The sequence below is a fragment of the Phalacrocorax aristotelis genome, chromosome 4 (genome assembly GCF_949628215.1).
Source record: "Phalacrocorax aristotelis chromosome 4, bGulAri2.1, whole genome shotgun sequence".
In the NCBI taxonomy this organism is placed as follows: domain Eukaryota; kingdom Metazoa; phylum Chordata; class Aves; order Suliformes; family Phalacrocoracidae; genus Phalacrocorax; species Phalacrocorax aristotelis.
In genome coordinates, this window is record NC_134279.1 from 47,850,992 (window position 1) to 48,095,265 (window position 244,274).

The window sequence follows — 244,274 nt, forward strand, 5'->3', positions numbered from 1 at the left end:
TTACATTACATAGTTTACATTGCATGATGTTTCCAGCCCCACTTGACTGGGTTTTCTCTTTCCCTCCACCTGCAGCTTCCAGCCGCAAACACATCCCTACCCTAAGGGCCAGCGGCAGGCTGGGGAGCTCACCACATGAAGAAAGGCTCAAAGAAAGGGATTCATGAAGTTTAGAAGATAATTTCCTTACTGGAAATATTCAAGACTTGGTTTGACAGGGCCCTGGATAACCTACTCTAAGATCCTGCTTTCAACAAAAGGTTGGACCCAAACTCCCCCAGGAGTCCCTTAGAGCCCCAGCTATTCTGTGACCCTGTAGGGTCCCTCGCTGACAGACAAGAGCCCGTTATCTTAGAAGGGGCTAGGAGGTGCTACAGAGGAACTTCCAAACTTTAGCTTGGAAGTTTGGAAAAACTTCCAAAAACCAAAGCAGACCGTGTTAAGAAAATATAAAAATAATCCCACGTGAGCCCCAAAACCAAGAAAAAGAAACCTGCCATGAGCCTCAAAACCCTGCTGGCAAAGGATTTGGGATGCCAGAGACTCACTGTAACATCCATGTACACGCACACACATGTGCACATACACAATCTCCCTGAGGAAGACCAAACCTTATGGCTTCTGGACCTCGAGGGCCACTGGGAGGGTGAGCGCACAGCAAAGGGAAAGGGGCAGAGACCAGAAAGTTTACACACAATGATTTTAACCATTACACGTTTTCAGCCTCACTTCAAATACTGCTTGGGGTATCCTCCTCCCAACCCCAACCAAAGCTCTAACCTTGTCTGCCCAGGCCACCAGGCAGTGGGTTGGCAAGACAAAATTGCAGGTTTCACATGGACTTGTCTGGAGTTGTGGCATGAGGTTAAGAACATGGCAAAACCCTAATGTTTGCTTTCCCTTTTCAACAGGCAGTTAGCACATCTCCCTGTGATGCAGCCTTTTTTGTGCATGTTACTGCTCATCAGCCAATATACACAGCACTCGGCTCAGGTACCTGTCAGGTTGGTATCAGAATGGCAATCACACCTGAGGGACACACTGTGTCCACGTATTTTACATACCTGAATCAATCCGTTCAAGTTCAAACAGACTGAAAAGCTGCAAGAGGGTAAGAGCTGTGAACTTCTGCCCATGCCAGTGCCAGCCCAAAGCGCACAGAGCTTCACAGAGTCAATGGCATGGCTTATCGTCCACCACCACCACCACGCAGCCCTGCAAGCAGCCTCCCTCAAAGACCCAGCGGAATCAGAACTTGCCATCACGTGGTGTATACTGAAAGCCTTGGGGAATGTTTATTTGATTTCTGATTCATTCCACTAATAAGGAGTTATTGCTTGAAACTCTGCAAAAAGAGATTCTTTTGGACGAGGGAACTGTGAGCAAGCTAAAGAGACCTACCAGGAATGGGGCAAGCACAGCGAGCCTGCACTGGGCGGGGGGATAGACCTCCACAAGACCCCTTCCATGAGGTGACATGCTCAAAGCCCAACCACAGAATAACAGCAGAAGAGGTGCCCAACTCACAAGCTCTGCACGTGAGGCCAAACTCAAGAGTACGTCACCTCTAAGCTCTAGTTCCTCTTTCCACCTCGACCTGTCTCAAGCACAGACTTCCCATTCCGTTAGATGGGTACTTCAGAAATTGTAAAGGCACCTCACGCTAATTGCTCACTCCGAGAGGTCACATTCACCTACCAAACCCATGCCATCTGGGGCTTCTGAAAGATTAAAAAAGAGAGGCAAACAAGAGGATTATTAAAAATTTAACTATATAGCATATTTATTATCAATCCACAGGATAATCTGATTGCTACATGAGCTCATAAAAGCTATTTCACCTTTACAAAATTAAAAAAAAAAAAAATGTGCCACAAGGATGTAATAACTGCTGATAACCAAGGACTGAATCTTAAAATTATAAATTTGTTGTAGAAAAGATTAAAAAAAATTATATTCACTTTAGAATTTTACTTTGAATAAAATATTCCCCTGTATAAAAAATAAAAAAGCTTGCTCTGGTTAGAATTAGAGTATTTTTCTTCTTCTTTTTTTTTAAATCTGGGAATTTGCATAATATCTCTGTAATAGGTTTCTTTTTTTTTTCCTATTGTACCACGCGGCATTCAAGCATAGCAGATTAGAAACAAACATGAGAAAAGCAGTCTTAAAACGTATGAAATCCACATGGGAAGTTTTAACTTCCTTTCCTTTCCTCTATTCTTTAGACACTTTAGCAAGAATAGCCTTGGAAAAGAATACAGGTGAGGAGGGACCTTCAATGTGCCATTAAGTAGAGCAAGGTAATAAAAGGCCTTTCGTAAGTGCTTTCTTAATAAGGTGCAGAAGCAGACTGCAACGTTGCTAGTACTGCACTATGTACAATATTCACAATAGATTTTTCTTTATTTAAAAATATTCCAGCTAGTTCACATTTTCTCTTCCATTCTGAGGCTTTCAGTTCCATCACAGCCTTGACAGCAAGAAGCGCAGCAGCACCACTTCCCTTGTGGTCGGTTGGTCCTCTTATGAAACACTGGAACCTGTGAGTGGGCCAAAGTTCTTGGGCTTTTTTCCTATGTAGCAACCTTGGAAGTCTGCCTAGGTGTACAGACTGACGGCTGGAGTCCTGAGTTAAAAACACTCCGGCACTGGAGTCGGACACAGCAATGTTTTATATTGCCAAGGCTTCACCTTAGGTTTGTCTCGTGTGCGTCAAGGGATGAACCTCTCCTAGAGAAACGTAAAATACAAAACCAAACAAAACAAAGCTAAAAAGCACACCGTCAAAGGCTTAGCAGCTCTTGACTCTCGACTGGGTGATGTCTGATGTTTTCTTGATGACGCTGGCCCGTGTCTCACGGTCTGGCCGGCTGCTGCTTGTGGAGGCTGTGGACATTACTTGTTGCAGAGGGATGTCAGGGAAAGGGGGCCAGGAGCTGTTGTAAGGCAGTGGGCAGCTTTCTTCTTTGATGGTGACTTGGAGGTCAGGCTTGTTGGCTACAAAAGTTGCCATGCTGGGAAGCATATGAGAAGTGTTCCTCATTCCCAGATTGCTGAGATACTGTTTGCCTTCAATGTTTCTCTTCTGCCAATGAAGTCGTCCCTAAAAAAGAAGCAAAGATTGTATGAGCGAGTGCAACTTTGCAAAGTGCTCCAAGTAACGAGATGAAGACAGAAACATCCACAAATCGCACAGGAGTTACTCCATCTCTAAAAGCCTGAGCCTCTAGCTGCTGGTTTTGACTGTCTGCTCTCAGCCACTTCTCCCCTTCTGAAGTCATGTTCCTAAACCTTGGATGCCTCTACGGCACTCAAGAGGCTCTGCCCACTCTTCTGATGGAAAATAAAGGCCTTATTCCCAGTATGCCAGATGCAAAAATGGACACAGAGGACTGAGCACTCAGAGCTTCGAATGGAAGTGTCTCCTTTGTTACCGAGAGCAATCAGCCTCCTGCCAATAGGCAGGCACAGAGACTCACCACCTCTCAGACAGCACTGCCCAAACTGTCAACACAGATGAGGCTGCCGGGAAGACCGCTGTCACTTGATGGTGTGTCCCCCATCACAGACAGGAGGTTTGCCAAGGAAAGCATCCAGTCCTTTCCCCATCACACATGCCATAGTGGCACGTTCTGTCAAAGGAGGTTTGGGGAGTCATTATTGGCAGCATACATAGCGGCTCCACCCTAACCAAGGCACGAGAGACTAAACCGAGAGGGTTAGCTGTGCCGTTATACAGCTGCACAACCTGCAGTTCTCCAAGAAGGAGAATTCAGAGGGCTTTCTGGGGGGCACAGCAGGAGAGGGATTTGCAAGAGGCCTTCTGCAAGAATGCAGCTGGAGCACCATGCAGCTAAGTGTCCTCAGTGGGCTTCCCCTGGCCTCCAAGAGATCTCATGGAGATCGGTAGGTCTAGTCACTTGATGGCAGCCCCAAAAGAAAAGACGAGTGCTCGTTTTGCATAGATGCAGCTCAGGAAACTTTCACTGGTTTCCTCTCAATACCCACAGCGAGTGTGTTTTCTCCACGGATTCATTTCACCCAGCAATACCCAACTGACTGGAAAGCGTTTTGCCTCACATACGTCAAACATTCCAGTTGCATTTCCATCATACCTGTAAGCATTTCCTCCAATTGTAGGAGTTCAGGTGCCATTTAAGGAAAACAAAGTGAGCATGCTTTCAACCAAGTTAAAATACTCACTACCCAGCAATGTCAATGCATCATATTAATGAACTAGCCGGCACTGTTGATGGCTCTCCAGAACATCTTATTGTGCAAATTAATCTCAGTGTAGTTTGGACAGATGAGGAGGAAAGAACTTGTAGAGCTGTCCATTCTGCCAATCACTGAAATGTCGGTCTCCCTTGAACCTTCCTGGTTTGTTTTCCTCCCCCAGCTATTATTAAAATAAATACTCCACTGGCAGACAGAGTTGCAAATGGAGGAGGGGGAAGAATACCTAAAGATGTTGTTCTGGAGACCTTGCTCCAAAGTGTTAAAAATCCAGAAAACACTTACCTCTGCATTTTCTTCATCGCTTGGAACGCTGTCAGTTGTTTCACTTTCTGTCAAACAAAACAGAAACAAAAATGAAACTCATGCTATTCTATCTACAGTAGCAAAATCCAGCTCAAGAGATCTGATCCACTTCCAACAAGTGGAAGCGAACAGGGTCAAGTCAAACAACCAGAAAACAATGGACCCCCTGCCACAGTAATAGCAATTCAAGGGCTAGGCAGCACAGCTGCATTGAATAACTTGGGTAAATTCATATGGTTATCACAGTTAACATGGTTATGCACTGGAAAAGACAGACAACAATGGAGAGGGAAGAAAGAGATTTGTGCTTTTTGGGCAGAGAGAAGAGCCTCCTATAAGCTGGGGATGCCCCTTCTCCCTTGCCCTCTCTTGGCAGCTTCAGGCCTGGCAAAGAGCAAAGTTCTGTCCAAGTCCTTATTTTTATCTCCTTGCAAAACCAGCAACAATTCCACCCCAGAGGAGATAAGTGTGTTTTTGTTTCATGAACTGTTATCTCAGCCTGCTGCCTCAAGGGCTTGTTGTCACTTCTGGCGCTTTATTACTGTTGTTATACTTTGCTCTCCTTTCGCTTTTGCCACCCATGGCCAGCCCCACCCCAGCCTATTTCTCAACCCCTCACCCACCACTCAAGCATGTAGAAATTCTATCTCCAGCCCCATCACCTCCTCCTGCCACACAAGGCATCCTTCACCCATACCACTTTAACCAGAGGGCTAACACAGGGGCACAGCTCCAGCAGGATGGCCATTCTCCTGCAGCTGCATCCCCCCCCTTGCAGAAGAGCCCAAAACCCAGGAATTTTGCCCGTATTTTCAAGCAAGTGTGTCTGAATGGAGGTCTCCCAGAATCTGAGAGTCAGGCTCTTGGCCTATGGGCTGGCTGAGTGTGACATGCCTCAGATATATCTGAGATGGGGAACAAACCCCTCTTTTCAGGACCAGTCTGTGCCTTCCTGTTTCCTGGGAGGATAACACTATGATTCTAGGAGGCTCAGAGGAGACCTTATCGCTCTCTACAACTACCTGAAAGGAGGTTGTAGTGAGGTGGGTGTCAGCCTCTCCTCCGAAGTAACAAGTGATAGGATGAGAGGAAATGCCCTCAAGTTGCATCAGGGGAGGTTTAGATAAGATATTAGGAAAAATTTCTTCACCAAAAGGGTTGTCAAGCATTGAACAGGCTACTCAGGGAAGTGGTTGTGTCACCATCCCTGGAGTTATTTAAAAGATGTGTAGATGTTAGGGACATGGTTTAGTGGTGGACTTGGCAGTGCTAGGTTAATGGTTGAACTTGATGATCTTAAAGGTCTTTTTCAACCTAACAATTCTATGATTCTACGATCTACCAGAAAGGGGTCTTTCTCCAACCCCCCCACCAGGGCTAAGCAAATAGGGCTCATCCACTCCCTGAGTTAAGGGGAGCCAAGAAATTGCAAGGTTGAAGGAACAATGTGATGAGTAACTGTAACAGCCTAGTGAGCTCTCAAGCCCCAGTTTCCACTCTCCACTCTGTGTTACCCATTTTACCCCATGCAGACTGCTTTGCACAGCCTCTGCACCCCTGTGACCATAAACCATGATTCTGCCTTCCCAGAGAGTAACTTTGTGCTCTGCACTGGACATAAAACGAGTGCTATGCGTGCATGGACTGTGCCTCGTCCCAATGCACCCAAAGTCCTTCTGAAGCAAGGAAGCAGGCAGCTCAGCTACTCCAGGCTACTACTTCCAAAGCTAGCATCTGCCCTACTCCAGAGTCTCCACCGCAGCATGCAGTAAGCAGAGGAACAGTCTGAAAGGTTAAATCTAACTGCAAAGCCCTGTGAAGTTAACACTCTGCAGGGCTTCTAATTCACTGGTCCAGCTAAAGAGAGATGTGCCAACATGATTAAGCTGGCTAATTAAGCCATCCTGGGGGTGGGAGAGGCAGAAATTAATCTGTGCAAAGGAGATATGGCCCTGGAGATAGAATCAATAAGCAGAATCCACATAGGGACAAGAAACAGATATTCCTTGACATGAAGAAACATGTGGCAACAAAAAAAGAGTGATGCAGCTGAAAAGGAATCCATCCTTGGTGTTTATACATAACAAAATGCTGAGCAAGAGATAGTACTATAGTTAGCAAAGCCGGGGAAGCTAGCCACTCAGGCATGGAAAGTTAGGGAGGTTATTTCAATCAAGAGGTTATTTGAATCGGTGTCAAACACAAGAGGAGGTTGACAACAGCCTCAGTACTAAAAAAAAAATGGATTTCATAGACGTCAGTGGAAATATGAGAAAACTCACAAGGGCCACTCATATCACTTGCCTGAGTAACCTCAGAAAGGAACTAGAGGTGTTTTTGAAATAAAACAGATTTATGTAGGACAGCTGATACCTCAGGCTACTTTTTTGTTGTTGTTTCAGAAGAGCTAAACTATCTGTTCCTACACAGCTGTTATGGTTATACTCTTTCCTGCCATTCAGCAGCAGCACCTGACAGAGCAGGCAGCTCTACCCAGCAAACCCATGAGCACAGGGCCAGGGCACCCGTGGTTCTACTGTACAGGCTTGTGGGGAGCAAGACAAATCCAGAAATACTCACAGTCCTACAAGTTTCAGGGTTCTAACAAACCACAGACCCCTGTCCTCACTCCTGCCTCAAGGGCAAATGCATGCTTTAAAAGAAGGACGTTCACAGAACAATTCAGGCTGGAAGGGACGTCAGGAGGTCTACAGCCCAACCTCTTGCTCAAAGCAGGGCCAGCTACAGGACTGGATCATGGGGTCTTATCCAGTCAGGTCTTGAAAACCTCCAAGGATGGAGGCAGCACAACCTTTCTGGGCATCCTGCTTTACTGCCTGACTGTCCTTGTGGTGAAAAAGATGACATGTTTTCTTATATCCAGCTGCACCAAGTTCTCCTGTTTCAATTTATGCCTACTGTTACTCGCCCTCCCACTATGCACTGTTGTGAAGAGCCTGGCTCTGCCTTCTCAGTAACATCCCTGCAGGTAGGGGCAGGCTGCTATGAGGTCCTCAAAACCATCTCTTCTCCAGGCTGAACAAGCCCCAGTCCCCCAGTATCTCCTCACAGAGTGAGTGCTCCAGCCCTTGACCATCCTGGTAGACCTTCCCTGTGCTTGCTCCCGTTTGTTTGTATATTTCTTGGACTGGGGTACTCAAGACTGTACCCAATATTCCAGAAGTAGTGCTTGAGTAGAGGGGGATAAGCACTTCCTTAGATCTACTGGCCACACTCCTGAAAGCTGGTAGCCTCCTCTGTGGCCAGGGTGCTCTGCTGTTTCATGTTCAGCTTACTGCCCACCCACCTTTCTGCAGAGCTGATCCCCACCCCATCAGCCCCAGCCTCTATCACTGCAAAAGACTCTTCCTTCCCAGGCACAGGACTTGGCAACTGTTCTTGATGAATTTCATAAGGTTTCTGCTGGTCCATTCCTGCAGTCTCTTCAGGTGTCTCTGGATGGTGGCACTGCCCTCAAGCATATTGACTGGTGTCCCCTATTTGGTGTCCCCTGTAAACTTCACAAGTGTGTACGCCAACAACACCTCTTCTGCTCATTGATATATTTAGTATGTACTTGTCCCAGGACAGACCCTTGTAGTAATCCACTCTAGCCAGAGTAACCAGGATGATCAAGAGCTGCACTGAGATGCATTCAAAAACATGTCAGTGACATGAAATTACCTCTGTGTTATCTGAGTTATGGGATAGCAGGTTCTGCTATGAGTTAGGACAGCTGAAGGCCACCAGGATACTAAGACAACATAAGGAGATAGAAGAAATACTTCAGTGATGCCTCATTTTCCTTATGCAAGGTTGTTGCATTGACTTTAGGGGAGGTAGCTCATGACTTGCTGATGTCAGGGTGGTTCTCCTGGCACCAGACCACCTCTCTCTATTGTCCCAGTCCAAGCAACCACCATGACTTCCAAACCAAGACCGTTACTTTTGTTTGCAACTTAGATCCTGTAGCTGAGGTTAAAAGAAAACATCACTGTTGTGTTCACACAGAGGGGAAATGTTTTGCAAGAAGCTTTCGAAAGAGGACAAATGTTTCAAAGACCCCATCTCCCAGCTGCTAATAAGTTAAAGCACCCTCATCCCCCTACCTTACGCTTTGCAAAGCCCTTCTAAATGCTTTGGCCATTACAGACTAAACACATTGGGAAGCATAATCATTTATCAACATGCGTGAGACTAACATTGGAGGCCATTCAAAGGAACATCCTACTATTCACCCTGACCCAAAGATAAAAACTACTAAATACATATTTTATAAAAATGTGTCTGGAAGTAATTTCAGCCTAATGAGTCAAAGGCAAAACCATGTGTAAAATAATGAATTGTATGGGGAACAATTAATACTTAAGTTTGCCTAAAAAGATGACATTTGTGTTTCTACCCTGTCTCCTGAGGCTTGCAAGTTAGCAACACATTAAAAAAAGGAACGACAGGTTGGATCTGAAACTTTTACTACTTTCAAATGTGGCTTTGCTCTGCTTCCTACGGAAATAAGGCTTATATGATTGCAGGTAGTCTATATAGCATGTCCACGTGTACATTTGCATCTGTTCTCCCCGAACAACTTCTGAACACACTGTCAGACTTGGATAAGGGATAAATGAGTGCCAAAGGTTCTTAACTTCCTACCAGTTTTATGAAAATAAGAGGCCAGACAAAAAAGAAAAACCATTATCACCCTGACTCAGGAAAAAGCTTGTTATCACACCCCTTTTTAGATATCAGAGAATCCAGATGGGAGGCAGAGAGTGGAAGCCAGACATCCACAGCTCTGCTGCTTGCAGAACCACTTCTTATCAGTCACTACATTGCTGTTCTAGTCTGCAGACTATCTGTAACAAGGCAGATCCACTCCCCCAGGGCCCTCAGCTCCACATCTGCGTTATATATCATTAGTGCAGCCCTTAGCACTCTGTGCCCACTGTGCTAGGCACTGAGGAAACATACAGCAGAGAAGACCTTTAATCTTTAGTAAGACAGGGGCCAAAGGGACACACTATATTTGCAGCACATAATTTGTACCACTGAAAATGCCCCCCTAATAAAAGATGAAAGGGCCTCTCTGCTTACATCTAAAAAGGTTCTTTTTCCATTAGTCACAGGCTAAAATCTGCAGCTTACATTTCCAACCACAGATCTGCCGAGCTGTTTCCCAATGTGAAATGAGTGGAGGACTGTGAGTTTTTGAGTTTTGTTAAAAATGCAGAAGGCAGCCAAACAGACATTTCTGGATCTTTGCCAGTTACCCTGGAAGAGCCCCCTTTTCCTCAGTGTCTTCCAAACATTTCCAAAAAAAAGTGTGTAAAGAAATGCCAGGATGCTTACCTGCATAGGATGAGACAGGGGAGATCTGTAGGGGGTACAGCTGGCTCATGCTGAGGGGCTGTTCGTCACTTTCTGTTGTCACCTCTACTACCTGGCAAACATCAGGAGGATTGGCAACTATCACCTGCTCCTCGCTGCTGCCATCAAGGTGCTGCTGTCCTACAACTTGGGGTTAGAAATAAAAAATTGATTACTCATAACACCTTGACCCCACTGGATCTCTAAGAGCCTGTCCTTGAAGCCTGCTTGCTATTTGAGTCAGTCTTCAATACCATCTCAGCACTTTCTTCCATGCCCACCACCTGCTTTCAATGGGACTTCTAAAGGAAACCTGTGAGATTTATTTATTTTCCATCACCTTCAGGGACATCTTTTTCCCCACTTGTGATGACTGAAAATGCCTAACTCTCCTCTGGCTCTCACACATAATGTCCTTGAGCCCTCCTTGACATACCACCTGTCCAGAGGCTTTCTCAGGGAAGACCACAGCCACACTCCTCCTCCACCCAGAAACATGGTCTCACCAAGACATACGGACAACAGCAATCTCTCCTAATCTGGGAAAGCATCCTCACCCAGCAACCTGCCAACAACTCATGGCCTCTGGATGCTTTCATGTAACTTATGCACCAGAAGACCAGAATTGGCATGCACAAAAATGGCCACATGGTTATGTAAAATATGGTGGGACTCTGACTGATACATGACATGAACCTGTGAAAAATTTCTCCTGCAATTAGGTGCTTATTTGCACTGATCCTTGCAATGCCAGTGATGGTATGTAGAAAAGCACAGTTGTACCTGTAGTCTGTAATCCCCATGCTCTGTGACTGAAAGCTACAGTCTGGTTAGTTATTAACAGAGGGTTTTCCTATTCTCCCAGGCAGATGATATTTAATAACAGAGGAACATTATTTATTTCTACAAAGTGAAGGCACCAAGGATGCTTTGCAAGTGTCCTGAAATGCTTTGCAAACATTTAATTGTGCTACAAAACACCCTTTTGAAACGGGTATAAACTGAGGTATCAAGAAGTCACCAAGCAAAGCAAAACTATGGTGAAAGCCAGAACCTCACTTCTTTGGAGCCACTTGAGACGATTCCCTCTGTCTTGTACAACTCCCCTATCAATCCCAGCAGTATGGACACATGACAACTGCATTAATCCAGCATGGAGCTGAAAGCCACCAGGTAGATTTGAAGAGCACAGGGGGATGGAGCTGTCTCAGAGGATGGCTAACCTGAATCCACAGTTGTCCAAGAGAAAGGGAAGGACGATAGATATTCTTTCACTGGAACACAGAGCTTCAAAAGGAACAATCTTCCTACTGACAAATTCTGTACGAACATGGTGCTGTACTGTTAGTTCAGACAGTACATTTTCTCCTAGACCCATGATGGGAAAAAATGTAGGCAACGAAACAGAGTAGATCTTTAATTTCTTCTGTTAAGTGACCTAAGTACTCTAATTCTTAATTTTAAAAAAGGCTAAACATACCATCTATTCCTGAATGAACTAAGACAAATATACATGAATGCCCATGTATATACACACAATCCATCCCTACCTTCTATCTTTAGAAAAGGCTAGAACATGACTTTTTGAAAAAGAAAAGTGACAGGTTTTTCTCCCTGAAAAAAGCTGCACATCCTTTTGCTTTGCAAAGTGCCAGATAACCACTGGAAAGGCCCCCAAAGCTGGATTTGTATTTTATGAGACAATTCCACCATAAAGAAGATTACACAGATAGGGGATAGTGGTTTTTTTAGAAGTTGATTCCCTACAATTACTATTATTTTGTTACAAGTATTTTGTTTCCACTGTATTTCCACCATTCCTGGTTCTGAAACAACCTGCTTTTTATTGAGTAGGGTGGGGTGGTTAAGAACACACATACAGAGGGTTAATTTTTATCTGGGAGAAACCAATATTGTGCAACCCCGTCAGGGTATGAGCAGGCCATCTGCACTGTTTTATCTTTCTCCTCAGTACCTGATGAATTTCTTACCCACCTCAAAAGATAAACTTGCACAGCAAAAATTACTGCTCACTTGGGCAATATCCCACCACTTTCTTGGGAGCTGCATGTGTGTCAGAAACAATGCAGGTGCTGTTTGTCTTTCCTCCCCTCCAGCTGACTTCCCTCCTTTCTGCAGAACAGACCTATTTTACCCTTTTCCCCCGTTTACATTAGAATGCTGCTTGCAGTCCTAAAAAAAGGACTTCTCTCCCCAGTATGGATGAGCAGCACACTTCACCAGCCATTAATTAAACAACACTGGATGACAGTTAGCCACCCGAGCCTTGCTGTCCTACCCCTGAAAACGGATTCTGTATGTCCAGAGAAAAATGGCAGCCCTTAAGGTGTAAATTTAGTTCTGTTCCTCTGAACCTCTTGATTTGTTTCCACGACAGACCTTTGACCGTTCTTAGATGTTGATGTTGCCACTGTGGGTCCTATCCTGTAAATTACTGAGATCTTCTAAGGCGCAACATGCATTCATATGATAAAATCAGGATACACCGTACAGCAGAAAACTGAGATGTCTGCAGTAAAATTACTCTCTCTGATGTTAGTAGATTTTGGGGAACGTCAAGTACATTCCAAAGACTGCTGTTAATTGACCTCCGTTTGATTTTAAGACTGTAAAATAAAGCAAAGGGTACAAAGCTTCTTCCCGGAGACCGCATATTGGCCTTGGCACGCTTCAGATTTGTTTAGGAGTCCGTCAGTAAACAGGAAGCACTAATAGCACTATAAGCACTTCGGGTTATAAAACCCTCTGTAATAGTAGGAGCAACAATCACCTTATAACACTCTTACAAAGCAACAGCTGATTAAATGAACTGCCATAAAGAAGAAAACTACTCACGAACTGCCCAGCCAGAGAAGTACTTGAGGGGAATGACTATGCAAAGCCTTGTGACCAAAGATATGGGCATCAAATATAGTCACTGCACGTAATTTCTGCCATCTCTCCAAACACAAGACTAACATTTTTTAAACACTTTTATGACATATATAAAAATGGAATTCTAGAGAAAATGGTATATGGGTCACATTTCTAGGAGCCCTTGCTGCAGCAACAACCTTAGCCAAGAAAGAGCTGTCAAAAACCAGCCCAATTATTCTACTGAGAACCAATTATTCACATGCTGAGATGACAGCTAATTCCTAATGTACCAGTTTCTAAATGCAGTCTTTGCTGATCCTTGTTGTTAGCTCCGTGATGTTAAGAGCTAACTCTGCTGTTGAGGTACCAGTAAAAAGAACCAAGTTCCTCCATTTCGTCTGCAAGTTTAAACTCCCAGATAAAATGGTATACAAACCTCTGCTTTGAGCAATGGGAAACGTCCATCCAACTGCAGTTTAACGCCCATGTGACACTGGCTACTGTCTCCTCAGAGCTGAGGACTACCCTGTAGAGTAAGTTCATGTCAGGCAAAGCCACCTGAGCATGTCTGTTAAGTGCTTTGCTCCCAGGGGAAACACCACTGCCACAGCGCTGCTCACTGTCTCTGCAAGGTGTTGGTGTTAACCTGCAACCAGGAGCCCACATGGCTTGGGCTGGTGAAAAATATGTTGACCTGACTGTAACCATGCTGTTCTCCAAAGTGCAAAATGCTGATTGAAAGCTGAGTTTGGCAGAGTCACAAGAGTTTCTGAAGTTATCTGTATGCTTAGCATATAAGAAAAGCATAGGAGTACTTACCTACGAAGTTCACTGTACTGTCAACTTCATTTTTTATACTGGAGGACAGGAAATAGTCTGAAGTGACATCATTTAGCCCATTAATCCCAAAAGATGATTCAACTGGCTCTTGCTAGAATGAAAACAGTACAGTTGGGTCAGGTCTGATTTATTTTAGGAGCCTGGACTATGTTAATCTCTTTGTTCTGAGACGGTTAATAACCATATCGCTTCTGCCTTCCGTGTATCCCCTGCTCCCTGCTAGACACGGTCTTAGAACGACTATTTTGGTCCTCTGAGAAGCCAGAGGATACTCCATTTCCAAATATTCTGCTTTGAAACAAAAGCTATTTTAATTTTCAGATTTAGAGTGAGCCTTCAGAGAGCAAGAAATTAGTGTGCTATTAACTACAAGAGATTAACATTTGGAACAAACAAGGAAGAAACATTGATTTAAAATGGCACTCTATTTAACATTCTTCCTTGTTCCCTTCCAAACATGCTGTATCTCTTAACGCTTTCTGAAAGGAAGCCTTAATTTCTGTACAGCAATTACTAAATTCCAGCCTTAATTTTTCTCTGCAGCAAGCCTGAAAGCAAACCAAAGTGTTTACACTAAATACAGCCTTTTAGATCACACGTAAACATTACCACAGGGCAATAGCACTGGGAAAACACCACCTGTTCTACACAGACTAAGCTTTCCACAAGATGCATCTCTGTAGGTCTGGTACACTCGAGCAGGAACCTAAAAAACTCTCTTCAGAATAGACACCAAAAAGTTTAATTCCATAAACTCAGGATTTCTTTAAGAAACTTTAAACACATTTAAAAGGATTATCTTCAAGTCCAGCTTCCTCCCTGGTACTGGCTCCCTTACAGGGTTATCAGCTGCAAAGTCTAAAGTCTTCTGCTCTTACTCTGTGCTGCCAATGCCAGCCCTGCAAGGCAAGTTCTGCCTCACTGCTGACCCAGAGACACCCACAGAGAGGTGCGGAGCTGCCAGTTGGATCTGATGCCATGCCTTGCCCACTTTCACTGCTCCAAAGCATTTCAGCAAGGGCAGGGCAAAGGCGAACCTCAAGACTTGTGGTGCCAGCCCTTCACAGTACTAACCGTATGAACCATTATCATGGGGACAAAAAACTGAGGACACTGTGGCAATTGCTTCCCGGATACCACATGCTGTGATTGTGATCCACTCAAAAAGAGCTGTTCACTTCAACACAAGTCTGCACCTTCCCAGCCACTAAGCAAGGCAAACACGCACCCTGTCCCAAGGCCCCTCTGCACATCAGAAGAGTGCAAAGTTAGTGCTAATGCAACTAGGTCTTTGATGAGCTGCACCGGTTGTGTTGACCCACAGGTCAAAGAACTGGATGGCCAGAAAAGATAAAATTAGCTCCTATTGATCCACTGAGGATCACTGACTGCAGAGACAGCTTAGGGCTGCACACTGGAGCTCTGAGCCTCTGGTGTTGTGCAATGGCCCAGCAAACACAGCAGCCCCCATGCAGCACCCTGCTCAGCTTTACTGAGGCTTGGTTACAGGAAATTTATTTAGTAGCCCTGTTTGAGCTGCAGGAACAAATACACATCCTGGAACTCAGGTGATGGTGCCAGATCGATGAAGGGACTTGGACACTGGCACAGTTAGTGTTAAATCACCTAAATTTTCAGTGTCCAGATGCCTGCTGGAAGCCTAAGATAAATGCATGGGGAAAGGTGTCACTTAAATTTAAAAAAAACCTCTCATCAGGGAGCTGCATGCATAGCCAAAAGGTTACATCTAGGATAAGGCAGAAATTAAGCTGCAGGCAGGCAGTTCAGCCCTTAATTTTGTTTCAAAGGAAATAGCCTATTCTTATCTAGACTTCTCAGACACTTATGCCCTCCTCCTATTGCTGAGAATTCACGTTTTAACGCAGAGACCCCATTTGCCCCAAAGCCCAGTGGTCAGAGATCTATCTGCAAAGTAGGAGACCTGCTCACACTCCTCCTTGCCCAAGGCAGAGCAGGGATTTGGTAAGGTCCAGGTCTCACATCCACAGAGACAAGCAAGGAAGTGCCCTGAGCACCCTGCTCAAGCTCAGAGATGCCTTGCAGGGCTCTTCACCCCCACTAGCAGTTGCTGTGGGTGCCCACAACAGGGGGGAGCATCACGTGAGACTTGCTACACTGAAGTCCCTTTGCAGATCTGCACTCAGATCCTTAGCTTCTCCCTCTGCTATTACCCCCACTGCAGTTACCAGGCAGATCATGGAGCAGCCTCCCACTCACCTCCACTAAAGGAGAGGTTTTGAGGGTAACTGCAACGCATTTAATGCAAAACAGGCAACTCAGATCTCAGGAATTCACATCACTGAGCAAAGCAATTATAAGCAGCTTTCAATGCTCAGAAATGTGCATTTGCATTAATTTATCCACCACCCTTCACTGCTATTCCAGCCTTCAGCGTTCAATAGTCAGTCTAACAGTAGCTGAGCGTGGAAGGAGCATCTATTTTAAAATCCAGGCATATCTGGAGGCCAGCTCATGTATGTATTTGTCAGAATAGGGGGGAACAGAAAGGAAATCTACCTGGCCCCAGCTCAAAGCTTACAAAAGCTAAGTGGCCATACTGTAGTTGATGGCTGGTGAGCCGTATGCTCGTAGTAGGTACTGCTGGTAGGGGTATGTGCTGGAGGCACGGCCAGCTCAGCTCACTGTTCCTGCATCGCCTGGACTAATGCTTCTTTGCAGCTGTGGGCAAGAGAGATGGAGGAAAGCACTCCCAAAAGCTGTGAGCTTCACCCCACCGGCACCTACTCCCAGGCCTAACGTCACATGTACTAATCTCCCAGGTATCACTGGGACTCCCTCAGCAACAACTGTTTGTGAAATACATCTTAATGGAGAGGACAAGATTGTTCAAGTGCCTCTACAGCTTTTCAGGCATTAAATATTTTGGCTGAAAAAAAAGACTATGAAGGAGGGGAACGGCAAAGTGCTGCTGCCAGCTTCGGCAGGCATCACATGCTGTTCTGCTCTGACCAAAGGAGTTTACTGGCTCCCTCTGAACACATGCTACCATCACAGTCACGTTATAACATGCATACATGGCTGCGTGATCCAGATAGGATGGTTAAAAAGTGGTTCCTTTAAGACAATTTAAAAATCACGGTATACTGACATGTAACTCCACAAGTCACAACCACCAGGACAGTGTCTGCCTTCCAAACCCAGTTTCAATGGAGGAGTTTTCTCAGGCTTCTGGGTCCATCTTGCTCAGAGCATCTCCTGGCCAGCAGGTGCAGAACCTGTGCCCAGGCATGGATGGCATAGCCCTTTACAATTGAACAGCAAGGGACTGAGCTGCCCTTCTGCTGCAGACAGAGCTGAAACCTTTGCAATTCGATTTTTGAAAAAATCGAAGGCAGACCAAATCCTGCCTGTGTGTGATACTGAGCACCTTGTAGAGTCACTCAGCAGAAGTGCAAAGGCTAGGAAACACCATGCTTTGAAGGGAAAGCTAACGTCAGTCTGGATCCATGGTCTGAACAAGCAGAAATCTCAGACAGTGACTGAGGAGCTTTACAAATTAGGTCTTCTAACTGACAAAACACAAGCAGAGGTGCAGCTCTGACAGAACTCCTCCCCCTCCCCTAAACAAAAATGAATTCCCAATGCCTTATGCACAGAAACTAATTGCTCCAAAAGGTAGCTCTATTGTTCAGAAGCATTCCTTCCATAATTACTGTATTTCTACTTACACAGACAAACAAATGGCAAATGTATTGCCAAGGCTGCCAGTTTTCCAACCTCCAGGCATTGTAACACAAGGGCTGTGTCAGCAGATGACGTCAGTCACAGCTCTAACAGCCTTCACATTTTTAAAATTAAAAAACCAAACATCCCATGTAGCTGTAGCTACCTAACCAAACCACAAGTGTGAGAAATTTGTAAATATCCACCACAATATGCTATTGGAGCTATTAAAAAATTTGCAGCAGATTGTTTTCACGAGCTCTTGCACTATTAAACAGCCACTACTTACCTTAATTTGTTTGAATTTTTCATCCTTCTCAGACTTATTTTTTTTTCCTGCAACAACAGAAGGAAGATTTCTTAAAGTCCTGTGTGCCATGAGTTATCCTTCACACTTTCTATATTCACCAACAAATAGCCCGAAAACATGCCTCAAAATGGCAGCACCTCCTAGGAAAGGGAGAACACATTTTGCTTAATTTTAAACCCCCCTTAAGGCCTGGGCAGTCAAAAATTCACCTTGAACACTCTGGCTTTGTGTTTCCTTTTTAAAGGGCTACAAAAAAGGACCATGGTAGGACTGCGGAAAGCAACTGCAGCCAAAAAAAAATAAAGGTGAAAAATACAGAAGAGTGACAAACTAAGCAACAAGGCCTGTTAAAAAACAAAGGAAGGGGGAAAAACACTCCTAAAAGGGAAAAAAAAAATCAAAATTTATTTCTCTCACATTTGTGACACTCTCACTGCAACTACAGGAAAAGGGAGATTGTTCATTGATTTAACGTGAAAAGAGATCACAATAAACTCCAACAAATAATTTTGTAAATAGCTACAACCTGAGGCGGGGGCGGAAATATATATAGTTCATGCGAAGTGGTTTATGCAATCATGCTAGACCTGAGAATCCAGAAAACCACACACCGTATGACCCTCACAAATTGTTGTGTGCCTTGGCAGACCCCAGCGTTGCTACCCCTGATCCGACCTGACGAGACCCTGATGTGGAAGCTCAGCCCTGCTCTTGCAAGCTCAGCTCTATCCCGCTGTTTGCACAGACATGTCCCAGGAATTTTTCCCATCTCTACTACAAGATAGCATTGATAATTAGAAATGTTTGCAGTCAAATTCTTTTGCTCTCACTCACACATAAATTTAGTCACGTGCCACATATAAAGGGCATGTAAGAATATATACAGGTCCCAAAATATGTCAGAGTTTCATAGTAACTGGACTTGCTGCAGAATCCTCTCCTGCTATAGCCCCTATCTCCAGAATGTCAGCTTTCATGATGAACCTTCCTAGTTCATACAGCTACGAGAGGAATCTACCACAATGGGAGACGTCACGGTTCAGGGAAATATGCCTGAACATACAAAATACACCACTGACAAGAGACTGAAAACAGTTTCAAAGCAAATGTTCTACCTTTTGCAGATTGATCACCCTTTCATAGCATGATCTGCCCCAAAAATGCCCGAGCTCATACTTTCCGATCACACTGACCTTGAACTGAAGATGTGCCTTTCACTTCTCAATTTAAGAAAATAGCAAACTGAGCTACAGGTGAATGGAACTGGATTTTAGAGGAACACTGTGCATTTGGTTTGCAGGTTATCTTTTAATCCAAAACTCGTAGGCACCAGAGGATACCAGAGGACCAAGGGAGCCATTGTTCTACTCCATAAACCAGCAACGAAGCCATAAGGAAGCCAACAAGCCATAAAGAAGCCAATGTTTCTACTCCATAAGAAACCAAATATTCATTACATTGACCTGGTATCCAGGTCCTCTCCTGGCAGGTGAGAGACCTAATCCCTAAATTTGGGGATTCAAACATAGTTCCCCATTTCACCATTATCATGCTGCAGGTAGGTTGGTTTTTCATGGCCTACTGTAGGTATGTAATTAACAAAGCAGTTTCATGGTTTAATGTTTTGAGCAAAGAGTGTACTACTCCCACTCCACTCAACAGAGCAGACACCAAAATGTTTGCTACCGTATTCTGAATATGCCCTACTGAATTAAATGCATTGATCTCTTAATATCCCCCGAACCACCTTCCTTGACTGAAGGAGTCCTGGGGCTAGCATCTGAACACAACTCCATTGGCTTTAACAGAACTAACACAATTTACACACATCACCAGCTTGGGGGTATCACATCTTGTGGATCCCCTCTCCAAGTGGCTTATTTTCTTAAATAAACACAACCCATTTTTCATATTCATGTTCTAGAGAACATCTGGATAAAAACATCCAGCTTCACAGCAGAAGTAGAACTGGCATATTTTGCAGCCCCCAAAATAACAACAATTCCCCAGCACCATTCTCATGTTGACAAGGTCTCCCCTCTACCTTTTTTGGAAGGTCTTTCAGATAACGGCAGCATCCGGTACACCCTGAAGGCATTGTTTCCTTTCTTTATACTTTTGTCCTTCACTTCTTCTATGTCGGGCAGAGAGTTCATAGCACAACGGAAGTTTGCCTTCCATGTCTTTGGATCAGGTTTATCTACTCCTGACTGGTATTTTCCTAAGCAAGAGAAGAAAGTTAGGCACACATGACGTGCAACTGAAAACTTAAGGCAAAGTAATGAGAGTGTAGGTTAACTTCAAGGTATCACCCTTCGTTTCCCATGACAAGCACTCAAAACAGGAGCTGAGGCTGCAACAGAGTGTGGTGATCTCATTCCCATGCACATTTCTAGAACACATGATGAACAGTTTCTGCTCAAGAAAGACCCATGGCACTGCAGATCAGATGTGACACCACAACAATGTGGAAAAGCTTGCACAGCATTTAACTTTATTTTATCTGGCTCAAATCCATAGCAAGGCATAAAAAGCCCAAGGGCCCAAGTCTACAAAGTGCTGAGTGTGCTCTACTCCTAACAATTCTGAACCCATTCTTGGTAATGTTTAAATCAATTAAGTTTTACTGTGTTCCTCAATGCAAATGAGTTATGGTGCTTCAATAAAGCTGGAGAGTATTGCAGGCCTTGAAAAAAGCACTTAGCCTCCCACAAATCTAGAAACTTAAATTCACTTTCTGTGTTAGTAGAAGCAAAGACCAGAAAGAAGGAAAATATAACTTTAAAAGGGAAAACAATGTGAAAATCTGTCCTGCAGAAAGAGAGTTCCAATACCTGTGTGAATTGCCCAGTTTCTAAATAAGGGAGCATCTTTTTCAACATCCCACCCATGTCTTGCAGCATGCATCCAGGGAATCTGAAAAATCTTCTTCTCCTGGAAAGGAAAACAAACAGGAAATGCCAACACTGATTGACTTGAGGAATCTTCTGATGACTTTAAGTCACTTATTTAAAAGCACAGTTCCAGCATCTGCAAGTGTTTTGCTTCCTTCTAACACAGAGACGCTACCACTGAACTCAATAGGAAAATATCCACTGGCGTCACCAAAAGCAGAACACAGCCCTAAGTATATGAAATACTCAGAAGCCCCTTCACAGACTATGAGCCTGGCAGCTTTCCAGGCTGACACATGGATAAAACATGCAGTGCTACACATTTCTAAACATTCAGACGAAGGCTAGTTTTGGCACCACAGACACTTTTATGATTAGAAAAATTAGATATGAAACTAAACAACCATAGGAACAGAGCAAATTCAAGGGACTTAGAATTCAGCCAGTAAAATACTAGCATCGTGAAGGAAAGGGATCTCTCAAATTTATACACCAAGCAAACAGACACGTGAATGTATCAACTATAGACATCTCTCCAGCAGGGATAAAAAAATACAAGACATCCATGTGAAGGGGTGGCACTGAAGATAGCTGAACGTAATTTAGTTTAGAAACTTCAGGCCACAGAGAAGTGCATTTAAAGCAATCCAAAAGAAGGGCTTTTTTTTTTTTTTTTTTTTTTAAACACACAACATGTAGTTAAACCAGAGCATGCCTCATGTGGTGGAAGTTTAAACTGATTCACAAAGGATCAGAAAAACTCATGGAAGATGGTACATTGGTGGCTATTAAAGATGATAGTTTTGGGATGCAGCATGTTTCCTCTATTCCTTCCACAATCACTTAGCACACAGGACACTGAGCCAGATGTGCTTTTATGTCATACAACACGGGAACGAATTCCTATGTGCTGACCTGCAGGACTGCTTCAGCACTCTTCACGCTCATTCTGCAAAGCCATACAAAGGAGTTTGTTCCACAACACTTGTTTTTTCTCCCCTTTTGGGGGGAATACATCTTCTCTGGCTTCACATGCGGACATCTTGCACTATAAACACTGCCACTACAGGTTTAGATCCACTTCTCAAGTCTGTGAAGAGAAAAGACTTCCAGGGGAAAACGCACCCTCTTCTTAAGGTGGCCACCTGAGCTACACTAACTGAATTGCACCCTAAAAGAGCTTATCTCTCTCCACTGACTACAAACAACTCCAGACAGGCAGCCCTCATTTGAACGGCTGCATTGTAGATGTCTGTAGTTGGGTGAAATGAATCCTGTGCCCTTTCCCCTTCCTCCAACAACCACTTTTCTTCCTTGTCTGTCTGGTTAATATTTCACTAATGTCAAGGTTAGGTTTAGTTCCCTTCCTTTCCATGTGATCTTTTCTTTTTTGAGCCTGCGTTTTGTATTGCCCTTCAACTCCTCTTCAACCTTTCTCTCATTTACATTCACTTGTTCAGAATTGCATTCTTCCCTTCTCACTCAGCTTCATCTTTAATTTGGTGGAGGCACAGATTTAACGTGTTCTTCATTCCCATTCAAGCTTTCACACTCTCATTCTTCCTCTTAATCTATTCCCATCACTTCTCTCACATGCCTTTTGCCTCCTTGCTCTTCCTCCTCTGTACAGTTAAATCACCCTACAGAGCCTTAACCCCACTATCCGGCGGTCCACAGCACTACTGTATTCATCAGAGCTGGAATAAGCTTCCTTGCCTTCACTCTCCCACAGATTCTAATGAGAATGGAGAAAAAAAATCATACTTCCATAGAAAACAATTTCTATCAACAAGAACTTTAAGAATTGACCAGATTAAAAAGTCTTCTCATGCTTGGTGATGGGGAGAGGTTTGAACAATGCTACACAACGCTATGGAGGTTATACCATAGATCTTATATTCCATATGATAATTCAGTAAGTTCTACAGGAACTAGGAGACAGAACGAGACTCCAGACGTAGCATTCTGTCATCATCAACCATACTCACTGCTTCAAAGGAAAGTGCCAGGACGCTCTTCGAGAGCAGCCTAAGTGTTCATTACAGTGTTTCTGTTCATTATAGAAAGTTCTTCCCAGGCATCTTGAAGCACATGGACTTATAGCAAATTGTAATATAAATAACAAAATTATAGAATCCACATGTATTATAATTTTATAATACCTACGTAATTTTACATACTTATGTAGAAACTACAGATTTTCTCATCAACTATCAAATATCTAATCTTTGAAATCCCACAGGACTGCTGCTTGCAGCAATACCATGTGGTTGTGTGTTCTGCTCTAGGTTACCTAGATGCTTTCTATTTAAATACTGATTTTTTATTTCACACATTATCAAACATTTACCTATCTCCTTCTCCAGTCAATGCTTCCTAATAATGACCTTAATAGGAAAAGTCTCATTAGTGCTTTCTCTTAGACTTGGAAAATCACATCCTGCCTGGTACAGCACTCCATCACTGGACGTTTGTGAAGGAGTCTTATGTTTCTATTAAGAAATTACCCTCACCTAAAGCCAGAAGCACAACCCACAAAACTTTTGCAGCGTAACAGGAATTACTACCAAACTGCAGTGGGGGCATCAAAAGGGAAAAGGTGTCACATTCACAGAAACAGGCAGGAAGAGGAAAACAGTATTGAACACTTGCAACCCTAGCATTGCAATTGCTCCAAGCAGGTGAATGAGCACAAGATCACATACTAGCTAGAAAGTCATAGGACAAATTTTAAACAGTGGCATCCGTCTGGAGGGCAATACTCCAAGCATCCATCAGAACAGCAGGTTGCCTCTTGACTCCTGTTACAGCTACTCTGAATGTTCCCACTCTGATTTCCTTTTCCAGACCCATGAGGTACACTGAGCTTTCATTATCCCCCTCCTCACACCACCTCTGCCCTCTACTGAACTATGTAATTTCCTTCACACCTCCCAGTGTTCTCTCTGGGAAGGTAAAGAAATTCCCTTGCTCCCTCATGCCATTCAGCAGGATAACATTTTCACCAGAGACATACACAAGCATTTTTTTTAAGCCCTACAGAGAGGGGTCTGTTCTGGAGGGGAACACAGAGCCAGAGGTATAATGTGATCAACTGACAGCAGGGGAACGAATTAGGTAAATCAGCTGTAGCTGATTTGTCATTTTTAATTTACAGAGGTTTAAGTCCTTTCTCCGTCTGGACAAATTCCCCAAAAAGAGACAGCCAAGGACAAACCCAGAATGGTAATCATTTCTTTAGTATTTAAATCTTATTTCCTTAAAAGCTGTGCACACACACAGTGCCATTCTCTTGCTAATCTGACTTACCTTCTTTTCTGTACTGCGAACTGTCCTTTGCCAAACCCTAATTAAAATACACAAATCCTCAAATCCTACAGACCCCAGAGTCTATTCTGTGGGTGCAGAATGGGCTGTGATACACATGGCACTGTATCATTGATTCCATGCATGGATTTGTTTATGGTCAGGATTTACAGTAAAAATAAAATATTTTTTGTTTAACGATTCATTGTTGGAATGAACGTTTAAACATTTTTAAACAGAAATGCTCAGAAGTGCAATTAGCTTGTTGAGCACAATAAAGCCAATGCAGAATGATGCCAAATCAGAGGGCAGAACTGGGGAATCAGAGTTCATTAAACCTCAAGGCAGGCCACTTAGCCTGGTATCCTCTTTCTGGTTGGAGCCAGGGCTTTGTTTCAGAAAAAAAAAAAAACACATTCCAAAATACTTTATTTGTGAGACAGGCCTTGGTCAATAGAGAGTATGCTAACTAAGGGCAAAATCTCCTACCAACTCTTGCACGCAAAAAGTTTATGCCAGAAGCACAAGGCAGAAACCACTGTAACATCATGATCAGAGGGCTGCAAACACTAAACAACCTGACATGCCTTGCAAACTGCCTTTATGGGCTGGTGGGCTGAACTTGGAAGAATGATGCCCTTAGCACAGTGGCAGCATTTTCACACTGCAGAGCAAAGGAGTCAAGTACATTCCTGGTGTATACTGAAAAAAGGTTTCGTGAACATAACCCACAGATGACAACATTATATTTAAGAGTAATATGCCCAAATCTGAAATACTGTGTCTTGCTCTGCACTTATGCAGAGAAATTACTTCAGGATTGGGCAGGAATGCCCGGCAAAGGACGGCAGAGATGAACTGTCACAGGAGAGACCCGACACCGAAGTAGAGATACTCAAGGAGAAGAATCCGTAGGGACCTGAACGTGGGACTCAAATTACAAAGACAACAGTGAAAACCGGTCTCTTCCACCTCTTCAGCTGTGACCCCATTATGCAAGAACAAGGACCTACTCAAATTCACAGAGCAGCTAACTAGGGAATGGATAAAGCAATATTTATTTACCCAGCCACAGCACGTCAGAGTCACTGATGCAGGAAGCTCCTGAGAAACAAAATTCGTAACTGAAATTTAAAGGGCTCCTGATAATTTTAGTCACAAGCATTCTAGCCTTGAAAGCTGAAATAAAAAGTAGTAATCTAAATTGCCATTCTTCAGCTCTAAAGATGAACACCTGAGCACCACAATTACTACTATAGGGAGGATACCAGACTAACTGGGTAGTGTCTTAACCAGTGGCAGCTCCTACATTTCTGCACCCAATTTTGTGCATTTCCATCCACTTTGATAATCAAGTAGCCTCTGTGACCAAAACGGCTTCATGCTTTTCCATGTGGTGAATTACTCTTCTGCATACCACAGGATGCATGCAGTATTTCCACAGTTTATTACTGCTCAAAGTCTCAAAAACACTCCTTGGTTTTATTGAGCCAATTAAAGAAAAATTGAATTGGGTACTGACATTTTGGAGCCCACACTTGTGCTCTCAAAGTGTCTAGAGCTCAGGACCAGGAATAAGAGGTTTGCATCTGGCAGGGGAAAAGTTAGCCCATTTTCTCCGAGGTTGAGAAGCATCAGAGAAGCCACACATATCTGAAACAGGAGACTGTTGCTTCAACCCAGAGTCTAACACAGAATATAGCCTTCCACCTCAGCAGTGCATTTTGTTCAGTGGTGCTAACTGGTGAGCAATCTGCTTCCAGCTTAAAAAAACAACTAGCAGAGTCTCTAGAAACACTCCAACAACAAAGAGTTGGAAAATGCTTTCAAAGGAGCCACAAATCCACCAGGCCAAAGCAGGGTGGCTCAGATCTGGCAGGCCAGGCCAGAGGAACAGGTTCAGCAGGAAGCATTCCGCTTTGCCCTTCCTCCCCATGTCACCCCTTTGAAACCCAGATGTGAGCCGATTTACCTATCCAAACCTCAAGCACTGCTATGAAGTCCCTCTTCAGTACATGTACACACACGTGTGCATGCACCCCCCTTACCTTATTTAGCCATTTCAGCCCCGGTATAGTGTTAGAATTGATTTGCTCTTCCAGCCAGGGGCGCATCCGCATCCTTTCGACAGGCATTGTCACCAGCCCAGGATGGAGCTGCAGAGAACAAGGAACAAGGTTACTTTTTTTCCAGGCAGAACTCCCAGGCACATCCCCCGTCTCTGCACAGTACAAACTTATTAAAGCTTTGCAGGCATTGAGCAATTATAAATATAATAGTGACTTTGGATCTGTGTGGGAGCCTCCCCTAAAAGCAACGGATTTGATAAAACATTCTCTCTGGCAGAAAACACTCTTCCGGTACACCTGGATTAGGAAAACCTTCACCTGAAGATGACACATCATATTGTCAAAAGCTTGTGTGCTGATACAGGCAGGATACCAGAGGCCACAAAGAAAAACAATTACCCTCCTGAAGAGATCTCTTTTTGGCCCACATCTCTGCATTTGCACAAGACTTTTTTTTTCCCACGAAAAAAACGCAACCAAAGAAATCACATGTAGGAGGCATCACTGTACTAACTAAAATGATGCACTTGCTAATCAGAGTGCTTTCAAATGGCTGCTTCTGTCCATAAACTTGACTAAAATTAGGAAAAAGAAAGTTTCATGTCACAGCAATTTATCAGACCACTTTGGTTCTGGCTGAGTGGTTTGACCCCCTCCCTCCAGCTTTCTTTGATCAACCCAGTCACTGATTTTTTAGGAAGCAAGTGCTGTACAGCCAACTCAGCCCCACCATACCACATTATATTATTCAGTTAAGACTCAAACTGACTCTTTTTTTTTCTTCTCTCTCACATTCACACGTGACCCTGATGCCACTTCCCTGTTCAGAGCTGTAAATTATTGACATAAGAGTCCAAAGTCTTGAACCCAAAGCAGAAAATTTTAAAAACATTAAGCTATCTCAGGCACCTCTCTGAAAGCGCCAACTGGCACTAGACGCAGATTAAAGCACCGCATTAAACTCCTGTTAAGCAGCCTGCAACCCATCATTTCCATGTTCAAGTACTTGCATTTAGGTTTCTTCTTCTCCTCTCCCTTTATGCACCAGGCTCAGCTCCTTCCTCTCTCCTTTGTTCTTCACATCTGTGGTCTCTGCATCATTCTTAACTTCTCTGCTCCACTATTCTTGTCACCTTTGATCTTAAGAAAAAAAAAAAGATAAAAAAATGAGTAGGCCCCATATCTGAAAGCACACAGCAATGACACAAATGTAAATGGGTTTGTTCTTGCTTCCTATGGGAGTACAGGCATCAGACAGACTAACAATTAGGCAGTACCAAGCCCACACCCAGCACAAGAGGAAGAAAAACGTTCAAAGTTTCCTCTCATTGCTCTGAGGACATGTATTTCCTGAAACTAATAAGGAATTAAAACCTCAGTGCAACAATAAGGCTCTTTGATGTGTTCAGAAAATTTACCAGCAGCCGTGCTCACACTAATCTCTTTGCAAACATATTGGCACACTCCACACTACTTTGTGGAGCTGGTCACTCATGCTTCAGCCACAGCCTTTTTACAGCAACTATGAATTTCTAAAATAGCTCAGAAAATGGTTATAACTGCTCAGCTCCCTTTCAGGTTCACGTAAGACATGAAAAAACAGCCAACCCCAGAACCTGATAGTGGCTGAGCTCTTGTCCAAACCCCCTCGTGCATGAAGGATGCTGATTTCTGGCTGAGGGAGACATGAGTGCAGCTTTTTCAGCCCATAGGATGGTGGCAAGCAGCCAGCCACGCTGCTGCAGCCCCCTCTGCTTGGCACCAACTATTCCCATCCAGGTTGCCAAGTGTGTACGGGAGATCTCTACCATATTCCCCTACTACATGTCAGGTCAAAGCTGAAAACGCAAACAGCAATGTACTAAATATTCGAGCAAATTGTGATTCATCTGTCAAGGAAGAAACAAGTAAATGCAACGATCATCTTGGATGCATTTCTCTGTAAGGTATCTTTAAGTATGCACGCACTTTGAGACAATTCCTGGAAACACTGTGCATCATCTTCAGCGTTCAATGTATGAGTGCTCCCATTTAGCAGTGGGACTCGTCTCCTGGGTAATGAGCCCCTAAGACAAATCGCAAGCCCATCTGAATGAAAAAATCAGACAGAAAGCAGAAAAGTGATCTTGAAGGCAGCAGCAAAAAATTCCACTTGGGTCAGGCAACACAGAAGAAGCAGAAGCTGCCTTTGTGCAAAAGCAATGCATTTCAGGAGACGAGAAAACTGCCAACATCGCTACTACAAGGAAGCCGGTCTTGCCCAAAACAGCACTGTTGAGCCAGTTGCCTCTTCCCTCCCACGTCCCTGAGGGCTTCCCCAGCTGCTCCCCCGCAGACGCTGTGATGCTCATCTCCTTTTTGGCACCCTGGGACTCCTCTGGGATTAGCACCTGCAGCTGTCAGCATATACCTTCATATCCATCACCCATGGCAAATTAATCCAAGCTAATCAGAAAAGAGGTTTGGCTTGTGAGAAGGGAGGAGTGGCTCCCAAGATCTGTTTATCTGGAAGTAAAACCAAACCCAGCTAAAAATAATCCAGTGATGTCCAGCTGGAGGGAACGGTGGCATCTTATGGCGGAACATCTTTCACAGGTGGGCAAGTACAGCATGCTTCTGCTCATCAAAACACACTCTGTGCTCCTCTAAAAGCATGAGCTGCAGAAAATAAAGCCTGACATCTTCAAACAACACCCTCAGACCTGTCTGCCTCAGGACAGCACTGACCACAACGGTGCTAAAGTGTAGTGGGTTTTTTGGCAGTTGCACGTCAACAACATCCTCGCCATGAAAACACCAAGTCAACTCTACTGAGTAACTGCCTGTGGGAAATGAAGGTGCCACATCTCCCCTCCAAAGCTGTCAAACACATGATTTATTTGTACAGAACTAAACATTAACTTCCGTAGTGCCTTGCAAGTAGCCTCTGTCTGTCCCTAAGCAGGGTTAATGGGTGCTCTTGGGAGTCTTATTTCCATGGCTCCAGGTGGGAGAACCTGACGTCCATCCATCAGTGAGTAGCCAGACAATCACCTGCTGTCATTAAGAGTCACTGAAGTTTGTAAAGACCTTTGAAATTCTCAAAAATAGGCAGTAAAGGCATGTAAAGTTTCAGGGTCCACCACCTAACAACAAGCCAGCTTCACCATCTGTCAGAATATACTAATTATAAAGCAAACCTACAAAGCCAGAAAATAAGGTGAGCCATACAAAACAGCAGGTATGCCAAGTTCCTTCACTCCAGCCTCTCTCCAGTGTACCCAGCAGAAAAGTAAAAGCAGAAACAGTTGATCTTGTAAAGAGAATGAAACACCAACATTTATAATCTGAAGCAGGCCATAAACTTGGGAATGCCTATGCACCTATCTCCCATTCCTAGTGAATGTTAACATTGCACTTCCCCTGCACACTTACACACAGGAGAAGCTACATGCAGGTGTCTGTATTTTTTGTAACAGGACAAGTGGACTCCTACCAGTATTTTCAGACCTGCCATGGCATCCAGTTCCCACTGGCTTCAACACCACCGTGAGTTCCTGAGCCATTGGCACCCATCTGCCACCCTAAGCAAAACTCTCCAGAAGCATGGTTACCTTTGCCAGCCTGAACCTTCACACTTGGGTTAACTGGGAGAAGAATGGCTTAATGCCTGTCTTGGGTCACTTGCCACCATCTTCCTCTGCCTCAGAGACACCATGGCCAGAGCTGGCTGGGCTGACAGGGGAGAGGAGCGGAGCTGGCTGGGCCTTCAGGAGGAAGGAGCAGCTCCATCTCCACCAACAGCAAAGGAGCATCTCTCACTCCATCACCTCCACCCTTCGCTCCCATCCCAATTTCGTCACACACTAACATTGCTCTTTGCATAATGTCACTCTTTGCACAGGCAGCTTTGCGAATAAGACCAGGTAACTTAGCAGGCTTACAAGCAACACCTCTTTCTGGAGGCTTTTTTTTTTGTCTGTTTGAACCCAGATCATGCTCTCATCCTGCTCAAAGATGTGCGTGACAGCACAACCAAGAGGGGAGGGTACTCTGGCATGGGAGTGGGACAAGCAGCTGGAGAGAACAGGGAGGAACCCCTTAATCCAAGACCACTAATGAAGCTCCTGCGCTTTTAAACCTCAGCTTCAAACTTGGACCCTACTGAAGCCCAGCATCTCTTTGGGAAGAACAAGGGAAAATGCTTAACACTCCCAGAGACCCATGCTGGAGTCAAACTTTCTGGCATTACATTTAAAATAATTGGTTTTTCTTCTGGTTTAGCACTGTCCCATGGAGGGGGAAGGGGAAAAAATCCACCAAAAACCAGAGACAACTGCTAATGCAGATGGGACCCAAGAAAGCAGTTTTCTACCCTACAAGAAAAGGGGAGCTCATTTAGACATGCAAGTAGGGCTACCTGCCAGGAACTCATTTTATCAATGCTTGCCATTCTTAACAAGACAGCCAACCTTCAAGAGCCACAATTTTTAATCATACCTCCTACAGATGTATTAAGGCTGGTAGCTTTGTGAATATCATCTCCCTTTTTCTTCTCCATTTTTATCACCTGCCTCTTTCTTAAAGGTGGCCGTAGTCACGGGCGGTTACCTTTTCAGTGGTGGGACCTTAAATGTACTGACGGACATCAAGACATCAGTAAAATTATTCCCAAGCAGGTGCCGTATGAGACACTAACCCCAACTCAATGGCATTTGCCTGGAAGGGTAGGCCACCGGCAGCCTGAGGAGCCAAGCCCTACACAAGAAGCATGGCCCACAGATGCACTGACACCATGGTTTATGAAGGGATTATTTTGACCTTTTTCAAAGGTTTATTTACTGTACTATTCCTGCTAGTCCTGCGGTCAGTTCAGCCTTTTTTTTGCAACCAGATAACGCAAGAACATGGTGGAGGCTACACTCCAACAAGCTATGAACTGTCCTAAGCCTGCAGTCATGACTTGGAGGAAGAGTGCTGCAGAGGGCAGACAGCACAGGATCTGCTGAAGCTGGGCCAACATAACCCAGTTAGGAACACGGAGACCGGGAGAAGGCCAGTCAGTAACACTGCTCCTGCTACCAAACAGTGCACTTGAAAATGAGCTTTCTACATGGGAATCATGCCAGCAGCCTGGCGTGAAGCATGCAAACCAACTTCCTAGGACAGACACGGCTGAAAGAAGAGTCACAATGGCATAAGAGAGGGAAGCATGGGTACAACACGGTTTTTAGAAATAGTCCCACAAAGGGCATGGAGCAGGTAGCTGTCACTACAGCACCCTTGAGACGCAATAAATCATACTGAATTTCAGCTCTATACTACTTTACAGATGTATTTTTCTAAGATTCTTTATGCAAGACTCTGCAGAAGGAAAACTAACAGCACTCATTTATTTTTAAAGAGATATTAGAAAAATATCAGTTATTTTTGAGAGCTATTCATCTTTAAAGAGACATGAGAAAAGATGTAAGTGATGGTTGCAATCTACATATACATATAAATATTTCCACTCCATAATGTTCAATAAAGGGCTTGTAGTCCTCCATACTCTCTGCTAAAACATTCTAGTAAATCTGACTTCTGCTTTTCCCTGACGGAGGTAACGCTCCTGCCATACAGAAAGTGTAACCTTTGAGAATGAAGAGCTCTTCACCAGAATTACAGCAGCTGTAGACAGAAAGTGAAAGCAAAGGCATGGCAGGCATTAAATCTGAGCAGTACAAGATGTTCTCTTCCCTTCAGTTTCACTCCCTCTGAAAGCATCTGGATAACTGAGAAAGCACAAAGGTTATCCCAAAACACAAGCTACTCTATGCCTACAGATTTCTTTTAAAAAATATATTTGTATGGAAGTAAAAAAAAAAATAAAAATGAAAAAGCAGTTCTTCCTTCCCCGTCACAAAGTACCCAGTTAAAAGATTTGCCACTATATGTAAACATTATTAATGGTTGTGATAAGGTAAGGTGGGATAAGACACTCTGAGGTGCATTTGTGAAGTAGGTCACAGCCTTTCTCCTGAGCTGTGAAGAAACATCTGTTCCTCCAGAGGACTCGTGCAGAATGTTGATGGTATCTATTTCTCTTTTTTCTGCAAATACAGAACTGACAGTGTATTTTTTTTAAAAGTTATCTTGTGCTTTGCTGATAATCTTTTAAAGTATTCCCTTTGTTTGCTAACATTGATGCAGTTCAGAAAAGCATCAATCACTCTGCGTGACCAAAGAGATATGCTGAAATGAGACCATACGCTAATTTTAGGATTCAGAGAACTGGGTTCTGTATTTGTCCCTGCGCCAAGACTGTTCCAGGATACAAGGAAACATGATCTTATTTTAAGAACAGTGCTTGGAGCAAAATTCTGTCCCTTGGTCACAGTGCGGGCTCTGCCTTCATATAGGATTTTGCATATAGGACCACCTTTTTCAACTATTCCACTGTGGATGCCCATTTCAAAGTACATGTTTAACCATATGGACTCTGAGCAAAGCCCTGCTCAGAAGTCAAGCTAGTCAGAGGGATAGAGACCTTTCCTGGCTAAGAAAACCTGCTAGCCTCCCCTGCTCAGAAATGTGATTTTGACACTGAACCACAGACAACAGAATTGTGCTTTACTCAGCTGCTCTGACTGCAGACACCTGAAATCCTCCTGCCTGCAGCCCACAGGGAGACAGACCTCTGCCTGGTACACTTCCCATCTGCTGCGAGGGGGAGAATCTCACCATTGAATCTGCAGAAGCAGAATTAACGTGCCTTCTTTCTGATAACCCTGAATTATGCAAATATCCATATCTTTATTGGAACCAACAGCAAAACGTGTAATTAAAGTAGCATTAGTAAACAAGGAAAAGTGGGCATTGCCATTCTCGAGGGGCAAGGGTTAAGGGTTCAAAATAAAATCCTGAAGCTCTTGATACTGAAAAGCAGATATGAAGCGAGAAAACACATAAAACCCTATAAAGGTCTTTCTGGATTCATGGATAGCTAGACAGCAAAACCTATCCTCTCTGGTCATTTAACTGCATGTATTTATGGTGCCTCTTTTGTTCCTTAGGAATACTCTGGCATTGACACCCTGTTGAACAGGGAGGGATGGGGGAAACATCATGACTCTGCTGGCAGATTTGCTTATCACTAAGCACCCTTGCCTTGCATTCCCTTAAAGCATACCCCATGGCCGACTGCTTCACAGACCCAGCTCCCCTGTTGGCTATACTCCTGAATCCCACTGTAGCGATGGCAGTATTTTTGCTGCTCTTTCTTAACGCTTTGGCGGTGGCAGCAAAGATGCCATAAAGCACACTACCTCCTTCCTGTCCATCACCAAGAAAAATAATTCACCACAGGCAGGAAAGGTGGTATTTTATTTGCTCAGGTGCCTGCAGGAAGGAGGAGGCTCCATCAAAACAGGTTGGAGAGCCAAGAATTGGAGAGCAGGCACAGTTGGAGGGTACAGGTCCTGGGAAGGCTGGTGTAAGGCACAGCTTGGCCATTAGGAAGAATCTGCATGGGCAACCAACGAGGAATATTTCACCTGCTTCCCAAGGCTTCCAACCCAAACGTGGAAGGACTACAACAGGACCATGGCTGGTAATGGGAAAGCTCTGTGGGGTTGTAAAATGCCTGGGAACCCAGGCTGCTCTGTGACGGATTCAAGCTAGCAACAGCTACCCAACTTTCCAAGCCCCTGCTTCGTAGGGGCCAGGCTGTGCCCACTTTGGGCTGTAGAGAGGTGCAAGGTAGATGGAGGAGGAGGGAAGCATTCAGTATGCCCTCCTCTTGTGCTGCTGTACCCAAGAAAGATACACAAAGGTAGAAGGGAGAAAAGCCCTTGCATCCTCAAGGGCCAAGGAGCAAAAAACATCCAAAGCAACCCAACATTCCCTGCAAAAAAAATCAAAACCCAAGTAAAACAAAGGCAGCAAATACCTCAAACATGTATTGAAATCAGCACTACAGACTGCATGATAAACATGTCCAGGAAAACGTACAATGGGAACTCATACTGTATATAGAGCATGTTTCATCAGCCCTATAGCGTTTCTGTTCCACCCAAAGGGTGTTAACGTGCCCTGGCTGGGATTCAGACATTACACATCAAAACAGACTCTTTCCTTCGGTTTCCATGCAAAGCTTATTCTCCCTGAGCAGCAAAGACATGAGTTGTTATTTTGCAGTGATCTCAGGCATCATTAAAGGTAGCCCTCAGATTTGCAGACTAGAACCATACTGAAGAAAAGCCATCTTATTTTAATACAACAGAACGAGAAGGCTGTTTTTTTGCTTCTAGACTTAGCTATAATTAAACAAGGCTTCAATCTCTCAATACCTACAATAAAATTTCCCTTGCACTGGCTCCTATGCTGAATGTTATTATCATGACACTTGAACAACATGGTGTCTGTGGCTGAGCCCTTTCACTGCAGTGATTTACATCAGCTGGCAACTTGGCCCAGGCTTCTAACAAATAGATTGTTAAAGACGATCTCCACAGTATCCTTACCACTACAACCATCTGTGCACACATCAATGTCTGCAAGTCTGGTGACAATACAAAATGACTGCTTTACTTTCAGCTTTAAAGGAATACTTTGTTTCCTGGAGATTCCTTTCATTTGTTTTCCAGGTCTTGCCTGGAGTGAAGAGGGAGATGCCAGATTGTGGTGGCGTCAGAAAAACAATGCTCTATGCAAGTGACAGCCAACAGCATGGGATTACAGAAAACTCTCCTCCTGCCACCTCCTCCAGGAGTCTCAAAAGCAGCCATAACTTTTACCTGATTTATTGCCTTCTTAAGGTTTCTGTTATGTCTGATGATTGATAAAGATTTGTCTTTGGTATCTGGGATGTCTAACTGTTTTTCCCCCAAAAGCTGCCTAAAAGAGAGGTGGTGACTTTTCAGTAGCAGAGCTGTACTTCACTCAGACACATTTGGGAAGGGCCTATTTACAACAAGAAAATTGCTGGCACGGTTGCCAGGGAATAATTAATTCCTTGCATTGGGGAGCAGTTATCCCTCAATATATCAATTTTATTCCAGAATTAAGTGCTCACACACGAATCCACTCCCAAATACCCACATGCAATAGCTGATGCTGCTTAGCTGTGTCACTCAGTATCCACAGAAGCCAAACCCTGGGCGTTCTTGAAAGCTGTCAGGAAAATGCAGCATTTGACACCTGATTCATAAAAAATTTTCCAGCCTGGTGAAAACCAGAAGGCTATGAAGACTCAAACAATTATCAAGAATCACTTATTTTATCATACTGATGCAACTCAACAGCATTTTTTTAAATCCCTCCATGGCTGCATTAGGCCAACACACTCTTATGAGCTCTGTGACTAGGTTTACAGGAGACATCCCTAAAACTTTTTAACAAGCACAATGTGTTTCCTACACGTGTCCCTCTGAAAGCAGTGGAAAATCACACATGCAAGTATCTGCAAGATCAGGATCTTAAACTGTAAAAATACTTTTTAAAGCCTAGGCAGACTTCGTCTCCGTGTCCTGTCTTGCATTCTTCTGCCTAAGTACAGGGTCAGTGCTTCATAGGGTGCTACATATAGGAAAAGCAGCCATCATAAAACAATAGTCCTTAATCTCAATGTTCCCACACTGGTGGCTTGTAAGGCTCAGGCAGGATTGCAAAGAAGACAATGACACTTTAGAGGCACTCAGAGAGGCATAAAAATTATTCCAGACAGCTAACACTAAGAAATGTGTTCAAGGAAGAGTTTTCACATTCACCGGCCATGACCTGCACCTGATGTAATCCACCTTGCTCGGATTGGGCTTGTTTCTCACAGCTACCTTTGTTTGTATAACATACTGTTCTGCCACACACGCAAAAACTATTTGCACACTACACTAAAGTGCGATTTAATATTTGCTTAAACCTTTCATTTTATTGTCTGGGCAAGGGCAGTTTCTACCACTGAAGTTAATAGCTAACCCACACCTACACTTCTGCTACCCAAACTTCTGATTGCTAGCGCAGCACCCAGAACTGAGAGCAAAAGACGTGAACTACCTCGGTGTAACCTCAGAGCAAGCACCAAATCCAGCCCTTTCAAGAAAGAGGTTTCTCCTTTACTTGCAAGAGAAGGTATTAAAGAAAAGTATATGCCATTTCAGATTTGTAAAAAAACACTCTCCCACTTACTTAAACGCTTGCTTTACAGACAGACCACAGCAGGCACAGGCTTGGGGGCTGGGATCCTCTGAATCATCCACAGCGCAAGCTGGAAACATGTCTGTCACATGCACTTATTTACGGTTACAAAAATAGCACCATGAAAGAAGCAGATGTGTTGAGCACAAAAAATAAATTGAATTAGTTATTACAGAGATACTGCTTGACACTGTAGAATTTAAGAGAGAAACGTCTTTCTTTTGTACATACATTTTAAATGATTGCACTTAAAGAGTGCTAAGTATTAAATGCTTAATACTGATGCTTGCTGAAATGGTATGATGCAATTCTCCTTTTTATAAAAATGCTACTCTTTCCACTGCCACAAGACATACAGGAACTTCTTAACTCATTTTTGTGTTGAGATATGAATAGTTAATAGGATCAGTTACAAAATGTGCTCTTAATTTAAAGTTTTCCTGTCGACCACAGACCGACAGCAATGAGACAGCCTCAATTCCTGATCTGCAGCAGCTATTTCTATCTTAGAAGTTTCCTAAAATGCTACTGAGCTAGAGTGAGACCACTGAACTCATCTTCATTTCTCATCTAAGCCAGATAAATATTATTAAACTAAACAAAGCTAGTCGTCATCAGCTTCCCTCATCAATCTTAAATCTCCAGAACAGTTTCAGCATCCAAAGAATTTAGTTTTGATATGCTCAAATGCAATGTTTGCAAATGTGTGAGAATTAGACCTCCGGAATTGAAGTCTTTCACTTCACCCTAGTACAGCGTCAGCAGAGCAGCAATTGTCCAAACTTCTCCTCAACACCCAACCTTTTTGTCGATGTTGCCCAGGATTATGCACCTCTGTGTGCGAGAAGGATATTCATTTGAGCTTCCACGGCCACCCAATGTTTGGCCATCTTTTGACTAATTCACCAGCTAGTTCTCAAGGTCAAAAAAGACCTTCTAGCTGCTGACTGATCTGTGGAAATGTAGTGAAACCATTCACAGTCATTTCATGTCATCAGCAAAGCTGGTAACATCTTTTGATTACTGTTGATCTGACCCAGATCTAAGTGGACGATCCCGAAGGTGGGGAGCAAAAAAATCCCACCACATATTTTATACCTGATCCTATTAGCAATTCACATCTCAACACAAATAAATTTCAGTTGCACTCGTTTTCATCATACTAGATGTCATCACCTCCACTGTACTTTCTGTACACATTTGTCACAGCATTTCAAAATGTTAATTCCATGACTGGAGAAGACACTACTTCCCATACTGCGGGGCCATCAACCAGACCCCTGGGTAGGAAAAGTAGTACCCAGACAAACCAGGGACAGCAACTCATAATCCCTACTGTGTAGTCTGCTAAAGGAATGCTGTCATGCAGAAGTCAAATTTACCAACAGATGAAATAAATAATAAAACTGAAATAATTTTTCAAGTTCAGCTCTCATGCTTCTTTGCTCTGTGTTTATTCTTTCATTTTTGCCAACTGGGAAATGAAAACCAATGGAGTCGGTTTCACTTTTGTTTATATTTGGTTTCAATTTTATCCTCAAGTTTTGCTTTCATCTTTTTCATGTAACACTGTTGGGATTTGACATCGTGCTGGAAAACTTTCAGTAATTTTAAAATATTTGTCTCCTATCCCACCTTTTTTCTTACTGTGGAATTATTTTTATTTTAGATTATAAGGTGCTGTCACAAGTCTGGCATGCTTTTGGGGGGTTGATTTTCATTTTACAAATGTATACACTACATCCAATTAAATTGAGTAGTTTAGTATCTTCCACTGTATTCATCTCTCAGTTGCATGAAAAGCACATTTACACGATTCAAAAAAACACCCTAAAAGAGCAGCCAGTACACCAAATGCAGAAAAGCCTACATCACCCACCAAATGCATGTTATACATATGCATAAAATGCACATAAAGACCTAAGCTTACTGCTAACCGAACTTATTAAAGAATTAAGGTGAAATCTTGCTTAGATAAAGCTGTAAAAGGTTTGCCTGTAATGCTGTTAAGCAATGTCCAATACCAATAGAAGTATTATGGCAAAGACTGTCTTCTGTGCATTCACCAAGCCCCTCAAATCACCTATATCCCTCCGTACACATCAAAAAGCAGAACTTGAGCACACTTTCAGACTTTCTTAAAACAAACTGTAAGCAATACTTCCTTCTTTTGTGCTCTGTCAATGTTAAGCATGTACAACTTTAAACTAAAAAGCGCTTAAAATAATTTTACAGCAAAAGGGAAATGGTTAGACAACATTCACTGTCACACGCAGTTCAAACTAAAGTATGAAAGGTAAATACTTTTGTTTTCACTGCGTTCCTAACACCAGATATGCTGGGAGCTACAGACCAAACCTGTAAAGGTTAGCTGAAAAACTACCAAACCGTAATCTGCTCTATTCTTTTCTTTACAAGAATATGGAAAGTATTACTTCCAAGCTCAACCTGAAAGCTGGCAACCTATATAGCAACAACTGAATGTTAAAATAATTTAAAGTTAGAATTTAGCTCAGTACCTTGGGTGAAACAACATGCCACATGCAGGTAGATTGGCTCCTGGACTCCTGCGTCCAAGCTGCAACAAGATAAAACATCTGCCTTGTACGAAAGACTGCAGTACATTTGTTGTAATCTGCCCCCAAGCAAATGAAGGGGTCAGAAGATTTCCAATATACGCAAAGCCAGGCTTGTAGTATATTGCGTATTAAGAAACCAAACATGATTTTACTGCTTACCACTTCTTTCTTTTCTCCCCAGCTCATTCAAAAAAACCAGCAATTTTTCAATAACTTCCAAGAAACTGAAAACATATCCGGCACTAACTGGAACAGTGGGTTTTAAAACTGTTTTACAAGCTATCAGTAAGAAGTGTGTGCTGTACAATGTATTAATTATGCAGTATACAAAACATCTAATTTTTTATATATATATGTAGATATGCATGTGTGCATATATGTATATTTGCAGACATTGAACTCCTGACTGTTAACAATCGTTAATTGCTTATTCCCATTTTTCTTACTGGCTATTTTAATCTATTCTAATCTTAATACAAGAGTTCACACATAGTCAATTCAAGGAAGAACCTTCATACAGATCCAACAAAACTTTGAAAAAAAGAAGGGGAAATTATTTAATTACACTGCATTATTTTTTCCATAACATTACTCATACATGAGGAATATGCAACTTAATAAATCTCTTCCTCTCATTCACTGTAACCAGAATCTTTTTGGCTTGCTTATTCTTGTTTTGCTTTTTGCACTTGTGATCTCAAAGGACAAACGAGAAAATGCTTTACACTAATCCCAGTTTATAGCACCATAGGTTACAATAAAACTTCTGTAAACACTACCTTATGGTTTATGCCCTCAATATCACAATCATCGTAGGCCTTTGAAGAATCGAGTTTCAAAAGGGCAATCTTTACAAATGAGCCACAGAGATAAGTAAGAGTAACACGTGACTAGTTTTACTTCTTTACCTACAAATGGACCGTGACTTTCAATATAAGATCCACAAAACATAAGTTGAGGTTCTAATCCTGCAAACATCAGAGGAATTTTGCTGGGATACTACTCCCATGCAATGTTAAATGTGTACAGGATGCACTTAACCTAACTGTAACTTGTGTCAGGTTAACAAGTCCAGGGGTAACAAGCACAGATTAAACAGGATCACCAAAGCAACATCTTTTTGCTGGAAGTTTCATAAGACCTTATGCCACAAGGCTCACATAACAAAGGGCAATACGTGGTCTTGCTTCTTTATGTTATCTGCAAATGGACCATAGCTTATGCTCCTCAGCGGAGAAGGTTTCTATTTGCACTTTTCAGAAACAATTCTTCATCAGCTTCTGCTGTAATTCTTTGTGGGCAGCCAGTGCCCAAAATTTGCTAATGAACCGTTCTGACAGCTAAGTTGCACAGCAAGTTTCTCTCCCACAAACTGCCTAACCACTCGTGAACCCACGTAAACCCCAGACATACACGCAGTGGCCATGAGCACCACAATTTACGTACTGCAGGACAAACACTTCCTGTTGTTTCAAAGTGGCCTCCCAATTGTTTTATTTGGGTCATGTTTATCTGTATTGTTACCTATTCACTTTCTTGGTGACACTAATGATTTTAAAGAACATCCCCACATCCTCTTCAGTCACTTCTTTTCCAAGGTAGTTAGTCTTTCACAAAAGCTGTTTCATTTCTATGATTGTGTTTGATGCCCTGCTCTGTAGCTCATCAATTTTCACTACATTCTTTTTGAGATGTAGGAACAAAAACTGTTAACACTATTCAGGATAGGGGAGCAATATGGATTTATAGTGGCATGACGGTGTTCGCTATTTCTATTTTTACTCCTTCCTAATAATTCCTAACCTGCCCTCTCCTTTCTTAGCCACTTCTGGGCACAGAGCTTGTTTTTTCATAGGATTATCTGTGTTGTATGATGTTGTCCTGAGTAAAAGGTCAGTTCAAACTGCATCCTTGTGTACAGAAAGATTGCATTCCTTTCCACGTGCATTACACTTACATTGGTCTGTAGCCAATTTCATTTGCCAACTTACATCTGGATTTTTGATATAAGATCCTTCTGCAGTCTTTGCAGTTCAGCCTTCAGGATTTTACTGCTCTGAATGAGTTAATACAAGCAGCAAACTTGTCACACCACTGCCTATCCCTTCCTCTATCAGTTACACACCCTAGGCAGACTCTGGAGGGGCATGACTGGCAACCTCCTTTCATTGAGCAAACTGACCACGACCCTACAACCCTGAGCAACCTGATCCCATTCTGAAACTAGCCCTGCTTTAAGGACTGTATCAACCAGATCTCAATAACAGCCTTTAGAGAATCTTAGAAGACTCATGACATGCAACTCCTCCTCAACAATAGTCAGGCCTATTCTTTGTCAATGTGTCACATTTATACCTGTGTTCACTAATATCTGGCAAAAAAGCAAACAAAAATGACCAGCCTGGAGTTCTTGGTCTCCCCAGAAACCCTGAAAAACTGACAGCTCACTTGTCACCTTCTATTCCTGGAGCACCAAGGGAGGCCTATGCAACAAGTTACACGCCACAGGCAGTGTATCAGCAATTTCGTATTTTAAGCTCCGTCAAAACTCATGAACAAGTACCACCTCCTGCCATCTACTTCATCCTTCTCCTCAACGGTTCGTTCTGATACCCTCTCTTACAGACATGTCAATTTGGGAGAAATCCTCCAACTTGCTCACTCCTTAAAAAAAGAAAAAGCCTCTAGAATCTCCTTAACTCCTAAGAATCTCCTTAAACTCTTCCTCAGTGAAACAAGGCTCAACGAATTTGTTTCACTCTGCTGCTATGACTTTATCTTCCTCAGGCACTCCTTCTACACATGGATCACTTATCAGCAGGCTTTCCTGCTTTTGATGCATTTCAAATGGGATTTACTAATTTTTTTCATGCCTTTGCAACTTGTTCCATGACTCTCTTTGGCCTACAGATTTTATGTTCCTTTCCACCTTTCCCATTTGGAGACAAATTTTTAACTTTTTGAAAGATGTCTTTTTCACTTCTACCGAGCTCCTTTATTTTGCTTGTCAGCCTCCTCAACTTCCTTGGTATTTCTGACAGATGCCATGTAATTGCTTTGAGCCCTTACTTCAGTGTCTTTGAAGAATTACACGCCACCTGCAAGCATTTTTCACTTTGGGCTGCTTCTCACCATTTCATTCGTCTCCTTGTTTTATGAAGATTTACTTTGGAAAATTAAACACTGCCACAGCAGCCCTTGGCTTTACTGCTCCTGAAGCAACATGGAGTCTAAGATCATTATGATCATGGTCACATCAGAGCTGGCTGGCATTTTAAATGTAAAACTCTGAACTTAATTCTTGCTGGCCAGGACCCTGTCCAGAGTTGCTACGCACAGAGCACCCTTACAAGCTACACCTACAAAGCAGGCATCTAAAAAGTTAGTACACAAGCAAATTTCATGTTGGAGGATGACATAATCTAAGTGGGGGCAACTGAAGCCTCCCATTATCATTGTATTTCCTACTTTTGTAGCTTCTCTACTCTACCTTAATATATGATAGTCGTTGTCAACACCTTGGTTGAGTAGACAGTCACATAGCCCTAATCTCTACTCTTCCTATTTAGGCCCAGAACATCAATTCGTGAGATCCTGTGTTACTTCCAAAAAATGTTATTTGCTTTTTACCAAAAAAGTATCCCCACTTTATACACGTGCAAGCTACTCTCTCCTCTTTATGCCATCTATTGTCTGTCACTACACCATCTGAGTTTCCACGAAGTTCCTGATACTCAAAGTATTATATCATGGAGATGGTTTAACACCAGTTTTAATACCACGGGGATGACAATCCTCTCCAAGAGAGTACATGTCATGGCAAATTTTACATTCTTTTTCACCTGTCAGCTTTCCCCCACTGTTTTGTGCTAAAATTTATAATTTCATATATATAAATAATATATCTAAATAAATGTTTTAATTTAAGGCATACCTAGCCTGGCTGCAAACTTATTTACATGAAGTCTATTAAGCTAACATTGACCCTTTCTATTCCAAAAATACTTCCAGTTCCTCCTGAATCTTAGCTCCTTTTTTCTGCATCACTTTCTCAACTGTGCATTAAGACATCTGTCTCTCTCTACCTGGTCCTACATAGCAGAGACCCCCATGCAATGGAGACTGGGGTCTTTAACCCCCTTTCCTAACAGCCCATAAGTAGCTAAGGTACCTCTTAGCTACCCCTTTCCACGTAACGTGGCCTGTGATGAACAGCTCGAGACTGACTTGACATTTTCTGAAATCTGCCACTTTTGAAGTCAGCAAGTAACTGGGTGACACCACAAAGATACATATGTCAAATACAATGGCTAACTACCTCTGCCAACCAGCTGGGACCCCCAGCCTCAGCAGGATACCACCAGTGTCAGCAGACTGACTCCTTGCCGTGCCTGTACCTAGCTGAAGAACTACAGCGTGGCATATGACTGTGACAAAGCAATACCACGTCAAAGGATTCAGTGCTCTCAGACCTTCCCCCACCATTTACCAGTGAAAAGGAACTGCTGCATTCAAGGGGCACGTGAAGTAGTTTCCCTGTGGGACATTACCAACAGGGGCCAGAGAAGGACAGTGATGCCTCTGAAGGGGCTGGTGGCCCGGAAAGATTGCAATTCAGATGGAAACCATCTGCCTCACAAATCAATTCTGCTACTTTTATAATTATGCCACTGTTTCTGTATCAGGATTACTTTAAATGTTGCTGCTCCGCTCAACTGTCTTTTTATGGTACTAACTCCAGCATTCTGCAAAGATTATATGCAAACCCATTAAGACTTAAATAACTATGAACTTAAACATGCAGTATTTCATCTCCAGAAACTGACGCTGTAGTTTACAACTGCTCCTACATTCAAGAGAGTGCTGTCTGTAAGATCTTAGCACGGTAAGCTGGGCTATAAGTTATAACCATACACTAACAGGAACCAAAGTTCTGCACTCTGAAATTCCTTTATCTGAGCCATGTGTTTAAATAAATAAGCCTCAAATACTCTGCTGTTTAGGTGCTCATGCTAATCAAAATGGAAATTAAAGACCTAAAGTCTCTGGAAGCCTGGGCTGAGGGATCCAATTCTTCACGTGTTTGCAGCGTTGACTCCAGACATTGCGAGATGCTTGGAATTTGACCCTCTGCGCTACACACAAACAAAACCCCTGTTCATAAATTCCCTCCGGGGGAAGACATCCAGGGCTTGGCCCTCTGCTTGCTGGCACGGAGCAGGACAGCGCTCTGTGAACCGCCACGCAAGGAGCCGCGGCAGCAGCGCTGCCCGTACCCACAAGAGGCTATTGCTGAGGAAAACCAGAGCGGAGAGCGCAGTTCAAGGCTGATAAACGTCCGAATTATGCACTTGTTAAGGCCGGAGCCATTCAGACCATATAGGGGGGGAGGAGGGGAACCAGCAATGCTTGCTTTGTAGAGGTGTGTTTACTTTAAGATAGAGATACAGAGGCGGAAAGGCCTGCTGCATAGGAGCGAGGAAACACCACCGCCCATCAGCGGCCTGCCCTGTGCAGCTCCTCACAGGACTTCCTCCTTCCGCTGGTCCCACGGAACCCACCCGCGGCGGCCTAACGGCCCCTCAGCCCCTCTCCATCTTGTCGTGCCAACCCCTCCTCCCTCGCCGCCGCCACCTCCCCCTCGCAGGGGCACGGCCCCCCGCCCCCCGGGCGCCTCAGCCGCCACCGGGGGCCTCGAGGGGCGAAGCGCAGGCCGCGGCGGGCAAGGCGCGAAGGCACCGCCCCGCCGCTTGTGTAACGCCCCCCCCGGGGGCAGCGGCACCCCCCCACAGCGCGACCCCCGCCCGCCGCGCCCCCGCCGGTCCCCCCCCCCCCCACCGCCGCCTTACCGGGGCTACCGGCAGCCTCCAAGCCCGCAACAAGTGCGGGGCCCCCCGCCCCGGCCCGCGCCGCGCCCCGGCCCTCCAAATCCAACGCCCCCCGCCTTTGTCTGCGCGCCGGGGCTCCCCAGGCAGGAGGCGGCGGGTACCCCCCCCCCCCCCACCGCACCCCATCTCCGCCGCAACCTGCCGCCCTCCCCGCCTCTGCCCTCCCCGTGCCCCTTCCCAAATGCACGGCGGGACGGGGCTCGGCCCCGGCCGCGGCAGCCCGACCTTTTGTTTTTAAACCGATGCGCATCTCCCCGGGAGCCTCGCCGCCCCGCAGGCGAAAACAGCAGCAATGCGGGAACGGAGTGGGGGTGGGGGAGGGAGATAATTTAAAAAAAATTTTTAAAGGAGTTTTAAACAGAAGAAAATTTAAAATTACCTTGCCGGCCCGTTTTCGCGGCCCTTATATAATTCCTCAAGGTTACCGCCGTTGCCAGGGGACGCGAAATGGAAATGAAAACAGGCGCTGAATAATCGCGGGAGCAAAACTAAAAGTTAACTGCCTCCGCCCGGGCGGAGAAGGGTCCAGATCGAAAGCAAAACAAGAGGAGGAAGCGGCGAGGCCGCCGGCGGCGCTGGAAATCCCCCCGCCTCTCCGCCGGGCCGGGCCGGGCCGGCCGCGCAGGCGGCGGGGGCAGGGCTGCGGCGGGCGCGGGAGCGCGCTGCGCCCGTCACCGCCGCGGCGGGGCACGGCCGGGCTCTCCCCTCCCCCCCCGCCCCCCGCGAGCCCCTTCCCCTCTGGAAACCTTACATTTTATTAATCGCTTGACTTGTAACTGAAATAACCCCGACGCCCGGCCCTAATAAGGCGCTGGGGTGGGGGGTGGGGGGGTCAGCCCTGGCTGGCCCGAGAGCTGGAGCTGCGAGCCCCGGGACGGCGCCGGGCAGCCAGGAGTGAGGGGACACTCGGAGTGAGGGGACACCGTCCCGGGATGAGCAAACCCACGGATCAAAGCAGGCTGTCCCCCGAACCCGTGGGGGAACCCCTGCGGCTCGGCTCCTCCAGCATCGCAACTTGCTTCTCTTCCCCCTCCGCTGGGGTGGGAGTGCTGGTCTCAGCCTGGTGGACACGCGTGCTGCGGCTGTCATTGCCTTTAAGAAAGGACTGTGTCACAGTCCTACAACGAGGACAATTTCAAACCAAATCCTTTGGACCCAGCGGGTCTCAAGCAGCTGGGTTACTTCAAGCTCTTGGGTTTCAACAGATTTTTCAAACTGCCATTGGTCGTGGAGTCTCTGTAGGGATCAAGGGCATTCTGCAGAATTTAGATAATCCCGATGCAAACTACAGCATATAAAATTGCCAAGGAGAGGTTGCAATATGTCATTCCTAGCCTTACCCAAAGATGATGAAGGAAAGGCCCCAGGCACTGGGGGCTGGAGGAGATACAAAATGTAGTCATTACAAAAGGTTGTGTATGGAGAGACATGTGTCTGTCTAGCGAGGTGTGCACATCTCTCTCACACGCATGCATGTCTATATGTATGTTATATGTATGCTATGTCTATGTACACACATATGTTCAGGTAAGCAAGCGGTATAGCTACATGTGTGGATACATGACACACAGCTATCAGCAGTGGGAGGAATGCTGGGACACGAGGGGGCTGTGCCGGGGATGGCACAGGGGGATGGTTAAGGAGCGGTCTACGCTGCAGCAGGACAGCAAATGGAGAGGGAGGTGTTCCCCAGGTTCTGGGTGCTGTAAGGGCCCTCTGCAGCGGCAGCAATGTGCAGAGGACACTGAGCTAGCGATGGGGTGGGGGCCCCACCATTGTGGGTGACAAGTCTTCCTGTTTTGGAAAGTACTCTCCCGCACTGAGGAAAACATAATCGCAGAATAATTTAGGTTGGAAGGGACCCATGGATGTCAGGAATCTACCACCTCCCAAAAAAACACTGGGGCCTAGCAGGTGCTGTGGTCCACATGTGCACCAGTGAAGCAGGAATGGGCAAGGGAGAGGTTTTGGAAGCAAGAAGTACGGTGCCAGGCAGGATGGTAAAATCAAGTGTCTCCTCCAAAACTTCTCCAGATACACCCACAACAGGATGGAGAGGTCCATACTGATGGGGAGGGACACAGGTCCCCAGAGCAGCTGTGAAGGAGCCGCAGCAAAGGTTCATATTCACACGGCAGATACTTCCAGAAGAGAAGAGACCAGGACTGATTTCCACAAAGCCACAGCAGAATGAGGACGAGGGACCTGGGATGCCTGGCTTTGGACTGGTGTGTTGACTGAATAGATGTGCGGGGAGAGGAGGTAATCAGCAGGACATGGTAATGACAGGACACAGCTGGTATAGGAGGGTCAGACTAGGCTGTGGCTGGAGGGAAAGAGGCTATACACTCCATGCCAAAAGGAGTCAAATCAGCTAACTCCAACAACTAAAGCTGAATTTTCATAGACTTTAGGTCTAACTAGGAAAACGGTAGTATTAAGGTGGTATTAATGACGCTCTGACCAGGATGGAGGTGGTTACTATGCCAGATATGATTAGAGAGCAATAAAGTGATCGAAAGCAAGAAATTCCTAATCAACTTGTTCCCACTCAGAAATAAGATCTTGCAGTTGTAATAACTCCATGGAAAGATTGGTTCAGCGCTTGGAAACTGTCACAAAGCTGGTGGGATATGCCAGGATGGAGTGTAATGGAGAGAATGGGGAGGGCTGCAGTGTGCCTGCCTCTGGTGGCTCTGGCCTATGTGTAACAGAAATGGGAAAGATCCGGAGAAGAGCAACAAAGATAACTAAAAATATGAAGTGACCTCAATGTCAGAGTGGTTCAAGGATTCAAGTGACCAGGTTTATTTAGTATGGAGAATTGATAACCAACAGAAAATGGTCAGACAGGGGACAATACGCAGTCATGAGTAGAGAAGAGTAGAGAAGGATTTTTTGCTTTCTTTTCTAATATAAGAACTGGAGAGCATTGAGTGAAACTAGCAGGTGGCAGATTTAAAGCAAACAGAAGGAGGTGGATCTTCACGCAGAAGGTAGTTAAACAGTGGGACATCCTGCTTTGAGGTGCCAAAAGTTCACAAGGGATCCAGAAAAGCACCCTTACACATTCTCAGAAGAAAACCCCTCCATGAGGTGCTATTAAATGTAAAGACACCAGCTCTGCATCAAGGAGCCCCCTAACCCATGCATTTCTAGAGGCTAGAAGTTGTTTGGAGGGTGCACTTGCCCTAAGCCTTGAAAAAGGCCCAACTGGGAATGCCTGCAAACAGCTCAGGACAGGGGAGGTGCCCGGTGCTGCTCCAGCACCTCCCTCCGAGCAAAGGGAAGGGCTGGCTTTTGCAATGCTCAGTGCCTGTTGTCATTTCTAGTATGTGCTTTTAACTTGTTTACAGAATGAGCCAGCTGTGAAAAAGTCTGTAGTTTATGTATCAGCAGATATTGTGGGAAAAAAATTGCTTACCATAATATTAATAAATTCATATCACGCTTGGAGGACTGCTTATTCACAAAGTGTCAATGCCATGAATGACATTAATTGGTTTTGGTCAAATAAAACACAGTTGGCTTCCTTGATAAACACTAGGCAAACCATTAAGCAGAATTTGCAGCTCGCTTCTGTCATTTCTTCTCACCACCTTCAGCTGATCTCAATGGGGCGCATTCAAGGATCTTGACGGGGCGCGTTCAAGGTGTTAACAAAGGCATTTCCCTCCGCATCTTCCAGCATCACAAGTTCACAGGATATACCAGAAGTTAAGTCTTCTGTTTTGATTTTTTTTCTGATGTTGAAAGGTAATGGGAATGGGCAGCTTTTGTTTTCTAAACTTAACTTTCAGCGGTGACTCATTCCCTTCAGAGACTTTTACCTCTCGTGACTTCGCTGTTTCAGTAAGTCCTGGAACCTTTAAAATCAGAAAATTTAACCCAGAAGCATCAAATATCCACAGCTTTTTGTCTGCAGAATTGCCAAACTTTGCAACTTGTTTTTTTAATCACCTTCCTTAGAGATCCAGCTACTGGAATCTGTTGTTTCCATTAACATCCTGCCTTTCTTTCACAAAAGAGTCACTGTTCTGGCCTGGCCTTCATTTCTGTAAGAAAAAACTTGAAAATGGGAAACCTTTAAGTTCCAGAAGGTAAACAAGCCATCCAGCTTATTTTTAAAAGTTTAATTATATTTTTGAAAAGTTTAATAATATTTGTGAAATTTTCTCTTTTTGTTATTGCTGTTGTGGGGCTTCACACTGTCTTCAAGTGTAGCTGTGACTACACCGCCATTTTTTTCCTTAAAACAACTGTCACAGGTGTTGTGACTTTTTACCTGTAGATTTGGAGTAGTTGAATTTTCTCATGGAGTTGGGCCCCAAGCTTATGTACTTGCCCACAGCTGATCTGTTTATTTTTCTGGTACGTTAAAGTAGGAGAGCTCTCCAGCAAAAACCATGTTGGTAATTTGTATTACAGGCCAGTGCTTATCAAGAAAATAGATCAGTTGCAAGAGTCCTATAATTCTTACTTTAATACTATTACTCACGCATTCCTGAATGCCTACACCCATTTTTAATCATGATGCATGGTGAAATTTATTTTCAGTTCTCATCTGTCCTGCAAAAAACATTTTGATGCTGGTGTGATCTATAGCACTGATATTTTTAGATACTACATAGTAATGGCACCTTTCTTATCAAAAAAACACCCAAAACAAAACACAAGATTTCTGATTATAGTTTAGAATTTAAAGTACTTGCATATTACTATAACACAAATAATCACCCCAAGTATAATGGAAAAAACCTTGGCTAACTAACAACTTGTAATGAATTTCTCCTCTGCAATCAGTTTTATTCTTCGAAGGGGTTTTTGTTGTTTTATTTGTGTTTATACTGTTGTAAATAAAAGGACTGTCTGATGTTTGGTGTTTCTGCAGTGTTCTGCAAGTATGTATGCTCATGTCTAAATTAATAGAAACTCAAGCTTGTTGCTCCTTCGTTGCTTTTGCTGTGACCCCAGCTTTGGCATGGGGAGGGGGGTGTGCCGAGGAGTGGCCATCAGGAAGCGTCTGCAAACTGTCACGGGTGGAGCCCTGGAGATACAGTTGGGTCCCTTCTTCCTTACCGAACATCTGGGGGGAAAAACTAACTCACTTAAGTCTCAATCAAGGAAATATGCCCTTAAAAGCAAGGACATGAGCGACTCTGCTTGAGTTCAGAGAGAGTCTTCACACGCCTGAAGTTGTGTGCACGCAGGAGTGTGGATGGGGAGAGCCTCCTGGCTCACCCTCTTTGCCTTCATTTTGCCCAGGTTCCTTAATTCAACCTTTTTTGGTCTTTCTTCCTTTTCTTTCCCACTCCAGTGGCTGCAGGGTGGCATGTAGCTTGCTCAGACTGCTTCCATGGGATGTGGACCCCTGCCTGTTCCTGGTGGGGCTCTGCCACCTCATCTCAGGGGACAGAAGCATGGCCTGAGGGCCTCCTGGCTGGCCGCAGCAGGGACCCATCGACAGCAGCAATACTGTATGCCAGCAGCACCACCCCAATGCTATTCACAGCAAAGAGGGAATTTCCTTAACGCATTTCAGAGAAAATCCATCCATGGGTTAATTTCTTTGTCTTTGGTTGCCATTGCACCAGCAGGGAGAGGTACCCTTGAGAGGCTTAATAGGGTGTCTAAATTAGCGAGTACTTCTCAGCTCTCATATTCCAGCTGTGCTGATCTTCTGATTGCTAAGAATTTAGATGGTGGGGGTGTTGCTTTGTTTTTATTGGTCATAATTGAAGTAATAATTACAGAAAACTGTTCCAGGATGGAAAAATCTATTTGCTCAGACCAGATCTCTGAACAGTGACCTCTCTAGCCGGCAAAATAAAACTTTTCCATCACAACTCAAAGCCTCTTACACTTGCAGTAAAGCCAAATGTCCTCATTAAGGTGCTCCCTTATCTAGCTCTTAGTGAATTAAGTCAGAAAGAGCCAAGAGATAAAAGAATAACCCATGACAGACATCTTTTCTACTAAGGAATTTTTCTATCTTCCCAATCCTATTGGTTTGGCTGCACCCAGGTGCTCTAGGAGGACAGGTAGGTGGGGAGAGCTTGTCTTCTGAGCCAACAATGTATTTACAACAGAGAAGAACACTGTCGAGGGCTAGAGTGCCTAATCATTTTACTTGTCACTGCATTTATTTGGCTGCAGTACTTCAGCCCATTGCTCTGCCAGCTGAGAGTTCCTTCCCTTTAGCAGGAGAGAAGAGAGGGAACAAGGAATTTGCTTAACACTAGCATTGTGAGATGGTTTTAGTCACTCATGTCTCTTGGCCCTCTCAGCAAATTTTAGGGAGGAAAGCAGTCCTTTAAAAACATGTACAGCATCTTGACATTTCAGGGCTGGACTGGAGCTTGGCAGGGAAAACCTGGATAGGAGCCAGGCTACTTCAGCAGATCCTACCTGAAAGTGATCCTGATTAACCCTACTTTAATAGAGTGTTTTGCTCAAGTGGAAGCTTTTATGGCAATTTTCCCAGTGAAACTAAGGTAGAATAAAAAGGTAAGTGATATATCATCTATCAGCTTGACAAAGCAGAACAAATACTTTTTCTTCTGGATAATAATGAGATATTAAGAGCTTTGCTTCATATCATGTGTAAGCACAGGCTTTGATTTATTAATTCAAAACTTATTTGTTATCAAAATCAGGTCAATTCTCTTTGTTGAGGGGGAAAGGACTTTTTTCTCTTTTCACTTGCTGTTTGTAGTGGATTTTCACATATAAAAAAGCCTTTCCAGGTTCGGACAACACTCACAAATCCTGCCAAGGTCCCATGGCTTCGGTGGAGAGGAAGGCGCTAGGGGTGTTTTCCTCCCCTCCAGAGCTGGAGGACAGGAGGACAGAGGGAGCCAACCCAACCATGTGACCTTTCCCAGGCTGCCCTAGGCATCACCTGGCAGATGCGCCTGCGTGGGCAAACCAGCCTCCCACCTCCCATCCCTGCCTCCCATGGTCCAAGCCAGCACTCCCCTGTGCTGGGCAATGAGGGTTGGCAGCGACTGTTGCCCAGCTCAGGAGGAGAGGCAGGTGGTGCTGGGACGTGGCCACCTCACCAGCCCCCTTGAGGGTGGCGGAGGCAGATTGGTGCCAGTAAGGTGAGGTCCTGCTCAGGAGGTCTCCTGCTGGCAAAAGAGGCAGTGGTCTGTGTGCTCCCCAGCTCGTCTGACCCTGCAGGAGCCTCTGACGCTACATGTCTGGGGGGGCTACTTAAATATAGCTTGAGCCTTTCCTTTTTGGTGCACTCCCCAGCTCATACTGCAACACAGTCTGGGTGACAGGCCAATGAGACTCCTCCCCCCTCCAAAAAAAAAAAGAGGAGCCAATTATAAACATCTAATTTAAGGCTTTTCTACCTTAAGTAGAAATGGTCACTGCAAGTTACAAATCAATTTCCAAATCAGCTCCCTCTTTAAAGCTTTGGCTCTTTTGCCTTTCCTAGTCAGTGTTTAATTATTAACAGAAGAGTAATTTTTGGATAACAAGTCCTGCCTGCTCACTGCCTGCATATATTTAGCCTGGAAACACCAATCTTGAGAGAGCTTCTCCATAGCCTCTGCACACCCATCTGACCATCCTTCTAAAGCAAGAACAGATGCAGCTTCTTCTGAATGCACTGAAGTAGCTGAAGCTGAGCTCCTCTGTTGCACCTTTGGTGCTAGCCCATAGAGTCCAGCAAGTTCATTTTCTGAAAGGCAGCAGCTGGCCCTGCTGAGCTGTTTCTGGAGCGCAGCTCACCCATGACTCATGTCTCCTGCAGCCCATCTCGCTGCACTTCTCTTTTGACAAGTCATTTCTGTCACTCTGACCGTTGCCCTGCTCTCAGGTTTGCTAAGCCCACGTAACTGAGGAAAGACTTTCAGAGGCAAGCAGATAGTGTCAGAGGCTGAACAAGAGACCTTTCATAGCAAAGTAAAAGCCGACATCAATTTTAAGTCATCTGTTCCCAGAATTTGCCATCGTTACTGGGGTATTGATGTGGCTACTGGGCTATTGATGGGGCAAGTTTATGGGGAAACTGCTTTTGGGAATGCTGCTGTAATGCAGCTGAAAAGGTGGTGAGTCAGTATTTGAGTGTGAGGGACCTCAAAGACCTGGGCAGGGTTGCTTTATCACTTTAAAAGAAAAAGATTTTGGGAGGGGAGGGAGGAGGAAAGCTGTTGGCTATTAATAGAGAATATGAGTAGGAGCTTTATTTTGAATGGCTTCTTTCATTAGTGACATGCAATGCAGAAGCAAGGCTTGCGATGCACTCTGCCTGCTGACTTCCCAAGCGCAGATCAGAGGCAGACAGATAAAAAAACATTGCCCGCAGGGGAGTTTTAAATAGGCCGAGCTAAAGTGCCCAAATTAAAAAATAACCAGGAGATCAATCAGACTTGATCTTCAGAGAGGTGGTCTCTGAACATAGGCTAGTGGAGTCAGTGCCAGCTCACACTCAGGAAATTTAAGTTACCTTCCCAGTGTCACCTGCCCATTGTGAGGTTTCCCCATTACTCTTATTTCTCGCAGACTTTGTCTTTTATGTCTGTGTAGATGATAAACTCCCAGAGATAACAGCTGTCTTGTTTTACTCAGTTTTACAGTGCCTGGTAGAAACCTGTCTTGCTTTCTCAGGAATCCTGCTCTTGTATGGTGCTACAGGAAATAATATTGTTCTGTACAGTGGTTCTCCAGTAGCACATTTTATTTGCACTTGTGTTTTCAGTATCTCAAAGAAATAAACAACAGCAGCAACCAGAAGCAGCTATTTAGGTGATTTAAAACTAGGAGAAGGCTTGTTTCCTTAGTTCTGTAAGTCATGACATGGCACCTGGACCCATGAACAAACTGGACTTCAGTAGCACATTGAATTAGTGGGATTGTTTTGAAGGACAGGACTCAGATGCTTGTGGTTACAATTTGCCTATTTGCACCTTGCTTTAAATAATTATATGTGGGGTGGCAAATCCTCCTTCTAATGAAAGAAGAAAGGAGTACTCCACAGGTATGCATGTTATGGCGCTGATAAGCAGCAACGAGCCTTGCAGGGAAGTTTTAGTATGCAGAATCAAAGCAGAGGCAAGGGCAGACAGCCGCCAGGCTGAGGCAGGGATCCTTCTTTCCCAGTAAAGTAGTTCTATGGGAATGCTGACTCACCTGGTCCCCGTATAATAGAGGCAGAGAAAAAGCAATTACTTATAATTCCCCTGCATTTCTTTTCCTCCTGCACCACCATTTCACTTGTGGAGTGGATCTGGCTGAAAAGTCAAGAGTTCTCGGGGTTGGAAAGCCTTATAAAATTATACCTTGGGCTAGATATGTAAAAGCCTGATAAGCAGGTGTTAATAGTTCCCAGTCAGCTTCAAAGAAAGTGTAACGTTTTGTAGCTTAGCAAGCCAAGGCTTAATGTACATAAACCAGTTGTAAACAGTTTGTGGAATAGATGCAGAGAACATTTACAAAAAAGCTGTTAGCAGATCTGCTGGTGGTGTTTCCACAGGCTTCCCCTCTTTTTTTCATGATATTATCTCCCCTCTCTTCCCAAGTGGGGAAATCTTGTTCCTTAAGAAGAACATTTCAGCTCATCTGCAACACTTGCTCATCTGCAGGTGCTGGTCCATGGCCAGTTGTCCAAAGCGGTGCGATTTTTAGCACCCAGCCGTCTCAGCAGCAACATCTCTCACTCTCCAAGAGAAAAGTTGCAGCCTGTCCAGCTGAACGGCTTCTCCCCCTTGGCCAGAGCCAAATGCCGCTGCATTAAACTGTTTCATATGCAAAAGGGAACTGACACGGAAGGTAGTTCTGAGAAGAGCTTTGTTACTTGGCCTATCGTCCCATCTGATCACTTATGTCAAGTACTTTGACTTCACCGTTGCTCTTCTGTCCTTTGACCTGACAGCACAGCTAGACTATAATATCAACCAAAAAAGATCAAGATGCACAATTGGTTTTTCTCCTTAAGTCAAAGGCTCTAGGTTGTGGTAGTCCTGATGAGCTGAGGACATGAGAAAGGCAAAAGAAGACAGGTTGCTTAAAGTGCCCCTTTTTCCTGCTTTATTAGTGGTTCTGGTAAAAGACACGACCTCTCTCTACAAGCCCAATACTGCGAGGTTGCTCCTCATCTCCCCATCTCCCACTTCCACACCAGAACTCAGATGCCATTGCTTACATGAAAATCTGCTGGTTATTTTGCTAACTTGAAGGAAATGCCTGAAGGACAAAAGCCACAGGGCTTGGAGGGCTTGTTGAGTGTCCATCATCCATCATCCTTCTGTCCACAGGCCATCTCTGTTACTCCATATTTACGGTGAACTGGGTACGGCGGAGGCACAGCCCTCAGCCCACCTGACCAGACACAACTCTCTTGATTTTGGCAGGCCAAAGCCAGCTAATCCCGGCTGCAGATTAAACACCTGGATCACAGCAAGTGCCGATACACTGCCAGGTACCCCAGCAGTACCTGGTTGGGTATGTAAGACAGACTTCTCCTCGCTGCCCAGCACAGTGCCAGTGAGGCTGGAAGGGCTGCCTGTGCCTTAAAACAACATTGAACATCCTGGGCTAAATCCTCCTTGATGTTTCCCCCTGTGTCCCTCCTCAGGATCTTACTTCAATCTCATTAGATCTGAGTTTCACTTTTCCTGTTTCCCAAACAAAACCACTGCAGGACCTCAGCAAGGTGGGTTGCACAAGTTTTGCTGTGGCGGTGCTACTGTCTCTCATATGTGCCTCCAAGAGGTAGAGTAAAAGCAGTGTGTAAATAGGCAGCACCTGCAGTGCTGTTGACTTATGCCTGCAATCAGTGTTTGGAGTGTTTTGCAACATTTGCAAGATGGCAAAATAAATTATCTTCTGTTTTAGAAGGGAGGTAAGTGGTGAACTCCACTGCAGATACCTTATCTCTTGCAGTTATGGAGAGATCAAGACACAGTCAAAACAAGAAACCTGAGGCAGAAGCAGCTTTTCTCTGTATTTTTACACTTTTTCGACTCATATCTTTGGCTTCCAGAGGTTAGTGACATTTTGCTTCGATCTTTTGCGGGGCCCTTGCACAGAAATATCTTGGCGCTTGGTGCCAGCATCTGCACAAACATGCACACTGGAGTCTCGTTTCCCAGCTTAAGCTTGATACCACCATGGTTTTATTCCCCTACAGTCACTATTAAGCTGCAGGTCTGATTATAAGCAATGTAGCTTTCAGCTTAAACCCAGAGTAAAGCCAGTGAGTGAATTGGCTCCCCATGAAGCTTCCCAATGCTTCGTACTTATAATCTAAATGCTGGATAGCAAAAGAAAGGGAGTTGGTTTAGTGGGGTTATTTCAGTCCTGTGAAATGTAGGTTTGTTTTTCTTTCTAAATCACCTCTGGCATTAAAATGAATGAATCCTAGAAAGTCGTGCTCTCTTTGTACTGCTTTCACTCTGCTCCACTGCACACAGGTTTCAAGACCACATTAATCTCTGGGGTGCTGGAGACCCCTGTGATAATCAGTGCAAGAACAAATCACCCATGGCAGCTGTCTCCATCACCGTCTCTCCAGCAAAGAAACGTGCGCAAGAGTAATTTGTTCTGATAAAGGTTTGTATTTTACTTCTATTTCATTTTTCAGCCAGCTTCCCTAAAGAAAAGAGGCCACACTTGTGACAACGTTTTGTCAATGCCCCTTTTCCCTGGCCCTCAGCATCCTGCCCGGCTCAGTCACCCACTGCCTGACTTGAGCAGCACAGAGGGGAGATGTGCAGAGGAACCGCAGTGCTAGGGAAGGGGCTGCAGCACAAGCCCCGCCATGGCCACTGGCCAAGGCAGGCAGGACTGTGCAGCGCAGAGCTCCCAAAAAGCCCTGAGGAGAGCTCACCCCTTCATACGCATGGCATGAAAGGAACATAAACAGGAAGCATAAGGCCACAGGAAATTCAACGATCGAAGTTTCACTGTTCATAGAAGCATTATTTGTACTAGCTCCATCACTATGTCTTAAGTCATTTTGTTTTCTCACTTGCTCAGACCTTCATTAGGAAAAATATAGTCCCTTTAGGGTACGTATTGCTTTATGTTCTGCCTCCGGCAATGTTACAACCTGGTAATGCTGAGCCCTAAAAATTCACACCAGGGTATGCTGAAGTCCAGCTGCAGGGACACAGCTCCTGGCAGAACTTGGGAAGAGTGACTTGGTGAGAATATTGTATTGACTTAAATGGGTTTTAGAGCTTGGTGTCTATTAAAGTTGCTGCTGTCACTTAGGTGGTGCATGCACTCAGGTGTCAGTAATAAGACATCCTTCACTTGTCACCAGGACAAGGCTGATAACTACTACTTTGTTTTGAAGTAAGGGGGGAGAAAATAACGTGCTTTGTAGCATCTCTCAGAGCGCTCCTGTTAATCCTTCATAATGTTTTTTTTTCCATTGCTTCTCTCAGCAAAATTCTCCTGTCTATGAATTATACAGATGAGCAGTTTTTCTCCCAAATCCTCCAGCTCTCAGCAGTGAACAAGGCTTCACAAGTGAACTCTGTACATATCTCCTCCTCTTGTCCTCGCACACCTTTCCTGAGGGATTTCTTCATCCACAGACACAACCCCCACTCTACCCCCTGTGCTGCAGACTGATGGATCCACTCTCTGCTCCAGGGGCAATTCTCCTGCCAAACAAAAAACCAGGTGGTCCTCAGAGGCAGGACAGAGAGAAACCTGAAGCTTCCAGGACCATCCTAAGTTATATCTGTCTGTCAATCTGTCTGCACAGTGAGCTCGCAGGGAACCAGCATGGGGGGACCTCAGCACCTCTCCAAATGTGGGAGCAGCCCACAAAGGACTCCAGCAGAGTTTGCCTTAGTTACACACTCACCTGTGAAGGATCCGTGACTGGCCCTTTCCAGCTACAACTCTTGCTCAAGAGCTCCACAACTTGGCCACTGCCAATACTTCGCTGGGGCCTTGTGCAGGTGGATTTCCCCAGGAACAGCTTCCTGGAGGTGGCTGTACTGGTGGCTTTCCCAGCCCACCGCTGGTCATCACCCCGTTCCTCTTGCAGCTCTCTGCTGCTTCACCGTTCTCTTCCAAACACGTTTTTCTGACATAGCCTGCTTGTCTTTGCTTTCAATGCCTTTCCTGGTTGCCATTGCCCACCAAAGCCAGCCTTGCCCCACTGCCCTACAAGCGCTCCTCCGCTTTCTTCCCAGCTGCCATGCCCATTTAGATGATGTTCTAGAGCAGCATCTTGCACAGCTCCTGGTGTCCTTCAAATTTCTCCTTAAACTCTCCACCATAACTGCAGAAAACCCCCAGTGGTTGATACTGCTGCCTCTTATGCTGCCCAGCGTCATCTCCTTACCTCCTTTTCCTGCCCCACTGGACCCACCTGATGTCTCCTTCCCTGTCCTTCGCTTGTGAAGTCTCTGACGTTGTAAAGTTTGTGGCTTTTCAGGTGGCAGTAGTTTTCCTCCACTTGCCAGGGCAGCGCAGGTCTGGCAGCAACTCCTGCCCAAACACATGGCTGATACAATCTGCTCTTCCTGGGGGCATTCTGTGGCCGTCTCGTGGTACTGCCACAGGACGCAGCTACAGCAGGTGCCTGGACCTGTTGGGTGACCCACCTCCTGTACTTCTTCCCTGCTTCCTTTGCCCTTTCTTTCTCCCAAGCTCCATCACATGCTGCCATCTGAACACAAATTAGCACCACTGTTTTACCTGGAGGTTTTTGCTTCTGCTATTTAGGGCATTCCCCTGGTTTTAGGGTTTTGCTGATTTAGCCTTTTTCCTTGCAGGACAGTTTTGTGTTTTAGCTCTAAGTCCACCCCATGGCTGGACCACAATCACTCACAATGACTGGTCTTCCCTCCTCAATTTTCTCTGCTCCCTGGCCCATTCCCCCTTGTCCCTCACCCCCGGTTTTGTAAGCCAGGCTGCTTCCTCCTTCCCCCCCCTCCCTGGGACCAATTTCTGAGCATATTTTAGCCACTTCCCTTTTTCAGGCTTGCCACGCAGCCATGCAGCATCCTGGGCACACACTGGAGTAACCCTCTGCTTCCAACTGCCTGTTACAGCACATTTTAATCTCATCAACAACTGCACCAACTATTTATAATCAGCTCTCTGATTACATTCCTAAGGTCAATGTCCAACTTAAAAGACTCAGAGTAGCTGATACACTGCTGCAAAGCCTCCTCTCCCCCAGAGGTTTCCAGAGCTGCTGGGTGGTATTTAAAGGTTGTAGTTGTGCCACCTCGCTCTCGGGTCTCCCACCTCGCTGCTGCCCCTGTCGCTTCCCCAGCTCCCCTCCCCCTGCCTCCCACAGAGTTACCTTTGGGGAAAGCCGATCAAAAAGTGCCTGTGTTGACATGCCCCGGCAGGCAAGCCTCACACACCATATACAGCAGCAGGGTCTGCCCAGCTCACCCAGCCTGCATCCAGCCCCGAAGGGATGCAGCCCTTGCAGTGCCCAGCTGGGGACCAGTGGCACAGGTGATGATGCTTGCTGGGCTTCTGTCCCTCCCTGCTGCTCAGGGTTTCAGCAGTAGGCGGGTGTTGTCCCTGCCATGGCTAAGCCACCTGTCTTTTCTGAACCATTTTCAGCATGACCCCAGACCTCACTGTTTTTCCATGAGGTTTGCAACCGAGGTCATCAGAGATGTCTCAGCCACTGTAAGGAACAATTACATGCTGGCTGCAGAAAAGACAGTCATTGACCCCTTGGCCACTCGCATTCACCCTAAAACTGCACAAATCAAGCCTAGATAACAAAAGTAAGCCAGTGTGTCACCCTTTGGGCACACCTACTGAAACCCAGAGTCTTGCAGGCCACTGAGTCCTTCACAGTGCTTGCTATTAGAGCTGGTCTACAGTGGGACTAGGAAGCCCCACTACAGCAGGGTGATGTCTTGGGGGGCTTCTACATCACGTACAGCCCCTGGGCGGATTGCAAACATAAAATATGGGGACTAGTGGAAGGGGGAGAAGAGCCTGGTTTTCATTTTACCCCCAGATACTTTCACTTGGCAGCACTTCAGCAATGGCAGAGGTGGTACTGTCTCCCGGCATGCTGCTGGAGAGTCAGTAAAGCTGGTTCCTTCCTTTGATGCTTCTCCCACCTTCTATACATCTCAGGAGACATTTTCACCAAAATAGCATCATGTAATCTTGCATAGACCCCATTCCAGTCAAGAAAAGGTTAACCAAGAATTATGGACTGATGGGTGAACCTACGTCTGCATTAAATGCCAGGCCCAAAGGGCAGAGAGACCATAACTCACTTTGGGTTATTTATTACCTTCCCAAGGTCTTAATATTAACAAAGGCAGGCTGAATAGAGAGGGCCACAAACATGGTTACCACTCTTACTGGAAGTCTGGCCAATGGGACCAGGAGGACCCATGTCAGGTGAGGAAGCCATGGCCCCCCCAAGTGCACATCGAGGCTCAGGACCTCCTGCAGCAGCAGCAGCAGCCCCATCAGCTGAAGGTCACCCCTCAACCAGAGAGCTCATATCCTCAGCCAAGGGAAGGTGGGAGAGCTAAGCACTGGGAACCAACTGAGGACGAGGAGGAAAAGAAGCGTGAAGGGGCTCTGCAGAGAACCGCTCTACCCAGAGAATGTTACATCTGCCTTTGACTGGCCTTTTTCCATTGCATCATGCAGAAGAGGTGCGGGCTGTGTGTTTGAGGAAGCTGCTTTTAGCTGAATGGGATAAAAGGGAACTAAAAATGTTCTTGTTTTAGTACTAGAAGTGGACAGGGAAAGAAAGAGGAAACTCTGTGTCTGTTAAGAAGGACCCTACAAAAAAGAAATCCCTCTGCAAGTTAGCTGTCAAAGTTTAGTATTAATTATGTTTTTGTACAGATGTGTGTAAATTGCACAGTGCTGGCTGTTTCCACTGCTCTCTTTTTAGGTCTTGTGCTAAATAAATAGAACTAATATTTTCTTAATGGCCGTGGAATGCTATGGTGGCCCTATTGATCCATAGGTACATCTTTGCATCAGATACTCTTAACCACTCAGATAATATTACTATAGTTTTATGCATATGCAGGAAAACCTGTTGTCTGATCCTGCTTTAGTGGTAGTGAGATGGCTTTGTATGGCCCCTTTCTGTATACAGTTTGAAGCCAGGAGGACCTATTAGATCATTTAGGTTGGTTTTCTATACATCCCATGCTATTGAATTTCACTAGATAAGTCCCTATGAAGCTCACCATGTTCATCTAGGCAGAAATATTTAGGTCATGTGGGCAGCAGGCTGAGGCAGAGCACTCTTACTTGTCCTCTGACATTGGGGGCAGCAGTGGTGAGCTATTGAATCTGATGCCAAATCTTGCCTGCAAACACTAAACAAAAACACTTTTGGAAAATGACTGCTGTGCACCTTGTTTTCTTTTGAGGTACTTTAATTATGCAATGGTCTTCATGACAGAATATCTTGGTCTCTAGCAAGAAAAAGCCATCATGTTTCATTTGGTGGGAAAAGTCAGGTCTTAATTTTTTGTTTTGTGATTATCCAGGAAAATCCCAACTTCAGAATTTGATTTTTAAGACATAAAAATAAGATTTAAGAGCTTACAAGGCAAGTTCTTCTCTCTGATTCCAGTAATCGCCTTTCATGGTGCAGGCAAAGCAAACTATTGCACCATCCTTCTGCTTAAAGACCATCACCACAGGTATGGCAGACGCTTTTTTGGGGGGTGCTGGGGGGCTTTTTTATTAAATATTATAGGACTATCAGTGGTACGGCAGGGATCTGCAAGGAGAGATGCGCCATAGTTGGAAGTGTTCTCTGGCTAGATCTAGGACAGCAGAGACAACCCTTTTGCCTCAAAATGTGCTGATTCTGGTTTACTCTGACATGCAATGAGAAAGATGGGGAAGTTTTCTTGGGAAAAAGTAATGCAATGTTCTCATACACTTCAGGATGCAAGTCCCAAGACGTAATAAACACTCAAGCTGACAGCAAGCAACCGAGAGGTGTGAAAGGATTGCTTCATTCAGAAGGGTTTTGGTTTTGGTTTTAAATTCCTAATTAATGTGAGTTTGACACTGTCTCCCATAACATCCTCACAGGCAAGCTAAGGAAGTGTGGGTTGGATGAGTGGACAGTGAGGTGGGTAGAGAACTGGCTCAACAAGAGAACTCAGAGGGTCATGATCAATGGAGCAGAGTCTGAATGGAGGCCTGTCACTAGTGGTGCTCCCCAGGGGTCTGTGCTGGGTCCAGCCCTGTTCAACATATTCATCAATGACCTGGACAAAGGGACAGAGTGTAACCACAGCAAGTTCGCTGATGATACCAAGCTGGTAGGAGTGGCTGATACACCAGAAGGCTGTGCTGCCATCCAGCGAGACCTGGACAGGCTGGAGAGCTGGGCCAAGGGGAACCTTATGATATACAACAGAAGCAAGTGTAAGGTCGTGCACCTGGGGAGGAACAACCCCATCCACCAGTACAGGCTGGGGGTTGACCTGCTGGAAAGCAGCTCTGCTGAGAAGTACGTGGGAGTGCTGGTGGACAGCAAGCTGACCATGATCCAGCAATGTGCCCTTGTGGCCAAGAAGGCCAACAATATCCTGGGCTGCATTAAAAGGAGTGTAGCCAGCAGGGCGAGAGAGGTTATCCTCCCCCTCTACTCTGCCATAGTGAGGCCACATCTGGAGTACTGTGTCCAGTTTTGGGCCCCCCAGTTTAAGAAGGACAGGGAACTCCTTGAGCAAGTCCAGCGGAGAGCTACGAAGATGATCAGGGTACTGGAGCATCTCCCTTATGAGGAAAGGCTGAGAGACCTGGGTTTGTTCAGCCTGGAGAAGAGAAGACTGAGGGAGGATTTCATCAATACCTATAAATATCTAAAGGGTGGGTGTCAGGACGATGGGACTAGGCTCTTTTCATTAGTGCCCAATGACAGGACAAGGGGCGATGGGCACAAGTTGGAACATACAAAGTTCCACCTCAATAGGAGAAAAAAATTCCTTACTGTGAGGGTGACAGAGCGGTGGAACAGGCTGCCCAGGGAGGTTGTGGAGTCTCCTTCCCTGGAGACATTCAAAACCCACCTGGACGCGTTCCTGTGCCCCCTGCTCTAGGTGTGCCTGCTCAAGCACGGGGGGTGGGACAAGATGATCTCCAGAGGCACCTTCCAACCGCTACCATTCTGTGATTCTGAAAGTTTTGGACATTATTATGCTATCTGCAGTGACACCCTGTGGTGATGAAGCAGCAGTTTATCTCTGACCCTGTTACCCCAAAATAACAGGGCTCTGCTATGACTGTCCTGCAGCCTGCAGTCATTACTAGGAGGAAATACACAGCTGAAAGGTAGTTTTTCCTGGTAATGAGAAGCATTCCTTATAGGATATGAGAAGACAAGTCTTATGCTGTTATTTTTATAATTTAGCCATTATTATTCATACTGTTAATATTTCTAAAAGCTGTTTCACATGCATACTGCCTGGCTTTAGCAGAAAATAACTAAATGTGAGATTATAGTTAAAAATATAAATTGCATATGAATGTATAGTAATTTAGTTTAAAATGTCAGGAGGAACCATATATACTTCCAACAGGAATGCACCATGTATAAAAAAGGACCTAGTAACTTGTTAACCACCTTATATTTTGAGTAGGTTGCATGGGTTTTCTTCTGTTATGGAACAGAGTACCGAAAGTGTGGATTCTGTTCTCAAGACCATTTCCATGGGATTTACCAGCATCAGTGTTTGACTTGCGTTTTTTTTCCTTTAACAAAAGCAGATTTGGAATACACACTCTGAGGTTGTTGTGGGAAGAGGGCAGACTGACTGCACTGAATGTAAGGATTTGCTTAGCCAGCAGGCAGTACTTGACCTGGTATAAACCAGGCAGCATGAACTGCCTCCCCAGTTTCAACAGGTGTCTTTATTTTCTTCATTCTTCCATTGCTTACCATGAAATGCATTAAAAAACAAAATATTTTTTTTCAGTTTTGCTAGAAAAGCAAACATTAGTAAAAATCGTTATGCGTCTCATGCCATCTTTGTTAATATCATCACTGATTTATGAAAGAGTTTGTGGTTCTGATGGCTTTTCAAATCAGCAAAACAACTAAGGTCAGGCTTTTAAAGATCCTTTTGGACATGATTTAACTGATGACCCAGTTAGCCATGCAAATACCTGTGTCTTTAGGTGAAAACATGGGGGTATGTGCTTTACAGCTCAGCCTGGAAACTGCATCTACACTTGGCATGGAGGCCCTCCCCAGGGAAGTGAAGAACTGTTCACAGCAGTTAGCATAGTCGAGACACTTCCATGCAAGTGTTTTCACCCAGCCTTTCACCACTGGACTCTCTGAAGGTCTCCACATTTAAATCCGTTATTTCCTCCCCCTTCTGGAAAAACAAACAGTTGTATCCATCACATTTCAGAAGTTTGTTAGACAGTATGTCTTCACAAATTGTTTTTTCAAAAGATATGTGTTAGGAGGAAAATGTATCTGGCCATATCTGACAGCCCAGGAGAGGTAAGGTAGCTACAGCTCCATGTCCCCAGGTCCAACCAGTAGCAAGGCTGATGTATTCCTAATAGGCACATGCACACAGAGCACTTGTATACACCACATATATATGCATATGTGGCCACGTGTGTCATCACACACACTGATAACACAGACACTCAAGAGCACTTACATGAACAGACAGCTCCAACAGCCTCATCCTACTCCCCTCCAGCTGAGCAGGATGGGGGTCCACCAGTGGGAACATACTCGCAAATAGACACTCGGCCTGCCCCATAGCTGACTCTGGATCCCAGCCTCCCCAGTTGCTGGCACCTGGACATACAAGCCCTTGAGGCCACAGCCCTGCTCCAATTGCTGGTACAAACTCTCTCACTCATGTAGACGCATGCAGGGAGCTGGTCAGGACTGTCCTGGTGGGTCCCCCCTCTCCGATATCCAGCTCCTCCCGTGGCCTTGCCTGTAGGCATCCCACCACCACCAGCTCTTGAGGCCGCCTCACCTCCTCGCCTGGCTTGACCCTCGCTGGTGCTCACATACACAGTTGCACACCCGTACCTGCTCCAGATGCTGCACCATGGGCACAAGTCTCTGACCCCCAGTTCCAACCCTGGGACTGGCACTTGGTGACACTCTGCTGGGTCTCCCTGGTCACTGGCACACAGGCCTTCCAGGCCATGGTCCCAGCTCCAGAGCTGGCATCCAGACCTGCTCTTGCTCCAGGTGCTGGCTGGCGCTGGGGGCACGTGGGCCACTGTGACCCAAGGTGCTACTCTGGTTGCTGACATGTAAATCAAGTTACTCCAGTCACTGCACCACAGACACACAAGTGCTCTGACCTGTTGTCTGATCAGTGGTGGTACTCAGTCACCCATGCACACCCCCCCCAGAACAGAGCTCCCTCCAGAAGAATTATTAAAAGAGAGTTTAGAATGAACTCAGGACAGACTGCACTGGCCAGGCTCAGGGCATGGCCGGATGGGCATAAGGACCAGCAAACTATTTACATGTGACCAGCCCTTTTTATCCCCTTGCACCTCTATTTTACCCACAGTTGTTCCTCCACAAATCACTTAAATCCATCCCTTTCCCTGCCTTTGGTTCCTTCCCTAAACATTCCACAATAAATCCCATGCAATCCCAAAATGCTCCTCCCCTGCATCCCATGGCGTGTCCCACCGTTACATGAAAGGTGCTTCTGCATTGACTCACCTTGATGTGTTTCACTCCATCCTGGATCCGGGGGGGCTGAGGCTCCCTGGGACAGCCCTGGGAGGGGGTCATGCAGTGTGTCCCTGCCTCCAAGTCCTTAATTTGGGTTCCTGCCTGTCCTCCCACTCCTGTGCGCCTCTGGGCTTGTGGAGATGGGTCACCGATGGCTTCTGTGATGGGCCCGGGAGTAGCCCCACAGGGCAGGCTATTATTTGGGCTACCCCTCCTGCCCTTGTCTTTCTGTGCTCCTTCGTGGGTCTGCAGATGAGCTTTTATCACATAACCCAACAATAAAAAGATAGTTTACCAGTGGAGCCTGTTGTAAAACTGACATGTGCTTTCTGCCAGGGCTTTAGCATAAATCACCTGTTCCTTTCTCCTTTAGCTTCAGTCAGACTAAGGCAGCTTCCTCTTTCTCATTACATTGTGCAAACCCTCCTTCACACTGCTTCTGCTCTGCTACCTGAACTTCCCAATACTCTATGTTTTACCCAGCCAAATCCTACAGCCATGGTTAGCCGGCAATTGTGTCTCTGTACTACGGCCTTTGTCTAGTTCTGTGTGGTCCTCACACACTGAGCATCACCCTAGAGACAACCATTTAAGCTCTCCTGTTTTCCTCATGTCCGTCCTAAATGCTTACCCTATTACAATCTCCCATCCCACTGCCTCTTCCCTGAATTCAACCTTTTGACTAGATCACATCTTCCCAATAACCATGAGCTTAGCTCAGCAGCTCTAGTCAGACCTCCTTGCCAAACTGAGCGAGCGTCCGAGGATGTTCTCGCCTCCCCCTTCTCCAACAGGCTCTGTCTCTGCCCACAAGTCCCACCAACTGGAATGCCAGCCCTCAGCTAGGAATACCCAGAAGCCTTCCTGGCACTGTGAAGGAATTTACTGACTTGTCTCAAAAAAAGGACTGACGGGAATATCAACTCTTTCCCTAAGCCCTACCTCCACGTCTTCCTAAATGACTGGTTACTCATTGTAGCTTAGTGTTGATTTTGTTTTGCTCTATTTTAAAAATTATTGGAAAAGTTGTAGAATCATTTTTCCTTTAAAGGTCTAAGGATTGAGACCAGACCCTATTAAACCTAAGGGAAGAGCAAACTCTGACAGGACTTTTTCCACAGCAAAATAAGTAAGAATTCAAGGAACATTGCTAATCCCCTTTACTTTGAAGGAGATAACAGAAATCCCATCAGTCATTTGCAGCATCTAACTGTGCAGCTGCTCGCTGTAATTCACAACCTACATGAAGAAACCTACATATAGGTTTGTATAAATGTTATTTAGGTGTGTTTAACAGGGACCTATTTAGTTTTTCAACAGAACCATGGGTAATAAATCTGCATGAAACTGAAGTTTCCATCAGTTAAAATAGACTAACCCTCTCACAAAACATTTCTGTAAGAGAGACACAAGATTCCTCCTATTCAGCCGGCAGCCATCAGAGAACTCATCTATGATGTTTAAAATTGCCTCTGCATAACTTTTTAACCTGCATTTCCCATGTCTCAGTCACTACTCTCATTACCTGGCTACATGGTATACAGTGTTTTAAAGCAGCTTCTTTTCAGCTTTAGGTGGTAAGGCAGATGGGGAAGAAAAGGGAAAGAAGTATTTTGAGAAAAAGGAACATAATTAAAGTTAAAATTAATTTGCAAAGCTATCAGATCCTAAACAAATATTACACATAGGAAAGCATGATACAATTTAGGAAACAGTATTTAATTTGTTACAAAAAACCCCAATGCCTCTGGAAGTGAACGTCAATTTGCTAACATTGTTTATGCCACACAATTTAAAGAGCTCTAAGTTTTGTTTTGCAAGCACCCTACAGTCATTTATCATTCTGTCCGCCTCTGATCTTAAAAAGACCGCCACGAGCTGAAACATCAACAAAAATGTTTTACAATTTTGTAAAAGCCTGTTCCACAAAATTTAGAGTCAAGAGATATACATTACTATTTGTTAATGTATTTTAGCTAAAGTATTGTAATTAACTCAAATTGATATTAGAGTTAAGAAGTTAAATTTCTCCAGTACCACAAATCTAGGTTTCCACACAGAATAAATGTAGTACGCACAAAGCTCACCCGCTCTAATTTATGGCCAGAAAGAGGACAGCAGGCTATTCAGAATATAGACTTCCTTTTTGCTTCTTATAGCCCAAGATGCGCCCCAACAGCTCCCCCTTTAGGGAGCTGCGGCAAAAGAAATTTTGGAAGACTGGTCCCTTAGTCACTCAGCTTCGAGGTCAGAATACAAAATTTATTTTGAAACAGATACTGTGCTTTACCTAACACTCCATACAAAAGTTATAAAATGATCAGGAAAAAAATCGATGATATTCTAAATATGCTTCCTAATTGCATGTAAAAAATGAAATAGCTGTTTCCACAGCTTGTGCCCTAAGTTATAAAAACAGTTCAGGTTAGTTTATAACCTGAACCTTAAGAACTCAAGTTCAGAAGAAATGTATGATGACACTACTATCCTATTACCATCATTAGTAAACATACCACATTCTGAATCTTCTTCCACTTGGCAAAGATATGAAACCAAACTATTCACAGGAACTGTTTCTTTTCTCTGCCCCTTCAGCAAAGTGAAATGTAGCACCAAATAGATCTGATAAGTGATCGAACCTTTCTTCAGTCTCCTCTTCCTAATTTTTTGAGATACCCAGAGCACTACTTTCATATTTGTCTGTGCTTCAGCTACGCAAGTTTGCATTTCTAACATAGCCATACTATGTTTTACTTCTAATCATGGACATATCTAACTTTGAGACAGTTCATTATGCCTCACAGAGTGAACAGTAATTCAGGTTTAAAAGTGGTATTACAAACTAACATTGCACTTGAATTACAGATAAAAACATTAACTGAAAAATTAAGAGGTGAAATTCTTTTAGCAAGGGAAGTAAAATTCCTTGGTAAGCATAGAGACAATGCACGGAATCTGTTTCTTTGCATTAAAATCCTGCCGAGTTGAGCAGGACTCATACTCTGCCACTCTGCGATTTACACGAGTTAAAATCTGCATGAGTTCAAGCTTCCTTGCATGCTCCTTCAGCATCTTACACAGTGACTGAATAAACCAGGAGCCTTCAGCTGAATTCCTCCAGGAGTAGTAGCCTGTGGAAGAGAGAGATGTCAAATTGATCAGATGTAGCAGCTTCTGGTACAGGACAGGATAGCAATTAGGGGAACAATACATTGCTTCCAATAGCAATCAATGTTTTCAAATAAAACCTCCAAACCACTAACCTTTAGATTTTATAATCTCCCCAAATTCCAACTCCAAATATATTTCTAATCCTCTCAATTTTTTCTAATCTAAGAAAACTTTAAGTAGGTAGAAAATCAAAAGGCAGGAAGACTATCTTCTGCTGCAACACCCTTAGCCATTAATCACTTACTACTTCTTTACAGAGTACACGTGTATGAAGGAGAGGTGACAGTACAGATGCAGCCAAGATGCAAAATGGATTTCAGTGTCACTACCTTCAGGACTACATGCATGAATTAAAGACTGGAACCTAATTCTGCTAACTGATAACCTGAAAGGAACACTAAGGGCTCTGCCACTACTGATTTTGCTTAAGGGTGCAATGAAAATACAGTTGACCAGCAAATAACATGCTGGTGTTTATCACTCACTTCTGTATATGCATTTACAGGTATCTAATTGTTTTGTTCTCTCAGAACTAATAGTATTTTTCACTTCGTACTGTAAATTATTTGCACAGCTCAGATGAACTGAATTTATAGCAGATAAACATTTGAGGGTTTGGTACTGAGAAAAATGTATATTCAGGGCTTGGGGTTGTTTTTTTTGTTTGTAGGAACTGAGAACAGCAACTACCTCAAAAAGAAATCAAATCAGGGGGTAAAAAAACCCAACTGAAATAAGAAAATTCATATTTCCATGAAAGAAAACAAATGAAGTAGTCACCCACTGACTGGATAAAACTGCAAATTGTCATTTACAGTATTAGTACAAGCTGATATATAGATGCAATTACAGGGATAAAAATTTCTTTGCCAGTTTCTCACCTGGAGCTGTAGAATATGCATACAGGAAGTCTGCTTCTACAGGTATTTTCTGACACATTGTTTCTTCTGATCCACTGTCTGCCTCAATACCAGAATCTAATTCCGTCCCTCTGCAAGCCTATTTGGGGGAAAGGAGAATGGAAAATAAAATAAAAAATAAAAGAGAAATAAAAGCAGTGATCATCATCAGGTTACTGACTTTTCCCCCATTTTAAAGGCAATAATATCCCAATTTAAAAACTGCAAAAATAAGAAGAATTTGTGTGTCACATTTCCATTAGATGACTCAGACAAAAAGTAAGATAGTAAGTTAAGATATTAAGTCAAAAGTGCATTCAGAAACTCACTAAAATATTGGTTAGTGTTCAGAAAGATTTTACTTAATCCAGAGAATTAAGGTAACACAATTTCAACTATTACAAATACTGCCTACCTAACAGGGCAGACTGTGCCACTTCCAGACCTGAAGATAATCTTATTCCACAAGGAATTCCATTTAAATAAATTTTAGAAATAATTAAATTTTTTTGCACTAATAATTAATGAGAAACATTTTTTTAAGTATCCAGCTAATTTGATGATCACTGTTCAGCTGTACATCACCTGAATGAAAAAGAGCTTGGGTTTTCCTGCTAAACTTCTGCACCTGTCACCTCTGAAAAGGCTTGTTAGTGCTTTCAGTTCAAGAGGGCCATCTGTACCGTAGATGAATCCTTCATCACCATGGCTTAGCAACACGCAAACAAAACTGCTCCGCTTGCTGTGATCTTCCTCAGAAACTTGAAAGAAAAAAAAGAGAATGATCTTAACTCCTTGCAATTCCTAAAAGCTTTGAACATTTGATGCTTCCTACGTGACAGAATTCTTTAAGAACTAATTCCCATGTTCTGAAACCTTCAACCAGTTTTCACTTCTGAACAAAAGGAGCCAGCCTACTTTACTTCAGGAGGTTGGACACAGAAAACCCTGAATCAAAGGCCAACTCCACCTATTCTAAGCCACGGCCACAGAACTAGGCCAGGAACACCGTGAGGAGACAAAGAGGGTGTTCCTACAGTTGTCTCAAAGTCTGGATGGTACGCCTCGCTCAGGCAGTAACGCTCAATAGACTCGTGATCTGGATCAGACTGATGGGAAGTTCTGAGTTTTGGGAAAGGATGGGGAAGCCTTACTTCTCCTTCCAATCAGAGATGCTTCAACTAGTATGATTACACGGGAACTGAATGTAGCGTGAAAGTTGTTGCTGCTGCAGGGACCTAGGCACTAGCATTATCTCTCTCTCTCACTCTTGCCCTGCAGCAAGGTCTAGAAAGTTTTTTCAAGCCTCTGAATTTTGCAAAGACATTTAAGTGTGATATAAAGTGTTTCTAGACTTATATTTTTTTTCCATCTTGTGGTATGCAAAGAGCATAGACCAGATATTCTCTGATGTCTTTTGTTGCCTGACATTGTGGGGGTTGTACTGGAGGATCAAGGTCATTTTTTTAAATACATAAAAAGATACAAACATGGTTTAAGAAAAATGATCCAAAAGGAATTCTGAGTCAGAAAGTCAAGAAGATGCAAGAGTGTGTAGATGAAAAGCATAACAATTCCAAAAGCTGAAGTCTTCTGTTTCGAGCTTGCCAAAACACTGAATTTCTATTCTGGAAAACTGAACTATTCAGATTTTTCTAAGCGATGCACACTCCAATCTATGGACAAGCACTACACCTAGAAAAGTCACGAAAGGCTGTTTTTCGGGAATCTCTTGTCAGGCTGCAGTCTGTAGTTTACATTGTCTATTCAGAGACCTTATACCACAGGCAAGATAGAGGCCTCTCCACTTTCAGCGACTGTCAACAGGCAGGATGCAGCTATACTAATAAATTAACCATGCCTGGGAGCATTCTCTGGCATAAACATTAACTGGTACTAAAGAACTTACATCTATGTTAGGAAACACTTACATTAAAAACAAAACACCGAAACAAAAACCCAGACAACCAAACAGGATTGCTGCAGGCTAACTGGCTGTTGGGAATAATCCCTGGAACACTTTTACTGTTGAACTGTGACCTGGAACAGTCTGGGAGAGCGATGGTAGGCATAAACCACAGTCATGCCAGAGAACCTTCCAACAGTTAACTAGAATAGACTGTGTTCCAGGGCTACAGATTCCTCCAGGCACCATTTAATTTACTGGTCTAGATGTAGCCAAGTCTGAACAACACAGGACTAACACAAACAGTATTATAAAGCTCTTACTTGACAGAGGGTGTTTTGTTTCAGAAGTCAGACAAAACATGAGCTGTTTCTCTAAAAAGAGTAATTCAGTCCACACACTTGCAGTTCTGGTCCCTTGACCAGACGCCCCCCCCGCCAGCGCAGAACACCTCTTGGGCCACACCACTAAGGATATAGCACAGAACCCCTCTACCCAATTAAGCAGGCTTCTTTCCAACTCACAGAGCTTCAGTGATCCCAGGGTCAGAATATAAATCAGTCTGCATTTAAGTTTCAGCCTTTTTTCCAGCCTTCTTTAGAAGATGAGAAAGGATATGGAGACAACAGTCATGGCACAAAAGATGGAGAGACAGCAAAGATGAATAAACATAGAAACTATGACGTCATCCTTAGCAATAAACCACTGGTAGGTGTGAAATATCATCTAAAAGAACCATGGAAGAGGAGATGTGAGGGACAGAGATGTATCTGGAAATAGTAGTTGATTTAATACACACATTGAACATATTATTACTTACCATTTTTCAATAGTTTAAAAATGTCCCCGCATGAAAGATCATTGCTGATCTTTATTTTATATCCCAACTTCATAAAAACTTCTCTGACACTTGCAGCATCTGCATCTGTACCCGAACGGGGTAACATCCCTATACATAAGAGAAATGTATTATTTTTTATATGATATAGATATTATGGTCTGAGCCAAATTATCTTCTCACTTATAGCTGTATCAGTCTGGAATATTCCAGATCCATTCTAACAGAAAAAACACTGCACTGTTACACATGCACACCATCGCCCACCCTCGAAACCCGTATTGTAGATTTATCTACTCCTTATTTTTATATCTACCTTTCTATATAAAGATGTAAAAAAGGATTTAATTTGCAAAACAGAAATCACGACTAAAAGGTAAGATGGTCTTGTACTGCCCATCAATTTTTCTCCCCATTACTGCTATACCCTAACGTGTGTTCCCTCTACACATATTTGGAAGAATGCACTGAAATGAATCACACCCATTCAAACCACTTAATTTTAGATTGCAATCAAAATTGGTCTGCATATTTAATTTTGAAGAATACATGCCACTAATTTATCTAAAGTAAGGAAAAAATTTAAAAATTCGAAAGTGGTACCAGTCTGTCTGTGGAAGTTCTTATTGTTTATTATTACACATTCCCCCATCTCTGGATAATCCATTCTGTAACTGTAGTCTGGCAGAATTTCAGAGGCCACAGACTTGCTAGCAGGTAGGTTCTTTCTGTATAGAAATCAGACAAACTTTAGGTGTTAAATTTCTGATCTCTCTTCTCTACCTTTGAAACAATTTTAGAAAAACCAGTGAAACTGGTAAGGTTTGTTGCTTGTTCCCTAGAAGCTTCCTCAGCAAGTTTGCCAATGACACCAAGCTGAGTCATGTGGTTGATACTCTAGAGGGAAGGGATGCCATCCAGAGGGACCTAGACAAGTTTGGAGAAGCAAGTCCCTGCAAAGCTCATGAAGTTCAACAAGGCCAAGTGTAAGGTCCTGCATCTGGGTCGGGGCAATCCCAAACATGGATACAGGCTGGGGGATGAGTGGATCAAGAGCAGCCCTGCAAAGGAGGACCTGGAGGTATTGGTGGATGAGAAATTGAATATGAGCTGGCAATGTGCGCTTGCAGCCCAGAAAGCCAATTGCATCCTGGGCTGCATCAAAAGAAGCATGGCCAGCAGGTCAAGGGAGGTGATTCTGCCCCTCTACTCCACTCTCGTGAGACCCCACCCGGAATACTGAGTCCAGCTCTGGGGCCCCCAGCATAAGACAGACAGCTTAAGCAGGCCCAGAGAAGGTCCACAAAGATGATACTAGGGCTGGAGCACCTCCCCTATGAGAACAGGCTGTGAGTAGGGGTTGTTCAGCTTGGAGAAGAGAAGGCTGAGGGAAGACCTTATAGCAGCCTTCCCGTACTTACAGGGGACCTACAGGAAAGACGAGGAGGGACTCTTTATCAGGGAGTGTAGTGATATGATGAGGGGGTAAGAGTTTTAAACTGAAACTGGTAGATTTAGGTTAGATTAGATAGATTTAGATTAGATATTAGGAAGAAATCCTTTACTGTGAGGGTGGTGAGACACTGAACAGGTTGCCCAGAGAAGTTGTAGATGCCCCATCCCTGGAAGTGCTAAAGGCCAGGCTTGATGAGGCTTTCAGCAACCTGGTCTAGTGGAAGGTGTCCCAGCCCATGGCAGGGGGGTTCGAACTAGATGATCTTTAAGCACCCTTCCAACCCAAACCATTCTATGATTTGAACTTATGTCTGTGAAATCAGTTGATAGATATGATCCAAGACTGGTGAAGACTGTACTTGCCTGGAGGTTAAAATAACTAAAACTACTTTGTATAGTTACGCTCCCAAATAAAACTTTTGTTTCAAGTTCAGTAAAATGTGCACATACATAAATAATAATAATAAAGAAAAAGTGAAGATTCATTCATATTTTTAGTAATTTTCTGTGCAAGTTCTAACAAGATTAGATTTTAAAGAATCAAGGAAGAATTGTGTCTAAAATTATAATGTCTCTGCACGGGAGAATACGAATAATTAGTTTACGGAAACCAGTTAGTATATCAACAAGAAATCAGTTGAGTTTTTTTTACTATCATCTTTTGAAAGCTATGTACCTGGAGGCAAGATCAGCTCCGAGATTGTAAATCTATTCTGAATTCTAAACAAAAGTCATATTACCATTGAAATTTCACAAGTAAACATTTAAAACCTAGAAAGTGGCCAAGACACTATATGCAGCTGTAATTCTGCCTTAATGAGCAGGCCAACTACAACACCACTCATGACTCTGCAATGGCTGTCAATTTTACTCAGTCCATATATACTGAAGACTGTATGGGTTTTCTCATTTAAGCACGTGGGTAAGCAGTTACAAAATTGGCGCCCGCTATCGTATTGTATTCTACAAATAAAAAGCCTGCAACGCTCTTACATCTAATTTTCATTGAAATACTAAAAATGACAACTTCAGAAACAAATTAAGTTCCCTGAGAGAGTGTAATCTGATGACAGTGCTATACCAGCGTAACAACTAGCTGTCACCAGGAAGAACAGGTCTGCGTATCCTCCCTTCCACCCCTGTAAGTTCCCCTCACACTTACGCTTCTACACATATAACTCTACAGCAGGCCAGCTCAGCAGCTGAACTGGCTGCCACAGGTTCAGATGAGCTCTAGAAGCAGTTCAAGGAAAGGGGTAAACATTTAGCCTAGGATGAGACAGAATTATCTTTTCAAGAAGAGCTAATTACTTGGTAATACTGTTAAGCCAAGTCTAACTCCATCTCAAGTGTTTTGCTTTTCAGTTCCTTGTACATACATATGGCCTGTTTTGTCAGACTCTATATTTTCAAAGTCAGTACCACAACTCTAATGGTTATTCCTGATTATTATAATTTACCATAATTGAAATTGTTCCTTTTCGCATTATTTTTTCTGTGGCTCTTGCCTTCTGTTACAGCACAAAATTCCTCAAGACTTAAATAGAAAATTTAAACCAAAAGTACCTGACTTACCCTTTGGAACCAGGAATAGATTTTGCGTCTGTCAGATCTTCCCCCGAATGTGGTCCATCTCCTGTGTCTGCCATTATGGCTCTCAATTATCAGCTTGAAAACATAAGAAAATAGAAATATGTGACAGCTAATTTTCATATGAAGTATTACCTTCAGCTTGCTTAATTTTTGTTACATTTCCTTAAAGCCTTACACAACCAGAGAGCAATTTTTCAGAATTACAGAGAAAACAGGAATGTTGGAAGGGGATATTCACACAGAATAACTTTAGCCTAGGAGTATTAGTATTGGTAGGCAAAAATTAGCATTTATGAGTAATATCTACATATCTTGTATGTGAAAGAACATGAACTATTTTTCTAAATTACTGCATTCCAAAACAGCTCTGTGAAAAATAGTCTGCAGACCCCTGTGACCAAATGATTGAAAATGCCTACAAAAAGCAGGATAAGAGACAAACAAATCGAAAACAATCTTTAAAATATTGTAATGTCCCTACATGCACTAGTAGCATTTTAGTATTATGTATGTTGTGTCATATATGGGTATTTCCATCTCAGTAAGACAGAAATTGGCATAAAAAACCAAGCAGTACAAGTTATCGGATGTGTGCAAAGACTAACATGGAAGATTAGATTTTGGGCCATAGTATTTTGAGAAATAAATGATTTCTCTGCATTCTGTTTCAGATGAAACATTGCTACGTGGTGTATGTGAAGGTAATTGCCATACAAATAACATAAACCCACAACAATATAACTTTAAGTAGTTGATAAAAAGAACTCCATGCTGTGGACTGCTATTTACTTTTGATCAGAACACAGAAATGATGAATGATACCAAGCTGGAAATCAATTTAAAAGCAATAAACGTCCCTCCCAATTACCTCTGTGCATGCTCATGGAACAAATTACCACAAGTTATCTTTAACTCAAGATTCAAAAAAGGATTAAGCATCATAAACTTAAACCACCAGATAGGACAAAGTAATTAACGCTTATAAGTGAAATAAATGCTTAGACCTCAAGAAACAAAAAAGTCACTACAAGGCAAGAATTTTAAAGAAACTTGCTTAACAGGTATATATATAGTAAATAAAGATGTATACATAACCAGACCAAGTAGTAAGATTTGCTGAAGATTCCTATTTAAGGGTTAGGTTCTGTGGCGGCAAACTATATTTGCCATCTTACACCATCGTATTACAAGCCTTTTACCTTCGTTATCTGTACTCTGGCTAGTACACCATGAACATCCATTTTCTGTGGCAGAAATTATTGATGCATCAGAAGCACTAATCTGGGTTATGTATAAGCCCTCTTTCTTTCCTTGTTTCTTAAAAGACATTTACTTACATTTTTAGTGATTTCAAAAGATCTTCAAGGTTAGTGTGAATACTATTTCTTCGTATCTTAGAGCACTAATGTACTTAAGAAATCTTCTTGCTCACAAAATTATTCCAGACTTGAGAATTGTATCATGTGAATTAGCAGCACACAGGAAGTTTCCTGAAAACCAAATTACAAAAGTATCAAATAAGCTTGATAGTTTAGAAATAAAATTTCTAAAATACATTATTGCTTTATATTTTAGAAATTTGCTCTAAAGACAGTATCATGGGGCAGGAATTACAATGACCTGGATGCGTTCACCCTAACTCTGAAGTCTAATCCCTTAAAAGTTCCCTATGTGAAAAAAGACACAAAGGGCAAATTGAGTACCTAAGACCCATGGCACGACAGTGATCCAACCTTATGCCTTATCACTGTGCAGGGAGCATCTGGATTCACAACAAAGTCCAGGCTGGAGTGACAACTGCTGTGTCCACCCAACTGTAACTGAAAAGCAGGGCTTCTCACCCCTAGGAAGTGGAAAGAATGGTTTTCACTGACAGGATCGCTGGAAATTGCTGTGCTCCAGCAGAGCCCAGCTTCCAGGACTTTCTATGCCTCTTTCAACCCTGTCCCTACCACAATCACCCTTGGCTGGTTCCCAGCTTTCCTGAGCTCTCAGCCTGACACCTCTGAACAAAACTTTATTTTGTAGGAAAACATCCAATGAGACTGACCCACAATTCTGATGCAACTCATGGTGTTCCTTCTTGGATTCCTTTCCTTTAATGGCAAAAGGCAGGCCAGAAATAACATTGGCCTGTTGCTTGATGAGAATGGTCACCTCACAAGCAAGGACGTAGACAAGGCAGACATGTTTAATGCTTTCTTCACCCAGTCTTCAACACCAATGATGGGCTCCGGAACCCCCAGAGCCCTGGGTCAGAACCATGACTGGGAATTATAAACTCCTAATCAACCCTGAACTTGTGCAGGACTTGCTGCTCCAGCTGGATCCCTGTAAGTCAATGGGGCCCGATGAGATTCATCTGAGGGTACTCAAAGGGCTGGCTGATATCATAGCAAGACCTCTCAATGATTTTTCAGTGCTCTTGGGAATCTGGAGATGTCCCAGTTGACTGGAAGCTGGCATACGTTGTCCCAGTCTTCAAGACAGGCAACAGGGATGACCCCAGTAACTATAGGTCTGGCAGCCTCACTTCTGTGCCTGGCAAAATTCTGGAGATTATTATTTTGAGAGTTATTGAAAAACATCTGAAAGACAATGCAGTCACTGGTCCCAGTCAGCACAGGTTCATGAGGGGAAAGTCCAGCCTGACAAACTTGATTTCTTTCTGTGAGAAGGTTACCCACCTAGTTGACCAAGGGAAGCCAGTCAATGTAGTCTTTTTGGATTTCAGTAAAGCTTTTGATACTGTCTCTCACAGCATCCTCCTGGACAAAATGACCAGCATACAGCTTGATAAACACATAATGCAGTGGGTAAGCAACTGATGGGTTGGGCTCGAAGGGTTATCATAAATGGGGTTACATCAGGCTGGTGGCTGGTCACTAGCAGGGTTCCACAGGGATCTATCTTGGGGCCGGTACTCTTTAATCTCTTTGTAAACGACCTGGATACAGGACTGGAAGGAACACTAAGATTACTGACAACACAAAATTGGGAGATTGGTGTTGACACTCAGAGAGACCCTGCAGAGAGATCTAGACAAATTAGAGAGCTCAGCAATCAACAGCTGTATGAAGTTTAACAAGGGCAAGTGCCAGATTGTACACCTGGAGCACGGCAGCCCTGGATGTACAGACATACTGGGGAACGAGCGGCTGGAGAGCAGCTCTGCAGAGAGGGACCTGGGGGTTCTGGTCGATGGCAAGTTGTACATGAGCCACCAGTGTGCCCTGGCATCCAAGAGGGCCAACCGAGTCCTGGGGGCCATCAAGCACTGCATTGCAGCTGGTCGAGGGAGGTGATTGTCCTGTTCTGCTCTGTGCTGATGTGGCCTCACCTTGAGTACTGTGTGCAGTTTTGGGACCCACAGTGCATTAAGGATATAAAGCTACTCGAGAGTGTCCAGAGAAGGGCCAGGAGGTTGGTGAAGGTTTTAGAAAGGAAACTGTACAAGGAGCAGCTGAAGTCACTTAGTTTGTTCAGCCTGGAGAAGAGGAGACTGAGGGGAGACCTCATCTCTGTCTGCAGCTTCCTCACAAGGGGAGGAGGAGGGGCAGGCGCTGACCTCCTCTCTCTGGTGACCGATGATAGGACCCAAGAGAAAGGCAGGAAGGTGTGCCGGGGAAGGTTTAGGTTGGATATTAGGAAAAGGTTCTTCACCAAGAGGGTGGTGGAGCACTGGAACAGGCTCCCCGTGGAGGCAGTCACAGCACCAAACCTGACAATATTCAAGCAACACTTGGAAAATGCCCTTAGAGTTATGGTGTGCATTTGGGGTTGTTCTGAGCAGGGACAGGAGTTGGGCTCAATGATCCTTGCAAGTCCTTTCCAACTCAGGACATTCTATGATTCTTCTGCAGAAGCACTATGTGCAGAAGCACAACCCAAACCCTTCACTGTGGCTGGGCTAAATCAGAGAGGCAGGCAAAAGGGTAACTTTCTTCCGTTTGTTGTCTGCCAACAGTATTGAAGAACCACACCATATAAAAAAAGCACAGTATCACGTGGCAACACCATTATCAAGACTTGTCAGCAGGTGTACTGTGAGCAGTGTAGCCATGTCAGCACAAAATTCAACTTCTGCTAGAAGCTCAGGTGTTTAGCCCAGCTGCCTGTCACTGTGAAGATCTGCAGTGCCAGTGCTGCACATATCTGAACCAGCTACTGTAAACTAGTAAATGTGTGCCTGCATGAGCTGTGGTCACCTCCTGTCTGTCACACGAGCCAGCCTGGGCTACCAGTAACTGCTTAGAGAAAGACTCAGCTGAAGTACAAGGAAAGCTCTGGCCAACAGATGAGACCTTGGAATCATTAGGGAGGGTAAGCAGATCATTAGGCTGCCTTAGGTTCACATCAGGTGTGTTCCAACCAAACTGCTGCATCCCATTAGGGACTGGTTTTAGTAAACTGGTGGGAATAACACTGGTGCACAGCAGCAGAATTAAGTAGGCAACCTGGAGACCTAACAGTCTGAGACCACTGAATGCTTCCCCAACACAAATGTTAAAGCTTGTTAAAGTAAACAATAAGAAAGATCCTCAACATTTAAGTGACCTTAATTTAAGACTTATCTCCTTGACCCTTTTGTAACCTCAGAACTTAAAACGTTAAAACGGCTGTCCTTGATCCAATGCCAAAAAAAAAAAAAAAAAAAAAGACATTTGAAGAAGTGGCTAGCAACACCTACAATTACAACGAACTACAGGACTTTGTTTCTAAAAAAATTAAAATACATTTTGTAATACCATATCACAAAACTATTTTGTACTAAAGCCTTTGCAAGCCTAGCTCACAGCCTAAAATTTCAATTGTTTAATGAAGTGGTAGAGCTTACTGCATTCTACTGCATCACGACTGGAGCTTGTCCAAGAGCCTTTACAGAAGCTAGAGGGATAGTGAAGAAAAACTGGGTATAATACATCAGGTAATTAAAATATGCATGCTTTATCTTCAGAACAGAATTTGTAACTCACCTCTAATAGCCACCAATTTCTGAGCACCTTAACGCACCAAGTCACTTACACTTCTTTAAAGAACAAAAGACATCCACAGAGAGATATCTGTTTTATTGCCAAACACTCAAATGCACATGTTAATCAGTAGTATGTTCCCTGCTTTAAAGCACTGGTCAGGGTAACAGCAACACTCTCTGAAGGACGGTGCCGATTCTAACAGACTACTGAAAATTGCCTCATCTTGGTTTAGGTAATGCAATGATGTCATGTTCTGTCAAGCAGAATACACATTTCCTCGTGGAGGATGATCTCATGCTGTTAGGGATGGGGGGGCGGGCAGGAAGTCAGGGCAGTGCATTAAGAATTTAATTAAAAATTGTTATTCTGCTCCTTGATAATCTCTTCTCCGAAAGCTTAGGTAAGGAAACTTAACAAGCAAATAGCTGAAAAGAGCAACAGCAGATATAAAGATTATGCTATGATGACCTTTACAGGTAGTAAGTAAAAAAAATAAAGTGGTTCGAAAGGGTCGAAAACTATGCTCAACAAATTATCAAAAATGCCTAAAGTCTCTCTATATAGCAATGAAAGCAAAAATATATTTTGCCTTCTATAAATGCAATTGTTTCAATGCTTTTGTTTTGTCAGGAAAAAGATAAATAAAACAATGGTTTTTTACTCCATTCCAGCCTGGATTTACTTATTCTATCTCAACCTAATGAAAATACATTCACATCATCATATACCACCACTGCCATGAGAATCATCAAATTTCTTTTCAAAGTAATATTTACTTCAATTGTGAACCACACAAGACAAATTAATGATACGGTGACAAAAATAACACCAAAGCTTCTCAGACAGAGAAGGAAGCAAATAACTGAATTGTGTCTAGTTACCAACAGTATCTTGAACTATGTAAACCACAGGCGGCAAGACAACACATGTTCAGTATATGCCAGCTGCTATAAAGCAACGATTGTAGCAGTATTAAAATACATATCCAAAACAGAAACCAGTGTCATAAATCATGTCCTTAAAGATTAGAAAAGGGCAGTTTTCTACCTCACATGACTGCAAGTGAAAATGTCAAGCATTCAAAGAAGGTATTTTATGTACATAAATATATACATGTCACATTGTGATACTAATGTAGACACACAAATGAGGAATTTTCCATTCTACAATGTATGATAACTGATAATTATCTAATTAGTAACACAAGGAACACATAGAAGCTGACTGTATAAAAAACCTAAACCCATCTGAAATACACCATTACGTTTTCTAGGTGGCATTATCCCACTATTAAATACCACTATCACTGAAGAAAGCATGCCAACACTGTGACAGCCCTTCACATTACTTCTAGTCTGGACGTGATTGTTGGAAAGCTCTGACGCTTGTTGGAAAGCACTCTGGTCTTCCAAAAGCAAACAGACTTTTAGTTAGTCAGCATTAATCTGCAAAATCAGCAAGACCTGAATTTAATCTGAGAGTAGATAGCACTCCCCCTTATACCTATTAACCACATCATCACTGCAACAAATATTAAGGAGCCTGGAGGCTGTTAAAGGCAAGGTGTGTTATTTTCAAACCTACCAACTGACAAGAAGCGGATAATTAAGGAACAGAATTACCAGCTGGAGGGGAAAAGACTAGATTACCAGTACTACCTTTCAACGTTGCAGGGACCAGACCGATAACAACTTGTACAGGGCCTTTTACATGCTATAAAAGCTAGCGCCAGTGTCCGAAAGGGTCCCAAGCATGCTTTCCGTGCAGTGGGGCAGGATCAGTACAACAAAGGCAAGTGTGCGTGCCGTCGCCCCTGTGACCCTCGCCTTGGGACGAGCCCTCCCAGCTACCGCACACTCGCTCTTTGTTAGCAGCCGGGGCGCTGCAGAGCCATTTTTCACATGAGGATTAACCCGCCGCATCCAATGCTTTATTTTGGTAGATCCACATGCAGTTTCAGGCCCCACGTTTCCAGTTCGTTAACAGTCTCTCGGAGAGACACCGGAAAGCAGTTTAAAGCACTTTTCTCGTTTTTAATTTTCTTTTGTTTAGTCAGCTTCTCCACAAAAACAGGCTTAAATGAGCAAATAGCCTGCCTCAAGCTTCTGGGTAACGAAGATAACTTAACAGCGAAGCCCCCGCGCTCCCCGCCCAGGGAGGGGGAAGCGGGGAGCGGTGGGGCGGCGTCGCGGGCGGGAGGAGAGGCGCTGCGGCGGGCAGCGGGGTGCCACCGGCCCCCAGCCACCAACCGCCCCGCCGCCGCCGAACCAGCTGCGGGAAGGCGACGCTCCGCGGCCCCGGGCGAGCAGCGGCTCCCTCCCCCGGCCCCGGGTGTGGGGAGGCTCCCGCTCCCCTTAGGGAGAGGCGGGGGCGGCTGCAGAGCCGGAGAGCCACAGCCTAGCCCTACCCTAAACACACACGCACACCCCCCCCACGTTATCCGGCCCCGCCGCCACTCACCGGTTGTGCCCCCTGCCCGCTTCGCCGGAGCTGCGCTCTGACCCGCCTCCCTTGGGGCTGGGCTGGGCACGGCGCGCTGCGCGGATGGCCGCCGTACGCGACCGCCTCGCGGCCCCTCTGGCTCCGCCCCAACGGCACGTCGTTCGAACGCTAACGGCAGCAGCGCGCGCAGGCTATGGCGGTGAGTCGGTATCGGCGGGGACTGCCTTCCCCCCTCTCCTCCCCGCTCCGCTCCGTCCTTGAGGCTCCCGGCCCTGAGGGGAGGCGGCGTGAGGCCGGGCCGGGCGCCATGGCTGTGGGCGCCGGGGTCGGCTGTGCCGTGCCTTCCGCCGGGCGCCCCTCGGTGTGCTCTGTCACACGGCCGGGGACGCAGGCAACCGCGCCCTTCGGCTGCCGATACACCCCGGTTACCCCCGCACCGGGCGGTGCCCGCGCGTGGGTTCCAGCTCTGAGCCCGTCAGAGCTGCCCGAGAGCAACGCCTTAGGCTGCGCGTCGCGCTGTGCCCTTGGACTTTGCGCAACCCAGGCCTTGTTGAGTTTTGCCTTTTGTTTCTGACAGAACGGTGGTTTATAAGGATAATCGCCGTCTTAAGCGATTTGTGGGGATGACTACCAAAACCGGATTTCAGGGAGCTAGATAAGCGCTGATGTGTTGGGCTGTAGCAGAGCGGGACCTTCCACTTGCGGCGGGGTCCACCCGCTGCTGCGTGATGAAAGCTTGGAAGTCTTACGGCCGGTCAACAAATGTAGCCTGAATATGCCTGCTTTCCAGCGTCCCAGTGCCCTGACGTTCAGCCTTACACAGCAGCTCTCTGAAGCTGAGGGCTAGTTTCGGCTTCATCATCGATTTTCAGCTCAGTTTCACACTGGTACATTGACCTGCAGTAACAGGAGTCAGAGTAAGTTTAATGTTAGAAACTATGTTTTCCAGCTTTTCACAACAGGCAGTGGCCTGCTTTTTGAGGTCTTATCGCCAGATCTAATATCCTGCATTCCGCACAAAATTCCTCAGATCTTAATTCTAGATGCTACTTCTGTTAGGAGCACAAGATGAAAATTTGATGCTCCGTGTTGTTGTTGAGGGAAGACGAGTAGTGTTGATCAGTATGCTACAGTTCAGCTCAACATAGGCTAATTTTCACTAATGTTAAGAAATTTAGCACTAGGGAGAAAGTTATTTAATGTGTGCTTCTAAGGCTGAATCAGTAGCTGGGAGAAAAACTCATGGATTTATTAGTGTTGAGGGGCATGAATTCTGCCATAGAGTTATGTTGCATGATACACACCAGCCAGGAAACCAATGTAATCATGCTATTTTGAGTAGCAGTTGATTTGCATGTCTAAGTTTCATTTCTCAGCAGGTGTGGATAGTGTGTCTTGTCATAATCATGGCAGATTTTTGAGTTGGTTGTTTTTTTAAAAAAAAAAATAAAATGTAGGGACACATGAAAAGAAATCATGCATTTGTGTTTGTTTTTCCCCTGTAGCATGAGTGAGAAAATTGCCATTTCTGAAATGGTGAGTCCCCTTGTTTAAAAAAAAACAACAAACCAACAACCATCTACGGTATAAAAATACAAGATGTTCACTGTCCTCATCACTAAAAAAGAAATAGTCTTCTGTCAAGGCGGGGGGAGGGAATGAAATAGCAAGCTCTCTAACTCATCTCCCAGGAGATATATTTTCCCAGGGTCTTCATGCAATTATCCTGCTGAGTCAAAAACACTGATGTCCACAAACGTGTTGGCAACAAAATTTCTTTCTGGCAAGTAAAATAATAATTACTCCCCTTACTTCTGGTGGGACAGAAGAGAGGACAAGGGAGTGGGAATTCCCTAGTAAACTCAGAAGGCTAGTCTGTAGTTACACCTAGTCTGTAGGTGTAAATTGTATGTGCTCTAAATAGACCTGTCATGATAGGTATAGTTGGCACAGGAACTGAAGTTACCGTGAAAAGACCTGACACTTCAGGCTGCTGAGAATGCAAGAGTGTTTGGACTGCAAGAACAGTGATAGATCTCTGTTCAAAGTAAGGGTCATCAGCCTTCTCCCAAGTTCAGATATCCTCCCAGCCATGTTTCTGCAAAAATATGTCCTGACCTAACTAGGAAGTTTAAAATTAGTAGAGACTTGTGGGAATTGTCCTTTGCTTCCCTTCTTTTTAATGGTCACCTTGTGGGAAAGTGCTGATGTAGGGAATGTCTTTTGCACCCAATTAATTTACAACAGAGTCAACAGCATCAAAATGAAAGTGAAGGTTCTGTTAGCACTTCTGAGAAATGCTGATTGCTGTCTATAATTTCATTTTTCATTCCCAAAGAAAGAGCTAATTGCAGGAAAAGGAAGGGAGTAGAGGGAATTCACACGTCAGGAGACTGCCAAGGTCTATAGCCATAATATGTCTGAACCCTATAAGAGAAAAAACATTCTGTTTAAACAGACTTGACATAGGCACTAAACTATCAAAACACAGGCAGGCTTAGACATACCGTGGGCAGAAATGTAGGTGTCCAGGAACCTTTACTGTGGAAAACTTGGAGAGGGATTCACAGGATCTAATATTTGGGCTTAGGGCCCCAGGAAGGTATTTAAATACTTGAACTCACCTTGTGGATCCAGCTTGTTAAAGGTTTGAATACTTTTGAGTATAGTCAGTTTCATTTTTATCTTTCATTGCAACTGGGAGGTTGTCACAAGAACCAAGGTAAATGGTTATACTGAACAAAAAGATGCACTTTTACCTTTTTTTACTTCTTGCCCCTCTTCCTCTGTTTCACAGTCTGTTAGTAATGCAGTTGTTCAGAGGGACAAGGAATTTTCCCAGAAGAAAAGTTAATTGACCTTACAAATAATTATGTTAATGTGTGTTTATGCTTTACTACATTAAATTGTAGCATTTGGATTACTTTGTGTGACTAGAATTTTGGAGGTTTTAAGACAGCAAGCATTATTGCATCATGTGCTATTTCTTGAAAAGAGATAAGATTGCTACCTCAAGTTTGGAATAAAGTACATGAGATTTTAAAGCAGGTGAAAGAATAACTGATTGATAGCAAAGGTCACCAGTGGAGAATGGAGCCCTCATTTTGAATTTCAGTTCTTTAGAGTCACTGAAAACTTAATTTTTCTCAGGAACTCAAGTGCTGTTCTACCCATACAAATAAATTCTCTCATTTGTCTCTCAAACCATAAAGCAGAAATAATAGATTTTTTTCACTCCATACTAATGCTGTGTGGCTAGTTAACACAGTTTGTATACTTTTTGAGGAGGAATATAATACAATCCTGTAAACAGAAATGAAGTCATAGAATCATAGAATAGTTTGGGTTGGAAGGGACCTTTAGAGGTCATCTAGTCCAACCCCCCTGCAGTGAGGAGGGACATCTTCAACTAGATGAGGCTGCTCAGAGTCCAACCTACCTTGAATGTTTCCAGGGGTGGGGCATCTACCACCTCTCTGGGCAACCTGTTCCAGTGTTTCACCACCCTCGTAAAAAAGTTCTTCCTTATACCTAGTCTAAATCTGCCCTCTTTTAGTTTAAAACTATTACCCCGTGTCCTGTTGCAACAGGCCCTGCTAAAAAGTTTGTCTCCGTCTTTCTTATAGTCCCCCTTTAAGTACTGAAAGGCCGCAATAAGGTCTCCCTGCCGCCTTCTCTTCTCCAGGCTGAACAACCCCAACTCTCTCAGCCTATCCTCGTAGGAGAGGTGCTCCAGCCCTTGGATCATTTTTGTGGCCCTCCTCTGGATCAGTTCAACATTCCCATGTCCTCCTTGTGCTGAGGGCTCCAGAGCTGAATGCAGCGCTCCAGGTGGAGTCTCACCAGAGTAGAGGGGCAGAATCACCTCCCTCGACCTGCTGGCCACGCTTCTTTTGATGCAGCCCAGGATACAGTTGGCCCTCTGGGTTACGAGCACACATTGTTGGCTCATGTCCAGCTTTTTGTCCACCAGTACCCCAAGTCCTTCTCTGTAAGGCTGCTCTCAATCCCTTCATCCCCCAGCCTGTATTGATACCATGGGTTGTCCTGACCCAGGTGCTCTTTGCTTGCTCTCATAAAGTGTTTTCCTAGGCATTCCCTTATTGTGTCTATTCTGTTGTGTTTATCTTTGATAGTATTAATATGAAGATCTTTTAATTCCAAAACTGTGTGGAAAGATTTAATGTTAGAAAGAGTATCATAGCAAGGTTCCGTGTTGATTTGGAATATTGGCTGCTCTTGGTTAATAAATAAAGTATGCTCAACAAAACTGCAATCAAAAGCAGTGATGAGTACAGGTTATATTAAAATCGAGTCATAAACAGAAATTGATACTGATTTGACTATTTGTAATTGCTTTAGGACAAATGAAGAGAAAGTGGGAAGAAAGACTGAAGAAAGTGGAAGAACTAGCATCTCACTATGAAAGAAACCCTCTTCCTCCAGTTTATAGACCAAAACTGTCCAAACCCTTTCTGCCATCCTCTGTTTGGAAAATCTTTCCTCGGCAGGCTGAAGCTTTCCATTATGTAAAAACCTGCAAAGAGGTAAACTATTTGTTAGATGAATGTCTCTACTCTTTGGGTACTTTCAAGGTTGAACTTCACTTAAAAGCTTGGTTGACAGTAAAGTCTTTATCAGATTGCAAGATCTTTTTGTTGTTGTTCTTGTTTTCCTTATTCCCAAGCCTGAAACAGCAAGTTTGGTGGGTTTTTTTTGTCTTTGTAGGAGATCATGCTACACCGGAGGTAGCTCTAAGAAGTACTAGTTCTAACATACAAATTGATATGTGTTTTTAACCTCCAACAGTAAAAGTGCGTTTTGGTAACATTGTAGTCATAGATTTGTTCCTTCTGAAGATGAGCAAGCTGTCAGTGTTGGCAGGAGAATGGGAAGGTAGTGAGGGTTGAGTAGGAGAGGAAAGAATGGAGGAAGAAAAAGAGATAAGCAGGAGGCAGAGACAAAATGAAAGCAATACAACTCTCCAAAGGCATCAGAGTAACAAGGTCAGATGATAAGAAGTGATGAGCCAAATAAATGTTACGCAAAATGTATCCTCTGTTTTCAGTTTAATACTTTTCAAATTGGTTGCTGCTTTTAGAGAAAGTACTGGAGTTTTCTCCACACTGTTTTAGGTGTGTAAGTAATCCTGACAGTCTGTTTTCCAAAATGCACTCTTGCTGGCTTGGCACTAGTTTTTTGTGTTTTCTTTTCAGATTTCCATTTTTGGGTTGAAATAATATAGAATCTAAAGAATATTTGCTATAAAGCCATGTGCTGCCATCATGTCCATAAGGCTGTTCCTTTCAGGACATTGTTCCTCCTGCATTAGATGCACTTGCCACTGATCAGAAAAAAGAAGACACTACAGAGAAAACAGAGCTTACATTAACGCAGAACAAAGAAAAGCTTCAAATTTTTACTCATGTAACTGAAATCAGAATTATGTTCTTAATTAAAAACAGATGCTACTTACCTTGAAAAAGGATAAGTGATCTGCTTATAGTTTTCTAGTATTTACTGACTTTGACCAGAGATAGGAACTTCTAAGGCTTCAACTGGTTCTTTGAATAATAAAAAAAAAAACTTCCATGTTTTTATTTTAAAAGGATGTTCATGTATTTGCCTTGGAAAAGAACAGACAAAGTGGACAGAGGTTTTACCTTGTGACAACATATAAAGAGCTTTGGTTTTATTACACGTGAGTATCTGAAAAGGTACCCTATATGTTACCGTAAGATAATAGTATACTGGATATACTATTATGTAGTAATAGCTGTTACTGGATAGCTACCCCCAGTACCATCTGCTGCTCTGAGTAGCACAGAGCTGTAATGGATTGCCTGAGGTTTGATCTTGGCCCTGGGCAAAACCTTCATAAGGTCAAATCAATCTATTCTAGAGTGGGTTTTGAATTCCTTCTGAATTGCAGGCTGCCATTATTTCCTGGGTATTAAGGTCCCATCTACTGAGCTTAAATCTAATAGCAGTAGATTTGCTTTTGCTGTCAGCTTTCCTCAGGGGATCATACCAACATGTTACACAAACATATTTCTATGATTAGTCATATATCGATCTAAATGGGTATTAATATAAATGTCCGGTTACGGGTTTATGATTTTGTATTTGCATGGTGTAGTTTCAAGTATAGACAATTTGATCATGCGCTGTACATTTTTTCCCAATTTTTTGTTTTACAACAAAACATTTTGTTATGAATTAAAAGAAATCTAAGAGTTAATTTTTATATGAAAAGTAAGCTTCATTTTTTTCTCAATTTGTAAATGAGATTAAGTTTTAATTTAGTCGGAAGAAGTCTGTGTAATCTCAATTTTAGTGCTTAAGACATATAAACAATAACTTACTAAGCTTTTTACTGTAGTTTCCATCATTCCTTAAATTCTCAACAGCATTTCTGTTGACAGTATGTATGTAAGACTTGGGGGAGGTGGGGGGTAGAATACTTTATAAACTTAAATTCTAGGCCAGACAAATATCTTTGTTGCTATTTGATGCTGAAGTTAGTTACAAATTTTTCAGAGCATTATAGGGCTGCTACTTTCTTAAATGGGTTGATTGAAAAATAAAAGAATATGTCAGACTTGTGGGATCCTTATTTGCAACTGATAAGTATGTATAATGTTTGTCGTGCGAGGTTGTGATTTTTGTTTTTCCTTAGGAAAAATTATAAAACAAGTCTTATGCATTGCTATGAAGTAATTCCTGAAAAAGGTGCTTGCAAACTTTATTTTGATTTGGAGTTCTACAAACCAGCAAATCCTGGTACGGATGGCAAGAGTATGGTTGCGAAGTTAATTGAGGTAAACTGAAGCAAAGTCATGTTGTACATTAATATTAATTTGTTGTTGATTTAATATGAAACCAAAGTATTTACCACTTTATCTTCATTAAAATGAAAAAGAATTGTAGACCTAGTGGTTATTTTTAATGAAGTAAAAAGTACTATTTTAATTATAACATAAGTTCTCTCCTTTAAGTGAAAGCAAAAAAATACGAGAACGATGGTTGTTGAAATGGTTGTATTCACTGTAGTTTTACCGATATGGTAAGTTTGCTTTTGCAGACTATTTTATGTGCTCTGCCACTTCAAAGCTGTAAAACTGAAGGAGTGCTTAGGTATTGCTTATAGTAGCACCAATAAAAGTTCCATTCCAATATTCCTCAGTTAATTTCCTTTGCCAGCTGGTGCAGTCATATATCAAGGCTTAGATAAATCCCTCTTGATTTTAGGTATCTTCAGAGGGCAGTTCATCATAGTTGAGTTAAAGGACGACGTAGAGAACATGGGGTGACTGCACTTACCAATTTGGTACCTGAAGTTAAATATTTTTGCTAATTACCAATTCTATTAAATAGCGCAAATTTCCATTCTGTTGCAAATTTGGTTGGAAAATGAGCTCCGCTGCAAATTCAGTATGCCAGAGGTGGAAAACAGAGCACGTTTACTCCATTGCGGATTAGTTCTGAAATCTAGAGATTCCTCAGGTTAAGAAGTGAACTTTGGATTTGCGGTTGGGGGAACTGAGGTGCTAAAATCCTAAGCTTCCTTAGGGTCTTAGTCCCAGTCCTAAACATGAGTAATCACAAGCTTAGCTTACAGAAGGCTTTTACATCTATTTTAGAGCCAGACAGTTTATGTTTTCTGCTTAGTGTTCATTAGGCCATACCAATGAATTAGCTAAAACATAACAGTGAATTAGCATGCCAAGCCTTTATATTGTGATAGCTTCCATCTTCCATTGTAAGTAAGCCTGCGTGACCAACATTGTCACTGTGGGTGTGAACTGCTTTGTGGTGGAAAAAAAATGAATTGTATGCTCAAAATCAGAAAAAAAACTTGAAAAAAATATGTTAATCTGCATTTGTGTTAGGTTTTGTAGACACCACTATTAAAAATGCTAGAGAAAATAGCCTAACGAATGTTTATCCTTTCAGCTTGTCAGCCAAAAATTAAAAGAACTTTATGATGTAAATTGTTCGGCCAAAGACGTCTTGAATTTAGATTCCAGTACTGATGAAAAATTTAGTCGACACTTAATATTCCTACCCCAAAAGACTGTATTTAAGGATAATATCCACGTTGGTAAGTGTGTTCTTTTCTCTCACACCTAGAAATAAAAGGTGAGGTTTTGACTTTGTGCAGTGCCATGTCACATTTGAATATTTATTTTAATGGAGTTATACGGGGAAACAAATATGTATTCCCAGCAGAAATTACTACCTATTTCTATTTTGTTAAGCCTCATTGTTTCTCAAATCATCGGCTACCTCCTGTTACTACAATCAGTGTTTGTGTTTGCAAAAATGTAACTTTTTTTGTGCCTGTGTCTTGTATTTATGAAACTACTGGCAAGACTGGCTTTTGGCCTGAAAATTGTTTTATAATGTGAGTATGACTCCTTAATTTTCAGGTTAATGCCTGTTTTAACAAATAAAACTATGATTACTGGCTCTAAATGCAGTTGGTTTGTACTCAGCACAGTGTTGGAAAGGCAGGACAAAGATGGTTTCAAGCCACCTGGGCATAAGCATGATTAAGAGAAAGCTGAAAGCAATTTTAATTGTTGATGTAAATTGGGATTTAATGGGATATGGCAACTGTAACACAAAGAATTGTGTCGTGGTTTAGCCCCAGTCAGCAACCAAGCACCATGCAGCCACTTGCTCACTCCCCCCTGGTGGGACGGGGAAGAGAATCAGAAGAGTAAAAGTGAGGCAACTCATGGTTTGAGATAAAGACAGTTTAACAGGTAAAGCAAAAGCTGCGCGTGGAAGCAAAGCAAAACAAGGAATTAATTCACTACTTCCTATCAGCAGGCAGGTGTTCAGCCACCTCCAGGAAAGCAGGGCTCCATCATGCGTAACAGTCACTTGGGAAGACAAACGCCATTACTCCAAACGTCCCCCCTTCCTTCTTCTTCCCCCAGCCTTATATACTGAGCATGACGTCATATGGTATGGAATATCCCATTGGTCAGTTGGGGTCAGCTGTCCCGGCTGTGTCCCCTCCCAGTTTCTTGTGCACCCAGCAGAGCATGGGGAGCCGAAAAAGTCCTTCACTAGTGTAAGCACTACTTAGCAACAACTAAAACATCTCCACATTATCACCACTGTTCCCAGCAAAACTCCAAAACACAGCCCCATACTGGCTACTGTGAAGAAATTTAACTCTGTCCCAGCTGAAACCAGGACAAATTGCCAGTTCATGGTTGTCTTGACTCCAGTTTAAAAATAAGTATAATAATACCTCCTCCCTTCACAGAAGTATTTTCAACAAACTTTTTAAATACTGTTTGTGAAGCACTGAGGTGCTAGTGGTGAGCATTAAGAAAAGTTAATATTGAAATTCATAATTTCTTCTTGTATATATATTCTGTATGGTGTACAGTAAAGCAGGCTTAGAAATACATTGAACAATGAGGGAGGGCACGATAGAATATCGGCTGAGTTTTGTCTGAGCGAAGCAGGAACTGATGGAAAAGAGCTTGCCCAGTGGTGGCATTAAAACCCGTATCAACCTACAAATGCAGAACTTTGGGTTATTTAACATTGCACCTGCCACCTGTCATTTCTTAATATCTGGGTTTTTGATTTTGTAACCTTTGCTCCTTATTGTATTTGTTTCAAACAAACAGGGTGAGGGAGAGGAAGCAGAAATGCTGTTATATAGTATCATATTAATAATTGCATGGGTTATTAGAAGGGGTGAAATTCAGATTTGTGACATTTAGCTCTACATTTTGTGTTCAGAAGGAACAGTGACAGCAGCAGCAGGATTACATGTATCGGAAAGAAATTACATGTTTTGTTACTGGGTTTCCACTGGCAGTAGAATAGGAAGAGCTGAGGATGTTGGGTTCATAGTTTTGGTCCCACTCAGGTTCCCACTTTTATTCTGCTGTCTGCTTGGTCACAATATATCTTACTGTCTTCATGCCCAGTCTTTCTTTTCCTTTCTCACCCTTACCTCTTTTTCTAGCTCTGCACCTTCCCTCATTCCAGTCTTGAGTAAAGCTTATACCATATTTCTTCTTTTTTTATACCTCCTGTGCTTTTTTAAGTAGTGTCTTACTGTGCGCTGTGTATGTCCTAGCAGGGGATTGTAGAGAGCACAGGGCAGACGGGCTCTTTGCTTTTAGTCCTTAATGACAGCGCAGTGATGCTATTGTTAATGACACAGTGCTGGGCTACTTTCTAGCCCAGTACAGCATTAAAGAAATCTTATTTTCCTTTTGAATTGTCAAGCTATTTCTTGGGGAGAACACATGTACTCTTGGATCAAAGTTGTGTAGGGTTGACACATGGTTTCTGTTGCTCTGAGGAATCACCTATGAAAGGTCTTGTCAGCAGGAACAGCTGGAGGAGTAGAGCAAATTGTAAGGAGAAGCTGGATCTTGTAGGCGTGCGTGCATGTACAGAATTTTTTTTCCCCAAATATTTTTAATATATACATGTGGTCCATGACCTAAGTATCACTTCAGGCCAAAATTCAGATCCTGACTCGGACACAGAAGCCAAAGGATCTCTCAGGACCATTTTTTTCAGCTTTTTATTTTTTATATTAAAAAACATGTTTCTCATTCTTAGGAGCAGTGGAATCTGTCCCTTACCTTTTGAGAAGTAGCTCCCGTGGCAAGCTAAGCAGATCGTCAAAGTTATAAGCAAATGCTTGTAGTATTGGTTGCCAGCCCCAAGCGTGACACAGAGCAGTTTCTTATGTGACACTGTGGTAATAGCTACAAACCCCAAAGATTTAAATAGGATTACTGCAATTTTTAGTTCAGAAGTCTGGTCTTTAACTCCTGCCACTATAAAACTCTTAAGTAGTGCATCAATGATAAATAATTTGGTATGACAGCAGTTTTAGCCTGTGATCTTGATAACTAAATTACATTAGTCAGTTCTTTCAGTAGAAGCTTGAACTGTTTATTCTAGTTCATTAGTTGTGTTCTGCATCTCCCACCATGACGTGATTTTGACATTACTGTCAGAATTAAAACATATTTAGAGATTGTGTATTTGTGTTGTGCCTTTGCCTTTTAAACAAGATGTTGAATCAGCAGTAAAAGTTATTATTTTTTTATAATTGAGATATGTAAATGTCAGTGTTAAATTCGTGCATGTTACTAGTAATATTACACTCGACTTTTCATTAATGCATTGTAGTAATGCACCTTACAAACCTGGGTTAAGGCGTATTAGCTTTGTGCTCTGGGCAAAATATTCTGCTGTAGGAAATAACTAAAAATACAGATAACTTCACAAAGTACTTTCACAGAATCTATATGAAAATAGACTTTGAGGTGACAGAAAGATTTTGTCTAATATTAAAAGGGTTAATATATTTTTCAGACACATTCCAAGTGTTGTCTTTTTTTTAAAACCCATTATTGCGGTGTTCTGTCTAATAAAAATTACTTTGAGTTAGCGGTATTTATGTGGGATAAACTAGAATATGGACTATCACACCTTGGATGGTATTGCTTCATAAGCATTTTATGTCAGGAGTCATGCACAAAATGCATGGGCTTAAAATTAAATATGATTAAAAACTTTTAGTATATAATATTTGAAATTAGTTACTAGTTAGAATTAAAATACAGGGTTGGAGTTCATAGCTCATGTGAGAAAGCACAAGAGATCATGTAGGTCCACAGGAAAGCTTTGGAGACCAATGAATTTATATTGATCTACACAGTTGACAAATCCCAAAAATAAAAATACAAAATGCAGTCAAGGATCAAAAGTGTGAAATGCAGGGTTTGGTTCCCACATCTGACCAGTTAGAAGAAATGGAAAGAGAGAAAACAAAGGTGTGTGAATGATAAAGAATGAACTCCCAAAATAATCCTTCACTGACAGAACCCTTGCTATTCTGACACCACAGTGATTGTTACTTAATTACACACACGAAAAAACGGAAGTGGTCAGCCAGGACTTTTAAAGATACTTTCATGGTAATTGAAATAAATTTCAGTTCTGAGATAGGTACATTTTCCTTCTGAACTGAAGATCCAAGTAACTGTTATCATAAACCTAACAAATTCTGTGCATATTTGAACACACAGGATTAAAATGCTGTCTATGACTGTGAATAATTTGTATGCCTCAGTAGTCCTGTAATGAGTTATGAGAGTGGTGATATTGATTCTTGATAAACTAGGTCATCCTGCTGATACGTAGCATAGGAGGACTGATATTTCATATCCTTTCAGGTTCCCCACTGAAGCTTCATCCAACAACTGCAGAATCCTCCTTGCCAGTACTCCTTCCACTTCATAGTTTTTCTTCCACATCTGTATTCATTCTGTTCTCTTCTTTCTCCCTGCAAGTAATTTAGCCATGGTTTTTTATTTGTCTGTTGTCACCATCTAGCACAGCCTGGAGGTACGGCAGAAATTGAATTACAGTACTGGGAGTTTGAAAAGTCATTACAAAATACTTTTGTAAAAGTAATTTGCTGTTTGTGTAAGCCCTGGTCAAACTCAGTTAATACACCGTGAAGCTGCAAGTAAACCTTTTTAATCATTCTGAAGTGAAATTAGGGAAAGCAGTAGTGAGAGGGACTACCACAAGCTCTCCAGAATCCTAAATCTGAGCCTGTTAAAGACATCACATGCTGTTACGAACTACTGCAAAAATATTCAGCTAAATGATTAAAAACTACCTATGGTTAGACAAAAAAAATAAGTTGTGTAATAGCAAAGCTATATGAATGCTTTATTCATGTATTGAAGAGTTTCACCAAGTGGTACTTGAAATATTAAATCAAACTATATTTTATAAAGGACCTGGACTACTTATTTTTTGATATCCCTGGCATGAACAAAGTGGTCCTACATCAAGCATTTGAATAAGCCGTACTATTAACAGCCTAGTTCATATGCAGTACTGTTCCTGCCAAGCTAGCATGAAGACCCAAACTGAACTTGTTCAGTAAGTTTCTGACATTCTAATGGAAAATTCAAGTTCACAGAAATTTCAGTGCAAAAGTCATCCTCATATTAATCATTAATTCAAGATCATTTGTGCTCCAAGCATGGGAACAGCTTAAGATCTTGCCTGTCAGAGGCTTTAATAACTGCAATGGTACAGGTGTTGTGATGGGTAGAATACATTCTTTTGAAAGATACAAAAGACATTTATTTCAATTTTGCACTTTTATCTGGGACTTTTGATTTAGTTTGGGAAATTGTAGTGACAGCCTATGCATTTCTGTTTCGTTATGTTGTCTTTATTTCTAATGAGGCGATTGCCAAGCCAGCTCACTTCTCATTCTCTCTGTTCTCAGTAGTAAAATTGCAAGGGGGAAGATTGTGACTGTATGATAGAATTAATATACACACAACTGTTTATTTTCTCATGTTCAAAAAAAACACTTTAGTAAAACTAAGGAAGTACAGGCTTCTTAGATACTAACCAAAACCATTTTGTGCACTGGGCTGTCCAAAATATTTTTTACAAAGTCCAGAAGGGGGAAAAAAACCCCAAACTCCAACCACTTCCACCTTGGCTGTTTTGAAAATGTTTGCATGGGAACTGTTAAGTTCTTTCTTGACTCATAAATGACATTACCTGGTTTTGGGTTGGTTTGTTTGTTTTTCAGGTAGTTTTGTGAGAACCATTTTGCAGCCTGCCATAAGGTTAATGGAAAGTGAAGCTGCTGCTGTGATTTCAGAAGGAGCAGGATGTGTTTTCCAGTGTTCTGCAGAAGCAGTTGGATTAGATAGTTCTCTTACAAACCTTACAGCTGTGGAAGATGCTTCCAAAGGCTTGCCAGCCATTGCTCGCAAAACAGAGGACATGGAAACATCACACCAGGGAGAAAATGCAGAATTTTCCTTTCTAATAGTAAATGATAAACAAGGAGACAAGCAACTTTTTGTGGATCTAGGTAAATAAGCGATTTTAAACCTCTCTGGGATGCAACAAAGGTTAAGAAATTAGATGTTCCTTAATCTTTCATTACAGACAGTGTTATTGTTGTCCCTACGGTCAGGATTTAAACCAAATACAATACGTGCTGAAACTGTGGTCAAAAATGCTGTACTTTGAAGGAGCCTCTGATTCTTGATCCATGGAACTTCTTATATTCTATTTGATGATTTTGTTCTGAAGTTTGAAGGAACTCTTGCCACACAAGACTCTCTAATTAGTTCTGTTCTAAGGAGTTAGTGATCCTATTTGGAATAAAGGAGGATAGTATATATTGCATTTTTGTAATTGCAGTTCAATTAGAAGTTGCTTAATTATGGAACAGGTCTTACAGATGTGGCCTTCTGTATTGTTCTACATGTATGAATTGACCCTTCTTTCCCTGCTTGGAATGGCAGTTGTTAGGTTTTAATGACAGAATAATAGAAATTTTGGGTTGCACACTTCAAGCCCCAGTTGTGCCTAGCCTGTTCACGGCGCCCATAGTCAAACTACAGTTTGAAAGTTTCACCTTTCTCCATCCCCATATCTGGTTTCTCTGGTGTCTCTGCGAAATGAAAATAGCTTAGCATGCTTTTGTACAGGGGTGGCTTATGTGCTTGAGGACTGTTCATCATGTTTTTTTCTCAGACTTCTCTGAAGAACCACCACTTCCTCAAATTCTTCTCATAAAATTCAGGGTCATTTTTATTGCTGGCCTCTGCCATATGTCTGATATGTTGAAATGTAATCGCAAAGTTGGCCCTGTATTAGGCTTCCCATTGCTGATTCAGAAGGATTACTTTGCACCTATGCTCAAAATACCTTTGAACATATTCATGAATGGAAATTAAAGAAAAGCAAATTGTTCACTGTGTCACTTCACCTTTTAAGAATTTGATGTTAGTCCCCCAAAATTAACCATCCTCAATATTTATGTTACACACATTACCTCAAAACTGGAAGGCTAAAATCAAAATAGCTGGAATACTGAGTTACATCACGAGCCTGCAGTGACAGAAAGATGTGACATTCTTGTATCAGATCTTTTAATTCCTTTACCGTCATGAACATTAAATGTAACCCACAAATAATACACCCACCTCCTCAATACATTCGTAAGCAGATTAGGCGACGTTTATGATACCTAATCTTTTTTTGTTGCTTGTTTTCCTGATACATACTTCACAGTGTACTACACCAAGTGGTGACTGGTATGCATAACCCAGGAAGCTTGATGAGTATCAAGTACTTGCTGGTAAAATAATTGTGTAGCTTTTTATGCTCAGCTGTATTTCACAAAGTTAATGTGAAAGCACCTTTTTTTTTAATATACTGAAAAAAACTTTTAGCAGTTATAATGTCGAAAGGATTAAAATGCCTATGGAGACATGTTGAGTGTCTTATATAACATAAAAATGTAGATGTGTACATGATCTTGCTTTGTTGCATTCCTTCTACGGGAGGTGAGCTGAAGTCAGCAAGAGTTTTTGTCTATTCCTTAGACCTTTAGCTGGGTCTAAGGAAAATTGTTTAATTTACTAGCACTAATTATCTAAAATCCTAGCCAGCATTGTTATGTTAAGATTTATTTGTTTCCCTGTAGGAGTTTATACAAGGAATAGAAATTTCCGGATGTATAAATCATCAAAAGCAGGAAAAAATGTGATTCTGAAGATAGCAGAGGATAATAAGTTTGTCCCTAACTGTGAAGAGAATGTTTCCTTAGAAGAAGCGTATTTTCTTTCCTCTTTGGTCTGCAACATCAGGTAATTGTTTGATTCCGGTACCTGTTTACTTGCATACCAGATCTCCCATTGGGTACAGATACCTCCTGAGGCTGGATCCTGGTACATAAAATAATCAAGTTTTCTGTATCTAACTAAACTTCCGATATGTCTTGTGCTGCACCAACCGTATCTTAAGATGACCCTAATCATTACTGCAGCAGAAAGAACGTTAAAATGGTACATCCACCTGTATGATATTATGTACAATATTTTTATTACAAACATACTTGCTATGACTTCAGTTTTTATATCCTGAAATGTTCATTGTCTTGACCTGACACCAGTAGCCCTGCAGCACACACCGTGCAGTGTATTCAGATCACAGGTATCAGCTGAGACTGTCACAAACATGGATGAGAAATTCTGTGTTGAATTTAGCCTTCTGTGATCATCTGGCCTCCAGCTAGTAATATGGCAAGGAAAAGCAGTCCATTGCAGGAAGCAAACCAAATAAGGTTGAAATATTTCAAAGGGTACGTATGCATAAATATTACACCTAGAGCAATTCTGCAGTGGACCAGAGAGTGCTGGGTCCTGGCAGTTTTGCCAGGAAACAGATTTTGCTGTTCTGAAGGAGGAAACCCTGCCTTCTGCTAGTGTAAGTCAGAGGAAACTCTCAGAATGAGAGGAAAAAGTGCAACAGGGATAGTGAACGGTAGCATACAGAAACAGCGTGGCGGAGGCTGGCAGGGTTCCCTGGAAGCCATCTGGTCCAACCCCCTGCTCTAATAGGGCCAGCTGGGGTCGGTGGCCCAGGACTATGTTATGTTACACCACTCTGTTATGCTACACTATGTTATACCATGCTCTGTTCATCTGTAAGATTCACACATTTTCCTTTGTATTCTTGCTTTTCTTCAGAATGAAGGATGACACAAAAGTTCTGTCATCGGACTTTTCAGAGGAGAGAAAAATGTCTGCTTTTTTAAACAATAAAACTACCAGAAGCATTAGAGGTACTGCAAGTCTCTTCTATTCTATAGAACAAAAGTACTTTTAAATTAGATGTGTTTTACACACCTGATAACCTCTAGGAGTGCTTTTCTTCAGCCATCTTTCTGCAGGAGGCCAAGTACAGCTGTATTGAAGGGTGCTCTGCAGCACCTGAATGCCACCGACCCTCCTCTCCCGCTCCCATAGCTGTCCTGCTTCATCCCAGTTCCCTCTGTACCTTGGGGACGGGGAGGGTACCATTTAAAGAGCTACAGCAAATTAAGAGTAGATTTATCCCTGGTTTTATCTAATGATTTGGTCCGAGTCATCTACATTTTCTGTTTGTGGTCTATATATAATGTGTAACAATTATGTATTACACTGACAAAACCAGTACCGGTATGTAACTGTAGTCTCTGTTTTAACAGATCCCATGGAAGGTTATCAGGATTCACCATATCCAGAAATTGATTATTTCGTTCACTCTTTGGTTAATAAAGATGGGGTACAAGGAGGTAAAGACCACTTTACTATTTACAAATGACTGTTCTGCAGCAGTATTTTTAAATATTTTTTTTTTCACCCCCACCCAGGGATACGACGATGGAATTATTTCTCTTTGGAAGAAATCCTTGTATATGATATTTACGGTTACCGTTGGTGTGAAAATATTGGAAGAGCTCACAAAAGTAACAACATAATGTAAGTTCTTTAACTGCTCGCTACTCACTTTAAAACAACCTTTTTCCTGCTCAACTGTTATTGTAGAAAAATGCTGAAAAACTTCTGTGGATAGAATCAGCATGTTACAATTTCTCCTCTCTTGCTCTGTGGGGATACAATGTTTGGGTTTTTTTAAAAAAAAACAAAACACAACCAACCTCCCCACCTAAATTTACTTTGTGATAACTGAACCTGTATTTCTAATATATCTACGAAGTAATCTTCATGCTATTTAAAATATGGACCTACAGATGCTACAATGTTAAAGCTATTAAGTGGTACTATGCTTTGATGCTTCTTCACTAGGAAGCTGAGTAATCAGAAGAGAAAGAAAACAGACCACTTTTAAATTCATTTACAGTGCATCTTAAATTATTCTTATGTTACTAAAATGACAAAGGTAACTCCTGCCACCAATTCAGTCAAGATGAGTTTTCCTAGTGACTCTACAAGGACGCGGACTTCTTACAGTTTTAGCAAAATAAGTGTTGAAAAGTTAGGGGTTTTTTAGTTGACACTAGAATTGCAGTATATCATTAGTAGAAATATTTTAACCTCAGAATAATTGTATATAACATCTAAAGTTACTGAAAGATAGGGAAGGTGTTTTTGAGAAAATAGGTATAAAAAAAAACCCACCCCACAGCCACTAGTCTAGATGAACTTGGCGTTCCTAAAGCAAGTTGCTTGAAGCTTGGTGTTTCTAAAGCACAGCTGAAAAAGCTCGGCTGTCTTACCAGTTGACAAGAAATACTGATGTTATCTGGCTTTCATAATGAAATTATCTGTAACAGCAGCAGCAAGAAAATCGTATCTTACAGTTTGGTCCCACATACTAATCTTACCTTAATGTCTTTTTCTTCCAAACTTAATGTAATGAAGTTAACTAAATTTCACTTCTGAATGTTAGTCTTAAAAATATATTTCTTTTAACTTAAGAAGCCTGAAGTTTATTGAAAAAATAACAGACTGTACAAAAAACCCTATGTAATAAGTATGTCAGAGTATGAATGCAATATCCATAGATGGGGACAAATGAAACCTGTTCAGTTAGCATCAGAGTTTCTTACTGTACGCATTCACTTCACTAAAAACTAAATTATTTCATTCTTAGGATTCTGGTAGATCTAAAGAAGGAAGTCTGGTATCAGAAGTGTCACGACCCAGTCTGCAGAGAAAAAAACTTCAAATCACAAAGTATGTATGCTGAGATTTCAAAGCCCTTATACTTAATACTTCTTGGAATGTTAACTTTACTTAAATGCAATGTATTTGATCTAGGTTTTCCATTACCACCTTGGATACGTCTCCCTTTTCTTTTCAAAGAGGTATGTTTTTGCCCTATTGATACACTAAAGTTCTCGTGAGTAAAGCTGTCCCTGGGTCATTGAAAATCTCCACTAAGGCAGTCTGTGGGGCTCCATACAGTAATTACACTGGTATAGAATAGCTCCCCAGAGCAGCTGTACTGGTGTGGTAGCGCCATATATTAATTTTTAAGTTCTCCAGCAGATATGGCACCAAAACTGCCAGCACAGCTAAAGCTATTGCAGTAACTTAACTTCACCTGGGACTAAAGGTTTTCTTCTGTTTTGATCTGAACAGCAATTCCTGGTGCATGAATCACTTTCAGATCAGAGCAGTTAAAGGTATGGAGACCATTTTCATATGGAATAAATAGTATTCTTGTTTCTAAAAGGAAGAAGAGTATACACTAATGGATGAAAGGGTCAACAAAGAAGAAAACGTAAAACCACATTCAAATGTGTCAGGCTTGTCAAAAAGCTCAGGATCTCTAGAAAAAAGCTTGTCTCAAGGCTTCCTCTTGTCAGACAGCGAGTGGGACAATGCAAGCGATGATGCCTGTTTCCTAGAAGCTACTGAAGATGTGGAACTAGCTGAAGCTGCAGATGATAGTCTGAATTGTTCCATGGAAGAAATTCCTGATGAAGTTCTTTTGGAAGCTTTAAGGAAGCAGGACACTTGCCATAAAGGCAGCAGCTAACCACAGACATGTCTAGCAAAGAGACCGCTAGCACTGAGACCTGCTTTAAAACAGCGTGCGTATTGCATGCCTTCTGTGAAAGATACTGCGATGTAGTTCAGAAATGCTCTTCCAGAGCTGTATGACAAAGAACTGAATAACAAGTATCCTCAACAACTGGATGATCTTCAAGAAGCATGTGGAGGTCATGGAAGATCACATGGGGGCTGAAGAGTACTGGACTGAAAGCTCGTCACAAATGCTGCGCCAACTTCAGCACTTTTAACGCTCACTGCTGTGCAGTTTCTATTTTCTTAGCTCTATGTCCAAGTTTTGCTGATAAAGCAAGTAAAACAGATTTCTTTACTTCCAGAACTGGGAGGAAATTATTTATTTCAAATGCAAATTTAATAAAAAGATTTGTCTATCAGTAGTTCAACCAATGACTGTGTTCTCTTTTAAAAGTATATATTGCTTTCAAGATCACATGGCTTTAATAGCCCAAGATTAAAAACTAACATTGTTAACAAAGCACAGGAAAGTTTTACTAGTTCAACTGGAATTGCTATTTTACTATAATCTCACTGACATTCTGGGTAAGTTCTCATGTGGACTATTTGACAATAGAAAGATACAATCTGACTAATTCACTGACTTCTTTTAAATACTGAAGCAAAATACAGCAACAGAGATTAAACAAGCTCTAAGTACTGACCATTCTAATAATTGTTCCTGACGAACAACGAAAAGTTTATTAAAAACACTTAATGTTTCTTTGATAGCTGCCCTCTTTGTACAGTCAGAGCCTCTTCCAGTTTCATGTTGATATTTTGGAAGTGTCTTTCTGCTCCTAGAATTCTCCGTGACTCCACCAGAAGAGCAGGTAGGCTGGAAACTCCATACTGTTGTTAAGGAAACAAAATTACAAGGCAATGTTTTTAAGTCTTGGAAAAAACATTTACATATCTGTATTAATTTCTTCTCTATCTGAAGTGATACAATGTGATTTTTAAAAGTAAAGAACCAATATCATTAGAGAGTCTTCCAAAATGAGAGGATTTCCTTACACATGGCAGGCATGTAGCATCGTCAACAGAAAACACCACACCAGGTCCTGAGCCACAGTGAAAGGGGAAGGAGTTCTAAGACTACATGAGAAGTTAATCTGGTCACAGAATACAGGCACTGTTCTTAGCATTAAATACCTTTCAGAACAGACACACGCGTACCAGAGCTTTTCCTACCTTTGAACAATGGCAACAAAGGAAATTGGTTACTTGTTTCTCACTGTTAATCTTTCTTCAGTTTCTCTAAGAAAATGTTAGACCTGAGGACAACCATTACACTTTTATGTCCTTTGAATTCCTTGACATAGACAGCAAGGTAGCAGATTCCTCCCTGAAGTACTTTAGTTTCCAACATGAGACCAAAAATGAGTGAGATGATACTGCAGTACAGTTACAGCGATGATGCTCAAGTTGCTTCCACAGAGACAATTAACAAAATACTGCTAAAACATTAATAGAAATGCTCATCAGTCCAGGGGAAAGAAAAAGAGGAGGGACTGATCCAGAACAGTTCAGAAGCACAAGCAAAATATGTACTTACTACCACTTTTCCATGTGGGTTTTCTTCTCTGTAATCCAAACAGTCTTGCCGTAGTTCCTTTAAATCAGTAAGTAATTCAGTTGCCTGCCTCAAGGAAGATTTCCTTTCCTGTAGCTCAGCATATTCTCTTTGTAGTTGTATCAGTTGTGGATCAGCTCTGAAAAAGATAAAAGCTTTGATGACTGTTTCTGCATGATTATTTCAGGAGTAACTGAACATATTTCTTCTGAAGAAGACTTAAGGGAAAGGTTGGTCAGAAATACAAAGCATAGGTTAGTATAACATACTGTTTGATTACAATAACCAGCGTATTATTTAAAGAGGAGCACAGGTCCAAATCTACAAAAAAAAAAAATCTATCTGAACTTTTTTCCACATCTCACTTTTGAGTCTGACAAAATAGCCACTCTCTCTTAAGCACTTTAGTTTTTCAAGTGAAGTTTCTGAAGTACCCAGTGTTCTGCTTCTGCACACACTTGCATGCAGGCTGAGGTGTTCAGTGTTTATGCTGAAGCATACTCAGGATCTACAAACTAGATACGCCTCTGCCTCAGTAAAGCGGGGGGCTCAATCTGTTAAACTAGCACTCCAAAAACAGAACACCAACAGCCGTTTTCATTTAACAGTGTTGCAGCAAAAAAGCTTTAAGATGATCAAAGGATTAAAACACAACAAATGAAAAACATGAAGACAGCTTTCAATCTGTGAGGGGGTTCAAACCCATACTGTGGGGTGCCTTTAACTGGTTCTTTGAGTGAAGTTTGTCTGTAGTACTGCAAAGAAAGATGACTCTCACGGCCACTGAGAAAGGGCTTTTAACCTGCCTTTGAAGATCCAAGCCCATGGTTCCCCAGAGTTAACTAACTTAGCTTCGGTATAAAGCTTGTCACCAGTAACCAACTGGATTTTGCTGAAGTCTAATGGTTCTTCCAAGGAACATAACTTTGGTGTTGTGTATCTAAATGATAATCGAGATTAACACCAAGTTAGAGAAGGGGAATTGTGTGGCCACACAAGATGGAAGCAAACCATGTACTCAGAGGCATCCCTGCCAAATTGCAGCAGTGAAATACGTTCTCCTACTTGAACACCAGAAGAGCCCTCTGTATTACTTTGTAGATTTGTGATTCATCACCTGTGCCATTCCAGCTGGAACATTAATGTTTTTCTTATCAACGCATGGTCTGAACTACCATCCCAGTTACCAGCTAGCTAAGAGAACTTGCAGAATTTACTATCTAGGCAACTGAAACATGGAACGGAGAGATTATCCTGAGTTTTTGTAAAAACAGCAATACCAAACAGAAGTAGAGTTTCATCAAAGTAAAATGAAAGAACAAAAAAAAAAAAGTTACTCTCACTTCTGAGTTACGAAATACCAGACTCCTTAAGTTCTTCAGGCTATTATTGTGCATCATTAGAAACATACCCAATTAGGTCTTCTCTGACTTGCAACAGTCCCTGCCTTTTCTTTTTGATGTCCATTATCACCTGAAACAAATAGTGAGGAAAGTCTTTGAAACAGTTTCTGTAACTTCAAAGGCAACCAACTCAGATTTTGCTGGCTTTTTTCCTTTGAAATTTTATGCTTCTGATTCTGGGCGTGGAAGATTCCAAGATACAAATGTGAAATATGGCAGTTTATAAGGTCTGGTATTTTAAACACTTCAACGCTCTTTAAAATGTCACGCTTTCATCTCCATCCAAAATTTCTCTTAAGGAACACTGGATTTACAAGCATACAAAAGGAGTTTGTGACATTTGGAACTCAAGCGTGACCAACTCTAGCAGGTGTTTGTTTCTGTTTTAAAAACGCAGACTAATAAGAACGAATGCTCAGTATGATTGCCATAACTACGGAACTAAGCATAATTAAGGTTTAATACAACAGCCAATTAAATAAAAAAAAAAAAAAACAACAAAACCAAACCGAAAACCAACCCAAAACTAGTAATAAATTTTAAAATCAGATTGGTAGTTGCTAAATTTAACAAAAGTATAAGAGGCAAAACATGGGTAACTGAGTGGCTGTGAATGCTAGATGTGTATTAAAATTTTCATTTTACATACAGAGTAGCTTACCATATCACCTCAAAAAACCAAGACTTTAGCACATTAATTGCCTCCTCCCAGAATAAGCTTTCTGTTGACTTTACTTGTTAAAAGTTAGTTAAAAGTAACTACCATTAAAAGCTATTTCGTAATCAAAAAGTTTGTGGAAGAGGTTAATCTGAGCAGAAAGCCTCTGGCAGACAGTGCCTAACCTGCTCTTAAATATCCCTGCTGTAGGGCATCCACCTCTCTCCTGATGAAACCACTGCAATGTTTTTCTACTCTTACAATAGTTCCTTCTCCTGTCGACGCTCCCGTTGCATTTTTGGTCAACTACTACTCACTCTGAACAAAGAGAGGAATTGCCTTTCTCTAAACAAAAATTTTGCATATATTTAAAGAATGCAGCTCCCTTAGACTTCTCTCCATTAAACTAAGCAATCCAATTCTGTCCTCACAGGTCACCATCTTTGCTGCTCTCCTAGATTTTATATTCACCTATGGTTAGCTTTCTATATTTAATTGGCTCTCCAGAGGCATCACCAGTGCTCATTAAAAAAAGAGACATTCACATGCATAGATACCTACACACCCTAATAATGTGCATTCCTTCTTTTTACACCAGTATAGCAGTGTACATATAGAGTTTGTGAGCCATCGTATTTGCTCAGATTTTTTCCAAAAAACCTCTGGTGGTTCCCTATCCTCCATTTGTGCAGTTGATTCTGTAGTACAGTACACTTTTTATGAACTATTTTATTTCTTCCAGTCAACTTCTCGAAGTGTCAATGCCCACCTCTGTACGCTGTACAATCTAGTGATATATATGTATTTACCTTAGCATTTTTTTTCTTCATATTCTTTAATTCCTGGACCTCCGCTATCTACAGAGGAAAAGAAGAATTACAGATTTGACTACGGGGATCTTGATTTCATCCCTGTTCTCCTAAAAACATGGCTGCAAAAATGACTTTGGAATGACATAAAAAGCTATTTAAAAAAAAAACAGCACTGATTCAAAGGAAGATGACAAGTATATCAATTCTTTCCTCTCCATACCAGAGGAAGACCGCTGCACAAAATTAGTCATCTTGCACCGGTTTGTGCAAGTAATACTCTTGTAGCAATTAGAACAATTAAGCTAGGTAATACTACACTATAATTTTATATGAAATGTATAAATCTAGTAATTTTAAAACTCACCCATTCTGATGAATCACTTAGAAGTATAGTTTTAGTACTTATCCGTTGTACTTACCACAACTCCTATGAAGTTCTTTGTTTACTCATTGTAACTAGTGAGAAGAAATCTTGGTCTTCCAGGCTAGTAAGCTTTGTACAGTTAGGTTCAAACTGTTTATTAAAAAAGGATCATTTTCCCTGAACTATGTTAGAGGCCTTAGTCAGGCCTCTACACAAGAGTCACTGAGACGCAGTATAAAGATTAAATCACCAAATCAAATTATGCAGCTCTCCAGTTTTACTAAGTAATGCTTTAGATATGACAAATATTAATGTTCACAAAAGCTGACAATTTTGCAACATACTTGCATGACAGCAGCGCTGTGTCTAAAGACAATTCTCATGATAGCAAGCACAGAGGCTGCACACAACAAACTGTTTTAGTATTATTTATCCTGACAAGAGATTAGAAAGTTTAAAGTATCATAAAATAAATGTGTAAAGGACAATATAAAACCATAGGCATTTTGACTGCAATGTAATATATAGCTCTTATAATCGCTAGCACAAAATTGATTTTATTTACGGTGTACTTACAAGATCGGTGATTTGCTCCTTGAAAGCAGAACAGAAGCCATCGATAGCTTTTCTGCACACATTTGATTCTATGCTTTGTCTGGAAAAGTCAGAGGAGGAAAACACAACCTATTTGGTTTAGTAAAGGAGAAATCTCATCCAAAAACATTCCTTTGAGTAATGAATAAAACACAAAGTTAAGCAGCTAGTAGCACAGACAGCTGTGAATCTTTCATGTCCTAGCAACAGCTTAATTCCTATATAGGAAAACATCAGCTGAGATGTGTTGTTCTTTTGTTTGGAAAAATACCAAATTCTTGGACACCACCTCAAGGTTGCATATTTCTATCATAGAAACCTAACAATCATTAAAACAACATCAGAATGTAACCATGCAGTACCACATTCCCTGAAGGACAGCCCATTAGCAAAAATGCAGGTCATTTGTTTTTAAAACTTTGAGTATTCAGCCATAGGAAAGCAGAATATTTACCTGTAATTTGCTGCTATCTTCTCAAATTCAGCCAGAACAACATCCAGTTCTGTAATATCTCTGGGAGATCTATTCAGCTTTTTGGGACACCAAACCTCTACAGAATACGGGCTCCCCCCTGAAACAGCAGAATAAATACAAGCATTGCACAATTCAGGTACAATTCCAAAGTAATAGAAAAAATTTATTGCACCCACCATTAAAATAACCATCTAAAAGTCATTAATATCTTAATATGAAACTTGAGAAAAGGGAAATACGAATTATTCCATCTGCCTATGGCTGAGCAACTATGACAGACTTATCTGGGAACACTTTGGAATTTGGATGATCAATTACATACAACTTATTTCTCATTCTTTGTCAGTTCAAAAAAGTCCAGGAGCATGTTATTACACTTAACTGATAAACTATCCTGTGTACTGTAGATACAGCTGTTTGTGCTGTAAAAACTATTAGCCTGAGTTTGGGCAACCTGCATTACTCAGAGCATGATGAGTTGTTGTATCATATTTGTATACATTTTGTATTAATACCATATATGCTTAAAAAAACCCCTAGTATTATTAGCTAATTCCACAAAACCTTAAACCATGTTTCTTCACACACTCCCAAATGTAAATCTAGTACTTGAACGTGACAAGGTACAGTTGAAAGGAAGCAAGACGACACCTGAGAAACAGTTTCTCTATACCAAAAAACATGGCTCTGTCTTGAAGCTCCGCATCTCAAAGGTCTTTATACTGACAGCTGTGCCTATGCTGTCAGGGGCACTCCAAGCTCTGCCCCACAGCCTGCTGCTCCAGGCTGCCAGACCAAGGGACATACTGAAGTGTCTTGCAGCTCCACACCGGCAGACCCAGGCTTCCCGCAAGGGATAACACACACCTATGCTTTACCCCTTCAGGGGAGTAGTAGGCAACCCTAGGGATTCAAACCATGGGGATTAGAGCTGAGCGGCACACCAGCTCCTCAATTTAACCATTGCTAATGAGTGCTGAGACCAAACAAACTAAAACCTCCCATTTCTAGAAGCAGTATGCTGCTGCATATCAGAAATGAAAACCATTGAGTTATGGAAAAGCACTCATCTTGAATGAGGAAAAGCCATACAGGAGTTTTGAAGTCTACTTTACCAGAAGGATCTGACGTGTCCTTCTCTGAAGGCCGCTGCTTCTTTTTTGCCTGGAATTGAGTAATATTCAGAGTCTTCTGTGATATAAAAAGCAGATTAACTTCAAAAAAAACCCTCTAGGTTTACTCATTTATAATTCTGAGAGATGGCAATTCGGCAGAACACACGAAAGTATTTGAACTTTTCATGACTGAAACGTCAGTAAGATTTACATAGGGCTATTTTGCCAGAATCACAGGACAGTGATAATGCTGCTGAGGGACAGCAGCTGCCTGACTGCACTGACCAACTGACGCATCGGCCACTGGCCGTGCAGCGGGAGGAATGTTTTAAGGAGCATAGGGTCCCTTGGTTCACCACAGTCATCGCCCAGTATTAGCAGTTCTGTGATCAACAATGCCTCCCTACCTTCCTTTTCACCCTCGTTCTGTCCCAATTCCTTCTCTACTTAGTGTACTTCATGACATCACCACAAAGCAGTAATACTACAAGAGCGCTGCATACATGCAGTTCACTGATGAAAGACCACTCCGTACTGAATTTTACAAAAGGATTTTCAACAATTCTAATGAATTTCAATATGTAAAAAATTTTCATGCGAAGTGCTGCATAGCTTCTTTTATCACAGGCCTACTTTCTCAGGTCTGCAGATAGTTAACTCTTCCTCCGTACGCCTGGAAGCTAAGTGGGCCAAAAGCATTCTACACTAATTGCAGTCTAAGTGTGGAAAAACACTCACTCAAAACCAAGTGGTTTTTGTCTAATTCTAATATATATTCAAAATTAATTTTATCATTGAAAAATTCAATTCATTCATAAATATGTTCCTACTTTAACACTAAGCAAGTATGAGGGATTTATATGCCATGAAGGATGCCATTCTTTAAGAACAGACATTCCAGAGATATTTGAAAGAAAAGAACATATTCCCAAATCACAAGAGAACAGGCTATGTTACACAGGAGTACCTGGCTATTATATTCCCCATTGACAAGACAACTGTAGCTTTACATATTTCACTTGGCCATCCCACAGGAGAACTTTGAGGGTTAATTATTTGGGACACACTTAAGTACTAAGGAAGTACTAAGAAACAAATGAAAGGTCTTGCTCTCCCCGCCTCTCTAATACAGGCATGGCGAAACGTAAGTTCAACTTAAATTGATTGATATACTCATGCAACTTTCTCTGTACCACAGTCTCCTTAAGGGATTCATCTTCAGGATCAGCTGTGCTGGATTTCTGAACATCACTATCAGACGCTTCCAAGTGATGGGTTTTTTTACTGGGAAAAGAAAAATACCAACGTGTATATACACTGAGAAAGAATGATCTTCAACCATGTAAACAACAAAATCTTAGGTCCTGGGGAACATTTTGTATTGCTGTGTCGTTCGGTTTGTGTCTCCTGAACCAGCTACATTAAAAGTTGCAAATGGTATATAAAGGGAATAGAGTCTTTATCCCTCACCAGCAATCCTTACAACAGTTAGAAATCCATTACTAACTGACCTCTGGGACAGCCATGTTGTTTTGAGGAGAAACTTTGAAACAGAAACAAAATTATTACTGAGGATATTTTAGCAGGAAAGGAGACGGCTTTCTTGGTGGTGGGGTGGGGTTAGAAATCAAAAACCAAAGAAACACACTCTCATACAAGCTCTATTATTGTCTTGCTATTTCTTTCAGGTAAGAACTATTTCAGATTTAAACCAAATTTTATTTACTAAATGAGAGACATACTAAAACTTGTATTAAAAGATTTTTTAAATTTATTTTCTTTGTTACATATAGTTTAAGTGGCTTTTACCTATTCTTCATTTTTTTGACTTTTTAACTTTAAAGACATCAGTATTTAGAGGACTAATTAATATCTCACAGAGACACTTTAAAATCTTTTCATTTGAAGAAAGAAAAGAATACAGTAAGTACTTAAATCAATGTACTGCTTGCAAAAAGCAAACGCTAATTTCTTCTCCCATTTCTTTTCTACGTGCGCCAGTCTTACTTATTCTTTTGTTTTCTTATCTGGGAAATTTTAAATTAAAGCATCTTTTTAAACCTGACAAACAGAACTTTTTTTCCCCGTTTAACCTAAAAATCTAAAGGTTAAATTAAATGCTGGCAATTTTATTTTTCACCAGACCTTCTTTCTTTATTTCTCCTTCGTGGAGCTGAAATGTGACTAATCGACTCGTTTTGTGAATGTTCCTCTCCGTAAGCATCCACAGCAGTACTGTGCAAAGGGTGATCTGTAAAGAATGGAAAACAAGCGGTATGAAAAGTTGCTCCCACCTGTTCAGGCAAAGAGCAGAGACACGCTAGCACTGCCTGCCATTCAGCACTTAGTTAGAATTTTTGTTGTTTGCATACTAATTAATACAAAGGAAGTCTTTTAAAAGAATTATTTAAGGATTAGGAAAAACATATATGGTGAAAAGCTTCATAGTTTCTATACTCATCCACCTGCTATTTCTTTACAAAATGAAACCAAAAGTACGTGAAAGCTCAGCACATACATATGGCATATAGCAAGCAAAACCTTTTGTACTGTTTATTTAAAGTTTCTCTTTGTATGGCATACATCAATCTGCTTTATGTTTAAACAACTGCTTCCTAAATTTTACCTTTTTCTTTTTTCAACATGGATTTTTACCTGCTTTATTGGATGCTAAAAGAAGACAGTTACAGCTGCTACAGGAAGTTTGTAAATGTAGAATCCTTGAAGGTAGCCACCAGAATAGATTAAAACTCTGAGAACCTTATAGTTTTAGCCTGCCTTCCATAGTATATATTTCTTTTCTCAAGCGCATTGCCACAAAAATTTAGTGTTAGTGGGTATCCTTTACATAGTTTTTAACACATACCACAGAAGTGAGGAAAAGAAGAGCTTTTCATTTTGTGGACTTTCCTTTGTGACAACCCTTTTGCTATATTGTTCTTTATAGCTCATTTTCAATGCTGTTTCTAGTAGCTACATGTATTATTTCCATTAATTCCTTAGAGTAATAAATACTACAGCTGAGAAACAGCTCTTAGCATTTTCCCTACAACTTCTGATTACATGTTTTCAAAGACTTTTCTTAGCAATATTGACATAAGAGCTATATGTATTTAATAACAAAGAACATCACACAGGGACACATACTCCACCTAAACTGATTCTCTTCCAGTATACTGAGGCCTCATTGCACACGCCCCATAGGAGCATAAAAGTGGCTTTAATACTTCACCAAAAATAGTGTTTTTGACATTATTTTTAAGTAGTACAACATCCCTGTGAACATCTAAGTTTGCTGCCATGCATACTCTTATAATAGCAAAAAATTTCACTTCGTAATTTGTGTAATTTAATAGAGTAACTTAAAACATTGAAACGTCTGTTTAAAGTGTAAACTCTGACAGAATTGCCATGTTATATTGAGTGAAATTCTACCATTCAGACTATAAAACTTCAATAGCCGGTATTTTTCTATCAACTTTTACTTGCACATATCACAGCACTATTCTTGTTACTTCCTAAATAACAGAAAATAACACCACTCTCAAAAAAACCTCTGTCTCTCCCGCCCATAATTTTCCCCTAGCAAGAAACCAATACCTCTTCCTAAATAAGCACTGCAATATTTTGCCCATATGGTTTGTTCACAGAAGTCATACATAGAACGACACTGAAGTTAATACTAACCAAATGAATCGTCAAGCTCCTCAAGTTGATTTCCTTCTGCTACCTTCAATATCCTTGAGACATCTGGTTCCTCAAGCGGAAGCGCTTTGCAGCGAGGATGGGAGTTGGCTTTGTGTTCCTGGATGTATGAAATTAATAGCTAGTTCGTCTAGCTTTTTGGGTGTAAAACAGATTAAGTATGACAATGAATTTCAAGAACGTTTGACTAGAAATACATTTAACCTGGACCATACTGACTGCTGAGCTACAATATAAAGCATTTGAAGTATGTGTTTTTCCTCAGGCTATCTTTTTTTTTTTTCCTCTTAAGAGGAGTAATGGTATAAAGTTGATATATTCTGCTGTTTGATACTATAATGTAGCATCAGCTTTCTCTTATTTTATAAAACTAAGTGTATAAGCTTAGAAATCTTATAACAGTCTAATCTCTGGTTTCTGTGATGTGCGGCCTTTTTCTTTTCAGACATTAAAATATTTCTTCTTTCATCTCTGTATTACATGAACGTCCACCCTTGTCCAATTTAATGATTCTCACTTAAAAAAAAAATGAAAAGCTATGCGTAACTTCTTGTAAAAGGTGGAACGTGCAAGTCCAGTATTACACAGACACTTCCGTAAAGCAGAAGGGTAGGGGAGAACAGCACTAGTTTATTAAATATTTGTATGCGTGTCATTCAGACCCAAAGTGTGGGAGTAAATTTCCTCACTCCTTCGTGCGTGTGCACGGAAAGGGAATTACAAGAAAAAATCACCAACTTCCGGAACTTTTAATTTTGCTGGCACTTCGCGGCGCCTCACGGGGCGCCAGGTTTTACCATGGTACCGAATAAACACTTCAAGCTGTTCTCTTTTATTTTACAAGACTGTTTTCAAACTTTTGCCTGTTTGAAAGTCAATGACCCATTCTGCCTGAAGATATACTAGTCCTAAAAGAAAAAAAAAAAAACCCAGAAAAAGGGAAAACCCGCGCCCCCCAGACCCCGGCCAGCAGGGACGGCACGGCAGTGTTCCCAGCAGAGCCCCGCGTTACACCTACGCGTCCACCTCCAGAGCCGACGCCACAAAAGCACAGTAAAACAACAAAACACTCAATGTTTTAATTCTGCTCAAACTAGCAGAACTTACCTTTAATTTCTTTCCGGAATGATTTATCTTAATTTTCTTTTTTGAGGACATCTCACTACTCGGTATATACCGCTAAACATACAGCTGAGGATAAAGGTACTGAAAAATTGCGCCCGATACAAATCTACTTCCTCTGTCTCAATACCTGGGAGAGAACGGGAAATCTTTTGTTAATTCTAATTATTATGCATAACTCGCCTTAAAAACCGTAAAACTCACTTTATTAGCCGAGCCCAACGCCTGACGTAGCACGTACAAGTTAGCAACGAGACATAAATGTTAGAACGATAAAGCAGCACCGCACATAACGCTATTTACGCCTCCACTTCTGCTCCCGAGCTGCCGTTTCCGTCCCGCCAGGAGGCCCCGGGCCGCCGCCGCCGCCCCGCCGAGCGCCAGGAGCCCGACGAGGTCCGTCCCCGAGGGGGCAGAAACGGCGGGCGGCGACCCCACCGCTCTGCCCTGCCCCGCCGCCAGACAGCGGCGGCCCCCGGTCCCGAGGGGGACCCACCGCCAGCAGCGCCGCCGCCTTCCCGCCGCCACTCAAACCGGGCGGGAAGGAGCGGGGAGGGGCGGGGCGGCGCCGGAAGGGGGTCTGTCAGACCGGCTCCACCCCCGCTGGACCGTCCCTGGCGGCTAACGGCTGCCGGGGAGAGCGCGCGGGCGGGGTTTGCCTTCCGGCGGTGCTCACGGAGCATTTTAAAATGGATTAACGAGGCACCTGCGCGCCAGCGACGGCTTATTTCTTTTTTTCCTTTTCTCATTTTAAGGAGTGGAATGAGGAGAAAAGCTATTTCCTCATTGCAACTATTTTTTTTTTCAGTGCCCAAGCATATCTAAGCCATGTGCTCCTTCTGATTTACTGTCCCATAAGAATTCACCTCACCCTTGCTCTGCGGGACATCTTTTCCCTTTACAAACTATGCTACAAACTGCCTCAGCTTTTCTCCCTCCCTACCGTGAACTGATGCTGTGTATAGGTGCCAGTATCCTGGTTTCAGCGGGGATAGAGTTAATTTTCTTCACAGCAGCTACTATGGGGCTGTTTTGGATTTGTGCTGGAAACTGTTGATAACAGGGATGTTCTCATTACTGCTGAGCAGCGCTTACACAGAGTCAAGGACTTTTTCAGCTTCAGCTTTCTCATCCCTTTCTTCACCTCTGTCTTTACCAGCACTGCTGGGTCCCAGGCTTTGGGAATGAAATTCCTAGTTGATCCAAACATAGACCCACCATCAGTGAAGGAAGAGTTAGTACATGAATTATTACAGGAGCTTTGCCCCTACAAATCAATGGGCCCTGACGCCATCCACCCGAGGGTGTTGAGAGAGCTGGCTGATGTCATTGCAAGGCCACTCTCCATAATCTTCGAGAAGTCATGGAGAACAGGGGATGTCCCAGAGGACTGGAGGAAGGCAAGTGTTACCCCTATCTACAAGAAGGGCTCAAGGGAGGATCCAGGTAACTATAGGCCCATCAGCCTTACTTCAGTCTCTGGGAAAGTTTCGGAATGAATCCTCCTGGGGGCCATCACAAGCTAAATGAAACATGTGATTGAGAAAAGCCAACATGGCTTCACTAAGGGCAGATCATGCTTGACAAACATGGTGGCCTTGTATGACAAAGTGACTTGCCTGGTTGACATGGGGCGGGCGGTGGACATTGTCTACCCGGACTTCTCCAAGGCTCCATTCTTCTCCACAGCCACCTCCTGGAAAAATTGATGCGTTATGGCCTAGGCAAGTGGTCTGTGCAGTTGATGGGGAACTGGCTGACAGGCCGCACCCAAAGGGTGGTGGTAAATAGCTCTTTTTCAAACTGGCAACCTGTCACAAGTGGAGTCCCCCAGGGATCAACATTGGGCCCAACATTATTCAACATCTTTATAAGTGATCTGGATAACGGGATCAAGTTTGCAGATGACACCAAACCGAGTGGGGAAGACAACACTCCAGAAGGGAGAGCTGCTCTGCAGGAAGATCTGGATAGGCTGGAGGAGTGGGCCAACAAGAGCCTTATGAAGTTCAACAAGGACAAGTATAAGGTCTTGCACCTGGGATCCACCTGGCTGGAGAGCAGCTCTGTGGAAAGGGACCTGGGGGTCCTGGTGGATGGAAAGCTCAACATAAGTGAACAGTGTGCTGCTGCAGCCAAGAAGGTCAACAGGATGCTGGGTTGCATCAAAAAAGGGCATCACCAGCAGAGATAAAGAAGTCATTATCCCACTCTACTCAGTGCTTGTCAGGCCACACCTGGAGTACTGTGTCCAGTTCTGGTCCCAGCTATACAAAAAAGATGGGACAGGCTGGAAGGGATGCAGAGAAGGGCCACCAAGGTGATCAAAGGCCTGGGAAGCCTGCCATACGAGGATTGGCTGGGAGAACTGGGTTTGTTCAGCCTTGAGAAAAGGAGGCTTCGAGGGGATCTCATCACCATGTACCAGTACTTAAGGGGCAGCTACAAAGAAGATGGAGACTCCCTTTTCACACGGAGTCACATGCAGGGGACCAGGGGGAATGGACACAAGTTGCTCTTGGGGAGATTCTAATTGGACATGAGAAGAAAGTTTCACAGTGAGAACAGTCAACCCTGGGGAGATTATTCCAATGGAAGTGGTTGACTCTGCCACATTGGACACCTTTAAGATTTGGCTGAACAGGATGCTGGGCCATCTTGTCTAGACTGTGCTCTTCCTAGAAAGGTTGGACTAGATGATCCCTGATGTCCCTTCCAACCTGGGATTCTGCGATTCCCATGCTCTGCTGGGTGCACAAGAACCTAAGAGGGGGCACAGCCAAGAGATCTGACCAGAGGGATATTCCACACTATATGACATCATGCTCAGCCTGTAAAACTGGGGGAAGGAGGAAAGGGAGATGTTTGGAGTGATGGCGTTTGTCTTCCCAAGTAACTGTTACGTGTGATAGAGCCCTGCTTTCCTGGGGATGGCCGGGCACCTTACCTAGAAGTAATAAAAGAAAGCCTTGTTTTGCTTTTCTGCCATGTGCAGCTTTTGCTTTCCCTACTGAACTGTCTTTATCTCAACCCATGAGTTTTCTCACTTTTGCTTTTCTGATTCTCTCCCCAGCCCAGTGTGGGGAAGAGAGCGAATGACCCCGTGGGGCTTAGTTGCTGGCTGGAGGTAAACCATGACAGGCACTTAATAAACAGGCCCAGACATTACTTGTCTCAGATTCCTTACCTATCTAAAAAAAGTGAACAGGATCATTTCTAAAACAATAACCTGACATCCAAGGTCAAAATCTTGCAGCAGTTAAGAAATTGATTCAAACATACTAAAATTGTACTTGCTATAATGGTGTGCCAAAAAAAGTAGGATTCAGACTGAAAACTTAATTCCAGATCTGGCATTTAGTTACTCAACAATTTGACAAATTACTAAACCTCCTATTAACAACAAGTCTTGCTAGTTGGAGGGGCCCTTTTCATGCCACACCTCTTCACTGGAAGAACACCCTTACCTGTGGATGATCTGCTGCTGCCCCCCGCCCCTTCCAACCAAATAAGCTAACACAGTGAAATATCACTTTGGGATTAACAGGTCAAGTGTTCTCTTTATACTTTTCTAGTTTGCTGGCTACAGCACCCAGCCCCATTTAGCAGTCTGTGAGCCAGAGTTAACTAGTAGTACAGACTACATAGCATGCAGCTTTGTTTCTGTAGTGGTAAGTTGCTCTTCCGGAAAGCTTTCTTTGATGGGATGTGTTACAAACATAAACCATAGATCCAGCTCTCAACCGTCGCTTAGCTATCTCCGTTAGGAGAGGCGCAGTGACAGTTCACTCCCTTTCCAAGCAGCATACATGCACATTTGAATATGGTATTGACTTAGTGACAAAAAATTTTGTTTAGAGTTCATTTAGCAGGGAAGGAACGCATAAAGGAACATACAAAATTACTCAGAAGGAAAAAATCTACCATGACTAGGGACAGAAATGTGCTTATTACTTCACAGTAACATCAAAACAGCTCTAAGCCTTATCTTGGTGGTGATGCTCCATCTACGATGGTCTGATAAATATTTCTTGCCATACTGCTGATTAAAGCAAGATGCATGGTATAAGGACGGACGAAGGGGAGGAATGATTACAACACAGGAAGGACAACCATCACCACCACTACCACCCAAAAGTAGCATAAGAGTTTAAGAAAACTCCAGATTTTGCTCAGAAGTTGTTTATGATGGCAAGAACACAACCTAACTGTGAGAAATACTTCGAACTGCAGACAAAGATTATTTTGTTGTTGAAGAAAACTGATAGAGCAAGTTACATACAACACCATCCCTTTCTTACAGATTTTTGGGCCAAAAACTTACACGTAAATATCAGACCAAAGCAGAAAGTTGCCTTCCAAAAGTAAAGTGTCAACACCAGCATTTACCCTCTATTGGGAATGTTTGTAGCAGTTGAGTTTTACAGCTTGTTAGAGTTACCGAATTACACCTCGGCTTCTTAGTCAGCAGCATCTTTCCTTGATAAACAAACACTTCACTGATATGAAATGCAGAAATATTTATTTTGGTTTCCTTCATTGGTTTTGAAAATTGTTTTGGTTTTATAAAACATAGAAATAGCCAACACTAAGCAAACATTTGAATTCCAATGTAACAAACTACTGCTCTAAGAGTTGACTTGGATTTGTGTACCTTAATTGCACACGTATGAAATTATGCTACAGAGTAGTGCATTACAATCACACACAAATCTTAGTGCAAACCTTGTTGTGCTTGTATTTTACATATATCCATGTTTCAAACAAACAGCAATGAACGCTAATGCAAAACCAACTCTGTTAAGGATAGCAAAAGACTTATGCTGTAATAAGGCTTACTTCTGCTGTCTCTCAAACAAAAGGTAACTAGTTATTTTGTAATTTATCTGGGAATTAGGTTTTTATCCCTGAACAAACATCTATCCTGTGCCAACACACAGTTCTGTTGGCATATTCAAAAACTTCCAATTGCTGCAAAGCATCAGGCAAAAACATTCTACCTGACCTATTTTGCTATTCAGTGAAGAATACTCAGTGGCTCATACATAAAGCACAGAAAACTGAGAGGTTATGTCAGAAGCTCTTCTGCTTATAGAGGACCTGGCACATTTTAAAAAATGCATTTTAAATACACGTTCATTACAGGGAAACAAGTGGCTAGTACAGGTGCAGTGTTTACCTGGCTGTTAGCATAGCCCAACCTCCTGAATCACTTTGTTTTTAGGTCTCCAGTGTTCTTGCCAGAGTTAGGATCTGTTCATTAACAGGGCTGGCATTACTCTGGATTTCTGTTAGTGTAGCAATGTACACTTGCTGAATTAACTGCATCCGCACTTTCAGTGCAGAACCACCATAGGCAGACTTACTCTGAGGAACTTGTATTCATCAGTCTCCTTTGTGTGGAGTTCTGACTTCTACCTTATAAAAGTAGATCTCAAAACCGGCTGCAGATAAAAAAAGGGAGAAAAAACTCCACCCAGATGCCTTGCCCCAGTTAATATTAGGGCTAATGCAAGATGTGATAGCAACTATACAAATGTAGAGGGGGTTTTTTGGTGGTTGTTTTGTTTTCTCTTTTTTTTTTTTTGTACCAGATTAAGTAATCCTTCCAAGGATGCAAGATAATTAGAGGCATTTTTCAAACCTGCCAAATCCTTTGTGGAATTGACAACTGCAAAATACTCTGCAGACAGCAAACATGCTGGCAATAAGAAAACCTTAGCTCCTTGGTGAAAACGAGTCCCATTTTTGGCCAAGGAAGTCTTAAATAACTTATATATAGTTACCATTTATAATTAAGGCTCTTTTTGGAAATTGTAGGTCACCATAAAAACAGTATGCAACACAACTTGACGGTAAGGCAGTGTTCCATTTCTTCATTGTTCCTATGGCAAGTACCCATTTTTGTACAAGTTAATGATTGCACAGTTTCCTTCCCTATGTTTGCTGTAGTCAAATTACAGATACGAAGGCCAACAGTAGACATCAGACATGTGCCACTTTCCTCATTCCGTTCTCAGTTACATTTTGGCATTAGCATAGAGTTCCTCTATCTGTGACTGGAAATATTTTCGCAGTTCTGGTCTCTTTGCCTTCAGCGTTGGTGTCAGCAGGCCGTTTTCAATAGAAAACATTTCAGTGTGCATGACGATGTCTTTGACCTGGAAAATAAACAGTTACTAGCCAAGCTGCATTCCTCGGAATAGGCAAAGCTATTAAAAAGATTGCCGAGACATCATAACAAAGCTCATCACTTTACAGATTTTCCAGATGCAAATTAAAACCAGTTTCTGCACAGTCATATTATATTGGTATTGAAGTTTAAAGAGTTAGGTGTTTTGTTCTCATTAGCACCGTACCTGTTCAAATGACTTCAAACCTGATTCTTTCCCAATCCTCACCATGTCTTCCAGAACGTGTTTTTTGAGGTCCTGTGGATACAGGAATACATGGTATAGCTTCAAAACAGTCGATGCAGAACAGCTAATTATTTACTTAGGTATGGCTCACCTTGTTCTTGCATAGCTCTTCGTATGAGCCTTCAAATCCCTTTTTCTTGGCCCAGCTGCGCAAAGTCTCAGGATCAGGTACCACAATAGCTACTAAAAAGGCCTAAAAAGGAATGTGTAAAGTTTTGGGTTTGTTTTTTCTTTTTAAAGTCAGCACTTTAGCTCCTACACATTTCTTACTAGTCAGTGGTAGGTTCTGGGCATCAGTTCTGATACTGCTGTAAGGTCAGCAGCTTTTTGCTACTTGAACACAGGAGTGCAGTTCAGAAGCTTGCACTTAGAAAAATTACTCTTGTTAAGACCCACATTTCAACTTACAACTGCAAACACCTGCACATCTTGGGCTATTTTTATCTTCCCTGCACACTTAGCAATTTATGTACAATCACTAATACTCAGCTAAATTAATCCAGCTTCGCTACCTGGTGTGAAACTAAATCCAGAAACACATCATAACTGCTGAGTTGAAAGTGCATTCAGAACCAAACACCTAGTGTAAAAAAATTAAGATTTCAGTCATGAAGTTTGGGGTGGAAGGAGGGAGGAAAGGAAAACTTTTCTTCAGTCTCCTCTTGCATTCATTTTTAGTATTATCCGAAGAATGCTTACCTGCAAGCTCTCTCCATGGACAAACACCTGAGCAAGTGCTTCACATCTCAGATACACATTTTCTATTTTCTCTGGTGCTATGTACTCTCCCTGGGCTAGTTTAAATATGTGTTTCTTCCGGTCAATGATCTTCAATGTACCGTTCTGTTGACAGAAATAAATTCCACTCAGAAGAGGCACTTCAAGTGAAAAACCAATGTACACAGCTTAAGCATGACACATTAGATAACAATGTACCAGAACTAAAACATAAAACAAGAGTTTGTTTCTACATATTTCAACTTCAGATATTATTGTGCAACCTTTGTTAAGCTTTCAACAACAGACCAGAAATGCTATGGCTTGAATTCTGCTTTAATACAAACTTAAATGCTGTGAATGATCCAAGACAGTTTATTCATTTAAGTTAGACCAGGTAGAACAGTAAAATAGTGCTAGACCCAGAGTACTGTCAAACTCATGCTAGACAGAAACAGGCTCTGCACTCATCTATCTAACCTGAGCTAGAGAAAGCCTTAGGATTGGTACTGCTAATACTTTTTTTTTTTTACCTGCAGACACACAGATTTATTTACAAGAAAATTACTACCCTCCTCCTAAAATTACTTGTCTTTCACCTAAGTCATTGTGTTTAATACCAAATATTCTCTATTTTATTTGTTAAGTTACTGCTAATAACTACAGAAGTACATTTCAGCTGTAAGTTAACTTACTGGTAGCCATTTCCCAATATCTCCTGTATGAAGCCAGCCATCCTTGTCCAGAGCTTCCGCTGTTTTCTCTGGATCTTTCAAATAGCCACGAAATACATTTGGCCCTTTCACACACACCTGAAAATAGCCATTTGTTAATGTGAAGGGAAGTTAACACACACTATTTACAATGAATGCTTTCTTTAATGGTTCTCAATAACCCCCACTGAAGAGACAAGATGAAGTTTATGCATTAGTACCAAAAATCTCTATGCTTATAGTTTTTGGAGACCTAACATTTTTCACTGGTATAAAGTATAGCAAGAAGCAACTGGAAGCATCTGTTCTCTTCCAGTCTAGCAGCAGTGTTCCTACCTGCTATTTGAGTAATCTGAATTTATCAGAGAAAATTTGGTTTTATTTATCTGAAGCAATTCTGCTGGATCCAGAAATATTACCCCTCAACCTGGCAAAGTGTTTATTTCAGCTTTGGTAAGCAGCAGGGCATTGTGCCAGAACTAGTGATGAAAAATATGGATATCAAGCAATCATGGTTGTTGTCCAAAAGTAAACCAGTTAATTCCTTAGGGCTTAGAGCACTGAAGACTTCTCTGTCACTGAAACCTGCAATTTCTTTACATTGATGGTTGTCTGGATTAATGTACCAAGCAGAAAACTAAGAACAACTTCTCTGGATATAACTGGATGCATGGGCATTATCAGAATCAAAAAACCATACTTATGAGTATGAGAAGACGACCAACAAGACTAAAGGTTTCTAGGTGAAGAGGTTGCCAGAGAATCAGGTCAGACCTTACAAGCTAAATTAAAACAATTAGTAGACTATCTGTCAGTAAAAGCATGAAAGTAAAGCAGCTAGTCAGGAACACGGAGTAGAGCCTAGAGTATCCAGAGATGATCCCAGATTGAAGTATTTTCTTCTCAATGTAACACCCAAGGTTGTGTTAAGTTTTCTTTGGTGAGGACACAAGACATAGGACTCTTGTTATTTAAGGATGAGCAGGACAATAAAATGCCTCCCTAGAAATTAGGACAAGGAGATAGGCAAGACAAAAAATATTGAAGCAAAACTTAAAGATGCCCACTGCACACAGTTGTTGGAGAATCAGGAGTCCAAAAACCCTGAAAGCTCTACACAGGTGTCCTTGGGAGCAACAAAGGATTCAAACTATTGCACCAGCTTGAGAGTGGCTTGGCATGCATGAATACAGGAGACAATAAGCAGGGTCTGGTCAATAGTATCAGGACTCTAAAGCAAATCTAGAAGAATAGGATAGAAAATCCAAGATTTAAGTTAAGGCCAAATGGATAACCAATATCAAGAGAGGCTGATAAAATACTAGGCCAACTATTAGTCTAGGGGATTCGTAGAATTATAAAATGGGCAAGGAACTGGTTAAAGAATATTCAGGCACTAATACCAATTCTCAGACTACAAGAAATTAGTAATGTCATTCAGAGACCAATTCTTGAAAAACTAATCCAAAGTATTTTCAGTGCTTACCTCAGCATAAAATCTAAGCATGCTGGTGAACTACAATGCAATGAATAGGTATTGTCAATAGGAGGGAGATCAGAGTATTAGCAAGGGTTCTGATGACCTTGTAGGCACAGTACTAAACTCATGACCAAACCAAAGGTAATATTTTAAGAACCAAGCCATTTCGCCTATAAAACAGGGTTTATCTGGAAGGATATGAGTAGGAAACTCTGTATGTCCCGGTCAAGTCAAAGGTTGACTGACAAAATGTTTCATTTTTTATGGCTCCTACCATCACAAGATGGCAGTAGGTGACAGCTTTTCCCAGTAGAGACAAACCATTTATGTGTGTCCTGCTAACTGGCACTAAGACCTCATCTGCTTATCAGTGTATATAATTCTACTCACAAATTTATTCTTCTCTAATATGGATAACTGGCAAAAGTGAGAAGCAAGGCTGACAGAAAGGAGAATATTGAAAGCTTACTCTCAGAAAGGAGGACTAAGAGTGTTTAATCCAGCTGAAGAGCAGACAGGAAATGAGGAAGATCTATTTTAGGCAAAGGATAATGAGAGCCAATGGTATAGCTATGGGCTCCAGTTCTGTGAAACAAGTTACAACACTTATTTGTTAAATTCAGAGTAGTTCACACTGAGGGATTTAGGAGTGAAAGACTAAGAGGGTACCTGATATATTATGGGGCTACCATATTTATTCAAGTCCAAAGTGCAGCAAACGTTAAAAGTACAAGCAAAACATTTTTAGAAATTTAAAAAAAAACCTAACTGATTCCGATTATGACAATTTATACTTGGTTCTTCTAGCAGACCAAACTTTAAAAGTATATTTAAGTGAAGCAAAAATTGCTGATGAAGACAAAACATGGGGTCCTATGCAAGACAGGAAAGTCTTGGCATTGCTCTCCACATGCAAACAGTTTCCCACCCAGCCCAACTAAATCATTAAGTATTTCTGGGAATTAAACCCCAATGATTTATCTCTAGTCTCATACAAATTACAACGAAAACAAATAAAGATTATATATTGTATGCAGTCACAAATTAGTTACTTGCTTAAGCTACTTTTTATTAATCCATTTATCACCTCCCAGCTGCCCTCAAGGCCTCTTGAAAGCATATGGAAGACACCACAGTTAATTTGCTTTCAGGGTTTGAGGGGAAAAAAAATAAGTCACTACACAGACATCTGTCCAAACTCTACACGAAGTTGAAGCTGCATATATTCTACTTGGAAAAAAATACTGACAAAGGCAGCATGTAGCATTACATGTGAAGTTGAGTCCTCAAAGTTCAGTTCGTAAAACATATATGTTCAATTTGTGCAGGCCGCAGAAAAGAGTTTAGAATAATGCACAGGCAGTTGTCACAAATCATTAGCAGCTTCCATGGCATTTTATCTCTATTTCTTTTAATGGTGTTCCAGCCACTTTAAATTACCTCATCTCACACATCACAAGCTGGGTAACAAGTTACATGCATCAGCTGTTCTCTAGCACTTGGCAGTGGGGGTAGGAAGCCCTCTGCTAGCATTTTATTGAAGGATAAATGCCGTACAGGATACCTAGCTTCTCAGCTATCCCACAACTGGAAGATGGCATGTTGGTCATACAACCACAAATACATAGTAATCTGTTATCCCAAAGTAAGTTGCTTTTTCTCACCTCCAATACACTATTTTCTGTTTTGCTTCTGTGAATTGTTAGCTGGCACTGCATGCAGGCAAGGCAGGCATCTGATTATAGTTAGCAGGCCATGTTTAGCACTTTCACTAAAAATCAGACAGTTACTTGATATTTCAGGGAAGAAAAAAAGAACATTTTCCAAGATTTCATAAGAGGCTCGTATTGACCTTTTGGAATTACTTACCTCACCCTCTCCTTTGGAAGCCAAGTAATTCATTTCTTGTACATCAACAAGCTTGATGATACTGCATGGCATGGGTGCTCCTACATGACCTATTAAATACAGTAACACTTCAATAGCCTGAACTACTTTTAGTTAGATTCTTAAAACAATATGCTGGTAACATGCTGAAGTAAAAAAAGATGGAAAACTGATTTCTGATCATTTACTACATGAATACCAATACAGTAATAGCTTAAATTTGCTGGGACTGAAACATTGAATTCTCAAATATCCCTAGAATGTTAGAAGCTGAACTATGTACCCAAGCTTGCTTTTTCTTATAATCAGGATCCTTACTCTATGGACATACTTAAGTACCAAAAGTCCCACTTGTACTTTCAATTATCAGTATTTTTTCTGTCAGCTGTTACATTCTAGCTCCCGAACTGAAATGCAGCCCATTTGTTCCAACACCAAAAAATGCCATTTAAATTTCCAGCACCATGTTTATACACTGCATACTCCTATTCTGTAAAGATTACAGGGGTTGATACTATGACCTCCCCTCTCCTAAATCCACTTCAGCTTACAAGGACAAATCCTATTAAAAATTTGCATTACTGAACATGCCTAGCTATTTAGGGGTAGAAACTTCAAGGGATCCCTTCAAAACTTCTTTATTTCACTTGAAGAAAAACAGGATCTTATGCTTCATAATAGGTGTGGTCAAGACTAAGTGTGATCAGGGACCTCTATAGCATCCTGAATTTTAACAGACAGGCTGACCATTAACCACCATACCTGCTGTCCAGTCGCCAGGCAACGACAGTGAGCATCCAGCTGTGCATTCAGTCTGTCCATAACCTTCATAGAACTAGGATGTGAAACCAAAAGATTACTTAAAATTCTTACTTCTCAACATACAGTTTCTTCATTGAAATGAAAATATTTTGCTTCTTTTTCTAGTTGTTAAACAACTTGAGTTTAACAAAATCCACAGCATTTCTAAGAATATCGCTATATTAGAGTTCTGCCACAAAACACAAATTTTAAGTGCTAATAGTCCACCTTCAGTTCCAATATTTACTCAGTTTCACGCAATTTCACATGCTGTGTGACACCTGTATATATCAAAACAGAGCAACAGGGGGAGCAAGAGGTAAAAACTAACAACAGTGGCACTAGCAACGACTTCATTCACATCACATCATATACAGGTTTGGCCAAGACAGCTAGGAATGGAATCCCTATACCCCATCACAGCTCTGTGATTATTATATACAAGACAGGCTTCCCTTTTCTGTGCAGAACGCAGTAGTGTGCTGGTGTAGCAATGAAGAGCTTCACAAAAGCCTCACATTGTAGAGCTTTTTATCCTTGAAATTTATTCAACACATTTGTTCCATCCTGTGCCATTGTTATTCAGATTTTACCTCAAAAAGCATGTACTTCGAAGAGGCTCTGAAGATAAGTGCAATGTGCGCAATCTGATTCTCCCCAGTCTCAAAGCAACACTACAATATCATTACATTGATTAGATTTTTCTAGAGTAGTTATGAATACTTCTGTAAGCAATGTAAGTCCCAGAAACTTAATCCAAGAACATTAATTATTGCTTACAGCAGCCCCCAAAAAAATCTTTCCCTTAAGCCAGTTCAGCTGGTTACTTCAGTTGTAATAAAGACTTTGGGATGAATACAGAAATCTCAGGGGACAGAGAAACTCTGCAAAGGAGTACGCACTTGTGTCGTCTCCAAGAAGAATGCCAGAAAGAGTTAACCATATAATCAGACTGCTAAAAATGCTGTAACATCAAAGCTGGAATGAGGCACTAAAAATCTTAGGATTAAGGCCAGGAAACTCACCTGACAGCCAAGAGCTGTTCTCAGGAAGGTCAGTACACTTGCAGATACAGGGGCTGCTCCTGTGACCATAAGCCTTACTTTTCCTCCCAAACTTGCCTACAACAGACACATGATACTGTGGACACCAAAAGCATTTTAGAGAAGTTTCCAGAGTCTTCTTCCATCCCACCCTCAGCCAGTGTTCACCTACAGTGCTGCCCACAAGTGTTAGAGATTAAAGTTTAGTCCCCTATTGCAATCTGTCTTTCTTGCAGTGCTTTTAATCTGTTTAATGGCTGGAAAAAACAGTATCAAACATACAGCATCTCCAAAGACTATGCTGTAGTGTCACTGCAATGCAAACTCAGCCAAAAGTCTAAAAGAGCCTAAGTCGTGGCCTTACAGCAATGACTATTTTTAACTGCCTTCTATCAGCTTCTCATACATCCTGAATGCTATAAAAAGCAGCCACAGGGGCACGTTGTACAACCAAGTTTAGGGCCATAGCAAGTGAGTGCCAGATATAATAGCAGGCATAACTTACTAGTGACCAACAATAAGGACACGGGAAGGGCTACAGGTGGCACTAAGTCACATTTAGCATTCCCCCTTCAGAAGGGCGGTGTCTGCTTTCAGAGTGGTAGGAGAAGCACCAGGCTGTTTCAGAGAAACCTCCCTAATACAGTTAGCTGATATTATTAGAACAGAGGGAACTGAAAAGTGAATTTGGAAATAAAACAGTTTTGGGTTTTACTCTGAGTAGCCAGGTAGTCTTTAATCAGTGATGAAAGCCATACCAGATTATAACCATTCACATGAAATCCAGCAACTGCAAACTGATGCCTATAAACTAGTAAGTACATAAGATATATAGTGATGCTTCACACTTCCAATATTGAAAACACAGGTCAAACTGCTGTTCTGTAACACAGTAAGCACATTTGGAGCTCTGTTCTCAAACTAATAATGAGCAAATAAATAACAATTTAAAAGTTCCAATATCCACCATACAAAGACTTAGAGGCTTTCAGGCATACCTGTATTTTACGGAAGATAACTTTATCCCAGAAACTGTTATTTCTAACAATACCGCTTCTGAGTTCTGCTTCTTTCCTCTTGGAAGCAAAATCCAGCATCCACCGCTTTAACGAAGTATCTGCCTGTCCAAAGATCTATTAAGAAAAGTGATCTGTGGTTAGAAGCCTCACAGACTACCCTTCCCTTTCTTACAGAAGCGTGCAGAGAGACCCTTAACAGTGAAAGCCCAAATAAATTAAACAACCTTTATTGCTCCACATCTTAATTCTGGTAAGAAATACTTGTGGATTTTACTTTTGGCCTCTTAACCTCAGTTCAGGAGGCATCCACTAAAGTGGTCCCTTAACCATTTCCCATGCAACTGTGTGATGCTTTTCAATTTATAGTTTCTCCATTAAAATGTATGAATGAAAGTGGATATTTTACTTCTCTATTCCAGTTTGATCAAAAGCTGAATTAAGAATAACCCTCAGCATGTTCTGAAGAGCACACTATCATAATATGTAAAGTAACACAGGGTTTTCTGAGAAGATGCAGGTCCCCTCAGAAATACCAGACAGTGCTGTCTTACTCATAAGCTTGCTTTTTAGATCACTTTTCAAAAGCTCCTTCTGGTTGTTCTCAGCAAGTCAGAGCAGACTTAACAGCAGTTGGAAAGAGGCAAACCCAGCAGCTCTTCAGCATTAGGCCCATCCAATTTCCCACTTAGCTTCACATGCTAGGTTACAACAAGGCTGAGTGAGGTTGAAACGGTGCCATAGAAGTTGTAATCCTCAGGGCACCTGAATCAACGAGCAAGGTGATGTCATAAAATAAGAGAGTCCCAAGCTTTGGCTGTGTTTCTCAAATTCCAGTACAGAATGCATAAGCAGAATGAGGGGCTAAGTTTTAAGCACTGCAGGCAGGACTTAGAATTCCCTTCCCTCCAAATATATCAGAGTTGCACTATTTGTTCATGGGGCCAAACAGAACCTTGTGTTACTTGCTGTTTCTCCAGTCTCATGATTAAAGCAGTGTCCTAGCTAAGAGACCATAGACAGGTCTGTCATTTCTTGTTGTATCCTTCAAATCCTCTGGCTGTATCCTAAGACGAGTCAGTCACCCACATGCAAAAGGATGATTTCAAAATCTTAAGTTCAAGAGTCTACTTCTGAATTCCCATCTCAGATGACCCTGAGCAGACAAGCTGCAAGCATGGGAGAGACTGGGGCTGCTGACATGCCCTCTCTCCCCAGCACTCCAGACTAACTGGTTTATAGTTCTCCCTGCTCGTACATGCTGGCTGCTGCATAGGAAACTTGTATGTGTCCATGCAAACATAGGCCAACACCTGATCTTGGTTTGCAAATTCCAGTCCATGAGTCAGATGCTAAAAGCATGACATTCGGACACTAAGCCTCATGTTCGTGTTGTAGATTGACTTAAATAACTTGCTCAGAGCGAAACAGTAAGTCATTAATCAAGCTAGAGAGAACCAAGTTCCTAGTCAGGCTTTTCAACACTAGTATTTACCACCTGAAAGTGTTTTAATACAACCAGTTCTACGCCCTGGACTTTGAGCTCTCTCTTAGGAAGAGATGCACCAATTTGTTACCATGCCAATTTAATATCCCAGAGCACAACAGTTTCTTCTACCATGTCAGCACAGACTTCTCAAATTCTCTTAAGACCCTGTGCAGGTCTAGACTCATGCCTATAGACTTACCTTGTCAAACATTCTGTTCAACAGTCTTGGTACTACAGGAAATACAGTTGGCTGCAATGTTTTTAGGTCATCCATGAGTAGTCTGATATCCCCTTGAAAGAATCCTATCCGAGCTCCATGGCATAGAATCACACACTGTTAGAAAACAGTAAAAAAGTTGAAACCCACAACATGTATATTTTCTAGCTATATGTGTATGACAATCCCATGCAGGGTGGTCAGTGCAGCATCCCACCTTAAATCCTCCCAGCTTCTCTAGAAGTTTTGCAACATTCTCAGACTATAAGATGGGACTAGAAAGACCGAGTAGCTAGACATGCTTAGTGTACACAGGCCAAGGACTTTGACAGAATGAGGTATAGCACAAAAGCCCCTATCCAAAAAAGGGGCTGTTGACCAAATAAGGCAATACCAGCAACTCAGAGGTAGCAAGAGACTGAAAAGCAGAACTTTCCTACTTTAACTATTTATCAGGCTTATTTAAAAATACTAGAACATTTTTAGTATATAGCAGGGAACAAAGTGAGCACATGCTATGTATAGGTCCAGCAGGGATTTCTGCCTTGTGCTACGTGCTTTTCATTCTCTTGTACTCTGGTTTTCCTTCCTGTTGCACAAGACTGATTCAAGCAGATTTGTTTTCAGGTGATCAAGATGCTCTTTGGAAGATTCTAGCAGAGCCACTGATTATTTTTGCATCACTTCAGACCTATACTGAGGAAGGCACACTTAATCCTGTCATGTTCTATATTCTCTATGTTGAGGGTTTAGAAGCCCCACCCCCCACACCTATATACCCCTTTTCTTCCTATTTCGTTTGGGTTTTATTTATTCTTTTTACTTTCGCTAACATCCCTACTCTTCCTGTGCTTCTCTATACCTCCTGGTTTTTACTTCTGCTTACTCCATAACACCTCTTCCTTTATTCCCTGCCATCCACTCTCATCTTTTCTGCACGAGACATGCTAAAGTATCACTTCTCCCCTTCCCCTGTGTTTTGCCACCATCTGCTAAAAAGCTGAAAATGCATCAGTCCAGATGGTGTGAGCAGCAACTGCCTTCATTAGGTGGGACACGTTTGTCCTGTCAAGTTCACTGACCCTCTAGCTTCCTTAGGAAGCCAAAAATAACTAAGGAACAGGGGCAGACTCTAAAGACTGCTTCTCACAGAGCTTGTCTTCATATCTACCCCAAACAGTAACAAGTATTTTCTCCCTTCTGCCAAAGGTGTCCTTGCTTAAACTCCTTATGTAAATATACAGGTAAACACCAATGTTGTAAAGACCTCAAAATAGCAATGGAATACTGAGATCCAAACACTTTCTTCTCGTTTTAGCCTTTAGAACACAAGCTCCCATCCTGTTTCTACTGCATCAAGAGCAGAGCTGTTACCTACAGAGCTTACAGCTTCTGATGCAAGGCAGGATCAGTAAAACTGACACTGAAGTATATAAAGTATAACTGGTATCCAGGTTACCAGGAGGAGGGGAAAAAGGCCACCAAGAGTGCTGAAAGCCTAAGGGCACCTGTACACCTCAGCGAAGCTCTATTCCCAATCTTTGTAACACACATATATATATAGGCACATATGCATATATGCATTTTTATCTATGTGTATATAGAGACTTTTTTTGGCAGAAAGCTCAGGATTCCCAATTGAAGTCACAGGACAATTTGTGGCTCCATGTGCCTTTTCACACTTGCACAGAGGCTGTTTATTTTCCTACATGAACTGAGACGTGATTACTAGCAACATACGTAATTTGCAATCTCACCTAAGGGAGAGGTGATAATTCAACTTTGATACATACAGTAATTAAACACCTGTGCCTCTACAGTATATAAGAAGTTTAAGGAAATTGCATCCTTTCAATAATACCACTTAACTATGGGCTCAGATGTCCTTAAAACTGCCAGTAATCAGACAACCCAAGCCCCCTCATCCTCAGAAATGAAGCCCCAGGTTTTGCTACATGGTAAAACAAGCTATCCAAGAGAACTCCGAAGTTTGTCAATAAATGGCATTAAAAGCCATTTTTATTTCCTGGAAGAGAACTCCACTGAAACAAAATCCCTCCCTTTTTATTTAAGTTTCTTGGAAGCAACTGTAAGTTTAACCAACTTAAAATTACTTGTGTAAGCAAGCAGGATGCCACATCATAAAAAAAATTTTTTGGATTTGGCAGACTAACAAACAGCTTGGATTTTTAATAGTACACTGATTACATTAGAGGTATTTCTAGGCCATGTATGTGTGCTAAGGCATTGTCTCATATTCTAGTAAACCAGTTTCTTATTAACCCTAACTCTAAGGCTAATGTTTATATTTCAGCATGAAAACCAATTGTCTAGTACTCACTGAATATTATTTATGGGATATTGATTCTATGCCCCTGAACTCGGCACTGGTGAGGCAGCACCTTGAGTACTGTGTTCACTTTTGGGCCCCTCACTACAAGAAGGACATTGAGTTGCTGGAGCGTGTACAAAGAATGGCAACAAAGTTGGTGAAGGGCCTGGAGAACAAGTCTTATAAGGAGCAGCTGAGGGAACTGGGGTTGTTTAGCTGGAGAAGAGAAGGCTGAGGGGAGACCTTATCGCTCTCTACAACTACCTGAAAGGAGGTTGTAGCGAGGCGGGGATTGGTCTCTTCTCCCTAGTAACAAGCGATAGGACAAGAGGAAATGGCCTCAAGCTGCGCCAGGGGAAGTTTAGGTTGGATATTAGGAAAAACTTCTTCAACAAAAGGGTTGTCAAACATTGGAACAGGCTGCCCAGGGAGGTGGTGGAGTCACCATCCCTGGAGGTATTTAAAAGAAGGGTAGACGTGGTGCTTGAGGATATGGTTTAGTGGTGGACTTGGCAGTGATAGCTTAGTGGTTGGACTCGATCATCTTAAAGGTCTTTTCCAACCTTAATGATTCTATGATCCTGAACCTTACCTCAAGCTTTCATACACATGTGCAAGAGTCAAAAAGTAACAGCGTATATCACCAGGATTCAAGAGACATGCATTATGTGAGAAAAGCAGGCTTCTCAGTAGTTCAGTACATCAGATACTTACCTCAACAATTCTCTCAAACATATGAGCCAAGGGCAGGAATGATATCAGAACGTCATCAGAGGACGGTATAAGTGTTTTCTGAAAGTGTTAGAAGAATTACATTTAATTCCGTATTTTGCATAAGTTGAACACAACAATGAAATCTAGCATCTAAACTCTAGAGCACAGCCCTCGCTTCAGTTGTTTGTAATGAAGCTACATTGTCTTTCTTTCATTAAAGTGATTAAGCAATGACTTCTAGCATGAGTAAACACACAGTTCAGAAATTGTAATCTTTTTAGAGTTGAGTACTGTGACCACAATATGATGATTTATCATTCTTATGATTATTAATAGAAACAAATTCTGAGATAAACCACAGAAAATTCCATTATATACATTGGGAGAGAGGGAGAACAAAAAGCAGTATGCCTTACGGGTTGGGGAAAAAAAGAGACACACTTTCATCTTCGATCAGAAAGTTTGCTTATCCAATTTAACATAAGGTTGATATCAAAAGTACCTTACATGCTCTGTGAGACCAGTTGATTAGTTTAAAAAATTTATATGTAGAGTACTTAACAAAATATAATTAAAAATACAGTTGTACCTATCTGTATGTTTTGGAACTTAGAACTGTCTTCTTAGCTAGCCTGCGGATGAACTTTAGTAGTTTACCATAAACTAAAAGTTAACACTGTAACAAGTAAAAAATACAGATTTATGCTTCTTGCTCATTTATGCAAGGGTTTTAATTATTTTGGGGGGTTAAAATACATTATACCTTCTCCCACCCTTAGTGGAAAAGGTTAGCCTCTACACCACAAACCCTCTGACACAGACCTTGCACTAGTGACAAACACTATAAGCCTAGGGCAGGATGTAATAATGTAGATCCACATCAGGAGCTTTGTAACATTTTGCTTGGATCAGACCAAACTGTAAATCTGTCAGGGTCAAGTAAACACAGTAAACACTGACATCTGACCTAGCACAGGTAGGGTGCTGTCAAGTTACATTTTCACTTGAATCTTACTAAAAATTGAGACAGAATTTAGTAAGATTTCGATGTTGGTTTTGCTCCTGAGATTCTTCCCTTCACACAAATCCAATGTTAACCTTTGTGGTTTACCTCTGTAGTTTTCACAAAAGCTGAGGCATTGCTGACTATGTTTTGATGAGTGATCATAGCTCCTTTGGGGTTTCCTAAAGGAAGAAGCACATCAGGATGCAACAGTGAAATTTTTAGAACCTTTAAGTTACCAAGCAGTGGTAAAACTAATCTAAGAGTATTTCAATCAATCAGTCCTTTCTTCGATGTTAATACCTTTCTTTGTTTATCAATTAAACGAAGGCAGAGAAATTGCTAACAGACTTTGAGGAATAGCTCGTAACAGTTAAGTAATAAGTTTGTGTTGTTGAAGTCCTCAAATTTCATAAGGAGACCAAACCCTTAAGAAATGGTCATGTCTCTTGGATAAGCTTCTCATTCAAAATTCAACACTTCTGTGAAGATGCAGCTATGAAATCCAGGCTAATTTCTGTTCTCACCTGCTTTAGAGGTGTAGTTTGTCACTGTACTCTTCCCTTTTGCTCCCTGCCAGTGTTGGATTCAGAATTATCAAGCATGTGATATCTAGACGGTGGTCTTTCTGCTTTGGTCTTATATTAAAGTTGCTCACTGCTAAGGAACAAGTTTTGCTAATACAGTACAAGAAAAAAAGACTATGGAAGAATTGGAAGTCTGAAGTCTGATGCAGAGTCCTTATTATAATGGAAACACATTTTTGGGCTTGGAAATAAGTACTGAACCTGTAGCACCTCCAGCCCCCAATACTGCAATTCTGTATTGATCAATACAGGGGCAGAAATATCAAAGGGAGCCTTACCATAAGGCTTCCCCAGCTACTACTTGCCAAAAAAATGCAGCAGCAGGGGAAAGTCTTGAAAAAAAAGAAAAAAAAAGAGGAGGGTTTCTGAATTATTTTTCTACATACAGGATAATAAGTTCTGCATAATGTAATAAGGTATACCTGTCGTTCCACTGGTGAAACAGATGACTGCTAGATCTTCTGGCTTTGGAGGCTATGAGAGTTAAGAAAGTAAGTATTAGTATGGTTAAGATAGCAAGGAAAAAGATTTTCTTGGGACAAAACATTGAAATACTAGTGTTACTTTTGAGCTATGGGAGATTTGCTAGTTTGATCTACAGAATACTATCCAGCTTCAGATTAAGTAACTTGAACTAATTTCATACTTACAATAGGTTTTTGCCTGTGTGCTCTTCCCAGCTCCTACAGAAAGGAGAGAGGGGGGAGGGAGACAGTTTAGACATGAGCATGTAGCTTTTTTTGCTTTAAATCTACCAGTCAAACATTACCAAACACCATAATATTCCGTTATTTACAATGTCTGTTAAGGCATTTTAACTTAAAGGGTAACAAAAGCTTTAAAGGATGTTTTAAGGATATGAAGAATAACTACCATGGTCTACAAATACAGAAGTGATAACTAATCCAAAACTCAGGTTTTTTCCAGCTAGTAAACCAGAATTCACTCACTAAAGCAGCTCAATGTTAACCAGTGTTATGACAAGCCACAGCAGGCAATCCTATGCCTCATGCAGAAGACATGTACCACTGACAACCGTTGACTAGACAAAGCAAGGTTAATCTCAGTAAGTACCTTGCACCAACGTCACTGCTTGTGAGACAGAAGACTGAGTTTCCCTGTGAAGGGTCATTGGTGGTTTGTACTCCTTTTATACTGAAGAGCAGAGATACAAGGTTCTGTCCTCCAGAACCTCTTGTCCTTCCCTCTCCCTCCTCATGATTATTCAGGCCTGACCATTAATGATGCCATAGTTCTTTAGGCAGAAGGGAATGGGTACCAAGATGATCTTTTTATCATCAAGGATGTAGCGATTAAGAGGAAATATTTAAAGGCTGGTGTTCAATAGCTATGAGCTTTAAAGTTTCAAATCATGTTATGATGTCATGCCTATTTAAGACTAGAAAAAATACTATCCTAGGAACTTACGCAAATTAAAATGGACCTTTTGTTAAGTATAGCTTTGGAAGCATTCTGAGGGCAGACACAACTTCACTATTGCCTTTACATTCCAAGTACACAATAGTGCTATGCATTCCTTTACTAGCCCTAGACTTCCTTTTGTATGATAAACCTGTTTAGGTAATCTAAGAGGTACAAGTAAAAGGAATATCCGAGTGCACAGTTAACATTCCCATACCTGTATGTTTGCCCTTTTCACAGTGCCATTATGCAAGAATTTGCCATTCTAACTAGGCAGCACTCTGCTCAAAGCAAAAGCACCTACAGTTAAAGTACCACCAGAAGCTCAATACTTCTCTACAGCCTTTTTTGAGTAAGATCTGGTGTTTACTGAAAGTACAGCTAAGATCTCCACAGGCTTCTTTTAATCCCCTAACAGAACTCCAAACCTCTTCCTACTGAAGAGCCATTTATTCACAGCTACTCCGCTCTAAGTAACCACAGCATACACAGAGCACAGGGGGATCGCTCCACCTAATGTGCATCCGGCACTGTGAATAAAGAATGCCTGCCTTTTAACACTGAGTTGGTCTTTTGAGGTTTATTCCTGATTTCAGTGACAGTTTTGGCAACCCAGATGGGACTCTGCTTGTGAATCTCAATGGATCTGCGGGATCATGGGACCTCCAGCTGGCACCGAGGGATTCTCAGGGAGAACCTCTGATCCCTGGACCGAAGAATTCCAAGCAAGTCCCCTGGAAAGGTAATAAGGCATTCTTTTAAGGGGGTAATGGAACGTAGGTTTTTTGAGTCCCACCAGCCTGCTTATAAGACACAGCAAAAGCTACACAGAGTTGGGCTGAGAGGTACCTCTACAGGGTTAGAGTCCCCACAGGTAACACCTGCCTATAAGACTCAGTGAAAGCCTCATAGCGTTGGGCTAGGGTCCTGGGCAAGGAGGTTGAGATTTCCAGCAGGGGGCTGGAATCCCAGAGGGAGCTTCAACAGGGGTTGGGGTCCCTCTGACTAGTACCTGTGATAGTGCACGATCACACCCACTAGTCTCTTGGGAGAATGGGCACGCTTCCGAGTATGAAACCTATCCCACAAAGAACACCTTTGGGATGTATCTTGAGACATTGGAAAGATCTGGGAGGTGATCCTCTGACTTGGAAACAACTAACTGAATATTGCAATTATTGGTGGCCAATGTATCGACCGGAAGGTGGGGAGAAATGGCCAGAAAACGGGACATTGCAATATAAATACCATCTGGCAATTAATGTTATTTTGTAAAAAGGGAAGGTAAATGAGAGGAAGTGGCATATGTTGATTTGTTCTTTACACCGCAGAATCATCCAGAGTGGCAGAAACAGTGTGATCTGTACACAAGATTTTATGGCAGTGGTTTTGAGAGGAGGAAAATGTGGTGAGAACTTGAAAAAGTGTTGTTCTACATGTGATATTGGATACTTTGCTTGACAAAACTGACAAGAAAATAGCATGGAATACAGCCAGAAGGCAGGTAGGAGGGAGCACATACTAATGGGGATTTACAGGGGACAGTGGACCAGAATTTTCCATCTACAAATCCCAAGTGGGACCCTAATCAACCAGGACTCAGGGGAATGTTGACTAGATGTCAGAGGTGGATTTTATTTGGGGTAGACATGCAATGCCAAAACCAATAAATTGGTCAAAAATTTATGAAGTGAGACAAGAATTAAATGAGACCCCTTCAGCCTTTATGGAAAGACTGAAGGTGACTGCCAGAAAATATACTAATTTGGACCCAGAGAAACCAGAAGCAGCAATACAATTGACCTCTATGTTCATCGGTCAATCAGCCCCAGACAGCAGAAACTCCAGAAATTGGAAGGACCTGAATCTAGAGATTTGGGTAAAATGCTTGAAATAGCTTGGCATGAAGGAGACAGGGGGAATCAACCCTAGCTGATCCCCTGGTTACGTTGAATCTAGGGAATGAAGAAATAGAGTTTTTGGTAGATACAGGGGCCGCTTATTCGGTATTGAATACATGTAAAGGGAAATTTAGTCATAAATCAGTAGATGATGTTGGTGTGACAGGGCAAAAAGAAAATTGGCCTTTCTTAGAGCCATTAAAGTTTAAATTGGGGAAACAGTGGGTAACTCACCAGTTTCTGTATATGCCTGAATGTCCACTGCCTCTGTTAAGACAAGATCTATTAAGTGAATTAGATGCAGAAATAACTTTTAAAGTTGGAGAGATTAAATTAGTAATACCAGAATCAAAAACCATAGAGGCCAGAGTGTTTATGTTACAGGATTCCTCCAGGGAAGAACAGATTCCCAAAGAAGTGGAAAATGCAGTCATTCCTTTGGTTTGGACAAGTGGAGTTCTGGGGCGATCTAAATTGGCAGAGCTGGTGAAAGTAACTTTAAAACCTGGAGCCAAGCCAGTAAGACAAAAACAATATCCTATTAAGTGGGAGGCTCAAAAAGGATTAAAGGGGTTAATTACAAAATTTTTAGAATATGGGCTTTTGGTGGAATGTGAATCAGAATATAATACTCCTATATTGCCAGTAAGGAGATCTGGAGGCAAGGAATATCGACTAGTTCAGGATTTAAGGGCTATAAATCAGATAGTCCAAGATATACACCCAGTAGTGGCTAATCCATACACTTTACTGACCTCTTTAAAAGAGGAACATAAATGGTTTACTGTACTAGTTTTAAAGAATGCCTTCTTTTGCATACCTCTGGATATAAAAAGTCAAAGCATATTTGCTTTTGAATGGGAAAGCCCCGCCACAGGACGAAAGATGCAGCTAACATGGACTGTACTTCCACAAGGATTTAAAAATAGCCCAACGATATTTGGGAATCAGCTGGCAAAAGAATTAGAGATATGGAAAAAACAGAACCAAAGGAGAGGCATATTGTTACAGTATGTGGGTGACATTTTGATAGTGGCAGAAAGTAAAGTGTTTTGAAATTAAGATCAGCTTATTAAATTTTCTGGGCCAAGGAGGATACAGAGCTTCCAGAAACAAAGCCCAAACAGGAAAAGCAGCAGTGATTTATTTGGGATTTGAAATATCTCAAGGACAAAGACAATTAGGAAATGAAAGGAAAGAAGCCATTTGTCAAATTCCCAAACCTGGCAGCCTGAAGGAACTGAGAGCTTTTCTGGGGATGACTGGATGGTGTCAACTCTGGATTCTGAACTATGGACTGTATGCGAAGCCACTATATGAAGCTTTAAGATAATCTAAGGATCGGTATTTGACTTCGACACCTAAATGTCAGAAATCATTCAAAGAACTTAAAAAGGCACTAATGAGGGCCCCTGCATTGGGTTTACCTGATCTGACCAAAGCTTTTGAGTTGTTTGTACATGAAAGGCAACATCTGGCCCTTGGAGTGCTGGCACAATGGTTGGGATCCTGGAAGCAGCCAGTGGGATACTTTTCCAAAAAAACCTGATAATGTGAGTAAAGGATGGCCGCGATGTTTGCGTGCTACGGCAGCAACAGTGTTGCTGATCCAAGAAGCTCGAAAACTGACCATAGGTCAAAGATGGTGGTATATGTACCACACACAGTAATAACTGTCTTAGAGCAAAAGGGGGGGGGGGGGGCGGGTCATTGGTTATCCCCCAGCAGAACGCTGAAATATCAGCTAGTCTTATTGGAACAAGATGATGTAGAATTAAAAACCACAGCAACTGTTAATCCAGCAATGTTCTTGTCAGCAGAAAATCCGACAGGAAGTTTAGAACATGATTACCTAATAACTATTGAACAAGTCTATTCCAGCAGACCAGACCTGAGAGATGAACCTCTGGAAAATCCTGATCTGGAATTATTTACAGATGGAAGCAGCTTTGTGCAAGAAGGGAAGCGAATGGCTGGATATGCTGTTGTTTCCACCACCCACCAAGGTTTTGGAGTCAGGGACACTGCCTGCAAATACCTCAGCACAGAAAGCAGAACTAGTGGCATTGAAGCAGGCTCTGTGAATGGCAGAGGACAAGGGTACATATTTGGACCAATTCCAAATATGCATTTGGTGTGATCCATGCTCATGGAGCTATTTGGAAGGAAAGAGGACTGCTATCAGCCCAAGCGTCCTCAATAAAGCATACAGAAGAAAATCTCCAACTTCTGGAAGATGTGCAGAAACCAAAAGAAGTGGCGGTAATACATTGCAAAGCTCATCAACTCAGTCAGACGGCTGTGTAAACATAGCTAATTGGTTGGCAGATAAAGCTGCAAAGGAGGCTGCAGGACAGGGTATCCTTGCACTAGTACCAGTAAAACAGATAATTCCAAACTTGAAACAGATATAAATTAGATGAGCAATTAGCAGAACAATTGGAAGCACTGCAAAATACAGAAGGATGGTGGGTAACGCCAGAAAAACAGGTAATAACCCCGCAAGTTATGACAGAACTTGCAAAAGAAGAGCATGAGCAAACACTTTGGGGTGTAGATGCTATGGTTTCGAGTTTAAAAACATCTGTAGTGTGTGTGTAAGGATGACAGGAATAGTTAAATCCATAGTAGCTAAGTGTCCAATCTGTCTTAAAAATAACCCCCTGAACCAAAAGAAACCACCTTTAGGAGTAACAAAACAAGGAAACTCACCTAGAGATTATTGGCAAATTGATTTTTCTGAGTTACCCAGAAAAAATGGATATAGGTATTTGTTAATGCTGATTGATACATTTTCTGGATGGCCAGCAGCTTTCCCTTGCCGCACCAACAAAGCTAGAGAAGTAGTTAAAATATTGCTGAAGGAAATAATACCAAGATTTGGGGTGCCAAGGGGAATGTCCTCTGATAGAGGACCACATTTTGTGGCAGATGTAGTTCAACAAATTAGTAACATCTTGGGTATAAAATGGGACCTATATACCCCCTTGGAGACCACAATCAAGTGGGAAAATTGAGAAGATGAACCAAACACTAAATTGATATAATGGAATATTATCGATCTAAGATGAATTATTGAAAACATGATTATTTAAAAACTTCCAAAGGGGGGAATGTAACCAGGTGATGGAATTAACCAACTATGGATGTTGCTATACTCCTTGTACAGCCCTGTCCAACTGGACATGAAGTCTGGGGACATGGAGTACACAGATCAGTGTGTTCCTTGATCTGTATTTTACTCCCTAGGTAATCATTAATGCGAATGAAACAATAGACAATGTGCTTCTGTCAGAAGAGGATGACAAAATGTGGTTCCGTGTAGTGGACTAAGAAAACTGGCCAGGACTGCCAAGATTAAGAACCAAGTAAGTAAAAGGTAATTCCAGCAGGGGGAGATCGCGACCACAGACTCATGGACCACCTACCCAAGTAACACCACCTACTCAAAGGAAAACAATGGGAAAGGACAACTGAGTCCGCGCAATAATTTACATGTGAAGCGAGCAAGTTTGTGCCAGTCACCAAAGCGAAAAATACTGAATATGTATGGATAAAATTAATAGGTATATTTTTGGTCTATATAAATCCCATGGGAAAGGTGTGTAAGGTATGCACGTTAGGGGGAGCGATCCCCCGTGCATCCGGCGCTGTGAATAAAGAATGGCTGCCTTTTAACACTACATTGTGTTATGAGGTTTATTCCCAATTTCAGTGACAACATAACCTATTAAGCACAGCTAAGCAATAAGCTTAAGACAGAAATCCGGAAAACAAGTACTGAAGTTATAGTCATTCTATTCTAAATTCCTAAATAGTTCATAGTTGCCTTTTGGGAGACACTAAAAGCCTCTACCTCAAAAAAGTGACAAAACTTATCTCACTGAAGCATTATGAGAAATATTTAAGTTTGCCTAGCTTCTGAGATTTAGACAAGATGCTCTTGGAGCACCCATTACTGCATTAATCCAAACATCAAGTGGTGGTGCCAAGACAGACCTACAAAGTACTACTGGAAGTCACAACTTCAGCAATCTGAACTTCTAACTTAAAGATAAAACATTTACCCCCTGGTTTTGTTCTTCTATAGCTAGAAGATCCAGTGGAAACCATCTTCATTTGCCAAAAACTGGAGTTCGACTCAAGGAAAGCAGCTGATTTTAGCGTACCAACTTGCACCTGGGCCAATCTTTTTCCAAGTTTAACCCAACCCTTTTGCCAGTGAGCTACAGCACTGTATAAGTCATTTATTCTGCAGAATGTTTTTAGCCCCGTTTCAACCTGGCAGTCTTGGTGAGGCTAGCTATGATAGAGTTAATCTTAAAAGATATGATGGCATTTTTGTGTCTTTACCAGAAGGTGTCCCTGTTAACATAGCAGTTAAAACTGCTGTGAAAACTAGTTCAGTGAAATGAAGTATTTCACACCAGTTACTGACAGCTGCACAAGGCAAGCACACTTATTTGCAGATACTCAAAGTCCTAGTGAGCCAAGCCTTCACCAGAAACTCCAGCTGGAACCAGGCTAAACCCAGTTTCATAATCTCAGAGTAAAGATGTACTTCATGCAATTTGATCCTGGGACAGAGCTCTCCAAATGAGTGAAGTAGGAAATCAACTTGCGTAAGAGATCTATGCAGACAAAACCACAAGCAAAACCAAGACTTGAACATTAGGTGGCTGAACAAAATGGTTTCTGCCTCCAAAATCTGGAAGTCTCATTCCCCCACACTACCATAAACTTACCCTGGAACAGTTTACTGCCATTTTCCTCCTCCCCCAGAAAACATTTTGTCTATTCAGTGTACAGGGGAAGATGCCATTTTTCACAGGACCAAAACCCACACAGGCTCTTTTTGAAATAAGTTATTCCTGAAGTATTAGTCACCGTATATAATTATCATGATACTGCTTTACATAGGCAAGCCTTAACCCTCAGATCTGATGTTCAGTCTGGACTATGCTAAAAAGCTTTCATTCCATCATCTGGGCATATACAGCTTTACATTTTGAGTATTGTGAAATACTATTAGCAAGTTGTTTTCCTTTTATTTTTTTGTGTAAACTTCAAACCCAGAGATACTGAAGTATTTTGAAACTAACCCACCATGTTTTGTTCACAGTCCTAAAATCTGTTCAGACACTGTTGTCTTCATCCACAAGTAAATGGGATATAGGTTAAGCGTGCCTACCTCTATTTCTCTCATGCTGAAGACTTCCACCCCACATTTTTTGCCACGTTCCACAAGATCCATGCCAAAAGACTCCATGATGACAATGGTGTTGAGTATTGGAGATTCCCCCTTTTCCACACTGGTTAGCAGAAGTTTGGCCTTGTCAGGTTTGTCACAGAAAACCAATGACAAGTCAGCTGATGGAAAGAGAACATTATCCATATTACAAGTTTAGACTAGATCCATACATACTTCAGAACACGGTAATGGAAGACTCTTCTGAAGAAGGCTACAGTTCTGCCCTCAGTCAGCTCTGTCATCGTACGTTCAGTTGCTGAACTACTGAAAGTGTCCTACCTTTGTTTACAATGTACGTAATTGCTTCAGCTCCCAGTGTATCATAGAGCGGCACCACCACCATGGAGAATGCATAGCATCCCTGTTCAATGATAACCCACTGCACAAAGATAAGAGATGCAAGTCACTGTGTTTGCTTATAACAGACCTCCAAGAAAGACTCATGTTTGGATTCTAACAAGAAAGCTAACAGGACAGAGCTTATTTGGACAAGTGTTTCTAAAAATTAAGTGGCGGTTTGTATCATTTGTTTACTTTGAAGACCTACTACATTTTTGCCTGTGGAAGAAGGAAAGAAAAAATAATCAATAAGGAGCTATAGGAAAGAATCCAATTCAATAAAACTCAACTCCGCCCCTAGGAGTAATTTTAAGTATTTTTGAAAATAGAAAAAAATGTTAACATTAACCATCCCCTTAGCTTCCCTGTTAACAGAAAAACTTTGAGTAAGAGTATAATTTTTCTTGGTTTTAGGTTATTGAGGTAGCCACAGCCTTCAATATTCTATACTGCCATGGTATATGAATCAGTGAAGGCCTTGATCATGTCTTTACACGCATTATATTTATATACACACAGGATCCTTACCTCTGCATTATCTGCATCTCATCTGATGGCCAGACATGCAACAGATGCAATTAAACTAGAAGTATTTTGGAAAGCCAGCCCCAGAAAAATTTTCAGCATTTCTCAAGACTAACCATTGTTCTTTAAAGGAATCTAATCTGAAGACTTCTATAAAAAAATGCAATTGCATCCTTACAAGCTGCAATAAGAAGGATTTGCCTACTAAAAAGTGCAGTACTCAGTAAACATAGTTGATATTGCAGCCTTATTGTGAGTGATGCAAGCTGACAATGCTTTACAGCAAGCCTGATGTCATGCAAAGTACCATCAAGATGAAATAGTCATGCAGTGCTTTTTACAGACAGTAGCTGTTGGTTATAGTTTGTAAACAACTAGCTACACCAAAATACAGGTTAGCATGCAAGTCCTGAAATGGGAGCCTCCAGACACACGAAGAGGCCAGAACTGGAACACTTTCTTTGTTCCCAAGGAAGAGCAACAGAAATTCTCAGAAACAGTACCTTTAGTCAGTTCCAGTTACAGGAACAAAACATGTATCTTTAAAAGTTATCAGAACTTAAAATTCAGCAATGATTGCATTAACAAGAGTGCTTGTTTCCCTTCCCCACCCCAAACTTTGTCACGCTTTCCAGTGTTTTTGCAGGACACTAGCCAGTTACCTCACCCCCCTATGATGAAAAGTTTAAACATCATTCAGCTGGTTATTTCTTGTAATATTGAGGCTACATCAAAAAAAGTTGCTAAATCTCAGTTTTATGAACTGTTTATTACGGGCAAGCTTCCTAAAGTAAATTCTTTACTGATTGAGGCAGCCTTAAACACAGGGAATTTTTCTGAAAGCAAAGTAAATTCTCTACTGGTTGAGACAGCCTTAAACACAAAGAGTTCTTCTGAAAGCATTTATGCAACAGGTAAGTTGTACACCTCTTGCCCAAAAAAAGCTTCTTTTAAAACTCGTACAAGGCCAGCTAATAGGTAACTAGGCATTCATGCAGACAGACATACTAAGTCTAAGCAGGCACACCTATACCAGCCATGAAAGGGTCCACTGAATATTTCTTCCTAGATAGCATCCACCTGTACATGTAACAAAGGGGCAGCTGTGTTGCTGTTCAGCAGCCTGAAGTTAGTTATTTTAATAGGGTGGTGGTCTACTACAGTGCATTTCAGAAGCTGCACACAGTGCTATAAAAACTACCTGTTGCAGCCTCCAACAAGCCTCACATGCTATCATTCTCAATACAACAACCAGCATCTTTATTTTCTGGACTACCAAGACACTTTTACTCCATTTTAGCTTCTAAGGTTAAGAGTATTTAAATACAAATATCAAACCTTGACACTTGAGTTCCCTCTCAAAGACCAAGCAAGCAACTAATACTGAATAGACAGAGGTCTGAAAGTTTCAATTTCTTTTCTGACATGGCTCTGATCTTCTATTAAGGGACACTGTATATTTCAGTGTCCTGTTTTCTCAATCCAAAACACAACTTCCTTGGTTGCAAAAGAGATCATCTGTTTTCCCACTCAAGGAGAAAGTAATATTTAAAAATCCAAGTTTGGCTTTTTTTTTTTCCCAGTAAACATTTAAGCAAGTAACATGCTAGGATTTTCCGCATTAGGGGATTTCCCCAGCAGTTGCTCCCTGAACTGACAAGTGTGATCCACTTCATACAAAAAAACCTCCATATAATCTCCTGTCTGGATTAGTGATTATGTTGGGGATGTCACAACACCCATCCAGTAGTTTTCAACAGGGAAAATACCAGATTTTAAATTGCTGGTTTAAACGAGTCTTTCCAGCTCATTCCCAACCCAACAACTCAGAGCCTGCTGGAGCAATGCAACTCAAGCACATTTTGTCTCTGATCCAAAAGCAGGCCACGCTACCATGCTGACCCTCAGAAAGCCCACTGACCCAGCAGTCAAGGACTTTGCACCCAAAGGCCTGTAGAGAAACAGTTAAAACTGGCACCACACTAATATCTGGCTTCCTTTTTTACTTCCAGTTCATAACATTATAGGCACAGGAGACTAAACTGAGGAGCCTGTGGTTACAACACCATGTCATTTCACAGCTTCCTAGCTGGAGACATCCCAACCTTTTTTCTTACAGAAATAAAACTGTAGCTGTTAGAACCAGAATTCCAGCAGGTAAATCCAAAGAGCAATCTATTGAAGATTTCAAAGTCTGGAAAAAATAGTGGGTTCCACCTGCCTGTTTCATCCGTACAAGGTTAGACGACTTAGGGGTTTTTTTTATGGTATGGTTTGGAGAGGAAGACAGGGGTCAAGGTCACTTGTCATACTACTTGCATTTTAATGACAGCAGGGAAGGCTCAGTGACAAACTGAAATCAAGAGATCCAACAGCAAGCTGTTGTCCAGCACGCCTGAGACACTGATATCACTTCTAACCCTGTCAACACTGCAGATGGCTCCAGATAATGGCATCCAGCTGGGAGTGCTTAATCAAGAGGGACAGCATATTTTTGACAAAACTTAAGAACCAGACTCCTGTCTTAATACAGGTTTGGATTGAACCAGCTTAATGCAGCAAGACCAGCTCAAGCTACTAAGCTTAGACTGTTAAAACAACAGTTTATGTAACTGTTACATAAACATAGGTTCGAAAAATTCAGCCCTGTTAAATAATTTAATAACTCTAGAGAATAAATATTTCATAATATTTTTAGAAACAATCTATAACCACTTCTGGGTTAAAATGAATAGACACTAGCTAATGATCTAAATATCCCTATAGTCGTCGCAGGTTTGTCACATCATTTTGCTTTGTCAGGTGATCTTTAATTATGTCATTTTCTATCCTTCTGCCCCTTTGATAAACTGCAATTAATTTTCAGTTAGTGCCTTCATCATCAGTTCTCCCTCCCAGAATCTTTGTGCCTCAGGGCCTGGCAGAGATAGAACTGTCACCTTTAGCCACCTTCTATTTGTCCAAATATTTAATCACTAAATGTTTCTTTGGGTTTTGAAGCGTTTAAACACCCCTTGTTACTTCTAACCACTTTCAATTACCTTGTCCTCCAGTGTCACTTTAAGAGAAAGCAAGTGGTGATTACATTCATAAGGTACCACATTAGCTTCCCATTAAACAGCCCTCCTCTATAAACTGGAAGGAGCGGAGAATGAGTTATGTTCTTCTGGATTCCCCGATTCTCTTCCTGCTCTCCAGCCTTCTACATTCAGCTCTGGGAGCAAAAAACCAATATATAACACTAACAGTTGGGTCAATTATCAGTTTTTGTTCTTGGCTAAAGATGCCATGTCTATGGCTTGTGGGTCTACAATGTCAGCCTTTAGCCTTTTCCCAGTGCCAAATGGACTCTTAGCAGGGAAGTTCAGTACACTGCCAAAAAGCAACAGATCTAAGAGTGGGCCACTTCAACAGGAGCTAGACCACCAATACACACTGTCAAGTATATTACCTCAGGTCTGTTTTGTGAAAAGATTCCTATATATTGAACATGAGATGGTTTGAAGCCTCGGTGAAGTAATGCAGAGCCCACACACTCAGCTCTGTCTGAAACCTGGAGGGGCAAAAAAGAGAGATAAGAAAAAAAATAGAGAGCAAACTCATCAGCATATACCCCTTGATATTTTACCTTAAGTCTTACAAAAAGAAGGCCAGTAACTAGTATGAAGTAGAAGTTTTCTAGGCTATTTCAGATGTCCTCAGTGACTTTGATAACCTAAACACTGCAGTGCCATTACACTGCACTGATTGTAGATATTACACTTGCACTTAATATGCAGCACAAGAGACACTTAATCCAGTTGGACTTGAAAGTGTTAAGTGTAAGGTTAAATGTTAAGCTCATATATGCAAAAGAGGCTGTTTTGTTGTATCTGTATTAAACCCCAGAAGTGACCCTGGAATAATTTGGCATTATAGTTCTGCTCAATCGCAAGCACTACATATGCCATCCTTCTGCTTCATTCAGTGCCTATGGGAATAGCATTTCTCCCTTCAAAAAGCAGGAGAATAAGGAGGCAAAACCCAGGTAGTTCTACAAATGAAGCTTGGGAAGGCAGTTTGCTAAATTCCTTCCACATAGCACATGACCTGAATCCATGTTAGTCACATGACTCAAACAGAAAAGCTTTATTAATGAGAGGTTGCACCTAACAAGTGCCAAGCAAAATCACCTTGGAGAAAGTGAGTTCTGCTACATACAAAAGGCGTCTAATGACCTTAAAAGTATGCAATAGGTGAGGTCTATGCAAATTTGAAGACAATAACTGATTAGATCAGTAACAAGCTAGAAGTGCGCAGCTCTTAAAGATTTGCGTAAAGATATTTTTAGCAATTGTGAAGGAGCATGCTACTAGTTAGAAGTGTATCTGTTACCACCCTATACATCCATCATTCAGCGCTATGGAGATAAATTGTCAATAAGCACAAGTAACAACTGTAGGCAGGGCTTTTCCCTAGTGTAAAATGAGCCTCTGAAGCAAGCACCTGGAGTAGTAGCAGTCTGAGCCCCTTCTCTGACTCTGAGAAGCTGCAGCCCTTCAGAGGCAGTGTCCAAGTTCTAAGCAATTCAGCAATGAGATGCTAAATGCTGCCAAGATAATCCCAAAAAATTCTGAAATAAAACTGTTAATAAACCAAGTAGGTGCAGGAGATACTCTCTTCTCCCCCTTACATGTATTTGAGGCTGTTTCTTTAAGATACTCTAATAGGAACTAGAACCTTTCTGCAATGTTCTGCTACTATGTTAAAACATTTATAAATAATTAAGACTTGTTATATCACTTTACTGGATGTTTTATCAACGGACTCAGCAAGCAAAAGCAGGTCTGGCACTAAGAGAGACTGCTTACCTCTTTGTAGGAGATCCACTCATATGGCTGGTTTGGTTTTCTAACACCTAGACACGGACCATTATCTAAAAATTATAATAAAAAGTTACTCAAAATTTAACCCCCGACTCCTCTGTCCTGACACCACACTAACTACACTCTCAGTGTTAAGCCTCTAGATTCTTCGCAGACACCTTCAGAAGGCAACCCTTTTGTTTTAGGTGGGGCAGGGAGGAAAGCTGGGGAAGGACAGAGGCAACAGGGCTGGTTTAGGCTAAGGAACACAGCACTGACTTTATTCACACAACTCAGCTTCACAGGTCAGTTAAACTTGCCTTCAAGAAAGCTCACGCCCAATACATTTATCATATTGCTAGGTAGACATCCCCTATCCCCAACTGCATTTCAAAAGAGCCTAGACCTTTAGTTCTTGACATACTGTTGGAAAAAAAAAAAAAATCTTAATTTTAGACTTACTTGATACTTGCAGACCCCTTTGGAAGATATCATAAGCTGTTCTCACATCATCATAGTAGTAAATCAACAGTTCATCACTGTTAAGAAGAGAGGACCTTCGAGCATGCTCACCACCCTAAGAAAACCAATTGGAAAGGTTAGACACACTTTGTGGTGTATTTATAACCAACATTTCCTGAAGGAATAAAACCACCTCATCCATTAAGTTTTGTTATAAGCCTTGGCAAATTCTGCTTGAGAGAACTTCAGTTCTTTTCACCACCGGGAGTTGACCTGCAAGGTTTCCCAGGACATTGCTGAAATCGTCAGCCTGCTCCCTGCAGTGGAGCAGTCAGGCTAGGTATTATTCCTCGGCTACCTACAATAGCAGAGAACAAATGAGAACCACAAAATGCCTTTTGACACTCCTTACTAGACACAGGGTTTTTCTTAAGAAATGTTTTACTCTATTATTGCAGTGTATAGCATTACTAATTCCAGCAAGCTTTCTAAATCATTCCAGCCTCAGAGCTCTCTAGATACAATATTAATGCTGAGATCCTAATCAACTTTTCTAATTAAGATTAAAAAACATAATCATACTTCAAACTGTGGTTTCAAAACCTAAGTGATTTTAAGGGTGATCAACACCACCCTAAATCAAATGTTCTCATATGTAAAATACCCTGTGCCAGATAAAATTGAGTCCCTTAACCCAGTTTAAATTTCAATTTTACCAGAAAAGGTTTCCTCCTGATCTTGTTAGAGGTAGTCAAGACAATACTACCTTGAGGATTAAAGTCACCATTTTTGATCAGGTGAGCATTTACATAAGTTACACTTGGAAGTCAATACAAGAATTTAATAATTCATAGCTTAAACATAGCCTTTTTTTAGAGTGTCTGATTAAATAATCTTATTTTGTATCAATCAAGTTTCACAAATTGCAGTTATGCAAGTACTCTCAGGCCACATTTATTAGTCCTACTATGATGACAGACACCTACAAGCAAGTTCTTCGCAGGAAGAGCCTAGCTGGTTAAACAGAGGGTCTTGGGTAAACATTGCATATGATTCTGTCTCTATCAGTGTAGTCAACTCCTGGCTTTTTCAAAGTCAAATCCTGACCAACTCAAATCCTAACTATATCTGTGCCTGAATTATGTCATCATCCACAATGTCAAAAACCTATTCATATGCAATCATAGGCTCTTCCCAGCCATTGGTTTCTTTTCCTGTTTTCAAAGTACCCTAGAAGATCAGACAGTAGCTCTCCATGTATAAGCTAGATAAACATAGGTTTACCTGCAGATGTCATATTGCCCATGTCCACAGAAAGGAGCTAGCACATTAAAGGCACATCAGAGACAAAAAATATATTTTAACACTAAAACAAGTCTAACTTGTTTTAGCAAAACAGTATGCGTAATGCAGTGCTTGCCACTCCTCTGACAGTAAGCAGAAACGTACACTCTGAACATGACCCAGAACAAGTTAATGACTGGCTTACCTCTGAAAATTCATAACATTAGAAATTCAAGAGCATACTTGCACTCAGACCAACATCTACTCCATAGGAAATGAACAGATCACTACTACATGTCTCTGCCTGGGAAGAAAAGCAAGACTGCTTGCTTTATTGTGCTGATTTCGCACATCTTGAATAACCTAGGTCAGCTTCTAGATTTTCCCAGTTTTACCACCTCTGGAGCTAACCTGAGGAAGATCCCACAACATAGTTTGTAACCACAATCATAGGTAATGTTGACAAATGCAATGCATCAATACCATGTTTGATATGCTACAGTTCCTGCGTCAGGTGAATGTCCCAAGCCATTCCTTGGCAACAGTCAAGAAACTTTTTTTCTCCTTATCTGAACTACTACTGTTTTGTTTACATGCCCTATTACTCAGCACCACAAAAGCAGTTTTTGAAGGGCCTGGGGCACTAACCATATTTGAGGATGAGACTTATCAGACAGAGAGCACACTGCTTAGATGCAAGATTGACTGCACTGTCCTTCTGAAAAAACAAATATTAACAGGCTACTGTTGAAAAGACCCCATCAGTTCTCATGATTTTTCAGTAAAGGGAAACATGACCAACTTATGGTTCTGCTTACTTTATTCATTTTCACCCAAAGTAAAGTGAGATTAACTGAATTTTCAACAGCTCTAGAGTACCAGTTTTGCTGAAAAACACCCAGCTTCTTTTGTGAAGGCCATCAGGAGTTCAATATTCTTCAGAGATGCAGTGGAATACAGCTGGATATGCTCAAGATCATTTAAACCTTACCTTATGCTCCCAGTTTGAATTCATCTACTGGGAAATATTATGGCATTTGTCTATACTTTGCTTGAAAATAGCAGTTCTTGCTACTCTAAGAGCCTGTCCAAAGGGTCCTTACCCAGAATATTTGTGTAACATCAGGGAAACTTCTGTCTGCAGCAAACATTTTGTTGTTGTAATGACCAATGATTTTCAAAATATCTCAATCTTAGGACTGGAATGTTTGGCTGATTTCATGTTATTTGAATAGGATCTAACATAGAATTGTTTACGTTGGAAGACCTTTAAGATCATCAAGTCCAACTGTTAACCTATCCCTGCCAAGTTCACCACTAAACTGTATCCCTAAGCACCACATCTATACATGTTTTAAATACCTCCAGGGATGGTGACTCAACCACTTCCCTAGGCAGCCTGTTCCAATCCCTCACAACCCTGTCGCGGTGAAGAAACTTTTCCTAATATCCAATCTAACCTCAGCTGGTGCCACTTGAGGCCGTTTCCTCTGGTTACCTGGGAGATGAGACCAACACCCACCTTGCTATAGCCTCTTTTCAGGTAGTTGTAGAGAGCGATAAGATCTCCCCTCAGCCTCCTCTTCTCCAGACTAAGCAACCCCAGTTCCTTCAGCCACTTCTCGTAAGACTTGCTCTCCAGACCCTTCACCAGCTTCATTGCCCTTCTCTGGACATGCTCCAGCAACTCAATGTCCTTCTTGTACTGAGGGGCCCAACACTGCACATAATAGTCAAGGTGGGGCCTCACCAGTGCCAAGTACAGGCACACTATCACTTCCCTGCTCCTGCTGGCCACACTATTCCTGATACAAGCCAGGATGCTGTTGGCCGCCTTGGCCACCTGAGCACACTGCTAGCTTATGTTCATCTGGCTGTCAACCAACACCCCCAGGTCCTTTTCTGCTGGGCAGCTCTCCAGCCACTCTTCCCCAAGCCTGTAGCGTTGTCTGGGGTTGTTGTGACCCAAGTGCAGGACCCGGCACTTGGCCTTGTTGAACCAATTACAGACATTAAAGGTGCACAGGCTTTGCAAAACACAGGACTAATGCCCTATTTCTACCATTATTGTAGCACTGAAATTCTACACAATACAATGCATGGTTGAATATAGCATGAGTCTCAGCAATGCAGTCTCACACTAGTCAGACTTTACTTAGAATTACTCTTCATTAATCTTGTCTCCCCCTCCTACAGACAAGGGATTCAGGTGGATCCTGGAAGATTTTCTCCTATACTTCCAAGAAGTTCTCCTGAAGCGAGATCAGGTTAGAAGCTTTGAAGACAAGAGGGTCTCTTTCAGTGACATGCAACTGTAGTAGGCATACTTCAAAAATAGTGCTCCACATCTTTTAATTGTGGCATCTACTCTAGAAAAGCTGATACTTTCAATAACTCTTTGTACTGATATTCAGCTAAGCATGCCATTTCTATGCTCACTCAGTGATGGTTAAAATGGGTCACTGGGCACTGGCCTACCAAATCAAAGCTTTCTAGAGATGGGAAATGACCTGGAACAGTAATAAATAGGATTTTTTTTCTCACATATAAACCTATGAAGATTTATTATCAGAACATGTAGAAACCTGACCCCAGTCACTGACTTCATTTAACTTTGTTAGAGGCAAAGGAAATAAGTCACAAGTAAGAATTAAGCAGAAGCTTATTTATAGTCCAAAATTATTATTATTATTATTAATGAAAAGGTAAATTAGATATTAAAACAGTAGAGTTGCTTTCTGCCATGTCTTGTTTTAAGCACATTGCTTACTCCCTAGACCTTTTAATATTGTATTGCTTAGCCAGGAAAAAAAGTTAAGACATAACTTGAGAGCAGTATTTGATATTTTTCTTCTGTGGGAGTGCCAATCCATCTTAACACATGAATAAGAATGAGGAAGTCAAGTGACATTCTAAGCAAAATGTAAGGGAGAAAAGGGAAAATCTATAGTGGTAGTTTCTCACTATCAAGAGTAATGCAAGGAACTAGCAGTCTTACAATCCTACATTTTGTAATTGCCTCCCTTGAATATCACAACCTTTCAAAGCTGCCTCCTTCCTTCAAAAAAGGAAACACCCTGTGTACCCCGAAGAAATACAGAGGCACTCTTGAAAGAATTAAATAAGTGAAAAAAAATCTTGATTCTGTAGTGAACAGGGAAATTGTTACAACTGCTGCTCAGGAAACCTTAGCCACGTAATCAGTTGACTGTATTTGCTTCTAAGCAAATTTGACTTCATTATTATCAAAAACACCACCTAACAGCAACTCTGACTCTAAAGGGCATAAAACAAAAGCTAAACTAGCATATCCAGAGTTTAGCATGTGGTTGCTTTACTTTCAACTTACTTTACGGCTGGCATCTCTTAGCAGGACTAAGATCCTTTCCACAGATCATCTGAGGACAGTTAGTACCCTCTTCATGCTTGTAACCCAATATAAAGTCTCATCTGTCAGCTATTATAAGCTAAATATTATAACAGTAAAGTATTAGCCTAATCAGTATACACCAGCATACATTCTCTGACCCCAAGACCTAATTTAATAGGTCATCACCTAAGCACATGTTCAGGAATTGAAAGCTACACTGTGCCAATTCCAACATTCACAAGTTTCCTCCCACCAGTCAGATCTGAAGCTCAGTTTTCTAAGCACAAAGTTTTTTTCTCCCATGCTAGTTACCACCATGATGACCTCAACCCTCAAATTGGTTTTCAAATTCAAAAAGCAAAAAACTGAGTTCAAGCCAGTTCAAGTGTTTTAGAAAAAAACACTCCCAGAAATGTATTCCCCCCAAAATTAAAAGTTTAGAAACACTTATGTAAATCAGAGTTTTGTCTCCTCAATGCTGCCTTTAGGATTCAAAATTCAGCAAATGACAGCATCCATTAAGTGACACTTACCTCTACTTCCACAGATTGCATTGCTAAATCACATGGTGGTTTTAGTGCTTTCGGTCTTGTTGCATACCAGTAGGTCGTAAGAGCTGCAAAAGCACCGAAGCCCATCAGCGTATTTGTTGGAAGGGTACGCACATACTGTCTGACATCCCCAAGCTCTGGCATTCGTAGGTGTCTAAACAACTCATGTGCTTGCATTGCAGTTCAGTGCACTTGTCCCAATGCTGGAATCTGTTGATATGAAATAAAGTTACACACAAAGATTTTAAATCTCCTTTTGATTCTCTGTAGTTGGAGAACGATGTATGCTTTGTCCTGCTAGCTTCCCGCTATCAAAATAATTTTATCTGCCACTAGGCAGGCAATAACTTTGGACTTCAGTATTGCAACTAGGTAAGCAAACTAGTTCATACTCGAGAAAAACAGGTGGGGTTGACAAGAAGCAATTCCTGCAGGGTTTGAATATTGCTTTTAACAAACAGTACTTTTTTAACAAATAGTTTGCCTTTGTTTTTTTTTTTGAAGGACAGCATTTCACAAACACTAAATACTTACTTGTAGAGTAGCTGTACTATAAGACTGTTTAAACAGTAATTGTCAAACAGGGAAGTCAGGGAGAGTGAGCACTGGGGTATAAGATGTTAACTTGCCTGCAATAGGCTTAGAGAGAGCGTCTTAATCCTATAGTAGCATACCAGGAGCAGGGGTTTTTAATCTCATCTCTTAAGTTCATTAAATAAACTCAGTCTCTCTCTTTTCTACTCTCCCTTCAGTTGTGCACAGAAAGCTCACAGCAGCAAGCTGTCTTCACAGTTGATATCCTCCCATAGCTCCTCTATGCTAGCAAGCTTCCTATTTCTCCCAGCACCCTGCCAGCAATTTATCTCTGGTCATGAGGCAGACTAAAGCAGCATCTAAGAAGGCCCAAGGCAGCAGCACACAGCGATATAATCACGCACAGGAAGCACATTTGATTTCACATTCACAAAGGAAGAGCTGAAAGAGGCTGCTCCCCCCCAGTGCTCGCCGACACGGCTATTCCACAGCAAGAACCAGCTGCAGGGAGGGGGAAAAAAAGGGATTGCAGTCAGCTCAGCTGGTGCTCTCCTCTACCGCCAAGGTCTCAGGGGACATTTGTCACATGCCAAACGCACCAGCGGCTGCCCACTAGGTGAGGGGTAAGCAGCAGGCAGCTGGCCTGCTGGGGCCAATGGCAGCCCGCACCCAGTCACCCCACCGCCCGCCGACGGGTGCCCGGCCGGCCGCAGTGCTCGGCTGCCACAGCGCTCACAGGCGCCTGTCACCAGCTCAGCCTCCGGCCACCCAGCCACGCTGACAATGGCCGCTCTCGGCAGGCAGGAAGCAACGCTTCCCTGCATTGAGCTCTACTTGCTTGGAGAGCCCAGACCTCTTTATTCAGATCATTTAGGTCCGGCCATTTCCTATGGACAATAAAATTAAACACCGGACCTAAAGGACGTCAAAATGTGTGTTTAAACAGCTAAAACATACTGTGTGACTATACACCACTGCAGGACAGCAGCACAGGAGACACTGAAATCCAAGCAGGCAGAATTATATGCTTCTTGGTTTTAAAAAACCAACCATACCAGGCTAAGATTTCATATTTCTACAGGAGAATCTCTAGTTCATAGTCTGCCCTTGAAATCTTCACTGATGCAATCGGTTGTTCAACCAGGCAACAGAAGAGTTGCCTAATTCACAAAAAGTCTAACCAGTATTTGGACAAGGATTTACTATAGACAGCAAAAAGCCATAATAATAGTCCAAAGGGCCCGTAGTTTCACAATGTTAGCAGGACAGGCTGAAGTAAGGTCACAGATAGGGGCAGTGTCAGCATGGAATCAAGTTCCACCTCTGGAAGGGCCCTGGACCCACGGAGCACTCCCCAGGCGCTGCCCTCTCTCCCCAACACTCTTAGCTTTTATGGCATAGCCTCAGGGTACAGGGCTACATCATCTACATTTGCCGTGCAGGGCCACCATAGAAATGCCTTTTGGTTATTTGCACTGTGACACACAGCAGACCATGCTCAAAATCCACAACACACAAGGCTCTAGTAATGGAAGATGAAAAGGTTCCTCTTCATCTTCCTTGGCATACAAAAATTTTTTAAAGAAATCAATTACTGACTTAGTAGTTACGATTACCACGCTGTTGCATTTTATGCACCACATCATGCATTGCAGGCATGAAAACTACCTCTTAAGTTTAAATATACACAGATGAACAGTAAGAATAAAAGGTCATTCCAACAAGGAAGTCTTGGCTTACAAGTTAATTTTGGGTATATCCTAAGACACCATGTTATGGAACTAGTAAAGGGGGCTGTAACGTATGTAAGGGCTAACAGCAAGCTAGCTCTTTTCTTCTCAAGCCCCAGAATAACAGCTTTGGCTTTTAAAAGAACAGATACTCGCTTTCCTCTCTGCATTAGTCATGATGTGTCCTGCACACACACGCTGTATGATTTAGGAATGCAATGTATTCAAAAGGCTGTGATGCCATTACAGCTAACAAGAACTGAAGCAAACATGATCATTTCATTCACATGAAGAGTCCCACTGTAGCCAAGGAGCTGCTATGATTTCAGCCTAGGTGAAGAAAAAAAGATGCATATCACTACTTTTCATTTCCTTGACCAGCTGTTTTAGAGCAGCCTGTAACATAAAACCTTTCTCAAGCAGTTATACTGAAAGTAATCAGTTATGTAATGAAACCTGTTACTGCTCAGGTTTATACTGAGGGATGGCTATATTACACCTTCTGCCTCATCAGCACAAAAACCAGGGTTAGGACAGAGTTTTCTGCAAGACTAAGCAAGTCCCAGCTTTAACACTGTCTGCTAAGTCAAACACAGAAAACAAGAATTGATATAAGACAAAGCCAGATGCAACAGAGAATAAATTCACAATCTTAACATACGCATCCAAGTATACCCCATCAAGAAAGGGGGCTTCAATGCCTCCCTGTCTTCTTTGATCCACCTCAGCATTTACTTGGCTCATGCTCCAATCACATCAGACATCCAGAGTCTTTACCATGACTAAAGGAGAGAAGTTTAGAGCCTTTAGTTTGAGATAGAAATATGTTCCCAGTGGAGCTACTGCCTGGCTTTCAGTCCTTTTCCTCAAGGAAAGACCCCACTAATCCTGCTTGTCTTGAGTGAGAAAAAACCCACGTTCTCTTCACAAACTCAGGTCCTGCGATTGCTTCTCATCCAGACAGGATCTGGACCACAAGGACCAGACTCAGAAACTCAGACCCAGCACAAGACAGGACATAGCAAATTACTGGAAGTCACAGCTGGAGACCCAAAGGAATATGATCCTAGACAAGAGAAGGACCAGTCTGTGATACTCAGGCTGCTACACATAGCAAAAAACACTTGGAGGACAACGGACAACATTTGACATCAAAAGCACTTTTTCCTCAATGCAACCAGTAGACCTTGGTTTGTTTTTAAGTTTAGAAAAAATACCAGATATGGGAAAGTAGTTTTCACAACGGGCAAAACTGCTTCAGCGACAACAACCTGTCCTGGCCACCTCCACACAAGCAGTAGTTTCCAAAATCCAGCCCATGAAAGCCTACCTCTGAACTCATTGTATCAATTAGGCTAAGGAGTTCAGTATGGCTCAGCAAAGCCAGCTCTCTGCTCACACACATGCACACACCCCACAGCACCCAAGACTCATTCTTTACAGCAGAGCCAGTATCTCAAGGCAATGACCAAAGTTGGCAGGACTCTGCCTGTCTTTGCCGCTCCTGCTTTTGGCTTACAATGGACTATTTACAGTGGGCAGCAGCCTGCCTATTGTCTATCCATAGCCAGACATCGTTCGAGTGCAACAGAAGATAACAGGAGAGCAGCCGTCAGCTTCTGTATTGCAAAGAAAACAACCCCAAGAAACAACAGCCTCTCTTCCTCTCTACCCTAATATTTAGATGAACAGCACACTGGCACTGCAGTGGCCTGCCTAAAGGCAGGTCCCCCACATGGTGTAAAAGAAGTGGCTGTGTTATTTCTACAGCCTCTTGCAGGCAGAAGCAAGCTATGAGACAAGTTGCCTATCTCTTATTATGAACAATATGGCCCTGAAATGTTTTCACTATGATATGCTGGAACATGGGATCAGCTGCCTATAACCCTCTGAGTTATCCTGACAGTTACTTGCCATTGCAGTTTGTTGTTTTCTTACTGTTAAGGGTTATGCTGTAGACGTACGTAAAACAGATCCGTGCAAGCTCTTTCTCCACTCATCCTTTGAAAGGGCAAGTGCAAAATTACATTTTAGCTCCTTTATTGAGTATAAAAGAAGGTGCAACAAATAGCTTTGGCTATTAACAAGAGAAATCCTTTCGTTTGAATAACATACGTAATCCTAATCTCAGAGCACATTTACAATCAGTTTAAAATTGAGTCAGTCCAACCTGTCCCAGATACATGGTCCCATGGCCCAATTTGTGCTGGCCAGGCACTCATCTGGTTGTACAGTCACACTAGGGAAGTGATCTGGCAAACATCATTTCCCTGGGTTACTTCTGATGCTAGTTCTCAGCTAGATTAACTCTTGTCTAGTTGACCAGATAGCCATTAGCTCCCAGAAGGAAACAAGACAGCACAGCTGGGTAAAGGGACAGACATTGTAATACTACACCTTAACTATCCAACTCCAAACATTGCATGCAAGTCCTCCCAGAATTTTCTCTGCAGTTAAGACAGTAACTTGACTGAGGTCTTACCATCACCTGTGACAGCACCAGACTAACCAGCAAGGAAACCACAACCACCCTCAAGATAAAGCAAAGGAGCACAGGTAATTGAGACCCGAGGGAGAATCCTCAGTTTAAGCCCTGTATAACATGAATACAAAAGCAAGATGTCTGCTGTGGTGCCTGTCTGTCATGTATGGTATGACAGCCTCTCCTTAGACACAAAGGACTTTCCTGAACAAACCAAGTACTGTTGAACAGTCTAATCCACTACCTACCTCCCCCCCCCCAATTAAAAAGTGAAATCTCATTTTACCCAAAATCACCTAGATTGCCCAGCCAGGCTTCAGAGCTATAAACCCTCCTTTTAAAAGAGTGTAAAATGTGTTCATCTGATTCGTGTCAATATGGAACTGCTTTTGCTTGTGTAACCGAGGGCCGTTCAGTTGACTTGTTAACTGTCTTAATGGTTGGAATGTTGATTGGCGATTTGTTGCTAACAGTGGAAGCATCCTGATACAAAGGAGAGTGCCAAGATAAGGGAAGGCCACAAATCAGCCGGTAGTGATAACAGGGAACTTCTTGGCTCAGAAGGCGCTGAAGCATGAAAACTGGGGGAAAGGTAATTCCGGCAGGGGGAGATTGCGACCACCGACCCAATTCAGGACCAAAGAGACTTGCCCCCCCGCACCTGTAAAGAGCATGCATGCTAATCTACATGGCAAGCGTGGCTAATTTAAATACGGCTGACCAACGGCAAGTGGGATGCTTATCACTGACCAATGAGTGTAGACTTAGGCGTGTTTTTACTAATTGTTATTAATTAAGTAACTGAATATAAACCCTGTAGTATTGTATGACAGTATGCACGTTAGGTAGAAGGATCCCCCCTGCATCCAGCGCTGCTTGCTTGTCTCTCTTCAATAAATTGTAAACTTTAATTGAAATTCCGTTTAAGGCTAAATTAATTATAACAAGAGTAACTGACAGATTCACTTTCCTGCAACAGTAAAGAGGGAAGAACTAAAAAACTGTTAGTGAGGAACCCATTCCGTGCACAGAGAGCAACCAGCAAGTCCTTAATATTCACTCATACACACACACCCCTGGCCTTCAACCCCCTTCAGCCCCACAGTCTGACTCTGAGCAACCACAGGTCATCATGCAGTGGTGGTCAGGTTGCCTTTACTGGTTTACCTTCTGTTCCTGCATTTGGGACAAGGCAGGACCAGAGGGAAGCAGCCTACAAGCTGGATTCAGCCCCATCAGTTGGGCCATGGTGATTTCCTTCATAAGCTGCAACTGAAGTTAAGACTCTCGCTGCAACCTTTAAGAAGCACTACATCAGATATTGATGTGTCAATGCTCTGGCCCCATCTACAGGGAAAGTCACAGCCCTGTCCTCAGACCTTTGGCTGCAAATCCTCTTGCAATCAAACAAAGCAACACCTGGATTCCTGCCTCTTAATGATGTCCAACAAGTAATTGAGTGCACACCAATGAGGTCATTAGAGTTTACTCAAGTTCAGAAGCTGAACCACGTGACAAGAACCTGCTCAATGCCTTTTGTGCAGTTTCAGTCCTTCAGCAGCATTTGGCAACCCTCTATATTAAAAACCCCCTGATACTTCCCACGAAAACCTTTGAGACAGTGATCAATTTAAATTTCCTTTGATCCATGCCTATACACAGACTCACTACACAGTCTTACCAGTTTCTCACAAAATCCCAGTATCCCAGGTTGGAAGGGACCTCAGGGATCATCTAGTCCAACCTCTCTAGGAAGAGCACAGTCTAGACAAGATGGCCCAGCACCCTGTCCAGCCGAATCTTAAAGGTGTCCAATGTTGCAGAGTCAGTCACCCACTGGAATAATCTCCCCAGGGAAGTTGTTCTCACTGTGAAAAATTTCCTTCTCGTCCAATGGGAATCTACCCAAGAGCAACCTGTGTCCATTCCCCCTTGTCCTCTCCATGTGACTCCGTGTGAAAAGGGAGTCTCCATCTTCTTTGTAGCTGCCCCTCAAGTACTGGTACATGGTGATGAGATCCCCTCTAAGCCTCCTTTTCTCAAGGCTGAACAAACCCAGTTCTCCCAGCCTATCCTCGTATAGCAGGCTTCCCAGGCCTTTGATCACCTTGGTGGCCCTTCTCTGCACCCCTTCCAGCCTGTCCCATCTTTTTTGTATAGCTGGGACCAGAACTGGACACAGTACTCCAGGTGTGGAGTTCTCGTCCTCAAAGATCACAGAAGATGCTTACAAAAACCTGCGTTGCAGCCTAAATTACTATGCATTAGAATTGCATCCCTACAACCCTGATTTGCAAGTACATCCTGGCAATCCTCTGTTAATTTAACCTCAATCCAACTACACTTTAGATGCAAATCACCCTACAGAAGCAAACTGCTACAAACTAGCAGCCTTCTGGTGGCATTAACAACTTGAATAGAACATACCAACTTATTCATTCCACTCCTCCCAGGAAAAGGCTACTATTCACAAAGCCCAGTATGCAACATCAAGTTAACACATGCTTCAAGTGCTCATCTCAAATGCTGCAAGAATGGGTTTCTTACTCATACTTCTGTCACCTGAAGTCTAGTGGAAGACAGCCTGGGTCAGACACACAAAGCCACCTTGCATCACACTAGGTAGTGTTTACATTCAGAAGGATGTTTCAAAAAAACATCCCTTAACCCTATGAGACCAGACAGATCAGAATGTACTTACAAGAAGCAACTGGTTCACCAAGTGACCTCCCAACACCAGCATCACAAGAAAGATTATGACAAACCAAGCAACTCCTTGACCTCAGGTATTAGGGTAACCCTGCATTTCCTCTGAGTCAGTAGTAAGAGTAAACATTTTCTTCCAGTTTTCCTAGGAAACTAATCCATCCTCACCAGAGGATGCAGCGCAAGTTTTGGAAACAAGGCACATACAGTACAGAAGTAAAAAGCTTAAGAGTTCTGGGTTTAAGAATAGTAATTCATATAAAAAGCCTGCCAGAAACAGGACATCATGCACTTCTACTATAAGCTGTAAATGGTCCAAGTACAAAACACATTTTTCCTCTAAATCTCTATAAAACTATGCAAGCTGTTTCTAGTCAGTTTTGGACAAACTACCAGCACTACTAAGACTCAAATCCTAACCAAAAAGAAGTACTTTACTATCATATTTTACTCTCTGCAGATGAATATCTCCCAACATGAAAGGCAGCAAGAGAGAGTGGAAGCCTTGTGTTACCAAGTGTCCTTGTTTCAGGAGTCAGGCAGGATCTGCAGAAACGCAAGCCCCCAGCCAGGGTTCAGCCTACTGCCTGTAAAGGTCAATGCTGTACAGCAGTGCTTCCCTGAGCCACACTGCGTTATAAACTCCCACACAAAACCATTTACCAATGAAAAAGTCACCTCCTCCCCTATTTGTAAGGATTTCTGGGGAGTTACCACTCATTAGATTTAACGTATTAAGATATTTTACATATATGAATTTGTAATTTAGCACAGCGGGGAAGTAGGATGCAGCAGACAGTCTATTCATTGGACTACCAGAAACCCAATTTATCAAGCAATGTAACACCTTGGGCCAGAATATCACTCCCTCTCTGCTGAACATTTGAAGAGCTTGGTGCTATTAGCCTTTTTGAGTGTACCCATGTCAATCAACTGTAGTACCAGGATTTAGACAAAAAAAACCAAAACACAATAACCTACTACTATCTTCTGTTGCTCACATGAGTCAAAGTGGTGTTTTCCTGGAGGGTAAAGTGAGATAAGAAACTGCTTACTCTTCCCCACTGGGGATCAACACACCCAGGACAAAGAAGGTATAACCCACCTCTGTCTCCCCCCAAGAAATCCCATAAGGTATTAATTTCTAGGGGAATGATGAGGTAGGGGAGAGTCAGCTACAGAGACTTCACTCAAGAAACAGGGGAGTCGCTTACCCAGATAAGTATTTTAAAGTTGTCTTTCCTTCCATTTTGAATTACCAGTTTTGTTCTTCTGTCAATACCAACCTTGTACTTGCCCTTGACGCAAAAGGTTACTTGGGGGTTTGCTTCTCAAGAACTAAAGACTTACTTCCAACCTCATGTTGGCTGATCTGTACTTGTAAAACAGCATCTACCAAATTTAAAAGCTGCCTTTTAAATTCATTATCATCATGCAGTCCTCAGAATTGGCTAAGGCCATTTGCTCAAGACCTTGAGCAGACTACACACAACAGCTACTTGTAATTACAAGCTTTAGATTTTCCCCATCAGCCATCCCCAGACATTTTCATATTCCAATACAAGCAAGCTAGATATCCTTGAACTTTAAGGAATCAGGCAGTAACAGTATGGTTCCATGAGGAACTTTCTATTTCAATTTTTTTTTCATTATTAACACTGCTATCATTGCAAGAGGAGAAGTATTTTCCGGTAAACTCAATGCCTTCTTGCACTCAGAACTTCTTGATCCAAGAAATCTGATCTAAGGCTCTTGAGCTGAAAAATCTCAGCTTGTGAGTTTGAGAGCACGTTCCAAAGCAGAGATGGGCAAATACAAACACTCCCAAGCAGGTTCAGGGACTGCATGGTTCCCTGTAAAGCAACGTGGATTAAAAAAAAAAATCGGCTAACACCACATGGAATAGCTCTGTGGTCCAGGTGCAGATAGAGAATCATGGGGTTTCAATAGCAGTTTCTTTAGCTGTCACTCTTTCTTTCCTATCACAGGACCTGACCATCACATCTCAGACTCTAACCCAAGCCAGGCATATGTTTAGATGGATTACTAGGTTCAAGAAGGTGTCTGTAATATCCCAGACAGCTCACAGACATGCCCTTTAGAAACTCAGGAGGCTTCAAGCGTTGCCATTCCTGTTCAACAGGAACAAGAAACGTACGCATCCTAAAACAAAAGCATCGTGTAACCAGGCTAAATCCCCGTGCTGTAGTACTGCAAGACCTACCTAACAACAGAAAGGAGGCCTGCAAAGTCAAAGTCACTCAACCTTCCATTTTAGGCCAGTTTGCCTCACGCTACATTTCCATACGCACTCTCAGCTGCTTAAAAAAAAAAAAAGCTGCTCCAAGTACACGCCGCATTCATGCCTGTAAGCACAACCTACTTGACGGCAAGGTCCAGCGACTAAACATTAAACCCACCGGGCCAGCCGGCAGCGCTGCGCTCCCCAGCCTGCCGCCTGCCCCCGGCGCTTTGCTCCTCCGGCAGCGGGGGCCGACCGGAGCGATCACCCCCGGCCCGACTTGTTTGTGCCGGGCCGTGCCGAAACAATGCCCGGGCAGCCGGAGCTGCCGCAGCGCTGGGGGGGGCAGGCCGGAGACAGCCGGCTACGCTTTCCTGAAGGCTTTTGTGCGCGGGGGAGCCCAGCCGGCTGCAGAGGACGCCGGCCCCACCGCGGGGCGGACAGAAAAGCCCGCACCCCCCGGGAGGCAGCCTGCGGGACCGGCGGCACCAGCACGCCGCCCCTCAGCGCCCGGCCCCGCAGGTGACAGCGGCCGCGCAGGCCGCCCCAGCCCCGCGGTGAAGGGCCGAGCGGCAGTGGCGGCTCCGGCAGGCCCCAGCGGCCGGGCAGGTTGCGGCCGGCGCGTCCCTGACTGACGGCCCCCAGCCCCGCGCCCGCCCGCCCCTCAGCACGGCAGCCCCGCGGCCTCGCCCCCGGGCAGCAGCAACGGCGGCACCCCCGAGCCCCGCTCACCTCCCGGCAGCAGCGGCGGCGGCAACAACAACCACGGCTGTGCGCGGCTCACCCGGCGCCGCCCTATTTAAGCCGAGGAGGGCGGGAGCGGCGTGTGCGTGTGCCGAGACCGCCTCCTCCACCCGCCCTCCCGGCCGCGCCGCCCGGCGGGCAGTAGGGCCCCGCCCCGCCGCTGCCCGGGGGGCTGCCGCTGCCCTCCCACGGCCCGGCCCGGCCCGGCCCACCGCTCGCCTGAGGGGCCGCCGTGCCCGCCCCGCTGCCGGCAGGGCCGCGCCGCGCCGCCGCCGTGGCATGGCTGGGGTGCCCGGGACTGCCGGTCCGGCGGCGCTACCGCAAATCTACAATCCTCCGGTGAGGGCGGGGGAAATGCTGTACGTGCGGGCACAACCTACAAAACCACAGGCAAGCGAGAAGAGAGTCGGCACTGCAGGGCGTTATACCTTACAAATCCCAGACGACGGCTTGCGAGGGGAAGTTTTACCTACGGCATTGCAAAAGACATCTGCATCCGGTGTAAATCGGCTGAAAGGACGAATGTTTCAGTACGAAAGCATGGGGAGAGGGCGATGACCTTGTTGCAATCCGGGGAGTCACCGGTTCGCCACCGCTAGGTTTGGGGGGGGGCGGGCTGCGGGCTCGAGGGGCGGCCTGGCAAGGCGGCGGCGCCCGGGCCGTGTCAGGGGCCTCTCGCGGGTGTCGTCGCTGGTTTTGTTCGGCCGCGTGCTCAGTCAGTCCGCCCGGCGGGGACATCACGAACCCGCACCTCGGAGTCCCGCTGCGGTGCGCGTTGCCGCAGCTCGGCCTGGGTCTCAGGAGTATAATTTGGGTTATTCTAAGTGTGTGTGGGGGGTTTGAGAGTATACACGTTCACATATATATGTAAAATATTGTGTAAATTACTGGAGGTACTGACATTTTACATAAACGCGACCGCTGTTCCCTGATGCTTCAGCTTATACTGGAGTATGGCAGGCATAGGAGTTCCTGCAGAATAGCGTTTTTAATGAAGGAATGAGCCTATACCCACTTTTTTCGCACAAAGGAAGAGGGCGCTTGTGGAAACTGCTGATAGCCCCCATGTAACCGCTCTTGGGCTCACATTGCAGAGGGGCTCAGAAGTGCAAAATAAATTGCAGTCTCAGGAAAGGAAAAGGAAGGTGTAATCCAGGAGTGCATCTGATTGACTGCGGCTGATAATGGGCATGGAGTCGGTAGCACCACTGAAGCTAGAGCATAAAGCCCCAAAGCACAGGCAGCATGGACATCAGCGGCATTGCTGGTTTGTTCCTGTTGCACCACACTTCATGCTCGCGTAGGCACAGCCAGACTCTGCCAAGTGATTTTCGCGTTATGTCCGGGGTTTTGGATGAAGGAATCGAGTGATGTAGAAATACAGGCACTGGTGTCTTCATGTTTTGATCCAAATGCATCTAGCTTCGTGTGCCAACCACCAAAACTCCTTATGATTTTATCTGCTATGCTAATTAAGCCTTCATTATCACACCTTCCTCCACATCTGGATTTCTAAAGGCTACAAACTACATGTTTTAGCCCTCTCAGAGAAACTACAGTGGACTTATTTTCTCGTCTCTCACTGGAAAGAGGGTTTCTAAAAAGTCTCTCCCTTGTACATACCTTTTCATGAATCTTGTCATCGATATGAAATTGCAGAAGTCCCAGCTACGCAATACTTTAATAGGTATCTCACTAATGCCAGGTGTCACCTCTCTACTCCTACTTGACACTCACCAGATTATACAACCAGGGACTACATTAATCTCTGAAATTGTCTTTTTTCCAGCTGATCGGAAAGGAGAGGGACCCAGTCTCAACCAAAGTACTTAGAAAAACATTCATATAAAACAGGGAAGTAGGAGCTGTACATAAACAAAAGCTGCAATGGCAATATTGGAATGTCATACAGAGGGGAGCTAAGGAACCTGGCTCCTTGGGATCAGCGTGCGCTAGGACCCTTCAACAACTACATTTGCATTTTAAATTACATTTGAGATGTCACCAACTCTTTTTATCGATGTACAGGGCATACAGGCTCTAAACCCATTTCACTAGGGAAATCTGCTCTCATTAAGTACATCAGATAAACCAAATAAGTAGATAAGGAGATCCAAAAAGAGATTCTGGCTTTCTTGTTTAAAGGGAATTCCCTGTATTCCAGTCTGTGCCCATCACCTCCTGTCCTTTCACTGGGCACCGTTGAGAAGAGTCTGACTCCATCTCCGCACACACCCCCCAAAATAGGTATTTATACACACCAAGAAGATCCCCCTACCCTCAAGCTTTCCCTCCTTGAGGCTGAACAATCCCGGCTTGCTCATCCTCCCCGCGTATGACAAAAGCGCCAGTCTCTTTACCATATTCATGGCCCTTCACTGGCCTATCTCCAGTATGTCCATGTCTCCCTTGTACTGGGGAGCCCAGACTGAACAGAGCTCTCCAGGTGGGGCCTCACGGGTGCTGAGCAGAGGGATGGGTCATCTCTGCATCATTTCCTGCACGTGGGTATGGACCACTGTTGAGCTTGGAGAAGGTGATCCTTGAAAAATGAACTAGTTTTCTTGGGCCCCTCTTCTCCCCAGAACGATTTTGTTAACAGGTCAATTATCCTGCAAATAGATTACCCAAAACAGAATTTCCATTTCAGCAATGTATGGATATTACAGAATTTTCACCACCAGCATTTGCTTTTCCCAGTAATATTGATATTGAAGTACTGCTCTTATATACATGTATTGGCTATCATTGACAATGTAAATTAAGCATCTGCCAGAAAAAAAATCACTTAGCTGTGTTCTCTTTATTTTGATTTACAGGGCATGCAAACCACTCCACTGAATCGGGTTATCCCAAGTGTACCATTTGAGAGCCATCCCAAGTGTATAATTTTTATACAAAACAGACTGCCTAGCCTTCTACCATACTGTCTCTGCATCTGCTAACACTTGCGTGGAATCTGAAGAGAAGAAAAACAAAGAAATGCTATGTAAATAAGCACTTCAAAATGTCTAGCATATGTTATGATTAAAAAACATGAGCTACCGGGTCCATGGAGCAGGCATAGTTACTTATGTCTTGTCAACCTTCTTCCTAGTGGGAAATGGAATAACGTTCGTTTTGCATTCATAACTGTTTCATACACTTGAGAAAGGGAATATAAATCCTGATAGGAAATGGCAGGGAGCAGGAAGGGGGAGTGGGGTCACTCCATAGTGGGAGTGAGCAAGGAGCCGAAGGCGACTCCAGCAGAGGCAATGCTGTCCCCTGAGGAGCAGTCCCAGAGCACCTGTGTAGGTGACACTGACCGGTTCTGCTGACAGCCCCCCACAAACTGAGATAACAAGTCAGGGCCGGGGTCCATGCAGAGACCCAGTGGGGAGCAGCAGGAGCCAGCACCAGGCCTGAAGACAAGGCTGGGACACATACTTAGGGCTCATCCACGAGGTAGGGCTGGAGACAAGCCACCTGCAATGTCCCCATCCAGTATTCCTGCCACACATTGAAAGATGGTGGTGGCATGGGGACCTAAGTTCTTTGAGGTTATATGACAGCTAGAGCTGGACAAAAAGGCACTGTGTGAAGAAGAGATTAGAATAAGATATTGTAGGCTTGCAACAAATGACTGGTTTGTCTAGGACCACTGAATCTGGTTATTTCTATGCCATTTTTTTCCAGAGCGATCTCGCTATACAGGTACATTTTCACCTGAAGAAACAACACATTGTATCAGGCACAACAGGAAATATCCCAAAGGTAAGAGCCTCCCAGAAGTAAGAAATTCTGTCCTAGGTCAGAGAGAAAAATATATTTGGGGGGATTCCTGAAGACCATAGTCATCTGTCTTCCTTACACACGAATTAATGCAAACTCAAGCATACTGATATAATGAATTTGCTGTACAGGCAGATGAAGGTCTGCACAGGGCCAGCCTAAACAATGCTTCGGTCACACTTGTTATGTTACCTTAAATAGTTCTTCAACTTAGAAAGACAGAAGTAAGGAAGTCATGAATGTAATGAGCTCCATGAAATATAGGTCTTCTAAATATTGAGATATCTAGCCAGAAAAATAAAGTGTTTACGAAATTCTCTGTATAAGAGCCCAGGAGAGAAACATTTGCAAAACAGAAAAAAGACAAAATATATATACACATACATGCACAAATATATGGAGAGAGGTTTAAAAAAAAAACAAAACTAGAAAGCCAACTTAAATAGCAAATATATGTTTTCAAACATGCAATTATTTTGTTGGGTTTTGAGGATTTTGTGGGGTTTTCACATTCAGAAAGGATTTTTCAGCTTTGCCTACCATTCCTTCCACTTTCTGTTACTGTCTTTGTTTATGAACTATTTCTCCTCCTGCCCCATACTCCCTTGAAGGTAAGTACGTAGCTTATGGTTTGGGATCTTCTGATGACCAGCAGCTGGTAGGAACTGACAAAGTCCCCTTTTAGTTCACACTCAGCACAGAGGAACTGCCCTTGCCACAGTGCAGGGGTGTCAGCTTGAAGCCCAGAAGACACGAAGAAGATAGAGAAGTCCTATGGAAATAGTATTCTGTCCAGGAAAAAGAAGACAACCTGGCTATAACTGATTCAGCTTGCTTGTGTCAGGCTAACAAAAATGTTATTCCTCAAGTGACAAGGCACCTATGTAATGACACAGGACTGGAAAAGCCAGCATAAAGTGGCAGCAGATTAAACTGTGCTAAAGCCAGTTAATTTGCCACCAGTCCTTTTCTTTCTCTGAACTTTGGTTCACAGGCTGCATTTCCCCCCTTCCTCCTCCAACTTGTACATGTGCGCAAGTTTACTACTTCCTTCATCCAAACAATCAACATGAAGCTTTTCAACTTTGAGAGTTATTTAAGTAAAACCACAAACATAAGAAGGATGTTCTGCTGTTTGTTTCTGCCAGTGCAATAGGAACACGCCAACCGTGCCCATTGGTTCACTTTTCCTCTTGTAAAATATTTTCTCCAATCACCGTTCCTCTGCATATCTATCCTCTGGAGGAGGGTCAAAGGCATCACAGAAAAAAGATAAAAGTTTGCATTCTTTACTTCTAAAATCTACTTGAGAATAGCTGCTGCAAAGTATAAAGCTACATTACAGAAATATATAAACTGACAATAAAATTCCATTTGCTTAACTGAATAGTAAGTAAAATATTACATAGAGATAATCAGAGCAAGAAAGCTCAGAAGTTAAATATTTATTATGTGTAAACTCCAACTAAGAAACAATGTGTCTGACAAAAAATAAAACACCATCTCTTCAGCTGGAACGTATCCCGAGTACAATCTTTTCTGGATGACAGATGGTGTAAGTTGTTTTATTTGCTACAGTTTCCAGTTCACCAGCACACATTTAACACACAACTGAACAGCAGAGCTCCAGGTAGTGCCAGACTAGAGTATATTGAACACTCCTCACCAGCAATGACCTCCAAGCGCACAGCATGTTTTCACATTCCTCACATACCCACACCTCCTCGCAGCTATTTCTAATGAGTATTGGTGCACAAGCACAAGTTCAGCCCTGGGAACAGGCCAGATGTCATGGCAAGGAACATCTGCTTTTAAAGGATATCTCAAGTTGAGCGTGCTCACCTCCCTGAATCTGCCAGCTAACCAGCATGCTGCACCTCTGCAGGGATTCATCCAGGCTCCTCCAACTCTATGTTAGTGCCTACAGGAGCCAGACATGGAACACAGAAAGAATTAATGAGGACCAAACCCTTTCTAAAAGCCAAGGAGCTTGTACATAGTGATTTTGATGCTCTGATTTTAAATTAGTGCCTAGCATTCAAAAAAGCCTCAACCAACCTTATTTCTTACAGAGCACGTCTGTGTACTGGAACACGTACATCAATTCTGTCATGTGCATTTTCATATAACACCTTGTTGTGATTTAACTCCAGTCAGCAACAAAGGACCACACAGCCACTTGCTCACTCCTCCCCGGTGGGATGGGGAGAGAATCAGAATCATGGGTTGAGGTGAAGACAGTTTAATAGGTAAAGCAAAATCTACGTGCACAAGCAAAGCAAAACAAGGAATTCCTTCACTGCTTCCCAAGGGCAGGCAGGTGTTCAGCCAGCTCCAGGAAAGCAGGGCTCCATCACACGTAACGGTTACTTGGGAAGACAAATGCCAACACTTCAAATGTCCCCCGTTTCCTTCTTCTTCCCCCAGCTTTTATATGCTGAGCATGACATCATGTGGTATGGAATATCCCTTTGGTCATTTGGGGTCAGCTGTCCTGGCTGTGTCCCCTCCCAGCTTCTTGTCCACCCGGCAGAGCATGGGAAGCTGAAGAAGTCCTTGGCTAGTGTAAGCACTACTTAGCAACAACTAAAACATCTCCACATTATCAATGCTGTTCATACCACAAATCCAAAACATCGCCCCATACTAGCTGCTGTGAAGTTAATTTTCTCCTTCTCTATCCCAGCTGAAACCAGGACACACCTATGTCACAGTGCTTAAACCATGTGTGTAAACAAAGCTCTGGTTTTGAAAAGATGGCCCCACATCTCATCGGGCTGAGCCCACCAAGTGCCAAACAAGGTGAGCCTGCAGATGCCAGTCCCAGATGATGGGAGAGCAGGCCTTGGAGGTTATCAGCTGCCTAGCTTCAAGAGAGGGAGAAAATTCACAGAAGCCACCCATGTAAGCCACTGAGCATAAAAAGATGCTGAAACACAGGCTTCTGGAAAAACCTTATGATTCCCGTGCATGGCAAGGCCTGCTCCAGTGCTTGGCTCCTGTGGGAAAGGGGGACTAAGTACACGAGCTCAGGTTGGCAGCCAGAGTAACTCAGGGGTTAGTTAATTCTCCTTCTTGGCTACAAAACTGAGGTTGCACACACCTCCACGCTTTGCTGCAAGGCTGTGTTTAGGCAGGGCGAGAGCTAGAGCCAACACACAGGTTAACACTGTGGGGAAGGCAAGCCCTGGGAATATTTTTAATAAAGGGCTTGTAGGACATGGATAAGATCAGTGTGGCCAACATATACCCCATTAAAGTGTTCCACAACAAGGTACGTCAGTAAACTACATCTTCATTTGGGATAAAAGCCAATCCAGGGATTAGAAGAAAAACTTGTCAAGGCCCTTCATCATAAATCACCTGTGTTGTCTCTGGAAATGGGTGGAAACAATGGTGTGATTCACTGAGTTGTGCTGCACAAGAAAACAAAAAGGTCTGACTTGTGAATAACAAGCCTTCCTATGCAAACTCCCAGTTATAGGAAACAGACCTGAAAGGCAGGCTAAATATGCCTCTTCTTGGTAAAATGGTGTTAATAAGTGGAAAATAAGGATTGTTTGGCCATGTCTATGTAATCAGGAACCACCATAATTCAAATTACATCTTGAACATATATCCAATTGTCTACACAAAATAGCTACAGGGTATTGGCACCGTTTCCCGCTGGTAAGCACTGGCTAGCATACACTCTGCCGTAGTGCGTGGACCCAAGCAAGCTTTAGAGCTGGGACACTGAATCGTTCTTGGAAATTAAGTTCCCCTATCCCATTCCTGAACACCATGAGCCAGTCAAGCCATCACGTCCTTCCTACCTGGTGCTTCCCCAGCCCATCCTGCTGCCATGCTTATGACACCTGCCACCCCAACTACCCACTTCAGAGACCTCACTTTGTCATACCCCTGATCTTCCCTGGCTCCAGCCATGGCCTGCCATCAGTGCCACCCTCGATCACACCACGCAGCACCTGCTGGTGTAGAGGGACCCCTGGTACGGGATGTGGGAGCCTCTGCCCCACACATGAGCACATTTGCCTTTGCAAGCTGTCCTCCCCTCAGCAGCATTCAAGCTCCTCCCCAGAGATACATGCAAGGCTGCTTGAGGTTGCTTCCTTTCTCCTACCCTACACAAGACAGGAGGTTGCACATCAGTGGTCACTATTGAGGAGTCACTCAATGAGGAGATGATGTGAACCTCTTGTCTTGTGGGAGGGGCTCATGAACATCTAGCGATATTTTAATGGTTTAAGTTTATTCTCTATATTATTTTCTTATATTTTAAGACGCACACCACTTGGAGTCAGCTACATCCAACACAGTTTAAATCACCTGGTAGGCATTTATCTTTGGAAAAATATGTTTTATTATGGATCCTAGTAGTTAAATCCCTATTTCTCATATAGATATGGGCCTGGCGGAATATTTGAGTACTACTTCATATAACAAATTGCATAGTGTTATTCAACATTAACCTTATTTTTATGTAATATTTGTGGACATCTACATATCTGATATACTTTACAAATCTGATTTTCTGAAACCTCTGTCTAGAAATACCTAGCAGCAACAAACTTTTCCAGAGACAAAGAAACCTAAATTACTCTATCTGAGAAATAAGCACATTAAGTGCCTTCCATATATTTTCTGCTACAGAACAGATCCTATTTCAAGGTTTTTAAACTCTGCGTGATGACACAAATTTTATATGACTGTGTCTCATATGTATTTCTGAGGCTTTAATTAAGACACTCTCAAAAAAAGACTCTTTTAATCACTACCATAAATTCAGAATTTACAGAGTACATGGAGACCCTAAAATGAAGTACAACAAGTTACAGAACACACAGACGGGTTTCCACTTTAAGATATCAGTTAAGGAAACAGGATTAGAGCCTCTAGAACAGGCTAGTGAGTCCCAGACGCCCCCAAACAACCTAGTATAATCACTGTTTCTCAGTGGCTAGGACCTGTTCTCAAGAAGACCATATAGCACCTTCAAAAACAAGTGACCAGCCTGAATTTTGATATATAGGCAAAACACCCCAGCGATTGGGTCACTATTTAGATAATGACTTTTTTTCTTCCACAAGGCAAAGACAGCATGGCAGCATATATATATTCTCCCTGGCTGAAGAGAGTTAGGAGTTAAGAAATTGATAGATCAATACCATAGGTGAAAAGAGCAACGATTTTAAGTTCAGACTTAAATTTCAATGTTAAATAAAAATTATTTAAGTTGATTAAGTCAAACTTAAGTTTAGACTAGCTAAACTAAAAGCAATTATTTTACTTCAGGTCTATAGACAGATTACAATTTCTATTTGATCCCCCATTCATTATTTGTATTTTGCAGTTAATTAACATTATAAAGATGTTTAAAGAGAAGTCATACAACTGATCGATTTGAAAAAGCAATTTTAATCCATGCCTCCTGCAACAGCAGCCAGCGCTACTGCCTGGAGTATCTGGCCGTGGTAACAGCAGCGCTGGATGCAGACACCGCTGGGGCCGCACTTGCAAGGCCGGCGGGCAGGGGCTCTTAGCAGCGGTGACAGTGTGTGAAGCCCAGGGTTCCTGTGCCACTTGCAAGCATTTTGTGTACTCTAAACCAGATAGCTGGGGTGCTTCGCTGCCCTTCTGGGCTCTGTTTTCTTCTCTCTGGGGAGGTCAGCGTTTGCTCTTGCTGGCTGGCACGGACTGCTTTTGTGTAAAAAGGGCAACAGGTGGCAATGCTCGCCCCAAGGTCATGGAGGAGTCCTGCCTCCCAGCTACCAGGGCATGTGGGTGGCCAGGGAATGAAAACTGCGTTTGCATTCCCATCTCACCTGCGTGGCGGCAGGTACCGCTGCAGTTACACATGCGGTTGCCATTATATGAGGATTTTCTGACAGAACTTCAAAAACCACGCATTTAGGGCAGATATGTTTTTAAACCTTTATTTGCCTGAAGTGACCGTGGAGAGTGAGGGCCCAGGGGTATTAGTGTGGAGCGCTGAGTACATTTAAAAAAAAAAGGCAAGAATAAAATAGACCTGCAGCTGAAATTACTAAGGGTTGAAACATATGATTTGGCAGAAATCATTGAGGAATGCAGCAGATATCAGTTTGGTGTGACTGAGTTAATGACAAGCTGAAAATTATCTAGGAAGTCCAGACAAGGGAGTTTTTGCTTACTCATTTTTGTGTTTAGGTTACTAACTGCACACCTATGTTATAATTAATTTAGCCTTAAACAGAATTTCAATTAAAGTTTACAATTTATTGAATAGAGACAAGCAAGCAGCGCTGGATGCAGGGGGGATCCTTCCACCTAACGTGCATACCGTCATACAATACTACAGGGTTTATATTCAGTTACTTAATTAATAACAATTAGTAAAAACACGCCTAAGTCTACACTCATTGGTCAGTGATAAGCATCCCACTTGCCGTTGGTCAGCCGTATTTAAATTAGCCACGCTTGCCATGTAGATTAGCATGCATGCTCTTTACAGGTGCGGGGGGGCCAAGTCTTTTTGGTCCAAGAAGTTCCCTGTCATCACTACTGGCTGATTTGTGGCCTTCCCTTATCTTGGCGCTCTCCTTTATATCAGGATGTTTCCACTGTTAGCAACAAATCGCCAATCAACATTCCAACCATTAAGACAGTTAGCAAGTCAATTGAACGGCCCTCGGTTACGCAAGCACAAACAGTTCCATATTGACACGAATCAGATGAACACATTTTACACCTACAAGGTTAAATCTGGGTGCTGCTCTTTTCACTAAGCCCACAGTGTCTTAGAGTAAAGCCACAAACTTCACAATTGTTTGGCAAATCTCAAATGTGGCAAAAAGTTCAGCATCCTATACTTGCCCCTCAGGTTTTTGACATTAAAAAAAAATTTGCAAACATGCAGGTTGCGTATGCACTTCCACATTACAAGAGTGCAAACGCAAACTTCCCTCTGTTCTCTTTGACTAACTCACATTAACAGGCAATATGAAGCAGAGGTAACCTCTGGATAGCAATTCAGGGATTAGCTGGTAACAAATTTAGAAAATTCAGAAATTTAAAATTAGCTGTTAAAAAAAAATAAAGGAAAAAAAAAAAGCCAAGAGCTAGTAACCTTCCCAAAAAGTGGGATAATATTTTTCCCCTCGTGGCAACGGCTTTATCCTCTGTAATGGCACAGCTCGTCTCTGCCTTCAGCTGGGGTATGTCCTCCTCGGCCAGGGCTGCAGGGCACCCTGCAGGTGAGCACGCATGATCCCCATGTTCTGTACCCTCTTTGGAAAGAAAGCAACGTTACACCAGGTGCATCCTGTAGCAAGTCCCTCTTACTGTGCACAGGCTCATCTTCAACCATCAGTAGTAACTACTGAAGCTGAAAGATGTCTTTTAGCTTCATAAAAATATAAGGTCATTCATTTTCCTTCAGTACACTCCCTATTCCCTTTTTTCTGTTCAAAGGCTTGAAGAATGCAACTTCCACTTGACTGTTATCTACCCCACTAAGCACAGAAAAAAAAAAACCTTTCAAAGCCCAGGCTACAAACCCTGGAGCAACCACAGCCACAGACTATGCTGAGTTATCAGAGCTCTTGCTTTCACGGGGATGATAGGGCCTTTATCACCTTCCCGGAAAGCGGTGGAGGGCATGGCTTTGCCCCATGCAGGAGTTTTCCCTTCCATGAGGTGGTCTGAGCTTGCCACAAAAACGTGTCAGCGTCCAGCAACGTCATGCAGTTGTTCAGAACACAAAGTAAGAGCTACAGCATCCTAAACTTCAGGAAAATCTACCCAACTAAAGCATGGTGACAGATGTTTCCTGAAATTTGTTATTGCCTGCTGTAGCATAGGATGAACCACGAAGGCATTTCTTACCGGTTAATGTGATAAGAATTGTGAAATGGAAATACAAAGGGCAGGGAGCAGGGGAATGCAGAGATCGTCTTCAGCCTTTTCAACCAGTCCAAACAGGCCATATAGAGTAATGGTCTCCTCCTTATCACTATAGTAACTAATAAGCCAGCACTCAATTTTGAACAGTCCTTTAGAATGATTATGTATGCACATGAACACTGGGGCCAGCTAATAGCCTCATCCAACATCCTCTGGAGTTGGTGAAAATCTTTCTCCTAGTTTCAGTAGAATCTAGATAAGGATATGAATAATTCATAGCAGGTGCAGCGTACTGCCTGGAAGATCTATTGCTGCTTAGTGAGTTTTTATCTACAGTAAGATGGTACTGCTTTTCCACACTCGTATCCGTCCTTGGTATGATCCGATTTTAAACGCACCTATAACTTAAGAATATTTATGTCTTAAAATGCAAGCTCTCCAGCAAGTAAAATATTCCCTTCAGCATCCATAAAGAATTCCTACAGAGTTTTACGGTCCCAAAGCAAATGGGTTTGACCAAAGTGTCTCTGACAATTTAAAAACTTCAAGTATCCAAACTCTTCATGATATTGAAAAACTTCTTAAGAAAGAATCATTACTGAGCTTTTCCACTGACAGAGCATGTGGCGTGTTGGCAGAGCAGCAGCACCCTCCTGCCAGGCAGGGACTTCTCTGTAGGACACGCAAATATGAAAGGGCCTCCTCACTAAATTGCAATTGCGTAGCACCTCTGGTTAGAAAAAGGGCAGTCTAAATCTTGGGAAGCAGAACTCTAGATACATCTTTTGGTGGGAGGGTCTTGTTTTTTACTCATTTGAGACCAAAACTGTAAAAGTAATTGGTTAATTATCCTTAGGAAATAAAAACATTTTAAAAATTCAAAGTGAAAGGTCAAAAATACTGTTTCAGATTTATAGGAAGATACTCGTATTGTTCAGATAACACTCCAATATTAAGATTTATCTAACTATTTTTGTGCATTGTAGTTCTTTACAGATGACCCCCAGTCCAACAGAAATAAGTTAACTTTTGGTGCTGAGGGACTTTCAGGTTAGTCTGACTCACTCAGCCCTACTTCCACTGAAATCCAGGACAAGATTCCCCTGGCTTTCTGCATGGTGAAGTCTGGTAAAAAGAAGGCCATCTCCAGTTTCCTTAATCTTTCCTCTTTGAACCAACAACTCCAAATCCAGACCTAAATCCCTAATTAAAAATAACAACAACAACAAAAGAGAGTTCATTCTTCTCTCTCAGACACCCTTGCTCAGCTCAGTGTACACTTGCCCTTCTTTCAGTAAGTTTCTGGCACAAAAGTGTTCCAGCTTTTCAGTTAGGGAAAGTGTGGGTTGCTTTTTTGTTTTATAAAACCTTGTATTAGGATCCTTTTTTTTTTTTTTTTTTCCAAAGTGGGAAGAGGGCCAAGAGTGAGAAGACACGGTCAGTGGGGAGAACCAGGGGGGATTTGCAGCCCTGTTAAATTCCCCTTTTTTTCCCCATGAGCCACATTTCTGTCCTACTTCCTTCTGTGTGGAAAAACTGATTCTTTTCCAAAGCAAGCAAACAAATGGATTTTATTTCAGTCCTTCAGGTCATAGAAAAGCATTTGCTCAGGATAGATTAGTCAAGATTAGTAATTCTCTTTCCTGTTTGCAAGTATTAGAAATAAGTCTAGAAATCTTTGCTGTGTTTCAGGATGGTTGTGAAACATTCATTTTCAACATGATGCTATCTTGCAGACTTTCATTTTCCTTTATCTGTGTTACTCATACGCAGTTTGTGTGCATACATTTAAAGTAGACTTATTTAGAAAACTACATGTATTTAATAATATTAGACTTCCTACAAATTTTACAAGCGACACAAATACTTGTATTGAGTGGAAAGAATAAAAAATGTCCAGCCAATATCCAGGTTTGTCAAAGGACTGACAAAGTGGGGAATATTATTGTTTATATGTATAGCACATGAAAGTAAACAGTGCGAATGAAATTTGGAAAGGTTATGGAGAGATGTTTAATTGCAAGATCTTTGCACAACTGAGAAGCATGCAATCAGTATCTTACCTTGACTGAATGGGCTTCGAAATAAGTACAGGATGTAGTGACTACACACCTTATCAGTATTGTAACATCATAACTAAAGCACCAAGCATCTAATGGTATATCCATCCTATATTTCATCAGGCTACTTGTTGTGGTAATATCCAGAGTGCTTTCAAGGTAAAGTCAACAGCAACAGCAAAATCTTTAGATTGTGGATAGGAAGAAGATATTGTCAGGGTAAACCCATTACTTGATGAAAATTTGTTTTAATATCTTACTCATTACTTCCTAACTTGATTTTTGTTCCAGGGAGAGTCTGTGCCTTGACAGTCTGCATGCCGTTGTCACACCACAACCGCATTTTCCAGGAGGAGCCCTCTCCTTTGCTACACTGCTACGCCAGCACAGCTATTCCACATCTCCCACGCCAGGACAACGGGCCAGTCTTGGCATTGACATTTATTCTATAGCATTAGAAATTATCAGCCTTTCACAGGCTGCATACCACATTGGTAAACTGAGGACCAAATTGAAAGATGCAGTGTTTAAAACAACTTTTATCCAAGGCTTCTGTAGGGGACTATGGTATGTAACCAGGAATAGGGTTGAGCTGACACAAGTACTGCTGAGTAATCCAAATCCGAGACTGAATAAAAAGAGCTAGCCAGCAAGGACTTCTGAGGCCAACATCACTGGGTTACTTAAAACCATTCATACATTGTGCTTCTCTCTGCAGCAGGGTCCCTCAGAGAGCTACTATCACATCTGGACTGGGAATCACTCCCAATTTGGCTCTCAGGAGCATGGCTGTGAGCCAGGAGAGATAAATCAGAAATTAAAACCTTCAGGAGCAGCTGCTGGGTTAAGCAAGGTCATAAGGAAAGAAAACCAAGGACCTTTCTGCAAGCTAGAAGAAAATCATCATTCTTGTGACAAAGCTTCCATCCTGTGCCTTGGGTGCAAAACCCTGACCAAGCAAAGCCTTTCAGAGCCTCACGATTCAGTTTACCCAGGCCCTGCAGGCAGCTCACATGCATCCTCACATGGTGAAGCAAAATAAAGGAAGCATAGGTATAAACTGAGTAAAAAACACCCAAATGAATAAGTGCTACAGAGACATCTCTGCACTAGTGCTCTCAATGGTACAAGATGATTAGATAATTGGCAAGATTAGCCCAGAGTTGACTTTCTACTTAAATAGATATATGAGTCCAGATGGCCTTGAATAGCTGTTTATCCAGCGTCACTGCATAGAACAAGCATGACCTGAGAAGCACAAGGAATGCAGCTCCCTCTCTGCAGTCACTAGGAGCTGGAGAGGCTCAGCCTTCAGTGGCCATTTATCTCCTTGCTGCAACAGAACACAGTACGGGGCAGCTCTTCAGACAGTCCCTGTGCCCCAGGCCAATTATTCTCCTCCAATACTGGAGATCCAAGACCCTGCACAGCAGGTTGCGCAGAACAGAACTGCAAGGGAACAGCAACAGATGAGCAATGAGCAAAGACTTGCTTTTGCTTCAAGATCCAAGCCAGCACCACTACACAACCATAGAGGGCTCTTCATTATCATTTGTGGCCATTAGAAGATGGGAAGTTGGTTAGTGCCATCCCTACCATCCTGCAGGAAGGGAAAAGCAGAGGTGTCTCCAACTCCAGGGAATTCTTCCAAGTTGTCTGTCCTCTGCATATCCCACACCTTGCAGTGCCTTCAGCCGTAGTCAGATGCCAAATACTGTATGTCAGTGCAGTTGACTGCTCGCCAGTTCCTTCAAGAAAGCATGCAGTTTTCTCCTCAAAAAACTTGCAAATATTTTTATGAGAATGCAGGCTAAACTTGTCCTTTAAATTTTAAGTTCTAGAAGAAATTAGGATCACTAATTGTTCTTTCCAGCAATCTTCTCTTCTACACGATGAGTTGAGCCCAAAGCGAAGATCAGTCACCCCCAGGCCTCTGAAGACATATGTAACCACACCGACCCTTTGCAGTAACAGGCTACTTTTCCCTAATCCCCCACCCAGCTTCACTTACACAGCAACTTAATTTTTGAAACCTCATATATGCACAAGCATGGCATGCTGCTTGCACCGATCACCTGTTGAAAGACCAAGTGTCTCAGTGTTATTTTGCTGGAAATGCTGTAATGTTAGCTCATCTGAATATTTATATTTTGCTGTCTTATGTTCCTCACATCTGTTTGTGGAAGGATACAATCAGCACATCCAAACCCAGCATCAACTTCCATATACAGTGCAAAGCTCAACAATCCCTGGACTCACAAGGTTTGCTGGCAAGATTCCTTATTCCTTTTCTACTCCCCTACCAGTTATACTACCATTTTCTAGGAAATGTACTTCCATTTTCATTAGGAAATAACTAGTGCAAAGCATCTACAGATAGGTGATTTGTGACTTCTGAGTATAATATTAATACCTGTATCTCAAACACCTAGAATCTTTTACCATCAAAGAACTTTACAAGCATCAGTAATAAACCCCCCGTGGGACAGGAGTGGGTACTATACTGCTAGGTTAGACCTGAAGACAGGTGGCCCCAGGTGCCCTTTGGCTGATAGAAAGGGCTGTTCTGACAGTATTACATTTTAGCAGGCCATCAATGATCTTCACAATTATTTAGGACCTCCTTTCTATGGTAGGTCCTAATGGGTTAAAAAGCAAGCCTGGATTTTATTATGAAGGCTTTATAACTTTATATAAAACAAACCAAAAATCTCAAGCACACAGAAGGAAGAGCACTCGGGGCTTGGGTGAGATGAACAAGAGAAAAACCAATGTCAATTTTCAGCCGATCGTGGTATTTCAACAGTGGTGGGGCACTTTATCGCTATCCCTCGGGGGAGACAGCACTGCAAAACCATAAAAACCTAGAGGGAATACCCTCAAGGAGATAAAGGAGCAATGTTTTAAGAGCTGTGGCACGGTGCGTCACACACAATTGGCCAGAGCACAACAAGAGAGGAGAGCTCGAGAGTGAAGATGGTTGTAACTACATCTCCAAGCAAGCCCTTAGTCTCCATAGGTAGCAACCACAACTCTGATCTACCCTTTTACATCAGTCTGTACACAGCATTCCATCTCTTATCTCCTGACTAGTCCAGCTAGCAGGAAAAACTCCATGACTACCCAAACAAAATGTTAGCTACAGGAATATGTTGAAAGAAGATATTCAAGTAGCTCCTGCTTCCCTGGATTAGCTTTATCAGCTTATTCAGCGTGGATTGCTAACGCTTCATTTGTGTGGTTACCCACTCACATCCACACCACACAGGCACGGTGTTTACAGACAGCCCTGCTGGCAACCTGCAACCTGCAAGTAATTTAAAGATGATGGTTGGAAATTATTTTCCATTTTTAACTGTAACTGTCTGGTAATTATGTACCTCTCGCTTCCTTTCTCCTTAACACAGGTGCACATAGTGCTAGCAACTTCGTCAGAGATTTAGCCCCAACTCTAATCCCACCATGTCCAAAGGCAGCTGTCTCACGTTTCTGCACTACTGATCGCAGCCATCAAACCCAGACCATCTTCCACATAAATTCAATAAGAGTGGTAAAAGTCTACCGAACCCTTGGCACTTGCCCTCTCTTCTGGGTAAAAAATCTACTTTGGGGTCAGTTAAAGAATTTTATATGTTAATAAGTTGGGAAGGGGAAAAGTGTTGAGAGTTAATTTGTTTCCAGGCAGGCTGTTCCTCCCCTGTCCTGGCTGGAGATAGGAACTTAGCGCTGAAAGGTTTGTTTACAGGGCTGACACCTCTTCAGAAAGGATGGAGCAGTAGAGTTCTGAATTCACCACCTCTCTCTGTAGTGGTGTTTGATAGCTTTGCCACTTTACAGCCATGCTGCTGGTATGCATTTCACACCAGAGAAGTCTGATACAGCGAGAGCTTGAGCCACTCATTCATCCATGCTCCCTGTGAAAGTCCAAAAAAAAAAGTATTTGTTCAGGTTTTTACATGCACTGGCATGTTTGTTCAGGAAGTGTCAAAGAAACAAGGAGCCCTGAGCTGTCCCCTGTGGTACAAAGATATCCTAACACTACAGCTGCCTTTAAGGAAGAGCTCCTTTTGCTTCAGAGAGCTCTTGTGGTGCAAGCTGGAAGTCTGAGGTCTGACTGGATTAAGTTTTGCTACAGCAACCCTGAGACCAAACTGCCCTGACTAGGCTTCAAGCACTCAGATAAACTCAACTAATTACACGAGTGTGGTAGGAAGGGAGAAAGCTTTCCGTGCCACCAGAGAAGGACAAATAGAATAAGAAGCAAAAGACATCTATGCACTGCAGTAAGGTTCAGAAAAGTTTGGATGCACCTGAAAAATAAGTGCACAGACTCTGTATTTTAAAGTATTTATTGCAGTTTTGAAACGGGAACAGACAGAAATAACACTTGAGGCAGAAGTCAGGAATTTTCGATGTGGGGCAGTACCTGACGCTTGCGCAAAACTAGGCTATAAACCCTTTTGTCCCCTGCTCCAAGCAGCAGTCTGAACATACAAAGGGGAGAATAAACACCCAAGAAAAAGATCCCTAATTCCCTTCCTGCTTCAGATCAGAATTAGAACAGGAAACTTCAGGGAGCAAGGACAACATCAATTTGACACATGTCAGCAGCAGCAGCTCTGGCCTCCTCTTCGCAGGGACGGTCACACCCCAGTCAAAGCCCTGAGAACACTGTGCGGAGAATCCACAACATGAGCACTAGCATGACACTCCTTCCAGCATGCTCCCTGAGCCCAGCTCTTCTTTGTGCTATGGCTTACAAAGTCAGAGCCTTACATTCTGGGGGGTTACACCTCCCCCTCCACCCTTTTCAGAGAGATATAAGGACAGGCTGTGGTCTATACCGTCCTGCATCAAGGCAAGCTCTGATCTGCACAGAGGTGCAAGCCAGGAGTAACTCTGGGACTAACCCCTGGAGACAGATGTGCAGCAGCAGCTGCCAGGAAAAGCCACCTGCTTCGAACTGTACAATGCAATGGATCATCAGCCTCCTACGCATGTGATGCATAAGAAAGAAGAGGAAGTCCTGACCCATCTGGTGCCCGCACAAGTTTCTGGTATGTTAAGAAACTTCCTGGGGGCTGCGTGGCCAACCAAGTGCGGTCAATGGGAGCCTGCAAATCCTAATGACTTAAAACTGAAAAGAGACTGTTCTCCGCCACAATTTCGCTCTTGCACACATCAGTTCTCTGATGACCGCTTCCTACACCAAACACCACGCAGAGGGAAACTGAGAGTATACCAACTACATCAGCCAGCGGCTATGCAGCAAAAGCTCTGGCACAGAGTCCTTGCAGGGCTTGCATGGGCAATGGAGGACTAGAAACAAGTACTTGTGAGGACACCGTTCTCCTGTCTCTCCATCAAATACTCTCTGGGTTTTTACTTCTTAGGTAACATTTCATGTTGGACCAAAGCTGTACATTATATTAAATTCCTTCTGCAGGGATTTTGTCTGATCTGGTTTTGCTGCCAGGGTAGTTTTAAGAAGGCATACAGTCTGCATACAATGCAAAGTGGAGTCATTCAGATACACTCTGTTCCCTTCAGAGCCGAGAGGAATGAGAGCAAGAGTATAGGAGCGTAAAAGCTTCCACTCTGGCAGAAAGAAAATTTCTCACAGTGCAGGTACTGCCTGCAGGTACAGCTATCTTTCCAGCATCTCCTCTGAGTCTTAGACGGGAGCTGGTAGGGCTATAAACAAACCCTGGACAACTTTACAGGGCCGCCCAGAGTGCAGGCTGGAGTGTGACTGAGGGGAGAGAGGTTGATATAACTGAGACAGACTTTCAATAACTCCCTTTGACGTTGAATATATCTTATTTCCAATCATTAAAGAAAACAGCAATTTCCTGTTTTCCTATAGAAAAGGGGACAATCATCTCCTAGTGCTCTGGTCAACATCTTTTTCTCTTTCACAACCACATTTCCTAATTTCCTTTCAGATCTCAGCTACCGTAGAACCAACCACAAGACACTTACATCTTTGATTACATCAAAAGCATGTCTCCTTTAACAATGCAGATCTTCCCTCATATTTCACTGCGTTATCATCACTAGTAGAAAAGTCACAGTTTCAGATTTACCCTGCTGAGGTCAACGTTTCTGCTGACACATACCCAGACCAAACCCGGACTGTTCCCAACTAAGTCACAGTGATGCTGACTCTTTAGGTTTCTGAAACTGCCCTGGGATTTAGCCTGCAATGGCACTGCCCAGCCATCTCAAATCTGAGTAGTGTTATCTCCATTTCACAGATTGAGAAAGGAGGGCAAAGAGAAATGCACTGATTTGCCCACACAGAAAAATGAATACGAGCAAAACCTAGAAATGTTTCTGCCTCTGTGCCTGCTACTAAGATTTCAATGAAAAGTAGCAAGATAAAAGTATATGTTTGTTCTCTGTAACTCCGATGCCTACTTATTAGAGAATAAGCCTGAAAAACCAACGATTTTTTCTTCTATTTCAAATTAAACAGATCAGATCTATGTTGCAAAACTTCCCTGATGTAATTCAGGGAAAGGTGGCAAAAGATACCATCCCATATAAACACAGTTTGGCAAGGGTCCCTGGTGTCAACACGATGACAAGAGCTGGTATGGTTTATTTCACCCAAAAGAATAAGGAGTCTTGCCATGCCCACACTGGTAAGTGCGTGCCCTGGGAAAACACTCCTTCCTCAGACTTGGCTGTGCTGCTCTACTCAGGATGGACTGCTGCAGCTGATATTTTTGTAACTCCATTTAGTGCTAAAGTCACTTCTTGTGTACTAGCTGAAAAAAAAAAAAGAAACCACCACCTATTCTCTGAATGTTCTCTTTTACTCATTTCCCAATATAAATTTTTTTTTCAAGAACACAAGAAGTGATAAAACAATATTCAGACTTGTTTTACTCTCTTGTTGCTCACAGCTCAAACTCCTGAATTTCTTTTCTTGCAGACATCCTTAGAAATGATGTAGGAATAAACCTCATAACACCAATGTAGTGTTAAAAGGCAGCCATTCTTTATTCACAGCGCCGGATGCACGGGGGATCGCTCCCCCTAACGTGCATACCTTACACACCTTTCCCATGGGATTTATATAGACCAAAAATATACATATTAATTTTATCCATACATATTCAGTATTTTTCGCTTTGGTGACTGGCACAAACTTGCTCGCTTCACATGTAAATTATTGCGCGGACTCAGTTGTCCTTTCCCATTGTTTTCCTTTGAGTAGGTGGTGTTACTTGGGTAGGTGGTCCATGAGTCTGTGGTCACGATCTCCCCCCTGCCGGAATTACCTTTTACTTACTTGGTTCTTAATCTTGGCAGTCCTGGCCAGTTTTCTTAGTCCACTACACGGAACCACATTTTGTCATCCTCTTCTGACAGAAGCACATTGTCTATTGTTTCGTTCACATTAATGATTACCTAGAGAGTAAAATACAGATCAAGGAACACACTGATCTGTGTACTCCATGTCCCCAGACTTCATGTCCAGTTGGACAGGGCTGTACAAGGAGTATAGCAACATCCGTAGTTGGTTTATTCCATCACTCTGGTTACATAGGGACATCACAACCTGAATCACAGTCTTTACTCAGCATCAAAGCTAGTGGGTCTCGCATTCAAGTGCACGGCAAAGTCATGAACTTAACCCTTGGGCTTTCCCTGCTTACTAATACATCAACATTGAGACGTCTCATTTCTAAAACAATACTCGGACCTTTGTGCCCTCCGCAACCTTTCAGTATTACCTCAGTATAATTGGAGCCAGGGCACAAAACGTGCTCATTCGTCTCTGTATGGTGATCATAACAGAAGGAAGAAAAAAAAAAAAACTCTTCTAATTGTGAAGGAAAAGGTCTACAATATCCATACTCAGGCAAAAACTACTGGCAGGACAGGATTTTGCGCTCTGGAGATTTTTGCTTACTTTAAGCAGAACTATGTGTTGAAGCTGATGTTTTTATCCAATCTTTCTCCATCAAAAAAACCTCCAAAACAAGACAATATTTGAAGGAATTAAGCTAAGGCTGAATGTAGAGCGGCTAATGTCATCAATGCTGAGCAAATACGTGACTAAGCTTTGACTTGCATCAGACTGTCACACAAAGCTCTTCTGTTTCTTCTTCCCCTCGAAGCTCCCCAGTCACTTTCATGGCACTTACCCTTCCCAGGATTAGCCCAAATTAGGTCAGAGTTTATCTGAGGAGGGGAGTGACTCTCTTTTCTGCTTTCTGTTTGCACACTGCCAGGGATGAGATGATCAGGGGCTCCTTCAAGTTGTAAAAATAAGAACTAGTGTTAGGATCTGTCTGATACATTGGCATAAAGTCAGAAAAACTCTCTGGAGTTAACAGTAATTGAGTGATCAGATGCAAATTTTGGAGTTCAGACCTGCATTCCCCCTTGTGCCTACAAAACCCTGGGATAACAGGACTGAGCTCCAGGAAATATTCTCCCTTCAAACTGATGAACAGAAATATGTCCCCAGTGGTGACATTTATTTTTTGTCCTTAATTTTTGCTGTAAACTTGAAGGTCGGGGTATCACTTGTGTTGCCCTTTTTTTTTTTTTTAAAGTCAATTTAAGCTCATTTGGACACCCTGAGATATACTTGAAACCTGTTAAAATTTAGTCTTTTTCCAGGGTAAAGCCTCCATCCTACACTAATCCACTATGGAAAAACTTCTTGGTTGGAGTGAAGACCTTCTGGAGTTTCAGGAAGAGTAAATTACAGAAGGAGGCAGAGTTAAATAAGCAGCATCACTTTCCTTTAATGACCCACTGTCGTACAAGGTTGTAGTGGAGACCTTGTAAAGCTCAGGTGAAAACAGTAGTAAAAGGACTCCTACATGCAAGGTTTGGGTAAAAACATGGGCACCACTTGTGTGATAAGAGGTTCTCCAGACCCTTACGTGGCTTTCCATGGACAACTGTCCCACCACTGGAACAGGCTTGAGACGTTATTAGGGGACACACAGGACGAACAGCGGAGATTATCACAGGAACAAGAGAATCCTGGGGAAAAAAAAGTGTCAGATTTGAAATTGACCTGAAAAATATGGGGGAGGGTGGGCAGGAAAGACGGAAGGAAGCCAAAAGTGGCCCCACAGGATGTGAAGTAAAAGTAAGTAAATGTAAACTTAGTTTATAGACACAGTACTGCTTCCTGAGCTGGTTTTCTCACAAGCAGAATAAGAGTAATGTTCAGTTTGAACAGAAATATTATTTTTTTAAAAACACACAAACTGCCTAATGAAGAAAGACATCATCATGAACTGAAAATCCGCATCCTTCAGGAGATTCTAAAAATCCCCCCAGGTAACTACAAAGCAACTGTTGGCAGCTCCTCACATACTTGACATCCTCCGTTTACAAAGATCTGCAAAGCAAAGACACTGGTTAAATGTGAGTGTAGAGATTTCACCCAGTCAAGTGTAGAGATTTCACCCAGTCAAGCTTGCTGTCATAGGACAGCCAGCAATCTGCTTTTGAATGTGACAAAGTTATAGCCGGATGGAAAACATAGAGAAGAGGGGGCGGGAAAGAGCTATTATCTTCTGAATGTCACTAAAAAGGTCTTTTTGGTACAATCCACCAGGAGACATTAGTGCAAGCTACAACAATGCTATGGTTATAAAAAAGATAGCCCAGAGGAATTTTGGACGCGGACACATTTCAGCTTTACTGCTTTGCAGAAAATAAAACCACCCTGTTGAAAGCAAAACAGTCTCCCCACAGCCAGTCGTTGAAAAGGACAGACACTATATAGGAACTTACAAAATAAAGTAGTCATCAACACAAGCTAATGTAGATGCCTGTAATCCAGACCGCTGCAACTGTTCAACTATTACTGCTTTCTGAAAGCAACATGCATTGCCAATCAAAGCCCAAGGCCTTGCAAAGTAATTGGTGAGCAAAACAGACGGAAAAGCTAACTGAGATTCTGAGCGACGTAGTTAGAGGAGGAGATAAAATCTGCATCCAGAAAAAGTCATGCATGAAGTGATTTCAAATCCTTCTATACTGTTGTTTGTTTTAGTGACATGAGCTCCCCTCCTGTCAACACCCATCCAAAAAAAAAAAAAAAAAAAGATTGGGAATTTTCTGTTTTCACTGCAAACATGTAACATCTGCCCGGCACCATCAGGGTGTAGCCGCAGAAGCAACTCTTTTGGTCTAAGCTCGTACAGGGTATAGGCGTGTCCCCCAGTACTCAGCCCTGCAAGGCTGTGCTCACCACACTGTCTTCTCCCCATCTTTTAATGATGAACAAGGGAGCTGAATGCAAAGAATCCAAAAACAAATTGAGAAGACCCAAACAAATTAAAAATGTACTTGCCAATACATCACCATCTAACTAATCTGCTCTAATTTCAGGGTATGTGCAGGGTATGTCCGCTTTTGCGGACGGTATAGCTTATGGGGAGCAATCCTGACGCCTGCAGTCAGGTTACTTTTATGAATGAGGGTTTCTGGATCCTGCCCTTAAACAGAAAACTATTCAAGACACATGCAGACTAGACCAAAAAATTAAGTAGCTACAGCACAGTTTGCAGCTTCACTTCACAGGGCTTGCCATCACATGTCTTTTCTTCCCACAAGCACACATCATTATTATTGCTTCTAATGAAGGTGTGTAATAATCTACAGTTTAATAAACAAGAATATTGAAAAATTACTTAGGCCTCTACAAGGAAGACTCTTGCTATCCGCTGCCCACAGAAATTTATGTAAATATCAGTCACCTGTTATTTTGGGGTGGAACTTATCATCAGTTTGTTAAACTCCTATTAGGAGTCATATATATACACATACACACATATAGATCTGATATATATATTATATTTTATATATAAAAAAAATTCAGACTGATGTTTCTGTAATATCTATTAGCAGTCTACAGAAATCCCAGATTCACTAAGGCCAAGCGCTTTTTTTCCTATAGCACTCCTTCCCAAGGAAAAGTTATCTCAGAGGGTAAAGCCGAACTGGGGATTATTTTTATACAGCAAGATCTTGGCTGCATGATGGAAAAATTAAAGAAGCCTGCCGAGCAGATAAAATACTACACCTCCAAGTATGTTTGGATGACAGCCAAAGTTTTGGAATTGTTTTGCCATGAAATCTGCTTTTAGACAGGAAGAACGGGAAAGTTTTCAGTCTGGAAGAGGCTTCATGATGAAAAGCTTGGAAATCAAGCCCATTATTGGCACCCAATCAAGCCTGTCCCTCCCTGCTCCTTGCTCCCCTGTCCATGCCCAGCACAGGCATGCCCAAGCATACAAGTGCACCCCACACGCCGCACATGCTCTGTGCCTCTTATATACTTTTGAACATTGTTTTCAACTGGCTGCTCATTATTTAATTCAAAATCATATTGCTGATTTGCCATTTGAGTGAGCTATGCTTCATTCACAAAACACAGGTCACAGAGATGACTGTCCTTTAAAATAAGTTCTTTGCCAGTATTATATATTATATATATTATATCCAAACCTCCTGGCTCCTAAAGACAAAGTAAGTTCAGTGTTACAAAGAGGCTCTACCTGCTTTTTCCTCTGTCTGCCTGCACTGCAGCTTTCATCTGCAGTTGCATTTCATACATCACACACTCTTACCTGACACCTTGGTTTCTGTAGAGTCAGTACAGCACAGATATACATTTAAAATGCAGGTGACGTACAGAACTGTACTGCTTTTGTGGCCATAATACAGGGAGCTCTCCAGGGCCACTGTTGCTGGTGAATTATTGCAGTCATGCTCTCACTGAAGGCACCAAGAACAGAGTCCAGGGCCTAATCCTGGAAATCACAGGCAATTAAAAGGCAGAGCCTGCACACCCATGAAACACTCCCTGAAGCAGGGTATCTTTGCCAGCTTTGCTTCACCTGGGACACCCAAGGGGTGCCCTCTATCCCTGTCCAGGCCTGCATGTAGCTGGGCATCCACCTGTTGCACCCAGCGAGGACTGGATGCGGTGGAGAAGCAGCCCCAGCAGCTGCAAGAACACTTGCTCTACATTGATCCCATCTCTGTTTCCATACAAACTATTCAAAAGGTTTTCATAACACCAGCTTGGCGCCACCCTAGGTATTAGACTATATAGATATTGTTGTGGTTTCACAACAATAAATCTAATTTCACAACTCCTGCTCTTGAATCAAAATTGCCTTGCATCAGATGGTGGCAGCCTAAGGTTTGCTATGTCACATTTCTGGGAGAAGTTGTGACAAGTTAACACTCCAGTGGCAGGCTTTGGGCTAGCTCAGGTACTGTCCCCTCCTCTTTTCATATTGGCATCAGAGTGCATGGGCACCATGAACTCTGTGTCAGCTGCTCTAGTGCAGTGGATGGAAAGGCAGCTGCATGTCCTCAGCTGATCTGTGCTGTGCTATTACTGGCACTGCTTGAGCCGTGCTGAACCAGTGTGCATGCCTTCCCAATATCACCGTGGAAAGCTGTGAGCACTGACACAAGGCAGTGCCACAAGGGCTCCAACACTGCTATCTGATTTGAATCCAAATCTGATTAAGCCTGTCTTACACCCAGTCTTGCCCTCCCTCCTTTTCTCCCACCTGCAGAACCACCAATTTAAACTGGATCTTAACTCTGAATTTCAAGTAAGCAACTTTTCCCTCCCAGAAGTGTTGTAATAACCACTTGGTTCTAGAATATTAACTTCATTAAAATATTTATTGGTGTAATTTACGTGATTGAAATACAGCTTTTAGACAAAGAGGTGTAGAGAAAATAATTTCAAATTAACACATAGAGACCCTTTGCCTCCAAGTTATTTTTGTTCCAAGTTTGGGAGAGCATGAGAATTGTCATACACATGTATGGCAGGGAATGTGGCTGGGGTTTTAGTCACTGAAGGCTAAGCATGACTGAGAGACATTTAGGCATTGCTTTGAAGACTTTTGTCTGTGCTACATCTGTACTTAGCAACCTGTAGGCAATTTCATAATTACAGTTTTACCCAGCCTCCTCTAGGATCACTTGCAGGTACAACTGAAGGGTAACACAGCCCCTCACGGCTTTGAAAACTGAAGAGAGTTCATTACAACCCCATAGTTAATTCACAGCTACTGAGCATCAACTTGGCAAGCCATGGGAGGCAAAGTCTACCTAGCTTGGCTCACAGAACTTGTTTACAGCAGTCAGCTGCTTGGTCTCACCTTGCCCCTTCAGCCATCAGGAGGAAGAGAGTCTGCAAAAAGGACAAGACGGCTCTCATAGCCCTGAAAGAGGCTTACAGAGTTGAACAAGGAACAAGTTATGCCTCCATGACCTCAGTGCACCTTCCCCTGCTGCCCATGCAGGGTACTCACCTACAGCCAACCCTGATCTCATGGAGAACATCTTACAGGCTTTGAGGAGACTTTGTGATGGAACCCCTCCAGCACACTTCTCATTTGGCTATGTTTCATCTACAAGCCACTCTCTCTCATTACAGAATCATCAGAATCCATAGATTTTATGCATATACATCCTATATGATACTTCACCCAGGTCATCAAATCCATCACGTAAATTTTTCAAATACTTCTGCCATCAGCTCCAGGACAGTGAGTGAAAAGGTTGGGGTGGCCTCACTACTCTGTAGTCTAGCAGAGCTCAGCTAGCATGTGATACCTGGCTCTCCTGATCCACTCTGGATTAGGGTGGCACAGATTTATCAATGGATGGCATTGATCAACTAATGGTAGATAAAATGAGGCATGGGCCACTTCCAAAGCCTTGAACTTTAGCATCTTGGGCTGTTATTATAACAGTCTCAGAGTAGTAGGGGGAATTGTCTCTATTCTTGACCTACTGCTGTCATGAAACCTGCTTACATTGTCCTGAGATCTGCTTGTGTTGAAAGGGATTTTTCTGTTGCAAGATGAATCACAGTATCACACAATCACAGAATGGTAGGCTTTTGAAGGGACCTCTAATAAACAGAATACACAGAATTGTAAAGGTTGGAAAAGACATTTAAAATCAAGTCCAGCTGTAAACCTAACACTGCCAGTTCACTGTTAAACCATGTCCCCAAGCACCATATCCAAATGTCTTTTAAATACCTCCATGGGTGGTGACTCCACCACTTCCCTGGGCAGCCTGTTCCAATCCCTGACAACCCTTTCAGTGAAGTTATATTTCCTAATATCCAGTCTAAACCTCCCCTGATGCAGCTTGAGGCCATTTCCTCTTGTCCTATCTCTTTTTACTTGGGAGAAGAGACCAACACCCACCTCACTACAACCTCCTTTCAGGTAGCTGTAGAGAGCAATAAGGTCTCCCCTCAGCTTCCTCTTCTCCAGGCTAAACAACCCCAGTTCCTTCAACCTCTCCTCATAAGACTTGCTCTCCAGACCCTTCACCAGCTTCATTGCTCTTCTTTGTACATGCCCCAGCAGCTCAATGTCTTTCTTGTAGTGAGGGGCTGAAAACCGAACACAATACTTGAGGTGTGGCCTCACCAGTGCCGAGTACAGGGGGAAAAGATGGCCAGTCATTGACAACTTTTACGTTACACTGGGTGATATGTTTTTATATTATGTTGCATACCTGCTAGGAATATTTTTTATGAAGTTATTTTACTGCTTCATGTCTTCTTTTTGATCCTGAATATCCTCAGAAAACAAATATTCCATTTAAATGCCTTGCCTGACTTTTGAAACACACAGATTAAGCCATTACAAACATTCCCAAAGGCAATACCTCGAAGCGTGGTTTATTTTTCCTGAGCTCCACTAACTAAGGTTGTCTGAGTCATGGATTTTCTGCCTGCTTAAGTTTGTAGTCTAACTATTACTCCTAAGTACAGTACTGAAGCCCAGTGTTGCAAGTCCAAGGGTTTCTGTTTCCTTGCGTATAGCCAGAGATTTGACTTTGCTCTGGCAGCCCTGTTGTACCAATCGTACATGGTTGGTCCTGAGCACTCAGTATTTCTCAGCAGTCTAGGCAGAGCTGAATTGTGCTTGCTCTGAGGATGAAGCAGAATGGCACATCTTGCTCTCCCCTTTGGAGGGGTCAAAATTCAACTGTACAGTGGTGGCAGAAGGGCTCTGACAGACACTGTTGTCTCAGAGAGAGGCTCACAGTACTAAAGCTAAGTGAGTTCCCTGAACCCAGTAACAGGAGGCCATGGTCTAGCTCAGCTTTTTGCATGTTTACACATCCACAGTATTCAGCCTATTCTTGTTCCCTTCCTCATCACCTGCAAAATACATATATATGGTGCTGCTGACCTGGGAAGAAGAGTGAAGGGTAAAACAATGAACTTGCCTCCCCATCAATGCCCCTACCTCCCTGCTGGCATAAACTGAGATTTGGAGGGTCCATCTGCCTAATGTAAGTGTCCCCCAACTCCTTCTTCAGGACATAATTTTCCACCCACATCTGCCTACCCTTGGGCAACTGTCAACTTTGCTTGCATCTAATGACAGAATAGATAGCTCAGTTCCTTGTACTACCAAATAGTTTAACATACTATAAACAGGCAGAAATTCGGGTATGACTTTGAGCCCTAGTGTTATCTCAGGACTCCTGACCAAGACACTCAGAATCAGTTTTCCCCTTCTCTAAAATCAAGTAACAACCAAGTTCTCCTTTGCAGACCACTGTGCTGGTACTACCTAACAGTGCTGAGGTACTCTGATAAACTGGTATCAGAATCTACAGAAACACCATGTATTTGCTCCAGTCTTCAAAAGGGATCACCTTTCCCAATTTGTTGATTGGCTTCGTAGTTGTTTGGGTGTGACATTAATATTACGCTTACATGCATTTGTACTTATCACTCTCAAAGCATTTTGACACAGTATGGTGCAAACAGACATACCGCTGCATGAAAACTGAAAGTTTGTCTGCACAAAGAAATCAAATTCATCAGACCAAAACAGCTTTCAAATCGGCTTCTTTTGATAAATCTGTACAACTCTCCTGTGTGGATGTTACTGTGACTGTTTAAGAATAGTTCGGCTGGCATCACATCATGCACCAATAGCAGAGCGCTCACACAAAGGAGTTCAGCTTTTGCGCTGTTATGTATTAGCAGATACTATTTTATTAAATCAGATTTCATCTCAAGAGAGGTTGGGAAAGAGGGAGGCTAGGTTGTTATCATTCTCTGTATCTTTTTTCATTGTTAAGTCAGTTTTTGGAATGGTTATATGGGTATTCTTGCAAAATGAATTCTAATTCACTGCATAAGTCTATTTGTTTACTTTGGTTCCAAATAAAGCTGAGTGTGACGCGTCAGTGTATGTGTTCTCAACGGTAGGGCTTTCTTACATGTCACCACAGGTATATTTTATCTTACAGCTGGCATCTACACATTTATTTTATTCCCTGAACAGTCATAGGAGAATGGTTTCAGAGAGACAAAAGGAAAATATCTGTTCTGCTTAAGAGTGACAAGTGAGCAGGAAAAACTTAAGAGTGAGTAAAACTGCACTATGGACCATGAGCTCAAATTGGAAACCAGACATTGTTTTGCTTGCAGTTTAAGTCCAAAGTGATCACAAATTATACCAAAACCCAACCCACTTTGGCTGAAAGAGGATCACTGCATTTGAAAATGAGTCAAGAAAGGGATGCTTAATCACACACAAGGCTTCTGCCTTCAAGCCCTGCAGCTAGACTTAGAGAAATACACCCTGACCCGAAAATCCAGTATAGTATCTAATTTTTCTCACACTTCTCATCTTGGATCAAACCCAAGAAAGGGATAACAGACTTAGGGAGGTGGGTAGTCTCTGCTGTATTGCTGCAGCTTGCAATCCCCACTACCTCCATCATCCTCATGTGGCCCTGTACAATCTCTTCTCTGCTGTGCTATTACCTGGACTTCACCTAGCTCTTTCCCACCAGCCTTCTGATTCAAGACTTTTCTTCCTCTGTCTTCCTAATTTGTTGCAATCAACCACAGCAATTCCATTTTCTGCTTGAGGAACCACCCCATCCCTCAGCTGTATGTTTTATCATCATCATAACTTCATTCAATTCACAGCTTTTTTTTTTTCTTCCATTCAAAAGAAGGGTGTTGAATTAAGATGTCCTTTGGAAACAGTTCCTTCCCAATTCCTCATCTAACATATAGCTGCTCTTTGGCCACCAGCTCCCTAAGGTTTTTCCTGAGACACTCCTTCATCCTGTGAGATCTGGTTTGCAAGCAATGATTATATTTTGGCTTTTTCTTCTTGGCTTCACCTACTCTTATCCTTTAGCATGGTGCTATTTCTCACTATTCTGTATCCTCTTCTGCTTTTGATTCCTTTTCCCTTCCCTTTTATTTCAACTTCTGTCTAGCTAACCAGCCCTAGTAGTTCATCAACACCTGTCACCTGGGTTGATGCTACAATCTTTGAGAGGAATCTTGTTGCAAGGATGGTCTTTCTCATCACAACAGTATTGTCTTCTCTTCCAGAGACACCATCTCACCCAGTTTAGCCCTTGCCTCTAACATTATGCCTTTCCACCAGTCCTCTTTGCACAAGATCTTGCTGATTTAATCCAAGAAAACTTAACCATATTTATTTCCCTACAATTCTCCTTTCATCCTCCCATGTCACCAGATCTTCACAGGGGCTGATCTCACTTCCAGCCTAGGACAACAAATGCCACCAGTACTCAACATCAAAGCAAAACAAAAAATTCCCAACATTCCCCCCGCCCAGCAAATAAAACCAAAATCCATCTGTCAGAGCTTATTCCATAAGCAAGAGAGGAAAAAGAGCATTCAGATCCCTTAACAAAATTTCTCAGCATCCTTTCAGAGCAAGAATCAGTACTTGCCTCAAAATAATCCAGCAGCTACAAATGTAGTTCTTCTGCAGGGCCCTTCCTTAGGCAAGTAAAAAATCCTAAAAGGAGCCTCAAATCTCACCTGCTCCTTCTGTGCTGGGGCCCAGTATATTAGCTAGGTATCATGTCCCTGAGCTCACTCCCAGCACCTCCATGCTGCTTGGTTAAACAGGACCAGCTGTGCCCCTACATCCTTAAAAGCCTTTGCTCCCTGTTACACGGCTCTTTTCTCTAACTCCTTACTTGTACTGGTGACCTCATCCCATCTGAGGGACAGATGTAGCTCACACCAGCTCCCCTCCCCTTACCCTGCTTCTAAACCTGCTATTCTTCCCTCCCAATCTCCCAATGCAGACCTTTTAGGCTCTCCCAACTACTGACATCACACTTAGTCACTGCCTTTCTGAGGTGCTTCCGTATTTTCCTCCTTCCTTCCATCTTAATGCTTTCTTAATGCACTGCTACACTAAGAAAGCCTTCAGAAAGACCTTTAGTCTTTCCCTAGACCCTTTGGTCTGCTGGGACCACCATCAATGAAGCTGTACTACAGCTTCTCAGTTTCCTTCTACCCTGCCAAAACACCTTTAGCCTTTGACCCAGACTGAGCTCTTTGGGGTAGGAATGTTTGTTTGCTCAGAACCTATCAGCACCTGGTCCAAGAGCAACCTTCTAGGTGCTACAGTAATTAATTACAACAATTCAGCCACCTATGGCAGAACATTTCACTTTAGAGAGATATTTCCTTCCTATTTTGTTTTGAAGTATCTGTTTTACTCAGTTGTCTTACCGGTCCTCAGGCTAAGTGGAAAGGAAGGAGAAAACTGCATGGAAATCTTAAGATGGATAAGCAGAATGGCAGTATTCCTTGAAGGCAACAGCCTTCATGCTAAAAATAACTTCATCTGGACAATTACTGTTTTAAATCCTGGCTCAGTACACAGAGATTTCAAACCCGTGGTCTGTAGGTCATTGTGGCTTTTCCTGCAGCTCAGTAAGACTAGTCGTAAATTTGCATTAATTTCAACAGTTTCAGGCCTCCACCATTTACTCACCACTACATTTTCTTTTTTTCTTTTGACATTTTCAATACAGGAGTTCAGCTTGTCATTTCAAAGTACCTTTTCAAACAAAATTTAATTTTAAAATAGAGTGAGAGCAAAAAAGAGTGTTTTATTCAAGCCAGTGCAGAATTGTGGGATCTCTGTTTCAGCAAAAAAAACCCCTGAAGCCAAAATTACTTCAATTTCTCCAATTTTTTGCCATTCTTACCAACCCATAAAAATGTTATTAGCACAACTGCAGTCTGCAAGCAGCTGCCTTAGCTTAAGTAGCACATCACCTTCTCTTGGTTTCCAGTGCAACAAAAAAATGGACAGATTTTAATGTTATTTTTGCACCAACACTACTGATGGCATTGTTACAGGAACCCCACTGCAGATTCCTGAGTGCCACCTGGTGGCCCTCTACCTCTTCATGCCCTACACCTGTCCAAGCACACCTTGGTGGCACGGTGCTCCGCCAAAACACAGGCTTGGGCTAAGTGCCCAAGAGCCACACCTACACGAAGCTGTGCAGGCAGACCGCCTGGGAAACGTCCCTGCAAACCCTATGGCCACATCCCCATGGCCTATGTGTGCAGAGGCCAAGATATTCCAGGTGCCTTTCCCACGACTGTCCATCAGCCCCTATTCAGTTTCTGTGAGCAGGGGAGATCAGGTCCATGAAGCTTTGTGTGGATGCAAGACGTGCTTTAAACACACCAACCAGTAAAAGACAACTAAGGTGCATCCTGACCTCGCAGATCACATTAAATCTGCAAAACTGGGCTGAGCCGGGTTTCTTTCCTGGGGTCACCAGCACCATGGGCAAGAGGGACAGGGCATGGCTTCCCACACTTGAGGCAGCCTTTGTGACCTTTGTGCCTTCTGAGGCTCCAGTAGACACAGTTTCCTGGGGCCTGGACTCGTCCTTTACGCACTCCCAGCGCCATGCCTGCGGCTCACCTCTGCCTGACTTGCAACACCGCTTTTTCCACAGCATTTCATCAGACTGCTGTAGCAATTTGGGCCCATACATACTCTCTTTCAGGCTGTCTTTGCCAGCCCTGTTGTGACACTGCATCTTGGAGCAACATGTACCCATCCGTAAACTGCAAAACTATTTAAAGTGGTCGTCTCTGCAGTTTCTTAAGCAGCAAAAACTGCAGAATAATGTGTTGGGAAGATAGTATTCTGCAGGTAACAAGTGTTATGTATTTTCTGGGAATCTACCTCAACCTTTTCTTCAGCGTGCAAGGTAGATAGAGCGGAGAGAACTGTAGCTGTTATGGGAAAAGTTATGTAGGTAAAAGGTTAAAATAATGTCATTGGCTTGGGCTTCCCGCAAGTTATCTGAGATCAGTTAACCATTCACAAATGCTGAGGTGCCCTCAGGGGACAAAATAGGATTGCTCTGCTCCCATTGGTACAGATAATTAGAGGTTATTCAAGAGAGAATTGCTGAGGCAACAGATAACCTAATAAAGAAGGGAGAAGGTTACAAAAGCCAACTCTGATTTTCACAATAATGGTATAACCTGCACAGGATTCTACAAAAAAAACCCCAAACAAAAACCTCGGGTCTCCCAGGACTATGGCAAGCACAGTTTTCAATGAAAAACACATAGAAACATCCATGTTCTTGCACATTAGTATTCACATCTGCAAATTTCAACATGCTAACTCACCCATGCTTCTCACTGTTGGCCCAGGGCCCACATAAATATAATATTTTATAGGTGGGTCCATATATCTAAAGGCTAACCAGATCAGACATGGTTTACACAATCCAGTCAAAGACTGGAAGAGCCCCTGCACAGCTGTCTGGCAGTGACAGTGGCTCTTTGGTCCATCTGAAATCCTTCTAACAGCTTTTATCCCAAGCCACCAAAGTGTTCTCAACGTGTTGCTGAGGAAAACCATGCACGTCGTGCCGGTTTACACAATTTTAACTCAATTATCCTTTTAAAACACAGAATACATATCTACTGCTTGTAAAGCTTATTTGTATTATATTATTTGTAAAAAAAACCCCTGTAAATGATGCTACAATTCCATATAAAACAGAGATCCACATGTCTGCAGGACAGTATGCAGGCAGAGGTGCCCCAAAGCTGTTTTAGCACCATATCATAATGGCATTCTTAAACAATGTTTTTCTTAAACACGTTTAAGGTTTAAAAATACCCATTTGTTCTTAAAATCCCGTATTACACTTAGAGACTTTTTAGTTAAAATTTCAGGTTAAAATGCTTCTATTTTATCTGAAAATGCAAAGTTCAGACTGACTCAATCTTGATAATATGTATTCTGCTAAAACTCCCAATTTCAATGACAGTTTCTTGAGTAACAGCAGAAGGCTAAGTACCTAGTTTAAAAGTGACTTTCAAAGCTAGTAAACAAGCCAATCTAAAGATCACCACACCTTTCTTACCAGGAGAGTCCCTAGGTGCAAGGCAAAGATCAAAAGAAACACCTGGCAGAAAATTAAGAAATGCCAATATTTCTAGGCATCCCACCTCAAGTAATTCCCAAGACATCAGATTTACACTACAGTTTGGGTTAATAGTATTCTTTCTTTCCCTACCTGCAAAAGGGAAAGGAACTACCTAAAGCACAAGAGAAACAGAATAAGGAGGCACGATTGGAGGTGGATTGATATTATTTGTCAGCGCTGAAATGTCAAAATAATCCAGGTTTGCTCCTTGAGATCCTCCTGAATAAAATACGCTGCCCTGCTGAAAACACCTACCAGTTCCATCAACGTCTTCCAGGGGTTGACAGCTCACCGTGTTACCAACCAGAATACATCGATCCAGCCACACCTTCTCCACAGCTCGATTCATCTTGAGCCATCACACCTGCTTTCTTTTCTCTGGTCCTCACTGAACTGCAGAGCGAGAGGGCAAAAGTAAGTCACTCTTGTAGGGAAACGGGTCTTCGTTAGGCTGCTGCAAAACCAGTCCTAGTGCTGTGCAGGTACAGCTCAGACACCAAAAGATGCAGGTCTCTGCCAGAGTCCTGGCTTTCAGCATTTAGTGAACTCAGGAAAATAAACCAGTAGAATTGTCTTGGAGAAGACTTAAGCTATGTCTTGCCTACAAGCCTTGAGTCCCATCAAAAAGGAAGGCAATCAGAAATCGGTCTTGATTTCTGGTAACAGGCAACTAAAAAGCATTTTGTAGGATATTTCAGTTAAGCAAGGCAGATGAAGCCAACTGTGAAACATTATACAAAAGAATTAAGAGTAAGGTGCCTCATGAAATTTAGACCTGTAGCAGTATGGTTTTGAGCACAAAAAGAAAGGGGAAAGGGAATCTGACTAGTGTGAGGTAAAGAGCTACCTTTGAGAAGCTTGGTGGACCTCTAACAGGAGACATAATTCAGATCTGGGATAAAAAGACATTTAGCAAGATGCTGCAGGAAGATCCAGAATTAGCCTGGGACAAAGCAATGAAAATTTTCCAGCCAAAGACAGGCGCCTCCATTACACTGACACAGAGCAACGTCACAGCATATGGCAGCGCTCTGATACCGCGAGCACAGATGAGAATCTAAAGTAGCAGATGAAAGCAGATGTGAATCAGAGAGACATGAAGGAGACCAGTGCCAAAGTTCACAAGAAATCAGAGAATACTCTGGAAAGATGGCCAATGCCAAGGTTTTTTTTCTATACTTCACATGTCAGCATTGTGGTGCTCTTAGCATGCCAAGCCACCACCAAAAGGGCCTCCCTCTCCCCCTGCTCCCTTGAAAAATGTTGACTTTTTAAAGCCCCAGATAGAAGATTTGTGATTTAGACTACAAACTTATGTAACACGCAGAATGAAAGACTGGTGAAGGGCAAAGTCCAGAGCTGAGCTGATATGTCAATCCAAGTCAAATACATGCTGTTTGGTCTCTCATGGACTGTGAACAACAGTTGTTGGATGAACTACGCTGGACCAAGCCCTGAAGCAAGCCATCAGATCTCCTAGCACAGGATGGTCTGGCCAGCATTTTTTTGGGCATTATCACAGATCTCAGAATTAAACCAGGTTTCAACTGAAGGTACCAGGAGGCTGACTCCTAGCATGACATATTAGAAGAGATGAATGGCAACTGTTAGATCTTGAAAAGCCTCAGTGAAATGCCTCAAGTGGAAAGCAACAAGTGTCTCAACTCTGGATCCTGTTTTGAAGGTTGTAAGTTACTCCAATCATTGAGCAGGGAGCCCTAGTGATTAACTGAAGGGTAAGGACTATGCTTCTCCAGTGGGACACCTGGGGTGAGGCTCAAAGCTCCTTCTCAAATGCAGGCCACAAATACCAAAAAGATCAGGCAGAGAAAACATTATTTTCTACCAAAAAGACACTAAAAATTAGGTCAAATAGTGGAAAAACTCAAATCCACTGTTTATTCTAGACCTAGTATTGCTGCAACGAGCCAGTATCTGATGGAAGAGCTTTCCTCATTCTGTGGGAGATACCCTGGATTGTTTACCAATCTTCACAGCATGTTTAGAGGTCAGATTGTATCACCTTTCTTTTCCAAGAACCACAGGAAAACAAAAAACCTCAGTAATAGCTTATTTAGCTGTTCAGCTATTTCCTTATCGAGTTAAGCACTTCACTGAGAAACCTTTCAAACTGATTTAAGAGTACCAATTCCACTAGAAAAGGAACAGTCTTAAATGCAGTCTTACCTAGCAAAATACTTAAACAAGTACCTGAGCTTAGCTGGCCTTAAATTTCTAAAAACCTTAAACTTCATGACTGTACATCTCATGGATACTTAATACTGGCAATTTGCCTTCAGCAAGCTTATTACAAAATACACTGCTTTGTGTCTGGAGACTAAAATTTACACTGCTAAATAAAGGCCCCAAACTCCCAAAATAGTACTGGAAAATTAAGTTCTCTGAAAAAGAGGGAGAACTGTCTGACCTGAAAAATCCCGTATGATTTCTGCTATCATAGCCACTGCTGTTAATGCTCAGTGATCAGTGTGAAATTTAATAAGAAATTTATTTCATTACTTCGCATAAATGAAGAATTGCTTATTAAGCAATTTACTTCTCCGTTTTAGCAGGGTTGGGCAATTCCCTACAGTACTCCCTTGAGCTTTCCATCCAGGGTGTTTAACAACGTCTCTGTTAATGCAGCTTCTTTGAAAGATTACGCCTTAGTATGATAATCAAGAAAATTGGTCTGGTTTTCTTCCTAAATCTTTTTTTAACGTCTTCCCCCTTCTCCCGTTACCTGTTTTGCCTGATGCCTCACTTTATCTCCCTCTCCAACTGCCTGATAACACAACAGTGGCAAATAAAAAAGTGCTTCGAATGACAGAGAAGGTATGTACCATGGTTTGGTAAACAAGACAGCTTCCAGTGAAGAATGTCTGTATAAAAGTCATGAACAAAAGCTGCTTCTTTTTCTTTTCTGGACTCCCATAGCTTCACAAAGACCAAAAAAAGAGTTGAATATTTGCAATAACAGTTCCAAAAGACCATGAGCTGGTCTTTTCCGTTGCTGTCCTCTCAGCGGTACCACCCAGGTATGTCCCAAATGTCCCATATAGCATGGTACCAAGACGCCTGACCTGGCTAACAGGCTCTGCCGCTTCCCAGACAGGAGCTGGTACCTCCGTATGGCACTGCAGAGCATACATCCCAGCTAGTGCTGGCTGTGGGCTCCCTGCACCGTGCCCTGCTGCATGGTACACACTCCAGGGCTTTTGGATCCCTTACGGACCTTCCTCCTGGTACCTCTCTGGCAATTGCTTGTGCTTGAACATCAGTATTAGAAGATATTTTTGCAGCTCAAGCAGTCTTTTATGTACTCAGTTGCTGTGAACAAAGAAGAAATCTCTCTCTGTTACCAAACAGATCCCCAAGACCTATTTTAGAGCTTTTGTAATACTGAGGTTAAAGACCAGAGCAGATCAACAGCTGCCCAGAAATATTTGCTCAGATTTATGCCTAATGTAAATTCACTAAGTTCAGAAGCAATACAGCAGTGGTGAATTTAACCTGTTGTTTCCACACATATCTGCAAAACGACAGCATTCTTCAGACATTAGCCGCCTTAAAAAATAAAATTGCATTTTTCCTGGAAATAAATATTTATCCAATGCAAAAATCAGTATCACCATTAACAGAGTAAGTTTGTACTGACACTTCAGTGTTCTAACTCTGTGTTTAGAAAATCAAGAAGATGAACATGCAAGTGTGAAAAAAAACATTAGATAGGCTGAACATGCTGCCAAGTGAAAACAGAGGCTTTCAGTGCCATCAGAGACATAATTTAATGCCCTCTGGTGCTAATGGAATGACTCCAATAGATTCACATGGACTATTCTGGAATTAAAAGGAACAGTGATTATGGAACAAAATTAGTTTTGTTCTGAAACAGAACACACAGGACTGAGAGTGATGTGTAGCTGTGGCCCCTTTCCTCCTCCTGCTCATTGCCTTGCACCATGCAATGCATGTACCCCTGTGTCAGCACCTGCAGTATCAGCTGCCAAGCCTGAGTACTCCTCTGTAGACAGGATAGGGGCATCCGGGCAACATCCCTGCATGGAGAAAGTCTGAAATAATAATATAATAATAACCCCCACACACATTTACACTGTAAAAGTTAATGCCATGACTAGGGTGATTCCTAAGACCATGTCTGCAACAGACTGGGAATGGTTTGAGAAGCACCCAAAGAGAGGTAAGCGGCAGCAATGCCAGCTCACACAGAAAGAGTAATAAAGACCATAAATAAAGGACCAGAAATCCTGCCATAAAAAAGACGATGTCAAGGTCACCCCCACCAATAAAAACCAGCACATAATGTGTACTGAATCTGGAAAGGTAACAAGTATACATCTTTTTAAGCGGCTGATGTGGCTGATCACACTAAAGGACATCTCTCAACCACGATCAAAATACACCTAAGGGCTCCAGTGCCAACATCAGTAGCCAAATGATTTGGTCAGCTTATTTAGTCTATATATCCAGTGTAATGAAAAGCTGGAACTTGTGTTTATCATATAAAAAGGGAAATATCCACAGGCCAAGGTTAGGTGAGGATCCAAGTAACGGCACTTACAACGCAAGGACTTAAAAACTGGTTGAAAATCACTGCTTAATAAAAATAGCACAGTTGTAATTGAGAATTAAATAACCCTGTTCCAAGTGCCATGTGGTGCAGTTGTGTCCATCCAGCCTCTCATGTACATCCTGGACTCACTTCTCCTGTCCCCCACTCCTGTCAGAATGGTCAAGAGGACAGCACGGATTTTTCCCTTGATGGTAATACAAAATTAATATCCAAGGTATTTAATCCTCCTTCATAGCTGCTTAGTGTTCATCAATCGGTTAGTTCATCAACATATTTCTTGACAGTCTCCTTCCCACCCTGCAGAGCCATGTCATCTGGCTAACATGACATTTTAAATAAAGATACTTTTATTACACATGGAGGTACCAAAAGGAAAAAAAAAAAAGCCCTGCACTCTCCTAATTTCACTTACACTTACACTCAGCCAGTTTGAAATGTTATGAGAAAAATCAGCGGATGCACACTGCAGAAATATCTCGAAAAGTAAAAACGTTGCAACGTTACTTCACGTGCCCCTTGTGATTTTATGTCAAACTCTGTTTATTTTGCAGTTGACTTTATACTGATGCAGGGGATTAAGAAGAGAATTGAACCCACAAGCAGTGCTCCTGTTTTACACAGCAAAGGCACTGAAATGCATCTCTCGCAGCACTGTCTGTGCTGCTTGCCAGCGCTCTTCGCTGCACGTTCGCTCTTGAGTACCATCATAGCAGACAGCCACATGTTTTCCCGTTATTATTTCAAACCAAAGTCTTCTCAGATAGACACAGGTTAACATCCTTTAAGTAAAAACAACCTGCAAAGGTGCATGCTGAATTAATAACTTGTTTCTACAGTATGGTCTTTGGACAGCCTGCATCCCTAATCGTCAAGTGAATACGTGTTTGCTATAAGGTTTTGGTCACAGTCCAACACAAACAGGGGAAGTTGTGACTTCCACCTCCACAAAAACACTAGCGAGAGGAAATTGCAATATGCAGAAAACTGCTTGGGTACATTCCAGCCATGGGTAAGAGGATGGAGAAGTGGAGGGAGGGATTCCAGAGTACAAAAGAGAGGACAGAGAGGGAATGAAAAATGACAGAAAGATGCTGGGAAAAATAGTCTCCTTGGGAAACCTGATGATCTTCCCTTCCCAGTCTACCTCTCACCCTTTTACATTTGCCAGTGGGTATCCTATGTACCTGCGAATGGTGCTAAACATAATTTACTCCAACTGTATAAAATGGTTGTCAAAATTTCCCTGGATGCCTTGTTAATAAAATGCAATATTTCCTCTCAGATTGAGACTCTGTCTAAGAGAAGCTAGCGAGCAGCTAGCACCTACCAAGCAGGATGGCAAATTTACTATTTACATACAAGCAGCTGTTACACAGACCTGTGCGTAGCAGGTGCGAGAGAAAAACTTCCACTGTTTAAACAGCAGTTACTCTCCCAGCTCTAATTTTTTTCTCCCTCATCACCCTGCTCCCTTGTTATTCAATTAGCTGAGCAGTGGGGTGAGCTGCTGGCGGCTCCCATTGGCCTCCCCGCTGGAGTGGGAGCTTGTGCAACCCAGCCCAGCCCTGTAAGTCAGACCTGCTGCGACAGGACTCCTTCCTCCCCCGGTTTCTTCCCATAGGATTGCCAGCTGTCAAACTAGGCAGAAGAGATAACTTGGGACGAATCAGGTGCGAGGATTAAATTCAACTAGTTTTGACCACTTGTTAATTATGGTAAGACTCCCCCTTCCCAGGCGGTGCGCATTGGCAACCTGGGGCAGGGCAGAGAGAAGACAGCCTGAAGAAACATGGGGCTCTGCAGACCACGGTCTCCAAAGGGAGGAAGAGGCCAGTTGTAACACTGGAGAAAACTGCTAAGATGCTGTTCCCTGAGATGAGCTCTCTCCTTCCACTGTGTAGTTTCGGGTGGCAGCGCATGCTCTGTTGAAGTGCAGTACGCTGGTCCTGTACATTTGACCTGTACACCTGCAAGTGCCTCCGCAGAAACGACAGCATGGGATGTGCTCAGGCAGCAGCAGTCTACTGCTTCATTGAGCTGCCATTTATTAGGTTTCCAAGGGTTTGCGACAATTTTCCTTGGACTTTCTGGTTGCTATCAGAGCTGTTAGGCATGCTGCAGACTGACTGATGCGTCTGGAGCAGCTATTTGTCCAAGGTGACCAGGATTTTCACATTTTCACTCCTAAAGATACCTAAGAAATTCCCCTCTATCTAGTATCAAAAGGCATTGCTGCAGGCTGATTTTAGTGGAAATCATTTTTTTTTCCAGATTCCTGGCTTTTGCGGAATCAGTATGACTCTGCAAAGAGTGGGAAGAACTCTTATCAGGTTCCTTCTGCACACATCTGTGCAGCAGCAGGGGAAGGAGGCTGTCAGGAGGCCAGAGGGGAAAAACAGCCTGCCTCAGGTTTAGCCAGGTTATTGGGATCCTTAAGTTACCCTAAAGTTACTGCTTTAGCCCATTACCTGGAAAAATCTGCTCTGTTGGCATGGCACTTGGCAAGATCCCTGTTCACCTTTTTGAATGGCCCAACTGTCCGGTTAGGGGACTTGAGACCTTCCTACCTCTGCAGTTATCAGCAGATAACTGGGGTTATCTTCAAAGATATCTAGGACATGCTAAAAATCATAGAAATCAAGAAGATGCAGTTTTCTAAAGTACTGTATTACAGCAGACGAACATCATCTTCCCATGGAGATGAGGGTACAGCATTGCTTCTCATAGCCAGTAATTTTGCTGACATCTTAGGGAAATTACTGGAAAATTGGCATCCCCAGTACCATGCTATTTTTAGGACCATTCAAGATCATTTCAAGACAAGTGATGTTGAATTTGGAACAATCCTCAAAAAACAGAGTAGCTGTCAGCATGGCTTATACAGAAGCGATTCAGGATCTGAAACAGGCTCTCCCCTAGCTCACCATTTTTTCCACCCATATTTTTCTCTCTTCCCCTTCCCTCAGCTGAATGGTGAATCACTATCCTCTGACAATCTCATGTTAATGAAAAATCATTTGCTTTCTATTTGCTTCAAAACATTTCCTTACAAGTCATATAAGTCTGGGCTTTGCAAATTATCCTCACGTCTTTGTAAGGTTTGATTTTTTAAAGTTGCCTCAAAGACTTTTTTTTTTACAACAGGCAATTTTTACTCTATATGAAGCAGTCTGGTCAGTAAATAAAGGGACCATTTTATTACCCAGACATATCTCCGAAAATATCAGTAGATTACACAAGAGACTCTTTGCTGCTGATTATTTCCTCCTACATCATATGGCAGATGCCAAGAACTTTTGTAACCTTTGCCCTACATAATTCTGAAGGAAAAGTGATGAAATACAAAGATGTTGTACCTAAAGATGACAGTTAAGCAGTGTTCATTGGCCTAGAAGCAAGAGCACAAAAGGCATGACGGAGCAAATAAGCTGCCCTGTTTGTACGTGTGACAGTCTCATGCTCCTGAATCAAAACCTGGAGTGGTCTGTGTAACTCTGGAGAGAATTTAAGCGTGTTTGTTTCACTAAGATGTGTTGCTGAAAACAAGTCAAAGCTGTTAACCACTCAATTAGTCTTCCAGGGTAAAAGTAAAGGTGACTCTCTTTCCTTGTGTGCTTATTACATAGGCCAATTAGATCAACACACGTGTTGCTTTGAGGATCTCATCATTGCAGCCGTTCTACCTGCAGAACCGCTCAGCTGTCCCTAACCCGTGGCTGTCGATGTTCACTGATGAGCAACACAGCTAGGCACTAGACTTAATGGGACAGTTTTTCTTAGTTGACTGTACTGCATTTAGCCTGGGTAATAGAGGGAAAATATCCATAAGCCAGCCTGCTTTAAATTAGGTCCAACCCAGACTGATGCGCAAAAAATGGGATAAGCCCTCAAGACTGCCCTCTAATGCCAACGGCAGAACTCTGCTCGGTCAGCACTTGGATTAGGTAAAACTTGGTGAGAGTTTAGTCAAGGAACCCAGCATTTTGACTGAGTAACTTGAGCAAAAAAAGGACGCATCTACTACTTAACTAGTGTTTGAACCAAATAGTCTCTTTCTCAACGATTTATATGTTATAACGTTTCCCAATAGTAGTTGTTCTTGTTGTTGTTTGTTTGTTTGTTTGTTTTTGAAAGGAGGGTGACTTGCTTGTTATTAAAAGGCATTGAAATGCAGCAATATTTTTATTTAAGGAACGAATCTATCAATAAGCTTATTTAAAGCAAGATATATCAATTTGTAAAGAATTGGGAAAGAACTAACTTAGGTGATAATATAAAAGCCTAACATAGCATGCTTGGACTGCATTAACTGTGTTTTTAGAGATGTATCAGCCGGTGCCCACAATAGGACCAGTCCATACTGTCACCTGGTGTAAATCCCGAGATGTCGTGAATCAGGCACTGTTTCATAATACAGAATTTCACGCATCTGATCACACACAAAGTTAATTTTTAGCAGCTCGATCAGAAAAAAAGGCGTTAGAAACCCTACCTCACGGTGACGATCACTAGAGGGCAGTAGCCAACCCCTAATCTCCCCAGAGTTTCCCACAAAGCTCTGAAGCCTCTAGCGAGGAAAGGGCGGAGCAGCCTCCCCAGTGAAGGTGCGCAGGTATTGGAAGGTGGAAAAGAAACCTCCCTGTCTGCTACGAGTGTCAACGACCTTCGACATTAAGCTGTTTTTAAGAAGGTCCTGGTGACAAGTAACATAGGCAATGCTGTTTCTTCATCTAATGGTGCCCACCTATAGCACCAGAGACAGGCTGTGCAAGAATCAGGGTGTTTCCTCCTTGCAGATGCCAGGGGCAAACAGTGGGACTAATTCTCCACTCCCTCGTGTCATGTCAGCCACATGTGCCGTGGGCACGGTTATGCCGTTTCAATCTGCATTTTATATCAACCTTCATATATGTATATAATAGTGCAGAAATTAGTACTTTTTATATCAAGGCCAGATATCTAATTGCTTCAGCAAAACAATGCCAGATTGGTCGAACGGAGTATGTGATTCCAGTGCTCGGCACTGACAAACTCTTCCAAGCTCTCCTTTCTGGCACTGGCGCTTTCGTGCTTCGTTTTCCCTAGCCCATCCCAAAACACAAGTTATTACAAAAAAACAGCAACTAACGCCCAAAGCTTCACAACAGGCTGGGTGCCCAGCCACACTCCTCTCTGTGCCATCAGGAGGGTGCGGTATGAATGCGGAGGAAGAACAGACCCTGAGGCCATGCCTGCGGTGGCTGCACACTCTTATGGCATGCAGAGCAGCCTTCCATCAAATGGTCCATGGAGTTGTCAAAGTCACTTTCTAGCTCAAATGGAGTCTGATACATAGCATTAGTAGCAAGGCTTGCTAAAGCCATATGCTGCAAACTGTGAACTTTCACCTAGATACGCCGCCCGCATACTGAACTTTTACTTAGCTACATGAAGGAAGGCCCCAGTGCAAACCAGACAGATAAGGTAGCCACAGCTGTCAAGAGAAGCTGCATCCATTATGCTAAGAAAAGGAATGTCCCACCTGGAGACAGAGGATCCAATAAGGAACGAGAAGACCCCAGACCCAAATATTGCTGTTGGACCAGGCTGTCGTGTGAGGGGAGGGGAACTTAGATTGTTTGGTTCCCTCGCTGAAGGCACCCAGCTTGAGCGGTTTTTTACTTCTGTACCACCCAGTAATTTGGCTGGCGTACATCATACTGGAGACCGCTTTGGGGAAACCTAGGACTGAGCCTGAGGGGAGAGAAAGCACCCGAGAGTGAGGGGGTGTGTGGGCAAGGAGTTGAAAAGCAGCACCTCTCGGCTCAGTGGAGCTGCCGCTGCGAAGGGGCTCCAGTCCTCGCAGTTAAAGTCTCAGGTGGTGTGTGTGCCACTCCCTGAATGGTGTGTGAATGCTCAGGCTGTGGCTTCTCCCTTAACACATGGGGACAGACGTAGCATTAAAGACAGAGGGAACATGGGTACTTCTTCCCAGCCTGGTCTAGTTAGTTTAAAAAATGAGCCAGATTGAATGAAAAGCGGTGGCACCATATCTAGCACAAGCACCCTTTCTAGTGTTCCTAAAAACATACTGTTTTCATTTAGCAGTTCTAATGGTATTTGGCAGTTTACCCTTCTGCTTCAGAATCTACAGATTTCATAAAAATTACTTTTCTATTCTAACAGTTATGAGGAATGCTTGAAACCCCGAGCCACAAAGGCTGGAGAGGGAAAAGACAACAATAGAAAACCATGGAAATAACACACCATCTGATGGCTTATTATTATTGCTGACGGTTTTAAGCTCCTGACTCATCTTACCAGTTTAGGGGCTTGGCTCATGACTTATGAATGCTGGGGTTTCAGTATACTCTTAACTTTACCCATAAAGGTGGACTTATTGGAGAATTATTTGGTCACTATCTGATACCCCTATGTCAGATCTACCCAGTTTTGGTAGAATAATGGCCCTACGAGGCTGGACCAGAGGTCTGTTATCCTCTCCCTGACATTAGATAGTGGTGCACTAGGGAAGATTCAAAGAACAAGCCAAGCAGTGAATGATGCTTACCCAAAATACTTTGACAGCTTTTAAAGGAGGTCTTTGTATTTAATAGTCATGTTTTGCCTGTGTAGCAAAAGAGGTCTCACCTTGCTATCACCAAAGGTGTACATTTGCAAGAAGTGATGATTTTAAAGCCAGGACATGCAGTCTAATTCCACACTTGTTTTAGGGAAAACTGTGGGATCTTCACATGTTATCACAACCCCTGGGATTGCCTTTGGGCCATGAGTGCACAAGCAGGAGAGGGCTCTTTGCAGTGTTCAAAGACAGAGAACTTTCTATGAAGGACAACCTAAGCTTTCCAGAAGCAGGACACTTTTCAGTGCTCAGCAAGAAACGCAGGACTTCCACAGAAAAAAACTGAGCTAGCAATGGAAAGCCTTTAACTCTTGTAACATACCTTTTCCCAGCAGCGAACAGAACAGCGCCTCTCAGCTGCATGTCTCAGACCTCCCTTTCTGGTCATATCCATCTCTTCTCTCTTTGAATAAATGAGACGCGCAAGACACTACGTTACTCAAAGCAACTACAGGATTTGGTGCAAACATTCAGCAAAACAAGTGATGACTCTGCCTTCAGCAACAAGGAGCACTCAGCATCCAAGAAAAGGAGCCAGTAGGAAGGCCACCCGCTCAGCAGTAGTAATGAAGCTGCAAAAGGCAGCTGGATGGGGCTGCAGTCCTTGCCTGGAAGATGCAACAGACTCTGCAGGAACCCTGAGGCAGCAGTCCCTTTCTCTTTTATATTTCACAGTGTAGACTTCAGGTGCCTTCTCAAAGTCTCTGAGATCTTACGTTTATCCTGATTGCCATAAGCTGACACTGGATAAACCTCACAATAGCCAACCATCAGTGTAACATGCAAGACCACTGATGTCACCTCACTCTTTCTACAGAGGAAGGGAAAAGCCGGCATGGTTCCCATCATTGAACCTCTTTTCCTGTGTTTCCTTGTGCCATGGCTGTTACAAGCCCAACATTTAGACTTAAACAGCTGGGCACACCCTGTCTATAACGCAGGCCCAACATTGTAAATCTTCCAGAGTTAGTAACAAGAGCACTTTTCTGAAGTATTTCCCTGGAAGCCACTGTAACAGGTCTGCTTGATCTCTGGGAAGTAAGAGCAAAGCTGAACTGACCCAAAGGTTACTGCTTTGCTGAAAAGAGGTCCTTTAAGTTCCTAGCCCACGCATTTAGCTCAGTACTGACGGTTCTTAATAATAGCGTGCTTGAAGTATGGCATTACCAAATTAGTAGGCTTTGCAGAGTCCATAAATCTCTCACAGGGGTGCCCTTTTCCGCTTCAGATAGAAAGTAAGTCATGGCTAGGAGTTACAAAGGACTCTAGAGGGAATTAGCCTCTGAAGTCCTATTGAATTAGCATTGTTTACAAAGCAGTCATAAGTATAATGGATGTTAACGAGTCTTTAATGAGTCAAGTTACAATGCAACACGTGTTGAAGTACAATAAACAAAAAGGCTGTGCTTCCCTCCCATTTATTCTCCTTGACACAGGTGTAGAATCCCTGAATCTAAATTAATCACATCCTATTGAGAATAGAGTAAAAGAGCTGAATCTGCTCTGTAACTTAAAAAAATTAAAATACGTTTCCTTTACTCCACACCAAACTAGGACCGAATTGCATCAGAACCAAATGTTCACACAGGCAGCTCACAGAATTACAAGATCACAGGGTGGCTGAGGTTGGCAGGGCCCTCTGGAGGTCCCCGAGCCAACCACCCTGCTCAAGCAGAGTCACCTAGAGCCAGTTGCCTAGGACTGGGTCCAGATAGCTTTTGAATATCTCCAGGATAGAGATCCCACAACCTCTCTGAGCAACTTCTTCCAGTGACTGACCACCCCCACAGGAGAAAAGTTTTTCCCTTGTTTAGACAGAAACCCCATCTCTCTCTCGTACTGATAAGCCCAGAACTGGACTCAGCACTCCAGATGTGGACTCGGCAGTGCTGTGTAGAGGGTACAGATCACCTCCCTCGACCTGCTGGCAATGCCCTTCCAGATGCAGCTCAGGATACCATTAGCCTTTTTTGCAGCAAGGGCACCTTGCTGGCTCACGTTCAACTTGGTGTCCACCAGGATCCCCAGGCTCTTTTCTGCCAAACTGCTTTCCAGCTGGTCACCCCCCATCATGTACTGGTGTATGGGGTTGTTCCTCCCCGGGTGCAGGACTTTGCACTTCTCCTGTTGAGGTCCCTCTGGATGGCAGCATGACCCCTTGTGTATCAGCCGCTCCTTCCAGTTTTGTGTCACCTGCAGACTTGCTTAGGGTACACTCTGCCCCATCACCCAGCTCATTAATGAAGATGTTGAACAGGACCGGATCCAGTATTGACCCCTGGAGTGCACCACTGGTTACTAGATGCTAGACTTTGTGCCACTGACCATGCCCCTCCGAGCTTGGCAACTCAGCCAGTTTTCAGTCCACCTCACTGCCTGCTCATCCAGCCCACACATCACCCGCTTCTCTATGAAGGTGTTACAGGAGCAGCATCAAAAGTCTTACTGAAGTCCAGGTAGACAATACCCACCGCTCTCCCCTCATCTGCCAAGCAGTCACTTCATCATAGAAGGTTATCAGGTGGATCAAGCACGATTTCCCCTCTGCGAAGCCATGCGGAGGGAAAGTTTTTGCTTTGCAGTCTAAGACTGGGGAAGAGAGGGTAGACATTTTATCATCATTATACATGTCATTGCAGAAAGACCCCTTGTACTCTCTGAACCAAATCCTTCAGGCTTTGCTCACACCAGGCAGCCAAGTCTAGCTAGTTAGCTATTTATACCACCTCAGTCACAAACCACCTAAGGTACGCCTCACCAAAGATTCAAGACTACCTTTAGGTAGTCACTGGAACTGATTTTGGCATTCTGTTCTCTTTTTGATGGGCTGTCATTTAAAGAGCAACGCATCCTGTCTTAACGGTGACGTGGCTGAGAAGATAGCAGTCATCAGCAAAACTGCACACATCCCTCCGCCACTTTGGGGGACTCACTTTGTACAAAAGCACAGCACATGTTCTCAAGTTTTGCCATATATATACGAACGCTTGACAGGTGAAAGCTGTGTCAGGTCTTCTGTCGATGTAAGTCAGCTTCTGTAAATGGGTATAACAGATATAACTATTCCTGGTTTTAATCAGTGAAGCAATTTTTCCTATATAATTCTGTATACATTAGCTTTACTACATATAAGCCTGAAATTTTATGCCTGACAAAAAAGTCAGCACAGGAGATACTACAAATTACAGGAATGTATGAGAGAATGACTCCCAGATAATCTGTACTCCAAAAATCGTTACCTTTTGAAGCACTGGTTTCTGAAGGCACCATCCAGCAGTTCTCTTTTCTAACTTTTTGTTACACCAGATATCCTGTCAGCTTGCCCAGTGCTGTCAGACAGACTGCCAGGCACGACCGCTCCAGCAAGATGGTCAATAAAAGTATGGCAGTCAGCTCAGTGGAGAGAGAATGAGACTGCAGGCAAGGGAACCGTCACCTCTGTGTGACCTTGGGGAGGGTTCATCTTGGGGATGACCAAGCCAGGCTACTGAGTGGGGTGTTTTATGCCTTTTGAGGCATTCTGTGCATCCACTGAAATTTCCGTTATGTCCTTAAATAAAATGAGACCTTTTTCAGGTGTCCCATTTTTAATCTTCCTCTTCTGCTGCCACAGTCATCCACAGAGTAATGATGCTGAGGCTGACAGACGGACTGCAGATTGGAACGTGTTCAGATCAGTACAGCTGAAAAGCTGTAAATCCACGGAACGTGAGTCCTTATGAATATAACAACCTTCTAACTGGCGTTCATACAAACCAGAAAAATCCAAAAGCAAACCAGATCAGATTTTACATTTACATTTACACTTAATACCAAAGAACAATGTGTGTTATATTGAAATTACACTATGAATTACGCTCACAATGAAATGCATCTCCTCAAGGGTGGAATCCAACAAGAACAAAGCAACACTCAGGAGCACGATTGACCTCCAAGTCCTGTCTGCCACCACAAGCACCAAGAGATACTCGACAACTTGCTAAGATAAGGATAAAAGTTTTGGAGTTTTCAGGATCACGGTTTAGCCTATGGGCATTGTCGTATCTTGCAGCATGAGAAGGACATCATCTACTGAAGCACAAACAGCACTTCCTAGAGCACTCTGGGCTTTTGAGGAGAGTGCCCTGTAATCGACCCAAGACCAGAGAGTCATGGCTACAAGCAAGGCTCGTTCTGTGAAGGATCACCTCGGGATGGAGACAGGTGGGTCCTGTCATGTTTATCACCTCCACCCTCCTGAAGCCACCATTCGTGGCAGGTGAGCTAAAGAGAGAAGCGTGGCCCATCCACTGGAACAGAGGAGGAAGATGCAGAGGCAGACTATAGCTGGAAGCAACAGTAGTATCAAGTTAGTAGGCACCTCTGCAGCTGGGGAACGAGAGGATGACCAAGCAGCCCCAGACCTGGAAGCAGAGAGCATTAGGAGCTCTGAAGAGACTGGAAACTCCTATTCCAAACTTGCTAGCCCAGCCTAGCCTCACTGAGAGTGCAAGAGTAAACAAATTCCTTGGAAAAGCTCTACAGCATTAGGAGCTGCTCTATGCACAGTTGTGTGTTAAACTCCTACTAAATGAAATGCCTTTTCTCATGGTTCAGATCACTGCTTCTTCGCATTTTTGCGAAGTACTTTGCCAAGTAATAAATCGACTTCCTCCTACAAGTAGGACCTGTTGCACCTTCTGCGTTCTCCCATTCCCTGCCAGCCATGAGACCAGCCAGGAGCGTGACCCCCTTTCCGTGTCACACGGCAGCACCTCCAGTACCACTCTTTGGGCCCTGAACCGGACCGGCAGGTAGTAGGCCAACGGCAGCCCCGGGCACACTGTGACACTTGCCTTTCTGCGCTCGATCCACCAATCCCACGGACAACGCTCCCCATGGGAGGCTTGTTAGCTGGCGTCTTGTGTGCAGACAGCACCAATGATTTGCAAGCCTAATATCTGCAGCATGAACTACTTGGCGAAGTAATTCTGTACAGCCCCGAGGTTACACGAGAGTCAAAAAAGAAAAGAGGAGGGAGGAAAAGCAGGAAGATCTGTTTGCATAAAAGAAAGAACTAGATGCCACCTCAGAGCAGCTTGACACCTCCCAAAGGACGGCCCCCCGCCCCAGCAGGGCCCGTGGCTGGGCAGAAGACCAGCTCCAGCTGGCGCTGCCGAGAGGCGACGAGCGGCCCTACTGCAGCCGCCGCTCCCGCCGCCGCAGCCGCGCGCCGCCGGCAGCGCACCGGCGGGGCCGGCCCGGGGCGCTCCCCGGGGGCGCAGCCCCTCGAAGCGGGGACCCCCGGGCCGGCCGCGGGGAGGGGGCGAGGGGCAGCCGGGGCGGCGCGGCCTCGCCCCGTCCCGCGGCCCCGGGGCGGCGGCGTGCTCGTCCGCCGCTCCGCGCCTACCGGGGCCGGGGGGCCGCGCCCCGGCCCCCGGGCCGCTCCCCGGCCGGGGAGGGAAGGGCTGCAGCCGGCGGGGGACCTGGGCAGGAGCGGGAAAACGGTGGTGGGAGATGGGGACTCGGGTGTCCGCCGTGGGCTGCCAAAGAGCCGCGCGCGCGTTGCCCGCAAGGAGACCCGCCGGGCGCTCGCGGGGACTTAAAAAGTAAAAAAAAAAGTAATAAAAAATTTAAAAATAACAAAAAAGACGCCTTCGCCTGGCTTCGCCGCAAGGGTGAAGTCCGACCGTGGCGGTGCCGGGTGATGCCCCTCTGGCCTCAGCCTCGCCGAAAGCCCCCTGGCCCGAGGCGGCGGCACAGGCGAGAGTGCGGCGGCCGCCCCGCGTCCCCCCGCCGCGGTCCCGGCTGGCCCGGCCGGCGGCCCGCCCGCGGGGGAGGCAGCGCGGCAGCGGCCCGCCGGAAAATAAACAACTTTCCCGGTGTAAAAAGTTGCCTCGCAGGTGCCTGCAGCTGGCGGTTAACTCCGACGGTAAGAGGATCAACTCCATCGCGGCTAGTGGAGCAAAAGAGGAGGGGAAAGAGAAAAAATAAAAGCCCCCGCGTTTGCTATTCAGAGTTTAGTTAATTTGGATGATAACGGTTCGTGTTTAATCCCATTGTACGAGAATGAATATACCGAAACCTACAAGGGTCCTGGAAGAAGAATAGGGCGAGCAGCACCGCGGGCAGGGGCGCCGGGCGGGCAGCCGGCCCGGCCCGCCCCGCCGGCCGGGGGAGACGCGCCCCGGGGCCGCCGCCGCCTCCCGCCCCGCCGCTCCGCGCTCCCGGCCGGCCGGGGCGCCTGCGGGGCGGGCCGGGGCGGCGGGGCGACGGCCGGCACCGCGCCTTTCCCCCCGCCGCTGCCGGGGAGGCGAGCGGGCGAGGGCAGCGGGGTCCTCCGCCCCGCACGCCCCGGGAAGAGGAGGTGGGGATGGTTTTCCCTTTTGAAACCACAAAGGGGAACGGGGGGAAAGATGCGGGACACGGTAGGAGGCGCGGAGCTTTCCCGAGAGCCGCCCGCCCGAGCTGGCGGGGCTGGAACGCGGGCCCTCCCCGCAGCACCTCCCGGGGTCCGGCCGCCTCTCCCGGGCCGGCGGGATGAGGCACCGGGCGGCCCCACCGCCTCCCCGCCCGCCCCCGGGCCTGCCCTCCCTCCCCGCCGGGGCGGCGGCGGCGGGGCCGGTTGCGGGGTGGGGTGGGGGGGGCGGTGGTGGTGGGGCAGGCTGTCGGGCGGCCCCTCCGCCCGGGTGCCGGCCCCGGAGGCGCACCGCCGGCCGTGGAGAGGATCGGCGGGGGGGGGGGGTCCCTCGGCCACCACAGCGCCGTCGGTGGCGGGGGTCGGCGGGCGGCGGGGGCGGGCGGCCCTCCCCGGCGCGGCGGGGCGGCCCCGGCAGGGCGGTGCGGGGCGGTGCGGGGCGGGCCGGGGGCTGGGTGCGCTCGCCAGGCGAGGAGCGCGGCTGGCCGGGCGGAGGGAGGGCCGCGGAGAGGAAAGCTAACAATGCTGTGAAAATATGTTTGCAGAAAATAGACAATTGTTGGATTAAACGTATTCAAGTATGAAATAATGCCTTTTTGTGTAAAAAACCTCAGCAATGTGAGCGTACAAAAGTTCCCCTGTGGCAGTTACTTGCTCCCTTTGTGAGCTTTGCGCTCCGGCGTCTCCACTTGGCGCGTTTAACTCGGAGCCCCCCTTTAAACGCGATTGTTTCTTTCTTTTTAATGACATTTACCGGATCAAAACATGCTGTTAATTCGATCAGAAAGCTTTACCCTCCTTAACAATGCCACAATAATTTCTCCTGAAGTTTGTTAAATTGACCAAAATTAGGCAAATGAATAGGGGGTCTGTCGGCGACCCCGCTCGCAGGTGACACCGAATAATGCACTCTCGGACCAGCTGCGATCCCCTCTTTATTTGCCCCTCTTTTCTTTGACCCGCATTATTAAAATTTAGGCCCAATGAAACTATTCATACTTTTCAATGGGACATTTTCCTATAGGATAATAGGCTACAAATTGAGCCTCTCCAAAGGAGAGGGGGGGAGCAGGGGGGGTAAAACAACAACGCACAGACGCGCACACCACACAAAAAAGGAGCGTCGTGTGCCAAAGCCTGGCGAGAGCCTCCCCGGGCCGGCGGGAAAAAAAAGGAGGGGGGGGGCTGGGGGGATATATCGTGTGCCAGCCCCCCGGTCCCACACCTGCCGGGGTGTCCCCGGCGCATAAAGCGGTGTAAACAAAAAAAGCCTCGCTGCCATCTCTTATAAAGATGGACGTGTCACCAAGTCGTGTGAGAAAAGCCTGAGAACAAACGGGGCCACTCCGTCTCCAAGGGTTCTCCCTTGAACTGGGCGGAACAGCCTATTAAGGGCTTACTTAATTACTTTAATGACTCTGGACAGGCTTTAAAATGCAGTCAGCGCCGGGGATAAGGGGAGGGGTTGGGGGGTGCCGGGGATTTGCAGGCAAGGCGGCGGGGACCGGGACGGGGATGCGGCGAGCGGGGCGCAGGGCGCGATACCGCGCCCTGCGCCCCGCTCGCCGCATCCCCGTCCCCGCCGCTATTGTGGGACCGTCACGTGTGTCCCCGAGGTCCACGTGGGGCGACACAGCTGGGCCGCCCCCGGCTGCGTGGACGGGGGCGAGGAGGAGGGGAAGGGGGAGGAAAGGAAGAAGAGAGAAGAAAAAAAAAAAGACCAAACCCAAACCCCTCTCTCGCCCCCTTCCACCCTGATCTTTAATGCATTCATTCCCCCGGCGCCGCTCGCCCCTAATCCTATGGGATCAGCGGGTCCGTGGAGGCCCCCCCCCGGGGTCCCCCCCAAGAAGTGATGGCTTTATAAGGGGCTCGGAGGGAGCGGGGAGGCAGTGCCCACCATGGCCTCCAAGCTCAAGGAGCGGAGGGTGAGTCGCCGCCCGCCTTGCGCGCACGGTTCTGCCCCCGAACCCGGCCTCCTCACCGCCTTCCCCTTCAAAAATCCCCACGCCCCCCAAAAAAAAAACCAAGCCACCCCACCGGAAAAAACAGCAAACCTCTCTTGCCGGGTCGCCCACGCAGACGGGGAGCCCCCGGGGCGGCGCGGAGAGGAGCGGCCGCCGGAGCATCCCTCCCCGGGCCGCGTCGCGCCCGGCACTGCCGCTGGGAGCGGGGTCGGGACTGGCTGCCCCTGGAGGCGTCGGGGCCGGGGGCGGCTGCCCCGGCGAGGCCGGATCCGGCTGCTTCCCCCCTTTCCCCCCCACTAACGCCCCCCCGTCTGTTTTGCAGAGGACGCCGGTTTCCCACAAAGTGATCGAGAAGCGGAGGAGGGACAGGATCAACCGCTGCCTCACCGAGCTGGGGAAGACGGTGCCCATGGCTCTGGCCAAGCAGGTAGGTGGGGGGGGGCGGCCCCCGCGCCCCTCTACCCGGTGCGGAGCGACTCCCCCCCGCCCCGATGCAGGGGGGCTGGGGGGGCGGCCCGGCGGCGCCGCAGCGGAGGGGTGATGCCCCTCAACCCCCGCCCGTTGCAGAGCTCGGGGAAGCTGGAGAAAGCGGAGATCCTGGAGATGACGGTGCAGTACCTGCGGGCCCTGCACTCGGCGGATTTCCCCCGCGGCCGGGAGAAGGGTAGGTGGGCGGGCGGGACACCCACGGCTTGGGGGCGGCCCCGGCATCCCCCGACCCCCCTCCCCGGCCGGACCCTGAGGAGCTCGGCTCCGCTGACCCTTCCTTTTCAGCAGAGCTGCTCTCCGAGTTCGCCAACTACTTCCACTACGGCTACCACGAGTGCATGAAGAACCTGGTCCATTACCTGACGACCGTGGAGAGGATGGAGACCAAAGACACCAAATACGCCCGCATCCTGGCCTTCCTCCAGTCCAAGGCGCGCTTCGTCACCGAGCCCCTCTTCACCTCCCTGGGGTCCCTGCCGGAGCCGGACTTTTCCTACCAGCTGCACCCCGCGCCCCCCGAGTGCCCCGGGCACGGTCACAGCCCCGGCGAGGCGGTGCTTCAGCCGCCCTCGGGGGGGCCCTTCCCCTGGCACGGCGCCGCCCGCAGTCCCCCACTGCCCTACCACATCCCCAACGCCGCCGTGCCCCTCGCCAGCCCCGGCCAGCAGCGCAGCACCTTCCTCTCCTCCGTGCAGGGGCTGGACCGCCACTACCTCAACCTTCTCGGCCATTCCCACCCCAACGCCTTCGGGCTGCCCCCGGGCCAGCACCCCTCCATGCTATAGGGACTCGCCCTCGCCTCAGAAATCCTATTTATGACCGCGGACGCTGCGGGTTACGCACGGGGAGGCGGCCGGGGGCAGGGAGATGCGCGGGGGTCGCGGGGGGCCCCCGCCAGCCCCCCCCCGCCCGCCCCGGGGGCCCGGCTCTGCCCCCGCCCGCCCCCCGCGGGGGGCTGCAGCTGCCCCCGCCCGCTCTCTTTCCCACCTCCGGGTGCGCTGCCTGTACAAGCGATGCCTCGGAATAAACGTTTGTACCCACCGCCCCTTCTTGTTTCCGGGAGGGTCTGTCTCCCACCCACCCGGGGCGGGGGAGGGGGAAATAACCCACGAGCGAAACGTGGGCCGGGGCGGCTGCTGCAGGCACCGGCCGTGGGTTGGCACTGCGGGAAGGGCGCGGCGGGTCCCGGTGCCGCCCGGCCCCTGCTCCGAGGCCGCCAGCGGGGCGCCGGAGGGATGAAGCCCCGGGGACGCCCCGCGGGGTGGGGGGTGCCTGGCCGCCCCACCGTGGGCGCCGCCGCCCTCCCACGCACCCGTGGGGGGATGCTCCGAAAGGCTCCGGCATCTCCCGCGTGTTTTGCCCCCGGATTTCCCCGCGGCGCGGCTAGTTCCGAGGAGGAGGAGGAAGGAGGAGGAAGGCGCGGGGCGGGGCGGGGAGGCGGCCGAGGTGCGGAGCGCCGAGAATAAACCAAATAAAAGCTCTTGAGAGCTCCAAGAACCGCTGCCGGCGCGGGGCCGTGGCACGGCGCCCTCCTGCCGCGCCCGACGGGGGCGTTGCGGTCCCACCCCAACCACGCGTCCCGCGTGTCCCCGCACCCTCTGGCAGGAGGGCAGGGGGACCCCCGCCCCCTCCCGGGAGCCGGAGCCGCCGAGGGGTAAATTAACTTATTCCAGTTGGGTGGGGAGGCTTTGAGGAGATTTGACCCGGGTTGTTTGCCCAGGTCACGCAATGGGCTGACCCGCAATTTGTAAACCAACCCGACCCTTTATTCCGAGACAGACAAAAAGATCTTCATTACAATGAATAAAAAGTAGAATGTGTATCTTCCATTTAACCTGTAAACACAGGGAAAGCTGCTATTTCAGATTAGTGGGGAAAAGGTCACACGGCGGGATAACGTAAGGAGTCAGCCAGAGGGGAGAGAAAAAACCCAACCCTCATTTCCTCGGGACACCTTTGGGATGGTAAATCCAGCGGGAACCTCCTTCTCGCTCAGTGTACACGGAGCAACGCGCCATCAGCCAAATGCATTCAGCAGCAGCAGAACGGCCGGTGCCTGTATGAGACGCATGTCCTACACTTGTCACTGGGTACAGAATACGGAGAAGGTGCTACACGATTTTTATTCTGTGAGAATTAAGCTCTTGTGAGCCCCCTCTGGCACTGAGGCATTAAAGATATAGCGTTTCCCTGGAAATATAAATTATTAATATATTCAGCATTTTGGTCCCTGTTAACCAAATTAAACAAAACTTCCCTTTGCTAAGTAGATTTTCTCTCTCGGATTAGCAGAGGGCTACAACGGTCAAAACTGGGGGCATTTACATATAATTTTGCAAACTCGCACTGGTCGATGACAGTCTTTGTATCTCCAATGTTGCTATTCTGGATTTTTTTCTTTTTCCTTTTCGTTTCCATTTAGCTGTGGAGGATAAACCCCTCTTTGCCTTTACAATGACTTTAGGATAAAAGTCTCCCCCCTCCACCTGTGGTCACCGCTCTGAGCTCACACCCCGGCCCTGCAGATCCCAGCTTTTGCCCCAAAAAGTATTTTGGCTTCTGCTAAAGCCAGCGGTAGCAGGGATGTGAGCCGAGCTGCCTTCTCAGGGTCCCCACTACGTGGTTGTGGAGCACAGCGCACAGCGGCAGATCCTCAATGGGCAGCAGAGCGCGGAGTTCCCCTGGGACAGGCATCCCCTGTGTTTTGACAGAGGTCCAGCTCATTTGGTTTTGTTTTATTTTACATTTCTGTTTCTGGAGGGCAGAGATTTTTAGCTATTTTTTTTCCTGCACTTACCTTAGCTCTGCCACGAACATCACCTGCCAGCTCTGATGGGAGCAGGTAGGAGCTGGATGTCACCTGTGCTGGGCCAGTTAAAGGTCCCGGGTGGGGTGCCTGTCTGGGCTGGCGATGCCCATCTTCCAACGTGGAAGTACCATTTACTGGTGTCTGGCAGCAGCTAGCACGGGAATGAATAGAGGGGTTTTGTTCCTGAAAATCACCTACTTCATCTCCCAAAGCCCTCAGAATTCTAGCTTCCCTGTTACACACCTGCTTGGCCAAAAATCCTAATGATGATTGACTTGCTGTATCATTTCCTATTCCTTTCCTTCAGCTAGCAACATTCTCCTCAGACCTTCAAATCTCTTTTGCCTTATTTTGCCTTGCCTTCCTTCCCCATGTCTTTCATGTCCTCTTTTCCACTTCTTCTTCTCCCTGTTATCTGAACTACTCTTTTTCCCTCACGCTTTTCAATTTCTACATATATGGCAATTCCGCTCACCCCAGAAAATAGTTGTGCAGCATGGCCACATCTCAGTAATTTATTTATGCTGAAGGCAAAGAATTGTTTTGGTATCAATGGTTAGCAAAATGGGTTTTTACAGTTCTGTATCTGACACTGACTCCCACTTGTCATTTTTTCAGAGTTTATGTTGATCTTTGTAATAATGCATTGTTGAAAACATCTCCAACTTACTAATTTATCATAAGGTTTTACCTGCACTATTGTGGAAGTAAAACATCGTCAACTAGATGAAAGAGACATAAGTAGCCTGTGCACAGTCTCTCTTCCTTAAAAATTTATGTTTTAAACAGGCAACAGGCGAAGCCTGGGAGGAAGTGTTATTGTGCTGCTCTTAATGTTTAGGGAAGTAGAAAAGTTTTATAAACTTTGAGCATACGTAACACAGATCAGAACTCTCCTTTCTTCCCATGGTTTTGTGCCAGTCTGAAGGCATTCTTCAAAGATCTGGGGACTTTGGTGCCAAAGCCATGCTGTGCATTTTCCAGCCGTGGAAGCAGAGCTCATGCTACAGAGCACAGTCCCCCAGTTCATGCCAACACAGTCATTTGGGGGGGCGAATTATCAATCAGGTCACCAGCTAATGAGCAAAGACTATTTTTATTTTACCTTGGGTCAGTGGCCCTGCTTACAGCATTGGACCACAAGCAGGTACATCAGCATACCTGTAGGGGCTGAGCCATGGGCTGGGAAGAAGCAGCTGAGGGAAGGAGGAGGAACAGCACTGATGAAACTCTTAATCACAAATCCATTCCAGTACTGATGCATGTGATAGATGGCTTCCTAGTGGTATCGATATGATCCCTTTCCCATGGTACCAAAGATCCTCCCAGTTTGTAAGTCTTGATGTCCCACTGCTCTGTGGGATGCTGCTGCTGATCCTCAGGCTCAAAGGTACCCCAGGTAGCCTGCACAATTTGACCAGGGTCAACCAGAAGTGCTTAGGAGAGCAGAGGGCCTCAGGTGCCAGGGTATGATGACCACCCTATCCAGATCAGCTTCTTTCCCTGTCATGATGTTCTCAGAGAGAGTTAAATAGTGTCCAGAAGCCCAGATGGGTGTTCTCCCTGCGTAAAGTGACCCAAGTATAAGGAGGAGGAGACCTTCTGTTTGCCTGTGGCTCTTGGGAACTGTCTGTGTATTAGACACATGCTGCTGAAGGAGCTACACGCTTGTCCAGCAACTCCTTCGCAAAGGCAGTCTTTTGGAAAGAAACCTTCTGGCCGACAGCTTCACATTTGCTGAGTATGAGCTGCACATCTCACAGATTTGCCTCCTGCCTTGGACAAGTCCACCCCCCCTCACATCATCCCACTTATTTCTAGCAAACTTGCTTACAGATTGTGTAAGGGACTCGAGAACCAAGGCTGTTTTAGGAAAAGAACACCGGATTCTCTTCAAGAGAACACATTAATTATGGAGAGATGTATAAGAACAGCTTTTCAATATGCGTATAGGTTAAAGCTCTGATACCTGCCCACACACCACACTGCATATAGAGTGGCATGTTAAAACAAACAAAACTCATTAAAAATGGTGAGAGAGAGCAACATCAAGAACAACTGGATGAAACACCAAATGTGAGGAAAGAGGAGTAGTTTGGAAGATTAAAACTCAAAATATTAAATCCAGTTCAACTTAAGAAGCAGATTGTTTAACATTCATCTTCAAGCTACAGCAATTGAAATGTGCATTATGTTTTGTCAGCAATAATACAGATAATTCGGATGACAAAAATGCTTTTGCTAACAAGAAATCAGAACTTTTGCACATATGCTCTGAAAAGTGTAAAGGCAATTTCATTTTGAATTGCTGTAAGAATACAACACCTCACAGTGCAGGCCTAGTCTACGTAATGATCACGTAATTTAAAAAATGAGGCTCTTTGAACAAGGGATTCCTGCAAGGCAGCAGGGAATTCATGACAGGGTCTGTGACTCAGTTGTTATACTTTTGGTGAACATTATTAAGGTAGTTTTACCCCTGCCGAGGGCTTAACGCAGAGCATGTAGAAGGCTTTACATCAGCTCACTTTGTGGTCCTTTATTTACAGACTATCTCAGTCTCCTGCTAGCTTTCTGGGAACCAGGCAGCTCCTGAGTTCTCAGCTCATCTCTGTCTCTTGTGAATCCCAGCACCAAAATTACACCTTCAGTCCTATGAAGGGTGCAGGCATTTAGAGTAGGGTGCAGTCCAACTGAAACCCGTAAGACCAGGATTACAGCAGAAAGTGCCTTCATTCTGGTTCAATAGCTTGTGTCTGCATCTCCCAGCCCTTCGTTCCTCACCTGAGGATTAGACATTCTTCTAGGAAGTTGGAGTCTCAAGTCTTTGAGGCTAAAAACTGGGTGTCACTCTTTGGGAGCACCTGCTCATAACCACTCTGTCCCTACAAAGCCACTTCTGTTGTCTTTGAAGGAAACTCTGTGTCCTGGTTAGTCCTTTGAAAGAGATTAGATGGTAGTCCACTAGGAGAGGGTTTGATCTCAGGATATCAAGTAGTAGGAGGCATCTGACTTCGAGTTGCAAGCACGAAGCTGAGGTCCAGACAGTGACAGGGTCTGAGTGCTTTCTCCATGCCAGGGAGGAGTGGGGACTATGGCTTTTGCACCCCCATTCTCCTCCTTTGGAGGTGTATGTTCCTTGTGCACCATGTGCTTTGTGTACCATCTGTATACTCCTATGTACACAGGAAGCCTATACAGGCCCTCTTCTGTAGTACAGCTGGATTCAGTTTAGTTTCTCTCAGTATTTCCTAGTCTAGCTTTGTTGTCCTTTGCTTAAATGTGGCTTTGTTAGAATCTCATAAGTTCCCATGCATGCTACATTCGTGCCATTCCAGGGGAGGAATTCACAGAAATTAACCTTTAAAGGTAAGTCTTTTATGACTAAGACATAGGATTGGTTTTTTGTTTCTTTTTTCCCAAAACTAAAATGACCTTGTTTTACCCTAGTGCAACCTCATGGTTTGATGCAGACAGGTATTTGATATACCTGTACAGGCTTACTCACTACAACAGGTGATCCCACCGTCACTGTGAGTAGAAGTTAGGGTACAAAGTTTTTCTACAAAGGTGGTAGGACAGAAATAATTTACCCTTACTATGAAATTAACTGCTGGGTTTTTAGGACTGGGATCTGTAGAAGGAACAATAACAACAAAACCTGTAGAACAAACCCCACATAGCTTCAGTTTCAAAATGAGAAAAGTGTTAACAGGGATCAATGATATTCACTGAGCACAGATTACAAAAGGTCAAGAACCTCAGGAAACCCTAAGACAATGTATATTACATATAACACAGCTATATATTCGAACGTTTTAAAGGAATCAATATAACCTGAGTCTTGCATGTTCCACTATAAAACCCCTTTTTATTCTAGGATGTAATAATTTTTCTATGCCATAAACTTTTTTTGTACAGTACCTTCTCTTAAACAAATAAGAAAAAACATGTCTTGGAGTTTTATTACTGAAAGTACTGTAAATTCTCTCTGATGTCTGGAAAAGGAGAGAAAATAATTGCAAAAAGAGCAAAAGCAAGAGTACATCCTTTGCTGCATAATGCCAAAACCTGTTAGACAGCAAAGATCTATGAAAACCAGTAAAATGATGACTAAAGGTACCACTGTTTAGAGCAGGTTACAAATCACAATCTGCAGGAAAGGCAGTACGTTAAAGCAAACAAGAGACTCCTACATGCTTGTTACCTATGTGCATGTATTGTGGACCAAATCCTTAGCTAGTGCAGGTGGGCGAAGCTTTCTGGAGATCCCTGAAGCTATAGATGCTTCCATGAGGAGGACATACGGTGGAGTTGCATCAGCAGAGAGCTTACCAAACACGTAAGTGATACATATTTCAGCGGCTCCTCATGCCCTTTTTATTAATTCAGCTATGCAGTGTTGTGGTTTAGCCCCAGACAGCAACCAAGCACCACGCAGCCGCTCGCTCACTCCCCTCTGGTGGGACGGGGGAGAGAATCAGAAGAGTAAAAGTGAGGCAACTCATGGTTTGAGATAAAGACAGTTTAACAGGTAAAGCAAAAGCTGCGCGCGGAAGCAAAGCAAACCAAGGAATTAATTCACTACTTCCCATGGGCAGGCAGGTGCTCAGCCATCTCCAGGAAGGCAGGGTTCCATCACGAGTAACGGTTACTTGGGAAGACAAACGCCATTACTCCAAATGTCCTCCCCTTCCTTCTTCTTCCCCCAGCTTTATATACTGAGCATGATGCCATATGGTGTGGAATATCCCTTTGGTCAGTTGGGGTCAGCTGTCCCGGCCGTGCCCCCTCCCAGCTTCTTGTGCACCCGGCAGAGCACGGGGAGCTGAAAAAGTCCTTGACCAGTGTAAGCACTACTTAGCAACAAATAAAACATCTTCACATTATCACCACTGTTCCCAGCACAAATCCAAAACACAGCCCCACACTGGCTACTGCGAAGAAATTTAACTCTATCCCAGCTGAAACCAGGACACGCAGCCACAAGTTTACAAAGATGTATGAAAAGTAAATAGCCTAACCTGGTCCTAAACACACAATTACTCTGATCATGAAGGTGAAGTCATGTATGGAACAGCTACAGAACAGGTCCTACTGCCTCTGGTACTCAGTGCAAAAATATTCCTCCAAGAAAAAAAAAACACAACTAGGCACAACAACCTATACTTAAATGAAAGGCCAACCTCTACCTGTGTGCATATGCAGGGACTAATCTGACTCTATGAGGTCAAAGAATCTCCCTTCCGTGGTAAGGAGGTTCCAAGTGGCAAAATGGCACACTGTTCTTCACCGAATATCTCATCTTCTCAAAAGATATTTGCAACTCACCACGCTGCACCTTTGTCTCTCCTTTTCAGAAATTTAATCTTCTTAGGGGAATTGATTTTCTTAGTCTGTTGTATGTTACATGCGGTTAGTAACTGTGTTATATTCAGCATTGTCTTATGCTCTCAAAAGGAGCTTCTACCACCCCTTCACAAAGCAAATTACAGTATAGAACATGGCAAGCAAGAAGTAGGTAAAAGCAGTATATGACATAGCTAGAAGGATAGACAACTGGGAGAACATAAATGCTGTTCTGCTAGTCATGAGAATATTCCATTTTAATTTATAGCAGGTTTGCAAAGGGTTTTTTTGGCTGTATTTGGCTAGCTTTTTTATGAGCTTCTTCCAAAAAGGATTTGTAATCAATTTGCCTTTTCAGATTAGGATCACATTTAGAGAAAGAATGATAAACTTCACCCTCTTCTAGCAGGGAGTTACCAGGATTTTGGGACTGGAGTTCTGGAACAGAGAGGTAACACCTGCTGCCAGCATCTACCTTCCTAAAGGCCTTTCAAAGAGTATTCCAGTCACTGTAACTGTAAACAGAAAAAAAAAAATCAAGGTGATAAGTTATTTCAGGAAAATGACAACCATTTGGTAGGGCACAAACCCTCTTTGAGCATCTCATCACAGCTGCCAGTGCATAAGGCGAGGACATAGTCTGCTTTAGAGCCTGTAGGTCCACAATTCACAGGCAGGATGCTGGCAAGTTAAATTCCTTACCAGACTAAAATACAGGCATGGGTTGGGACCAACGGGATTTTTTCATTCACATACTTGGGAAAAGTATTTTGTCATAAAGCAACATCATACCATAAAGGAAGAATCTTTTCACCGGTCTGATAAAAGAAGGACATACTGAAATTTATGAGCATCTGACTTAAAACTAGCTGCTAGATGCCTCAAAGGTAGAGGTCTAAGAATGAATTAATCATTCTAAGCAATCTTTCTAGTCAAGAGGGACAAACAGGCATCTCCAGAGGACAATTTATCACATTGATTTTAGTTTCTTTCATAAAAATGAGCTGATTTTCCTTAGAATATGTATCTTTTCCCTTTTAAATCAGGAGGGAACGCAGGATCAATAGGTCAGGTTCAGATATAGAAGTAGGGGAAAAATCAGGGCAGCTGAATCCTACCCTCATTGCTGTCTGGCAAGTAGCCTAATTTATCTGCTCAGATATTTCAGAGGGGCTGTACATCTCTGTGCTAAAATATCACATTCAGTTAAAAGAAGTTCAGCCTTCAGTGACTCAGCCAAATAAAAACTTCTTCCATCTAATCTGCAAGACCTGTTGCTCATTTTAAAAAAAAATCCCATTTTTTGTGTGCCTGTTACGCAGACTGAAGGTGTAGCAAGTCCAGCCACTGAACTGAAACAGCTAATGAGTGTCTAAAGGTCCCAGTGGCTGGTTATCCCAGCTGACAGATATTTTTAATGTACTAGTTGCATGTACTGCTAGAACAGGTGGAAATAATTTTGGGTGGGGAAGAACAGGTTTTTACTATTTCCCTCCAGCAAGCGCTGTTTCAGACAAAACCGTTAGCCATCCACTGAAAGCCAGTGTCCTTTCTCCATAGTCTGGTTGTCAAAATCCCAAGCTGAGAAGCTTGATCCCCTCCATGGCATAGTTTAGCTCCAGGATGCCTTCAAAATACCACCCATGGTATTCCCCTGCCACCTTTGCCAACACGAAGCAAAGGGCTTCAGGAATTCCATGTATAAAACATCCACATATAAAATCAGCAAATCGATATTCTTAAGTACATGCATACTAGGGGAGAATTTTGCCATTGATTTCAATGGAAATCAGTTTTCCTCTCTTCTCCCCTCCTCTTCATTACAGCCCCTGAAACATTACTAGCTCTGGCCGCTAACATGAGTGAACAGAATAAAGCTGCGTTTTCATAAATGTACTTAGGAATTGGCATTTCATCACAGATAGATACATTATAGGATAGACAATGTTTAACCCTTTTTTAGAATTTTTTTTTTTAATTCATCATCAGCCAGTTTTGCTGCTGAATCTTGTGCTTCATCCATTTTTAAAAAGAAAGCTAATCCTTAGCCAGGTGCTATTTTGGTGCTGAACCCCTTACTTGTCTAGTTTCATTACATCTTTGGAACAGTGCACCATGTTAGAACACAGTTTCACGACCACCATTTTTTTCCCACTGAAATAAATCACATTTGCCCGCACCCTGACCACCAGGATGTCAGAATCACAGCTGAGCTTTTTCATAACCTTAAGTTATCATCTCCTTTTCGGGGTGGAAGATGCTTGGCATTGGGAAACCATGCAGAGGCTCGAGGAGTAGCCAAATGACTCATAAACTCCTGAAAACCCAGTGTGTTGTCCTTATTTATAATTAAAGTTTCTCAAGCTTGCAGAGTTGACATGCTATTTCAGATGGGATATCAAACCTTCCCTCAATACACCAAAAGGCAAAATGTAACGGCAGTAAAATGAGCAATAACAATAGATAATAATAACAACCACTTCGAAGAAAAAGAGGAAGTTATTCTTTTCATTGGCCAAATATTGCGTACTCAACAAGCAAACTCCCAGCAAAGCCACTGGTGTCTTCAGATATTTTTCTAAGGATCACAGTTTTATGTCAACAGACATCTATCTGACTGCTAAATTGATGCCTGCTGAGATAGAAAATCCTTGGAATGAGGGATAGTGAGTGGACCTCCAGGGACATCATCATTCACCATGGTTCTAGGTTTTTTTTTACCAGGATTTCTAAGGTCAGTTGTCTTACCATTCAGCAGAAGGTACACAATCTCCTTCGAGAGATGCTGGGAGTTAATTTCATTTAAATCTTCAAACTCCTTTTCTATTGCTGGGTAGTGTTCATTCAATAAGTTTTTAATAACCTTGGGGGGAAAGGACATTGATGCAAAAAGTTATAAGCAAGACTTTGCCTGTTACCATGCTAATAAAATTTATCCTTGTGATTTGTCTCCTGGTGCCTTCAGCTGTCTCTACAGTTTCAATATATCACAATAGCATGATTTCTATGTGGTCTCAGCAGTGTGCTCCAGAATCCAGACTGTAGCCCTGAAGTTTTCCGGGAGGTGAGATTACCCAAGTTACAAAGAGCAGAATGAATTTTGGCAGCTACTCAGTCAGCAGATTAGAAACAGGGAGCAGGTTCCTACTGACAAAGGACTACAAGTCAAGATTAAACTCTACATTACTGCCAGGTAATTTTAGGCTGCAGCCTAAAATTCCCGTCTTGCTTCTCATTTCTTCTTGTTTCTGCTGTACTTCAGACCATAATGTAAGTATTATTTTGTACTATGGAGTAGCTCACATAGCTTCTGCATTATTTTATACTATATTCAAGCTAACCACTGCTCAGAATTTATGCCAGCAGAAAGAGCAATGCAGTTCACAGTGCTGGCCCTGCAAGGATTTGCACATAAACTCAGCCTTATGCACCTGCCCTCTTTTACTTTACTGAGGGCTGTTTCACTCAGAGTTCAGAGGAACTGGTGAAAACCAGATGGAGATAAAGTGCCAGTATCACAGGGTTTTTGGAAGAATTGGCAAATTAGGAACAAAAGTAGTGGTCATAATGACGCATTCTTCCAACCTGACTAGGACAATATCCCTGAAAGTGGCCAGGGCTAAGGTTAGTGGCCACGAAACTGTAATCTGCAGGCATGGAAGCAGGACCTCAGGTGCAGCCCTGAGCTTTCCTACCAAAGTTTAACCCAGAGGGATGACAGTCAGTTCTACCCCAGTTGAAGACGAGCTGTTCTTCAGGACAAGAGAAGTAGTACCGCAGGAGCACGACACACGTTTTTCTACCCCTGCCCAGGATATCTTCCACCTACACTTTTTGGACTTGCTTGTTTTCCTTCTGCTTCTGTGCATCGTTCTCCTCTTTAGGCTCAGATCCCAGCCTCAACTGAGATCTCTCATCAGAGACTAGGCAGCCCTTTTCTGAAAGAGAAAACACAATCGGTTTGCTCTCGCCTCTCTTTGCAATCACTTGATGTCTCTCCTTAACAAATATACCTGAGCCTAGGTAAGTGAGAAACATTCCTTAATGTGATACCTGCCAGTACAGGTTTTATTCTTAAAAGGTAGCCACAGGTACAGCATTGCTGGGCCGCACTGTTTAAGACCAGTGGATGAGATGCTGCCCTGACTTACAACCTCTGCCAGCCCAAGTGAGTGCAGGAGCCAGCAACTTTGCACATTCCCTCTGAAGGGCAAGATGCCCAGATATAATGTGTTTGAGGATGCATCTTCAGGGAGTCTCTCTAGCTCATCTGGCATGGTTCAGGAACACAACTTGGCCTATATGTATTTACCTTGCTGCCTGGAAAAGAATAAGCAGGCCAGGGCATGAGGCAGCCCAGCCATGGCAGGCTCTCAGGGCTGTACTGCCTCAGTCTTGCACATCCCTCTGATGGTAATAAGGGTTGCGTGACCAAGACACTAACTTTGATTTCCTATTTTAATCGCACAAGTGCAAAACATGGAGCCTGTCAGCCCCTGGCAGCCTTGCCTGCCTTTTCACCCACACCCCGTGGCAGCGTGGCTTCAAAGTGCAGCAGCACGCTGAAGTGTCTTCTGTTCACCATGAAGCAGGGTGTAAAGCAGCTTTTAAAAAGATGAAGCATCTCCAGGTGGTTAAGGGCACGGAGCTACGGCGAATGTCTGCGGTGGGCATAACTGCAGGCCGGCAGGGTTAAAAGGGAGGCTGTCCAAATTCATCCAAGACCTGCAGATCTTGAAACACGTAAACCCTACATGCGTCAGATAAAGAAGCCAGAAAGAAAGGTGCCCCCTAATGAGTTTTTTTTGCGCTTGGGTGAGCGAAAGGGCTGCTTCAGGAGGCTAATAACTGAAAACCTTCCAGGCTTTTGTCCGGAGAAATGGCAGGCACTTTCCATCCCTTTGAAAAAAAGAAGGCCTTTCGGAGTCTTCACGAGAGATGTGGATTTTAAGGGCGACCTTAGGTCATACAGAACTAATCAAGCGAAAACAATAAGAAAATTAGACTGACAGTCAGCAAGTATCTGAGGACTTTATCAAAAAGAATTAGGAATGGACAAATTCACTGGGAGCAAAGGATCAGATCTGCAAGGTGGCATTGTGTGGTGGGATTAAATTATTTATTCATTGTTAATTTATTTATTTATGTATGTGCAAATGACCTAGCTGCTGCAGGTGCTGAGGAGTTTCTGAAAAGGCCCAGTTTTAGAGCCAAGGCTAGAATATTGGTCCATTTAACTCATTCTTTTCCTTAAGGCGATCAAACAGTGACTTTTATCTAGGAGATAGAGGAGGAAAACCATATGTGTACTGGGAATGATGCGGGGTCTGAGCAGCACTAAGTATCCAAGTATTCCAGTCTCATTCAAGAATGCTGTGCAGTTTAATGTCCAGCAAATTAGCAAATGAATGCTTATGTCAATATGTGAAAAATCCCTAGTTGGTTTAAACAGATAAAAAGTCTCTTGGGAAATGGCAGAAAATGCAGGCTTTCTTTCCTTGTCTTTTTTAAAGAAAGAAAGAGAAACAGTACTTATTAAGTTTTCCTGAAACTTACAAAAAGTTGCAGAAAACAACAACAGTCTACGTGGATGCTGGATCTTATACATGCATGAAATATTTCCAATGCTGCTACTGCAAAAAGACAAGAAGCTTTTGCCAGGCACTCTTTGAATCACATACTTGCCATTCAGAAGAAAACAGTTAAAATCTGGGACAGCTACAGAGCCTGTTAGATGCCATCCTGCTACCCGTCTCTTAAAGGTACAGGAGGTCAAAAGCCCCGGAGAGGATCCATCTTTACATTTTGCCCTGATTTATAAAATCAATCTTGGAGGTGAAATCCACAAACACCTCTTGTTTCTCCTCCAAATTTAACCATTGATAGGAAAGGGTAAAAATTGTCATCTCATGTTTCCCTTGACCCAGCAGAGCAAAGCCACAGTGGGGACTCTGTGTATGACATGACCCTGGGGAAAAAAGGAACATGAGATCTCAGCATGGGGGTTGGAGGCAAGAAGTCACACATATCGAAAATGACAGCGTCACATCAGTTAATGCCATGTGATAAGGGAGTCCTGCTGGGTTTTACATCCTTCTGCAGAGATATGCTTGAAGGTTGACTGGTAAGGAAGATTTTTCACTAAATCCAGAAAAGGGTTGTAGATATTTGGGCAGGACAGATCATAATGAATTATCTTTCTTCAGGACAAGCATCAGTAGCTATGCTGGGGATAGTAAAACTGCCTCACGAGACAAATGGAAACCTACACACCTTGAAACCAGACATGTTTATGTAGAATGCTGTCTTACATATTTCTGCTTCACCCATGGTATTTCCCTCCTCTTGTCCATTCTTAGGCCCTTTTCTCAAAACCAGCCTTCTTTATGTCATTTTGGAGTAAGGGCTACTAAAGAGAAAAACAGAAGGTATTTTAAAGAACAAATGCTTTTAATAATACTAAATTTAAAACATTACTCAAGTTAAAAGTTCAATGAGAGAATTTCCCAGGCCATGCAAAAAAACATAGGTCATGTAGAAATCCTGCTTTCTCCCTGGAGCCAAAACATCCTCCTTTCTCCCTTGAGCGTTAATGTACGAGGATGGATTTGGTCAATACGAATGCCAGCAGGTCACTAATACGCTACCACTTACCCTCTGCAGCCCACTGGGAGCTGTGATGTGCACTAGCCGGGGAGCCTGCTGTGCTACGGTCTTACCCCATGGGCTGTCAGGGTGCCTTTTAAAATGGCAGGAGCCGAAAGCAGAGTTACATAGCACTGAGAGCTCACTTCTTTCAGGGACAAGCAGCACAGGCCAGACCTCTTCTTGTGCATTGTTTCAAATGGATGGAGTCCCAGATCCTAAGAGAAATACTTATTATGAGTATGGAAGGACATGATCTAGTACTAAGACTGAATTTCATGTCCTCAGGACCATCCAATTCACCTTGTACCTTGTCTGACTTCAGCTATATTGACAATGTTTCTTAGCTTTATCTCGTGGGCAAACTTCACCCCTACCTGCCTACTTTTGGTGTCAAAGTGATTAGGTAAAATATTAATACTTCCATTAGTATTATTAATATTGAAAGTAGAAAGTAGTATTCTACTTTCAATATCATGTTCTCTCTCCTATCTCCCTACCTATCCATTTTAAGATTTCTCTACTATTTTCCACTTCTTCCAGCTTCATTGTTCACTCTCCACATTGTGTGGAATTAAAATTCCTTTTTTGCTGCTAATTAAGATGTTTTGCTTAATGTCTCACCAATGTTTTACCCAGAAGACTCAAATTAGCTGTAAGTTTTTCTTCTGTTGGGCAAACAGGCTGGCTACCTACCTAAGTGAAAAGAGCTGTCTCAAGGCAGAGTGGAGATAAGGACTTGAGTTCTGCAGGCAGGGCTCAGTGCAGGACCAGTGGCACTCATCCCTGTACTTTGCCAAGGGATGCCCAGGAGACCTTTGCTCTACGCATGTGCAATTGCCCTCTGAATGTGCAACAGCTGTTCATCAACATTTTCTGGCATCTGGTAGCCCACACTGCTTCTTGAAGCAGCAGTACAGTAGGCTACAAAGACACTAGATTGGTAGGTCTGAGAAACGAACTATGAGCAAACTAGAAGAGGGACACCCTGCTACATTTGGAGCTCCACCCAGTTATGGGGGCAGGACATTTTTCCAGGAATTTAGCCTTGAAGAAGCTTAGCCTTGAATGACATCCCATCAACTAATGCACTTGGTGTCATTACCTATAAAGTCCTATTGGATGTGGTTGCAAACTACAGGATATAAAATTACCAGAGGTTTCCATAGCCTTTCACGTGGAGTACAAGACAGAGCCGAAAGTAGAGATGTCATATTGCCTACTGTTACTATATTCTGGGTTCTCTAACATTTCGGGTTTGTTTCGGTGTTCTGTTGCTAAAATAACTCTTTCACTTCAGAGACTGTGTGGACAAGTATGTAGAATGCTAAGCTCAGAGTTAGAAAGGCCGTGTTCTAGTCCCATCTTTGCCATGGCACTTAAGGATGAGTTCAGGCACAGTTTCTGCCTCTATTTTCATGTACATAAATCAGAGATCATATTGCTTTTGTATTTATGATGTATCACAGCTTATTACTATTAATTTCCCCTGTTCATTTTCTTAATTCTAATACTGCCATTGATTTCAGATTTGGATCCATGGAGCCATTCTGCCCAGAGCTTCTCAGCACCCCGCAGTTCAGGCAGCCAGGCTGTTGAAGTCTCTTGCATTTTTACGACACAGAAAGTAAAGGGTGGTACCAGAGATTTTTTCAGCTGGATTTCACACTAGCCTTCAAGGAGGAGGCAGTGGAAGTCATACATGGGGATATTTATGTGTAAGTAAATTAAATATTCACAGATAGTAGAAGTATATCAGAAGACTAAAACTGGAAAAGGAAGGTAGAACTTCAGCAGCCAGGAAGTAGCTTGAGGAAACCAGACTCTTCTCTGAGCCGGAGAGAGGCCGTTCAGGTCGGCTCTGGGGAAGTCCTCTCACCAAGTTCAAGGTGCAGCAGCTATAGCCTAGTTGTTATAGACTGCTGGGATGTTTACATTTTTCAAATAACAGCCTTCAGTATGCAAATACGTGTAAAGTCACTGTGAAACCGGTGTGCTATTTCTCTATTCAGCTAAGTCTATGGATGTTTACACCTCCTGAAGGGAGGAAGAAAACATAACAGGAATTAAAAGGTAGACTTAAGTGACAGGTGAGACAAAACAGAAAGTTACGCTACCTTAAGTGTCAAAGAAAAAATTTGTCTTTTTGACAAAAGACTTTTCCAAACAGATCCACAGATTTTACTGAAGAACGAAGATTTCTTCTTAATAAGAAGTAGATAAAGTCCATTTAAATGGATGATAACTGTTGTTGTAACAGTTTTCACCAGAAAGGCTAAAGGTAAAAAAGGACAAAAAGCAGAAGATCGTAAAAAGACACATGCAAAAGCAGGACATTGTGAAGCAAGATGTTATTAAAAATTCCCGTCAAAGCTGAACAGATAGTTTGCACTAATAAATACATCAGTAAATGACCCAAAGAACCCTCCTTCAAGCAGGGGAAGTTTGGCTTGGCTGATCAGACACTCAAGACAAACACCAAGGCAGCAAGTGCAATGCAAACCTCCCCTTTGGGGTCTGGTCTGTGATGACAGTTGATACCACATGAGTGTTTTCAAGTACACTTTACATTTCCCCTACCTCTTGAAACGTGCAAGTGCTACTCACTGAAACACTGAGTTAGTCCTCAGCTTCGGAAGTCAGAGGGTCTGAGACGCTAGAGCATTCTGAACTAGCAATGTCTCCATTCCCTGAAACACTGCTCTGCTTAGTCATAAAAAAATATAACATTTCAGGACTTGTTTTCAAATATTATAGTATTATACAATCTTTTTTTTTTTTGTGGGAGGAAGGATGAATCTTTCATAGTCTTGCTGTGTGGCTGGTCACAACTTCTGTGTGCTCTTTTATAGGGTATAGATTCTTCTGAATAGTGTCTGAGAAAATAGACAAAATACAGAGGGGAGAAGTTCAGACACTTAGCAGCTCAGCCCTATTTAGGTGTCTTCAGAAAATGAAACTGGGAATTAGAAAGCTGTTTGGCTGACACACATGCATATTGCAGGCTTCCTCTCAAAGAATTTCCTAGTGGTCTTACAGAATTTGGTTTGATTTACTCTAAAGGGAAGACATGGAGGAAAACAAGTCACAGAAGTAGGAACTATTTTGCTGGATACCACCAGAACAGAGCCCCTTAAAAAGTCTGCAGAAGTAATATTATTCTATAGAGACTCTGCCCCTTCCAGAGACAATATACATATTGTTTCTTATACTTTTATCTGGTATAAGCATATGAAAATACAATTTATATACAATCAAATACATTATTGATTAGAAGAATGGGCTTTTTCACATTTCATATTAATTAGAAACTGCCAGGGGAAAAAATGTGAACAAAATTTATAGATTAATTTTCAAAAATCTTATGGTGGGTTACTAAGTGAAGGGAAACAGCTTCACAAGGTCTCACTGACTGCTGAGAAGCTGTTGTGGTAAACATCCAAGCGTTAATTTAAAGTCAAGTGTAAACATGCAGCAAGCCATTTTGCCCAATTCAGAAAGCTGGACTAAATGATTCAAGAGTTTTGCCTAGAACCACCATCATCTTTGACTCTTTTCACGAGACATCCCATCTAGAAAATCTGAAAAAGAAAAGAAAAACAAACAAAAAAACCCACACACATGACATCCTATATCCCTGGGAGTGAGAACATTTCTTTCTTCTTCCTTAGAGAAACACAGGAAGTCACAGATGAAATTATGAAATAGAAGTGAAAGAAATATTTTATAGGCCTCAGCTGCTCTTGGTCTGTTGGCAATTCATGTGCAAGTGTCTGAAAACGAGGACCAGAAACTAACTAGTTTACTCCTGTGTTCATGGTACATGAAGTGAAAGGCCACTGGTGAAAATTAAATTTATCTTTAAAGATCTTTAAATATTTTTTTTAAAGATCCCAGTTGTAATAACTTAATTACTACCAGTCACAGGGAAATGAAAGCAATTCCTAAACACCCAATTCTAAATTGCATGAATTGGTGAAACCATCTGAAGGTAGCAGCGGCATTATGTGTGGGTGTACACTATGTTCTCTTGGCCCAGAGTGATTCTAGTTGTCATGCATCGACTGCTGGGGGAACTGACACTGCTAGAGTCAGGCAACCAAGTGCAGCTGTCTGTCCCTTAGGGACCAGGTTACCAATGGCAATAAGATCATTAGTAAGACGGCTGGTACACCAGCAAGAGGGAGGTGGCAGGGTTGTCGTCCCATGGGCTGTCGCTGTTAAGATTCAGTGATCTGGATGAGGGGATCAAGTGCAGCCTCAGTAAGTTTGCAGACGACACCAAGTTGGGTGGAAGCGTTGATCTGTTCAAGGGTAGGAAGGCTCTGCAGAAGGACCTGGACAGGCTGGGTTGACGGTCCCAAGTCAAGTGTATGAGGTTCAACAAGGCCAAGTGCCAGGTCCAGCACTTGGGTCACAACAACCCCAGACAACACTACAGGCTTGGGGGGAGTGGCTGGAGAGCTGCCTGGTGGAAAAGGACCTGGGGGTGTTGGTCGACAGATGGCTGAACATGAGCCAGCAGTGTGCCCAGGTGGCCAAGAAGGCCAACGGCATCCTGGCTTGTATCAGGAATAGTGTGGCCAGCAGGAGTAGGGAAGTGATGGTGCCCTTGTACTCAGCACTGGTGAGGCTGCACCTGGAATATTGTGTTCAGTTTTGGACCCCTCACTACAAGAGGGACATTGAGTTGCTGGAGCGTGTCCAGAGAAGGGTAACAAAGCTGGTGAAGGATCTGGAGAACAAGTCTTATGAGGAGCAGCTGAGGGAACCAGGGTTGTTTAGCCTGGAGAAGAGGAGGCTGAGGGAAGACCTTATCGCTCTTTACAACTACCTGAAAGGAGGTTGTAGTGAGGTGGGTGTTGGTCTGTTCTCCCAAGTAACTAGCGATAGGACAAGAGGAAATGGCCTCAAGCTGCATCAGGGGAGGTTTACATTGGATATTAGGAAAAAATTATTTCCTGAAAGAGTGGTCAAGCATTGGAACAGGCTGCCCGGAGAGGTGGTAGAGTCACCATCCTGGGAGGTGTTTAAAAGATGTGTAGATGTGGCACTTCAGGGCACTTCAGGGTTTAGGAGACATGGTAGTGCTGGGTTGACGGTTGGACTTGATGATCCTAGAGGTCTTTTCCAACCTTAATAATTCAATGATTCTACGATCCTTCAGGCTGATTTACTTAGATTTATTTGAGAATAAGATGAAGCAAATTATGAATAGAAGAATTATGAAAAAGGTCTGTACCAACATCCCATTTACAATATGACTGCTTCAAACCTGTGGGCAGACTCAGATCAAAACTGTTTGGTTTTGCCTGGATTACAACAAGATCAGAACCCCCCCAAGTTGTGCACAGGTCAGGTCCAACTGGGACACAGCACCTCACATGCCACTACATTTCACTGGCAGTCAAAAGGGTAAGTACTGGTGAAGACACACTGGAAAATGGAAAGGTCTATTGTGTTTCTATTTTTGTAACAAACTTGCTTGGCACGTGCTGCTGACCGCTGCCTGCACATCCACATGCTCTGGGCTGATGGCTCAGGAAAGCAAGCAGGACAAGGCAGTCCAAGCAGGACGTCAGCTCTAGCGGCTGTGCCAGATGGCTCTAGCAGAGGCTGTGTGCTATAATAATTGTGCTATAGGCTGGAGTGAGATTGCTTTTGTGTACTTATTTCCAGCTTAGCATGTGTTTTAGTACACCTGGGCATGTCACATACCTGAGGATGGAAGCTGGACCTTACCATTTGCCTCCAAATCTCCCATTAAGGTTGAACTCAAACCAGTTTGGGTTTAAAACAATCTACAACAGCCTTAAGCTCATCTTAAAGTTTCATCAGTTGGAAGAGCTCTCCCTCCTCCTTCCCCCCCGCCCCGCCTTGCCAAGTCACTCCCCAAAACAAGGCTCGCGGAGTCCAGTTCCCCCTGGCCTCTGCCAGCTGCCTCCCCCTCTCCCCCTGCCCTGCAGTGTGCAGCGTGGAGATGCAACAGTGCGAGCACTTCACCCACCCAAGATTTCTCTGCAGAGAGAGGACATCCAGATGCAAACTCGAGTAGCTTTCCAGACGTCTAATAATTCAAGATCTACCCCAGTATAAGACAGAACAGCTAAGGTGGGGAAGAAGTTTCACACAAATGAATAGCAGAAAACTTCGGGTTCGGTGTGGGGGTGCTGAACGGGCAGCGAAATGGGCCCTTGTTTAAGGCAATCCTCAGACATGTGCTAGCTGAAATCTGAGCACTCGGTAATGTCAACGTCAGAAAATTTGGCAGGTGAAAGCGCTGCTGCCCCAAGCGCCGGGCTGCTACCTGCCCTCCCATACTTAGAGCTGGCTGAGCGGGATAGGGTTTCATCTGCTGTCTAAAGCACCCACAGCCATCTCACAGAAAATACATCCCACTGTATCTGATGGCATCTCAAACTTTTTCCAGCACTCCAGTAACCCAGCTAGTCAAAAAGAACCAAAAAAACCCAAACTAAAAAAACCAACAAAAACCAGAAAACGGAAATCCCACTTTCCCAGCCCAGAGCTTGGATGCTTCTTTCTGACTTCACAAAGAAGTTTGCAGCGGGAATGAAACCATTCTCTTCCTCTTCTCACTCCTTCGCCTCCGCGGTTTGGGGCCGGGGGCCGGCGGGCCCGGGGGTGCGGGCCCGGGGGTGCGCGACTGCGGGCCGGCGGGCCCGGGGCTGCGGGGCCGGGACCAGGGACGGCGGGCTCGGGGGTGCGGGGCGGGCCCGGGGGTGCGGGCGTGCGGGCCCAGGGCTCAGCCAGCGGCCGCCGCCGGTCCGGTGGGGCGGGCGCGGGGACGCTGCGCCCCCTGCAGCCCCCGCTGCAGCAGCGACGGCGGCGGCCACGGACCCTTCCGCGGGCAACTCCCCCGTCCCCCACTGCAGCTGTGCCCTGCTTCGTAGAGGGGCAGCAAGGAAGGGGTGTTCTCGCCTGAAGAGTTTCTGCTTCCGTCCTGCACAAAGGACTGTATCGGGGGTCGCCTCCTCAGCTCGTCTATAAAAGCCAGCCTTTTGCATCTTGTTCCACCACGAGTAACTAATATGACTGCATAACACGTCCTTCTGCTGCTGCAAAGAAATTCAAAAGAACTGTTGCAAAACCTAATTTTGGTCTAAAACTCATCTGAAACTTTTGGAGGAATAAGAAAGAAGCCAAGCCACAGATTTGTAACTTATTTGCTCGAGAAAGCTCTGGTGAAAGGCATCCTCCGCTTTTCTGTCAGGCCCTGTATTTCCACCTCGTTTTACAGCTGCTGTGACTGAGGTCAAGTGATATGTCACTCTGTCAGATCACACAGCGAGTCAGTGGCTCTTCCCGGATTAGAACAATTCCACACGGCCCTCTGAAAAGATTTGTAACAAATGTCAGCACCAACCGTCCACTGTTTAAAGCATATGTTTAAAGCTCTTAGACATCTCAGTCAAAAGGTATTGTAAATGTAGGGACAAAGCTCGTAAATGCTTCACTGTGGAGTTTTAATAATGGCAAACCAGAATCTAGCAGGGATAAAAATACCCTAGAAGGGGTCACCTTCAGCAGGGAATATGGGCTCTGTTTTGGAGCCGTTCCAAGACTAGGAAAGGATTTGGGTTTTTTCCCCTCCAGTAGTAACCAAAACGGTCAAGATGCTACTGTTTCAGCACTGCCTGGTAAGGTCACAGGGCCAGAGGGCACAAAATAACTTGAATATAGCTTCCTCTTTCTTGCTTGTTAGTATCCCTGGCCATTGCTTTCAGTATCTTTTTTGTAATAAAAAAGGAAGCGTGCTTGAAATGGTAATTCTGTTATGTACAATGCAGACAAATATGCCTAACGCTGTGGTCTTGCCATAATTCTTTACTAATGTCATCAAAATACAAGAAATGTCCTTGCAGAAAGTTTACATATGTAGAGATTAAACATGACTTCAATGTGAAACCACAACCTAATACAAAACACCACACCTTTATAATCTCATCATTTTAGCAAGAAAGAAATAGTCCAGCTATTTAGAAAAAGACCATCACAAGGCCCATAGATGACTCAGGTCCCACTGGAAACTTGTTTAAGGTTTAGAAGGAGCGTAGACATTTAGAGCAGTGTAGAAGTGTGACTAACGTGTGGGTTCTGTGAGCAGAGCCTAAAAAGAAGCAAAGATAAAGCTGGGAGGACTAAAGTGAACTCCTCTTTTGAAGCCTCAAGACAGGTCAAACTAAGGTAACGTCAACAGTTGTACATAACGTATGAAATCCTCATCACACCATGTGAAATCCTGCCATACTGTCACTCCCCTTGTGCTTTCTAAGAATCCCCTGCTCTCTCTGAGCGTCTCTCAGAAATATCAATCACATTGTGCCTCTTGTCCTGCTCTTCGTGGCTGAAATGGTCTGTAAAAAATGTAGTTGTGAAGTAACCTGAGAACTTACTGTTTACTTTAAAATAGGGAAATATGAGGGGTTAAAAAAAAAAGTCTTCAGACTGACCTTTTTTGATAAATATTTACTGAAAACACCAAAAGCTGCTAAATCTTGCAGAGATTTGCACCCTGCAGACAGCACCTAGAAAACTCCAAGGAATATTTATTCCTTAGAAATTTCTTTATTTTAAGAAGGCCAGTATACCTAAAAAAGGCAGTGGGCATTTGAGGATGTAACACTTAGGGGTTTGGCTATCCTGTCCAGTAATAGGCCAATAGACTGCAATACGCATGGTCCTCTCATAAGGGAGCAGGGCTGGCCTTCCCTTTTTTTGTGTAGAGGGTCACTGAATGAGTTGAGCAAGAGAAGTCAATGAAGGGTCTGCCTGTATAAACACATTGGGTTTGGTGTTGGATTCTGGCTGTCCTTCACTGAAGATGGCTCCCCTCCAATCTTACCAATAAAATTTTCAAGTTACTATATTGCATGTCTTTAGCTTCAGCTTCATGCTCATCCCATTGAAGTGATGACAACCCTGGAATCATAAAGAAGCCAATGTCTGCTTTTAAAGTGCTGCCAGAGGTGAAGGGAGAGGTTAGGAGCAGCCCAGGAGAGAAGTCCTAAAACCACGGTTGGATTTCTTGTAGATCCTCGTGCTCTGGATTTTTTCTCCTTTTGGTCTGCAAAGCCTTTTTTCCCATAATGCAGAATTTTGTCATTCTTTCTGTCTAGGTTTTGCTCTGATCCATGACCTATGTGATGTGGTGATGGGGCTTTATATTAGTTCCTCTGTAAACTGTGACGAGAGACTTTAAATGAAGTGTTTAAACTACAAGTCTTCCTACACATTCCAATTAAGCAAGCAGAACTTCCTGTAAAAAAGAAACCCACAGCTGTTTCCTGATGCTACCCCATCAACATGGTCCTTTGAGACAAAAATACTCCCATAGTGCCTTCAATTTTGCCATCCCTTCTTACTTTACATAGTGCCTTTCTTCATAAATGGTCCATAGCAACACCAAAACTGGCAGAATCAGACCCAAGATATTAATACCATGGCTATAAACATCCCATCGAAGAGCACACAACTTGCAAGTACCGGACCAGTGATGAACACGACCAGTACACTTGTCTGTTTTAAGCAACTGAAAATGTTACCAAATGTCTCCTCTTGACAGAGTCAGATTATAAATGAGAGGGTAAATTTTTTATGTGCCTTGGAAATCCCCAGAGGCCACTAAATAAATACTGTACTAGCTGGTAATGCCTGGGGTCATGCTGGATTTGGGTTACTTCCTGCTACCTGAAACCTCTTGGTGGCCCAGGACGTTGCCTGCATTAGCTGAAGACTACATCTTTCACAGAGCTGTTTGGTTGCACAAGTCATTACTAGGTAAGACTTTTAATATAGCT

At 43.3% G+C, this 244,274-nt stretch overlaps 6 protein-coding genes and 2 long non-coding RNA genes across 37 annotated transcripts; 3 read left to right on the plus strand and 5 right to left on the minus strand.

Moving 5' to 3' along the window:
- Nucleotides 1-1,755: 1,755 nt before the first annotated feature.
- On the minus strand, nucleotides 1,756-45,197 carry IRF2 (interferon regulatory factor 2). 9 transcript variants are annotated; one of them, XM_075091219.1, is made up of 11 exons: nucleotides 44,909-45,185; nucleotides 38,582-38,640; nucleotides 26,921-27,050; nucleotides 25,890-25,997; nucleotides 20,476-20,575; nucleotides 19,686-19,862; nucleotides 17,621-17,667; nucleotides 13,606-13,717; nucleotides 9,892-10,056; nucleotides 4,525-4,571; nucleotides 1,756-3,106 (listed from the first exon to the last, which is right to left on the minus strand). In XM_075091219.1, exons 4-11 carry the CDS (start codon nucleotides 25,974-25,976, stop codon nucleotides 2,795-2,797), a joined length of 1,047 nt encoding a protein of 348 aa, XP_074947320.1. In that variant the 5' UTR covers nucleotides 25,977-25,997; nucleotides 26,921-27,050; nucleotides 38,582-38,640; nucleotides 44,909-45,185; the 3' UTR covers nucleotides 1,756-2,794. The 9 variants fall into 9 exon arrangements, with proteins under 9 accessions (XP_074947320.1, XP_074947317.1, XP_074947324.1 ...); XM_075091216.1 differs by having other exon boundaries at nucleotides 26,917-27,050; nucleotides 44,909-45,182; XM_075091223.1 differs by lacking the exon at nucleotides 9,892-10,056 and having other exon boundaries at nucleotides 44,909-45,188.
- A 21,713-nt stretch (nucleotides 45,198-66,910) lies between these two features.
- On the minus strand, nucleotides 66,911-82,638 carry CASP3 (caspase 3). Of its 3 annotated transcripts, none has more exons than XM_075091239.1 (8): nucleotides 82,511-82,638; nucleotides 76,412-76,564; nucleotides 75,057-75,149; nucleotides 72,630-72,754; nucleotides 72,009-72,137; nucleotides 69,868-70,043; nucleotides 69,265-69,382; nucleotides 66,911-68,343 (listed from the first exon to the last, which is right to left on the minus strand). In XM_075091239.1, the coding sequence occupies exons 3-8, from the start codon at nucleotides 75,128-75,130 to the stop codon at nucleotides 68,117-68,119; spliced, it is 849 nt and encodes a 282-aa protein (XP_074947340.1). In that variant the 5' UTR covers nucleotides 75,131-75,149; nucleotides 76,412-76,564; nucleotides 82,511-82,638; the 3' UTR covers nucleotides 66,911-68,116. The 3 variants fall into 3 exon arrangements, with proteins under 3 accessions (XP_074947340.1, XP_074947342.1, XP_074947343.1); XM_075091241.1 differs by lacking the exon at nucleotides 82,511-82,638 and adding an exon at nucleotides 80,051-80,098; XM_075091242.1 differs by lacking the exon at nucleotides 76,412-76,564 and having other exon boundaries at nucleotides 82,511-82,605.
- Nucleotides 82,557-102,290, plus strand: PRIMPOL (primase and DNA directed polymerase). 5 transcript variants are annotated; one of them, XM_075091226.1, is made up of 14 exons: nucleotides 82,557-82,691; nucleotides 83,070-83,409; nucleotides 86,855-87,039; nucleotides 88,102-88,193; nucleotides 89,172-89,313; nucleotides 90,449-90,596; nucleotides 96,120-96,407; nucleotides 98,034-98,196; nucleotides 99,079-99,173; nucleotides 99,579-99,665; nucleotides 99,744-99,852; nucleotides 100,988-101,070; nucleotides 101,155-101,201; nucleotides 101,573-102,290. In XM_075091226.1, exons 3-14 carry the CDS (start codon nucleotides 86,860-86,862, stop codon nucleotides 101,876-101,878), a joined length of 1,740 nt encoding a protein of 579 aa, XP_074947327.1. In that variant the 5' UTR covers nucleotides 82,557-82,691; nucleotides 83,070-83,409; nucleotides 86,855-86,859; the 3' UTR covers nucleotides 101,879-102,290. The 5 variants fall into 5 exon arrangements, with proteins under 5 accessions (XP_074947327.1, XP_074947328.1, XP_074947330.1 ...); XM_075091227.1 differs by lacking the exon at nucleotides 83,070-83,409 and having other exon boundaries at nucleotides 82,580-82,691; nucleotides 101,479-102,290; XM_075091229.1 differs by lacking the exon at nucleotides 83,070-83,409 and having other exon boundaries at nucleotides 82,580-82,691.
- CENPU (centromere protein U) lies at nucleotides 102,234-114,313 on the minus strand. Of its 9 annotated transcripts, none has more exons than XM_075091234.1 (12): nucleotides 114,228-114,313; nucleotides 113,717-113,861; nucleotides 112,592-112,709; nucleotides 111,050-111,155; nucleotides 110,098-110,188; nucleotides 108,905-108,953; nucleotides 107,769-107,886; nucleotides 107,297-107,375; nucleotides 106,354-106,401; nucleotides 104,895-104,956; nucleotides 103,466-103,622; nucleotides 102,234-102,759 (listed from the first exon to the last, which is right to left on the minus strand). In XM_075091234.1, exons 2-12 carry the CDS (start codon nucleotides 113,765-113,767, stop codon nucleotides 102,622-102,624), a joined length of 1,017 nt encoding a protein of 338 aa, XP_074947335.1. In that variant the 5' UTR covers nucleotides 113,768-113,861; nucleotides 114,228-114,313; the 3' UTR covers nucleotides 102,234-102,621. The 9 variants fall into 9 exon arrangements, with proteins under 9 accessions (XP_074947335.1, XP_074947331.1, XP_074947333.1 ...); XM_075091230.1 differs by having other exon boundaries at nucleotides 108,905-108,980; XM_075091232.1 differs by lacking the exon at nucleotides 114,228-114,313 and adding an exon at nucleotides 113,936-114,191 and having other exon boundaries at nucleotides 108,905-108,980.
- Nucleotides 114,314-118,236: 3,923 nt separating this feature from the next.
- On the minus strand, nucleotides 118,237-164,653 carry ACSL1 (acyl-CoA synthetase long chain family member 1). Of its 2 annotated transcripts, XM_075091243.1 has the most exons (22): nucleotides 164,525-164,653; nucleotides 154,081-154,308; nucleotides 148,894-149,008; nucleotides 148,438-148,502; nucleotides 147,039-147,140; nucleotides 143,003-143,102; nucleotides 142,664-142,842; nucleotides 137,707-137,739; nucleotides 134,800-134,832; nucleotides 134,572-134,623; nucleotides 133,671-133,744; nucleotides 132,560-132,637; nucleotides 129,496-129,630; nucleotides 127,790-127,924; nucleotides 126,774-126,869; nucleotides 125,710-125,782; nucleotides 124,930-125,018; nucleotides 121,563-121,679; nucleotides 120,850-120,993; nucleotides 120,242-120,343; nucleotides 120,091-120,162; nucleotides 118,237-119,892 (listed from the first exon to the last, which is right to left on the minus strand). In XM_075091243.1, the coding sequence occupies exons 2-22, from the start codon at nucleotides 154,273-154,275 to the stop codon at nucleotides 119,752-119,754; spliced, it is 2,130 nt and encodes a 709-aa protein (XP_074947344.1). In that variant the 5' UTR covers nucleotides 154,276-154,308; nucleotides 164,525-164,653; the 3' UTR covers nucleotides 118,237-119,751. The 2 variants fall into 2 exon arrangements, with proteins under 2 accessions (XP_074947344.1, XP_074947345.1); XM_075091244.1 differs by lacking the exon at nucleotides 137,707-137,739.
- On the plus strand, nucleotides 164,611-183,910 carry LOC142056458 (uncharacterized). 5 transcript variants are annotated; one of them, XR_012660351.1, is made up of 4 exons: nucleotides 164,661-165,066; nucleotides 167,356-167,525; nucleotides 168,215-168,292; nucleotides 178,546-183,910. It is a non-coding gene; the product is annotated as an uncharacterized LOC142056458 (long non-coding RNA). The 5 variants fall into 5 exon arrangements; XR_012660352.1 differs by lacking the exon at nucleotides 178,546-183,910 and adding an exon at nucleotides 170,997-171,011; XR_012660353.1 differs by lacking the exon at nucleotides 178,546-183,910 and adding an exon at nucleotides 168,996-169,010.
- Nucleotides 183,911-185,237: 1,327 nt separating this feature from the next.
- Nucleotides 185,238-200,819, minus strand: LOC142056459 (uncharacterized). 2 transcript variants are annotated; one of them, XR_012660354.1, is made up of 4 exons: nucleotides 200,429-200,819; nucleotides 199,837-199,974; nucleotides 187,164-187,266; nucleotides 185,238-186,521 (listed from the first exon to the last, which is right to left on the minus strand). It is a non-coding gene; the product is annotated as an uncharacterized LOC142056459 (long non-coding RNA). The 2 variants fall into 2 exon arrangements; XR_012660355.1 differs by lacking the exon at nucleotides 187,164-187,266.
- Nucleotides 200,820-218,824: 18,005 nt separating this feature from the next.
- Nucleotides 218,825-220,659, plus strand: HELT (helt bHLH transcription factor). 2 transcript variants are annotated; one of them, XM_075092441.1, is made up of 4 exons: nucleotides 218,825-219,122; nucleotides 219,484-219,588; nucleotides 219,729-219,825; nucleotides 219,936-220,659. In XM_075092441.1, exons 1-4 carry the CDS (start codon nucleotides 219,096-219,098, stop codon nucleotides 220,433-220,435), a joined length of 729 nt encoding a protein of 242 aa, XP_074948542.1. In that variant the 5' UTR covers nucleotides 218,825-219,095; the 3' UTR covers nucleotides 220,436-220,659. The 2 variants fall into 2 exon arrangements, with proteins under 2 accessions (XP_074948542.1, XP_074948543.1); XM_075092442.1 differs by having other exon boundaries at nucleotides 219,939-220,659.
- The last annotated feature ends 23,615 nt before the right edge of the window (nucleotides 220,660-244,274 follow it).

Coding starts and splice junctions, on each gene's coding strand:
- CASP3 (XM_075091239.1), bottom strand. CDS start 75,130: ATGGCAGACACAGGAGATGGACCACATTCGGGGGAAGATCTGACAGAC. Junction 72,138..72,629: donor GAACTTCCACAGACAGACTG/GTACCACTTTCG, acceptor TCTTATGTATAG/GGATGTTACCCCGTTCGGGT. Junction 70,044..72,008: donor TTTTAAACTATTGAAAAATG/GTAAGTAATAAT, acceptor TTTTCTTTCAAG/TTTCTGAGGAAGATCACAGC.
- IRF2 (XM_075091215.1), bottom strand. Junction 10,057..13,605: donor CAGTACAGTGAACTTCGTAG/GTAAGTACTCCT, acceptor TCTAACCCCAAG/TTGTAGGACAGCAGCACCTT. Junction 4,572..9,891: donor CCCTGTCTCATCCTATGCAG/GTAAGCATCCTG, acceptor TTTGTTTGACAG/AAAGTGAAACAACTGACAGC.
- ACSL1 (XM_075091243.1), bottom strand. CDS start 154,275: ATGCAAGCACATGAGTTGTTTAGACACCTACGAATGCCAGAGCTTGGG. Junction 137,740..142,663: donor TCAGCATGAGAGAAATAGAG/GTAGGCACGCTT, acceptor TTGTCTTAACAG/AGGCAGTGGACATTCAGGCA. Junction 126,870..127,789: donor TTATCTTCCGTAAAATACAG/GTATGCCTGAAA, acceptor TGTCTGTTGTAG/GCAAGTTTGGGAGGAAAAGT.
- HELT (XM_075092441.1), top strand. CDS start 219,096: ATGGCCTCCAAGCTCAAGGAGCGGAGG. Junction 219,589..219,728: donor CCATGGCTCTGGCCAAGCAG/GTAGGTGGGGGG, acceptor CGCCCGTTGCAG/AGCTCGGGGAAGCTGGAGAA. Junction 219,826..219,935: donor CCCCCGCGGCCGGGAGAAGG/GTAGGTGGGCGG, acceptor CTTCCTTTTCAG/CAGAGCTGCTCTCCGAGTTC.
- PRIMPOL (XM_075091229.1), top strand. CDS start 82,595: ATGGCCGCCGTACGCGACCGCCTCGCGGCCCCTCTGGCTCCGCCCCAA. Junction 82,692..86,854: donor AGCGCGCGCAGGCTATGGCG/GTGAGTCGGTAT, acceptor TAATTGCTTTAG/GACAAATGAAGAGAAAGTGG. Junction 101,071..101,154: donor AAAAAACTTCAAATCACAAA/GTATGTATGCTG, acceptor TATTTGATCTAG/GTTTTCCATTACCACCTTGG.
- CENPU (XM_075091230.1), bottom strand. CDS start 113,767: ATGTCCTCAAAAAAGAAAATTAAGATAAATCATTCCGGAAAGAAATTA. Junction 111,156..112,591: donor GGAGCTTGACGATTCATTTG/GTTAGTATTAAC, acceptor CATTCTTTACAG/ATCACCCTTTGCACAGTACT. Junction 108,981..110,097: donor AATCCCTTAAGGAGACTGTG/GTACAGAGAAAG, acceptor TTTATATCACAG/AAGACTCTGAATATTACTCA.